This window comes from Phoenix dactylifera, chromosome 13, assembly GCF_051530095.1.
Source record: "Phoenix dactylifera cultivar Ajwa chromosome 13, Ajwa_hap1_PhDact_Kaust_v1.1, whole genome shotgun sequence".
NCBI classification, from domain to species: domain Eukaryota; kingdom Viridiplantae; phylum Streptophyta; class Magnoliopsida; order Arecales; family Arecaceae; genus Phoenix; species Phoenix dactylifera.
In genome coordinates, this window is record NC_143202.1 from 24953553 (window position 1) to 25192481 (window position 238929).

General features: G+C 39.3%; 14 protein-coding genes, 1 long non-coding RNA gene and 1 other non-coding gene across 35 annotated transcripts in view; 11 read left to right on the top strand and 5 right to left on the bottom strand.

Annotated features, from left to right (window-relative positions):
- Positions 1 to 1753, top strand: part of LOC103711066 (uncharacterized) — a 17690-nt gene extending 15937 nt beyond the window's left edge. The window contains exons 11-12 of the mRNA XM_008797052.6: positions 574 to 741; positions 1047 to 1753. Coding sequence (XP_008795274.2) covers positions 574 to 741; positions 1047 to 1228 — 350 coding nt within the window. The 3' untranslated portion in view covers positions 1229 to 1753. The remainder of the gene's footprint in view (positions 1 to 573; positions 742 to 1046) is intronic.
- A 5239-nt stretch (positions 1754 to 6992) lies between these two features.
- Positions 6993 to 13800, top strand: LOC103711065 (uncharacterized). 4 transcript variants are annotated; one of them, XM_088709918.2, is made up of 6 exons: positions 6993 to 7609; positions 7988 to 8120; positions 8925 to 9060; positions 9980 to 10016; positions 11442 to 11730; positions 12437 to 13800. In XM_088709918.2, exons 1-6 carry the CDS (start codon positions 7427 to 7429, stop codon positions 12568 to 12570), a joined length of 912 nt encoding a protein of 303 aa, XP_088566044.2. In that variant the 5' UTR covers positions 6993 to 7426; the 3' UTR covers positions 12571 to 13800. The 4 variants fall into 4 exon arrangements, with proteins under 4 accessions (XP_088566044.2, XP_008795272.4, XP_088566045.2 ...); XM_008797050.6 differs by having other exon boundaries at positions 7026 to 7609; positions 11454 to 11730; XM_088709919.2 differs by having other exon boundaries at positions 7105 to 7609; positions 12458 to 13800.
- Positions 13801 to 20771: 6971 nt separating this feature from the next.
- LOC103711064 (protein SUPPRESSOR OF GENE SILENCING 3 homolog) lies at positions 20772 to 40558 on the top strand. Of its 2 annotated transcripts, none has more exons than XM_008797049.5 (6): positions 20772 to 21047; positions 23229 to 24315; positions 34630 to 34924; positions 38632 to 38876; positions 39211 to 39368; positions 39924 to 40558. In XM_008797049.5, exons 2-6 carry the CDS (start codon positions 23254 to 23256, stop codon positions 40147 to 40149), a joined length of 1986 nt encoding a protein of 661 aa, XP_008795271.2. In that variant the 5' UTR covers positions 20772 to 21047; positions 23229 to 23253; the 3' UTR covers positions 40150 to 40558. The 2 variants fall into 2 exon arrangements, with proteins under 2 accessions (XP_008795271.2, XP_008795270.2); XM_008797048.5 differs by having other exon boundaries at positions 20801 to 21047; positions 23204 to 24315.
- An 11633-nt stretch (positions 40559 to 52191) lies between these two features.
- Positions 52192 to 57257, top strand: LOC103711102 (protein NRT1/ PTR FAMILY 4.3-like). Its single transcript, XM_008797103.6, has 5 exons — positions 52192 to 52721; positions 53141 to 53358; positions 53881 to 54321; positions 55529 to 55656; positions 56207 to 57257. Exons 1-5 carry the CDS (start codon positions 52595 to 52597, stop codon positions 57093 to 57095), a joined length of 1803 nt encoding a protein of 600 aa, XP_008795325.4. The 5' UTR covers positions 52192 to 52594; the 3' UTR covers positions 57096 to 57257.
- A 4137-nt stretch (positions 57258 to 61394) lies between these two features.
- Positions 61395 to 87392, bottom strand: LOC103711063 (cullin-associated NEDD8-dissociated protein 1-like). Of its 2 annotated transcripts, none has more exons than XM_008797045.6 (29): positions 87122 to 87392; positions 86012 to 86145; positions 85744 to 85913; positions 83257 to 83467; positions 80328 to 80493; positions 80061 to 80190; positions 75245 to 75359; positions 74996 to 75153; positions 74790 to 74913; positions 74422 to 74472; positions 74248 to 74330; positions 72964 to 73048; positions 72782 to 72883; positions 72576 to 72674; positions 71857 to 71967; positions 71696 to 71779; positions 71482 to 71622; positions 68825 to 68917; positions 68569 to 68690; positions 68324 to 68486; positions 68001 to 68240; positions 67010 to 67258; positions 66730 to 66915; positions 66498 to 66644; positions 66292 to 66408; positions 65542 to 65710; positions 65112 to 65189; positions 64878 to 65016; positions 61395 to 61861 (listed from the first exon to the last, which is right to left on the bottom strand). In XM_008797045.6, the coding sequence occupies exons 2-29, from the start codon at positions 86045 to 86047 to the stop codon at positions 61765 to 61767; spliced, it is 3666 nt and encodes a 1221-aa protein (XP_008795267.4). In that variant the 5' UTR covers positions 86048 to 86145; positions 87122 to 87392; the 3' UTR covers positions 61395 to 61764. The 2 variants fall into 2 exon arrangements, with proteins under 2 accessions (XP_008795267.4, XP_008795268.4); XM_008797046.6 differs by having other exon boundaries at positions 86012 to 86102; positions 87122 to 87296.
- A 4912-nt stretch (positions 87393 to 92304) lies between these two features.
- LOC103711062 (regulator of nonsense transcripts UPF3-like) lies at positions 92305 to 104898 on the top strand. Of its 7 annotated transcripts, none has more exons than XR_015972830.2 (13): positions 92305 to 92758; positions 95448 to 95554; positions 96086 to 96181; positions 96305 to 96400; positions 96550 to 96629; positions 98927 to 99013; positions 99401 to 99548; positions 100883 to 100983; positions 101081 to 101762; positions 101862 to 101983; positions 102077 to 102130; positions 102404 to 102933; positions 104141 to 104898. XR_015972830.2 is itself a non-coding variant. In XM_008797041.5 (12 exons), the coding sequence occupies exons 1-11, from the start codon at positions 92619 to 92621 to the stop codon at positions 102113 to 102115; spliced, it is 1698 nt and encodes a 565-aa protein (XP_008795263.4). In that variant the 5' UTR covers positions 92305 to 92618; the 3' UTR covers positions 102116 to 102130; positions 104141 to 104898. The 7 variants fall into 7 exon arrangements, 4 of the variants coding, with proteins under 4 accessions (XP_008795263.4, XP_008795264.4, XP_008795266.4 ...); XR_015972831.2 differs by having other exon boundaries at positions 92357 to 92758; positions 100892 to 100983; XR_015972833.2 differs by having other exon boundaries at positions 92357 to 92758; positions 100892 to 100983; positions 104157 to 104898.
- Positions 104899 to 109999: 5101 nt separating this feature from the next.
- Positions 110000 to 121390, top strand: LOC103711060 (MACPF domain-containing protein At4g24290-like). Of its 6 annotated transcripts, none has more exons than XM_008797038.6 (9): positions 110080 to 110295; positions 110391 to 110461; positions 110540 to 110860; positions 114280 to 114518; positions 115519 to 115720; positions 117104 to 117172; positions 117262 to 117448; positions 118663 to 118829; positions 120427 to 121390. In XM_008797038.6, exons 3-9 carry the CDS (start codon positions 110600 to 110602, stop codon positions 121105 to 121107), a joined length of 1806 nt encoding a protein of 601 aa, XP_008795260.4. In that variant the 5' UTR covers positions 110080 to 110295; positions 110391 to 110461; positions 110540 to 110599; the 3' UTR covers positions 121108 to 121390. The 6 variants fall into 6 exon arrangements, with proteins under 6 accessions (XP_008795255.4, XP_008795258.4, XP_008795260.4 ...); XM_008797040.6 differs by having other exon boundaries at positions 110593 to 110860; XM_026806235.4 differs by having other exon boundaries at positions 110152 to 110279.
- A 1081-nt stretch (positions 121391 to 122471) lies between these two features.
- Positions 122472 to 127227, top strand: LOC103711059 (prohibitin-1, mitochondrial-like). Its single transcript, XM_008797032.5, has 6 exons — positions 122472 to 122608; positions 122687 to 122891; positions 123437 to 123553; positions 125103 to 125273; positions 125411 to 125623; positions 126658 to 127227. The coding sequence occupies exons 2-6, from the start codon at positions 122715 to 122717 to the stop codon at positions 126856 to 126858; spliced, it is 879 nt and encodes a 292-aa protein (XP_008795254.1). The 5' UTR covers positions 122472 to 122608; positions 122687 to 122714; the 3' UTR covers positions 126859 to 127227.
- A 20964-nt stretch (positions 127228 to 148191) lies between these two features.
- Positions 148192 to 148265, bottom strand: TRNAT-AGU (transfer RNA threonine (anticodon AGU)). The gene has a single exon. It is a non-coding gene; the product is annotated as a tRNA-Thr (tRNA).
- A 334-nt stretch (positions 148266 to 148599) lies between these two features.
- LOC103711058 (uncharacterized) lies at positions 148600 to 153952 on the bottom strand. 2 transcript variants are annotated; one of them, XR_015972712.2, is made up of 2 exons: positions 150052 to 153952; positions 148600 to 149430 (listed from the first exon to the last, which is right to left on the bottom strand). XR_015972712.2 is itself a non-coding variant. In XM_008797031.6 (2 exons), exons 1-2 carry the CDS (start codon positions 153244 to 153246, stop codon positions 149015 to 149017), a joined length of 2979 nt encoding a protein of 992 aa, XP_008795253.4. In that variant the 5' UTR covers positions 153247 to 153922; the 3' UTR covers positions 148600 to 149014. The 2 variants fall into 2 exon arrangements, 1 of the variants encoding a protein (XP_008795253.4); XM_008797031.6 differs by having other exon boundaries at positions 150684 to 153922.
- Positions 153953 to 161555: 7603 nt separating this feature from the next.
- LOC103711057 (uncharacterized) lies at positions 161556 to 164503 on the top strand. The gene is made up of 3 exons (XR_003386477.4): positions 161556 to 161865; positions 163624 to 164116; positions 164192 to 164503. It is a non-coding gene; the product is annotated as an uncharacterized LOC103711057 (long non-coding RNA).
- Positions 164504 to 164611: 108 nt separating this feature from the next.
- LOC149751472 (uncharacterized) lies at positions 164612 to 168996 on the bottom strand. Its single transcript, XM_089926991.1, has 3 exons — positions 168330 to 168996; positions 168104 to 168217; positions 164612 to 166681 (listed from the first exon to the last, which is right to left on the bottom strand). Exons 1-3 carry the CDS (start codon positions 168543 to 168545, stop codon positions 166343 to 166345), a joined length of 669 nt encoding a protein of 222 aa, XP_089783117.1. The 5' UTR covers positions 168546 to 168996; the 3' UTR covers positions 164612 to 166342.
- A 15114-nt stretch (positions 168997 to 184110) lies between these two features.
- On the top strand, positions 184111 to 192779 carry LOC103711101 (receptor protein-tyrosine kinase CEPR2-like). Of its 2 annotated transcripts, XM_026806231.4 has the most exons (5): positions 184111 to 184647; positions 185054 to 185133; positions 185284 to 185382; positions 188967 to 191571; positions 192159 to 192779. In XM_026806231.4, exons 4-5 carry the CDS (start codon positions 188994 to 188996, stop codon positions 192506 to 192508), a joined length of 2928 nt encoding a protein of 975 aa, XP_026662032.4. In that variant the 5' UTR covers positions 184111 to 184647; positions 185054 to 185133; positions 185284 to 185382; positions 188967 to 188993; the 3' UTR covers positions 192509 to 192779. The 2 variants fall into 2 exon arrangements, with proteins under 2 accessions (XP_026662032.4, XP_026662033.4); XM_026806232.4 differs by lacking the exon at positions 185284 to 185382 and having other exon boundaries at positions 184151 to 184647.
- A 9918-nt stretch (positions 192780 to 202697) lies between these two features.
- Positions 202698 to 206311, top strand: LOC113462997 (serine/threonine-protein kinase-like protein CCR4). Its single transcript, XM_039130800.3, has one exon. The coding sequence runs from the start codon at positions 203783 to 203785 to the stop codon at positions 206189 to 206191; it is 2409 nt and encodes an 802-aa protein (XP_038986728.3). The 5' UTR covers positions 202698 to 203782; the 3' UTR covers positions 206192 to 206311.
- A 3536-nt stretch (positions 206312 to 209847) lies between these two features.
- On the bottom strand, positions 209848 to 214327 carry LOC103711056 (amino acid permease 6-like). Its single transcript, XM_008797029.5, has 6 exons — positions 214177 to 214327; positions 211830 to 212063; positions 211628 to 211721; positions 211190 to 211538; positions 210601 to 210828; positions 209848 to 210514 (listed from the first exon to the last, which is right to left on the bottom strand). The coding sequence occupies exons 1-6, from the start codon at positions 214232 to 214234 to the stop codon at positions 210083 to 210085; spliced, it is 1395 nt and encodes a 464-aa protein (XP_008795251.4). The 5' UTR covers positions 214235 to 214327; the 3' UTR covers positions 209848 to 210082.
- Positions 214328 to 221603: 7276 nt separating this feature from the next.
- Positions 221604 to 236822, top strand: MLH1 (MUTL-homolog 1). Of its 2 annotated transcripts, none has more exons than XM_008797028.5 (16): positions 221604 to 222009; positions 222678 to 222850; positions 222933 to 223005; positions 223132 to 223266; positions 223371 to 223581; positions 223725 to 223873; positions 224069 to 224167; positions 228614 to 228695; positions 228849 to 228984; positions 230228 to 230322; positions 230416 to 230524; positions 233172 to 233337; positions 233852 to 234013; positions 234469 to 234643; positions 235591 to 235748; positions 236521 to 236822. In XM_008797028.5, the coding sequence occupies exons 1-16, from the start codon at positions 221761 to 221763 to the stop codon at positions 236563 to 236565; spliced, it is 2217 nt and encodes a 738-aa protein (XP_008795250.3). In that variant the 5' UTR covers positions 221604 to 221760; the 3' UTR covers positions 236566 to 236822. The 2 variants fall into 2 exon arrangements, with proteins under 2 accessions (XP_008795250.3, XP_008795249.3); XM_008797027.5 differs by having other exon boundaries at positions 221623 to 222009; positions 228614 to 228704.
- Positions 236823 to 238929: the final 2107 nt, after the last annotated feature.

Below are 238929 nucleotides of genomic sequence, written 5' to 3' on the forward strand. Positions count from 1 at the left end.
AAACCAAATAGAAAGATTTAGAAAGATGAAGTGTTTACAGTTGGATAATAAACCATATTAAGATCTTCTTTCTGGAACCATATTGAAATCAAATTGGCAAGCATATAAACTGTAGCTGTAAATGTAGACCCTGTTGATTTTCTTTTTGAAATGATCATTATAAACAATTCTAATCATTCATCAAATATCAGCTTAGTTTATACTTAGTATCTTATAAAAGTTATTAAGCAGGGTTTTTCTGTCTTAATCCATTCCTGTACCACCTAACTTTTTGATAAAGAGTTTGGTTTTTCATCTTCCATTCGTAAAGGTCTCTATGATTACCTAAACCCAGTTTTAGTTTTCACTTGCTGGTAAAATGCTGGAAGAGGAGTTTTTTTTATCCCTAGCTATCTAAAAATTTTGAGCTTGACTTGAATTATTATCCCGTGGTCAGTGCTTTTTATTGTTTCAGTATTGGAGTACTTTGAACATTTTCCACTTTCTTAGGAGATCTAGATTTACCATGGAGCTAGTTGATTGTCAATATGCTTCTCCTGTGTAATTAATTCTCTTTTTCCACATTGTCTGCAGGTTTTATTATGATGTGCCCACAGCTCTTCATAAACTACAAACTCAAGTCTGTAGCTCATTTGCCCTGGAGACAGATGACCTACAAATTTCTCAACACTATCATCGATGACCTTTTTGCATTTGTCATCAAAATGCCAATGCTGCATCGGCTGTCTGTTTTCCGAGATGGTGGGTTTGCTATAAGATTGCATACTTAATTGAACTTAAGAATTGTTTAATTACAATTTTCTGATAACTCTTTGATTCGAGTGTTACCGCAACATCACACTTGGATCTAGAGTATCTACTGATCTAGATTGCCTGTCTCCTTTCTACCATCCTTGACTTTTGGGGCAGGCTTCCCAACCTTGGTTTTTAGTGGGGATCTTTTGCCTTGAGGCATCTGTTGAGATGTCCTTCTTTGGAATTCCTTCACCTAATCTATGTCTTCTCCTTGATTTTCTATTTACCTAATTTATTTTGTGCGTTGGCAGATGTTATTTTCTTAATATATCTGTACCAAAGGTGGGTATATCCAGTAGATAAGAAACGTGTCAATGAGTTCGGCTTTGGAGGTGAAGATGAAGACCAAAGCAATCGGAGCCTCGTTGCCAGTGACGCGACCGCAGCTCAGGATGGTGATGCCAGGACTGATGGCAACAAGAAGACCAATTGAGCTTGAAGATTCATATTGCAGTAGTTGCCATTGGTATGTTGCCAACTTAAAAATGGTTTCAGCTCCTTTGCTGTGGGATATAAATTAGCCCCACATCTTGGGTTGGCCTTCCCTGCTCCATGGCAAAATTTTTATGACCAAGCTGGCCGAACGATATGGCAACACTGCTGACCGTTTGATGCTGCATTCCTTTACATGCTTTCTAACAATAGCTTGAGATAAGGGTTGGTGGATGTACTTTAGAGTTCATAACATTTCTTTGAATGTAATGATTAATACCGTATCAGTAGCTTAGAGATCAAGTCTTCCCAATATGTTGGCATGCGCGACTGCCAGTGTTTTCTTCTTTGCGAGTCAGGTTTGTTATGTTATAGCTTGGCTTTTTTGGAGATAAGTTTATGGGTCAAGTCATATATCATGTCCAGTAGAGGATTGGAGTCAGAAATGTAAACGTGATCACAAAGTCTATGTTTGGAGCTGTTTATTCTCTGAATGACACTGCATATAAGGTGGTTTGGTTGGTGATGGTTTACTTGTCTTTGAGTTGTTTATTCCTTATGCTGGAATAAACATACTTTATTCGTTTTGGCGATCATTTAATACTCATGTCTCTGTGTATAAAGTCAGACTTGAAGGTTGCTCTTTTGCTATTGGCAGGTTGAAAGTTTGATTGTGTCTTCTGGATCCTCCCCTCCCCAGTCGCCAGTCTCGCATGCGCAGAAGGATCGATGGCAGAATATGTCGCAACTCTGTTGTTCTTATTCATTCCATCGACTGTTTTCTTGACCAAAAATTTGGTTGGTAATGCACTCCTAAAGCCTGCCATTCTTACGAATTTGGATCAAGTAATAAGAGATGAACGCTTTTGAATCTTGTTCATGTCTGTTAAGAATTTTGGATATTAACATATGCCCTTTCAAGATCTGGATCTTGGCGTCGACAGCACATGTATATACTCAACAGAGGACTTCCCTGGCCATGAGTTCCAAAAGATTTCCCATTATAAAGATAGATTTAAGTGAGAATTTGCATCAGTCTCCATGGATGGCATGCTTTCAATCCAACCAAAAATATTTGCATGTGTATCTTTCGACACATTGTTCACAAAAGGAACGGCAAAAGCTGGTTGCTTGTATATCAAACAGCCTTGCTGCGTGCATTTCAAGCAACTGATTCAACCGAGATTTTAGCCTCACAATTGTGGTGGGTCACGAGGTCTAATCTTCTATAACTTGCAAGCAAGCCTGTCTCCTGGATTTAGACTCAAGACTATTGTGAGCATGAAAGAATCGTGCTCATGATAATTCGCACCTTTCTCCTTAATCCATGCATTGAAAAATTTTGAGTTCCAACTTATATACATCACGCATGCACACAAGTGCATCATTATGATTGCGTGCATTGCATAGACTTAGGCTGGTTGATCCGCACCTTTCTCCTTAATTCATGCATTGAAAAATTTTGAGTTCCGACTTATATGCATCATGCATGCACACAAGTGCATCATTATGTCTGCATGCATGCATGCATAGACTTGGGTTGGTTGATTCGCACCTCTCTCCTTGATTCAAAAATTGAGTTCCAACTTATATACATCATGCATGCACACACAACTGCGTCATTATGTTTACGTGCGTGCATGCATGCATTAGGAGAATGGCAATTGTTTTGAGGTATCATTCCCTAAACGCTGCACCAAAAGGATGCCCTAAATCTTCACCGTGAATCCAAGAGAACCTGCGGATGCCATGCCCCCATCCAGTCCGAAACTTCGGTGGTATTCGTTTGGGACATAGGAAAGACCCACAGGAATCATTAAGGGAATTTGGAGGCTCCAAAAGCTTCGTACCGGGGAGTCTTACTTCGGCTGAGCCGAGAAGGGTGAGAGCCGAGCCACGGCTGGAAGTCTTAAGCCGGCTGATCTGGGGTGGGACCCACTGCTTCTGCTCACCGTCCTCAGAAGCGCCGCTGCGTGCTGTCGGCTTTGTAGTCAAAGTGCAAGTTGGAGACAGCTGTCCAAAGCAAAATTAAATATCTTTAATTAGTTGTTCACAGAAAAAGAAAAAGACAAAAAAAGGCCTCTTATTAATTCTCAAAAAATAACAATAAACCAGCTTATTACTTCATGTACCAAAAAAACCCGGCTAAAATTACTTTAAATCTTCGTCAGCTAAGAAAAACTGTCCAAAAATTTTAAATTAAAAAAATTAAATTTAAATATTTTTTATTTTTAAGATTGGAGGGGCTAGTTTTTTTTGTTTTAACCCTATACTTATCCGACGCCAAGCTTCTAATCCAAGTGGCGAAAAAATGTTCCAAACTAAAATTTTTCCCAACTCTTTGAACTTAAAAAATCCCATGCTACTAATATTTTATGGAGTACGATTAAATAGATGTCTTAATTTGATTGTTAACACATTTCTTGAAACTTAGGCTACTAGCTTCTGACTTTCTAAATTTTCTAGGGAACATATTGGTGATCAAAGCTAGTTCACCTCCATTTAACTATATATACTATGGAGGGATGGTTGCATCACATTGCTATTTTTTTTAGGAAGACCACACTACTATTTTAGTTACAACTGTTCCTTGACTACATGTGAGAGAGTGGAGAGACTTAAATGGGAAAAAATGAGCAGAGAAGGCATGTAGGTACCAATGAATGATTCCATGGTATCAAAAAGTCTATTAGCAACCTTCCAAAGGTTTGGCCTTCTGTTTAGATTTCAAAGGCTTATGTTACTTGAGCCATCTTAGTTTTGATTTCTGAACAAGTTGCATTTAATCTAATCACTTAACCATAAAAAATAATAATTTAGTCACTTACCCCATAAATACTTGGCCAAACTACCAGCAGTTTTACTAACATAGGTTTCTATAAGGCATGTAATCAGTAATCATGTAATCACCTATTTACAATATGAAGTTACCAAACTATCTTTCAGCCGCATATAGGTTTCGTGCTCTAGCTATAACTAACAAACTCTGAATTCAATTATTTTGCTCATATCTAAGTTGACCCCCCAGTGTAGACACCCTGCACCGCTTCGATACCCAGGCGACATATCGGACCAGTACCCCCAGCCTTGTCGAGTACTCTTAGAATTTGGTTACCCTTGCCACATAAAACTAGCGAATAATGCAATGATTGAAATATGTGATCTCGATGAATATTAATCAACAAGGGTGGCAATTTATCAAGTTTGGCGCGGTTTTGGTTGGATCAAATTTAAACAATAACATACAACCTTAATAACACTTCATACATCTAGACCTAATCTAATTAACCAATAACTTGTAATGTTCTGCATGCTTAATTCAAACTGGCTTTACCCAACTTGACCCATTTTGAGCTTAGTAGGAGAAAAAAATTCTAACTTCCATGATAATAAAACTGAGAAAATTAATCACTTAAAAAAAAGAATACTCCATGTTTAGTCTTTGATCCGATCCAATCCAAATAGAACTCTTCCTCATGGTTCAAGTTAGATCAAAGCTTTGACTCATGTAGAAACTCAGTATGCCGTATTCAATTGAAAATTTCTTGACCCAAATGTGGCCCAAACAAGGTCCGTTCTCTAGACTAACCTGGTCGGCTCAATTTTGCATTCGATCTTGAGAGGGTTCACCAATTTGACGGTCTTGATCAGAGGAGGGCAAAGTGTACAACTGTACATACGCTTGATGGCTAAGCCACGCCAAGCCCAGCCATCAACTCGGAAAGTGGCTTTCCCTGCTAGGCTCTTATCGAACTCCGTTCCCAGTTTTTAGCCGAGACCAAGAGCCGCTAAAACCTGAAGCCGGCTAACTTCGCTAGACGACAATTTTCTCATCATAAGCTCACCAACCGTTGGAAAATCCGCCGTCAAACCAATCAACGTCCATAACCAACTTTAACAACAAATAGATTATTAGATTTAAAAAATATAAAATTTGAAAGTATTTAAATTGACTATCTAAAGCTAGTACTGCTCCCCATCAGTGAAGAAATAATGAGTACATGTATTTAGAGAGGCTAATAGAGATGCGGATTGAGTAATTACCTATATGGCCAGCTATTTCGAAAGTATCTTATGGGTCGGGGAGGAAGAGTTGCCTCGAGCACTCTACGATTTTTTGTTTTCTGATTTTATTGGATGTATTCATACATGTAATGTATGAATACCTGCTTTAGCAAAAAAAATTGATGAGTATAAATATAAATTAAATTAGATATAAAAATTAAATGACTTTAGATCCTAATAATTTTGGGTTTGGGTTTGGATTCATGAATGAAGCCTTTTTTGCAGGCTCTGAGAGTCTTTAAGTCCTAAAGTGGTCGGTTTTCTTGCATCACTCTCTTACTCTAGTTTAGTTGAGATTGGACTTGGGAGATCAAGAGGACTAAATGACTAAACATGGGTTGAATTTTGGAGAAGGGATCATTTTGGTTTGACAAGTGTTTTCAACTCATCCATTCAAGTAGTATGGTCGGAAAAACTCGAATTTCTTGCATTAAAGCATATAAATATAGATATGAATGAAAATTTGTTATTTATGCATTTTAAGCTCTTATCTAGTGGATGTTTGGGAACTCAATAGAAAAGGAAATAATGAATCCAAGCCTTAATCTGTGATTACTTACAACTTAGTTAGTTCTTTGCAGTTGCCGAAAATTATTTTCAACTCTCTTTCCACAGGCATCCCATTTTCCTCCTATTTTATTGGTAGTTATCTTCTTTCACTGAAAATATATCACTTTTCCACAAACTTTTTTGCTGATAGTTTCTTGTGCCACGTCAAGCTTGTATTCATGGCCTTTAAGTATGCACTCTCATAATAAAAGAGGTGAGAAATTAGACCACAGTAGACAAGGCCCTAAAGGCATGTCAAGTGGGCTCCTAAGTCAGTCTAAACTAACCATGTATCAGTGAGCTTTCATGATATAGCTCATGGAGCCAGCCACTCCCTCCAACAAGTATGAGCTGTAACAAGTGAACCATGACACCAGTGGCACTTGTCTAGAAGAGACACCTAATTTGTGCCCTTATCCAGCAAAACAACTATACTAGTGGGTCACAGAGGATAACAAATTAACACCCATCAAAATAATATTATAAATGCAAATTGAACAGCTCCAAAAGTACATACTTTGCTCTTGTATTGGAATCTAGTATATATCTTTTTTTTTGATGTAAGAATCTAGTATATATCTTACTACCATGGTTGAGCTCAAATGACAAATCATGTCTAATCTAGTAACTTTAGTCTTCACTTATTGCATGCATGTTTGAATAGAATTATCAAACTTCTATGCTACGACACATGTTGGACATGGTATGATAGCCAATGACATGAATTTTGTGTAGAATCGAAGGAATCATTTTCATCATGCATGTCCCTCTCAGGGATGCTTCATAATTCATAAATTATGTGAGAACTTGTCTGTCTTTACCTATCTTAACACATCAAGAGAGACATTAGAAAAGACAACACTGTTCCCTAACATCTCTCATAATAAGTCTGAACGTCAATATATATTATTGTGATAAGACCTAACTCGAATCTTATCTACAAGAAAACTCGCCAAACAATTATGACAATATTGTTAACTCATAAGAACCATCTTATGCCTAACAAAAGGTCGAGAGCTTAGGCTTATTCCAAATCTTTAGCTTAGATATATTATATACAACATTAAAACAACTGCCTCTTGTCTCCACTCTCCCAATTCAATTTTCCGTTCCGTTTTTGCCACAGCGCCATGGATAACCTCTCAACTCGAGCTTCTCGTCAACAATGTAAATTCTTCAAGGTGACGAGGGCATATTGATCAATTCAGCCACAGCCAGGGCTGTATTATATTTTATCACCATGCTTGGACCATAGGACGAAGGTGATGAATATCACCAGCAGTGTTTTAAGGGTAGTATAAAATGGAATAGGTCCTACTATCTGTGTAATCTTTCCCTTTTCCCACCTTTAGCTTTTCTTCCCTCCCCCTCCTCTCTCTCCATCTCTCTCTCTATCCAGAGAAAAAGCTTTGGCAAACTCTCTATATATTTGGTTGGATTTTTTTCTTATCATCATCTGGATCACTTGTTGCCTAGGCCTCCTGATCACCAAATAGCTATTAACTTTAGAGTTGGGATTGGAGAAGGAGAGAGGAGGGTGGTGGGGGAGATAAGAGGGAGAAGAGAAGGATCTTGGGAGGGGAAGATGAATCCACCAAACATGGCAGGCCAATTTGGAGACACCACTTACACCAAGATCTTTGTTGGGGGGCTGGCTTGGGAGACCCAAAGAGAGACCATGAGGAAATATTTTGAGCCGTTTGGAGAGATCCTAGAGGCTGTGGTCATCACTGATAAGAATACTGGAAGATCCAAAGGCTATGGATTTGTGAGTTCTTATCTCCCTTTTTTTGGTTCTCTCCTTTCATTATTTTTTCCTAGGTGCATGGATCATATGTAGCCTTACTATATGCGCATATTATCATTCTTCCTTGGTTTATTTCCGCAATTGGGTTATGATTCTATTATTCTGATCTACCTAGCCTGATGTCTTTTCAAAATATCAAGGTATATATGAACCAAAGCAGGATGTTGGTGGGGTTTGTGCATCATGGAATCAGGATCTATGCTTATCAATTAATAACAGTTCGAACTTTTCTGTAAAATTTAATTATTTTTCACTGTATTCCGTGTTTGAGATATTAAGAGAGGAGGAATTGGTTGATCTCACTCTTTCTTTCTCTGTCCTAAACATCTTATAAATTAGGTCACATTTCGAGAGCCGGAGGCTGCGATGCGGGCTTGCGTAGATCCAGCACCAGTGATCGATGGAAGGAGGGCTAACTGTAACCTTGCTTCTCTTGGGGTTCAGAGATCTAGACCAACAACACCTCTCCATGGTAAATAGTTATTATTGACATATACTCCTTTTTGTGTTTTGCCTGGTTGTTTTTTTGGATGTCATTCAAACTTCTCAGGGTCTCATCTGCAGCATTTATATTTGTTTGCCTCTTTGCTATATTGAATGATGACTATCTACAGCTTGGTTGAGATCCCATGGCGCTGGGAGTAACATTTCTCATCTTTAACAATAGAAATAATAGGAGTTTTACTTCATTCTTCACATACTACTTTATTCTATCCTTCTGCCGTAAGAGAATAATATTACTTGGATGGGATCCATAGAATGCTGATCAATTATCCATTGTTTTAAGGATCACTACAATTACATCGGATCCGGCATCAAAGCTCTAATGCTTGAATGCTCCGAAAGACACAACGGGCTGGCAAATCTCCAAGTAATATCTCATTTGTTTTGGTAAAGATAATGGGTAAAAAGTTTGGAAACTTGAGGAAACATCAGAAGACAAGCCTAGGATGATATGATTATGGAACAGTGGTCTCAAAAAGAATGCCATTCCTTTCGAGAAAAAGTGCAAGTTAGTTATAACACCTAGGAAGTCGTTCTTTTTAGTCAGTAAAATATAGCTAAAACTGCAAGTGGTAGTACATGGTGTATGTTTTCTTTTTTTCTGCATAATAGTGTACTCACCACTTCTTAATTGGTGCAGGTACTAAGACTGTCATGACACGGTTAGTCTGTTCATGGATTCTTGCCCATAAAATAGAAAGTTACCATGGTTACTATGCTTATGTTAATAAAATTTGCTGCTCCTAGTGGTAATTGTTATATTATCTTGCAGGTGGAAACAGAAGCTTTAGGGCAATGAAATCTTTTCAAGCAGGCCAGCTTCAAGGTGGGATGGGAACAGCTTTTCCATCGCCTGCCACCTTCCCTCATTATGCTATCCAACAAGGGATTCCTTATAATGTCTATGGGTAAGGGCAGCTGTAAAGAAGCTTACATATATAACGAGTGTCAGATGAAAGGCACGTGCACCAACACTTGGACCCTCAAAAGTTAGCCCCATGCATGGCATATGATCATGCATGCATGGCATATGATCATGCATGCATGGTGCACTCCCTCGCTCTCTCTCTCTCTCTCTCTCTCTCTCTCTCTCTCTCTCATTTACACATATAGATCATGGTAGCATTTCATGCATTGCGTCGAGTGATGGATGTATCATGAATGTATAGTATAGATGGCATCCCATTCACTCCACATGCTCCTCTTTTTCATTCTCTTACTAAAGCTGACACATGAATGTGCATAGTTGCATCCATTTGACTCTCACATTGCCATCTTTTTCTCTACTTTCATTTCTTCTCTCTCTCTCTCTCACGCACACACACACACACACACACACACACAGAGAGAGAGAGAGAGAGAGAGAGAGAGAGAATGGCATTGATAATGCATGGATGGATGCATTGCATCAAGCACAGTGTTATGGCATGGATGATAACACATTAACTTCACTCCACAGTATTTTTCTTGATTAATAATATTTTGGGAGAAGTGTCTCACTTCAGCTTCATTACTTCTGGAAAAAAGAGAGGATAATACTGTTCACTGCACATGCTTCTTTTTTCCATCCTCTTATCAAAGTTGATATTTTATGTATGGGTTCCATGACCCCCCCATTCCCTCTCCCTCTCCCTCCCTCCCTCCCTCTCTATCTCTCTATCTCTCACACGCACAACCAAGACTTCGCACACATGATACATGATCATGGATCCCTTTTATTTCCCCTCACATCGATGTGCATGCATGTATTTGATGCCATGCATGCACATTAACTGCCAAGCGTATGTATTTCTAATCTTTCGTGTTTTTTTCCCTGCAAAATTTCAGGTATTCTCCATATTCCTCCGAGTACACTTATCCAACGGTATGTCCCACTTCCCCGTTTCCGCACTCATATAAATATATTTTTTATCAAACATATAGATACGAAGAAGCTTCGTCTCCATGACTCTATTATATATATCCTTTTCAGAACTATGCTATGGTTTTTGTTTTTTTTCCAATGAGAAGCGCAGACAATTTCTGAGAAACTTTCAGACGTGAGGCCAAATTAAACGATGTCTCTTTCCCTCTTCCATATACGAAGCCTCTGTTGTTTAAACATTTTTATTTCTTGTACGATAGGTTAGCACGTCAACAACATTATTTATATTGCACCAGCTGTGAGCGCAGAGTGTTGGCCGGCCATGTTCATCCTGGCCAAGAAGAGTACTGTGAAGGCAATCCCTCCTAAAATTAACTAGCTAGCATTAGCTTCGTGTCATGCACCAAGTGTTGTTAATATTGTCTAGGTATTCAAATGCACAATGCTATTCTAACAAAACTTTTCTACTCGTTAGGAAGTGTGAGGACCACAACTATGATCTCCAAAGTAAAAGAAATAGATCCCCCCTCTTTCTCTCTCATCATCCTTCATGGTTGGGAGATCTGACTGCTTCACTACCTGCTCAATATATATATATATATATATATATATATATATAACTTTAACTTTTTCTCCTAATCACTCAAATAGTTGAGTAAGAGAACTAAATTTTACGTAATAACCGCGACACCTTTGTAAAGTTTTTCCAATGGATAACACTTCCCAATGTGTGTTTATGTTAGGTGGGACCTTTTGCTTCCCTATCTTGCAGTGAAACTCACCAACAATAACCATAGAGAAACATATTTCCCCTAGAGAAGCTTTAGTGACTCTACTTTGATGAAATTGTGCACCGTTTTCAATAAGCCACTGTGTAGAGTTTTATTGTAGGATCCACAGAAGTACCTTTTAACTTTTTCCATGTGATATGTTTCTTCTTCCATACTTTGCAAGCATATCAAACATGCCTCAGTTATTGAACAACTTTAGTTGGACTTTTGGCGTTTCTTCTACTAGTCTCCCAATATTGATGGCTCACCTGTCTTCTCTTGTCCTCCGTTATTCACGAATAGAGCTCCAATTCACAAACTCTGTCCTAATCTATCCAAAAAAGCTAGCCAAATAAAAATATTATTTGAGTTTCTTGGTCCTATATCCAAAATCTATCCAGTACGTAGCCGATGTGGGACCAAATATACATCCGTACGGATCCTTACAAACCCATTCTCCTAAAGGCACTACTCATAGATCACTCCTATATGGTAAATATAATTGAATGCCCTTTGGAAACTTCTCCACATCCATTCAAATGTAGTCTTCATATATCCCAATGCAAGGCTTGTACCCCAAACCCCTACTACAACTTGGCCCATGCTACATTCATGACTACAATGCAGCAAAGCTTTATACTAACAATTCTTCTAGTGTGATTACCAGAGCTATTACAATGTGTATGGAGGGGCAACTGCTCAGTATCCATTGTATGGAGGAGCAACAACTGGGCTGGTGAATGGAACCACTGCTTTCTACCCATACTTCGAGCTTAGTCAGGGGGGAGGCGCCGCAGCCTACGCTCATGGTCAGGGCTTTGGTTTGCAGTACCCACAGATGTTGCAGTACTCTGCAGCGACCGCAACGGCCGGAGTGACGGGGTTCTCAGGGCAGCACTATGGAGGGCCCTTGTCCCTTGCACCAAGTCCCACGGCTCAAGCAGGTTACTTCACAATCTCATGTTACTTGAGTATGTTTTTCTTAGTCATTCTCCCACCTCATGGAACAATTTAGATCACATCCAAATAATTTTTAATGTGATTACAAGTCTTATTTTCCGAGCATTATTATCAGCCAACTATCTACAAGAATTAACAATGTAAGCTATAAGCAATGTGATGGCTAGATAATCAAAATCGAATCATGTTTTTTCCTATATACTTTGCTAACTATTTGAATAACAGTGGTCTTTGAAGCTTAACCTGGGTGATGAATTATGTGCATGCTGATTAAGAACAAGTACATTACTGAACATTCTTTTGTTTTATGTTTGCATGCTTTTAGATAGACTGGATCACACTGAACGTTAATTTTATTTGATTTCCTGTTCTATAGCACAAATATATATATATATATATATATATATATATATATATATATATATATATTCAAACTATATATATTTTTAAACATTTATCTACTTGATTTTCTAATGTCATCAGCATTGATCATGTTTGAATTAGATGACAATTTCGACCTTGTTACAACGCTGTTCAATTTTGAAATGTATAGATGATGATGCTAGGGAAATCATTTTCTGTTATTTAAAATTATGTGAGTGGGTTGCAGAGATATGATATTTAGTTTCTTCCACTGATTTTTATTGAAGCTAATTATGCCATTAAATATGGTACTAATATCTTTAACAGTGTGTTTTTACTCTAAAACAGGCATGACTATGGCTCTCGCAGCTCCAACTCTGCCAACTCCAACAGCTCATCACTACAGACTCATCCCTACTCCCCTCACTGCATCGACGGCACCGGAGCAACCCTTGGCTTAACCATGGTTTTTCCTTTCATCCTCCACTGCACTTCCTTTCTCTTGTCATTCTCCTTTCATGTGTCTGTCTGTCCACGTACATATTTCCATCTCTGAAGCATGCCCAAGTTTGCATCTTAAGGACCCAACTTTTTTTAGTCCCGCAGAGGCTAAAAAAAAAAACTTTCAAGTTGGGAACAACTCTCCAAGTCTCAGGTGCATTGATGCGAATTGGGCAGTATTCATTAAGCTTTAGCCCTGGGATGGGCTTAAAGCATCATCACGCCCCAGGGTGGGGTGGCATCTTCAAAGACCAAAAGGGTCACCAACCTTGGCTCCTCATAAGCCAAGCACAAGAACCCTTCTAACCCCATAGCCCAAGCTGGGCTTGAGCCAAGATGGTGATTTTTTTTTTTAAAGTCTAATGGTCGAGTCTCTTCCATTGTTAGCCTTAGGTTGGCTTATCTTGCTTCAACCTCTGCTAAATACCTCTAGATGTAGAGGCCAATTTAGCCAAATCCAAGGGCAAAGACCAGCCCTGGAGCATGCATGCATGTTCTATAATGTTAGCCCTTGCATGGGCTAATTAACACACCCTCATGACTCTGGTGAGTTGTTATCACCCACCAATATGGGTCACTTACCAACCTTACCCAATAATCATGTTAGAATTTAGTGCAACCAACCATCTCATCCCTTACCTAGAGAAAGGTAAGATGCCTTAACTAATAGTACTCCTTCGCCATTAGCTTTCTGCATACATTAATTCATGAGGCTGGGCTCTAAGGAGAGTTTCGGCCCCCAGTCGAGGCAGGTTTGAGAAGAACTAGTGCTTGTTTTTGGCATATAGCTCTACCTCCTGCCCCAAACTTCGGATGAACTCCACATATGGCTGTGGAGTTCCCCTCCACCCTTATGAAAGTCCAGTTTTCCCAACCCAACGGTCCCTAGGGAGATATTTTTGGTCTCTTGGGTCCCATCTCCCCTAACTCTCCTCCAAAAATACCATGGTTAAGTCCAAGAGTCTCTCTCTCTCTCTCTCTCTCTCTCTCTCTCTCTCTCACTCTCTCGCTCTCACTCATGCTGCTTTAATATCAGGGAGACTTTTTATACTTTTGTATGCAATTTCTTTAGAAGTGGATTGTAATAATTAGTCATGCTACTTTAGGACAAGATGACATCGCTTTATATTCCCAGTCATGACAATGCCTTTAGCTAATATTACTGAAGTAGTTGAAGTTGTTTAAGCAAATTGATGTTTAATGACCTTATTATGCATCATATGATCTTTATTTCGCTTCCATATCAGGTTAATGGTTACTTAAAAATGTGAGAGGGGATTTGCTTTTGGTTTGGTTGCAAACAAGCACCGTACCTAGGAGCAAGTGGCGGGTGCTTGTTGGCCAAATATGCTGTTTGCTTTCATTAAACAATGGCAGTTTTCTACGGGCATGTTTGGTCAGAGGGAGTTGAGCTCTGGAATGAAAATAGAAACGAGCCATTTGGTTAGAGAGATTACCATTCCGATTTCGATTTCAGAGAGAATGAAAATACCCCAATCCCAATCCTCCAGAACCTAATCCTGACTATCTCCTAATATTCAAATTTCATTCCAATTCTAATTCTGATTCCAGTCACGAACCAAATACGTTAAGGAATATGGCCATTCCGATTTCTATTCCAATTTATTCTGATTCTGATTTCAATTTTAATTGCGAACCAAGTGCACCCTACATCTTGTGCCAATCTTTGCCCTTGGTTTGATAAATGAGTACACCCAATTATCGAGTAGGCATTTGGGATCATCTGCACCATCCAACTATAGGCAAAAGTTGTGTAACGGCGGTGTTGGGTGCATGAATGATCAAAACATGCTTAAGATACTTGTTGGTAAGAGCAGGGATGCACCACTATTGTAGCGTTGTGCTTCTTACCTCAAGTTATATTTACTACATAATTAACACTTTCCCACAAATCTACGGGAGGGCAAAACCAAGGCAAGTTTTAGTTAGTATATGGCTTAAGATAACCTCATCTTGCATTGTTAAATGAGTAGCATTTGTTTGACTAGAGTCATTATGACTTCAAATTCTTAGTTCAAGTTCTTGTGACTAGATTAGTCGATATTTACGACCAAGAATGTCTTGGTATTAGGGGCTAAAACTATGAACCATGCAAGAGGGGTTTGTTAAGGAAATTATCATGCTACTGTTGTGTTATAGGTACACCAATCATTTTGGGAAAGGCCTGCAACCTGATCTTCACTTGACCTCAACTCTGCCAACCCAACTCTCATGTCGGTTGAGCTAGTTTCGGATCTCATCACCTCAAAAAATTGGGTCAGAATTCGGTCCAAAAATTTCTTCTCAATCCTTGATTAGGCTTGATTTGAGCTCAAACCCAACCTAAACCTAATGTATATAGAATCCTAAATCCAAACCACACTAGTTACCCGGTTCAGAATTTGGTCGAGCTAGACCAGGCCAAGTAAATTAAGTGCATCTGATCGCATATGTTTGTGTGTGTGTGTGTGTGTGTGTATATTAAAATAGTGCTTGATTTTAATTCAAGAAGCTATATGGATTTTCACCAAAAAGGAGCCATATGGATTCTTTAAGCATTTCCAATTACAACTGTTATATTTATATGTTATCTTTCTTAAAATAATAGAAAGCTTGTGAGAGAGATGTAACATGTGAGATTCAACATTACTTCATTAATTAACCGTCACAACCTTCATATCAGGCAACATGACTGAAACTAAGTATAAATTTTATTTACTACAAATTTACAACATGGTCCATATAGATGTTCACGAATATGAAAAATTACAAGCTCTGCTGAAAAATTAAATAAATTATGGATGGCTCCAAGACTCTGTGAGTATGCATATGCAATGAAAATTTTAATAATTTATCATTTATAATTTAGAATTAATTATATGTTTGAATCAAAGTTTCCAAAAAATAAAAGTAACAAAAAGAGAAAAGAAAAGGTCCGCAAGATGGACCTCAAGCAGAAGGAAAATAATGAAAGTATGGACAACAAGAAACATACTTTGTTCCTATTTTGTACCATAGGCATATATTATATTTCTCCTTTTTTTCTTCTCTTGTGAAAGTTGTCTTTATCTCATGGCTATGAATGATTGGCAAAACCAAATGGAAAAACCACATGGACAATTTTTATCAATCATGATAGTCATGGATGTAAATATTCTTTCTCTTGATCTGTGATTTTTTTTAACCCCTTTCTAGTAAGCACAAGGCAAGGACCGCTAAAGTATAGCGAAAGAATATATAGCTATTACAATCTATCAATATTGCTTGGGTGACTAAGTTGGAAAGGAGAGTAAGCACAGAGATTCAGATGTCACATAAGGATGAAAACCAATTTGTAAGCTTTTGTCTTAAATTTGAGACTTACTCTTAAATTACCGAGCACTAGGTAATAGAAGTGCTAATTGGTTTAATTGTAAGTCACTAGGTACTGGATACTAGTGATCGAGGTTTGAATACCACCGGCACGTCAACTTTGATCAGGATTCCTTGCATCCTAGTTCTCAAAAAAAGGCACCTATCTTACACTATTCCATATAAGATTCTATCTTAATTAAGGGCATCGATTGGTCGAGTTCTGGTTGGGCTTGGTCATATCCAAAACCAAACCCTACTCTATGTTCCCATTAGACTCAAAAATGATCAGGTTTCGAGTAGAAATCGAGCATCTAACAAGATTTTTTTGCTATACCTTTTAGATTATTTTTCAAACTAGTAATACATTTGGAGACTACTTCATGAACTTAGAAATATGAAATAGAATATTGATATAAGAAAAGTTGTGCCTAAAAGAGGCATCTATGTGACAAAAACATGAGAGAGGAATTCATATATTCAAGCTCAATATAAATATTAAGTAACATATAATATTCAAGCTCAATAAAAATATTAATCACAATAAATATATTATGAAAAACTAATTTATTGGTAACAACAACTAACCATAACTATATATGACACAAACACAAATTTAATGAAAAAGGATAGGATACAATTTTTGACACTCTCTGATCGATTCTTTTCTTTTATGATTAAAAAGAAAAAAAATAATATATGCATGCGCACACATATGCATACATATATAATATTATATATATGTTTATATGAAGTTGTTTTATTTATACATGTGTATATGTAGTTGGATGAGACTTTGGGTTTTCGAGTATAATTTACCTAAATCCAAACTCAACCTAATAAGACTTCATATCTAATTTGGGGACCAAACCCAATCTAGCTATTAGCTTATTGGGTCTATATTCTTTTTAATTCAAATCTTATATTTCAATTTGCTTTTGGATTGGACTAGTAGGTTATCAGCCTCTCGAGCTATCTCTAATCTTAATTTCTTAAATCTAAATTCGTAGAATCTTGAGTCTACAAGCGAAGGGGAGTTGTAATTGAATTGGAGGAGAAAAGAGTTAACCACATTCAACTAATGATGGAGTGAGAATGAGGGGCCGCTTTTAATTTAATTGGGAGTTAGAGGGGACTGCCGACATATAAAGATAATATAGAATTGAAGAGACCTCCTACTCTCAAGAATTTGCAACTTCAAATTAGTTTATAAGCCTTTTGATCTACGTTATCACCTCCTTAGTTACTATTTAGCATTAGTGTAGGTTTTGCCAGATAACAACCATTAGACATGCAAAGCCTAATTGCTTTAAACTCTTACAATGAAATTAATTGGTTAAGGATTATAGGTAATTATTGGAATCCAAGTTGTAGATAGTTAAGAGATATTAATTCATTCCAATATATTACAAGAACCCTGAGATGCTTTCATGAAGTGCTCCCTGTTGTTCGTCTTTCTCATTCATGTGCATCAGACATACCAATTATAGCGTTTTTAACCATCATCGAAGAAAGAAACCCAACATGAAGTACTCTCTTAGCTACAAAAATAATTTTGGATCCTCAAAATATTTCTTAAGTAAGAGCCACCAAATTTCATATATGAAGTAAATAAAACGAACTTATTTACAATGATTTTAAGCCATGCGAGCTTTAGTACATAAAAAAAAACATTTTTGTGACTACACAATGATCTTTTAAAGAACCATGAAATAAAAAAATTTGTTGCCTTTTTATTCTTTCATTCATGCATTGATCTATTTATTTATACAAGGGATATGAATATATCTATCCATGCATTCCAAAGATAAAATAGTAAGGAAGGTATATGATGATCATAAAGATACATTGCTAGAAAGTTGACAATGGGATTTTTTTCTAAATTATATTTCTTAAATATACTTATATTAATTAATTGATAAAGGCCACATTGAAATCTAACTCATCCACAAAGAAAATATATTCTTTACCTAAATATACATGGATAAATGCATATTACAGAAGATAAAACTATCAAAAAATCAAAAAGTTTTAGTTTGATTGACAATGAATATTCAAGAAATCTAATATATCTTTACTTAAAAGAAGGAAATACAAGCATGGAGTTTCCATGAATAACCTAAACATAATACATAATTACAAAAAATATGGTTATGATTTTGGATCCTCTATAGTTACTTGATGGTTCAACTCAATCATGCATGTTGTCATGATAACAAAAGGATGATGATAAATATACCACAATAGCTCACCCACATGGCTCAATTCAATTCAATCATACCAAATATCATATGGCTCAATATATAAAAGGAGTTCAACAATAGCAATAACAATATTATTATAAATCATGTCAAATTTCTTATAATTAAGTAAAACATCGATTATATATTAATTGTTTATAAAATAGTGTATTTGAACATGTGATATTTTTCTCTTGTTTTCATGAAAACAACCAATATTCACATTTGTATAATGCAGGTAGGGGTGTGCATGGGTTGGGTCAAGTTGGTTTTGGGGTGAAATTGAAACCAAATTAATTTAAATCTGTTTTCTAAACCGAAACTCAAATTGAATTGGTAGTTTATAAAAAATAAATGAAATTGAACCAAAAAACTCTATTCAATTTCGGTTCAATTTGTTGGATTGAGATCCAGTTGTAGGTTCGCCGTATTAGATTGAAGAGATCCAAGCATTACTAGTTCGTGATAGTGTTTTTGGAGTTTTTACCCAAAAACCTATCTAAAAAATCTCCAAATCCAGAAAGAAAAATGAAGAACGAGAAAAACCGAGACTTACGGTTTGTATAGACTAGATAAAGGTTTTGGATGCTCGTCAAAATTCTTATAGACATATAACTCCAAAACCTCTCTTCATATACTTCCCATTTCATGAATCAAAGGAAGGTATTAGAATATGAAGTGAAGCAACCAATTAGAAAAAGGAGAAGGGATTGAAAAAATAAAGTGGAGAGAAAGTGGTGAGGATTGGACATGATAAGAAGGTCCCTAGTGTCAAGCTTCACGAGGGAATAGTGGAACTTGAAAACATGAGATACCCCACAAGACATGGGTGAGATGTCTCTCCTACCTTTTATGGTCATTCAACTATCGAGAAATGACATCATTGATTTGTTGTCTTTAAATTTGCAGGATAAAGGGGCTCCAATGGTTAAGATTGTGAGGAGAGGAAGAGATGCAGTGATATGAGGTTCGATAAGAGGAGAAAAGTTGCGGTGGCTTGGTGGGATGAGAGATCTTTGATGGCTGTAGTGGTGAGAAAAAAAAGAGATGGTGAAAGAAGAAGCAATAAAAAGTTGTTCGAGTGGGGAGGACAATTATGAGAAAGGATTAGGGTTAATGTTGAACCAAGTAGGGTTAGTACTACAAAAATAAACTAGTTTAAACCAAATCAAAGTAACCATTTGATTCAGATTTGTAGTTTGGTCAGTTTTTTACATACCATAAATACAGGTGCCATAATACAAAGGAGTAAATACGGAGAAAGAAATTTACCATGAAATTCGAAGCGAACACTTGCTAAATTACATTAGTAAATCAATAAATTAGAAAAAACTAATTAGTTGACACTAAAAAAATAATCACTAAAAAAAGAAAACTTGTATGTGTTGAAATGCATGAGATGTAAATACGAAGATAATTTTAAAACAAAAATATTCACAAGTTTAAAGTACGAAAACAACCTTTCTGCATATGGGGATAAGGTTGCATCCGCAATATATTGGGCCACCTTTTTTTATAAAATAAAATAAATGTTCGTTGAAATTTCAATGATTGTTATATTTTGTAATACCTTTGAAAAAGCACAAATGATGAAGGTTTTATGAGTCATCTAGTGAGATTATGACTCTTATCATCCAAACAAGAGGAGGTACTCGAATACATAATTATTAATAAAAAAGTTGTACAATTGTGTTAATATCATTAATATCCTGTCATCTACATTTATTCATATTATCAATATTATATCATGTAAAATTTTGAAATTTAATATATACTTTTAATGAGAATTCCCGCCAAGAAGAGATATAGCTGAAACTAAAAAAATTTTATACCCGACCTTATTGCTAATAATTATACACAAGTTAAGCTTATTTATATTAAAAACCCATACAAAAGTAGAACATTTTTTCTATTCCGATGACTTATAGTTTTTGCCTTTTGTACTCTTAAAAAAATAAAAAAAATCTTCTAAAATAATGAAATACACTTGGATGCACTTTCATGTCTATATCCTTTTCTAATTTTTTGTATATATACACTTGAAATTACATGTATACCTTTATTTTTGTATGCATATTCTTGACTCAATATGAAAAGACATTAAAAAAAAGATAATTTATAAGATAAAGACATGAAAAAAAATAATTTATAAAGGTATACACATGCACAGTAAATTTGTAAGAATATACATATAAAAAAATAATTTATAAAAATAAAAGTACACATAAAAATAATATATATATATATATATCATTATGAATATCTGAAATTATCCACACAAATTTACAGTTTACTACGTACTCTTATGATTATCTGTTGTAGGTAACCCATATTTATGACGATATGCACGTAATTTCCAAATTGGAAACTCACAGAATCTGGGCCGTAGAATTGACAGGTGTCCCATGATTAGACGGATGAGATGGACAATATAAAGTAATTTCGGTGAGAGGACGCACTTGCGAAATCGGAAGACCTGGTAACAGTGTACCGGAGATCCGTCCGGATTTATCCATTGGAACACACCGCGTTTAATTTTTATCGTCCGGAGTCCGGACTACCGCGTTTACAAGGCGCCGGATTTCTACCCCACTAGCCCATTCCTTCCTTTCTCACTCTATCTTCTCTCTTTTTTTCCGTCCAAGTGGAAGCTACCACTCACTGGCGACCCGCTCCATCGCTTACCGGCGAGGGGGTTTCCAGCGACCGATCACTCTTTCTCAGCGAGACTCGTCGGCATTCCGACAATTGTTGCCGGCGCGTGGGTTTCCGGCTGCTCGTGCTTCGTTTTTTTCTGGCGGATAGCTCGTGTTTTCTAGTTTTTTCCGGCTAAAATCGAGGCGGAGGTGCTTACTTCTGCCCTGTGTAGCTCGAGTGTTGTTCAAATCGCTGGAATTTTTGATCGGAGTTTATTGAATTTCCTTTCCGCGAAATATTTCTATGCGTGAGTGGAAGTGAGGAGTTCTTTGGTGTCGTTGGATTTTTTTTATCGATTTTTCTTGCATATATTCGCCTTTTTATTTATTTCAAGAAAATTTTAAGCAACAGCAGGGGTTCGGTTACTCCGATGGATTTATATCTCTGTCTGTAGGATTTCATTTTTCATTTTTCTTTGTTTTTTTCTGGGGATTTATATCTCCGATGGATTTATATCTCCGCTATTTGCACTATTTAATCTGAATTCCTCTTGTTTTCAAACGTGTGACGCTAATCTGGACTCCGCCCAGCGTTGCCTCTTTGTGTTTAGAGTTTTCTTTGCTTCCACTAGTGGCTTCGTCTGCCTTGCTGATCAGGCTTGTGTGATCTCTCTTTATCTCTCCGTACATATCAAATGAGATGCTTGTTTAATTTCTTTTAAGAAATTAAACATATTTTTTATCTTTTTCTTGTCATAAGTTGTTTTTTTAACATATTTTATAAGCAATCAAGTTAGTGATATGAGTACAGTTTGGTTGGCTTATGGACGCTGACGATTCATTTTTGGTCTATATGTTCTCTAATTTTCGCTGGTTTCTGAGCAACAAATTTCTGGTAGTACAAATGATTGATTTCTGTGTCTTCTGATGAAGGAGTTGATGCCATTTCGATATTGTTTTTTTGCGGATTTTTTCGCTGTTTGATGAAAAGAGAAAGCAAGGTTTTAGGTGTTGTAATGTGCAGCTGTGAATTCGGAGTACTGCAGATTTTCTATTTTGCCACGATACTGCAGTTTTATTTGTTTCTATTAGCTTTTTCTGGAGCTAATTTTGGCTCTGTTATGGAATGTTTGTTGTCATTTATTGACTTTTTCCTGGTCAACTTTCTCTATTCTGGGTATGCCTCTGCTGCACATTTAGGAAAAATTGTTCTGCTGTATTTCCTTTATCGTTGTGTGTATCATTCTCTTGTTATGCGGGGAATGAAGATTAAAAGTCTTTTTTCATGAGCTGCGCTTTTATAGCATGGAATACGATAATGCTATCATGTGCTTACTCAAGAGTCTTTTTGTGTTTCTTTTCTTTTCATTTGTTTTTTCCTTTTCAATTGAGAACATTTTGTGTAGTTCATTGATGGTCTTTAACAGGGCAAAATCTGGAAATTTGGGGTGGGCTAAATTTGGCAGTTTCTATGGTTTTGGCTTCTCTGCGAGGAGAAAGAGATGCTATTTTTGAAACTTATTTTTAATTTTTTTAACATGTCTAATATAAAGTTTGTCATATATGTTTGCCTGTCTGTTAACTCAATAGAGAGAGTTAGTTAAATTAAGATATAACTTCTCACATTCTGAACTATCCTTGCTTTATTTTCTGATGGTACTTTTCTTTATCTAGTTTTGATTAGGTTTGGTGAATACAATTTTGCAGGTTGAGTAGCTCTAGATTTCAAATGTAGTGGTGATGGTTAGATTGTTTTTTCTTTCGAAAGAATTTGCAACATGCAGGTCTTAGCACTTGTTAGTATGTTGGCTGGTTTGCTCTGTATCTTTTCTTCTTGAACGAAGGAGTTATGTAGGCGCCAACTCCCAGTTTTTTCTCTTCTTTCTTTTTTAGTTTAGTGACAGTTCATCATGAAGTTTAATGCTGATGTTATGTCTGTGGATTTATTTTTAGCCCGCATATTCATTGCATAAAATGGTGTTTGGTTATGCTATATAAAGATGACATTTCAGAGCTTCAAACTTCTACTTATTGATCTAGCGCTGGATAGAGTGGTAAAATTATTATCTAGGACTGCTAGATCTCCAACTTGATTTGTTTTTCTTGCGCAAAGTGTTCCTCATAAGTAACCATTTATTACAAACCCAAATGTGTGGTAAGAGTCCAAATGCCTGTCTTTACATTTATCAATTTGCTTTATCTGCATTCCATGTTAAAGTTTGGAAGCATACTTTGGCTTCTGAATGGGTGGAAAGACATTTTTTTCTCTTGCCATCACATTTCTTAACATGTTTGGTCAGTGTTATTAACATGTTACATTTTCCTGCTCTAAGAACATGCCTAATAATGCTGTTTAACGTGTTTAGGACCTTACCACAGACAATGATGCAGGACCGTGCCTGCGTTTTCTGACACAATGAATTCAAGAAAGGGGGGAGGAAAGACATTTTCTGCTGCTGCTGCTGCTGGTGGTAATCCATTACCAAATGGGAAAGGCATTGAAGAGTCTACCATTGGCATAGGCAGCCCAAAGGCTGATCAGTTAAGCCGAGACATGGCAGATATCAGCATGGATACTCAAGAGGGTGGATGGGAGGTATATGCAAAGAAGACTAGGAGTCGAAGTGGTGCCAGTGCAGGTGCTGCTGCAAAATCATGGGGATCTTCGAATTCTGCTACCAAAGCTTGGGGTCGGTCAGAGGGGGGACCAAGACAAGGATGGGGTACAATTGGTGGAGCTGGAAGGACTTCTGGAAATAATTGGGCCCAGACCACTGACTCTCGCAGGCCTGTTGGCAGAGGTATTTCAAAGCCACAACCATTAAATAAGGCTTGGGAGTCCCAATACATGGCACCGCCCCCAGTTATACCTCCACCACTGCAACATGGTTGGCAATGGGCTGCAAGAGGTGGTTCATCTGGCTCGCAACCCAAGAGAGAAGAAATTCCTCAGGATGGAACTGTTGGCAGATATAATTCTGAGACAGGAACTGAACACCCACAAGTTGATGATGGTTCAGATGAAAACGAGTTAGTGGAAGATAGTGATGATGATTTTAGTGATGACAATGATTCTGATGAGAGTCAAAAGAGCCACGAGACCCGAAAGAAGAATCGGTGGTTCAAGGGATTTTTTGAAGAGTTGGATAAACTGTCAGTCGAAGAATTAAGTGAACAAACGAGACAGTGGCACTGCCCGGCATGCCATAATGGTCCAGGTGCCATTGAGTGGTACAAAGGTTTACAACCTTTGATGACTCATGCAAAGACAAAAGGAGCCACTAGGGTTAAGCTTCACAGAGATTTTGCTGTACTTTTGGAAGAAGAACTTCATCGGAGGGGAACCTCAGTAGTACCTGCTGGTGAAGCATTTGGCAAATGGAAGGGTCTTCGGGAGACAACTACTGATCATTTGATAGTTTGGCCTCCAATGGTTGTTATTATGAATACATTACTTCAGAAAGATGAGAATGATAAGGTACAGTTGCTTCATTTCATCTTTTTCTCATCATTCTATCTTTTGTGGAGTGCTGTTTTTTCTGATTACTGGAGCATTGCATTGTCTTCTTCTTATTACAAGTTCTAAATTAGCAAAAGTTCATTTGAGCTTAAATCTAGGGTGCACAAACTGAATTCAAAGCAGATTTTTTTTAAAAAAAAAAATGAAGTACAAACATTTATCTACATTGGATGCACAAACTTAAATCCATTTCATTTTTAATGAAAAAGAAGTGTACATGTGTGCATGCATGTGTGCAAACTGTGCAGTTTGCACACATGCATTGCTTGTTTACTGCTTTTCTATGCTTTGGCAAACTTCTGTTGTCTTGTTAGAAATGTTTCTAAAAAACTGTTGCAATGCTACTGTTCATGATGTTTATATATTCTTGCATTGTGTACTGCTTTGCATTGCTTCGTTGTTTGTGCAAAATTTTATTGTGTTGTTATAGATGATCCTAGAAACTGTCATAATGGTACTGTTCATGACGTTTATGAAACATAAACTTGTGATGTCCTTATAAATTTTTTGATAATATCTATCTTTTTAAATTATGCATGTTTTTGGAATTACGATCTTTTGGAATGCAGGTCCAAACATTCTTTTTAGTGTTTTAACCTGCTTGGAGTAATATAGCTGTTTCCATTTTATTAATGCTGATGCTTTATTGAACTGTTGAAAATGGTAAGCTATTGCCTACATTAGTAATCTGAAGTTTGTTGGTACAAATATCGAGGTTGTCTATAAGCCAAGTTAAGGCCCATTTTTTTTACTCCATGTTTTACTCATAATCTGTTTTATACTGCTATATAGATAAAAATTATGTCCATTTTTTCAGTTGTAACTGTTGTCAGGCCACATATGTAAGCCAGCCTTTCTTTCTTTCTTTCTTTCTGTCATTCTTTTTTTTTTGGCTATTAGTAAGCATATGTCACAGCATGACCCTAATGCTTCAGTTCTTGCTTAGTTGCTTTCTCGTAGTTCTTGGTTTTCATAATAATTTAAAAACTCAAGAATATTAACTATTAATGCGGTAGTCTTATGAATTCTTACTAAATTTACTATTTTCTTGGTAATCATGCCTTTATCTATTTCCCTAGATTCAGCATTATGTTTTGTGGTTGTGTATGGCCGGCATTCTTCCTCCTCCTTTCTCCTTGTATCTTCAATTCTTTTCCCCTTTTCTAGTTAACGACATCATATATTTAGTATTTGGTGTTGCATCACTAGGCACTTACTCAATGATACTTTATATTTCCTACTTATTGATTTTTTTTTTTTTTACTTACTGATACCAACTTATATATCTAAAATTTATCCTTGTAGGTTTGCCGATTGTTATGAAACTAGTCTTTGAAGCTATAGTCATTGACAAGGGTTGAATATGCATCTCCTGAAGTTAGTTGGCATTATGATGAAGAAGCTTGAATTATAAGGTTGTTTTCTTCATGTTTGGGTATAAATTATAATATCTAGGTTGGTTGGTGTAAAAGTTAACCCAATTAGTCCAAATAGCATCTAGTAGTTAAGCTCGTTGGCTGAAAGCACAGTGCCTGACGTGCCTATCTTTAAGCGCCCACCTATCCCTATCCCTTGTGGATGGGAATCCGGTTGAATCCAATCCCTAACCTCATAAATTGGGGTAATGTTGGGGTGAACCAAAAAAGTTTGGGTATATTTAGCAGAATTATTGACATATATGGGAAAGATAACTAGGATGCAATTATTCTAGTGACTCTACATGAGTTCTTTTTAGAGCCCTTAGCTACTTCTTTTTTGGTTATATCTGAATTGGCAGAATATATAGGTAGTCACTTTGAATGATTTAGTGTTTTGCAATGAAATTTGTCTAGCTGTGAGTGGAATTACGAATTCTCTGATGTGTTGAGGGTTAACAACTTAGTTGAACTTGAGGTGATGTAAGAAGAACATTTTGGTCCCTTTTGTCAAAATAGTGGTTGACAGACTTTTAAAGCAGTCAGTGTTTGATCCGGGACGATCTCTAGCACTTACGAGTGTCTTGGTTGTCTCAGCCCCACGCCAGTGGAATCACACGACGCGCGGGAGGAAGCGCGTTCCGAGTTCCATGCGAGGAGAACCATACCCGACGTGTGTTCCGAGTTCCATGCGAGGAGGAGAAAGCATCCCAACGTGAAGATGATGGTGAGTCCCATACATTCGCCAAGCAGGAGGAAGCTCGAGCCGAGCCATCCCGCATCATGCACGGTAACCATTGCATGGACGTGGGAGTGAGGAGCGTGGGATGCGTGTTCCAAGCCTACTCCCGAGCCATCATGCATCCGCGCCTGGGTCCCACCTCAAGAACTATGCACAAGGGATGGGGGAAGTTTTCCGAACTAACCCGCGTGACGCGCTTGTTTTGTTGCATGGCATAATCTCATGCAACGTGGGACCCGGGAGGCTTTGAGGTACCTCTGAGCCATGCATGGTTATTGGGGAGAACGTGGGATGTGGGGGAGTAGCATGGGAAGCCAGTTCTTTGTTCCATGCAGTTGCACCACATAACCACTCGACATCTTGCTCACTCCAGAGGAGGTGGTCCACGTCGGGTTCGTGGGATTATGGGAGAGAAAGAGAGAGTAGGGGAAGAAGCTTGGGAGTTAAAAAAGGAAGGGATAGCCTCTGTAGTAGGGGGGAGACCTGTAACAGAGAGAGTCATAAGTGTATGGGAGCTCTTCCCAATATAACCCCTTGGTCCCAAAAACATTTCTCTCTCCTATTTGAACGATCAGAACGAAGGCTTTGTGATTCTATCTCCCTCGTTCGGATCAAGTTTTGGTATCAGAGCACACAGATTCTTGCCTGTGCATGGTTCTAACCAAATCTGGCTACCAGGCCACCGGCGAACCCTTCTCCGTCTAGGAAGTTCATCGTCGGCCAATAAAGAAGACTGAACCTTCATCAGCGATGTCCGCCGACAATGAGCAGGAACGGGACCAGCTCGACCTTACTGCAAAGGTTGATCGGCTGTCCAGTCAGCTGGAATCCGTCATCGCGTGGATCCACACCCGGACATCTTCTTTACCACCAGTAAGGGCCAAAGAGGATGATGGTGATTTTCCTTCCCCAAGGGTGCACGTAATGGCTGCCAAAAACAAGACTGAGGGCACCTCGGTTTTGAAGGAGGATGACGACTACGATCCTGATGGTGCAAGCATCGCGACGCTGGTAGAAGAGAGGTCTCGGCCTTTTAAAGTCGAGGCTAGAATTGACATCCCGACGTTCGATGGCACCGTCGACGCGGAGAAGTTAGATTCCTGGATCGGTCAACTGGAGACTTACTTCACCCTTTACGGGTTTAGTAGCCACGAGAAAGTCGCATTTGCACGACTCAAACTATCAAGCCATGCATTGGCTTGGTGGAACTCGTACCTGAAGGACAACAGTGACAAGGAGGTGACATGGGGAGAATTCTCTCGTCTCCTTCGCCAGGAATTCTACCCAATGGGATACTCACAAGATCGATGGTTCCGCTGGCACAACCTTAAACAACGCCACAACCAGACCGTGCAAGAATACACCACCGAGTTCCGGCGTCTAGCGGTGACGCTGGGCATCTCCCTCGACAATGAAGATGTCTTCACCAAATATGTGGCTGGTCTGCATCGACAAATTCAGAACGAGATACGACTGTACAATGCGACTGACGTCTCGAGTGCTAGTGGTATTGCCATGGCTATCGAGTTAAAAAACAAACCCGGCGGACAGAAGGCCTCCGAAGGCGTCCAGAAAGGAACTTCTAACCATTTCCGTGACAAGAAGCACACTCGGAAAGGTAAACCTTCCTCTTCGTCGAATGTTGACAAGTTCTGTGAACATTGCAAAATTTCAGGACATGAGAAGGGGAAGTGCTGGAAACTCCATCCGGAACTATTCCCAAAAAAGTGGAAGAAGGATGACAAGAGCAAACGCGCAGCGGCAACGACGGTTTTCACCGAAGCTGTCGAACTCGGGCGGGTCGAAGGTGTGGATAAGAGTCTGTCTCTGATGGTCAGGCCGAAGGAGACAGTCTCGAATCCGCCGACCGTACCCGAAGAGAAGGAAGAGCTGTTCACCCTACGGATCCAAGTGAAACAAGAGGTGATAGAAGCCATTGTCGACACCGGCAGCCAGAAGAACCTGATCTCGACCAGCTTAGTTCAAAAACTGGGATTGGAAACAACACCACACCCACGACCGTATCCACTTGGATGGATACAAAAGGATGTGGAACTTCGGATCAACCGCCAGTGCAAGTTCCGTTTTGCCATTACCAACCAGTACATCGATGAGGTAACATGTGAAGTAGTTCCTCTCGACATATGCCAGGTGATTTTTGGTAGCCCATATCTTTGGGAGCGTGATGCCATCTACTTCCGACGAGCACAGAAATACCAGTTTGAAAAGGATGGGAAGAAGTACATCATTAACAAGGATAATACCAGCCATGCTATTGATCTGGTGTCTGCCTGTCAGGCAAGAAGGATGGTGAATGCTTGCCAAAAGTTTGTGCTAGTAATGATCCGCCCGATAGAGTTTGAAAACAAGGTATCAGCACTAACCATGTCTTGCAGGGAATTGGAGAGCCAGATGGGGAAGCTACTCGGCGAGCATGCGGGCCTTTTTAAAGAGGCTTGCGGATTACCACCAAAGAGAGCAGTGGAACATGAAATCCAGCTTATTTCTGACTCAACGCTTCCTAACCTTGGCATATACCGCAACTCGGTGTTGGAAAATGAGGAGATCAAGCGGCAGGTGAATGAACTGCTCGAAGGTGGTGTCATCAAACCGAGCAGCTCCCCCTGCGGCTCGCCGGTAGTGCTTGTGCCGAAGAAAGATGGAGGGTGGAGAATGTGTATTGACTACCGCGCTCTCAACAAGATTACTATTAAGAATCGGTACCCTCTTCCACGCATTGATGACTTGCTGGACCAGTTGAAGCACGCCACTGTCTTCACCAAGCTGGACCTGAAATCTGGATATTATCAAGTCTGGATCCGCGACGACGATACCTGGAAGACCGCATTCAAAACACGGCAAGGGCTATTCGAATGGCTAGTAATGCCATTCGGACTCTGTAATGCTCCCGCCACCTTCATGCGGCTGATGAACGACGCTCTCCGGCCGTACATCGACGACTTCGTCATTGTATACCTTGACGACATCCTGATCTACAGCCGGACATGGGAGGAGCACTTGACGCATGTGCGTAAGGTGTTCGAATTGCTGGAGAAACATCAGCTGCGCCTGAACCAAAAAAAATGCGAGTTCGGGAAGCGAACCTTGGTGTATCTTGGGTTCGTGGTGGGCGAAGGGGAGTTACGAGTCGACCCGGACAAAGTGAAGGCAATCAGAGATTGGCCCAGGCCCCGGTCTATAACTGAGGTCCGGAGCTTCATGGGTGCTTGTCAATACCTAAGAAAATTCATCCGGAACTTCTCTATTCTGGCCTCCTCGCTGCATGCGTTAACGAAAGCCAATCAAAAGTTCGAATGGACTTCGAGACATGAGGATACCTTCCTTCTATTAAAGAGGAAGATCAGTGAAGCACCTGTTCTCGCTTTGCCCAATCTTCAGAGACCATTCGAGCTTGAAGCAGATGCGTCAGGGTACGCCATGGGAGCTGTGCTACTACAAGAAGGGCGGCCCGTGGCATACCATTCTGAGATGTTCCAAGGAGCTCAGAAAAACTACCCAACGTACGACAAGGAGTTGCTTGCCCTACATCAAGCGGTAAAACACTGGCGAGTCTATCTCTTGGGCAAGGAAACAGTGGTGCACACCGACCACCGGCCGCTCCAATATCTGCAAACTCAGTCCAGGTTGCAGCAGGCGCGTCATATGAAATGGATGACGTACCTCCAACAGTTCAACCTGGTGATCAAATACAAGAAAGGCATACACAACAAAATGGCTGACATGCTCTCGAGACCGCCAGCCGCAGCCCTGTGCTTATCAGCGGTTATGCAAGTGCAGCCAACCACCCATGAGGAGTACGCCGGCTGGTATTCAGAAGACCCTGATTTTCAAAGCGCACTAGCAGATGTTGAAGCAAGAAGGCCAACCGAGTTTGTCCTACGGGATAAACTCCTCTACAAAGGAGAGCTGCTATGCATACCACGAGCAGCCGAACGTGTGTGCTGGATACGGGAGGCGCACACCTCAAAAGTAGCAGGTCACTTTGGAGTTACCAAGACTCTGCAGAATCTTCATCGATATGTCTTCTGGCCGCGGATGCAGCAGGACGTGGTCCGATTTGTGAAGGGCTGCGTGCTGTGCAGCACATCCAAACCCGCCAATCGGAAAGTCGGGTTATACACTCCATTGCCTGTTCCGACACGCCCATGGGAAAGTGTCTCAATGGACTTCTTGGGTGGCCTTCCAAAGACACGGCGGGGACATGACTACCTATTTGTTGTGGTCGATAGGTTCTCAAAAATGGTGGTGCTCATGCCTTGCAAGAAGAGTATCACAGGTGAAGAGGCGGCACGGCTTTTTTTTGAGAATGTGTGGAAAATCTTCGGGCTTCCCAGCTCAATTGTTTCCGACCGTGACAGTCGTTTCCTAAGCAAATTCTGGTGTTCTCTGTGGGCCAAGATGGACACAAAGCTTAAACGGAGCACGGCCTTCCATCCACAAACGGATGGCCAGACCGAGGTTGTCAACCGGACCATTGTCCATCTTCTCCGGGGCTACAATGCTCGGCATCCTAAAACTTGGGACGATAGCATTGCTTTCCTACAATTTGCCATCAATCACACGGTGCACAGCTCGACAAACAAAGCTCCAGCCGAAGTTTGCTTGGGTTTTCTACCACAAAGCCCTTTTGACTTGGAGTTCACGATCGGGCCTACACCACGAACAACCAGAGAAGGAAGTGATATGACAAGGGCACAAAAGTTCTTGGAAAACATCAGAAAGGTTCACCAAGAGGTAGAACAACAGTTACAAAGGGCCCAGCGGAAATACAAAGAACGTCATGATCGGCACCGAGTCAGTGGTAATTTCCAAGTGGGTGATCTTGTTTGGTTACATCTGGGAAAGCAACAACTGAAAGGTGAAGGGAAAAAGCTTAAACCCATCCGTTATGGACCTTTTAAGATCCTTCGAAAGATCGGCGACAATGCCTACCAACTAGAGCTGCCAGTATATATGGAAATGTACTCGGTTGTTAACATTGAAAAATTGAAGCCCTTTGAGCCGTCAATGCTGGACGACGAGCCGGGTGAGACATTACCGACTGTAGAGGACTTGGTTACCGCACAAGAAACTGTGTTGGCAGAAGATGCTATCTTGGAACGGAAGACAACCACAACCCGGCGCGGCACTAGGGAGTCCTTCCGAGTTGGACGAAAGGGCCAACGACCCAGTGCGGCAAAATGGTTCTCAAAGGAGACTGGGCAATCCCAGTTTCCCCACCTTCGGTTCTAGAACCAGCAGGAGCTGGCTCCTCCTAAGGAAGGGGAGCCGTGATCCGGGACGATCTCTAGCACTTACGAGTGTCTTGGTTGTCTCAGCCCCACGCCAGTGGAATCACACGACGCGCGGGAGGAAGCGCGTTCCGAGTTCCATGCGAGGAGAACCATACCCGACGTGTGTTCCGAGTTCCATGCGAGGAGGAGAAAGCATCCCAACGTGAAGATGATGGTGAGTCCCATACATTCGCCAAGCAGGAGGAAGCTCGAGCCGAGCCATCCCGCATCATGCACGGTAACCATTGCATGGACGTGGGAGTGAGGAGCGTGGGATGCGTGTTCCAAGCCTACTCCCGAGCCATCATGCATCCGCGCCTGGGTCCCACCTCAAGAACTATGCACAAGGGATGGGGGAAGTTTTCCGAACTAACCCGCGTGACGCGCTTGTTTTGTTGCATGGCATAATCTCATGCAACGTGGGACCCGGGAGGCTTTGAGGTACCTCTGAGCCATGCATGGTTATTGGGGAGAACGTGGGATGTGGGGGAGTAGCATGGGAAGCCAGTTCTTTGTTCCATGCAGTTGCACCACATAACCACTCGACATCTTGCTCACTCCAGAGGAGGTGGTCCACGTCGGGTTCGTGGGATTATGGGAGAGAAAGAGAGAGTAGGGGAAGAAGCTTGGGAGTTAAAAAAGGAAGGGATAGCCTCTGTAGTAGGGGGGGAGACCTGTAACAGAGAGAGTCATAAGTGTATGGGAGCTCTTCCCAATATAACCCCTTGGTCCCAAAAACATTTCTCTCTCCTATTTGAACGATCAGAACGAAGGCTTTGTGATTCTATCTCCCTCGTTCGGATCAGTGTTATTACTTGAATGTGTTGTACAAAGAAGGGTAGTTAGATGTGGAGGTTTTTGTTGGGTTTCATTTGAAAGGTATAGATGCCTGTAGTTTTGGTGTTTGATGCATGCTAATGTGATTAAGGATTAGTTCTGGATCAGTTAGTGCAAGCTCTAAGGGAGGAACAAGTTGGAGCGAGCATCTTGTTGTTGACTAGTTTTAAAATCCTTGACATCATTAAGGTTTGGGATCTGTTGCACAAGCCACATATTTTCTAGAGAAGGTTTTTCAATTTGTTGCTAATGGTTAAAAATATACTTGAGATTAAAGTTGTTGTCTGCTTGAGTTTTATCGAGTTGCTAGGACTAGAAGTGATAGAACATGATTAAGTTGCATTAGAAGGGCTCTGTATGGGCTTTATTCTGGGAACCAGAATAATAATAAGTCAAATGAAGATCAGATATCAGCATTTGCGATCACAAACACTGCAAATCTTTTGATGTTAGCTTCTTTAGCTAATTAAACATGAGCATGTGGTGGCCTCGGGTTATAGCAAATCAAATGTAGAAGTAAGGGTCTGTCACTATAATTATTTTTTTAAAAAATTTGAAAGTTAGAATTATGGCTTTCGCGTTAGATTTTAAGTTTTGAAGTTTCAGATAAATTCCAAGAGTATTTCAACATTTTTAATATAAGTGGTGTTGCACCCGGGGTTTGAAGTATGGAGTAAGTTGCTTCAGATGAAAATGATCCAACAACAACAAAGACGAGATTCTTAATTCTATGCTTTGTGAAAATATTGAAACCTAATGTTAGAGATTTTGCAAAAATAGACCTATCTTACCATGCTTAAGTTGGCACCTCTGTTTTGATTTACACTTGATGAAGGAAATATCTGGAACTGATTTCCAATAATAATCTCTAATAGTTGCGATATGGATTATGCATGCAATTAAGATTTTATATATTGTTTAATGTTGCAAAACAAATCTTTAAGTTTTGCATGCTTGAAATGAGTCCTTAGTTTTTACTCATCATTCGCCAAAAATCCCTTTTTACTAGAAGGAAAAATGATTTTAAGTTAAATCTGCGTTGATATTGTTAGTCCGTGATGAGTAACGTTTAACTTCTAGCTTTTGTTCTTTTGCTCTAGTCCTGAGAAAATGTAAAGTATATAAAGGTCCCTCTTACTAGTGGAACTTCTTCCAATTTGTTATTGTGGGAGTGCTTTTATCATCATCTTCTGCTTTAATTTATTCAATTATTCGATGATGTTGCATTTGTATTAGGGAAAACTTTTAATCATGTTTTGCCCTAAAGAATCAATCCCTAGTGCTGGCAAAAATGTGATCTAGATGCACCAAAGAAACCTGTAAAAAATATATGCAGATTAGTAGAGTTTAGATTTTCTGGAAGGAGCAAATGAGCTGAGTTACTTTTCCTCATGAAGATGAGTAGATAAATGGCTTTGCAGTGATACTTAACTCTCATTCTACATTTATACTTTTTTATTATTTACTGTGAATTGACAGAAAGAAGAGAGAACAGCAAGCTGTAATGGATTGTGAGTCTTTAACTTTGGTATCATTATCATTCCTTTTTTGGATTGCATCATCTGTTTCCTGTTTATGTCATTAATTATTCCCACTTTGACCGTATGATGGACAAAATGTTACTTTTTATACTGAAAAATTGAATCATTGAGCCTGTAGCCATTTGTGTCACTATTGTAGAACCTTTAATGCTTAACTGATTGAGGGAAGAGGAGGGAACCACTAACAGTAAATACTGAGCAGTTGCACCTGTTATGTCTTAATGAATCATAAAACACCATTTACGTTGTCACCTAAGCCCCCTAACTTCCTCTCCGCTTCATTATGTTATCATCACGTGACAACTCATTGCTAGTTCTGGAATTTGGTCTTAAGAGTTCTAAGTCAAACTTGTATGTGATCATATGATTTGCTTTTACATTCATTTCTTTAATGTCTTAATCTTCTATTTGTGTTCACTATTTTTGTATTTAATAAACTGCAGTGGATCGGCATGGGAAACCAAGAGCTTCTTGAATATTTCAACAGTTATGCTGCAGTAAAAGCACGTCACTCCTATGGTCCTCATGGGCATCGTGGGATGAGTGTTTTAATTTTTGAAGGTACTGCAATGGGCTACTTGGAGGCTGAACGTCTTCACAAGCATTTTGCAGAGCAAGGAACTGACAGGGAGGCTTGGGAACGTCGTCGGGTACTGTTTTATCCAGGTGGTAAACGCCAGTTATATGGTTACTTGGCAAGCAAAGAAGACATGGAAACATTCAACCAGCATTCTCAAGGTATTTTTCTTCATTTAGATCCATTATCTGGGTTGTAACATGTCATACGGACCTGAGGCGTGCTTATCTTATGAAAATTAGATGCGAGTTCATATAGAAACTACAATCATTTTCGGAACAGATTGTAGCGTGTCACATGTCCAGGTGTGCATGGTACATGCAAGGTGCACTATTTATGTGTATCCCAACATTTGTCTTTATGCTAGAAATGTCTGAAATCTACTCGAAGATGTAAAAGCTGTCTAGGACTACTTTCTTAGTGGTCGGAATAAAAATAAATCCTTTCTTTTATACCTTTTTTCCATACATTTCTCATGCCCCTGATTTATGACATGGTGGTGGAATCATTGAATACTCTATTATACTAAAGGAGGGAGGAATGGCTAGTTAATGCAACAATGTTGGCAGCCTTGGGGAATTATTCTTTTAACTTTTCTAGTTTCTGTGCAAAAAAAGGAAAAACACATCCACACACTGGTTATCTAGCACTTTATCTTCATTTTTCAGCTCTAAGATCCATGGAAGTATTAGAGGATGGGCCTTGGTGCAACAGTAAGGTTGCTTGGGTGTCAGGGGTTTTCAAAATACAGAAACAATCTCTCCGCATGCAGGCAAACAATCTCTCCGCATGCAGGCCACAAGGCTGCAAATATCTGGCCCTCAAACCTTGCAAGGGGGGAAGGGGGGGGGGGGGGGGAGGGGAATGGGGGAGTCTCAAGCACTAGGAAAACCATTTTTTAATTTCAATGGAAATATCAACTTATATCTTCTTTAGTGAGTGATCATATTTGGGTATCGTTTGTCCAACATTTGATTGAGGCCTTTTCATACACACACGCACTTGCATGTGTATGCATGTATGAACTTTCCTTTCACTAGAAAGGTTTAGATCTCGTCCTATAATAAATTTATTATAATCAGTTTATGCCATTACTAAGAACTTAAAAGAAATGTGGTCTTAGCCTGAATATCGATAGCTGCTCAACAGAATGGAGTATAATAAACAGAATCTAAGCTTTTTAGTAATACTCTTCCTAGCTGTTCGTTATTCTTATAAGCTTATTTCTAGTTTTTTGTAATTTGTTGAAATTAACCTATATTCTCTAATCCTGGTAGTTTTGACTATCTTTTGATTATGCAACTTGTAGGTGAGTAGTAAATGTTCATTTTGTTGACTAAAGGAGAAGAGACTTGAAGGTTCTAGGTTGTCTATCCTTGTAGGATAGCTTTGGCTAGCAGCTTTCAGCTTTTGTTTGTTTATTTGTTTATTTTTTCAGGAGAGAGGTCTGTTTGTGTGCACTACACTCATTATCTCCATTTTCCCTGTTTAACTAAAACATTTTTATGTGTTGTCCCCCTCCACTATAAGTATGGTTCTTACCACCTGTAGTTCTCTAAACCTTATTTACTTTGATAAAAGTAGTATAACAAATGCAGTCGTGTAGGTTGCAGCTGTTTTTATATGCTTCTCTCTAGAACAAAGATGTTCTCTTTCTTTCGGAAGTGCATCATGGCCTGTTCAGTGCCTTGGTGACATCATTATGGGGTAGTAGTTGCTAGTGACATCCTTGACCTGGCTTGCAAATATGACACCAATTTAGCAGGTTCAGGTCAGGTATAATCTTGATTCAGGTTCTAAACATACTGGTCTGACTAACATATATATCAAGTAGGTCCGTTTCAGGTTTGGAGAGTTAGTTGATCTGAAACAGCTCATTTATTAGTTGTGCTGGATCAACACAATGTCTCAAACCCATGTATAGCTTTTTTGTGAACGAAGTAATATGACAAAACATGAACCTAAACACACACACACACACATACATACATATATGTCTATATAGCCTCCCCTTATGCCTGATTCAGCAGATAAAAATTTCAAGGGCTGCCCCTTCTGTTGGTAGCATATCTTCTGGATCCTTACCCTTGTCCCTGCTTCCACTTCTGCTGCCTCCTGTTCCCTTACTGGAGATGTGTATGATGGTGTTCTCTTACTTGGATGAAGATGCTGGTGATGCTGCCATCGTTACATTGCCTTTGGGTTTGATTGATTTTATTCAGGCAGCCTTATTGGGTTATTGGGTTGACAATGACCTGTTTTTTGAGCAGGTTAAGCATCTGGAGCTGGGTCATGTCACCTGACCTGTATGGTAAATAGTTTAGGGTTTGACTGTTTAACCTATTTAGAAACAGGTTGGGTTCAGGATGGCCATTATGGCGGAGTATCCTTGCCTCAAACACAACAAGAACTGACCTGGCCTATGCAACACCTAGTTTTAGCTTTGTCAATCATACAACTTCTGTTATGATGATTGAGCAGTGCCATTAGCACATTGGTGATTACATAGTTAGGAGCATCGGCTATCACAATTTGGAGCATGAGAGGGGCCCAAATGGGGGTGTGCTTATTTTTGTTTTATGCACACGTAGAGAGAGTTCACGGAGAGGATTAATTTGAATCCCCCACCCCAAAAAAATCTCTTTTTTCTTTTTATCTCTCTCTTTTTTGGCCGTGTCTTGAAGTGAATCAGAAGGGCCTCCTCCCCTTTCTTAAAATTGGGTGCCTTTTGGGTGGATCTTATCTTTTGATGAAGTGGGTTGTCTTTAGACTAATATGAGGTCAGGTGAGATTTCAAGGTTAAATTTTGATTCGATATGTTATTACCCTTGGTACTGCACAGAAGGCAGAGCTGTATGAGGTGAAAACTTTTGTTTAGTTCTGAAACAGAGTTTCTTTGTGTAGAATGAATTGCAGTAACAGATGTTGTCTACAAAAATGTGGCAAAAAAGATTGTTGTTTTCTTTTCCTTGCACAAGCTTTTTCATCTTTATCTTCTCTAACTCTGAACCTTTTATTTCTCTATATTCAGATTTTATTATGAATTGGCACATGAGAACTTTTAGACATCGAACAAGCCTTTAGACACCATCCTTTAATCACCCTAAATCTGCAAACTGATAATAATTTTTTTAGTTTGTGTTAGATTAGATTGATCAACTTGGATTGTATCTGAAATAGTGTTGTTTTTTTTATCCTTTTGGCTTGATTTTCATTTGGCCACAGTCCCCAGATACCCTAATATGAGTCACACGTGTGCATCATCTTGTTCAATACAAGCTTTAGTTATTGCACGTGTTATTAGGTTCTTCCATTTACATTTTTCTACAATGTAGCGTGATATGATTTTGTGTGAAAAGTAGATTTAATTGTTATGAAAGGAAATAACCTTGTGGTATAACTAATAACAGTTAAAAAGGAAATCTAAATGCCTCTCTCTTCACTTGATTGTTATGGTGCCTTCAGTCGATAAGGTCATCAATATCTTGTGAAATGGTGTATGCTTATTCCATTGTACTTGATCACACTGTTGGTCTCCCATGGTACGAGCTTGCCTACTTTTCCTTTGTTTTTAGTTGATCATTCTCCATTAATTTGATCAAATCGATATTTAGTAGTCCCTTGTGTGGCATATGTGCCTATACACCTGAATGTTCTGAATGTAAGCGATAAAAGTCTGAGGTGCTTCTTGATAATTTGTTACTCATGAATTCGGTGAGTTTCCATGGTTGGATTAGTTTCCACAGCTTGGTATATATTCTGATTCTGTTCATGGTTTCGGTATATTGTACACGTGTGCATGTTATCTTTTAATTTATTATGGAGAATCAAAAGGTTTGCCAGTTTTGATATCTATGAAAACTCCTAGGCAAATCCCGGCTGAAATATGATACGAGGTCGTATCAAGAAATGGTTGTAATCCCCATGAAGCAAATGAGTGAAGATAATCAGCAGTTAATCTGGCTGAAGAACAAGGTCGTTAAACAGGAGCAGTGGTCAAAGACTCTTGAAGAGACATGTGGGGTGATGAGCCAGAAACTGCGTGAGTCCAGGGAAGAAAACAGGATTGTGAGGCTTAGAACCAAGATCCAACATGAAGAGAATAAAGTAGAGGTAAGCTGGTCTATTGAGAGTAGTGCTGAACAATCTGTAGTATTTTTGCATTATTAAAGAGATTGTCCTAGTTTGGATATCTCCTCTGATTTCTGTGTTTGACCCTGTTGTTCTTTTAAATTTTTATGAACTATTATTTGTATTTAGAAATAATTGTCAATGCCAATGCCTGGTGCTCTATAGAAGTCTGGTTGGTTATTACTTTTTGAACACTAATTGTCTTGGTGCACAAAAAAGTGATCTATGTACTTTGTTTCTCCTTACCAACCAATTTAGTGTTTAAGTGCTGATTAATTCTGTTTGTCTTTTTTTTTTTTTAATTATTGTCTATTAGATGGATTACCTAGAGCAATTTTTCAAGGAGCAGATGGACAAAGTTCACAATGCTATAGAGGAGAAAGAGAGCATGTTTGAGAAATTGTTACAAGAGGAACGTACTAAGGCTAAACAATCTGTTGTTGATTCTGGAACCTCTGAAGATCGCAGACTTAGGTAATTCCTGATATGGATACTGTTGATAAATGCTAGATGCTAAATAGTCTTCGATATTCATTGCTACATTTCTTTATCTATCAGAAAAAAAATATTTAGATAAATATTTTAAATTTGTGATGTTATGCTACTTGACCATTTGCTATATGGCACATTTTCTATCCTTTAGAGGGCAGTTATCGTGATTATGTAAGAAAGGGAGCATGTGTTTCTCTAGTTTTAATTCTGGGTAGTTGTATAATATATTAGATGCACTCTAGTTTCATTGAGCATGAGTGGACCATATGGATTTATACCCAATTTGGGTATGGCTGGATCCTTGATGCCCAGAACCTGCATTGACCTGGTCGTCATGAGCGTGATGGTGCACTTGTCTCCATTGTGGAGTTGGTCCCTGCACCTGGTTTTATGCTTTTTGCTTACTATTTTTTCTTGTTGGGGAACTGTTTTGTTTCCCCTAAAAAACAGGAAGGAAGAATCCCTGCACCTGGTTTTATGCTTTTTGCTTACTATTTTTTCTTGTTGGGGAACTGTTTTGTTTCCCCTAAAAAACAGGAAGGAAGAAATAGCAAGGTTTATCGATAGCCAGGTGAAGGAAGTCAAAGAATTTGAGGCAGAGAGAGAAAAGCTTATTCGTTCGCATGAGGAGAAGAAGGTTGAGCTTAGGCGGAAGTATATTGCAGAGGAAGTGGAGCTGGAAAAGGAATTTGATGCTGCCCTCACCAAGTTGATGGAAAAATATACTCCCAGCAGCTTCGAGGCTTCATCCAGCAGCCCTTAGAGAAAGGGACACTTATCTTAAGGATGATGAGGGAAATCTTTTAGTTTTTCTAACATTTGAGATGTGATCTAAAGAAACCATACAACTTGTACTGCATAACATCTGAACTTGCATTCAGACTCTTAAAAATTTTACGGGAATATGAATTAACATAGGTAGAGATAATAACTAGCTGTGATGAGTCTGCTTTTGCTGTTCTGTAGTTTGTGCTGATTCGGTTCTGGTTTCATGTAATCTATGATAGCTTTGTTTTAGGTAGGGGGAATGTTCTATTTGCTTGCTTAGTTTGATGGCTAGAGAGGGGCTTTGGCTGTTTTTCACCTTTCTGGTCTTGTAATTAACGCCCCAAGGAATTGATTTATGCCCTATAGGGTGTTGCAGGTAAGAAGTGTTTTGTTGCTTGCACCAAGCTTCTCTTCTTGTTGATTTTTGCATCCAATTGTATTTTAGCCAGATGTGGATCGATGGTGCCCTTTGTTATATCATCAATTTGGACATTGTTCAACCCTAGGAAATCTGGCCCGAGTTACAGTAGCTTGATCAATATTTGAAACAGGATTGTGGGGAAATCCGTGGTATTATGTCTGTGTGTTAATATATGTATGACTTGTTGATTGAGATGCTTTGTTATAAATCTAAAGTACCCGTTTGATTCATGAGAAAATTGTTTTCTCACCAAAATATTTTTTAAAAAAAAAAATTGAAAATATGATGTCTGGATATGGAAATTTTATTTTTATAGAAATACTATTTTTTCTTTTTCTTTTTTTTAAGGCATTTCTTCAACTAAATAAGAAGTTTTTTTTATATTTTTCTGTTGGCCACAATTTTTTTTCATTCTTTTCTGCAAATCAAACGGTTCTAAGTTTTAATGTGTTCTTGAGTAATTCTAACCTAGTTTTAAATGTCGTCTTCTGTGGTTAGAGGACTTCATGAGCATGTTTCGACCTGGGTGGAACTGTATCAGTCCAAAAACTTCAAATCACATTATAAATCTTTTATGAAGCGCTATGGCTTGAAGCCTTTTAACAAGCGCTCAACAATTTCTCTAGAAGTGTTCAACTTCTTCAAGTTTCCCTCGAAATTTTATTCAATGTTTGCATGTCTCCTGTGCGGCATAAGTTGTAGTGGAAAAAGAATTAATTCATGAAGATTATAAAGGCAAATGAAAAATTATAGATTGGAATCAGATATTATGGTGACGGTCTTCATATCCAAACTGGTGAGTTCCGGTCATCGTCCTCGGCAAGCTAACGGCTAGGGATGGTCTCTTCGGCGCCACCACGGAAGTTAGTATTATCCTAATTCAACCCAAACTGATTTTGGATCGTACTTGTAGACCCATATCTAATCCCTCACTTGTTCTAAATCAGGGCTAACATTTAATGTCGTGGACCTCTTTTTTTTTTTTCTTTACAATCTTCGTGGGGTCAAATCAGGCTTAATCAGATTAGATCTATTGAAATCTATGGGTGGTGGATCCATATCTTAAACTAGTTAGAGTCAGAACTTATCGCGGGGGTCGTACTCATTCCAGACCTATTCATAGCTTCGTGAATGGATCAGGTCTAGATGACATCCGGAGATTGCTAAGAAAGTGTGATACCTACCAGATTGTGCATGTGTTCTGGAAGACGAATCAAGCTGCTGATTGGGTCGCCTTCTTTGCTACTCATCATTTTAGAGAGATTTTCTGAATCCGTTTTGTATCTATTCCTCCACCTTTATGAAGTATTTTATCCTTTGACTCTGATGGCAATGCTAACTAGTGTGAGCTGCCAACGTACCAAAAAAAAGAAAAAAAGAAAATCAGGTCTCAGTCAATTTGCAGAAGAGTCCATCAAGCATCGCTGGGCTCTAGTGGTTATCAACTAGGCCTACAGAGCCAGGGAATGACTTGGGCCAACTTGTTGAAAGAGGGCAATGGAAGAACTGGGATGGGGAATGGGGCCAGGCTAAGTAAATAGGCCAATATTATGCTGCCCCAGATTTTTTTTTTTTTTTAAATTGTCGTTTCATTTTTCTTGAAGGAAGGAAAGATTGTTCCAAAAGTATAAACAATAATCGAGTTCAGAGGTCTCGTGAGTTTTGAAACAATATGAATAATTACATGTTTAAGATGAAATTTTTATGGAGTGGAAAAAATGAGTAGAAATATATAAAGGCTCATAAAGACAATGCATGAGAGGAATTGTTTGATTTTTTTTTTTTTTTTTGAATGAACATGGAGAACTGGATTATCGAAGGCAACAGATGGTTATGGTATTAAAGCTGAAAAAGATACTTGCAGAACACATCCATTACGGTTTTCCATCACAGAAGCTCCTACTAGGCCCTTGAAAGAAACTCTAGTGTTCCTCCTCCTTTGCGTTGTCTTTTTTCTTTTGACATGGCTGGCTATTCTTATGTGCGTTTAGTATGAGCAGTCGATGTATCAAAAAAAAAAAAAAAAAAGCTCTTGGTAAAACTTTTCTCCCTCTTTTCCTACTACTTTTTACAGTTAAAATGAATAGATTCTTGCTCTTTCTAGTTCATTTCTCTTTCCCCTACTGTAATGCCCCTTGCATCTTAACAGTCCAAGAATGGTAATTGACAAGCATAGGTCGTGAGAATTCTACCACTGCTCATAACTCATGATTAAACACCCACCAATACATGAAACATGAGAGAGAGAGTAGAAGAATCTTCACCAGTGTGGAGTTGATAGAAGCGAAATGTGGCCGTGACAAGATTCTTTTTAATGATCATGAGAGGCATCTCTATATTATTCTTCATAGCGATCATGAGAGACATCTCTATATTTGCAAGGGCAACTCTCATCTCTATTTTCAAACTAATCATACATTAAAGTCAATACTGATGTAAGGATCCGTGCGGCATGTGTTTAATCCCACATCGGTTATTCACTCAGTAGATCTTGAATATTTATATAGGATCAAGAAATCCAAATAATACCTTCCAGCTAGCTATTTTGGGTAAGGTCTTGAGTTATTACAAATGGTATCAGAACAGACTAAGTCAATAATCTATGTGTACTAGGGGATACTATGTGAGGACCCGTATAAGCATGTATTTAGTCCCATATCGGTTATTCGCTGAATAGATCTTAGGTACTTATATAGGATCAAGAAACCTAAATAATATCTTTCAACTAGCTTTTTTGGGTGACAACTGAAATGTAGTAATTCCTGGTTTCCTATGATGGGAAAAGATTATGCCCATAAAGCACAAGCACAACTATTAATAGAGTTAGACAAAATTTTGGTAATGGCGCTACAGTCTTCATGATTTGGTGCTTTCCCGTCCTCGATAGATTCTCCTTCTAGAGCATGATGTGCCGTCAGTTGAAATCAACCGCAAAGGAAAAGCGCCATGACATCTCGTCCTCTAGTAGTGTCATTGATGAATATATGGTCTGAAAGACAGTGGATGCTTGATTTGATTAGATTGTGGATGAATGAATTGGGTGGACAGTTACTTCATCTGGTGAACTTCTAATTGGGTGTTTTCATTGGTGCAAAGAGGAATCATCATCCCTTCAGTCATGGCTTATTGATTTCTCGAGGTAAACCAAAGCCATTTCAGCCTCTAGTGGGGTTGAAAGCACTGGCAAACCTGACAGCAATGCTTTCTTTGCTGTTTAGCAACTCCTTGTGTCAAACATTGAGGCTTCGGGCAATGCTGGAAGCTTCTTCAACATCCTTCATTTGTAAGAGAGCTCAGAGCTCAAGGATTGAAGTACCAAAACGTATCGAGCTTTAACTTCGTGACTGATGATGAATTCTAAAGGATGGCGTTTTCTGAAGAGATTGAGAGAGTCTAATGAATGGGAGAAGCGAAACTTCAGTTGATTTCTGAATAAATTGTTTGTCAGTTATCACATTGTGATACAACAATCTGCTGAAAACTTTGTTTGCTAATGTTTGCATGCAGTAGAGTGAATAAGCAATAGTACTGAAGATTTTGCACACTAACCATATAAAGGATTTTTTTTAAAGAAAAGAAAGTAGTGTCTTATTGACAGCTGATTTGAACCTCCTTATTTCTTTAATCACACTCACTGCAGATTGAATGAGATGCATCCACCAACGAACGAATGAGATTCTTTACAAATCAATGGCGTCCCTTCCATCCCTGACAAGCCATGATGCGCTTAAATGGTAGGTGGATATCTAATCAATATGATGCTTCTATCCAATAGTCAAAATTAAATGTAACAACTAACTATTTGTCATCATCATCTCCACCATCTCCTCCTTGTTTACGAAGATATGTCACTGATTTTTACCATGGATGCTCATCTAGCTGAAAGAAAGGATAGCCATATGAAAAGATAGGATAGTAGATATGCATAGGAATTGAAAGTTTTTAACAGAAAGACGGCTCTCGTAGGCCACAAGCTTTGCAAGCATGGTAAATTCCAATGTGCATGTAGAAGTCTAAAATCCAAGATAAAAAAAGAGTGCAAGTTTTCAAGCCAAGCATATTTATAAAGAGGCCAATGGGGCCGCAGATTGGGTAGCTTCGTATGTAGCCGATCACTCCATAGGGCATATGGGTTGGGGAGAGGAAGTTGCTTAAAACGTTCTGAGACTTGCTGTTTTTTGACTTTTTTGGATACCATAAGGGTATGAATCATCCGTTGTTATCAAAAAAAAAAAGAGAGAGAGAGAGAGAAAAGAAGGAAAACGGAAGAAGAAGAAGAAACAATATATATATATATATATATATATATATATATATATATAATAAAATATCTACCTCGGACCAAGGCCTTACCTCGCCGTGGTCGGAGCCGGTGAGGTCCTCCCGGAGGAGATCGGCCTCGATCCCACCTCCCGACTCTTCTCCTCTCCTCCGACATCACTTCGAAGAAGGGGGAAAGAGCCGGCCTCCCACCGCCGCCACTCCGAAAGGGGAGCACCACCTCGGCCGGTGGATTGGGAGCCTCGTCCCCCCCCCCCCCCCCCCCCCAAGTCGCCTGCGAGAGGAGGGGGAGAACCGGAAGGCGGCAAGGGAAGAGGAAGGCACCGGAAGAGGAGGAGGCCGGGGAGGGGCTTCGGCCGGAGCAGGGGGTTTCGGTGGAAAGCGAGGGAGACGAAGAGACCGGAGGAGAGAGAGAGCCACGGGCGAAAAGAGGCCGAAGCCTCTGGAACCTCCGAGAAGAGCCCTTAACAAGCTGCCTAACGGGTCAGATCCAAGTTCGGGTCCGAAACCCGTTAGGCCCAAATAGCCTGAATTGGTTTGGGTAAATCCAATTAAGGGTTTGATCCAAGCCCAATCGAATTAAATGGGTCAAATTTAGTCTAAATAGTGTTGGGTCCGAATCTAACCAAGCCTGAATGAACCCAAATTAAGCAAATTGGGCTAAATCCGAACCCAATTAAACTCAATTCAGCTGGGTCCGAACCATGTTCATAATATGTTGACTCCAGCATGCCCAATTAGCCCTAAATCAGGCCCAGACCAGGCCTAATTAAATTGGCAGAAGGCCAAATTGGCTAGGAAAGAGTGGACCTAACCACAAATCAGGCCCAACCCTTTCATTAGAGGCCCAATTAGGCCTTGTAGATTCAAATTTACTTCAATTGAACTAAAATTTATGACAAATAGCGGATAATGTGAGTCTTATAATATGGTTTTAGGAATCAAAGTCTCGTCGTCCGGATTCAAGGAATTGATAATAACTTATTGTAAGTAACATGTTCTAATCCTGTTATGAATCATGCCATGTTTACTAACATCTCCTAAGCAATTTTTTAAGTATATATAATTCATGCATGATATGTTATGATGGATAAGTAACTTGCCTGATCTCATAAACTATGACCATGTATGCACCATGATTATGCTGATATTTTAATCATGCATGTAAGTTAGTATAGCAAAATGCTATCTAGCCAAGAGACACTATATGGGCTCAAAGATGCTACTGATCGAATGCAACTGAGCTGGCCTTACTAGTGGCCGAGAATAACTAACCTGGCCTTGCTAGTGGCCGAGAATGACTAAGCTGGCCCCACCAGTGGTCGAGAATGACTTCGCAGTAGCATCCGAGAGAATGGACCACGGCATGCCGGGGCACGATTTCATATGTATACTTTATGCAAATGTCTGTCTGACTTAAAATACTGCTCTGTTTACCTCGCCTACATATTATGCCATGATAAATTGTTAGATAATATGCATGTCAGCTTCTCAAACCCTGATAAACATGTCTGGCCTATTAGTTGATCCGATAGGATTACCCAGGATTACTTACTGAGCCGTGTAGCTCTTGCCTGTTTGTTTTTTTATTTTCTTCCAGATCCTCACCAGTGATCGCCATCAGATATATTTTTCTTTTATTACAGAGCTTCGTTATTTTTTGGAGAAGCCTACATACTTTTGTACATTTGGACAGTATAGAAGTTCTGTATTTTGTATCAGCCTTCAAGGTTGTACTGCAAATATTCTAATATATGAAAGTTTAAAATCTATTGGCTACCTGCTACCCCTGTATGAGGCTGCGTGCTATTCTGGGCGATAGTCGGCAATGGCACGGCCGTGTCACGGATCTGGATCCGAGGCGTGACACATAGAATTCCCCTTCTACACCCAGATATAGCATATTTTTTTGTCTTCTAATTAATTTGCAAGTATGGAAGGTGTCAGATCCAACAATACCTGCATGCCCCATCCTTGCATTTGGTACCTATTATGCGAACACCAACTTTGATATATTTAAGAATGTTCAAGATAAAATGAGAGCCGCCTCACAATAGTGGAAACATGTCAGCAAAATAAGGATGTCACATCCCAAGAGATATCATGAGGCGAACCTAACTCCGCTCGACAAAATCCACAAAAGAAAAATAGGAAATCTACGGGGCGGTGATATGTCCCAGGATCCAGCCAATAATATTCTCTTTCTTCTCTTGGCTTTCATCTCCATTGTCTTCAGAAATTGAGTCTTCAGAACCTAAAAGAACTATGGTTTCTTTGACCAAACATGGTCCACCTCTCTCCTATCTGGGTAAATCTAGGCGCATTGATATTGCTCGCCTTCTCTATTCCGACCTTCTTGTTGAAGGCAACGTGAAATTTTAGAGAGAGAGAGAGATGTACAAAAATTATACCCTGCACCACATGCACCTCATGGCCATGCTACCAATCACAACTGCTCGTTTTTGTGGTGTGCATCTCGGTACACCACTACAAGAATGAGTGGTTGTGATTTGTGGCATCCAAGTCCATAATATGTTGTATGCAGCATATAGTATAATTTCTCCGAGTCATAGAACCATAAGTGACACCTAATCTCTAAGAGAAGGTCCAACCATTGCTTTCCAACTTTAGCCGCCAAATCGAATCAAGACATGTATCTTTGTGAGATGGATATATTATGCGTCATCATTTGAAAGAAAGAACTTAATATTGTTGTGGTACAAACTTTCCAAATACCTTTGGCAAAAGGTCAAGCCTTTTTGGAGAAAGGATGGCGTGGACACAAAAGGCCGGTTGGTGAAAGCTTCCCAAGATCCTCAAACAAGGATGGCTAGCACGTTTGGAGATCAAGATCAATCTATTGAAGTTGACAAGCCTTAGCTAAATCTAGCAACAACATCTGCAATCTCTGCGTGGAGCTAAGTTTTTGACCTTACGCCAAAGATTGCTCGACAAAGTCTCGACAATCTAATTGGATTACTTGCTTAGCAATGTTTCATCCAAATCAATGCTATGATATAGTGGAAGCTAGCCGTAAAGTTCCATTAGCAAAAGTGGTTGCCACTCATTATGAGTCTCAATTTCTCCTCGTGAAAAATTATGAGCCAAGTTTTTTTTTTTTTTTTAATTTTTGATAAAAGGTGACAAAGAGTACCCTTAAAACGATCTCAGTGAGATAGTCCATAACAAAATCTCATACAAATGTAATAAAAGAGGCAAGTCTAGGTGCACCGTGACATCTTAGGGGATGTCGGAATCAAAATCTCTACCTTCCAGCCAATCCACGAAGAAATCAGCTTCTCTAAAAACATGATCGGCATCGAAGAATTTTCCAGACTTGGAGAATTATGGACCGAGCTGTGAGGGGTGGACTTTTCAGATTTTGTTTCTCTAATGCTTACTTTTGATTTCTTTTCTTTCTAGGTTTTATTAATTTATTTGGATTGAGTAGGAGTGGATGAATATCTGTGCCCTTGCGGACTTGAAAACAAAATGAGGCCACAAGATTCAAGCTAGGGTTGACTTGGAAAGTTATACTAATGATGGTTGTTAGCACACCACAACCAAAAAGAAGGGGAAAGCCCCACCATTTTTATCCGTTCAACTAAGAACAAACCAAGCTCAAGCCTAACCAAACTATAGTTCGGCTTCCATTTGGATTAAAATATTCTAGAGTCACCTTGATCTCTTTTTGGTGACTACAAACAGCAAAAAATTATGCCAAAACGTCATTATGCTTGCACATGATTTTGTGTGTGTGTTTTTAAAATGCCTAAGAAAGGCAAAGGAATCATCAACCTTTGTCAAAACAGAACTCCATGAGTTTCTCAAGAGCATGGAGGGGAACATTTCTAATAAAAAAATATAACAAGTTCAATCATCCCTTTCATATGTTCTATTGTTCTACTTGGCTAATTGTTTCTCTGAATTGGAAGAGTATTTTTAAGTTCTTATAGGTCCTTTCCTGTTTTCTTCATCCTCATCTACTTTAAATCGATTCATTTTCGGTCAACTTTTCCGCCATTCGAACAGACATAATCCCTTCTCTAATCTACATGAGTCTAACTCATTCTCCTGTTTGCAGCAAAATTATCCCATTATGCTTATTTTAAATTCTCATGCTTTATTTGTGATGGTCTGGATGCAAGCATCCATAAAGCAAATTATATTGACAACTATCTTAATTCTGTAGTTTTGCTTTATATTTTGTTCAGTAAGCAAAAATAGAAAGCCTAATTCATTTACTCAACTCATCTCAACTCAATTAAGCCTTAATCCCAAACTAGTTGAGGTGAGCTATATCGATCATTTTCCTCCATTTTACTCAATTTAGGATCACAAAACAAAACCTTATTTATTTGCTAAAAATAATTGTAAATTCCATGACATTATTATGGTCATAATACAAAGTTCTCTCTATATGAGGGATTGTCATGGAGTCGAAATCCTCTCTTTAAACTAGAGTGCTTCAATCTCCCATTATTAGGTTATGAGATAGTGATCGACCAGAACAAACATTAGTTGTCTCAAGTATTTTACAAATTGCGCACAATCATCAATCGTCCTGCAATACAAAGGTGGTTGATGATGAAAGGTGAGATCTCTATCGTTCAGTCTTAAATTAAAGAATGTCGAAACTCATTATCATGAAATATCTCGTACAACAATATTTATGATACAATTTAACATTGTCGGATTTCCTATTAAGGGTAAATCTTCAACCTATTTTGCTATCCCTGGCGTGACTACCGTAACATAATTACACAATTATAGAAGTTACCCCGGGCAAAAATAAAGAATCTTCTTCCTAGTTTTTAAACATGGCTGGTCCATTGACCATACAGTAGCAAAATGTATACTCTCCACCCTTATCTTAACCTAAGTTTTGAAGTGAGATAAAAACTTAGAGAGAGGGCATTTGTCAAAAGAATGTGCCTTTTTCTGACCCAAGGAAGCACGTAAGCGAGGTGGTGGGCTTTGGTGGGAGGCCTTTACTTTACAAGCACTCACCATGCTGGGAGAACTATGGGCTTAGAGGCCCCACATGAGATCATGTGATCCGATGTCTGTTGCTGGTGGGCCTCCTTATCAACTTGATATGGGCTGGGCCTGAGTAGGGCCCACTTGACCCACCACTCGTCCGCGATTATCCTGACCCTACACACACACACTGTGGTCCAAATTTAAGGCATGGAGGACCATGATCGCCCAGGGCAGTCAACTTATCCAGCTAAGAAAAGGCCCGCTGCTGACTGGTGCGAATCAAATCTGACCTTGTAAAAGGAAGGCCCACTTGGCCCATCTACAGGCCCATGTTGTCTTGTGGGTCCCATCTTACAATCTTTATATATGACCGACATGTAGATTTTTATTATAATGTATCGTGAGATTTGTTATTGTTCTATGATAGCTATGGCATGTCGAATGTGTGTGGTATCTTAAAAGCTGGTGCAATTGCAGCTGGAACAGCAACAAAAGCAGAGTGGTGGAAGGGGTAATTTGTAAAATAGGACCACTAAATAGTAGGTGGTAATTGGCAAACAAGGACATGCCAACCACAAGCAGGGGTGGTGGTAAATAGCTGTGGATGGGAGTGATAGTGATGATATATTTAGTTAATTGGAGCAATAACCACAGCACTAGTTCAGAACTATTAAGTATTAAATGTTTTAGGGTTGATGAAGTGTGAGGATTTATGAGGGCGTGTATTTAGTCCTCTATCAGCTATGCACTAAATGGATCTTGGGTACTTATATAGAACCAAAAAAAATCTAAATAACACCTTGCGGGTAGCCTTTTTGGATGAGGTCATAAGTTGTGACAAATGGTATCAAAACGGATCCGATCCATGATCTATGTGGACTAGAGGATACTGCAGCACAAACTCATTGTGGCCGATTATGGTGCTTGTGGACTAAAGAGGACGCCACGACTTAAACGGAGAGGGAAGGGGGATATGTGAGGATCCATGCGGACTTGTGTTTAGTTAGTCCTATATCGGCTATGCACCAGGTAGATCTTGGGTACTTATACGGGATAAAGAAATCTAAATAATATCTTCCGGCTAGTCTTTTTGAATGAGGTCCTAAGTTGTGATATGAAACTTATACAGTACCAATAATTTTGCACATGTTGGATTGCCACTCTATCTTTCAACTCAACATGAAGCAAAACATGGTTCATACCTGAAACGGTTTTCAGCATTCAATAAAAAATAAAAAAGCGAGTGTAAAAATATGATCTGCTTGTGCCTAGTATCAGCACTACTAGTACTAACAAATACTTCAAAGGTTAAGTTTTCATTAAACTATCGATTCAGCAAATATGGGATTGGTCACTTCATCTTTCAAGTTAACATGAAACAGAACATGTTTTGACATCGGAAATGCTTTATTATGGATAAAATAAAGAGAAAGCATCACGTACTCATACTTCGTCAGGAAACATGATGAAATTAGCCAATGAATGCCTTATGTTACCATATGGTTTTAGGAAAAGAGAAGTTAGATTTTTTGTACTGAATTTATTTATTTTTTCAAAAAAGTGCATCTACTTTTTCATTCTAAGGTAGAAGTATTAACCCTGATATACATTAATGAAACATTTCTTACTAGCTTAAGGATATGGAATCAATTACTTAACTAAAAAACACGAATAGAATTGGCAAGTTTTGCATATTTTTCTGCATGTCAGTCATGAACGTATGGACAAAGAGTTAATTTCCATGCTCAACCTTCAATGTCTATTGTCATATGGTCCCCCATTCCTTTATCTTCTTCACATCATTAATCTTTTCTCCCCTCTCCCCTGCAGGTTTGTTTGTATGTCTATAGTTTAACTCGTTTCATATCTTCAATGAATGCATGGGTTAGGCACCATAGATATGAAATAAGATAACTATAGTTTAACTAATTGATCCAACCTGCATAACGTTAACTGTTTGAATTAATAATTTGCAACAAAGATTCTCGTTCCATCTGAAATGCCTTCTTGGTTGTCATCACAAAAGATACATCTACATCATCAGTTCTTGATATGATTCTCATATGCAGAAAAATAATTTATTTATCTGTACACTTTTTTTGAAAAAAAATAATGGATATGTACGTTCATTTCAGAACAAAATTATGTATGAGAGCTACGTGTACATGTTATTTACGTCTGCTTGTAGATATGTGCGTCTGGTAAACTCAGTAATTTAATATGCGAGCATATTATAATGGCTCCATGGAAAGGCCAACTTTCTGCCTCCCAATCCACTTACATCACCACCAAGTGTTACTTTTTTATCATTATTTAGTTCATATTCAGAGTTAATAAGAAAAATAGATGATTGTTAAATTGATGTGGGTGAGATATGGATTTATTAAGCTGTCCAATTCCTAGATTTCTATGTGGGAGACAAGTTTTCTGCTGTCCTCCCCACTTTGCTCCCTCTGAAGCACAACGAACTCTGACCCTCCAATAGAGACTTGCACCATCCATTGACTGTTTCAGAACCATCATTGCCTTCACCATGGGGAAATCACACCGCACCAACCCATGACTCCTCCTCCCTCTCTCTCTCTCTCTCTCTCTCTCTCTCTCTCTCTCTCTCTCTCTCTCTTTCTTTCTCTCTCTCCTCATCTGACCATTATAAATAACTGCATCAACTTGCCTTGGATTTACCCAAGTTCTCCCCAAGAGATTCTCCTCTCGTGAGGCAGATAGACGAGGAGTGTGTGCGCAAGGAAGAGATATGGATGTTGAGGCAGAACAGAATTTCCAAGGGGAGTCAGTGCTTGCTGAGTTCTCTGTTGACTGGAGAGGCAAATCCTGCAAGCCCAACAAGCATGGCGGCATGAGAGCTGCTGCCTTTGTTCTAGGTCTCTCTCTCTCTCTCTCTCCCTCCCTCCCTACACACACACTCTGAATTTTGATCGGTATTCTCATTGCTATATTTTTGCTGAAGACTCTTGAAGTATTTAACATGAAAAAAAGGCCCTTGAGGTGCCAGTTTTAATAAGGAAGCAACAAAAAGGATGTTCAGCTTTTCCAAATGTATTAAGTGTATGCGTATTATTTTTCCATTCATTTATCTGTTGGGTTTTTCGAGTGCCTATATGCTATATACTACTTTATTGGGAATTTAGATAGCTGGGAAAGCTCCACTGGTTCTCCCCCCCTCTCTTTTTGAGAGTCACTTAAAAGGTTCTCCTTTTCTTTTTAATTTAATGTACTTGGAATGAAAACAATAGGTTACATATATTAAACCATCTGGCTTATTCCTGCTTTTGCTTTCCAGGCATTCAAGCATTTGAAATCATGGCAATTGCTGCTGTGGGGAACAACCTTATAACATATGTGTTCAATGAGATGCACTTTCCACTGTCAAAATCCGCAAACATAGTGACCAACTTCGTCGGGACTATCTTTCTCTTGTCTCTGCTTGGGGGATTCCTTTCAGATTCTTATCTGGGGAGCTTCTGGACTATGTTGATATTTGGATTTGTGGAGCTCTCAGTAAGTCTTTGTGTTCTTTCTCTATGAATTACACTAAACCATCGAATTGTAGCAGGCTTATATGAACATCAAATTGAGCAAGGAGGATAGAGATGCAGACAAGTCATTATTAATGAAGAAGACACTGAGGAATTTTACTGAACAAACAAATATATTGAACTTTTCTTAGTCTTTTACTAGTCACTCGAGAAACGCAAAAAAAAAAGGAAGGGGATAAAATCATCAAAGGAAACCGTGAATTTTCAAAACTCCTGAGAAAAGATCAAAGTAAAACAATACAGTTCATAACAAGCACTATTCCATCCAATAAAATTGGGAGAACTGTTACCCCCCAACCATAATTGCCTCTGTATGTATGTTGGTGTTGATTTAATTTAGTTATTTTGGTAGACAAATCCTTTTCAGAATATGAATTAAATACACCATATATCAAGAAGGGAGAAAAGAAAATGGGAGGTGCTGAAGGGGAAAAGAAGCTATAGTTTTACTAACATGGTGGCTGTTTGTATTGGTTTTATCCAGGGATTCATACTACTAGCAGTCCAGGCGCATCTCCCCCAACTGAGGACACCTCAATGCAACATGATATCTAAAGAAGAGCATTGCGTGGAGGCCAAAGGCTTCAAGGCCACTATGTTCTTTATTGCTCTCTACTTGGTGGCCTTAGGGAGTGGGTGCATGAAGCCTAACATGATTGCCCATGGTGCTGATCAGTTCAGGAAAGATGACCCGAAACAATCGAAGAAGCTCTCTACTTACTTCAACACAGCCTACTTCAGCTTCTGTGTCGGCGAGCTCATTGCTCTCACCATGCTTGTCTGGGTGCAGACACGGTCCGGGATGGATGTCGGTTTCAGTGTGTCGGCAGCTGCCATGGCAATGGGCCTTATCAGCTTGATATCTGGTATACTCTTCTACAGGAACAAGCCACCTCAGGGCAGCATCTTTACCCCAATTGCAAGAGTAAGCTTCAATACCATCTCTTCCCTTGCTTTTCAGTTGGAGGCTTCATAAGACAGTGGGCAGGGCTTGTTAGTTGTTGCAATGCATATATAGTACCTAAAGCTTCAGCAATTAGTAATTTAGCAGGCATTAATTTTGATCAACATCTTCTTCTTTTTTGATCATCCAAGATGTTGCGAAAGCGATTGGATGACACCGATTGATTTCTTATGAAAAAATTGTGGTAGCAAGCGCGGAACATGATGTGATTACCACTACTAAGTGGGCTATTATGATAGTACTTAATTGTTTCCTGAGCATTAGGTCAGCAATCCTCCATGAGGTGTACTCTTTGAGAGTTAGCTGCTTATTATGATTGCAATTATTCTTTGATTACTCGTGGTGAGTGGAAATTTCTCTAGTGTTGGTCAAGAATCTTAAGGAATATCTTTTTGGTGTTACAGCTGTTTCTAGACAACCTGGTTGTGTGGTTATTTCCATGAAACTAGTAGAGAAATCTTTCTTCTTCTACTTTACACAGAAATCCAGGAATTAACAAATAGATTAGCATCTCTTTAATTTGTTATTCTGCCTACTTGGCTATTTGAGCCTTTAATTTTAATTTAAATTAAGGAGGAAATAATTATATATTTATGTTCGCTGTCATATAGATTAATATAACCTATTACAAACAAATTTCCATTGCTCGTAAGACTATATTATATTCAATGGTAGGTGGTTTTTGTAATGATTGATATTTTTTAATGGTTAAACAGTCCAAAGTCATGAGCAACATGTTTCTTGGGAGTCCTCAGATTTGTACATATATGAAAGTTCTTGATGAATATATTTTTACTATATGTTTGACTGTGGACGTGTTTAGGTTATTGATGACGACAGTGGTCTGTTTTGGTCTAAATGAAATGAAGGTTAGTTTAGAGGATTATATTATGTTAAGAAAAATTAATTTTTGTGATAGTTTTTTCCCCTCTTACGATTATTAAACAGCTACAATTCTATTTCTGTGGCCTATATATATTTCTGCTGATGGTGTATTTGCATCAAAAATAAATAAATGAATAAACAGAAAAAAGACGGGTGTATACTGCATAGATAAGATCTAAGACTTCTCAAAGACCAACTTTTTTCTATCAACATCATCCAAAATAATAAAAATGCAAACTTATTGCTTGGTATCTAATATGGTTCAGAATTAAAAAATTTGCAGGTCTTGGTTGCTGCAATTACTAAAAGAAAGCAAGTTTGTCCCTCTAGATCTGAAATGCTTCACCAGCGCCGAAACAATGCACCTGACCACCTCATAGTCAGTGGGCTCCGACACACAGACAAATTCAGGTTTGCACTTGTATAAATAATATAGCCCTCTCAAACTGCAGTGCCCACACTAGCAGGGATTAAAAGATGTCCCTTGAATACTTTAGACCTACAACTACCAACAACTGAACACAAGGTAGTTTAGATGTTAGAGTTCAACTGCATTCATTTGAAGTTTAGACTTGTGCATGCAAATAAGTTCCAAAGTATCTATCTATCTATCTATCTATTATACATATATAAGTTCTGTAAACTTAATGGATGAGCCCTGGTGCAATAGGGTAAGACTGCGTAATCTGACTCTCCCAAATCCTACAATGGAAGGAGCTTGCACTAAGCCGCATTTTTAGATATATAAACTTAGAGGAGGAGCCTTGGCTCAATTGTAAGATTGTTCCATTATTATCTAGATATCACAGGTTTCAAAGAAGGAATAGCTAGCCTCTCCATATGTGGAGATAAAGCTGCATAAATCTGACTCTCTCCGGACACTGCAGTGGCAGGAGCTTGGGCTGCTCTTTTTACAAGATCTGTAAACTTCATTCTTATTATGATTTTGATTTGGATGCAGGTTCCTGGACAAGGCCTGCATCAAAATTCAAGATTGTTCTAACATGAAGGAGAGCCCATGGAAGCTATGCACCATTACAGAAGTCGAGCAAGTGAAGATAATCCTCTCAGTGATCCCGATATTCGCATGTACCATCATCTTCAACACAGTATTAGCTCAACTTCAGACCTTCTCAGTCCAACAGGGAAGTGCTATGGACACCCAACTCACCAAATCCTTTCATATCCCTCCTGCTTCTCTCCAAGCCATCCCATACATCATGCTCATCATTCTCGTTCCCATCTACGACGTGTGCTTCGTCCCCTTTGCTCGAAGGCTCACTGGAAAGGAATCCGGGATCACTCCTCTCCAGCGCATCGGCGTCGGCCTCTGCACCGTGACCTTCTCGATGATTGCGGCAGCGTTAGTGGAGAAGAAGAGAAGGGAGGTGGCCATTGGTTCAAATAAGCTCTTGTCTATCTTTTGGATAGCCCCACAGTTCCTCATCTTTGGACTCTCAGAGATGTTCACAGCTGTGGGCCTCCTTGAGTTCTTCTACAAGCAGTCATTGTCTGGGATGCAGTCCTTCTTGACAGCCATGACCTATTGCTCCTACTCATTTGGGTTCTTCTTGAGCTCCCTTTTAGTCTCACTGGTGAACAAGATCACCTCAAGCTCATCAAATAGTGGCTGGCTCAGTGACAATGACCTCAACAAGGATAGGCTGGACTACTTCTATTGGCTCCTGGCAGCCCTCAGCCTCCTTAATTTCTTCAACTACCTTTTCTGGTCTAGATGGTACTCTCACAACCCATCTCTATCAACCAGTGCAGCACATGATTCCTATGGCGAAGAGGACCACATCAGCTTCAGTTCCTCAAAGCATGTAGAGGCTGAGAATGTACTGTGAAAAGGGCTAGCTTCACCACTTCAATGATTATGTTTTTTTTCACTTCTATCTTGACCTTATTATATTAACCTAGAGAAAGGTTAGAAAAGGAAATTACAAAATGTATCATGTTAGTTCTATACCAACTAGGTGCATTGGTGGGCTAACATGTCCTTTTAATCTTTTCCTGGAAGTCTCCTACTGTCATGCCTCAAATTTGGAACATAATTTGCCGTGCCCTAAATTTAAAGAATAGCATGGCCGTGCTACCGAGAGGTACAGCCCATGATAATCTGAAACCAAGATTACATTTAACTTTCAAATCCATCTCAAAAATAATAGAATCAATAGTAATTTAATTTTATCAACCATTAAATAAGACCAATATTAGTTCAAAGCGTCTAAATTCAAACATAAAAACCAAACCCATAATCTTTACTATTCAAAAAATTACTAACTACAATTTTATAATCAACTGAAGAACTAAAGTTCTGCTCTGCTATATAGATCGCCAAGTTTGCTAGCGCGAACTCCAAGCTTGGACCAACCTCCGTCCCTACTGATCCTATTCGCCTGGAGAGAGAAAAATAAAAATAGATATTTATGAGCAACACGACTCAGTAAGTAATTCTTTCACTATCTTATCGGATCAAGCATAAGTTTTTGCATGTCAATGCATAAAAAAAAAATAGATAGTGCAAAATAAAGCATTTCACAGTACAGTATATTAAAACAAGTTATAGAGCCAATCATGCATGCATAAATCATTCATAAAACATGGTTCCTGCTGTATAGCATAAATAAAATCATAAATTATTTATCGTTTATCAAATTACTACTCTCTCACTAAATGCTAAGGTCACTATTATATCTGTAAAAGGGTTGTAATCGACAAACACCAACTACTATTACCCGTTGTTAGGATCATATGCCAACTGCTATTACTCACTTGCAGGGTCATATGCCAACTACTATTACCTACTAGCATGGTCGTACGCCAATTATTATTTTCCTACTGATATGATCATATAAAACTAAATGTTGATCTACCCCACTTTCAGAGGCCATACATAGCTCTCTCAGAGTCTTTTTGTCATAGTCATTAAGACAATTTTTCTTAAATCATATTTTTTGAATCATATTTTTTCAAATCATACATGAATAAAAAGATACTAAGGCAGATCAGGACCCTTTGCAGGAGGGTCAACTTGGGTCCATAGGATAGGGAGATAGAACTCGTTTCATAGATCCATGGGTCTTCTTAGAGAGAGAAAGAAGGAGATGAGAGAGAACGAAGAGAGAGAAACAAGAGAGGGGTGGGCTCTCTCTCTCTCCTCTTCTTCTTTTCTTCTTTCTTCTTCTTCCTTGGTAAATAAGAGAATGTAGAGGGTGGACCGGTGACTATCGTGATCATGGTCCGGTGAGGCGATAGCTAGAGGGGGTGGCGGGTGGCGGGGAGTAGCCGCCACCGGCGGCGGCCAGCCAACCGAATTCAACTCAAAAATAAGGCCGAGAATGGGGGTTTATTGGCTCGGTCATTCTCGGATCCCAATTCGCTTGCTAGCAACTAGGGGTCTAGCTCCAGCCCGAGGCTGATGCAAGGAAGGAGCCGAGGCCCTCGGTGATGAACGCCGACAGTGACGGTGATCGGAAAGAAGGGAAAGGAGGCAAAACAAGTGTCCTTATTCTGATCGATTTTTGACCGATTTGCGGCCCATGGCCGAGTTCCGGGTCATGGAAAAAAGAACAAAGAAAGGGGCAGAAGATTATAGTGTTGCCTCACCTTGAGAGATATCTGCGACCCTAGGCTGCCCATGATCTTGGGACTCCTAATCCTAGCCGAAACCGCCTGATGAGAGGCTCAAGAGTCTTCCTCAGCTGATACACATGCGTCTGTCCCCCTTTTGGTTTGAGCTTGGGCCAATCAAATGGACCGGGCCCAGTCAGACCTTCACATTTGTAACAATCCAGGATCTCATCCAAAAAGACTAGCCGAAAGTTATTATTTTAGTTCCTTGATCCTGTATAAGTACCCACGATCTATCCAACGAATAATCGATATGGGACTAAATATACGCCCGCATGGGTTCGAGATGTCTGGGACTTTTGGATTGTGAGGCCCAATAGTCTCATATTGAAAAGACTCATTCCAGAGCCTGGGCATATGAGGTGGGTGTCTCCAAATCTTGTATACGCATTTTGGAAGGAAAACAAAATCGGGGAGGGGTGAAGGACGCTTGCATTAAAGCCCAGAATCGGTCAATATTTGGTAGGGGAGCCCCATGTTTCCGCCCTCATGTGACCCCCACGTAGGCACTAGATGCCTCACATGCCCTGCGCAGGCAGGGGTGTGACATTTGGTATCAGAGCCGGGGACGGCTCTTGTCTCCAAATTCTGTAGACGCGTTTTGGGAGGAAAACAAAACCGGAAAGGGATGAAGGACGCTTGAATTAAACTTTAGAACCAAACAATATCTAGCACGGGAGCTCCATGTTTCCCTCCTCATGTGGCCCCCACGTAGGCATTGGGTGCCTCACGTGCCCCGCGCAGGCAGGGGCATGACATAGATACTTGTAAAGTGTCAGTTAGAATTCTTGGAAGACAACCAATGTTTCCTCAATATATTGCCAACCTATATAATGAAAAGCATCCTATTTTGGGTTCAATCTAATTTTATCTCAAGGAGTTCTTGTTTCTTGCTCCTTTGTTTCATGGTGGATTCTACGAGGGGGTGAGCACCTATCTATATTGTACTTATGTTACCTTCTCCGGTCTCATTCCTTGCATCCGAGTGTCAGTAGTAGTTGGTGAAAAAAAATTACTTACCCTCGATCCTTTCCGAAAGGTTCAGCTTTCGGAGCTTGGAGAGGAAAAGAAAAGATTGATCCGACAGTTTGATTGATCTTATCCAACAGCCTAATGGATCCGAAATTCTAATATTTTGCCGAGACTCGCTGCTCCATGAAACAGCAACATCCTTAATCTTTCTCACGTCTGGTTTTAAGATATCTCAAATAAAATGCATTTTGGGTGCCAATTTTGTACATGTTCGTTAATGTTCATAGATAAGTTATACTTGAGATTGGAGCTTCTTGTGTTGCCGTAACTCACGTCATCGTTTGAAGAAGCAAATGCTTCAATTTATTCGTCTCAAGCTGCACATAATCAGGAATTATGCACGGCCGACAAGGGCTAACGGTGAGATCGGACGGACGAAGAGGTCCAAGGAGCCAATGTGGGCAGCTTGGGCGACCAAGGGATGGTTGAATGTCGGGAGGAGAGATGGCTAGCGAGGCCAAGGGAACTGGCATGATCCGACAAGAGCGATGGAGGCCAAGGGTGAGATAGAGCAGAAAAAAAAAGGCTTGAAGAGCTAGCCTGGGCGACCGAGAACAAAGGATAGCTCGATGTTTGGGTGGAGACATGATCGGGATGGGGATCGGAAGCAAAATTGGTCAGAAGGAAAGAGGTGAAAAAATCCATTTTAAAAAAATAAAAATAAAAAAAAAAATCTATTTTATTTTTTAGAAATAATAAATTATTTTTGTAAAACATAAAAATAAAATAATCAAACTTATTTTCTGCGTTGGGTCTTATGCTATGTTAAAAAAAAGAAAGACAAAAAAAATATGTTAACCAAAGAAGGCCTCAGAGTTTGAAACAATTATGGTAGTGCGGACACACAAACAATTGCAAGTGGCAACTAGAGGGTTAAAATGAAAGAAGTTGAATAGTTCTTGCAAGTTGTACCAAGAAAAGTTCTTGCACAAGCTTAGATAGACACAAATAGGATGGGAGACAACTTGCCTAACAATTCCTCAAACATTCTGATGGATCTAGTTTGAGATTAAAAAGACTTGACAAGTGTCTCCTACGTTAAATCCTGAGGATAACCCTTGCAAGGCACATTGCTACTGCTGTGCTAAATGAGCTAATGAGCCCTCTAGCTAAACAAGGTTTAGTGAATCGAGCCCAACCTTCTTATGGCCGATATCCCGTGCAGGCTTACTCAAAGCGGTTTTGCTGCAACAGACGCGTGCCCAGCTGAACCATGTTGGGATTTCCGGCAGACGAATTTCCTGCAAATTGTCTCAACAATTTCCTGGGGAACATGAGCCACACTCAAATCAAGCAACGCTAATAATGCCTTTTAACTTTTATTGAGGCTAGTCCAAAGAAACCTATTTCAAACATCCTTAGATTTATGAAGTTCGAAAAGTCCCAACGGCACCGACTGATATTTCAAACAGGACAAAAATATAAAAAAAAACGCAGAGGGGCAGGGAATAGAGCATATGATGCCATGGCAGAGTCTATGCTGTCAGGTACATGAAGATCGATTCTACCAAAACAGAGAACAAAACGTATTTGAAACATCCTTCCTCTGGTGAGAACAAACTCAATTTCCAATCACTCAAGAAGGCAGCAGCGTCTCCAGAAAATCGTTTAAAATTAAAAAGTTCAAGAATGATAACAGCTCATTTACAAAAATTTATAGCTGCAATACACCCTACAAATCAAGCAACCCTATAATCTTCATGAAGGCCAAATTTGACTTCATGCTTGACATGAAAGATCTATATATATTCAGGGGAACATAACTTCCCTGAAGTTCCAACATGCTTTCTCAAAGCATGTAGTGTGTACTCCATTGGTATTTTGTTAACGGCATGCACCTTTCTTCCATTATTACTCACTCCGCACAGAATTATACTTCTCAGCTAGGGGAGCAGACTTCATTATGCCATCCATCAGCTTCTTGAACTTCAAGCTACAGTCACCTCCACTGAAGAAAATAAATACAAGGGAATCAAAAAAAACTGGATTATACGAACACGGCAAGCTGAGTAATTGAAAGTTAAAAGTTACAGCCTGTACATGCTCATCAGCGAGCTAACCAACTTAGATTGTAACTAATATCGCAAATAAAAATTCAGAACATCGGTCAACTAGTTTGCAAAATTAATACGGACTTACTATGCGGCTTGCAAAGGCAATGCAATTTGTAGATTGAACATGGAAACATAATTTGCTACAGTGAGGCGTGTGTTGTTGAATGAACATGCCTCGAAGCCAATTTTAGCAGTGAAGCTACAGAAAATAATTTCACTGGTTGTGGCATGAATTGATTATAAAACGCATACTGAATTCCCCATGTGTTCTCTCATAAGAAGGCAATGAAAGAGAGAGCAACTACCACACTTAAGGGGGTCCTCATGCTGTTAATTGCTCCTAACAAGGTTCTCCACTGATCACAAAGTGGTTGGGAGTGGAGTCTGTTTCAAGTTTCAAGTGCACTAAGAACTAAAGGAACGCCTTGATTACCATGACAAAGGTTAAAAAAAGAGGGATTTTTATAAGCAAGAGACATTTTTTAACAGAGACTAATCAAATATCCCAAATTGCACTCTTTTTACTGAAAAGGTAAGCCATATGCATTTGGGTTAGAAACTCAACAGATGCCGCTTTTGAGTTTCGTTAATGCGTCCTTCTAACAGTTTGCTCCTCCTTTTTCTGGTTTTCACATAAGGCTAAACAGAAGATAGAATTAAGTACGACAAAGATTTTTTGTTATCTCTAGTAGTCCAGCATCCCCTTAATGACATGGAATCCATAAAAAGGTTTCAATACTTGATCAAAATTGATCTTGCAATGTTTAAACTGCTGGGTTAATTTTCCCTGGATCCAGTGACAACTGTCAAGCAAAAAAAGCAAGAGCTGAAACCCCTATTCTTTGGATCCGCTAGTATCATGATTTACAAAAAAATCCCTTGAATAACTTAGCACCAGTGCAGATATGAAGGTGTAACCAACAAGAAAAGGCTTCATAATGTGTGTGCATGTGCGGGCGTGTGTGTGTGTGTGTGCATGTGCGGGCGTGTGTGTGTGTGTGTGTGTGCATGAGAGAGAGAGAGGGGGGAAGAGAGAGAGGAGGGAGGGAGGCGGGGTAAGGATACTGATGGCTACAAAGACCAAAACAACAACACAGTATAGATAAACATATCAAAAGCTAGAACAGAAAGAAAGAATTATGGCCTCAAGTTCTCAACATAGGTTTCAAGAGATTCAATTGACAACCAATACTACCACTAAGAGGAAAGAATACAAATTTATCAAAAGCTAGAACAGTAAGGAAGAACTGTGGCCTCGAGCTTTCAAGATAAGGCTTCAAGAGATTCAATTGACAATCAATACAACCACTAAGAGGAAAGAGAATACAAATTCAACAGATTAAAGAAGCAGAGAGAAAAATACAAGAGATCAAGCAAAAAAAAACATATAAGATCCATAAAGAAGATCTATTTTGGACTCAATATGATTGAAGAATCTCAACAAAAGAAGGCAACGGGTAGCGTACCAGTGGAAACATCCTGAAATCTTAACCAATTTAAGATGACAATTGCAGAGAGACAGACGCGCGCACACACGCGCACACACACACACAGAGAGAGAGAGAGAAGGGGGGGTGGAATGGAGGTATAAAAACACTATAAAATTGTCAAGTACCTCCATGTAAAAGACTTGCAAACATCTCTGAAGAATATAAGAATGAGGGAGATCCAATTAAGCTAGACACATATCCAATCACGTGAGACCAGTTGGCCAGTGTAAGGTCAAGATAATTTACTAGTGAGAAAATTGATCTCACAATCTTAAAGATAGAAAGGAAATGGTCCGTTAAAACATACAGAACTGGCCAAATTAATGTTCCAAGTCATCATTTGGTAAGAAAAACAACCAAATTTTGGATGGCCTCTCAGAGCTTCACCAATATCAAATAACCTCCTCAGCAAAAAAGGGCACACTCATCAAATATCAGTGACATAAGCATCTACAACATGGTTACAATTTTTGGCCAAACTGAGATGGATTAGTTACAGCCCATGACTAATCCAAAACTGCCTTCATTTCAGTAGTTTCAGTGAGTTCAGCCAGTTTTCATGGTTTTCGTGGTTACAGCTGAAACTAACATTAACAAAAAAAAAAAAAAAACGAACTTCACTAATTTAAGATTAGACCATATTTGTGCTTGTTGGGTTAAAAGAAGTGTTAGAGAACCATTTTCCACTTGAGGCATGTAATTTTTGCAAAGGCTAAGCTCAAGTTCAAGTAGACCGTACCTATATTTCGTAAAGAGTCACAAAACACAAGAATTAATACAGGAAAAAATTGTGAGGGTATCTTTGTATAAATTACTGAAACTACTGTTGTTTCAACTGAAAGTGTATGTTGACATGCAAAATTCTCGTCAAATAACATATTATGATTTCAAAATTATGCCTAATCTACTTCCTTAGCTAGTGTTTTGTATGTTTTATTTTCTCATTAATATTTAAAAGTGATTTAAGGATGGAAGGCTGCAAATATTTTACATAATGAGCCAAAGGTTTCAAAAAAAGAAATATCCTTTAAAATGATATCTATATATTTTCTATACTTGTGTTTACCTTTTCTAAAGTTTACCATTTTCTTAATACCTTTCCACCAATAATCTGAACCTAAGCTGTCAAAACTACCAAAAGTAGAACTCATCTGCCCCAGCCCAAACCAAAACCTGTAGTCAATTGTGAACCTTATTTCAAAAGGTAACTTGTGTCCCATACAAAAACTGTGCATGTCAAACATGATACAGCTATAGTAAGCCGTCTCTAAATTCAGCAAGTACCATGTGCGTGCAGGCAGAAGTGAATCCATATCGAGCGTTATATGTCCAAACCCTCCAGATATACAGAATATACAGCTTATGATAAATGGATAGATAATAAAATTAATGAAAATTAACACGGTAATTGTGCAAAAACCTTATCCGGCTCAAGGAAGCAATGGCTCGAAGAGCACTTCGGATCATATCTTCATTACGATCTACTTCCTGTTTCACAGCATCAGCCTTTGGTTTGTGATTAATAGTTTTGTCGAGAGGATCAACCAATGAGTCCAAAACTGTGAAATAATAAATTAGTTAAGATTTGCATTCCCTATATATTGACAGCATCAGAGCACTTTATGTAATAGCAAACACTCTAGAAGCAACTGACCTGCAAGGACAGCAGAAGGACACTTGTCTGCAAGTTTTGAGAGAATAAGATGGCAAGGCATCTTGACATCATAATGATCTGTCAATATCATAAGAAAAGATAAAAAAGAACAATTAGAAACACTAGGAACAAAAAATATCATTTTGGCTTGATGCCAAACTAGGGGTACACAAGCCAAACAGTATTAAATACAGGATCATTAGATACAGACACAGGAAGGAAGTGAGATGACAGAGCAGAATCCAAATGAGGAAATTTCAAGGCAAAAACACGACCTGCGGACCTGCCTAATCCCTCGAAATGGCGTTTGGCTATGGAGGCGAAAGTATGTTGTGCTCATAAAATGACAAATTAAACAGAATTTGTCTAAGATAAAAACAGCCACTTTCATCATGCCTGACAGATAGATTATTTCATAAAACAAACTTACCAGTCAAACCAGATATAAGGTAAGGAACTATAAAAGATGATGGGTTCATTTGATCAAGACAACTGTCCAGCAATGTGTCAACACATTCAAAAGCTGCTTTTCTAAGCTCAAGTCCATCATCTACAACATGCTTGAAAGGTCCAAGATCAACTGTCCTTATCAATTCTTGCTGCAATAAAACAATATATTAATGATGACAATAAGAAAAATCAGCATTTTTTGTTAATGAAACAGCTCATATATCACTAGTCAGAAACATAATGCATCATCGTAAAAATGAAAGGATTAAGAAAAATGGCAGCAGTCACAAGATTCTCAATATGGTGGTCTTAGTGTGGGCCTTAGGTACAACACAATGTCAGACAGGGTGCAAGAAGACCCAAGTAACAAAGATTACCAGAAATTTTGTATTAAGTGCAAGCCCAACCTTCAGAAGAAATTAAACATAAAAAGAGCCACTAACCAGCATTAGCATATTATCTTAAAATAGCTGCTACCTCATAGAGGTGAAAATTATTTCACTTTCTCTCAATGACTTAAAAAGAAAATCCAGACATGTTTTGCTGGTCAGACCCACTTAGGCAGAGTAATACTAAAAGCATGGAGCAATTAATCAAGATCGAAAATTGGAAAATAATGCTGTCAAAAACAACACAATAATCATGCCTATAATTTCCTGTACCGATACTGTGATACGACAGTTATAGGTACTTGTGCTGATTGCTTAATAACCTGAAATATACAACATACCTTAACAACTGTCTGATCATAAAGAAGAGGCAACAATTCAGGAAGAAGCCCCTTGATTAGATTGGGCTTATTATGAGCAGCCGTACTCAAAGCCAGGACAGCTGCACGCCTAACATGCTGTATAAGGTAAATAAATGATTAAATCAGTAGTTCTAATAAAGAACAAGATAGTAGATTTAGAACTAGCTGCAGACTTCGAAGACTACCCTGTCATTATCTTTAATTAGCATCAGAAATGAGGATATCTCAGGGTATAGAATTTCATCTATTTTTTCAGGCCGTTCAACAATGGAATATTTCACAGCAATGACAACTGTTGCTCTTGTGAATGCAGTTGGACTCGCCGTACGCTCCTACATCAGTCAAAAACAGTGATATGTTCCCAATGTTACATAACCCAAGTGATTTCAAACTTTTTAATTGTCCAAAGTGGTATACCTTGAGTGCAGGAACGAGCTTCCTAGGTTCAATGAGTGCAATTTTACCCAAACACTCGGCAACTACATTGCGAACCCCCTCTTCTTCACTTTCACAATGATTAAAAAGCAAGTACAGTATCTTCTCGACATATGTATCCTGGAGTTCACCATGGCCAGCTTTATCAACAGATTGTCTTGCAATAACCTACAAGGACGTGGACAAACAGCATTAAAAGGAGAGCTAAGAGAAAGAGCATAAACAATGGTTTTGCAATGGAATTTCCATATCAACAACAGACCTCTTTCAATGAATGAAGCAAAAGGTACTGTTTCTTCTGCTGATGATCTATTTGATCCAAAATGAATGGCAAGTATTTGGACAGATTGCCCACAGCTATGTTTCCAAGAGCATAAGACGCTGCAGATTTTATCTCCTCAAAAGGCGACTGGAAGGACTCGATGACAATATTCTCAATGCGTGCATGCATGCTGAGATCTCTTCTTCGTCCAATTTCTCCAAGACATAGCAAGGCCAGATGCTGTTTAGCCTGAAAAACAAATGAAGCACAATTATCACAATTTTTCTGAAAAATTTCTAATATTTCTGTGAAACAGTCATTGGATTCATTGTTGGTAAAATTACGAACCATCCACCAGCCCTGAGGCAGAAGTAACATATCAATCCATGTCTTAAAAAAATTGAGTTTCTGAAGTTTATGAGAAGAATCTCGAAGGATCTGTTCTCATTTCATACCATATCAGATAGGAACATAATTACAAGTACTTGAATGGCCAAAAGCTGTTTCAACACAAAAATTATGTGGTATTTCATGTAACAATGCCCCTAAAGAAACATTCAACTACTCCACTGAATTGATGGAAAAGGTGCTAATAAAGCATTCCTAATAAACGTTCCCTTAACAATGATCTTCAGATACAAATAGTCCTCATTTTGAGCAATTTATGACACTGTAAAGAAGCAGCAAAACATAAAGAAATTAAATTAATATTGCATGTATTATGAAAACCCATCCCATCCAAAACAAGACCAAAAGAATAAAATTTAGAGTTTGCTGAGCTCAACAGTCATGCAGAATTCAGTTATTCAGGCAGAAAACTGATCTACTTGAATAAGACAATCTCATATCTGAATCAACAGAACCGTCCTCGAGTCCTCATAGAAACTGAGCTCTCAAAAACCTCAAACTTACCACAAAAAGAAAAGGCAGAAAATATGTTCAAACTAAAAAAAATAGATTGATGACAGGGGATGCTCGAAAAAGAACTTACAGAATTAGTACCACTATCATCTTTCAGAATGCCTTTAAGCATTTCAACTGTAGATGCGCATTTCTGATCACCTGCTGCTAGGCAAAGTACAGCAACACACTGTGCAATTGAATATAGAGCCTGTTTGGCAAGGCCACCAGTTTGCGGTGATGGCTTAGCACTCGAAAGAAGTGAATCTAATAATGTCTCGAAGCTAGTATTTGCTGAATGAACTAATGATGCGAAGAATCTCTGCAATGCCTGCAAAATTGGTAAGAATACTGATTAGCAATAAGCAGGAATAAGAAAGTCCAGATTCAAGCAACTTAGATCGACAAACATACTTGTAGCGCTTGACCCTGCAACAGAGAGCTTCTAATTAATATGAGCGCTTGCGGGAGGACTTTATATCGAACAGTCAGACCAACATTTTCGCTGGATTTTTGGTCGGTCATCATCGTGCAGCAAAGTTCCAAAGCAAGAGCAGTCATATGCAGATCTGTATCACTGCCAAAACAGTAACGAAATTAGTAGTATTGATCCATAGGCATGAAGCAACTAGAGGGTATGATTAGAACAGAGAAGGAACCTTATAAGAGTAGAAAGTTCAGAAATTATAATTTCATAAGCAGATGGCCCAATTTGATCACCATAAGCCACAACTAGGGAGTTCAATGACCCCAATGTTGCCTGTCTCAGTGCTCTGTTAGCCTGTAAAAGAAGAGAAATATAACGGTCAAAAATGTTAGCAAGATACTTCTAACTTCTAAGTTTCCTGATTTTACAAGAAAAATTATTACAGGTATGCCACTTGTCTCTTAAGTACAAAAACTTTTTGAGTATACCTTTCGCAGGAATGTTGTTAATTCTGAAACTACTTGCTCCAAGACACATGAGAGATCAATCCGAAGAGGTGAGTTAGCAATTACTGCAAATGCCTGGATTGATAAACATCGGTGTTGATAACATAGATAGGAAAACCAATTAAGCTAATCACCCCAAATCAAAACAGCAAGAACCATAAGAGTGTCATGTTATAACTTCTTGACTACAAATACTACAATCACTTAAGAAATTTTGTATTGGCCTCCAAACATCAATGGCATTAGGGAGAATATGATCCCCCCTAATATCTAAGAAGAAAGAGAGAATGTAATAAAGAGTGAGGGAAAAAAACATAGCAGCTAAAAGGAAATGGAAAGAGTGACGGTGCGGGACAGGACTTTTATAGCAGTAATAATTATTTATGGACAGTGGTTTCCCTAATAATAACTATCCATCTCTAATTCAAGACCATCGAACACAAAATATACCTGTTTTATTCCCTGCAGGCATTTCCATAATATCCCTGGCCATTTTTCCTAAACTTGTTAATGCTATACTATGGTATTCATATCTGGGAGCTTGTGGGGTCCACATCAGCGCATAACTGTATATACATGAATTACACCTTCATGCCATACCATCAGCTCCTCTTGACCTCCACGCAAACCCAAAACGTCCATTTTGGTGGGAACTTTTCTTTTAAATATTACAGCCATGTCTGGGGCCTACTTCCATGTGATTCCATAGACTACACTTTGCCATTAAGCATTACCTTAGAAGGAATCCCATTGCCTTTCATCAACCATTAACCATCTTTCAATAGACTGACAGAGTATTAAGTTCATCTGGGTGTCTGCTAGATGCACTCTCCTTGACCTAATATCAGACCCATCTCCCAATTGCCTACAAGATTTTCAGGGATGCTTGAGCTTTATTCAAGCTCCCCTGGACCCAAACAACCAGGCAAGCATCCTTCTTCTCATTCTCTAATTGTTGATCAGCAGTTGCACCAATACCATTTCTCTAATTCCTAAATTTATCCCTGATTTAAAAGTTCTTGGAATAAACCCCCTGCTATTTGCCATGACAGAGATCACCTTTCACTCATGTAATTCACCAGTCAAAGCATCCTTAACATTATGAATTATAACTTTTTTCCCAGAACAGCCTTCGGTGCTCCTTCAAATCATCCCAATACTGTCATTCTATCCTTTCTTCAAGTTTGAATTTCGAGCTCAACAATCATAGCACAGCCTTCTGATCCCGTCATAGTACCATGTCTGAGCTTGCCAGCATATCTCTATAGTATATAACATGAGAGCAAATGGTGTAAGCTATCGCCCAAGCATTGCCTCTCACCCTGCACAAGGCGATGTATACCTCCATCACCTGTGGGTAAAATGAAATTGGCCATACAGACAATCCTTCGAAAGGGAGAATGAAAACAGCAAACCAACTAAGAATGGGAGTACAAATTCCAAGTATATCAACGGTTGAAGGGATCACACCCATATATCGAATATTACCTACTCTAGTGTCAATTTTTAGCGTCTCATACATCTGTGCAGATAAAAAAAATGACAACACTTCAGTGTACAAGAGATGGATGAGATACTAACAACTGCTACATCCAAGTAGGACTTAAAAAGATTCTTAACAAAAAAATAAAAAAATAAAGAGAGAGAGAGAGAGAGAGGAGGTGCAGAGCCTCCAGCTTCAACAATACTTCAACAATACACCATGCAAGATGACTAGCTAAGTGATCATTTTGGTAATTATATGCTGGAGAACCATTTGCTGAGTTTGAAATTCCCACCAAGAGTAGATGAAAAACAACAGCAGCTGACATCTTATTAAATTTTTAAGCATCAATTCTAAGTCAAGAGACACAAAGATGCGACAAGACAAAGCCTATGGAAAAGCCAAGGGCAAATAAATGACTGGCAAAAGACCCCAGGGTAACAAGAGCAAGGCAAGCCTTAGAAACAATCAAATGATAGTATTTAGCAAGCCTAGAAGTCACAATATAATGACAAGTATTTTATGCTCTTCCCAAATTAGAAAGTATTTGCATAGAACTCGTGTAAAAAGTTGCCTACGAAACCTCTAAGGAATCAGAATTGACTAGAACTACAATATTTTCTTTAATAATTCAATGCAGGGAGTCCTACAATAATTAACAGCAAAGTAACAACCTTTTGTGTTGGCTTCAGCATCATATTTTTCAGCTATTCTGATACATGCTTCATCTATTGCCAAAGCAATTTTTACATTTGTTTTAGCACAACTATCATCCATGTTACCCTACAGCTGCTTGACAGGTCCAAGTCTAAATTTCTCACTTTACTGGGGCCCACATTTCTTCGTCACATATGCCAAGAGCATCTTAGATAGTAAAATATTAGCAACAAATTCTTATTCCAAAACATTAAAAGATGTATCTGATGAAGAAAAGTTTAAAAACCTAAACAGCATTAAGACATAAGCAAAAAAACCATATCAACCACCTTAGTTTTCTCCTATTCCATAGTTTACAGCAACAAGATTCTTTTGCAGGGTTTTTCCCCGCAAAAAGTCTTTATATACAAGGGTTTTATTCATAGTAAGACATTCCAAATGTAAAAGGCAATCAGCACCCAATCAATCGACATATATACAAGGGTCACAGAGAATTCACCTTCACAGCGGTGAGTCGGGTTATCTCGTTACCCATCCGATCAACAAGTATGGGAAGGCATGCAGGTAGTTCAAGCTGCAGATTATCACCAAAAGTTGAAATTACTAGGCTCATACAAGATATAGCACATTCCTTGACTTCCTGGCAAGAAAATAATCAAATTGTTGTTAGAAATACCGACATTTTCACAATTATCAACTGCAGTCTGACCAACCTGATCTTGATCTTGATTTGCTAAACGTGTCAAAATAGCATCATAAATCGGACCAACATAAGGTCTGAAATCCAGAGAACATTTCTGCATTGCAAAACAACTCATCTCAATAAAGATCCGGTAACATTTGCAAATAAGAAAATCAGCTAACAAGTAATTACCTCAAAATTTGGGCGAAGAACACGAACAAGCTCTCCACAGACTCGTAATGCTTCAGCAGTGACCTTATAATATCTCTCACCAACAGCAGATAAAACAGGACCAGAAAGGGCCTGCAATTGACATCAGTCAGAAGAAAGAATGCATAAACTAGCAACCCATGACAATGCCCAAAAATTTCTAGGACAAGGCCAGCAAGGTACATGTACATAAGCTAAAAAATCTCCGAGTATCTATAATCACAATAAATACAGATTTTTAACAGCACTTGGGGGAATAAGCAAATTCCATATTCAAAATGAACAAGGGGCAGCAATCAGGTCGGGTCAGGTCTGATAAGGGTCAGATCAAATGCGGGTTGGGTCCACTTTCTGTCAACCCAAAGCCGAACTGTTTATTAAATGGGTCAAAAATCCAAACCAGAACCTGACCTTTTTATTAAACAAGTATCTCAACATTATAAATTGAGGATAGAAAAACATCCTGAAGCATGGAGAAAAAAGAATAACATACTGCAGGTGAATGTTGATGTTCATAATGCTGGACTAGTGTACAATTTCCACATCAACCATATCCACAAACTTGCAAAGAAAGCATGACTAACACTACAAAAAATTTGTGGGAACCTACTTAAAGACACACACACACACACCCCATTTATAATGCATTTGAAAGCATCATAAGTAGTGCACAAGGAACATACAACAAATATTGCTTGTACCTGGATGTATGGGTGGAAAACAGAAGGAGAATGTGATGCCATTACTAATCTAGTAAAAACAAGAGCTTCGATCTTCAAATTTGAGGTGGAAGTTTTATCCTGGGAAAATAATCATGGATAGCTGTGAGGATCAGAAGGCATTCTACGCAAATTCCTAGAAAGGAAAAAGGGAAAAATCAATTGTTGAACATTGAAGAATAACTCACAGTCAAAGCCTTTTCAATCCCAGAAACAAGTGAACCTATATGATCAGCAAGGCAGTCTGGTAAGACAACGACGAGTTCTTTTAATACTGAGAATGCCCCGATCTGAAAATATATAGAATTAGAAATCACTTCTGTAAAATTATTAAACCAGCTAAAGCCAAAAAATAAGCGCAAAATTCTACCTTCGTTTTGATAGTTTTTTCGCGCAGCTGCCGATTAACAGATTTGACAATTTTTGGCACTTCTTGTTTCAATAACCATCGTGGACTGCAATTAACAAAAGGAAAAGGAACTAACAGAATGCCTCATTCTCGAACCTCACTTCTGAAAGCAATAAATTAAAAAAAAATGATACATGAACATCCAAGTGATCTTTTTCTAAGTGCAAAAACAGAAAGTTGATTCAAATCGTTTTTGTAAAGTGATCTATTTACTGAAGCCATTGCCCAGTTGCCGCTTGACCTTCACCAGAATGTTGGTCAATAAAGATAAGCAGCTGGCACAGCAACTGCAATAAATATTGAAAATGTTGAGGAGTTCAAATAAATGTTTATATGTTTTTAAAAAATAAAAATGAGCACTATGCAAGTGTCATTAGAAGGTGAGCTTTGCCCCAATGGTAAGATTGCTCCATTGTGACTCGGAGGTCATAGGTTTGAAAAACGGAAACGGCCTTTCCATGGGGATAAGACAACGTACATTTAGCCCTTCCCAAATCTCACAGTGGCAAGAGCCGCATGCACCGTGCCACCCTATTTTATCTGCAGGTGGAATCAAGCCCAAGGTTCTCAATGCGACCAAGCAATTCCAACACATAGGGAATTCCTGACTGCCTAGAAATAAAGGAGGAGAAACAAAAAAATGTTTGTGTGGATAAGAGAGAGAGTAAGTAGGTAAGTGATTGTGTGTGTGAAAGAGAGAGAGAGACAAAAATGAAAAAGAAAAATCAAAGGGAAATAGGACAAAGAGTACGAGGAGAAAGAAGAATAAGAAATTATAAGGAAGGGGCCAAGAAAGAGAAGAAAAAAAAATGTTTCTCATTGGTGACCTGCATTTAAGAATCAATGTCAAAGTTCCTCATGTAATCTAATTTGAAATCAATAAATATAATTCTCAGCATTGCTCGTTGATAATCTTTCTTGAGAAATTCTGTTGAAAACTGGAATCTATGAGTTAAAAAATAACACTCCAAGAAAAATGGATTTATTTGACCAAAAAGCCTCCAACACCACAAGCAATCTGAATGATGACTTTAATATTAACACAAAAAAAGGAACCTTCATGACCATGATAAAAAGATACTATATTAACAACGCTCTGCATATAGAGCTGAAGATTGCCTAATTCTATTTATTTTATCCCATTGTACCACATGCCAAAAAATATTTACAGAATCTTTACAGCAGGTAAAGCTCAATAATTTATCCATGCCAATTTACTAGAAAATATAACCAATTATCACTAACCTTGACTCATCAATATCCAACTGTCCCTTTGTCACATTTCCAGTTTGGCGTAACAACTCAATGAATGTATTAAACACATCCATCTGAAGAAATAGAAAACTTCATAAGGATCAAGATGAACAAGTGAGAATATATAAATATTTACATGAAATAAAGTCGGAGATCTAGTCGTACCTTTACATTCTCTTCCCTTTCTCGAAACCTTTCTATCAACTTTGGGCATGCCTGTGTGGTACCATAAAACCATATAAATTTCATGCTCTTATATTTGGATATCCATCAAAGATGAAAGTAACAAGTCAACATTGATGTTACATAAGGAATTGGTCAACCAAATTAGCTTAGATTTCGAGCGAGGAAGTTATCACTTAATTCAAAGACCATTAGCCAATCATGTTCCACAAAAAAATTTCATAATTTACTCTAAACTTAAAATAAACATCCAGTTAATATCCAGCTATTTCAATAAAGGAATATATCTATCATGAGCAGAATCATCAGCATCATCATCACACATAAATGATTAAAGGTACTGCACATGCCTCCAAATACATCTTCGATAGCATCTCTGGGTGCGAAACAATGATAGAAGCTAAGCACTTAGCAGATGCTCTTCGAACTTTCCAGCTTACATCCTCATCATCAGTATACTCATTTGCACTTTCGCTGCCAAAAAATTATTTTGTATGATTCAATAAGATGCATTAGAAATGTTCAAAGCTACCATGTGAACATATAAGCAACATACTCATCTTCCTCCTCCTCACGCCCTTCATCATCAGTGTCCTCCTCCATGTTATCTGTAAAATTTGGGTCATAACTTATATACTCCAAAGTAAGATTTAGAATGTCATCACAATATGAAGATATATCCCTTGGACACCTAAGTAGGAAACTTTCCAATGCCTGCAAGGAATTTTGAAGAAAATGGACTTGAGAAATTATTTTCAAACAAAATTACAAATGAAACAAATGCGAGGTTATGTTTCCAGAATACCTGCAGACTATATTCACGAAGTTCTTCATCAGTTTCTGATGCACTTGTGCAGTAATCCATGAGCAAGGGAACAGTTTCACTAAGATGTGGCCCAAATCGATATCCAACAGAACGGCTGGAACACCACAAAGTTACTATGCTTTTGAAAAAAATCAAAAAAATAAACTTCCAACAGGGAAGTAAATACCAGAGAATCTAATTTAACCCATAATCATTAAGCATGTTTTATTTGAAAATGTAATGCCAAAAGAGCAGGAGGAAAAGGAATAATCAGACAGCATATATGATTTAAAGTTACCAGAATGCATTTATTTTCCGGAGTGCAGAACACAGAAAAAAAGAAGCATCATTTGCAAGATAAGATCCTATAAATCTGATCAGAAATCAACATATGCCATCCAATACATCATCCTTGAATGGCCAAATTTACTTCACTATTACTTCAGACAGTGCATTCTATGGCCACTGATCTTTACTAATCAGCTACATTAGCAGGCCTTAAGCACCTCCTAGTTATATATGAATAATGAGCTTATCTAAATACAGTTCAATTATTTTTTCTTGCAAAAAGCAATAACATATATGTCATCTTGACGCAAGAAGCGATTAGCAGATTCTAGAGTCTGAACGCATAGCTATTCAGTGAAATAGAGCTCGAGAAGGGAAACCTCGCAAAACAATATGCCTAGTGGAGAGAAGGACAGTGACAGCTGGGGATTATGTCATACAGTTTAAAGATCTTCAAACCAGGGTGATGTACCCACTGCAAAAGTTTTCTCCCACAACTACCTTTTAACACTTGCTTTCAGTCAAGCATCTTTTCACACGAAGCTCCGAATGCAACCTTCAATCGGATTGCGTTGCTAAAATTTTTGGCTTCTTTTTTTCATCCATGTATCAAACTTCTATCTAAATAATAACAAAGAATAACTCTTTGTCTCAGACAGCTACATTTTTTCTTTGCATGGCATTTCAGGGGTTCCCCCTTCCTATGTTCTTCTGAGCAACCCTTCCAAATTATATGGACAGTCTTGCATGGAAGCACTTGCATGAATCCGAGAGAGAGAGAGAGAGAGAGAGATTGTACCATTGTGGTATCCCTTTCTCATCTTGCTATGGTATGCAATCCACTAACCAAAAAAGGTGAGAATGATACAATTAAGGTAAAAATGGCATATTGATGGGGTAAAGAGAAAAATTCAGGCCAAAAACAAAACATCACATAATGCTGTATTTTTCACACAAATATTGATTTGGAGGAAAATAATAATTGAAGTTCATTATTTTTCGGGATAACAAGGGTAATGCTTTAATTTTTGGTGATGTAGATGGTTGCCTTTGCTGGTCAATGGAGTTAGCTAATGGATGACTATGATTCAGAAAGATTACACGTCCCCCTATGTCTATTTTAAGCCAAGCTTTTTGAGGTCCCACCTCAACATATGAAACCCACTCCTAGAGAAGGTCGAAGTTAGCGGCCAGCCACCATGAGTAGGCCCCTTGTTGCTGGATATTACAGCTAAGTGCCCATTGAGCACGAGATGCAGAGAGAAAGGGTGTGTGCCTGTTTTTAAGTGCCAACCAAAAGAAAGAAGTTGCTCGCTGGCTGAATCCTGACTATCTCCTTTGATCTTCAGTTGGCCTCTCATATCTCTTTCTGTTATAACATTTAGGTGGCATTTGGTAACCCAAATGGAATCATTGAAGTGATCTTAGATTACTGGTGATCGTTTTCCCGAGGTAATCTGATCTCCGATTATCCAAAATCTGCATTTGGTACGATATATTTCAGTGACTAAAAATTTTCGAGTATCCACAAGAAATCTGTATGGTATTCCATGAAAATCCAAGATCACCAACCATATAATACCAAAACTACCCCCTGACATATTTCATAATATATATTTATTGATCACATAATATATTATTAATATATTTTTTAAAAATATACTTATTAATCCTAGAAATTATTAATGCTACAAAAATATATTAATTGTTATTATAGAATTAATATTTTCATTTATACTTATGATGTATTATTATTTTAACACTAATATTTATTTTGTTTATAAAAATAAGACAAATAGAAGTAATATATTATATAATTTCAAAATATAAATATAAATTATAATAATATATTTATATCATAATTTAAAATTATAATTGAATAATAATATAATCAATAATATATTAAATATAATACATATCATAAATTTAATATATTTAACATCAATGTAATAATAATATATAATATTAATATAATATATTAGGTATATTGATATACCAATTTTTTTTGCTAGACTGAGGGGCATTTTTGTCTCCAAATTTCAGCCCAAGATCACTATCCTAGAATGATCTTGGAAACCCGACCTCAAGGACGGATTTTCCATCATGGAGTTGGATGGTGATTTAAAAAGTGGAGGTGATTTGGAATCACTGCTACGTCGGATCACCATGGTGCAACCCTCATCACCTCCACCCACATCACTCTTAATCTTATAATGACCATGCCATACCAAACGCCCCCTTAGAGAATAAACAAGAGTAGACTCTTTTTGCATGCGTCAATCCTAATTTAGGCAAAACAAGAGGATGATTAAGATTTAAAAAAAGAGATATCACTCTTAGAATTGATATCATTTCCTACATAAATATGATAGATATTTTTCATCTTTTCTCCTATTTTCACTCTCTCCTATCCTAGACTCAGCAATTACCCTTTTGAATCATGGACTTGATCCCTGTCATAGTTTTGTGCTTGCATGTGAAGTATTTTAAAGGCTCATGATTTTGAGATGAAAATATATATGTGGGCATGTAACCACATGACAGACAAGATATGGAATTAGGGACATGATGCAGTAGCTTAGGGCCATATTAATGTTTACACAATTTATTGAGCCCCTTGGAATTGTTAATTAGTTGTTTTTAGTTAATATGAATTTTAGGTTATGTGGAGAATTATGGAGCCTAGGGACCTATTTTGTAAGAGTTTTAGATACTTAATCTTTTGAATTGAATCCTACGAAGGGAGAGTGGGCACCTCGGTTGCCAGAATGGTTTCTGTTGTTAGTTTCTGTGGTCCATGGAAGAAAATATTTTGCTCTACTTTTTTTCTCTTAAATTAGCACCCCACAAATCTAGGTTCCTTTTTCTCTTCCTTCTCTCCGTCATCCTCTTTCTTTACTTTCTATTGCTTTTGCAATTTTTATTCCTTTGTTCCCCATCACCCTTAAACCAGTGCTTCGGGCTTCCATAACAGCCCTCAACCTCATCTATTTTTATTCTCCCTTTGCTGGTCACACAGCCAACATCTGAAGACAGCCACCACAACCTAACAGGTCCAGCCAGCTGCAGCTGGCAGTAGACCAAGTCAACTGTCCAGATCAATCTGCAAGGCCATTGTTTGGCTCCAAAACAATACTCCCTAAACCCATTCGGCACTCTCTTTTACTTCATGGATATCCAGACCACAATTATACCTCCCAGAATAAACCAGCCAGCTACCAAACAGCCTCTAACCTGCCTTCCCACGGTCCATGAATCATTCTTCAATCCTTACAACCTGCTTCCAGGAAAAGCACCAAAAACACCCTCAACTGGCTTCCCAATATTCCCTCTTGGAACCCCAAAACAGCAGCAAGCTATAGTTTGCATCACAGCTCAGAAACTCTAGAGTATGAGTCAACTGTTCTTAGATCTGTGGTTACACTAATAGCTAACCTTTTCACTCTTACTAGTAGTATATGCTCTTCAGATACCCTTAAGAGACCCTAAGAAAAGCAATTGTTGCAAACATTAAGAAGATTGCAGCAGTCCCCCAAAACTAGTGTCAAGAAGCCATCCGCATGTTTGAAGGAACTCCATTAAGTCACATATCCTAGATTTTCATCTGTACACTTCATCATCTTATCCTACATGAAGATAGCAGTTTGTAACAAAAATTAAGTTCAGACAACAAAGCTAAAGAAAAGAAAGTATCAACCAGAGTGGATGCATTTTTATGCAATGGAGGGATCCAGTTTGCACCTTGTCAGTAACTGCAGTTTTCAAGCAGAACTAGAGTGACAGGTTTTTGAAACTTAGTGGTGTTATTCAGCAATCTTTGACATTCCAAATCTCATGGAATTTCACAGTGGTTTTAACAATAAAGAATTGATGTTATAGAGTCTATGGACTTTTAACAGTTAATGGTGTTAACTATTCCTTGATGTCTTGAATCTCATGGATTGGTGAAAGATGGGTGTTTTTAACAACTGCTGGTGTTCTTGCAAAGGAGCAAGAAAAAAAAAACAGAATTGTTAGGCCGCTGTTTTGAGAATTTGCTACCTTGCCTCCTTCTAAACTAAGAGCCTGACAGGAATCATAAACCTATGACAGCTGAATTATTCTGCTTCTTCAGGGCCTAGGCTGAACAGATGAAATACATAGCCGGTCGCATTCAGCTTCTATTCATTAGCAGTAGGCTTTAGAGCAACTGGGACTAGCCATTCAACTTCTCAGCATCCAAGTATTACAATGAAACTAGGATAGACATGAAAGTAACAGTTGTCATCATCCTTTCAGCTTAACTTCCTTTCATATAAATCCCCGGTGTTACTGCACATTTTATAAAAACATAACAAACAAATTGTAACAGTAATAACAACACTAGAAAACTGCCGAGCATCTATATATGCATAATCCATTTTCAAAACCAACAGCTGTGCACTGATATAGCAAAGGATACCATTTACATGATCATGCATACACAATATATAATAGGCAAACAATCTAGAGGACTAAAAGCTAGGAGCACTGGTGCTGTATCACTTACCTTAAAGCTCCAATCATCTGGATGTTTGTTCGGGTTATTTCAGGTTTTATATTCTTATTCTTCAATAGTTGAACAACTTCAAAAGTGGCCCTTGCAAGTAAATCATCCGACAAACTTGAGGCAAGAGATGCTACACATAGTTATTAATATAATTTAAATGTGTCAGTTACAGGAAAGTCGGCCAGAAAAGATGATGCATTGAAAAGATTGATTAGCATAGATATACATTATATGACATTAAAACTATGACTGAAAAATTCATCTCACCAATACACGAAATTGACTTCTTTCTGACACTGGCTTGATTGGAACTCAACTGAGGCAGAAGTGCAGTAAGCAATTCCTCGTGATCTTTTGTCATCAAATTGCCAAATCTATGGAGTACATCACATAATATATCAAGACACTCGCATTTGATTTCAGTACTCTTCCCCTGAAAAATAAGAAAAGTTTCATAACTATTGAATTCTAAAAAAAAACTTTTGAATTGAGGAAGATCACTAAGAACTTCCAATACTAATCTATACCAGATCACTATAAAGATCACTATAGTGTAATTAGTTCATATGCCAAAAGAATATCAATTTGACTGGTATTTCAATAGGGCAATCAAATGATATAGTATAATTGCAAATACAATACATGTGCACCAGTCATCAATTTAAACCGGTTAACAAAATTCAAAATATAAACAAATAAAAGAACCATGGTAAACAACTATAATTGTGAACTAGATGAACGAATTGTTTGAAACAAATGCAGAAATGCTCATAGAGCACTCATGGAAGCATGCTCACATACATAAACTAGTACGTGTGTACAACTCAAGAATAAACTATACATGTGCACAACTCAAGAATAAACTAGTAACAAAATCCATCAAAATGGGTAGCGCACTATACATGTGTACAACTGTACAAGATAGTATTTCAAAGGCCACTGAAACAAGACAGTACAAAACTACAAACAGTACTGCGCCATCCTTGCAGGCTTCCGACACCATTACACAATGTGTGGATATGGGATGCAATCCCATATCATGTGATGGGTACCCAGCACCATACCATTCTGGCAAAAAACCGATCAGATGTCCAGTACTGGCATTTAAAAACTTGGATGGGAGTATCTCCAGCACCGCCCACAAACTATGTTTGTATTGCAACTCAAGTCTTTGCCACAAAAATGACATAGCAACCAGTGCATGTCCATCAACAGATCCAAAAGAAAACTTTTAAAAAATAAGGAACAATAGAGGCTGAGTGACAAGTAGGCAAATGTAGTAACAAAACTCAACCATGCGTACATAAAAAGTGGCCCAAGCACAAAGTCTAACAGATAAGCAGACAAGATAATTAGGGACATGCCAACATCATAAACTTATTGCCAGCACCATCATGCATCATTACACTTCGCTAAGAAGATACTCAATGAAGATGCAATGTTGGTGACAGAGAAGATCATGTTGTAAGTTGATAACACCGCAATGTCCCAATAACGAGCATGGCTGCCACAAGCAAGAAGCCCCAACAGGTGCAGGGACACTCCAGCTGCATTTATGACAATCAAGAATTTGCTGGTACAAAATCATAAGCAGAGCTGCAAAGAAGCAAAATCAAGCAAAAGATGCAGGCAGGCTGAGGACAACAATACATCCTCACTGATAGAACCCCAAAGAGCATCAAACATTCATTCAAATGGAAAGACTGCCTACGAATAAAAAAACAAGCAGAAAAGTTAGGTAGCTGAGATTAATTCAAAAGATAGCTAACAGCAAAGGCTCCAAGGATTGATGTAAAGCTAGTAAAAAAGTCATTCTCAAACTGCAGGCAAGCTTTGTCAGTGGTAAAGAAGGTTGCATAAGCAAGTAGCCCAATATGCGGCGCAACACTGAGGATGATCCAACCAATAAAACAGCATAAAGCATGAAGATAAGCAAGAAAAGGATGATCCCTACAATCAAATCCTAAAAATCAAACCAAAAGGACAAGATAGGATCAAGAAGGTAGAAATGGCAAAACATGTAAGGAGAGGAAGACAATTAGGAATAAAAACCAATACCAAGGTCATGCAGTTCTTTTTTCTGTTTTTCTTTTTTGATGGGAGCAGGGGCACAAGGTGACCTAATTAGCGCGCAAATGGTGGTGGCTAAGAAAAAGAAACTCTAAAAACTAATTAAAAAGAAGAAGAAGAAGAAGACATATTTGGAAAGCAATCAGAAAATTAACCAAATTTTGATGATTATATCATAATAGATTCTAGAGTTTGCAAAAAATTTCAATGAGAAACTATGCCAGCTATTAATCTACTCTTGATGTTTCTACACTCATTTGTGATGTGTAAGTTATGAAGTAATTCCAAGTTTTTCACCAACTCCAAGGCATAAGAACAAATTATATAGAAACCTATTTATAAAACCTAGATGAAGGCAAAAAATTCAACCTGATAACAGAGAAAACTCATAGTTGGCATCTAAAAGCGTCATATAAGGAAGCAAAAGTATCTAAGAAATACAATAAGGTATAATCACATAATTAGATAAAACTTATGTCTTACCTTCCTTAGTATTGTTGCACTTGCGTAAGGACATTGGAGCACAATGAGATCAGTAAAAGAAAGGAGGCAATGTCCAAGAACATTTAATTTTTTTAATCAAATTGCATGTCTGATAATCAAATTCGCACCACACTCATGTTATTTCCAAAATACCCATCAACTAGCTAAAGCAGCTAACTAATTGTACGAGAGCATAGTAATTAAATTTTTTACCCACATGAACTTTCTGAAAAACTTCAAGTCTCATAATAAGTATACATGTTAGGTATAATCTTTACATGTTAATTTTTACAAACTTGACAGGAGAATGAGCTAATAACAAATTAAAGGACAAAGAAACATTACATAATCTCCTTATTCTTTCTTATTATAGAAACAGTATTTAAATACTCATTTTGTTTAGTATATTAGATGACACAGAGCCACAAGATAACCAAGTTCCTGAATCACAATAGGTGAGTCAGGGCAATAAGGAGAAGAAAATATGTTTCAGAATGTCTATAAACATGAATAAAATAAACACGGAGATGCTGGCCAGTTAAAGAAAACCAAAATAGATGATTTTAATATGCCAATAACAGAAAAAAAAAAATCAAAAGTTAAATTTATCATGCAAACCTTGGAACATTGTACAAGAACTTACGGAACTAGTTATGCCCTTTATTAATTGGGGGCCAAGAGAAACTAGAATGCGTTGAGCAAGAGATGTTGTAGTAACTTCTGAAACTATTGTCTTCAGAGCTATACTAGCAGTATCACGATGCTGATCCTTTCCGTTTAACAATTTATCAGAGAGCTTATTTGTCATGTCCAATATTCTCTCCTCGCTGACCTTCTTCACAAGGGGAGCCAGGCTACAAAATAAATAAATAAATAAATAAAGTAAATATATAGGGTGCATTCAATGATACTATGGTGTATAACTGGAAAGCAGGAAAAGATGTCCAGAGATACTGCATGAACAAACTGTCACCTGATCCACATAAAAAAAATTCATAAGGCAGATGTAAAGTGTGAGAACATATAGAAAGCCATTCCAATAGCAAAAGACCCCCATCTAGCACTACTGAGATACTGTCTAAACTCTAAACTCTAAAGTCTGAAAATGATTACCTAATAATGCCTAAGATAGTACAATTACTTCCAATCCTCCAACTTGAGTCCAACAAGGTTCGTTTTGTTATACTTTAAGGAAGAATTATGACAAGAGCTAGCTCAAGGTAGCAAGAAATAATTAACAGTTGCTAACGCATTGTCATGAATTTGAGAGTTCCCAAGACAGGATACCTGAATCAGTAGACATCAACCACTACTTCAAAAAAAAGGGAAAGAAAAGACGTAGTGTATCAACAAGCAAATTACAAGGGTATGTATTAACAAATATGCAGTACTGATAAAACTGTGTGGCAGGGCATGTTGGAGTTGGCCCAGTTGCCCTCCCTGAACATTAGGGAATAGTAAGCTGAGGGCTACCTAGGTCGGGTCTTTGCACCATTAAGAATTCAAGATAAAGGATATTCACCAGATAATATTTCAGAAATAAGTGATATGTTTCCTATTCAGTCTGCAAGTCAAAACAACAATATATTCAATACAATGTCTTGACCTTTGGACATGAAAATGTCACATGACCTGTCCCTACACTCCTGAAATGAAACCCAAGATCAAATGTCTTTCTTCATTTGCACACATGCATGCGCATGCGCACGTGGATGCACTTGTGCACACATGGCAGTTTCTATGCTTCTCTTTAAATTTTTTTCTGCCTATATATGGAGTGCTTAATTGGACTTTTGGCACCTATGCTGGTTGACTCTGTTAAAATAGATGTTGTCACCCTGTTTAATTTTTTCTGTTTATCCCATATTCTTTGGAATCATAGGACATGAAAGCTTGGGTTTATGGGACTAAACATAGGGTTTTTGGGTTGCTTAAAACATGCTTTACGGCAGAAGGATTAAGTTTGGTGTTTCTTATATAAGTCCTGATTTAGACGATACATTAAGGGAATCTAATGAATTTGATTTAGGTTTTCATGCAAAACAATTTCCTTTATTAACTTTTGCTTTGTTTAATTTATATTTATAGTTTGATCAACTATCAGGTCCATGAAACATAGGTAGTAGGTTATTTTGGCTTTCAAATTTTTTTTTTAATTATAGCTTTTACAAGAAGAAGGGTCTTGTGTTTGAGACCACGATACAATCTTTGGTGAAAATGGATCTCATGCTTGTTAACTAATTGATTGCCCCATCAAGCGCCCACCCCCCCCCCCAACAAAAAAAAAAATCAGCCAAAACCTAGCTCTACGACTGCTCCATGATGAAATCTAGGGTTTTATTAGGCTTATATTAAGTTATTTTTCTGATGCAGTGAAGAGTTAGATTGGGTTAAGTTGATTTTGTTGAATTTGTTCCATTAATCTTTTGCTGTTTGTATCCTATACTGAACCCCCTCACTCTCGCTCTTCATATCTTGCTACAGGTCCTATTTTCCTCTCAAATAGTATCTATTAGAGCAGGATAGTGCCCAAATGTTCACAGGATTCATTAAGGTTGATTTCTAGACTAAATAAAAAAGAAGCAGGACATAATGTGCAAGGATGTCAACCAAAATTCCTGTTTCCTTGTCTTCTACTGCAACCTCCTTTCTCTCTCTACCTTCTACTTTGGACTTGGCAAGTCAACCAACATGAATTGGATCCCCTGTGCAGAATTGTTGCATCAAAACTGATAATCTTTTCAAATTTGCTTAACAAAAATAAGACCTGAGCTGATCTAGACCACAAGCCAACTGATCACCCCCAACTATTGCCTCACATTTTGTCAATCTTTATCCATAATTGATCATACAATAGATTGTTAAAACGATCATATAAATTGAGTGTTGCCCTCGCAGTCATGATTTAACATAACTTACCCTTAACAAGAAGCAAATCTATGTAGTGATCAGCACACTAGATTTAGAGTGACAGAAAAGGAAGTTATAAGGTAAGAGAATGACAAGGCATTATAAACATATATGTCTAACAACCACTTTATACAATTTCATTAATAACATCTAATTTCAGAGGTATGGTCAAAAATAGAAAGCCTCAACAGTATCACATGGCTAAGAAACAAGGGAAAACCATTTCATAGCTAAACCAGAAACATCCCCAGCTGCATCTTCAAGCTGTTGAAGGACAATATTTGACAATTTCACTTCCAGATCAGTATCAGCTTTGAACCCTTCCTTGTTCAACTCATTAAGTAAATCTGAGGTGGCCATATATCTGTAATCTTTATCCTTGCCCGTCATCTGACAGAAACCCATCGAAGGAGCCAGTATCAAAACAGGGCACAGGTAGATAATATATTGTAGAATATCATTATTACCACCTTTAAGAAAACAAATACCTTTTCTAAAATGTAGGTTATATTCATATTTGCCATCTTGCGTTGATTTTCTTTCCAACTTCAGGGAGCTGATTTGAGATCTGTACTACACCTGCAGTAATGTTCAGGGAGCTGATTTAAGATCTGTACTATGCCTGCAGTAATGGACAGTGCAAATTATTAGGAGCAAATTGCCCAGATATTTCTTAGATTAAAAATTTTATTGGAAAAAAAGGCATGGCGCATATATCAGTTGCAAGAGGGCAAGAGTGTAGAAAATTCCCATGAACCATGAAAGAAAAGACAATGGGAAATAAGTATAAATTAGGATCAATCCTTGCGTGAAAGTATCACAGACAAAGATCAATTTAATCGTACATCCATGTCGATAAGTGATCTTAATTCCTTTTATCCACATCTTGCTTCTAAAAAAAATAGCAAAAAGAAACAATAGCACGCCAATCACAAAATGACATATTTAACGTTGCATTAATGTTATAAATCAGTTCAATTTAATACAGTAATCGTTGAAAAAAATGTTAGCCATGTGATCCAAATTTCTGCTTTAAAACAAGTACCGAACAATTTCCAAGAACAAGAATGATCGATTAACACAGTCAAAACCAGGAACTAAAGCTTTACAAAAAAAAATAAAAATAAAAATAAAAACGAATGTTACCAAATTGACATCAAACGAAGTACCATATTTTTCCAGCCCACATGTTAAGAGGGCATCAGTTTGTTTATTTCCCCGACCAAAAGTTTAAGAATCAACATTACAGTTGTTTTCTGACGAAAAAACCATGTTCTGGCAACCACTACAAGTCCAAGATCTGTTTCTATCTTATCTAAACGCTTCGAAATAAAAGAAAACCCCTTAAATAAACCAAAAGTTGAGCAGACCTAGAATTATTTCGCGGAGAAAACTAAACAAAAACCCCCACAGAAATGATCGTGAAATCTAAACTGGAGCATTCAACTCCAGAAAAACTCAAACAAAAGGAACCCTAGCTAGAAATCGAGGAGATAGGGAAGCACATTACACCAAAATGAGACGGGAAAACGAGCAGTCAATGGTACATCGACTGTGCAGCGAATCAAATACCTGGAAAAGAAGAATAAAAGACTTACTTCGATCGTCACCGGGCCGAAAACCGATGCCAAAAACCCTAGATTTCGAAGAGAGAGGAGAGGGTTGGGGGCGGGCGAGAGCCGCGAGAAGCGATCGAGGGAAGGAGCGGAGAAACGATACAACTCTTCAGGCAGTGGAGTGGTGTATAAATTACACTGTGCAATCTAAAATTACAGGAAAAACCACGGATTTCGGCCATTTAGTAGAATGCCCCTAGTGGGATGCCGGGTTTGAACGGTGGATGAGCTCCGGACTGTGCGCTCGTGGACACGGACCGTTGTGATGAGATCGAACGGCTGTGAGTGTCGGTCTCCGCGGATCGTCGGCTCGATGCCACAGCACGTGGTGCGACTCCTGCGGCACGGATGATATCGGATACCTACACGAATGTTCTCTTGATGAGTGTGGGAGGATTTTGCTGAGGGTTTTGTAACATTGCAAGTCATAATAACTTGATGGCAGCTCAAAAGACTTGCTTTTTTTTTTTTGCAAATAGTGACATGATTAAGTAATGATATTATTTTCTTATGCAGTAATTAGTGATAATTTAACAATGGATGATCTTACGAAGTGTTGTGTGGTGATTCTTATTTATGTTCCGATGGAAAATAATATTTTTCAAAACAAAAATGCTATAGTAACTCAAAAATGCAAGTAGAAAAATTACTTGTTTGCATTGTATTTTTATTGTTCAATTAGATTATATTATTGGACAAGTCACTCAGCCAGCATAGTGTATTCGTATTACTCCTGTTCGATTGGTATCATAAACTGTGCTATTTAATTGAGCAAAGTGATAGATGCAAGCCATTTGGTTTTTTTGAATTACTCCTAATCACCTCTATTGAGAAGTTCGTGTTTGCGAATTGAGAATAAAGTCGGTGAGGATGGATATTTTTTCTCATCTTTGTTAAAAGATGAGAATGGTCAAAATTGAATTAGATCTACAAAAATAGAAAGAAAAATCTCAATTTATATGTACCTCACTTATAATAAGCTTAACAAAAACTAAGCTCATGGCTAGCTCTTTTATTGATGAAGGTGCATACTCAAATACAAAATTATAGTTAAAAAAATTTGATTACTAATTATTTTTTAAATAAAATAGGAACAAGAATATGAGAATCAAGATTCTATTATAAAACAAAGAAAAAAACAGAAGGAAACTTGATGATGCATAAACATATATTGCTCCACCTTACTTTTCAATGTATTTTATTTTCTTTTTAATATCATCTATTAGAGGGTATGTGTGGTTCTTGTAAAACTCTGAAAGAGAGAATAGAGAAGGATTCTTTATATAAAGGCAAAGATCCCCTAGTTTTGAAAGACCTACTCCTATGTTATCTTAGCTTTTTGGAGAAAAAAAAATCCAAGTAATCAAATATACCTTAACTGCTGCGCAATCTTTGGAATCATCCAAAATAACTTTTGATTAGTTCATGCCCCACTGTATTATTGAATCCGGTTGAAGTTTAATCAAATCAACAAAAAAAATATCTCAAGCTGCATGCAACCTATTTATTAGGTTAGCAAAAGAATAAATTCATAACCCACTCATAGATTTTATATGGACACATATGCAAATTACTATCCCATTTTTTTATTAAAAAAATCACTTATTAGTGCGAATATGTGTGGATAAAATAGGATCAAGGGCAGGGGATAAAAAAAAAATCACTTATTAGTGTGAATATGTGTGGATAAAATAGGATCAAGGGCAGGGGTTTCAAAATTATGTAAAAACAAAGCAAAACATAGAAGGAAACTTGATAATACCTAAGCATGCATTTTCCACCTTACATTTCAACGTATTTTGTTATCCTTTTTATCAGTTGTTTGGAAGAATCTAGAGAAGGAAAGCAAAAAAATTTTCTCAAAGAAAGTGAACAATCTCCCTAATTCGGCAGACTTACTTCTATATTACTTCAGCTTTTTGGAAACATTATCCAAGCAGCTAATCATCTAAAAAAAACTTTAATTAACCTATGTTCCACTATAGCAGTGTGCATTTGGATTGGGTTCTAAAGTTTCATCCAGCCCATGGTGATCAAGCTCTGGGTGAAACCTAAATTGTTCATAATTAAATTAGTCTTAGGTAATCCGTTTATAAAACTCTCATCAATTTTTTTATTTTTTATTTTGAATAAGTTTGCCTGAAAATGGCAAACCTAGTGGCTATATTTGTGGGGAATCGCATTGGGTAGTTTTCTGAACTGATGAGAGGAAGTTATCTAAAGCCTTTGAGACTTGTTATTTTCTGACCTTTTTGGGTATATTCACATTAGACTGATATGAGTTATCCACCCAAATTTCTTCCAAATCACGTAATCTTATTCTCCTATAAGGTAAATCTAATTTATCTCTTTTCAATCATTTTGCTAGTCGTGTATTATAATAATTCAAAAATTGTGCATCTAATTTGTTATATTTCCATATGGATAATTCAAAAAAGCATATATATAAATATTGAATGGATATGTAAAATGCTCTTATTTTTAGTTTTGAAAAGAATTAAATGTGGATCATACACACAATAACTGGTCACCTCATGCAACACATGCGAGTACATGTGTTGGGGGAAAAACCCCAAGCAATACCGCCACGGAGGGGCTCGACCAAAGAGCGCCGACCAGAGAGTTGCTCGGCCAAAGGGTGCCGACCAGGGAGGTGCTCGACTAAGGGGCGCCGACCAGAGAGAGCGCCAAGAAGAGGCGCCCAGCCAAAATAATCAAAGTAGGGATGCTCGGCTAAAAAGAGCCGACCAGAGAACGCCGATCAGAGAAGCGCTCGAACTAGAAAGTGCCGACCAAAGACAAAGCGCCAAATAGAGGCGCTCTGTTAGAAGGTGCTCGCCTGAAGGGCGCCGACCAGGAGTACTCAAGCAGCCCCGCCACAGGGCGCCCCATTGGGCGACCAGCTCGGCTCGGCACCCCTGCCGAGCCGATGCCTTAACTAAATGTTCAACCTCCGCCTAAAGTCCAAGGGACTTGACAACTTCTACAGCTTGCAACCTGCCGCTATCTCCAAGCCGTCAAGGCATAAGATCTCCGCAGGCATTCGGCACGACCCGCCATTAATGCATGAGACTCCCTCAAGTCTCCGATGCACTCAGTCATTTAATGAACACGGCCCAAGACGATCTCCGGATCACTGAACCATCAGAGCGTATGGCTCTACCTGACCGCCGGTTCATTCGGTAATAAATGCACTTACCATCCACGGACCCCAGGCCCACCACGGCCGGCGGTTCAACAACTCCAACAGGCCCGATCGACCGTGACAACTCCCTGGTTCCGGTCTGATTCGGTCCCGTTCGCCATTACGCCATTAATGGGCCAAATCGTGCCCAATTATTACAAAACAGGACAAACCTCCTGTCACCTCCCAGGTAACAAAAATCCTTCTATAAAAGAAAACCTGGGGGGAAAAAGGAGGAACCCCAACAAAAAAAACCCCCTCGAAACTGAACCCTCCTGGACTGGGTGGAAGGAAGCACAGACACAATTGATGACATCATCCCCTTCATCTTCTGGATCTTATCCAAATATCCTCTGTGTCTTCTCCACATACTCTCTTCCCTGCTCTCTCCACATACTGGCCCCCTCTGACTTAGGCATCGGAGGGCCGGCGCCGGGGAGCCCGGCCACCGGTTTTTCTTGCAGGGCACGCACCTACGCCCCACGGTGGAGGACGCAGCCGGCCGGCGCACCGCCGTCCGCCCCCTGTAGCAGCGGAGCTCCTCCTTCCCCGGCTTCACGGTGGCCCCCGGGTCCAATTTCCAGCAACAACATGTATTTCATCTTGTTAGTTAAGCGCACGCACACAGCATATATTAGACAAAGTTGCATGTGTATATGTTTTTGAAATAACATGTTTATAATTTAAAAAAATGATTTACAATTTATTTACTTCATACTGCAGATAAGAAAATAAAGTGCAGCCATATATGCAGCATCTCGAGAAACAATTTTTTTGTTTTAAAAAAAGAAATTGTTAGCAATGTGAAATTGAATCTGTAATTGAACCATATATGTAACCACTTCAAGATCATCGCCACAGGTAAAAACTATATTATAAAATAGTTTTAAATATGAAAAAAGGAATACAAACTAAAGAAAAAATAGCAAGCTATTATTGCATAGATTATTAGAATCCAAATAATGATTTGTTTAGAAAAGTCAACAAAGAGGGAAGTATTGCTAGTTCATAAGTTGATAAAAGAGAAAAAAAATATAGGAGAAAATGGTAAGTAAAAGAAAGGTCTTTTACACTATAGTAGCTCCACACTAGTGTATAACTTGCACGAGATACTTCTTTTTAAAAGTGTTCTTGAAACTTCAATAGTTAAATTCTATCTCAAACTAATTTTATACCAATTTACCAAAATATAATTTTATCATGTAAATTAAAAATTAAATGAAATAATAAACAAAAATAGAGAATCAATATTTTCTAAATATCAACCTTTATGGCAATTGGTATAGATAATTAGTGGACATTTGGATAGTCAATATCCAACTCAACAATGCTTTTTTATATATATATACTGCGGTGCCTCACACGACGGATGTAGGTGCAATTAATAAACTCAAAAAAAAGTGGATAAAAAGAACGAGTAGGGATGTGGTTTTTTCAGAAGAAATCTTCGGAATGATAAGCTGCATAGGAGTTATCCCAATCAGCAGTACTGTTCACCTTCTGGTAGACATGAGTAGTCCAAAAGAAGCCATGCTCTCTCAGTCATCTCGCCCCGGTCCTCTCAACGACACAATGCATCCCTTTTAATAACTTAGGACTAGTCAGTAGCCAAAATCCCATACCCTATCCCCGTGGATCTGCAAGCGCACGCACGGCTCAAGTCCTTCGCTTCCAACATGATAGACGGTCCAGATCTTTCATCCAGACCCGATCAGACCGTTGCATCTTCGTGCCCTGGTGACCTCACGTGCACCCCAGCAAACGGCAAATCGATATCTCCAAAGTCCAATGACTCGCATGTGATATTCCTCCTAACACACCACAGCAAAAGCCATTACCCAATAACAAGAACCAGATCACTTGGTGGGCTCCACCGCCTCTTCCATCATAATCTTCTTCTGCTCCACGTCATCACACATAAAACATTCCGGAGGTTCAGCAGAACAATATCCATGACGTTCACGCTAACATGCACCGGGGAGGGCAATCCGCACGGGTACTTCTTATATAATCCGGGAATAAAATTTCTTCCCACGGCATCTTCGGTTAGTTGGCACAAAGGCTTTACCCCTTCGCGTTTCTTCACCGGATTTCACACTGTTCCGCCCGGGGATTCAGATCGATACCCTAATTGGGGGCAAAACCCAATCGCAGCCCTAATCCATCGCGCGATCGGGGGTTTTCCTGGGGAAATATGTGATTCATCGAAGGATTCTCGCACAATCCGCATAGGTTTCAGTTGGTAACTCGGGCAAGAATTTTCTAGGGTTTCTTCCTGGGCTGGGGATTTCGCACATGAAGGACCCATTTGATCGGACGAAGATCGTGCTCCGGCATCTGCCGCCGTCGATCTCGCAGTCGGCGCTGATAGAGCAGATCGACGAGAGGTTCTCCGGCCGCTACGATTGGTTGTGCTTTCGCCCCGGCAAGGCCAGGTGAGGGTTTCGTTGGCTCTTTTTAATATTTCCTGAAGGTCCGCGGTGGTCTAAGGATTGAACCATAACGTGGAAACCAGAATTAGGGTGTCCTATTTACTGTTTTTGTTCGTCTCTGGATTGTTATCATGGAACTTGGCTTGTTGTGGAATCGAGACTTCTTAAAGATCCTTTTTTTTTTTGGCGTCTACACTGGGGTTTTGGGGTGCAAACCGATGGTTGCTTGTGGACCCTATTGCAGCGGTTCTATTTTGGGCTTTTGACGTAAATCTTAGTTTGGAAGTGTATAATTAGAGCCCCTTGGGTTTTGGGTGTGCCTCAAGAACTGAACTTGTGAGTGGGTTTCTGACGTAAATCTTAATGTGGAAGTGTGTAATTAGAGCCTGTTGGAATTGCCCCAAAAACTGAACTTGTGAGTTTGATATACATATAGCTGGACTTGGCTGCACTTGAGACCCGGTCAGATCTATATTGCATAATGTGGCTTCCTTATCGATGATTTTGGCCATTGGATGTGATCTATTATATTTAAGCTGCTTCCGTACTAAAAGTCACATGATTTTGAGACCTCTAGCTTACTTGGCCAAAAATATATAAATAATTTAATGGTATTTAGAATGTCCAATTTTTTGAATGCATTAGCTAGGAATTTCCAAATCACGAGATTTTGGTATGTAAGCAGTTTAGAGATATTAGATCACATCCAACAACTTGGATTATCGCTGTGGGATCTCCATCACCAAATCTAAACCGGATTGGAATCTTGAGTGTTGCTACATCTAGCTCTCACCCTCTGTTTCTATGTGTGTGTATATATCTGGTATCCTGCAAACTCATTAGGCCTTTGAGGTAGTTTAGAGAGATTCCATATCGGTATGATATTGTCAAGCTCAGTAGCCCTGCCATCTGATTTTCAGAAGCAGGTTAACCGTGAGATTTCTAGTGCTCATGCTGTAAAATCCATTGATTGGATCACATGTGTTATTCTATAAATGATATTGCCAGTGTGGCAAGCAATAACTAATGATTAGCTAGGGTTTCACTTTGGAGTGACTTTCTTCAATGACTTGAGATTGGCGGAAGTAAATATTTTAGATGTTAGTTTTGTTGTAGTCAAGGGGGTACATGGGATTCATGGTTTAACAATGAAAGATTTACATGCCTGGATAATAGTAGACTTCAGTAAAGGGAGAATATCACTTGCATGTTGGTGTAACCATTTTATTCATACATTACATCTAGAATTTTTTTCTTTGCTTTTATGTCCATACCATTCCATCCTCATGTTTCTCACATGTTTGAATTTAGGTAGGATAGTTGAGATATCTTGTTCCTGGATTTTTTTCCTTTTTAACTATTTTTTTAAAAAATGTTTGGCATGTGTGGTGGTTGTGATTGATTCAAGAAGAAAGATTTTTGATGTAGATAAAATTGTTGAGTTAAGGTCCTTTTTTGCCTTTATTTTATTTTATTTACATGTATTCATGATGCTTTCATAATTGTTTAATTGCTTTTTTTGCTTTTGTTTTGTTTTTGCCTACCATTATCCATATAGAGGTCCAATATGGGTGTGTTTTATGACGTAGAGAGTGTATACAGAGATTTCACTTGTAATTGGCTTCATGCTAGACTCTCATATTATATATAGTCTGGTCGTCAGAATAGCAATATACCAAATTATTTTAGTAAGGAGTGCAGACATTAAGTTAATGTGACTCACCATGTCAATCTTTGTGTTGCTTGTTTTTGTTTCTGATCTCAGTTGCCAAAAACTTCTATCTGCCCCCCAGGAAACACCCATCAAACTCAAACCTTCTTTTGCTTGCTGATTTCAAGTTTTTTTTTTTTTTTTGGGGGGGGGGGAATATCTACTTTCTTGCATCTGCATGTGTGATGCCCTTGCACTTGCTTGTGGTTCTGGCAATAAGATTCTGACTTCACCTTTCCATATTTGTTCACTCAGCCTATACCTTATAACCATGATTGTAACTATTTGACCTTTTCCCAACTATCTAAGGTTGTTAACCTTATTTTATCTTTTTGTGGTCATGCTCAAGGATCAGAATATTGTTTACTAGATTTTGAGGTCAATTAATAAGAATCTTAACCCGAGATCACCCTCTTGGAGCATTTTTTGCTTAAATATTTGTTTGGCCCTTCACAAAGAGCATCTAATGTTACACCAAGCTGTTCTTCTAAGGTAGATTGTGATAATTTGTTAGCTATCCACTTTTCTTTTATATGCATGGATAGCGTAACGTTAATTTATGTCATCAGTTGGAGCATGTTAATCAAATGATTTCTGGTTGAGGTCAAAGTCACTCTTATCACCAATACCCCCCCGCCCCTCCAAAAACTAAAAAAAAGGGAAAACCGTCCCTGCCTCCTGGATTGTTATTTGTTGCTCCTTTTTTCTATTTTATTCTCACTTCTATTCTTCAAGATTCAATTGGCAATTAACTTTGGATTCCAATACCCACGTTCTTGGTGTTTGGTTGCTCTAAATATCTTTATTTGCTTTGTTAAAAGTTTAGCATCTTAATACAATAAATGATGAGCAAAGAAAATCACTGCACAAATAGGATTAAGTTTATGATTTTTATATTTTTTATGATGTAACACAGACTATTGATGCAATGATAAGTTTATTTTTGTTACTCAAGAAACACAGTTTGAATGTTTTCTGCAGTCACAAAAATCAGAGATATTCTCGAGCCTACCTCAATTTCAAACGACCAGAAGTTGTGGTTGAGTTTGCTGAGTTCTTTGATGGACACATCTTTGTCAATGAGAAGGGTAAATAAATACAATTCTTTCTTATTTTATTTCATTTTGTATTAATGGAAGTCTATAAACTTCTGTAATGCTAAGAAGTGAAAGCTTGTTCATATAGCAAACTGGCTAATAGAATATTTGATCCACTTTTCTGGCTGAGAGATTAGCTGCAGCTAACTACATTCTTATATGTATGCTTTTATAACATGTACAATTGTGACTCCAGTAAATTTGCATCTTTTCTGTAAGCATATGTGCATACATGTGTGCATCGGTGCATATACTTGCTAGTGTGTGTACTTGTATGCTCATGTTTTTGTGTGCACGCATATGTGTCTGCATGTTTGATATGCTAATCAAGAGAAGCATGTAGTCGAGCCTTTTGATCTTACCAGCCATTTGCTTTTATACCAGTATTCTTGTCCTTGGGAAATTCAACTATTTGCCTGTCTAGGGTTTCTGGCATCCCTGATTTCTCACTATCCTTTTGTTTCCTAGAGGATTAAAAAAATTGTAATCACATGAATAGCAATTTCATCATTCTTTTGCCAGGTGCTCAGTTTAAGGTGCTTGTAGAATATGCACCTTCGCAACATGTTCCAAAGCCATCATCCAAGAAGGATGGTCGTGAAGGGACTATATCCAAGGGTATGTATTTTTTTTTCTTCTCTATTTTGATTCTGCATGTACTTGTTAAGCTTGACATGCTCTGGCTCATATATGTTAGCTTTCTCTGTTTTAATCACAAACAGTTCTTTGATGAATAACTAGATCCTGAATATCTGGAGTTTCTCGAGCATCTTTCAAAGCCTGAGCATCTTCCAAGTGCTGAGATTCAGTTGGAAAGAAAAGAAGCAGAAAGAGCAGGTAAATTCTGTCATTTATATGTGCAAGGCACATTTAGGTTTCGAATTCAAGTCAAACTAGAGTCATCAGATATCATATTCAAGAGTCTGTAATAAAATTTAAAAATTATGAAGGTATTTGTGTTGACATGTTCACTTCCTATTCTCAAGGTGCTCAAAAGGAGACGCCCATAGTCACACCTTTGATGAATTTTGTTCGGCAAAAATTAGCTGCCAAGAATGGTGCTCAGGTATCTTGTAAATTGTGTAGACTTGCTGTACCTTTTTGTTTTGTTTCGAAGGCACAATATTGTAACAAGGCTTGCTTTCCATAGCTCTCATTCATATTGGCTAGTTTTTGTTGGTGTTTGGTTTTGGATCATTTTGTCCGTCATGCATGATCATATTTTTTTTGGATGATTTGCATAGTAACTGGAGGAAGCTAGTTTCTGGTTCTGGATCTACTACATGCCACTACGTCAGATCAAATATGACATTGTTTTTATTTCTAAATAGGGAAGCTTGCATTTTCATGACAAATCCAAGTGTTAAATCATTTTGGATGGCTTAGATTATCATTTCTACAAGTGAAAGGAGAATCTAGCTCTCTCATTTTATTCAGGAGGGATCTCTTAGAAGCTTTCACTGGGATTAACTAGTTGGATGAACAGGTTAATTTTCTTACTAAATCATTTCTTGGGCAGTATTATTTTTAAATTTTTTTTATTAAGGATTATTGTCTAATAATGTTTTGGTGAATCTCTTCAAAGTCGAGGAGAATGTGTCAGGCATCATTGGTCAGCAGTAAGATGCCTGGCACATGAGTGGATGGGCCAGACTTGGATCCATCTAGGAAAGGTGCAGCCTTTTCCCAAAGGATACCTTGGGGCTATGGAATATGAAATTTGGGAGCTCTAGGCATTTCTAGTTCTAGGAGAACAAAAAGAGCAGAAATGTGATTTTTTCCCCTTTTTGAAGAGGGGGCCTATACCGAATTCTATATTTATACCATGATTGCTCTAGCATCTATCTTATTTTTGAACTTTTGATCTTGGATGGGAAGTCTCTAACTTTATCGATGTCATTTTCCTTTTTCATTAAATGTAGAGTTTGGAACATTAGGACTTGATTATTAATAAGCTTTAATTATTAATGTTTGAAATAGGCAGTGTACTGGGTAAGTTTTTTTTTTCCTGTGTAAGTTATTTTGATCGGTTATGCCTACATCTAGCCAATTTGAATTCTATATCATTTTTTTTATTTCTTGGCATCTTAAGCCTATAATGCCTTTTCTTAGTGCTAAATTATAACACCTTTTTATGCAAAACTGCAAAAGATGCACCGATATTTTTGATCACTTCCCTGAGATGCTCTGTCACGCTTCTTCTGTATTCAGTCATTCTACTTGCTTCAGATTTTTAAAGGTCTATCTATGTATCTATTCTACTATAGAATAGTCAATTCTTATAAAATTAGCGTTTTTTAATTGTCACTCTGGTGATAAGAGTTATGACTTATGAGACTTGAGATCCATTCCGCCCAAAACAAATATAGTATCTGTTTGTTGTAAATTGAAAATAGGATGACAGTAATGAAGTTGGAATTTTGAGTTCTTTTGGTCTGGAAAAGTTCAAATTAGTCAATCTTTTGGAGGGAAATGTTGGAGATTGAAGCTATAATGAAGTTTTAATTTAATTTTAAATATACAGAAACTATGACGCATATTAGGTTAAGTGATATTAATCTAATCTGGTACTGTTATAAGATTTTGTTTTTTTACGCCCTTTTTAAAATAAAAAAAATGTGTATTGTCCGACCATTAAGTTGTTGATGGAATTTGGAATAGATTATCTGATGACAAGGTTGAGATAACTGAAATGGATATTATTATATCCAGAATTTTGTAGCCGCTTAAAGTATTTATTTGTTATGGTACATATATTCGTTGCTGTTACTCATATTGCCTTTCATAATTGTTGTTATTGATTTTCTATTTACTTGAGATACTTGATGGCTCTTGAGCTTTTAATGATGATTCAACCAGTTTTCTGTACCTTATGATGAATTCTTACTTAGTTGGCACGTACAATTATACAAAAGAAGTTGAAACAAAATCTAGATAATTGGCATACGCATGATTTTTTGAATTCCTGAACTTTGATCTCTTTTGATTGAAAGGTAATTTGTAGTTGTATATCTGCTTTATTCTTAGTCAGCTTTTTCTTATTTACCTAGGCAAGACAATTTCCTTATGAATTCCGTCTGTAGAGTTCATTTTTTTAGGTCCTTCAATTTTCTTATGTTTCAGTCCATGCTCATGTCGTTGGTGTTGTTCTCCATGTTTAGTCCACACTGGTGACTTCAATGTATATAATATTTGTTGCGATCTAGTTTTGTTATCCTTTTTCCTTAATCATTCCTTTTTTTTCTAATGATTGATGCTGTCTTCCATGTTTAGTCCACAATGTGACTTCAATGGTATGACTTCAATGGTATTCCTTTTTTTTCCATGATTGTTGGGCATATTCTTAATTATGATATACTGCAGAGATTAGCTGGTTATGGAAAACTTAGCAAAAGAGCTATTGGAGTTATTAAACGGGGTTCAGAGAAGCGAAGATTGTCCACTTCAATGGTATGTCTTATTTATTTGTTTAGGTTCTCCTTTGTGGATGTTTTCTTGATGTGCATGAATGTTTGTGCATGTGCGAGTTTGCAAGCGCGTGACTGTGTGCAGTCTTTTTTTTTTTTTTTGGGGGGGGGGGGGGAGATTTTATTAGCAGTTGATAATCCATGGGATTCTGATCTATTTTTGCCTAAATTAAATCCATGGCATTTTGATGGGTCTTCTGCCAGAGTTGCAAATTTCCTAACTTCAACTATATTTCAGTCCTACTTCTCGACACAGCTCCTTTTTCTTTGTGGGGTATTGTCGTGCCATCCTGCACCTTTGGTTTCTAACTTCCTTACATGCTTGCATAGCAATTATACATGTTGGCGTCACCTGCTTTTCTGTATGCAGTATGTATTAAGGGATAGTAGAAAGAACGGAAGTGCCAAAGACAAAGCAACATACATTTTAATGCCGAGGAGAGAAGAGCAGCAGCTTCCAGATAAATCTATTGCTGTAGCTTCTGCAAGTGGTGCAGAAGCATTAGAAGATGAATTTGGTACGCTCTATCTAAATTTCATTACTTGAACATATTTTATAACTAACCTTTAAGTATGGTATTTCAAATGCCGGATAACAGGGGTTACTGCTAGGTTTGCAGGAACCAACTAGAACTGAATCATCGCACTTTGTGTCATTGGAGTATAGACAAGAACAATTTCTTGAACAGGGTTCTTTACTATATTTGTACAAAGAACCACAAAGTGGTAACCGTGTCCAGCAAATCGTGTCATCCATTTGGTAGACCTTAATAAACTTCTGAGTTACACAATTTATGATTGCTCAGAGAACCACAATATGGTTAGTGCATCTACTGGCCCATTTAGTATACCTTATTAAACTCTTCCGAGATACACAATTTGGGTTTTAAGGCTTTCTTTTAGTAATCCGAGATGCAACTTGTCCACTTAGTGGTCAAATTGTGTGGAAAGAAAATTGCAGAGTATAAATGCTGTCACTTATTAAATCCACTCTGTAATTTATAAGAGCCATACGAGATTAAGAAGCAGGGCTGTTAATGGGTTAAATACAAATCAGTTAGTTGAATATCTTGATATTGGTATCCACTTTCATTGGATACAAACACAAATACAAATACGGTTGTCAATGGATGATAAAACTTGTGTTTTTGTCTAGTTAGATTTGGATATGTTAATGAATCCAGATGGATATTATTTGATTCATGTTCACCCGTACCTACTGCAGTATTTGTTGTATTACAAATTTTTCTACCAAGTTTAAATTCATATGTCCTAATCTTTGCTTAAAAAGAAAGGAACCGTAATGGTTGACTTTTCACTATGGAGCCGAGCAGCCTATCTTTCCTCTGTTTAGGCACTATCTTCCATATCTAGTTTCTGTGATGATAGATGTCCCTAAAACCTGATAGCGGCAAAAAGTCATGTCTTTGAGGGATCAGATAGCTCACATTTTCTTGAAACTACATACATGGAGACAGGAAGAAAGGTTGACAAGCTATGGATCTTCCGACTGTTGACTTCATGCTTTTGTGCACCTTTGTTGTTGTTTTGGCATTGGCTGGTGCTACAAGCATTCTTTTCTTGCTATATATAATTTTTAAATGTTTTTATGCTTCCTTTCTGTCTGTGGGTGTATATGCATTTCAATACTGTCTTGGGTTATCAGTCTGATGATGTGGTTATCTGAATACCATGGCTGTATATGAAATATATTTGTTGGGTTTTTATTCAAGGAATATCCTTTCATCCACCGCTGTCAGTTATCAAGTTTTGTGCATTATGTAGATCACTAGATCAAATGTGCTTCTATTTCATGTAGTACAGCATAAACTGATTCTTAGCTGTTTGCTAGATTTTCCAGTAACTGTCTTGAATGGATTAACCTCTAGAGCTGTTGAAGCTGGGAAGAGCAAAATTGTGCTTTTGAAAGGAAAGGAGAGAGAAGGTTCTCATGTAAGCAACTGATTGCATTTTCTGAAAACTGTTTGGTGTTGGTCTCTTTAAATCTTGTAATTATTGTCACTTCCTTGGTTATTACATCTTTGGACAGGCATCTGGTGGCTTAGTGCAGCAGCAGAATGTAAGAACTACAGTAAGAAGCTCACCTACCTCGACTTCTAAACAGAACCAGCGACTTGAGGCTAGTGGGAGAATTATTAGAACCATACTTTCTAATGAAGGGGGTCAGTCATATATGGCTTCCTCCCAGCCCGAGCAGCATATGCATACAACAAACTTGGAGAAGGACAAGCGCCCAGCTCGGCCTCCCAGCGCACGCTCAATTTCAAAGGATCGTGTCTCTAGTAGCTCTTCACCTGCATCTATTTCTGATAGTGGTGACAAAAGATATATAGATGATATGGTTGCTATGAGCTACAAGCATGGTTCTGTATCCATTAGTGACAAGCATGAAAAGCGTACTAGGAATAAAGATAGACCTGATCGTGGTGTTTGGGCTCCCCTTCATCGCTCGGACAGATCTCAATCAAATGATGGAACTCTTTCTTCATCTTCTGAAGCTGCACAAATTTTGGTGGATTCTTTAGAAAATGTCTCTATGTCTCAACAAACAGCTGGTATTAAAGTAGCAGATGATAATGTGGTGGTTTGGAATGCCCATGACATGCCAATAGGTCAAGGGGAGAGAAAATCTGATACACCTAGTGCAAGCAGAACCGAAGAAATGAAAAGTCATGGAGGTGCACGTGTCGGTCTTTCTATAGTAGAAAATGGTAAGGCCCTGCTACTTCATTGTGAACTAATTCTGATGTTCCCTCCCTCTTCTGCATTTGTTGGTCAGAACTTTTGATAATTGCTTGATGAATATCTAGGTTCACATAGGCATGTTGGCCGCCGAGGACCAGCACGTGCTTCGAAGGATGCAGAGAGCTCTTTGAGTATATCTGAGGTGAAACATTCCAAGAGGGGTTCTTCTGGCTATGGTTCCCATGAGGTGTCCCATGATTGTGATATAGTTACTTTTATGCATCATTGCATCATTATCTTTTATCATCAATATGTATCTAACATACTGCTTCATGTGCAGAGACAAGTATGGGTTCAAAAGTCAGGCTCTGCTTCATAAATTTTCTATTGAATTGTAAGCTATTTTTTATTCTAAATTCCTTCGCACTGAATTTTTTTTTTTATTAACCCCCTCTGTTGGTTGAAAGTTACCATGGGTGGGAAGGGCAGTAACAATTTTCTAATGCTCTTGTCGTTCTGAAACATAGTTGCATGCTAATCCTGGATTTCAGATGGGAGTGCTCCAATAAGTAGTTTATTTCTTATAACCTCTTTTTTTGTAAGCTGCAACCACCACCTACTGAGTTGATTGATCTACTATTATGAACTTAAATCTGAGTGTACTCAGGGCCAGCCCGAAGCTTAGGCGACCGAGGCGGCCGCCTAAGGCCTCGACCCAAAGAAAGGCCTCCGGGAGGCAGCAAAAAGATAACCACAGAAGAGAGGGGGGGGGGGGGGGGGGGAGGTTCCTTGCCCTGTTTTCTGTGTCTGACCATAACCAAAAGGAAGCAAAGGCCCCACATAAAACGGGAACAGGAGCTGGATACGAGTCTTCCCCCTTGATGGAAGGGAGGTGGAGAGTTTCCTGGCCTGCAGAGGGGCAATTTGGGAAGTTGGGGACAGTAATTTTGTTTTGGGTGGAGAGAGAGAGAGAGAGGAGGGATTTGGTTGGCTTGATACACATGTCTGAAGCCACTCTTATCTTTCATCCCTTCTCTTTTTTGGTTTTGGTCTTGGTTTGCCTTCCCTCACATTACTCCTGATCCAGCTGGGCCATCAGGAAGAAAGATAGGGGGATTGGAGATGGACTTCTTGGAGGGTGGAGATCCATGAAGTGCCATGGGATAACCTTTTCCAATTCTGCTATTGCTTGACATGGTAAACAGTATTGCCAAGCATTATCTCAGTTATTTAATCAGTTTCATGGGCCCTTCTTTGAGGGTAATTACTTTTTCGTGCTTGCATTAAGAATTATATTAAACTGAAGAGGCTCCTTGTCTATCTTTGTTAGATTAAGTCAAATATTTCTAGCATTTCCTGCAGAATAACATGTTTATGGTGACGCACTACACATGCATTGCACACACATGCACTCCTGCAAATATACATGTATATCCCTCAAGTAGTTCCCTCATTAGTGAAAACTTAATAGCACTTCTATCCATTTTGTGAGCCATTTAAATTCCATACTTTTCAATTTTTTGCATTCGAAAATATTGTCATTTTTCAGATCTATATTTGTCAGCTTTTTTTTTTCCAATTCATCCAGACATCTTTTTGTACAAATTTTCTGTCGTGATGCATCTACTTATATACTCGGATGCAAAGAGCTTAACACAGCAAAGTTAGATGATGTAGGAACTTAGTTGATCTTGTTGAACTTATTTTCTCTTTCTTTTTTATGCCATATCTTAGCTTGTGAAATCTGCAAGAAAGGAAGATGGCAGTGATTGATAAATCAGTTGCATAATTTGGATTATTTTCTACTACAATATGGGTCTGCTTTGTGTTTGATGTACAAGTGCTTTGGTAGCCTTGTCTCAACTATCTAGGGTTGGCTTTAGAATCCTTGTCTGTCAAGCATGTGAGTTTGTGTTAGATGTTTCTGCTAAATGAAAGGCTGTTAATGTATTTTCATTCTGCTGCAATTATGTATATATTGTATTTGTCTCTTGTAACATAGATTCCTGATTCATATAATGTAACTTAGAGAGAGTTTGCGTGATACAAAAAATTGTTGATTATTTGAAGCTGTATTCATGCACAGTTTAAGCAAAACGAGTTATATGCCATGTTTTTATCTGTTACATCAGGTTCCTCATATGCCTTAATGTGTGAAGTCGCCAAAATTCGTTGTTCCTCCTAGTCATTCAACCGTGTTTCTTTTCATCAATAGCCTCCAATTTCTTGGAGATTGGTTGGGCAGTTTATTCAAAAAAAATTGAGTTCATGTGCATTTTTCATTTCATTTCATTACATTTTTGTTACAAACCTTTTGGTTCGCAAACCAGTTCGTTCTTGTTTTGTGCTATTATATTTTATTTGCTCACTGATTAAAGTAGTCTCACCTCTATCATAACTGCAGATATACTCTGGCACAGGTTTTACCAGACTGCGGAAGCATTTTGGTTTTGACAATCAGTCTTCATCAATTTTTTGATCTCGTAAGGTGCCATAACAGGAAAGCCTGTTCTGTACATGGTGTTGAAGTATGCCATTGCTAAATTGTTCCCATTAGAAATCAAAGCTCCAGTCGAAACAAGAGCAGCATGCAGTTTATGCTCTATGAATTGGAGGGAAATATGGGTTGCTCAGGTGTAATTGTAAAGTTCTCCCAGTAGATAGTAGCTAAATGACAGTGGTTGTGATTATCCGTTTGAAATTTGAAGACGTAAATCTACCTGTAAGCAACGAAGCAATCTTTGTTGGCTAAATATTTTGGCACGGAGTTGTCAGACAGAGATTCTTCTCAAGCATTTTTTGCCGAAGAACCAGGAGGGGATGTTGCATGACGGTGCTTGGCAGAAATGTAAATGTATTAGGGAAAAATGGGTGAATGTAGCTTTTACCACTATCTTGAAAACAAAGTATGATATGATATAGCTGTGGAACTTGGTCCAGCAAATAAAAGTTGGTTTTGTGATAGTTAGAAATTCAGAGTCAGCCCTCTGATTTGGCTGCTGGCATTGGCCAAGAAGCTGGCTGTGGAGAGAGAGAGGGAGAGAGAGAGAGAGAGAGGGTAAGTAGCTGACGAAATGGATTGGCTGTCGGTTCAAGTCCTTTGCTGTGTGTATGTATGAAATGCTGCTCGGTTGATATATATATATAACTCAGTTTCTGGTCTTCCCTGGTATCTTTTCCCTGTCTATGTTCTCTAATTGCTGATGCTGAAGTGTTTGCTTTGGTATTCGAGAGTGCTGGTCATATTGGGTGCCAGCGATGGATGCAGTGCTCATTTTCTCTTCCCATGTCTCCCTACTGTTCAATTCTGTTAGAAAGTATTGGATTACCTTGGATTTTTGCCGTACATATTACCCTGGACTTGGACTCTGCTGTTGATCCTGCCTGTATCAGGGTTGTTTTTCTATGGTCTTATACTAAAAGCACTTGGAAACCTTTACTTGGAACATGAGCCTTTAGAAGATAGGCACACAATTGCAGAGCAAAGATTGCCATATTAAGAGGAAATCAGAACAAAGTGAAGATTTTTTATGTTGGTATTTGGTAGGAGTGATGGTGGCATATCAAAAAGGAATGTATAAGTGTTACATATGTGTTTTTATGGGTGTTGAATTTTTGATTCCTTTTAGTAACATCCAAATAATAGATAATTTTGAAAGACTATCAAGTGATAGTTATGTAGCAAAACTACAAAACAAATAAGTTGTTTTTTTTTGGCAAAAAACAACTTATTTAACATAATAATTGGAATCTTGGAAGACAGTCTTATAGATAAACAAGATATAGAAAGATCTTGGTTAAAACTTCATGCAAGAAGATTGCTGTTTTAACTTGGTTTTACCTTTTTTTGTCTCCACATTCATGTACGCAACTCAAGTTTTTTTTCACATATACTTCAATGACACGCTCAGATTCAGTGAAAGTTCGTCTTCTTCAAAATTTGTTATATCAGCATTTGATCCTCCAATAAAACTCTGTTAATAATAATTATTTGTTGAATAAAAAATAATACTATTATGGATTAAATTGAATTTAAAACTTGAACATTAAGAGTACTTTGATATCCAGAGAAGAAGTATTTCAAAATCAACAATGGATATCCAAATTGTAGATCCACACTATTAATCATAGTCCATACTATTGAAAATATCTATAGATGGGAAATTATAAATCTTGGTAGTTTTAGTATATATATCACGTGAACATAAAATTGGATAGTTTTCCTAGCATGCTAAAATAAATAAAAAAATGTTTAAATCAAGAATCTATCCTATTGATATTGATTTACATAAATTAAAATATATATTAAAAATTAATAGAGCAAAACATGCTCCCCTATAGAGCAAAATAATATTTTAAATTTTTACATTAAAAATCACATAGTAGAAGCTTTTTAACTGAATTTAATCTTGCCCGAAAAAACAAGAGAAAAAGCAGTTTTGTCATAAACTACTAAATCAACCTAAAAAAACGTTCTGATTTTTTTAAAAAAATATCACAATTTAGAGTTAAACCAAACGGGAAACAACGGAAAAAGGAAAGCACCATTTTTTTTTTAAAAAAAAACTCTTAATCTTAGAGATTCAAAAAAAAAGAAAAGAATACACCGGTAAAAGTTAAAAAAACATAAGAAAGAAAAACTAAAATCGGAGTTAGATTATCACTATTTTAGCTCTTTAAATCATGGAAGTGGATACAAAAAAATAAAATTGGGATATAAATCCCAATAAAACTAGCAAGACTAAAAGAAGAGAAGCCCCGTAAGGTTGATACATATAAATACCCAATTGAGGGAGTAACTCAGCTCTGTCGGATCATATGAAAAGCCTGGCGTAATTTGTATCAACTGGATCCCACGCTCTTCTAATTTTAACTGGTAACATGCTTCTGAGATCAAAACCTGCACGGCTACAGGAAGAGAGGAGAGAGAAGTGCTGGAAAAACAAAAAAAAAAAAGTTGGCATCTTTGGGTTTCATTCCAGAAGATCTAATTTGCTCGTAGACATTGATTCCATTCCCTCCCATGCCCATGATGAGCGTATGCACAAATCACGGAGTTCGATACGAACAGATCTTTGTGCCGTACGATGTTCCCAAAGATTTTTGATGAATCTTAGATGTAATAGCAATTGACGTACGTAGTGATGAGCGAATTGGAAACCGGTACATGCGATTGGAATCCTCTTTTGACGACTTGAACATGGAGCTGGGATCACCTGTAATTGAGTTCAGAAAAACAGTGGTCAAGGATTGTCGTATTTTGGAATCTTGAGCGATTGAGATGAGACAGAATGCTTTCCGGTGGACTCGGATCAGAAATATTTTGCAAAGGGAGGAAAAAAAATGTGATCAATAAAAAAATAAAAAATTGCTTGGTTGGAGTATATTTTCTATAAAAATTAGATTTTTATACTTTTTATAAAAAAAATCCAATTTCAATCGATTGTGAATTAAAATAATTTTTTTAATTAAAAATTTGATGGGTATTTTATATCGTTTTCTTAGAAAAGTAAATGCTTGCCATTTTTCTATTGTCAATCAAATATATGATAATCATTTTTTAAGGTATCATATACTTAAAAATTAATTTTTTTAAAATTTGTTCTTTCTTTTAATTTAACGTCATCCTTCACCTTCTTCTTTCTTCTTTCTCTTCACCAGGGACGATTTTTTTCTAAAGTGGCTTCTTTGCTGGAAGGGCAGACTCGTACAACTGGCTTCATTTTCCAATCCTGTCGTAGGACTGCCTGTGACTCAGGGGATGATGAAGTTGCGACATGGTGGGATGATTGACGGCTAGCTTGCTGACTCGTTCCCCCTCTCTTCCCAAAGCTATCCTTAAACAACGGCAAGATCCTTACGTCCTCCAACTATGAGATAGAGAAAGCCAATCTGATCACCTTAAGCTTTTCAGCAATGGGTAAAGAAGAGACTTTCTCCAGTGCCTCTTTCCAGCAAAACATCGACTTCTAGTGTTTTCAGAAGAAAAAGTAAATAATCTACTAGAGAAGAAGAATTCCAAAATTTAGGGCGTCTTTTTATATGAAGATAATGTCTTCAATTATTCAAGCAAGACCGTCTGGATGATTGTCTAACAAATAAGCTTAAAAAAAATTTATAAATATTTTTTTATTAAAAGTATAATGGATATTTTACCTAATTTTTTTAGAAAAGTAAATATTTGCCTTTTTTTTTTATCGTCAACCAAATATACAATAATTATTTTTCTATGCAATATATACTTAAATCTATGATCTTTTTAAAAAAATATTTATATATATATTTGTTCTGAGAAAACAAAAAGTCTCCAAAGGGAATAGGTCGCTGAGAGAAGTGGGAACATGTGAAGTGGGGAAGAAACCACCCCCACGCAGAAGGCACTACCAGAACGTTGCAAGTTGACCGGACAGACATGGGTCCCACTTTGGAGTTTACGCGTGGGTCCAATTAATGATTCGACTTTGGATCATGGAACTTGACATATGTGACGCGCGATATTGAGGGCCTAAAAAGAGTATGAATTTGGACTCGGTAAGAAGATTGCGTGTGAAATTAGTGCACATTAGATGCCTACATAGTCTCAGTTGAACTTAGTCAATAATCAGCAATCAATTCTTTTTCAAGAAGATAATTTTGAAATGAAAAGAAAGTATACCCGTATCTGTTTGACCATGGTTTTTTTTTTTTTGTTGTTTTCTAATTTTATTTGTTAGAATGTGAACCGTCGTTGTGTTTAAAAAAAAAAATAAAAAAAAGGACAGCCAAAATTGAGAAAAGGCAGAGAAATTTGAATGACTCAGACAAGCCCACCAATTAATGGGTGACATTGGGTGCCCAAATCTTAGGTTAGACAGGACTCTGCAGTCCTCTTGCTAGGATTGAAAGGGATGGTTGTGGGATGCCTTGATGTGATGACAATGATTGGTTTGACTGGGTTTTGTATCCACACTATATTTTCCAATCCATGAATTGCCTGTTTCAGCAAAAAAAAAAAAAAAATAAAAAAATCCATGAATTGCCTTTACACCATCAAGAGGGCTTTCAATGCTACTTTCATTTGGAGGAAATAGCTCTGCGCTTTCGGCAGTCACAAACTTTGAGCATCTTTCAAAGCTGTTTTTATTGGACAATTCTTTTAGATCCATTCACATGGAGTAAGAAACATGTGAGGTTGGACTCAACAGGTGCAGAATCATTCAATAAATTAATAATTTTTAGATGATGTTTGCTTGTTATACTTTAAAAAAAAAAATTGATTCATTTGAAGTCAAAAACAAGCAAAGAATATGATTTTGAAGTAAGGTATAAATTTTATTATACAACTAATTATTTCATATTACAGAAAACATGATCAGAAAGTTTTGAAAATATAAAATATCATGATTTTTCGAACATCCAAATGCGTTCAGGAGCATCACAATTAAGTAGACAGGGATTCTATTTTAATGGTGAGATAACGCTTGTTTCATGTTATAATATTTTTGAAAAACAATATCGTAGAACCAAATTATCTCAGTATAATAGTATTTTAATGGTGATTTTTTTTTTTCAATTTGATTGTAGTTTTTAGGGAAAAAGTGGAACTCCACGATGCTTAATAATTATCACCAATATTGAATGTTTATTTAGTTGTGTCAAACGGAAAGGTAGTAGAACCGCATAGAAATTAATCTTTTATTTTATAAAAATAAAAAAAGCTAGAACTAATTAAAATGAATGATAACTGGGATTTATTTTTAAAGACCACGGTGTCAGACTGATGGCAGTTGGAGATCGGCAGATCTTAGATACTTCTCTCATCAGTACCGAGCTATAGAAGGGCATCATCTATGTGAGGTTTGTTCTAGGTGCAGACCATATCCTCTTCGAGGAAGACTCGGCTACGATGATCGAGTGGATTCAGAGTCGGTGCAGCGCTGCTGGCGGGATGACATTGTTCTACCACATGTCAGACTTTTGATAGAGTGTGATTTTATTGATGAGTTATCTTCTATTGTCAATCTTTTTTTTTTTTGGATTTTGTTGGCTGCACCTACTTTCAATGTGTATGGGGCACCGTTGTACTTACAAAAAAAAAAAAAAAAAAAGAAAAGAAATTATTACGTGAAACACTGGATGCGATCATATGGCTGCGCATACCGTGTATCAGGAGCCGTTCGTTTCTATAATGATGCGATGATATGGAGCGCCAAATTACCATCACCTGCTTCATTTAATTAATAAAAAAATATATTTATTTTCTAGAGACGTACATAAAAAAATCACGCGGCGTCGAAGTCAACAGTGCCGCCGTACGTCATTATTCTTTCGATAGAATAAAAGACAGGGTAAAGGCGTAGCGAAAAAGGTTCGGCTGCGAAACTTCGGAGAAGCGAAGGCAGGAAATCTAGGGTTTTGAGCAGCTTAGTAGAAGATCTTTAGAAGATCTAGTGCTCTAAGAGATTAGTTTCAAGCTACCCGAGCTGGGATTTAGTAGGCGTTCTTTGATGGATCGTAGCTGAGTCTTAGAAGGTTTGGTTAACCAACTGATTGCGAGATCTTTGGTTAGTTGAAGATTTGGTAAATCTTTTATTTTCTTTATTCTTTTCCATCTCCAAAGATGGAGATTTAATACTTGCTTAAAGATTTGAGCTGACGCTTTGGGAAAATTTCAGAAAAGTAGGGTTCTTGCGACTGATCTCAATAATATCGGTAGAAAAATTGAATTTGTTCTTCTTGATAGAAGGTATTTGAACACTGATCTCGATTTTTTTTTTTTTTTGAAGACGGGCACATGATTTTTGTGAATGTTGGATACTTCTAGGCTCATGCACCGAGAAGTTTAGTAAAATTACATTCTTGATTTGCTCTCTGAAGTCCAAGAATGGCGCTTAAGGGCCTGCCATCGAAAGCTGCCGAGACGGCAATCGGTTCGATTGGGTTAGGGTACGACATAGCGGCAGATATCCGGCTAAAGTACTGCAAGAGGGAAATCCCGGATCCATGCTTGATTGAATTAGACCATGATCAGGTTCAGGATGTTGTTCTTCCTGGTGGATTGTGTATCCCGAATGTTCCAAAATCGATCAAGTGTGATAAAGGAGAAAGGATGCGGTTCAGGACTGATGTTTTGTCTTTCCAACAGGTATTCTTTGCTTCCTTCGTTCGTTACATTGCTTGCGTTGGTTTGGTTTACATGTATATGCCTGATGAAGCTACATGTATTAGCGGTAAGGAAAAAGATATGATCTTGCAGTATATGTAATATGTGCCATATTCCAAATTATAAGACACTAATCACTGTTGGAAAACTGTATGGTGAGATATGGAATAATGAAGGCTACTTTTGTTTATGCTGCTTGTAGGACTTCTTATTTGGCAAATATGTCAGAATTATATATGTTGCATGTTGACTATATGTAAATTTATGGCATTAGTGTTCGGTGTTGGAGAGGTGCAAAATTGGGTTTGCCAGTTCCATTCCTCCTCTTTCTGTTGGGGGCCAGTACAAGATCAAACCATAATGAAGACATGCAACCTCTCCCATGGGATGCAAAACCCTCTCCATATAAGGATCACAAGTTGTTGTAATTTCACTATGTCAAAACAACAAGGTTCTCCATTGCCTTGTTGTCGACATCTTCATAATGTGCTCAGTTCCCTATACTTTGTGATTTATGCACTCAGCTATGCACATTATTATCCAAAACACAATATTACAGAAGTACAGTAGATCTATTCCTACTTGGCCATGCATAATGGTTACCTCATGCCGCCTGAGCAATCTCTCTTTATGTGCTGACTGAGTGTTAATTATCTTGGATATCTGCATTTTGCATGTCTATAAAACTTGTATGTTACAGATCAAGAAAGAAAGAAAAAAAAAAGGGTGCTGGTGGGGTGGGGAGACGAGGGAGGGGGCGGGGGCTGAAAGATAAACAGGAAGAGAAGCTACCTATTCAAAGAGAAGCCCCAAAGTGAAAAATTAAGGGGAAGATTGGAGGAAGAGGTGCTCTTAGGAGCCTAAGTATAATGCAAATCAAGCTAGTCATACCATTTTGGCTGTATTAGGCTAAACATGCGGGTTGTACAACCATGGTACTTGGTAGTTTCATCAACAACTTCATACTGGTATTTTGAACGTGGAACAAAACCTGAGCCTTGAATGGTTAAATTGGTGATGTGCCAGACCTGGAGAATTTTTTTAATAGGCCAGTATTCTTAACAGGATTGTTAGAACTGCCTTGCATTATTGTATATCTTCAGTTATTTGAAAGTCAGTTATGGTGTCTAAGTATAAATGGGAGTTACAAGATAAGGGGATTTCAAAATAGGGATGCTCCCAAGCTATCCTTGACCCTGATTTTGCATTATTTCAGGCTAGGTCAGGTTAAGCTTTGTGGAAATTTTGGGTAAGATTGATCCAAACTTTGCCTGTCAAAGTTTCTAATCTCAACTGCAATTTTGTACATGAAAGATGTCAAAATCATCTGTAGTTTCAAAGTTTCTAAAAAAAATAAGCTAGGCTACTTGTCTCAGTGTACCTGTAATATAACCATTTCTGAGGAAAAGAATCATAAAATTATTCAAGAACTATATGCTAAAGAGACATACATTTGTAATGTCATCTCCTTGTTAACAATTCCTTTTTTAATCTATCAAACTTACCACATCCTGGTTGTAGTCTGATTAATGTTAATTTTGTTGTTTAATTCATTCTTGAACCATGTTCCCACTCACTCTCATGTTGTTCCCTTCGCCACTTTATCTGTTGTGAAAATGAAATTTATTGGCCCTTCGTCTGAATCTTATTTTTGCTCCTAGCTACACTTCCATTCCTTACTTCTAAGAACCAGCCCGCATTTTTGATTGGACAATAAGCTATGTGCCGCAACGTATGGTGTTAGTTGTTTTGTTGCTTCCTCTTATTCTCTTTTGTCTCTTACAATTGTTCTGTTTATTTCTTTGTTTGATAACCCACTCTAAGGTTTCTTTCGCTGCAGTTTCCTGAAAAGCTTGTTTGTGCTTATCCGAAAAAGGGGTAGGTTGAGAGCTATTGCTCCACTTGTTTTCTGTAAGCAAAACCATTTTATCATGTGAATAATGATTTCTGTTTTGGGTGGTCAAATTTGCATAACCCGAACTACTTGGTCTTGAGTTTGAAGCTGTCAATGTACTTGTGAATTTATTGGGTTATATTGATTTGTGTTTTGCCAAAGTGGATGCATTAGAAAATTAACTTGGAAGATTCGAATTCGGTTAAATATAGAGTATAATTTAAGTTTTTGGAATAAATAGCTACGTCATTTCAGTATCAGACCCCATACTGGTACCATTCTATTACTATATTGGTATATGGTACGATACGAGATGGCGAGGTGTACTGAATGTTGGTACGATACGAGATTGCCGGTTCGGTACTGGTATGATATGGTACTGTATATCTGGTACGGTATGGTACTGACCAGTACGGTGAACCTTAGAAGGGAGAATAGATAAGGATCTAAGTTAAGGAGGAGATGCCTCCGAGGATGGATGAGGCATGTCCTATATAGAGGAGGGGAAAAATGTGGTTTTTGTTTCATTGGATCAAGTAGAAAGTATCCATGAAAATTTTAAAACCTGTAACAAGTTGGTAAAAGGAGCAGAAGGTTGCTAGAGGGGGGTGTGTGTGTGTGAGAGAGAGAGAGAGAGAGAGAGAGAGTTCACCGGACTGATTGCTCTCTCAATAGTAAACTAGCATTTTTCAAACAATCAAAGAGTGAACCTGATGTATCTCTAGACACCATAAAAAATCAGAATATAAACACAAGTTCTATAGAACCCTCCTATCTCCTTTGTTATAGAGCTCTGGCCATATTACGTGGAAAAACCAAAACTACAAATTGCTTTTCCCCCCCATCTTTTTGCAAGCTGGATGAAGAATGTATCAACATCTGTTGTGTATGGAGAGTAGAGACACATATATGGCAGTATCAATTAACCGGCGGGCTCAATTGCAAGAATTATGATGGATATGGATGGATTCTTTTAAACCAATATTACCTGCAAGTAACCTGAAGCAATTAATTTTGAGTTTATTCCGACATTTTAAAAGCTTTTGTGAGAGCAGTTATTCATTTTTTGGTTTTTGGTTTTTGTCATTTCCTCTTAATGGGATCTCTTGGATTGTCTTCTGAAGAATAAGTTTTCTGTCTTAAAAGAAGCCATGCCATTCTCTGGCTTGGTTTTTGTTAGTCCTGGCTTTTGAAGTAACTGATATCTAGAGATCTTGCTTTCAGTATCCTCGGTGAGATATATTATAACACTATAAGTATAGGAGGTATTTCCACAGAAGCACATTTAAGGATTTTATTTCATGTGTTCAAAGTGCTTCCATGCCAATTGTTCTGGTTGATTGAGGGATTGGCAGACGAACCATTTTGTCGAACTCCTCCTCTCCCTATGTTCCTTAATATAGGAAGATGAATGCCTGTATGAAAAGCAAACTTTATATATTTTCTGTTGTAATTGTTTAAAGAATTTATAGTTTCTCACTCTTGATTTTTATGAAATTTTGTGCAGATGTCAGAGCAATTCAACCAGGAGCTGTCTTTATCTGGAAAAATTCCCTCAGGCCTTTTCAACAATATGTTTGAATTCTCAGGTTGTTGGCAGAAAGATGCAGCAAATACCAAATCTCTCGCATTGGATGGATGGTTCATTGCCCTTTACACTGTTGCGTTGTCAAAATCTCAAATTGTACTTCGTGACCATGTTAAGCAAGCTGTTCCATCAACATGGGACCCTGCTGCTTTGGCAAGGTCAGATATTCACTTGATTTAAATGAAAAGACAGACTCCATACGAGATTGTCCAAGTCCTAGTGTTGTGACCGTCAAAGTTTAGGTTCTTTCATGTTCAGACACTTAGACACTTGGGACACATTATGACACTCCTTGATGCTTCATACCATCATAATATGATGCCATCATCGTTAAAATATCTACTTTTGGCACTTCTATATGAAAGTTATCCAGTCTAACATAATAATTAGCTCCTGTTTTATCAAATTTTATGAACTTATGAAGCATAGGTCTAGCACATCATTCATTATATGAATACAATAGTACATGTTTAGTTATGCATACATATAATTACATAAAATAAGATATAGATGTGTCCTTGTGCGAATTTCTAGAAGATTGCCCTGTCAGACTCTTTTAGACAATTGGACACTTGACAAGTGTTCGTGTGTACAAGTAACAATGCTAGGACCATGTCCAATTGCATTGTATGTTCCTTGATTTATCTGACCAACTGCAGAGTTTTCTGTTTCTGTAGTTAAGAAGTTAGAAACTAGGATACTGCAGTGTTTTAGCATTCATATCCATGGTGACCTTTAGGTTTTGGTGCTTATCCTTGTTTCTGGTTAAACTTGAGCATATTTTTTTGAAAAAAATTTAGACCGTCTTAAATCTAGCCGACAAATTTCTACTGGGTTTTGTTTTGGGTAGCATATATTTGATTTCAAGAACTTCGTTGATTGTTATGATTTGATATATCAAAGTTCCCCAATATTTAATACACTTTTTTCTTATATTTATTTTCTAAGAGTTAGTGTAGCATTATCCTCATCCTAATGCATCAGTATCAGAATTTGTCTTTTCTTCATGAAGGCTTTGTATTGTGATGCTCAATACCTTAATCTTTCATTACATATTGAGGAATATCCATAGCTACCTGCTTGATGAATATCGCACTCCTTTTTGTTTAATCTCTGTGTAAATTTGCAAGTTTTGATGGGCTTTGTTTGTAATTCCAGGTTTATTTTAAACTTTGGTACTCATATTGTTGTTGGTGTGAAGATGGGAGGAAAGGATGTAATTTGTGTGAGACAACAGCACTCATCAAGCCTCCAACCTGTTGAAGTTCAGGAAATGTTGAAGGAGTGGGCAGATAGGAGATTTCTTGATGTAAACGGACAATACTATGGGAATTCTAAAGAAGCATATGGGCAGGATAAGGTGTTTCTTATTGATTATGAAAAATCCTTTTTCATTGTGTTTTCAAGTTAATGTCAGCTTCGGGGAATGAATGCTTGATATATTTGGTAAAAAGAGCAGGAGTAATCTAAGATGGCAAGATAGGATGCTTCTCTATGTTACCGGCAGATAGATCACCCAATCAAAGAAGGGAACAAAACTAAAAGCAGCTCATATTATCTGACAAAGTTATGTTAGCGCATACCTTTTTTTTTATAGGTTTTGACTTCTAATATACCAAAATATTAAAAAAACATTGTAGTTGTATCGAAACTGAGGTACTTAGGCAACAGGACAAAATAACATTTGTATGTTTATGTGTGAATGCAAGGTCATATTCCTTCCTTCTAACTGACTTATAAGCAAGAGACAAGTTGTTTAATTGGGAAAATGACTCGTGTCTTGTACTGCCTAATGTAACATACATAGGGGAATTCGTGGCCTTAGTTTTTTTTATAATCATTTTTACCAATTATTGCACAGCAAAATGACTGCATGTATATCATCCTGTGGCAAAATACATGAGCATTTAATTCACTATCATTGGTGGAACTGACTTGTAATTTTGTCCATGTATCAAATTTCCAGAGTAAAACTAGAAGGATTTGCTATTCAAGGCTAATCGTTGAACCTTAGTATTCCTGTGACCATTTCTTGCTGGTTATATTTATATTGCTGAATTTATACTTACATACAAGATAAAAAAGTAAGGAGAAGAGGAAGAGGAAGAAGGGGGGTGGGGGTAGGGGGTCTAAGGGTTGGGGAGGGCATTGAACAGAAACATAATGGCTAAACAGATGAGGGATAATAAAAAATCTGCCGGTCTTAACAGTCATCTGTTTTTATATTTATGTCTCTAGAGACTGATAGTGATTGGGTTTTCCTGTTACTTTAGTTTTGTATGATTATTTAAATTTTATCTTTTTGTTATCCTTTGTAGCTGCATTTTGTGAAAGAAAAGATGAAATTCATTTCTTTTTTTTACGCAATTTGCCTGGGCTATATCAGAAGTTCATGGAGAATTCCTGCTACCATTTGTTGTAAACTATATATACACTAGTGCATGCAGGAGAATTTAGCATGTCTTTATGCTACAAATATTGTCTCAGCTTTGTACTATGTTTCTGGTGAATAAATTCCCAAGTATGTATAGGTTAAACAAAGGTATTTTGACAGAATAGCTGGTGCATATGCATTTTCCATTGTAGCTGATTTTGCCGCACCAGTTTGTAACTAAAGTTGATGTTGCAAAATTACAACTCTTGGTCTCAAATCTCAATATTAATCATCCAGCATCAGACTAGAAGAGTGCATATTTGGACCTTCTTTCCTTCCACTGAACCAATTTAATATTTTGTAGCGCAGATTGATATCAGAGAGCAACGGCTACGGTTTGCGGATGCCAGCCCATCATGTTCTTACTGTGCGAAGGAGGTACTTTCTTTATGCTTTTGTCAAAAAGCTTTAACCTTCAGTTAGAGTCACACTAAATAATCTGTTGTATTTTATTTATTCAATTTCAGGACATCATGAAAATATTCAGGCGGAGAGGAGGCAAAGATAATAAAGATTTATCTCATAATGAGTGGTTAAACACTGTTCAATCTGAACCGGATGTTGTCTCAATGTCTTTTTTGCCAATCACATCTCTCTTAAATGGAATTCCTGGTAGTGGATTCTTAAGTCATGCCATTAACTTATACCTACGATGTAAGTATGAACTGATCTTATCTACATTTCAGTTGTCTTATAAGATCAACCTAGAGGTGGATGTAAGACAATGCTTTTGCTTCAGCTTGAATTGACTGGCACTCATTCGGTTCAAGCATTAATATTGCTAGAAGTTTCCTAGCTCAATAATGAAACTACTTCTAAATTGACCTAATGCTTACGTTACCCTAAATGCTTGTTGATTGGTATATAATGTGGACATTACAATTAATGGTATGCTGCATCTCCAGGTATTTGTACATAGATATGAGGGGTAGCTTTGATGTTCCTAGGGCATAACTATGTTATGCTTATGCTTTAGGGCCAAAATCCTTGGCGGGGAATCCAAATAGAGTATCCACACAGTACTTTGATAATTTTAGGGACTTGTTGCATCAAGTGGTCAAGAAAATGAGCAGTTTTTCGATAACAGCACAAATGAAATGTTTTCATTTATTATTTGGAATGTACACAGACCTTTTCTTTGTTGTATCCTTACGCGCGTGCATGTGCATGCACTTTGCAAGCCACGGACTTCTACAATGTTTTATTGAATGCGAAAAGTATAAGCTTCTTCCTTTAATGATCACATTGCTTTTACAGTTAGACAAGCTGCATTGATGGATTTGAATTACTTTCATCAACATGTACATATTTCAACTGATATAATACCTCAAGAATCAAAAGATTATCTCTGCTGTCACCACCTGGCTAGAGGACATAGGGTCTTCTGCACTTAGAGAATGCTCAACAGATGAGTTTCTTTTATAGTTTTCTGAACCAGTTGCATGCCATCCACCCTTTCAGTTATGTATCTACCAATCGTCAATTAGTCAGATGTAAAGTTAAAAAAAAAATTAGCATCTTTTACCATTTTTAAATATTACTTCTTTTCTTCTTAAAATTAATCATTGGTTGGTTTCATCGAGTGGATTGCGGTTCATTGTAGTCTTTGGGAAATGTGCTGCAGTAGGCATTTACTGTTTTCACCCCATTCCTCTTCATATAACTTGGGCTGTAATCAATTGGAGGGTTTAACAGGTGGCATCTGGTTGATCCATTTTCTACAATCATGGGAGAGGCAAAAACAGTTTCCTGACATTTAATGATGTTCAATTCTGATTTGTCCAAGTTTTCTTTTTGTCATTGCACCTTACTTATAATACCCATATAATTTGTTTTGATTTTCATGATTATTCCCATCCTCATTTCAGATAAGCCACCGATAGAGGAACTTCATCAATTTTTGGAGTTTCAATTGCCAAGACAATGGGCACCTGTTTACAGTGACCTTCCCCTTGGTCCTCAGCGGAAACAACAGAGCAGTTCTTCTCTACAGTTTAAGCTCCTGGGTCCAAAGCTCTATGTTAACAGCAGTATGGTAAGTAGTCAATTTCATCAAACTGTAGGTTCTTGGTAGTAATTATCAACTCCCATATGCTTCTACAAATCATTGAAGAATGCAAGGTTTATGTTAGGCTGACTTTCAAGCCCTGGTTAAGCAAAGTAAACATGTGAATGCCGTAAGGGGATGTTTTGATGCACAAACACGAGTGAGATTGTTGCTTTTAAATAGACTTCTTTGGTCTTTCATAAATGATGCTGTTATCTTGTGGGGTTAGGGGTTTTCTGAATGTCCAATAGTTCTGGGGATCGGTGGGATTGGACCATAGGGTAGGATCAAACTTCTGTGTCCTGGCTTGGGCTTGATTTTGCGTCTAATTTGGTGGCCAAAGCCTGGAGTGGTAGGCATATCTCAGGCTTGGGGTGCACTTGGCCTGACCTGATTGTTGTGCTCCTGGCCATTGTGACACCGCTGCATGCTTTCTGTGTGTGTTTGTGCATAGCAGCGGGAAAGATTGCTTGCTCTTTGCACATTCTGGCAGTTGGCTGCTAGCCTGCTAGGACACCAGACTGGATGTATCCACCCTCTCATTGTTGTCAACTTCAATCTCTCCATGAGAAGAAAGAGGGGACCATGAGTTTGCTGGGGTTAGGGGAGGACGAGGAAAGGAGGTTGTATCGACAGGAAAGAAGAGAGGGAAGTAGTCAACCAGGGAAGATGCTTGGCTATTATACCCAATGATATCTTGTACAGAGGCGGCAATATGGAGTGGGGCCATCCAGTCATCTTAGAAGAGGCAATAAAAGGCAAAGATTGGAGGGAACATGAGGTGGTTGATCCTGCAATCCTAATCAAGCACTTTTCAGGCCAATTACAATGTCTTGTATACTGATTACAGATGCAGTTGGAGTCCGACTCCAACTCATACCACTAAAACCTCATCCAAACGTCATATTTTCTCTCTACGATCAATATACAGGATATACCTCCTACATTTTTATTCTATCCTCAATATTAGTTTACAGAATGATCCCATCAGATTCTCCCATGTTTACTAACTTCCATGATTAGCTATTTTCTGTTGAATAGAAACATTGACAGTGCGCTATCTTGTAGACCACTAATTTTTCTCTTTTAAATGCCAATCTTAAGAACAAAAATAGGAATCCAATTGCTTGATCATACCATTCACTGTATCTCTTGAAGCACCCATTCAATTCTCCTCAATGTTCAGCAAGATTGTTTTTGCACAGAGGCAGTCAGTGTTCAACTGCAGGTTGAGTTTTATTGAAATTAGTACCTTAATTTTGTTTCTTCACTGTTTCCTTGTCTTTCTTGTTTCAATTTTGGGTAAAAAATTTTAGATGTGTCATTATCTATTAGAATGGCAATGTAGGCTCTGCGTAGCCAGTCTGAGATTTGACAAATAAGCTTCTTTGTTTATGTATCAGAGAAAGTCTGTTAAAATACTTATGTTTTCATATGAAAGCCTGCATGTAGTGTGTGACATATGGTGGATGCTTTCATCAGATTGTCCTTATCCAAGATCCTCCATCATTTCAGTCCCGGCATATGATTTTGGATTTTTTTAAAAAAATATATTTCATTGCTTCTGAATTTATATTTGTTGCAGGTTGATGTAGGCAAGAGGCCAGTCACTGGCCTTCGGTTATACCTAGAAGGGAAGCGGAGCAACAGATTAGCGATTCATCTCCAACATCTTTCCTCCCTTCCTCAAATCCTCCAGCTCCAGGACAACCCTGACAGTTACTTCCCTCGTGAACCATACGAACGCAAGCACTACGAGCCAGTTCAGTGGAGACACTTTTCTCATGTCTACACTGCACCAATTGAGGCTGAAGATGATTCCTCCTTTGTTACCGGGGCACAATTACATGTCAGTCATCATGGGCTCAAGAAAGTCCTCTTCCTCCGCCTCTACTTCTCAACAGTTTTAAATGCTGCGCTGGTCAAGAATCCCGAGTGGGAAGGATCTCCAAACTTGGTCCAGAAATCTGGCCTCATCTCAACACTGATCAGCACTCACTTCTCAATGGCTGCCCAGAAGCCACCACCCCGCCCTGCAGATGTGAACATCAACTCGGCGGTGTATCCTGGTGGCCCGCCAGTCCCAGTGCAGACCCCAAAGCTTCTTAAATTTGTCGATACAACAGAAATGGCGCGTGGCCCACAGCACTCACCGGGTTACTGGGTGGTCTCAGGTGCAAAGCTGCATTTGGAGAGGGGTAAAATTTCCCTACGGGTCAAGTACTCCCTTCTGACTGCAATGCTCCCAGACGAAGAGTTATGTTAATAGTTAGAAGAAAGAGAAAGAACAGCCATCAGCTCCCTTAGAGCAAAACTGGTCCGCCAAAATCAAAGCCCTTTTTGTATAAAGGTGGATGGAGAAATTTTTAAAGGAAAAGTAGTTTCAAGGTGCTCATGACAGAGTGCAGTGGAGGTTTTATGGTGGTGTCTGTAATATATCTTCTGTAATTGTTTTGAACTGCAATTTGTTTCCTCCTAGGTACATTTTATCCCAAGTGATAGGGTCATTCTATTAAATTCAGCAATGCAGCAAAGGTCATTTTTTTAAATCCAATGCTTGATTTCAGATATTCAGATAAAGAACTTGCCTCTCAAAATTGACAATCTAGTATTGTAGACTGTCTTCATAGGATTAAAATTGAAATGTCTAGATCAGGAATCTATTTTGTGATGAAAGCTATTGGGTTGATTGTACATAGCCATGAGAGAATAGCTTCTACCTTGACATAAGATGAGCAGTGAGAAAGGTGCGAGGATATGATTTACAGGTTTAATCGGAAAGTTAGATCAATCATTGTGCTTCAAGGATGCATTAAGACCTGGAAGATTAGTGTTTGCCATTCAAAAATTTCTTGGTTGCTTTCATTTTCTGGCTACCATACTACTTATCTGACACTTTACTGCTGCCAGGTGTTTGGTGCTTTGTTTTCATAGCGGAGCAAACTTTACAAATGGTAAACAATCTTATAATAAATGATGAGCCATGCACTACAAGCTTCAAATGGATCTGGTCTGGTTTAGGTTTTTCTTGATCCAAAGCCAACCTGGATACAGAATATCTAAGCCAAAGATTTTGGTCCCAAATCCAATGAGTCGCTAGCAGGAGTTACTAGTTTTGAAGTGCTAGAATTGGTACTCTCAGCTATTTTTTTGCCAACACAAATTGAACTTTTCACCTATTTTTCGGTTTGAGCAAGGTACAAGCTAGATACAAGCTAAGTAGCATGATTTAAATACTTTGATCTCCTTGTAAACATTTCAATAAGAGATGTGTTGATCATGTTAGTTAAACTTTAAAATTTATTAGTTATCAATAATTTATAATTTAGGCGATACATATAACCAAAGTTTACGGGCACAAAACCAAGAACCGGTATTATTTTATTATAGTATTGATATACAACGGATGTGGCAAATTTTGTATGGGATTATTAGGGATGTTTCAATTCATAACAAGTATAAAATATAAAGGTAGTATGATGACTACGATGATTTTTTGCATCAACTTTATGGTATGGTCGTTATTCCATACTCAACATCATTGCACCCCAACTCGTGGCCGTTTGATCAAGCTCCCCAAACACAACAAATCCAAGCCGTCCATCCATATCTCTTTTTACCCAGTTTTAACGAAACCCCGCTTGCTCCTACTAAAACCCCAAACCAAGGAGAAGGCGGACACCGTCGCCTTCCTAAAACCCAAACAGTCCACCGACCCCATCGCCGCCGCTTCTCCTCCTCCTCCTCCTCCCAAATTCTCTCTCTCGGTAGGAATTCGATCTCTATTTCACCGCAAACCCTCGATTTCTTGATCTGCATCTTCTCTTTTTCTTTGGATTTTTTAGGGGTTTGAGGTCGAGCGAAGGACGAGAGATGAATTTTAAGAACGCCAAGGTTCCGAATATCCCCGGCGCCGGCTCGGCGGCGACGCTCATCAAGGTGGCGCTCGTCGGGGGCGCCGGCGTCTACGCGGCCCTCAACAGCCTCTACAACGTCGATGGAGGCCACCGGGCCATCGTCTTCAACCGCATCTATGGCATCAAGGAAAAGGTTCGAAATCCTTTATATTTTTGAGATGTTTTCTTTTTGTTTTTTTTAATGCTTTCAATATTGAATCGAGTCCGTTACTGAATTGTTTTGCATTTTTGGATTGATTCGTGCTTCTGTATTATCCAATGCTTGAAGAAAATACCCCTTTTTAAGTTTGATAATGTATTATGGGATGATGAAATGGTACTTGTTTTCGTATACACTCACAGATACATACGTACGTACGTACATAGATAGATAGATAGATGCGTGTGGCGTGCGTGTCTGCGTGAATGGTTTTTTTTTAGGTGATTTTTCGAGTGGTTCTTATGATAGTTAAGTTTGTATAATGGTCGTGGGCAAAATATAAATATTTTTTAGTATGCATTTCTCTTTTAAGATTTTTTTTTTGGGATTCGTGAGTATTTAACGGCATTTACATTCTGGTTTGTTATCTGAAACAGGATTGTATCTGATGAGGATTTATAAAGTTGACAATGAATGGTTGTGGTGGACTTTGTGTTTATAATTTTTGGATACAGTACCTAAACAGAGATTATATGCAGGTTTACCCTGAAGGGACTCATTTAATTATCCCCTGGTTTGAGAGACCTATCATATATGATGTTCGTGCCCGTCCGCATCTTGTGGAAAGCACTTCTGGTAGTTGGGATCTGCAAATGGTATAATTCCTTTACACCCACACAATTGACTTTTGAATCACAACTTGGTGTAATCTACATTTTATTGGTATGTGGCTGCTGCTAATCTTTAACTACCGAATTTGGACTGTTTTTTGGAGTAGTGATGCTTCATTCCATTAGACGCACTCATGATTGTACTGCAGGTTATGCACGTATTAACTTGCAATCTTGACTCTTTGTTCTACATAGTGCAATGGCCTTAGCATTCTTAGAACAAACATTGGATTTATTTTCAGAAATGATGGAAGTGGTATTTGTTGCTTGATGATCAATTTGCTTATGTGGGATGAAGAGCAACTTATTAGAGATAAACTTAAATTGGAGATGAGTTTGAAACCTAACCACTTTGAGCTATTTGACACGCACATAAATGTTGAACAATTTTGCATGTGAGTGTTGATAAAGTTTACACTTCATTGGGGCATGTTGGGTGTCACCCTTGAGTGCCTTTCTCAAGCTTAACTTTGGTAATGCTCATGTCAATATGGGGCTTGATGAGCTGGTTAGGAACTGTTCTATGGAGATTAAAGCTCTTTGTAAGACCTCCCCAGCTGAGGGATTTTGTGGCTTGTGAGTGTTCTGTATTGATCCATATCCAGGCTCATTCAGCAGGGAGTTCTGTGGTATTTACTGATGTTGATTTTGGTGAGCTTCTGTGTTTCATTGAGATTTGAAAGTCGACAGAAGGTTTTGTTTTCTAGAATGTTTACAGTGTGACAATATCCCAGCTCCCAACCATCACATCTTCCTCTCCAGCACTGCTTTCTGGATCATTAGCAAATTTGTGATCTAGTTAAAACTTTATTAAACAAAGTTTACAGTTTTTTTTTCTTGCCAATGGCCAAGACTTACACTGTTTTATCCTGTTAAATAGCTTTGATTAGTTTGATTTCTTTTAAAATCTGAAACATTTTATTTTTTGCGGATACTGAATTACAGATGAATACAAAAGATAATTTCCCTTTATTTTATTTGATACGAAATCTGCTTGATTTTGGTTTTGATGTTGGTTTTTTGATGGAGTAACAGGTGGAACAACATCTATGAATATTTCTGTTGGATTGTTTTTTAGGACAGAGGACATCCAAATTATGTTATATATCTTGTTGCTAATGAAGATTACCCTGTTGGCTTAACCTTCTTTCAATGCTTCATGTATCATATGATCTCTCTATCTCCTCTCTATCTCATATATCTATCTTAATTTTTTCTTGTTGAGATTGTAACGTTAACACTGCCTCTTCATGTGTTAGTTACTGCTAACTTCATTCACGTGATTTAACCAAATATTAGTTGGACATGTGTAGGTAATAATGTGTCATGATTGATCAAGAAAAATATCTTAACTAAATGGCAATTTCATCAATTTATGCTTGAGTTTACATACTGACATGTAATCAGTCTTATCTACATGTGTGTGCTTTAACTACTAATTTATTAGGCTTTTGCAAAGTCAAAGTACCTTTTCTCCCTACTCTTTTTAGTATCTCTGCTACTGTGGTTGCTGAAACATGAACTTTTTGCTTAGGTAAAAATCGGGCTTCGGGTTCTTACTCGACCCTTGCCAGATCATTTGCCTACGATATACCGTACTCTTGGAGAGAATTACAATGAAAGGGTTCTGCCATCAATTATCCACGAAACTTTGAAGGCTGTTGTAGCAAAATACAATGCCAGCCAGCTGATCACACAAAGAGAGGCATTTTGAAACAAACTCATTTAAATTTATTTCGTACCTTGTAATTTGTTATGGTTTATATTGTAATTATACATAAAAAATTAATTAGTATGTAATTTATGAAAAAATTGCTTGAAGAAATTAATCATATCTTGCAGGCTGTAAGTAGAGAAATAAGGAAGGTATTGACTGAGAGGGCTGCAAACTTCAATATTGCATTGGATGATGTATCTATTACAGCGTTGAGCTTTGGGAAAGAGTTTACACATGCAATTGAAGCTAAACAGGTGGCAGCACAGGAAGCTGAGCGGGCCAAGTTTGTTGTAGAAAAGGCTGAGCAGGACAAGAGAAGTGCTGTTATTAGGGCGCAGGTGAGCTTGACTTAATATGTCAGTCTTCTAAGTTTCAAATACTTATTTCAACTGTCGTTGTAGTTGGTTGCCTCATATACAGGATTTGTTAAAATTGAGCCTCTATCTTCTGCCTTCTTTACACGCTTGTGTCCAACCAATAGGTAGTATAGACCGAGCCCTTAACATTAAGGTTTTTTTTTTTGCTGACCACGGTTCTTGATTTTTTTTTTTTTTTTTTGATTTTTCAATTTGAGTTGTTGATTTGTGAAAGACCTAGGAAAGAATTGGTACAAGATATCAGTTGTGACTTGTATGGCACTTGCTGGTCCCAGCTGGTGAATATGTAGCAGCACCAACTGGTTGCAAAGTTCTACGTTTTGATGGTCAGGAACTACCTGTAAATGAGATTGTACCTATCTCTCTATATTAGGCTACTTGTCAATTTGTCAGTCAGTATCAATCTATACATGATAATGGGTTAACTGTGAGAAGATCCTTGCACATGATTTGACCATGACAGGGCTAACACTGAAGTATCCATGCGCATCCCTGTGATGCAGTCCTTTCTCTCCTCATTCATTTCTTCATTTTTTCCCCTTTTGGGTCTTGCAGAGTAGTTGAGAAAAACCCAAATAGATTAAAGGGTTATCAGACTACTGCTAAGATATTATGATAATTCTATCATCCAGTTTCTTAGGCCAAGGTTCCTTCCATTTTTAATTATTTACTATTTTCTCTGTGATGCTTGGGCTGGTCAGCCACCTTTTTTGCATTCTGTTGTTTTATGTACAAAGCACAGGATAGGATTGAGCTTTATGAAGTTGGGTACAACTGATTTTATGTTTTATAAAAGAAAGCATTGATGGGCATGCATCTCAAAAATTCTTTTCTTTTGAGCATGTTATGATTGTGTTTTTTTCTTGTATTCGAGCAATCAGATGGCATGGTGATCTATATATGTGTTATAATATCTCATAAGCAGAAGTATATTTGTGGACTTCTCCCTATGCAACCATTTGTACTTATTTTTTTCTTGCCTACTATGTTATCAGGGTGAGGCCAAGAGTGCTGAGCTTATAGGTCAGGCAATTGCAAGCAATCCAGCATTTTTGGCTTTAAGACGGATTGAAGCTGCAAGGGAAGTGGCACATACAATTGCAAATTCTGCTAACCGGGTGTTCTTGAATTCTGATGAGCTGTTGTTGAACCTTCAGGACTTGAATGTGGAGAGCACAACCAGATTGAAGAAATGAACAAGGGATGCATTTTTGCCTTTCATATGAGTTGAAAAGTTAAATTAGGTTGAAAGGAGTGATGATGATGTTTTGGAAAATTTGATCAGTTTCCTTTTCCCTGCAGAATAAAAAATCAAACTTCCATAAAGGAAAATTTGCTGAAAACTTTCTAAACCACCATTTGTTGGGAAGGCTGAAGTTTTTTCTGTTTTTATTCACTTGCTCTGCAAGTAATGGCCTTTCATTTTCTAACATTTCCAAATGTACTTTGTTGATTGATACTGATGGCAGCGTGTATGCAGAACTTGTTTGTCCCCATCCAGAAAATGGGGGGAAAAACTTATCAGATTTGAGTATGAAATACTTTGTATTGTTTTTTCAGGAAAAGTTGGGTTGTTGTTAGCATGAAAGGCCTGATTGAACCTAAGGACTGATGGATTAACTAGGGTGATACTTGCATGCTTATCATTTTGCAGGGTTTTTTTTGCTTGTCTGGACTTAGGGCTGGAAATAGGATCGGGCCAGCCTAAGGCTTATAGGGTTCAGATTGGATTTAGACTTAAATATAGAGTTTATTTGTTTTTCGGGCTGTGCTCGGATATGTCATTGGGTTCGCCTGGGCCCGGCCCGAGCTCGAACAAGGCCCAAAATGGACCCTGAATTCAAGTCCGAATTAATTTGTTTTTATATGTTGCTATTTAAAGAGAATAATGAAAAAAAGAATAAATTAAAATTAGTTTAGATGAGAATAATATATTATGTATTATTTACATGTGTTATAGTGGAAAGTCTAATTTTTAGCTAGCTTATTTACTCTGAAGCAAGAACTTCAATTGGGTTTGGGCCAGACTTATTTTCAGGTCAAATGGATAACTTGGGTTAGGCTCTAGTCGGGATTTGCCAAAATATTTTGGGCCTAAGCTCGGCTCGAAAACTTTCTTGGGCCAGATAAGGGTAGCAGCATGATCGGCCTAGCCCAGCCCTATTTGTATGCCCTTGTGTTACCCCCTGCTGAAAATATTACACTTGATTTGGTCCAATTCTTTTAAGTGAGAGTTGAGAAACATAGGAAACAAAAAATAGAATCTATCCATTGATGCACTTATATGTTCTCTTATCAAGCTTGAATTCAATCGATCTACATGTCCACCATATCCTATGGAATTGTGGTTAACTTTTCAATTTTTGTTACTCCTCCGATTAGGTTTCTTCATGAAATTGTTTCACACTCGTAACTTGGTCCTCTTACTAATTCTAGACAGGTTATGATTGCCTGCTATTCTTCTTACCCAGCAATCCTAATCTCTTTCTACTTTATCCAAACTCTAATTTTAAAAAACCTTTTATTATTTTGGCATCATATGATCTTTTGCTCATAATATATTTTTTTAATTTAAAAGTTAATCAAATTATCTCATATGCAAAATCTTTAGCAAAACTAAAATTTTTTTTCGTGTCAGTGAGTCTTGGCTAACATTTCTCTATCATTTAATTATATAATATGATATAGATAACACATTAAATAACATCAATTGATCAAATTAACATTGTATCAGCTGAGATATTAGGATATATTAATATGTATCGATCGGGATAAGAACCATGGTTTGGGCCAGGCGGCAATTCGGTACTTTGTGCTGCTGAATGACCAGCTGAGCGAAGCCCGAATCAAGCTCCAAAGAAGATCTAAAATTAATTTCGAGCTCGAGTCAAGCTCTAATTATAGTTTGAATCAATTAATTTTTCGGGCTTGAACCTGTCTTGAAATCAAACTTGAACAAGCTTTAATTCACCAAGATTGGTTCAAGTTTTAATAGATTTTAATTAGATTATAATTATCAAGCAGGCCAATTAGACTCGTATCCGAATTGGTTTGAAATTAAGTTTGATAAAGCTTGAAATAGTGACAAATAAATCAAGTTTGATCTCATAGCTCCATCTTGAAATTAGTTTCAAAGAAATCTTGCTCAGATCCAAGATGAATCAAGCTCGACTCGATACACCCCTTAGGTTGGCTCCGGCTTCGGTCCAGCCCGGGCTTAGGTTGGATCTCATGCCTAAGGCTTTGGATCATGGCAAAGCCTTTTAATGTGAGATACAGGGCTCGTTTGGTTCGCAGGAAGCATTTTTTCTCCTAGAAATATGATTTCTGGGAAATAGATTTTTAGGAAGAGGATGTCTGGAAAAATACTTTTGGCATGTTTGGTTGACCATGGAAAAGTGATAGATTTTTAGAGTGTTTATGTTTGATCGACTATCCACTTTTCTGGAAAAGTTATATATAATTCCTATTATACCCTTAATAAAAATTAGGTTTTTAATGCTGAAGGCCTTTTTGGAGAAAAATAAAAATGGAGTGATTTCCGGCTCATGGGAAAGTAACTTTCTTATGTTTTTTATGGAAAAGGCTTTCTCATGAAATATAAAAATAATATTTTCATGAAAATATAACTTTTCCGTCTTTCTTCTTTGAAAACTCCAACCAAATAAGAGGTATCTGATTACTTTTCCGTTGACTACACTTTCCCTCCTCCTTTTTCTGCGAACCAAACAAGCCCGCAGATAACACAGAAATCCATATGATAAATGAACCTCTTACTCTATGCAACATTCTTGGAGCGTATGCACGTTAAGTATTCATCATGTTTGGCAGCTATTGGAAGAAGATAGACGGATTGGCTATTTACTTTTGCGTGATGCTGTTGCATGTGGATAAAAGTGCCAATCTTATGCAGCAGGGGATCTATTATGATACACTTTAAGCTGTTTGAATATTAAAACATGGTGGTATCGAATGCCTGATTGGTATTCTAGGGTCTTTGTTTGCTGGATTTTAATTTATTTCTTAGTTTTTTAGCTTTAGATTCACTGTTTAACTATAATCTTATGTTTTAGTGGGGACTTTATGAAGGATGTCTACCTGATAAATAGAATTTCTGAGCGATAAAGTTAATAACTCTCGTAAGCTAGTGACTCGACGTCGACGTCAAACTAATTGAGCTGCAATATTTTGTACCAAATTGTGGGGGGAGGAGCTAGCCTTGTTGTCAAGAGGGAGGGCGATGTAGTTCAAAACTAAACGATGCTGAAGAAAAGCTTTGATCATGGGTTGTTCGACATTCCCATTTTGTTCACCACGATATATGCAGTCTCTTTGCAGCTAAGACAAGGCCATGAAGACAATGAAGGTTTCAGATAGAGGTGATAATTAATAAGGGAGGTCTGGTTGATCCTGCAGCTTGCCACACTTTAATCAAGGCGATCTAGGGATGGTGATGACATAGGAAATGGAGAAAGATTGGATCCTTCGCAAGCTTCGTATAATAATCCAGGACCTCATCCAAAATGGCTAGCCGGAAGACATTATTTGGGTTTTTTTGATCTTGTATAAGTATTCGAGATCTACCTAACGAATAACTGAACACATATCCGCACGGGTCCTCACATACCATCTCCGTTCCAGCCCTGGCGTCCTCGTCAGGCTAAGGGTTCAAATCCATTCAAATCTAATTACAAATACAACGATCGGCTCGTGGTCGGCCTCAATAGATCTGTGCTATAGTGTCTCCTAGTCCACATAGGTTATGGGCCGGGTCCGCTCTGATACCATTTATAACAATCCGGGACCTCATCCAAAATGGCTAGCTATAAGGTATTATTTGGGTTTTTTGATTCTGTATAAGTATCCAAGATTTTTCTAGCGAATAACCGATGTGGGACTAAATACATGTCCGCACGAGTTCTCACACTTCATATTTACAATGCCTTGATTGTTGGGTCTAGCAACTCAGCAAAGACGAGGGAGGGAGGGAGAGGGGGGAGAAAGATGGCCAAGGCCATGTATGAGAGGCCTTTTGCATCTAGGACTAGACCTGTCTAAAAATCTCCATTCGACTTTGCGAGGTTAAGAGAATTTTTGAGGGACGTATATGCATGCCTTTACCCATATATGCATGCATGCGCAAAAAGAAGCGGTGGATATTCATATATTCTTTCCTCTAAATCGACATCTAGATGTCATCTTGATTTATGGGTTATAACCACAAAAGTAAATAAATGTAATGGTATGGATGCAACACTGCAAATTTAGAGGGGCATTACAGTGCATCTAGCTAGGCAAGGGTATAATATTTGTGAGAAATCCTTTTTTTTGTATTTCTTAACAGCATGTGGACTGGTGGCTCCATGAAAAATGATAACTACGTCTTGTCACAAGGTGATGGTGCTAAGTTGTTAAAATATAATCAAACTGAGACGTTTAATGTAACCAAAACTCAATGAGTGAACAGATAATCCAGCTTTTAGCTTATGAAACAAATTGACTAAAGAACCAACCTTCTTTATTTATTTGTTTGCTTGAAATTCAAGGTAGTATGTGGAGCATGGTTTCAGGAAGCTTATCATGGAAGGATACTACCATCAGAGACCGCACTGCACTGTGGGAAATCAGGAATCTGAATATCCTTATCGTTGTTTTGTTTCTTCTTGATAGTTACTTTGTTAGATTATACCAGCTAATGAGAACCAGGAAAATTGTACATTTGTGTTTTCATTGTCTGAACTCTTCCACTTATAAGTCTTAGTTGAACCTTGTTTTAGTGGAAGAAGCATGAATCTCGAGTCATCTCCCACTGCTGGACACCAGATTTTCTTGTACCCAAATTTCATTAATTCATATCTGAATTTTTTTCTTTTGTTAGTGTATATATATATATTGAACAACACAATAAAGTAAGTGCAACTGCAAATTTATTTTAAGATGTTGCCTGCTGTTGTAGTTGTTAGAATTTGTCACATTTATCACCAGAAATTATCTTCAATTTTAAATTTCCTTTTCTTAGAAAGATTACTTTTGAGCTATTCTACTTAATTTTCTGTCCCAATAATTATAAAATGTTTTTTGGACATTGTCAAGACTCTTGCAATAGCAATATTCTTGCAACTATGCTATCGGAAGATGCATGAAATTCATTAAGAAAAAGGCAGAACTTGCCAAATTCTTGTGGAAGAGGAAGAAAGAAAACAGTATCACTAGTAAAGATGAAAAACCTACACTTTGGACAGAGAAAAGAGAGGCAAAAAAGAACGAAAGAAAGAAAAAAACCTAAAAGTGTGCATCACATTGAACCATTTAACATTCATCGTTTCCATTTCATTTTGGAAATTTAGTGAAATTGTAAGAAACAAATTCATGCATCAGATTTACCATAGCCAACAAAACATATCTATTTTCAAATATAAGAGGGTAAAATTACATGCTGATAGATGGTCATATGTCTAGTACCACCACATTGTCAAATATCTATTTTCTAGGAGCTAATCTGTTGATAAAATTGACATGAAAAGAATTCTTTTAAGAGTAAAGATGAAATCTTCAAACATACTTGGATCAAAATAACTCTAAATATTTGCAGAAGGATGAGGTCTGCACCCTTCTCAGTCAAACTTGATGGCATTCTCTTTATTGCCACAACAGCAGCAGAGAAATTTTTATGCTGAATTTCTTATATGAAAGTTACCAAAAACAATCACAAAGACTCGCACGAAGGACTAAAAGAGAGACATGGTGATATTCTTTCTACCATGTCATTCTATTTACTGAGTCCTTTTCTTTTACTGAATCTTTTTCTTTACTTACACCAAGTTTTCATATAACTGATGCTTAGCGAAGCCACGAACACTGGGAAAAAAAAAGGACAATGACTTGAGAGGTTGAGCCCAACTTTAACGTGAAAAATAACACCCGCAATATTGTACAGATGATGTTCAAATCAACAGCAAAAGGCAAAAAAAGAGGAGACTTGATGGATAGCTAACCTCATGTCGAGTCCAAAGGCAAGAAGTCGAACTCGAACTTCGTAACAAGGTCTTTGTTATGTAATCAAGTTGTATCTAGCTTCAGCTCTCCTTAACTACACTATCAAGGAAGGAATAGCTCATGGTTAATCCCAGCTTGCACCAACCTAATTGCAGTCGACCAAAAAGTGATTTAATGTTGGATAAAAAGAGTGCAATTGCCTATGGGTCTCTTGTCCTCTTTCATTGATTTCCATATGCTTTTGCTGCCACCTAAATGAAGACCTGTACTTTGTTCCTAAAAGACTCCGACCACCTTCTCACCAGCAGCATAATTGAAGGGTGGATTGGTCATTGTCATATGCCTATGTGCATCCCAGGAGAAAGTTTAAGACACTGAGGAAAATAAAGAACAGAAGTAGAAACCAACATGCTTCCTCCCATCACTTTGAGAAAAAAGAAAAGCTGCCAAGGCAAGGTGTAACTTTTATTTGACAGATGAAAGGCTGAAAACATGGTTGGAAAATAATGTCTAAATCACAATTTAATTCTCTAATAAGATGCTCAGATCCCACATGGAAACAGTCCAAGGATTTCTGAGGGGAAGAAATGAAAAAGGAGAATCCAAGTATAGAGATCTTAACAGATGTACATTAGCAGAGGTACCGTGATGCAAGAGGGAAAGAAAAGCATTTGCCTAAAAAGACCCGAGAATGGGTCTTGGCTTAACGAGTGAAGACCAAGAACATGAAAAGAACTGGAGGTGATCGGCCACAAGGAGGTTCCTCAAATTCCTCACCTTGGCTATTATGATCACCTGCCAAAGGGTGTCCCTAGGGTTTTTGTCAGAAGCACAGAAGCCACTGGCTGAATTATGCGTTGGGAGAGCACTTGGTGAGGAAAAAAAGAGAGGCAAAGGTATTGCAAAAGCTTCAATAGGTATTATAACTGTTGCCGGAAATTAGACCCGGAGACGATCGTCCGTCGAGGAGGGGGAGCTGTCGGCGGACGCGAGGGAGTGGTGATGCGTCGGCGGGCGGCGTCCTCTGTTGGGGTGCCTGCAGAAAAGCCGGTGGCCGGATCTTCCGGCGCCGGCCCTCCGATGCTTAAGTCAGAGGGGGCAAAATAGTGTTCAAAGAAAATGGGAGCAGTAGTATTTTTTTTCTCTCTCTCTGTCCCCCCCCCCCTCCCGCCGCCGCCCTTGAGAAGCATGGTTCCCTTTTATAGGGGGGGTTTACCTGCGATGTGACCGGACAAGGCCGTCGTACAGCTCGGCACGTTGCTTGATCTGGTGCACGGACAAGTAAATAATTACACTGATGTCGGAGGTAAGGCCGTCGTACGACCTGAGCCGTCACGCGATCGGGTGAATCATTGCATTGATGTCGGTGGTGAGGCTGGGGTCAGACTTATCATGGCGGACAGGACTCTGCCGAGCTGATTTGCCGTGGAGAACTGAGGATCCGTGGATGAAAGGAGCCACGTGCATTAATTGTTGCGTAGGCCGGAGATTCACATTAATTGTTGCATAGGCCGGAGATTCACATTAATTGTTGCGTGAACCAGGGATTTGCTGGGATCATGTGTAATAAATGCTGGGGCAGTGGCAGGATATGGCCCTTGGCCGGACCTCGGAGAGGTACGGCCGCGGCAGGTGGTCGACAAAGACAAGCCTTTGAGGTCGGAAGTCCTCTAGGTCGGATGATCCGGGATCGGACGTTCTGGGGTCGGGCGCCGACCTCAGTCGTCCGGGGTCGTCGACTGCGTAGTCTTCCGGTGGCAGGGTTATTGTATTACTGGGGGAAAACCGTATTCCCCCAACACTACCCCCCGACTTCCGAGTTCGAGCTGCAGGCTCGGACGTGAGAAGTAGAAGTTGTTATCGTGGTTATCGAGGTCGAAGGGGATCACGCCCGCACCCCTAAAGCTTCTGTAACGAAGTCCGCGCCTTTTGAACCTTCGAGGTCGCTTCATGTGGTGGATTTATGATGAGGTCCGCGCCCTTAGGCATTTCGAGTTAGTTATGGCGTGGGCTGCGCCCTTTGGCCCGTCGAGATCGCTTTATACAGCGGACTTATGACGGGGTCTGCACCCTTACGTATCTCGAAGCAGCCATGATGATGATTACGCCCTTTAGGTCTTCGAGATCGCTTTGTACGGCGAGCTCATAACGAGGCTCCCTGGGCCCGATGAGGTGGCGCCTCGACCTTATAATCGAAGCCGCCTCCTTAAATAGGCACGCCGTTTCGCGCTTCGAAATGAGCACGTGGCATGATCTGAGGTCGGACGTTTCCGATTTTGTATTGGCGGAATAACGATCTGGGAGGCTGGGGTTATCTCGGCGCTCCACGTGTCCCTGAGGCTTATTAAATGAAGGGAGCGGAGGTGATGTCCGCTCGTCTTTTAAGGTGATCCGGTTTAGTGGGCCTATGATGAGGCCGTGAGATCCGATGGGACGGCGCCTCGGTTGCATACCCGGGATATTGATCCGGGGTGAATGCGGTGCTTCGGGTTTCGAGGTTGACACCTGGCGCAATCTGGACGGGGGATGGAAACTAAGCCCGCCAATCCGGGCCTTCAGGGGGGTCTATATAAGCCCCTCGAGTCTGCCCTAATAGTCTTATTTGGTCGCCCTTTGCTTTTGTCGTCCCTACCTCCATTCTCTCTCCCAACGATACTTTGCCGACGGTCCCCGGAGCGGTTTCCGGCAACTCTTTCCGTAGGTTCTTGCCCCGTATTATTTAGGGTTTCCCTTCTTCTCCTACCTACTCCTCTCATCTTTTAGTTTACTTCAATTTTCTGAAAAAATGGGTCTTGGTCCGGAGGAGGTAGGGTCAAGCTTATCGAGGGAGGAGCTGGAGTTAATCGGCTCCTGGTTCTTTTTCCAGCCCGGATTTCGTCTCGAAACTGCAGGGCCGGAAGACAGGGTGACGCGGCCGCCCCCAGGTCGGATCGCGATTTACCGCGAGACGCTCTGGGCCGGCCTGCGGTTCCCTGTTCACGAGTTCGTGAACAACTTGCTGGTGGAGTATCAACTCGTCCCAGCACAGCTTGCTCCAAACTCGTGGAGAACTATCATCGGGTTCTTGTCCTTGTGCCTCGCGCACGGGATTCCGATCTCGGTGAGCATTTTCCGCCGGTGTTTTTTATTAAAAAAAAACCCGGCGGATGCAGAGTGGCTATACTTCGCCTTTCGGGGCGGTATGTCGCTCTTCCAGGGTGCCCCTTCCTCTATTCATGAGTGGAAGGGGAAATTTTTCTTTCTTGCCTCCGAGGTGCCGTGGGGGTTCAACCCGAGGTGGGGGCATCCTCGGTTGAAGACTCTCAACAGGCTTTCCGATCCCTCGGGGAGGGAGCTGAGGGTCTTGGACTCCCTACGGGCCCTCGGGAAAGGATTCAACCTAACCGAGCTCCTACGGGAGGGCGCCTTGGCGAGCGTGGGCTTGAGCTCGGCGCGCCCCGAGGGTAAGAATAGTTGTCTCGTCCTATTTTTATCTATTTCTTCTTTTCGCTAACACTGGTCTGACACTCGAAAAATTTTTTGGTTTCAGACATCCCCCACATGCCGACTAGCAACACATCCCTCTTTTCTCGGCTGAAGAGGCGGGAGGCCGAGGCCGGCGGGGCCATCCCTCAGCCCCGGAAGAAGTCGAAGTCGGCCGCTGCTTCCACCTCGGTCGGGACGGGAGGCCCGGAGGCGGGGGTCTCTGCGGGCGCCCGAAGGCGGGCGCCAGATACCGGCGATGCGGGCTCGGCACCCCCACTCCGTCCTACCCCTGTCGCCCAGCGGGGAGGACCGATGGTGATCCGACTGCGGCCTTCAGAGCCCGGGCCGAGCAGGGGCCCCGAGGTCCCCAGCTCGGGCGAGCCGAGCTCCCCGAGGGATCAGGCAGGGAGGTCAGCCGAGCCGGGGTCCCCAATCCTTGAGGGGAGCTCGGCCTTCCACGATGCCGATACCGCGCGCGCGGTATGTCGGCACGCCATGCTTCCAGCGGACCGGGCCGAGTTCCGAAGGGCGTCGCTGGAAGAGATCGTCGACAGTACCTACTGTAATACTGTTCGGGTGAGCTATTGCCTTAACCTCTCATTGGCTACTAACATATGCATACACTGCCTGCTTTTTACTTATAGTTGCTTTCTTCTTCTTTTTTCCTCTTTTGCAGCGTATCCATGAAGTCGACTCCCTGGTGTTTATTGCCCAAAGTTGTCAGGCGGAGACTCGACGACTCAGCCGGCAGTTGGAGCCGGCCAAGAAGAGGGTCGCTGAGCTGGAGGCCGCGCTGGCCGAAGCCGAAGCGCGAAGGGAAGCCACCGAGGCCGGGCGACTTGCCATGGTCGAGGTGCTCGAAGAGGAGAGGGCCGCCCATTCGTTGACGAAATCGGCCCTGCGTGCCTCGGAGGCGCGCCTGGGGGAGGCCCAGTCCGAGGTCGCGGGTCTGAAGTACGAGGCTGGGGTCTTCCGCCTCAAGATCGAGCAGCTCGAGGCCCGGGAGAAGAGGGCGCTCGAGCGGGCCGAGAATGCCGTGGAACTCTTCAAGGAGTCAGAAGAGTTCCGCGATATGTTAGAGGAGGAGACTGTGGACGGGTTCCTCCGGGGCTTTGACAACTTCCGGAAGCAGATGGCCCGGATATGCCCCCAGTTCGACCTCTCGACGGTCCGTCCGAGGATGAGGTTCGGGCGGCTCCGACGACGACGACGACGATATCCCCGCTGCCCTCATGTCCGAGGAGGACCTTGCTGAGGTCGAAGCCGTGGCAGCTGAACCGGCGAGGGCGGAGGCCATACCTCGTGAAACCAGCGAGGTTGTTCCCGCGGCGCCAGCCGAGGCCCCCGCCGCAGACCCTGAGCCCGCGCCCGCTGCAGACCCTGAGCCCGCGCCTACTGAAGACCCGCAGGTCATTCCTGTAGACGACGAGGGCGATGCCAATGAAGCCGCCGCCTCTTAGGACTTCGGTTTTTTCTATGTTCATTGTAAACGAGGTCGGCCTACAACTTTGTAAAAGGCCGGCCTCTAGTTTTGTACTTAGCCTTTTGGCGTTTCATCAATGAAAGCTTTTTCTTTCACTTCTACATTTATTCTTCTTCTCTGTCTTTTTCACTCGCAAACGAGGTCGGTACTTCTGCCGACTCTCGACTTCGTATCCGAGCCTTCGGATAATATTAATAAAGACATGTTCTTTGGCCATGTCTTACCTTTCTTCTGGTGTGTATAAGTGTCCGAACTCTGATTACGCTAGCTAGGGGGGGCTCCGAGCTTAGACTTTAGGAAATTTCACCAAGTCTTGTAGCTCGGATTTGTAGGTCGCAGAGGTTGCCAAGTTTGGCTTTTAGGTTCTCATGACACCGGGTTCGGGCTTCGGGCCCCCAAGTGGGGCCGCGCTAGACCTACATAGGTCGCTACCGAGGTGCTCGGCCAAGCTTTTGAGCCTGGCTCTTGGGGCGCAGGCCCGTAAGAAAGTTGTCCCCCAAAGGGGAGCTTAGGCCAATAGTCACATCGTCGCTAGGTTTTTCATAGTCATTGCCCTCGGACTCTGCCGAGATTCAGGCGAGCGGGGTTGGGGCCTGTAAGGAACACCTCGGCCTTTGAGGTTATCTTCACAAGTTGACATCGGAGTCTGGGCATGGGGGCTGAATTTGGCCCTTGCTCATAAGGGTTTATATGAGTTGTGGTGGAGATCGTCGGTAGACGAAGCATGCACAAGGACAACGGGAGATTAATCTTACACCGACTTGTAGAAGCAATCCGACCTTGGCCAGATTAAGGTCCCGATTTCAATCGGGGTTTCACTGTCAATACGTAGATAAATATAACAAGGCGAGCATCAAATAGGATGTACCTTTTGTGTCTCCAAAATTGCGCCCCTCGTATCAGAGTAGGTGGCCTTATTTCCTCGCCAACTTCCGGAGTCATTCTTTGACTTTTGAGGAGCTCGGGCTTCTCATGAGCCCTATGGCGCCCGCCGAGGTTGAGGGGGTTTGGAGATGCTCCATCAATCTGCGACTCTTCCCAAGATCGAGGGAGTTTGGGACCCTACGGTCGAACCTCGGGGCATCCGATCTTAGTCAGGAGGTCGTGCGCCAGGTCGATGGGTCTGGGAACGTGCTATCGACCTGCGACGCTTCCCGAGGTCGGGGGAGTTTGGGATTCTACGGTCGACCCTCGGGGCATCTCGACCTTAGTCGAAGGATCGTGCGCCATGTCGGTGGGTCTGGGAACGCGCTACCGACCTGCGACGCTTTTCGAGGTCGAGGGAGTTTGGGACTCTACGGTCGACCCTCGGGGCATCTCGACCTTAGTCGAGGGATCGTGCGCCAGGTCGGTGGGTCTGGGAACGCGCTACCGACCTGCGACGCTTCCCGAGGTCGAGGGAGTTTGGGACTCTGCGGTCGACCCTCGGGGCATCCCGACCTTAGTCGAGGGATCGTGCGCCAGGTCGGTGGGTCTGGGAACGCGCTACCGACCTGCGATGCTTCCCGAGGTCGAGGAAGTTTGGGACTCTACGGTCGACCCTCGGGGCATCCCAACCTTAGTCGAGGGATCGTGCGCCAGGTCGGTGGGTCTGGGAACGCGCTACCGACCTGCGACGCTTCCCAAGGTCGAGGGAGTTTGGGACTCTACGGTCGACCCTCGGGGCATCCCGACCTTAGTCGAGGGATCGTGCGCCAGGTCGGTGGGTCTGGGAACGCGCTACCGACCTGCGACGCTTCCCGAGGTCGAGGGAGTTTGGGACTCTACGGTCGACCCTCGGGGCATCCCGACCTTAGTCGAGGGATCGTGCGCCAGGTCGGTGGGTCTGGGAATGCGCTACCGACCTGCGACGCTTCCCGAGGTCGAGGGAGTTTGGGACTCTACGGTCGACCCTCGGGGCATCCCGACCTTAGTCGAGGGATCGTGCGCCAGGTCGGTGGGTCTGGGAATGTGCTACCGACCTGCGACGCTTTCCGAGGTCGAGGGAGTTTGGGACTCTACGGTCGACCCTCGGGGCATCCCGACCTTAGTCGAGGGATCGTGCGCCAGGTCGATGCTTCACTGTCCTGCTACACTTTCCGAGGCCGAGGGAGTTTGGAACTCTACGGTCGAGCCTCGAGGCCTCCCGACCTTGGCCGAGGAATCTGAGGATCACAAACGACCCGACGTTAGAAGAAATAATCATAATTATTGGAATGGTCGGATCATATGTAAAAAGGAGACCGAGTCCGCGTTTTGGATTGTCTTGAACCCCTAGGGGTTTCATTGGTAGTACATTCGTAGATTCTCGGAATTCCAGCTTCGCGGAATGGGAGTCCCTTCGAGGGATTTCAACTTGTATGCCCCGGGTCGTTGTACTCGGGCGATTTGATACGGCCCTTCCCAATTTGGGGCGAGCTTTCCCTGCTCAGTTGGCTGAGAAGCCTCGGCCCTCCTGAGGACGAGGTCCCCTACTTTGAAGAGCTTGGGCTTGACCCTAGAGTTGTAGTATTGGGCCGTTTTCTGTTGGTATCTTGCCATACGGACCCGGGCGACCTCTCGTGTCTCTTCGACGAGGTCCAGGTTGTTTCTGAGCCGAGAAGAGTTGGAGCCAGGGTCATAATGCTCCACTCTTGGGGAGGGGAGGCCGATTTCCAGTGGGATGACAGCCTCCGTGCCGTACGCCAGGTTAAAGGGGGTCTTGCCGGTGGGCAATCGGAACGTAGTCCGGTAAGCCCAGAGGACGTTGTACAGGTCCTCGACCCACTGTCCTTTGGACTGATCAAGCCTGGCCTTGAGTCCCTGCAAAATTGTACGATTTGTTACCTCAGTTTTCCCGTTTGTCTGGGGATGGGCGATCGAGGTGAAGCGGTGGTCGATGCCGAGCTCAGAGCAAAATTCTCTGAAGTGGACGTTGTCGAACTGCCGGCCATTGTCGGATATAAGGATACGGGGGAGTCCAAATCTACAGATAATGGACTTCCACACGAAGTCCCGCATCTTATGCTCGGTGATCCGGTCCACAGGTTCAGCTTCGACCCATTTGGTGAAGTAGTCGATAGAGACGACCAGAAATTTTCTTTGTCCGGTGGCCAGAGGGAAGGGTCCCAGGATGTCGATTCCCCACTGGGCAAACGGCCAGGGGGCGGTGATTGAGGTTAGCAGGGCCGAAGGTCGGCGTTGGATGTTGGCGTTCCGTTGGCACCGATCGCACCTCTGAACGAAGTCCGTCGCATCCTTCTGGAGCGTGGGCCAGTAATATCCTTGTCGTAGGATCTTATGGGCTAACGCCCGACCTCCCAGGTGATTTCCGCAAATTCCTTCATGGACTTCTCGGAGGGCATAGTCCGCCTCAGAGGGGCGGAGACATCTGAGGAGGGGAGAAGTGAATGATCGACGATAAAGCCTATTTTCGTATAGGACATACCGTGGAGCTTGACGCCTGATCTGGCGAGCCTCAATCTCATCTTGAGGGAGGGTTCCGTCCTGGAGATAACGGACGAGCCCGTCGATCCAGCTCGGCTCAAAGTCGATGCACATGGTGGGTTCGGGTTCCTCCGTGCTGGGTGTCCGAAGATATTCGAGCGTCGTCTCCTTAGAAAGCTCGCTCATGCGGGAGGTCGCTAGCTTGGATAACAGGTCCGCCCTGAGATTCTCCGCTCTGGGAATGTGCTGGATGTTGAAAGAGCCTAGGGCGGACGTAAGTTCCCGCACTTTTTGAAGATACTTTTGCATTGATGGCTCTTTCGCTTCAAAGTCCCTCTGGACTTGGCTCACTATCAGCTGGGAATCGCTGAAGGCCTTCAAATCTTCCACTTTCAGTTCTTTCGCCAATTTAAGCCCAGCAATAAGCGCCTCGTACTCCGCCTCGTTGTTTGAGGCCGGGAACTCGAGGCGGAAGGCTTGCTCGGCCACCACTCCGTCTGGGCTGGTGAGGATTAATCCAGCCCCGCTACCCCTCGAAGCTGAAGACCCGTCCGAATATAGAATCCACGGTTGCTTCGGGGTTCCGTCCATAGGCGCAGATGGTGGCTCAGGGTCGTCCGGCAAGGTACATTCCACAAGAAAGTCGGCGAGAACTTGAGCTTTGATGGCCGGCCTGGGCCGATATTCGAGGTCGAATTCCCCGAGCTCTACCGCCCACTTGGCGATCCTCCCTGCACGATCCGACCTCTGCAATATTTGCTTCATAGGCTGGTCGGTCAGTATGACTATTGTATGTGCTTGAAAATAAGGGCGGAGTCTCCGAGCCGAGATGATAAGGGCAAAAATTGTCTTCTCAAGTTTAGAATATCGGGTCTCAGGATCCCTGAGGACCCGGCTGATGTAGTAGACTGGCTTTTGGAGCTTGTCCTCTTTCCGGACCAGGACTGAGCTTACTGCGGTCGGGGAAACGGCCAAGTATAAGTAGAGGACCTCGCCTCGCTGAGGCTTGGTGAGCAGCGGGGGAGAGGCCAGAAGGCGTCTGAGCTCTTCAAAGGCCCGCTGGCATTCTTCTGACCACAGAAAGTCCTTTGGCCGCTTAAGGATCTTGAAGAAGGAGAGACAGCGCTCGGCCGATCGGGAGACGAACCTCCCCAAGGCGGCGACCCGTCCAGTGAGTCGCTGCACTTCTTTGACTGTCTTTGGGGGCGTCATCTCCTGCAGCGCCCGAATTTTCTCGGGGTTGGCTTCAACTCCACGCTGGGTCACTATGAAGCCCAGGAATTTGCCAGAGGTGACTCCGAAGGCGCATTTTGCTGGGTTGAGTTTCATTTGGTACCTCCTGAGCTTGGAGAATGTTTCGTTGAGATCGGCCACATGGTGCTCCGCCACTTGGCTTTTCACCAGCATGTCGTCCACGTAGACCTCCATATTTCGGCCGATCTGGTCCTCAAATATTTGGCTGACCAGCCTCTGATACGTGGCTCCAGCATTCTTCAAATCGAAAGGCATCACCTTGTAGCAATAGGTGCCCTTGTCGATGATGAAGACCGTCTTCTCCTCGTCTTCTGGCGCCATCCGGATCTGATTGTATCCGGAGAAGGCGTCCATGAATGTCAGCAGTTGATGTCCTGAGGTAGAGTCCACGAGCTGGTCTATGCTTGGAAGGGGGAAACGATCCTTCGGACAGGCCTTGTTCAGGTCAGTGTAATCCACGCACATGCGCCATTTTCCATTGGCCTTCTTTACAAGGACTATGTTGGCGAGCCAATCAGGGTAGGAGACCTCCCGGATGAAGCCGGCTTCGAGGAGTTTGTCTACTTCCTCGGCTGCAGCTCGTTGTCGTTCCGGGGCGGAGCCCCTCTTTTTCTGCTTCACAGGTCTGCTGGTCGGCTTCACCTGGAGTCGATGGACCATGACCTCAGGGTCAATTCCTGGTACGTCAGCGGGCGACCAGGCGAAGACATCAGCATTGTCCCGCAGGAAGCTGATGAGGTGATCCCTCTCGTGGACGCCAAGGCCGGAGCCGACCTACACAGTTAGCCCGGAAAAATTTTTTCGTAGGAGAACTTGAACAAGAAGCTCACCAGGCTCTACTTGCTTCTTCCAGGGATTATCCCTTGCATCCAGGGTTTCTATGGGTAACGAGGGACCCGTTGCCTGAGCCGGCGCCTCGGTCGGCTGCTTCACTCCATGAGCCGCCATGTAGCACTGCTTGGCAACCAGCTGATCCCCGCGAGCTTCGCCTACCCCTTGGTTGGTGGGGAATCGCATGAGCAGATGTCGGGTCGAGACCACAGCTCGGAGGGTATTTAGCCCCGGTCGCCCCAGGATGGCGTTGTAGACTGAGGATAGACGGACCACAAGAAAGTCCGTCCTCACAGTGCTTTCTCGAGGAGCGAGGCCGACCGTAACAAGAAAGCCGACCTCGCCCTCGACCGGGACTGAGTCTCCGGTAAACCCGACTAGTGGGGCATTAATTTTTCGAAGTTGTCCTTCTGGTAACCTCATTTTTTGGTAGGCATGATAGTACAAAACGTTGGCTGAACTTCCATTGTCAACTAGGACACGTTTTTCATCGAATTTATTGACAATCATGGAGATGACCACAGCGTCATTGTGAGGGGTCTCAACCCCTTCCAAATCCTCGTCCGAGAACGAGATGACTTCAGCAATACGCGGGCGCTTCGGGGAAATTCCTTTGGCTGATCCTCCTGCCGAGGCTTCTCCGATTACATTGATGGTGCCGGCGATAGGCCTGTTGTCACCCGGATTTTCTGATGTTGCTGCGTTTTCCGCTGGCCTCCTTTCTTCGCGTCGGTTCCGGACGAACCGATTGAGCACCCCGCGGCGAATAAGCGCCTCAATCTCGTCTCGGAGCTGAATACAGTCCTCCGTGTCGTGTCCATGGTCTCGGTGGAAGCGGCAGTACTTTCTGGGATTGCGCGGGAATCCCGTATCCCGCATGGGAGGCGGAGGTCGGAAGAAATCCCGGCCTTCGATCTCCATCAAAATTTCTGCCCGGGGGGCGTTGACAGGGGTGTAATTTTCGTACCTCCCCGGGTATGTCCGAGGCCGTGGTGGGGACCTTGTTCGTGGTGAGGTCCTCCGTTGAGGTTGCCCCCGCTGTCGAGGCGGGCTTCTCAGTCGGGGGAGGTTCTTCTCTCGGCGAGGGGATTGGCTTCTTTGGCGGCCGCGCTCCTCGCGGCGTTTCTTCTGCCTTCTTGAGGCGGGCTCGATTGCGCCTCGCCTAGAGGCAATTGCCTCTTCGGCCTTAGCGTACTTCCGAGCTCGGGCCAGCATCTCGGTGAAGTCGGTCGGAAAGCTCTTCTCGATAGAGAAGAGGAATCGATAAGAGCGGGCCCCAGTCTTTAGAGCCGACATGGCTATGGACTGGTCCAGCTCGCGAACTTCCCATGTGGCGGCGGTAAAGCGGTCCAGGTACTCCTTGAGGGACTCCCCCTCCTTCTGCTTGATATCCAGGAGGGAATCTGACATCCGCCGTTGGCGTCGGCTGGCAGCAAAATTGGTGGCAAACTGCCTGCCGAGTTGCTCGAAGGAAGATATCGTGCTCGGCTTTAGCCCGGAAAACCAGAGTCGAGCTGTCCCTCGAAGAGTCGCCGGGAAGGCCTTACAAAGCACAGCCTCCGAGGATCCTTGTAGGGCCATAAGGGCTCGGTAGCTCTCCAAGTGATCGAGGGGGTCGGTGACTCCACTGTAGGGCTCCACTTGAGGCATTTTGAACCTCAAGGGGACCGGCTCATCCTCGATCTGGCGGGAGAAGGGGGACTTGGTGGTGAACTCAAAATCCCCCTCCTGTCTTGCCTTCCTGCTGTGGAGCGCTTCAATCTGGCGCTCCAAATGCTCGACTTTCCTGTCGAGCTCCCCAACCCGAGGAACCGTCACCGTGGTTTGCTCCGGCTCACGGTGGTCTGGGGCAGATTCGGCTTCAGAGGGTTGGGGTCTTCCGTTGGGACCTTCCCCAGGCAGCTCTCTCCGGGGGGAGGTCCGCCCTTCATTGTTGGCCCTTGAAGAGCCATGAAGATTCTGGCCCTGGGGGACCGGACCGTTGGGAGGGGACTCCGGCAAGATCTGGGCCTGCGGGGGGAGCGTTGGTAGGGCCTCCTTATGCCGCAGGCCTTGGACGGCAGCCGCCAGGGCCTGGACTTGCTGCACCAGGGCATTGAATTGCTCCGGCTGGACCTGAGGAACCGGGTCAGCCGGAGCAGGTGAATTCTGGACGGAATGTCCAGGACTCTGTGGGGGACGCCGGGAGATGTTGGAGGCTCCCTTACTTCTCAACTTCATGATCGCAACTCGGGCCCTTCCTCTAGCGCCAACTGTTGCTGGAAATTGGACCCGGGGCGATCGTCCGTCGAGGAGGGGGAGCTGTCGGCGGACGCGAGGGAGTGGTGATGCGTCGGCGGGCGGCGTCCTCTGTCGGGGTGCCTGCAGAAAAGCCGGTGGCCGGGTCTTCCGGCGCCGGCCCTCCGATGCTTAAGTCAGAGGGGGCAAAATAGTGTTCAAAGAAAATGGGAGCAGTAGTGTTTTTTCTCTCTCTCTCTGTTCCCCCCCCCCCCCCCGCCCTTGAGAAGCATGGTTCCCTTTTATAGGGGGGTTTACCTGCGATGTGACCGGACAAGGCCGTCGTACAGCTCGGCACGTTGCTTGATCTGGTGCACGGACAAGTAAATAATTACACTGATGTCGGAGGTAAGGCCGTCGTACGACCTGAGCCGTCACGCGATCGGGTGAATCATTGCATTGATGTCGGCGGTGAGGCTGGGGTCAGACTTATCATGGCGGACAGGACTCTGCCGAGCTGATTTGCCGTGGAGAACTGAGGATCCGTAGATGAAAGGAGCCACGCGCATTAATTGTTGCGTAGGCCGGAGATTCACATTAATTGTTGCGTAGGCCGGAGATTCACATTAATTGTTGCGTAGGCCGGAGATTCACATTAATTGTTGCGTGAACTGGGGATTTGCCGGAATCATGTGTAATAAATGCTGGGGCAGTGGCAGGATATGGCCCTTGGCCGGACCTCGGAGAGGTACGGCCGCGGCAGGTGGTCGACAAAGACAAGCCTTTGAGGTCGGAAGTCCTCTAGGTCGGATGATTCGAGATCGGACGTTCTGGGGTCAGGCGCCGACCTCAGTCGTCCGGGGCCGTCGACTGCGTAGTCTTTCGGTGGCAGGGTTATTGTATTACTGGGGGAAAACCGTATTCCCCCAACAATAACCAATTGGCAAACACCATTTGCTTCAAAGGAACCCGAAAAAAAAAAAATGATGAGCAATGCTACTATTATTGCATAGTGGGATGACAAGAGAATAAGGCAAACAAGAAAGTATTGCCTTTTAGAGTTATGAGCGTTGAGGGTCCATCTTCAACATGATAATAACTATGTCTATGAAGGAAAGCAAAACCTAGAAGGCCTAGCAACAAATTCTTTAGAACTTGTGTATGATGGATAGCAACAATGACCAAATAATTGCTTGGCTCTTTTTTTTTTTACCCCTCTTTCTTTTTCGGTTTTATAGAGTTGCTCTTGGATCATGCAAGGCTGTTGCTTTTTTGATTTTCTCCGGTGGCGGGTATTAAAAGTCGCTCACTTAATTAGTCTAAGATCGATAAGATTCAGTGGTTAATGAGTTAGTTCTAAATTCAGAGCCATCACTCAGAAGTAAGATACTGGACAAACTTGATGGATGTTGTTAAACAAAATAATGAACATAGTTTGGTGTATTGGTGCATTGTCAATAATTCCCTTCCGTTTGCTTTTAAAAAAAGTTTCAAAGTAACTCATCAGCCATCGAAGCCATCGAAACTTCGACAAATCAAAGCATGACCTCATGCTGCTGAGATTTATGACATAAGTGAAACCTCAACTTAATGCCACTGAGTGAGGAGGTAAATGAGAAAAAAATTCGGAGAACAAAATATATCAACTGAAAAAACAAGCCTAGACAGTTTCTAAGCAAAGCAGATCTTTTATAATTGGAAATGCCAGGAAATTGATTGCTAAAGTTCTGTGACATTAGTATTCCTTTAAACTTCTGCCTTTTTAAAAAACAAGGAAAAATCATAATAAGTATTTGGATCATGCACTAAAAGACTCTGAACATACGCTTCATTTCAGTCCTGAAAGAAAAGGTCCCCTCACGGATGAGATATGGAGAAATAAACTAGGACATGAAAAAGTACAGCCATGAATTTGTTTAGAGGTCTTAACCTATTTTTCCTGCAATGTAACCCAAATCAAGCATTCAGCCACAAAAGTACTAACAAAAAGCTGAAGAAAAAGGATTGAACGAAAGCAAGCACCAATTTAGATTGAGAACAAGAAGAAAAATAACGGAATTATAGAGTTTTTTTTTTTTTTTTAAAGGAAAAGAACTTGTACGGTAGAAACATTCTTAAAAAAGAATTGAATCTGGCGTAATGCATCAAGCATCCAAAAATGCAGACAAGACAAGCCAATGGTGGTTAAATAACTCGAACAATTGGCAATCAGTGATGATGCGAACCAGGGAACGGAAGAACGACACTCGAGTACAGATTGTAGAGACTTTTACAAGCTTTACTACTGTTTGCATGCACATAATAGATACCAATGAGATTAATACCAGTATCTTGCAGGGGAGACCAGATATCATAAAACAGTTCCATAGGAAAACAGATACCAACAATCCAACACCACAACATCATTAAAAAGAAAAGGTGAATAGAAAAATGAGACTTCGTTTTCTGAGTCATATGCAAACATTAAAAGAAAGATGCCCGTTAATTCCCATCAGCAACTTTATTTAAGAAAGTCTCCATAATCTTGGTCATGGCACTGAAAGTCAGATACATCACGTATTAAAATATGAACAGTTGGTCTAAAATTGCTACTTTTACCCTTCCTCCCGTCCTCACTTTGTGATCTCTCTCAAAACCATTTTATCACAACATCTCTTGAGCTTTACAGAAATGAAGACAACACAAGAGTCACAGGGAAATAGGTTGATAAATTTGAAAGGAAAAACTTTTGGAAGGGAGGAGAAACACCGATTGAAACGTTTGCTTGGTTAAAAAAGGAGAAAGGTAAAAAAAAGAAAAAGAAAGAAAGCAAAAGGAGTGTTTCCGGGTGGCCATGCACTAGGGTGACAAGGAAAAAAATTAAATATCGTAACAATTTTGCTTTCATTGAGAGTCGAACTCAAGACCTCCCGCTTACTAAACGGGTGCTCTAACCAACTGAGCTATGAAAGCTGGCGAAGGTGAGATCGTGGGAAGTTCTATAAGTATAGTTTTCTTTAGTTTTCCATGTGGCTTTGAATACAAGTACGGAGTCATAAAATTTTTTTTTTTAATGTACAATAAAAAAAAGAAGGCCTCCTTGCCATGAATCCTATAAACGCGCCCGCTACTTCAAATTCCAATTCCAATCTTCTTCTTTTCGAGCATATCAAATCATATATTTTTCATTTGAAACCATTTTACATATAATTTGTGCTATCTCACACTTTTCAACTTTCACTTGCGAAAAATATGAAATTCTTATTAGTTAACTTCATTTGGGCAATTAACTTCAAGAAATAAAATATATCAAAAGAGCATAATTAGCACTTTATCCAAATGATGACAGGACAAGTAGCATGTAAAAAAGTTACACCAACACTCCATGAGTTCCCCAGCATGAACTCTCAAAGGACATCACCAAGAGTTGGAGGGATATGCTTTCAAAAGCAAAATGCTATGATGGAGAACCATTGTACATGGACCACACGTAGAGCCGCATGGCAATGTTAGCCATGCTAATGGGACCCTATACACCTTTCCACATAGGAAAGAAAAAAGAGATCCATCTTACTCCAACCCTTCTTCCTTCCCCAACAACTTCCATCCAATCCTTAGGAAAATAAAGGGAAGGACACCCATGCAAGCTGCAAGGATGCATTATAAAATCCCACTTGAGAATCATTACTTAAAAAAATATCCACACTCACAATCTATAATCATTAGATTAGGAGATCAGGAAAGAGCTTATAACAGTTGGTCTCCTTGTCGAGGCTGTCTTCTTTTCTAGGAGCCGAGGAAGAAGGAGACTGGTCTTCTGAAGCATGATGAGGAAATTCGGAGAGCATTTGGACCACTTCTCTCATCGTCGGCCTCTCAATATTGTTTTCGTGGGTGCATAGCATTGCGATAAAGAAAATATGCATCACCTCGTTTATAGGCACTGCGCCCAATCTTGAATCCACAATCCGAGAAGCATTATTTTTGTCGCAATTAGTGATCTTCTTGGCCCAATGCACTATATCCACCCCATCACCAAATTCTCCAACCGGGCGTCGTCCAGTAATGAGCTCCAAAAGAACCACTCCAAAGCTATACACATCACTTTTCTCATCCACCTTAAGAGTATAAGCATATTCTACACCCAAAAGGAATAGCAAACATAAGATATAAATTTACAAAAAAAGTTACAATATCATAGGCATGACACTTATATGCATTATTTGAAAGGAAAAAAAAATATTGTCTAAAATATTTTTTTTTGCAGAAAAAAAAAACTTCTTATGCAAATTAATGCTGGCTAGCCAACACAATCTCCTTTCTCAATAACAAAGTCATAAATTAACTAAAATACTTCCCGATGAATACAAACGGGTACTGATGTATGTCATAGCCTAAAATACGTACACAATCTTCACACTAACACATAATTTTGTAATTTTGAAAAATGCCACAATATTCTAGTAATGGAAGTGGCTTAATTAGAGGCCTAACACCAAGAAAAAAAAGATGGCATGTCTAAGAGAATCTCTCCTCTTCTAATAACTTACTACTTTTCACAAATCCTTAGTAAATCCTTCACAACGATCACAAAATATCATGTGGGGTTAGTGTTAAACTCGAGCTTGTTAAAAGTCCAAACTAATGATATTTGTCAACCGAATCAAGGTATTGTTAGTCTAGGATTAAGCAAGCATCGAGGCTTTAGCAGGAAAAAAAAAGAAGAAAAAAGAAGAAAGAAAGGCAAGCATGGACTCACTTTCACCAAAGCCAATACTGCTACTGTTCGGCTTTACATGTAGGGTGTCAAGCTGCCGTGTCGGCCCCGCTGACTCGGATATCCACCTCGGACTCACCAAAATGGATGGGCGGCACGTGGCCTCCGATGACAAGTCCCTGTCCGCTGGGTCCCGCTAAAAATATCCAAAACACCCCCTCACGTTTTCACGAGATATCAATCATATCATGCAAGCCCCTCTTTCTTCATATGGTTTGTATCATGGCATGCATACAAGCCTCATTAATTTTATCCACACGATACATGACAACTTCCTTATAATTTCTTCCTCTAAAAACTAGATCTAAAAACTACCAACATGCATGGTGATCCGGATGACATGGATGACCAAAAAATTTCTTCAATATGAAAAAAAACAATACCATGGAAGTACTTATAGAGCCTTAGCTAGGCGCAAGAAATTTTTTTAGAGCCATGCAACATTAATAAGCTAAGCAAAAGTTTTGCACCTAGGTAATTGATAACAATACTAAATCAAAAGAAGGATTTTTTTTTTTTAAGTTAATCAAAGTTAATTAAATGAACTTGAGAAACCATCTAATCATGATCATAGGCTATAAATGAAATCGAGCACAGGCCAGGGAACAGTGTACCAGGGGCAATATAGCCGTAGGATCCAGCGATGGCGGACATGCACTCGGAGGCACCTCCATCGTGCAAGAACTTGGCGAGTCCAAAATCCGCGACGTGTGCCTCAAAGTTAGCGCCCAGCAAGATGTTGTTGCTCTTTACGTCCCGGTGTACTATCATGGGGCTGCAATCATGGTGCAGATAGCATAGACCCCTGGCTGCCTCCACCGCTATCCTGTACCTGCGATCCCACCCCAAGGACCCCCCTCGCTTCCCGTGTAACACCTCCCCCAAGCTCCCATTGCTCATGTGCTCGAACACCAGAACGTTGGTGTCCCTGTTGGAGCAGAAGGCAAGCAGCCGTACGATGTTCCGATGCCTGATGCACCCCAGGGTCCGGATCTCAGCTCGAAACCCGCGATCATGGCCGTTGGATCCGAGCCTCATCAGTCTCTTAACGGCGATCTGTTCGCCGGCGTTGGTGTGCCCGAGGTACACCACACCCGCCCCGCCGCGCCCGATCACGTTCGCGTCCTTCATGCTCTCCATAACGTCCGACACGCCGAAATCTACCCGCCCGAACGCAGTCAGCCGCCACGTGTCTCCGTCGAATGTGCGACGGCATGACCTCGCCCGCATGATGGCGGCCGCCGCGAAGACCACCGAGCACAATAGGAGGCCCAGTACAAGAACTAGTTTGAAATGCCCCGGCCCGCGACGGGACTGGACCGGGCTGGCCATGTAGTTGCACGGATTGTTGAGGACCGACCCACAGAGCCAAGGGTTGCCTGCAAAGAATGAAGCATTGAAGTAGGCCAGCTGACCAGAGTCCGGAAGCCTACCGGACAAGTTGTTGAAGGAGAAATCCACCGCCGTGAGGCTCCTCATCGCGCTCATCGACCTCGGTATCATGCCGTCGAGGTGGTTCCTCGATAGGTTCATGTAGCTCAGTATCCCAATTTCGGCGATCTCCGGTGGAATCGGACCGGAGAGGTTGTTTTGGCTAAGGTCCAGATAGGTTAATTGAGCACAATTGCCGATCTCCGGTGGGATATTTCCGGACAGAGCATTATGGCTGAGATCAAGCATGACAACCCGCCGGAGTTCACCAATTGTGCCGGAGATCGGGCCGTCGAATCGGTTGCCGTTTAGCTGCAGTTCTTGGAGGGAAGAGATGTTTGAAAAGGAGTGTGGGATAGGTCCGGAGAGCAAGTTGTTTGATAGATTGAGCTGGGTTAATTCGGTCGAGCCATGGCTAGAATTGGAATTCTCTGAGATTGGACCAGAGAGGTAGTTGTCTTGGAGATCTAGTAGGTTGAGCAGGGGCAAGTAAAGGAAGCCCGGAGGAATGGTGCCATTGAGATAATTCTGCCCCAGTCTCACTCTGGTCAGGCTCAGACACCTGCCCAAGCTCTCTGGGATCGGACCAAACAAGAAATTTTTCAGCAGGATGAGGACTTTGAGCTGGTTCGAGGGGCAGAGGTTATCAGGAACGGTACCGGTGAGCTTGTTCGACGAAAGGTCGAGCACCCGAATCCGGCCATTAGAGCCGAGCCTCCGTGGGATACCGCCGGTGAGGTTGTTCATGAAGAGCTGGAGAGTGTGCAAAGCCGGCAGCTCCGCAACGAACTCCGGTATCGATCCGTGCAATCTGTTCATGAACAGGTTCAGAAGGCTCAGTCCGCCGAGGGCGGCGAGCTTGTGGGGTATCTCGCCGGTGAGCGCATTGTTGGAGAGGTCGAGATGGACGAGCCTCGTGAGGTTCCCGAGCGACGATGGCACCGGCCCGGACAAGAAGTTGGTGTGGATGAATAGAGTGTGAAGGGAGACTAGATTGCCAAGTTGATGCGGGATTTCGCCATCGAGGCCGCAGCTCGAGAGCTCTAGATGGACTAGATTGATCAGCTTCCCAAGCTCGGCCGGAATGCCACCCTCGAACTCGTTGTCGAAGCCCAGGTAGAGCTGCTTCAAGTTCGTGAGGTTGCCGAGCTCGCATGGAATTCTCCCTCTGAGGTCATTGCCGTTGAGCGAGAGGTACTCCAGTTCGACCAAGCTCCCATAGCTTGCCGGGATGCTTCCGTAGAAGAAGTTGCCGCCGAGGTCCAGATACTTGATTCTCTTCGAGTCTGCGACGCCGGGGGGTAGTGGTGCAGTGAAGTTGTTGTTGTAGGCGTCGAACACCTCCAAGCTCGGCAGGCTCGAGTAATCCCAGTGCAGTCCGCCACTGAACTGGTTGATAGAGATGTTAAGGTGGCGAAGGCTCGGCAAATTTGACACTTTGATATCCCCCTCGAGTTCATTGCCGGCGAGGGAGAGGTTGACGAGCGATGCGAGGCCGGAGATTTCGAGCGAAATGGAGCCCGAGATGTTCAGGTTGGAGAGATCGATGGCCACGACTCTGTCTCGCTCGCACCGCACTCCGAACCACGAGCAGGCCGAGCCAAGGTTGGAAGTGTTCCAACTGTCTAACTCCGGGCTGGTGGAATGGAAGCTGTTTCGAAGAGAAGCCAAGACTGTGGCATCATCGTGGAGAGCAAGACAAGAGCTTAGAAGGGAGAACAGTGAGAGGAGAAGAAGAGGGGCCATTTGGTTTGGGGTTATGGTGAACTTTTCTCAGCTCAGCCTGGGTTTTTGGGATTTGGGTACAGGGGAGAGAGGGGAGAAATGGAGGTTTAGGGGCTGAACAAAGGAGAAAAAGCTAAAGGAATCTGAGAAGCTTCAAATGGAAACAGAGGCATCTTTGATGGAGAGACTTCACATGGAAGGAACGGGAAGGAGATAGGACCTACCTCTCTTTTGCTTTCAAGAAGAGCAGTGTCTCTTTCTTTCTTTCTCCTTTTGCTCTGCTCTCTGGTTTCAGTGGGGAGAGTTTGGAATGGGTTCTGCTCGCTGGCTTGATTGGAGCTGTTTTGGGCTTCATTAGCGAAGAAATAGAGGAGGTGAGAAAGAGGGAGAGGTGGTTTTAAATTTTGTTAACAGGGAAAACTGAAGTTCCGGTGGGCTTCAGTGTTTTATGAAAAGTTCATAGGTTATTGTATCCCCAACAAGAAAATAATAGAGAGTATAGTGAGTGTTATTAGACATCAATATGATTCAATCAGAGAATCCTACTTAAATTTGGACCTAGTCCCAAGCTATGGCTATATATATATAGGTTCCCGAGAATAAATGCAGTAATCAAATTAGGGCAATGGTAAGGGTTTTTGAAAGGAAATTCATGAGTGTTATGATGATTTGTATGATTTCGTTGAGCATAACTAGTTAGGAGAGAAAATAGCATATACTTTTTGAAGACATGATCGGATTGGTGAATTGCATCTGAATCCTAAACCTGGATGTCATTTCCGATCAGGCTGGTTCCTAGTATAGCTAGATCAGATCGCATTTTGTTGGTTATCGTTCATACTACTTCAAAAATGGTTCGAATCGTAAGTTTTAGATTTATCCAAATGAGACCAAAATTGAACAGGATTCGCCCAAATGTTGTAGTGAAGGTTTTAAATTTGTACCTTCTCTTTTTGAGCTTTCTTTTGCCAAAACTTTTTGTGGATGCCCAATAAAAATGTTGAGAAAAATGTGATAGTAAAACTATTAATTTCGCTCGGTGATCGTCTGATCTATGGGCCACAAAGCAGAGTCTCTTATGCTGCAATTAAAAACCAAGCTTGGAATGTCCTCAGCTGACTCAATGAAGCACAGTTTTTCACCTTACAACCTGGTGTTTCTCTATCATTCTAGCATCAATAAGCAGCATGTGAAAATGGATGCAAGTATACAACCCTGGCATATCATATCCCAATGCATGCACACCTGTGACAAAGCAAAATGTGATTATAGATGAATCATTATGTCCTCAGAACTAAGATCAACTGACATTAATATAATAAGAACAAAATGATTATAAACAACAATGATCACTGTAATAATATACCAGTGTGGACATGTTGTGTGGAAAGGAATCATTGAAGCTTTTGTCTGCTTTATTCCTTCTCCTCCCTACCCTTGCCCAAGGATATAGCCTTTAAGAGAAGGCTACTAAAGCAAAGGAGGGATGAGAGTTGTGTATGAGAGAGAGAGATGTGGGGTTGGATGCTCTCCACTAGAAAAGAAAAATAAAGATATCTCTATGGCCCCCTCTTCACATAGGAAAGAGTGCCCTCGTTTCACATGGAGTTTTTTTAGAAAGGTATCATATGGAGTTGAATTGGAACCTCTCTCTTTTTTACTCTCCCCCTTCCCAAAGTGGCCTTCTTTGCTTCATAGTGCTTCTTCTACTTCACTCTTCTTTTGCTCCTTTAGGATTTGAGCTCATTCGTTCCACCCTGCATTGGGGGCCCCTACTTGCAAAGCATCAGTGGCATCTGAAGTCTCTCCTTTAAGGAATGGTTCTCATTAGATAAATCTTGTGAGGTGTTAAGGAGTAGGATGCCCTTCTGAAGGGTCACCATCTAGGACTTCTGTGACAGAGTAAGAAGCAAGTGTTGTGGTCACAAAGATTAAAGGGATGGATTGCTAGTGCTCTAAGAAATTTTGCTAGTGATTTAAGGGAAAGGTCCAACAACTTGCAACTGGTAAGGTGCATTTTGTGGGTAAAAAGTGGCATTAAACTAGTCCATGAACTGGTCCATACTCTTCAATGATTCTTTTACTTGGAAGACTACTTAGAGGCAAAGAGTGCAAGTCTTTACTGAAGCATTGATGCACTTAGTAACTTCTCTGCTTCGCCTACTCTCTTCATGTATCTTCAGTGGCCCCTCACTTCCCTCCCTTTCTAACAATTAGGCCCATCACTTATGGCAGTTCATCATCGACACCATCTCTCCCCTGTATTCGATCAATAAAACAAGTTATTCACTACTTCTACAATGGTTGATAAGTCTAGCAGTACTTGTTACCTGCACCTGCATCATGTTATAATTTATGCTAGCTTAACCAAAAAGAAAAAAGTTTCCACTCAATGTGATCGTTGTGCAGGTCGACTTCACAGAGGTGCTAGAAGAGTTGGCATCCATGAATTTGCCAGAGAAAGTGCTATGATATGAATCATGCTCCAGTTCGAAACTCAAAGTTCTAGCCATACGCTATTCAATGCAAAAGTGGTCGGCAAAATTTTTAGGATTATGTAATCACCTGTATCAGCCTATAATATTTTTCTTTATTAGCGTGATCCTGTATCGATCAGTATTATTCGCATAATCTTGTTAGAGTAATTTTAAGAATCACATAATAACTTATATCAACGAGTATTATTTTTTTTTATTAGCATAATTCTATATTAGCTTGTATTATTTTTCTTGTATGGAGTCTATAATGAGTATATATAACTTCTGAGAAGTACTAAATGTAATGAAACAGCAAAATAAAATCATTTTTTTTTCATATTTTTGTTTTCTTCTTGTTCTGTACATATTTTAACAATGCTGTAACAGAGCTAATATGTTCCCATAGACAAATGCTTTTATACCTACAAAAATACATGTTTGTATGAGTACCATCTACTGTGATGTATATGAATTGTACACTTGACGTTGCTATCGGTGAGAGCAGCAATTCTATCCTTATCAAGTTTCTGAAAAATGATTGAAGAAACATGTCCATACCTCTCAAGAAGAATTTCTAGAGCAATGTAACATAGTACGAGGGCTTGTTGTCGCTTTTTATGATGAAGATATCATGGTTCCATTTTCTTTTCTCTTCCATTGAATGATTGGAATGCGAGAACTAGTGAAACGTCAGGCCACTATTTGCCCATCAATAACCAATATGAAGACATCAATCACATTATCCCATGCATCGATGTTTGAGAGAAAGCTGATCCTCAAACAAGCTAAGTGATGGCCTTGAGAAAGCTAGGACACAAGCCAGGCTTCTTTTCCTTTACTGAAGTGGTGCACTTCATCTTATATTCCTACTTTATTGAATGAAAGAATGGGATGAACATGCGAAGGCAAAGGAAAAGACAAAAAGATAAAGGAAGTGGTTGAAAGGAGGAATACAAAGCAAAGACCTAGCATTTTGCTCCATTCCTTCAAGACCTCGACCCATTTAAAAGAGATATCACCTTGGCTTCTAGGACAAGGGAGTATCTTTGGAAGGTGCCATGGCTATCTCTTTGTGTTGACAGTGAATGACATGAGAGAAGAAAGAATCCAAGTGCCAAAGCAGACTGTGATAAAGTCGGTGTCCTCTTTTAAACTATTCAGAAAGAGTGATTGCACACCTCTCTAGGATGATGGAAGGAGTGCTCCTTGTTTGAATGCCCATAATGCTAACTTTTCCCTGCCCACTCACCCCTTGTTTTATTAAGACTTCATAAAATTTGTGCTTGGTACTTCTATTTTATATATAGGAGAAGAACATCTTGGAAAGTCCAACTTCAGACACATTGGAATGTAGAGACAAGAAGCCATGCGAGGCACTCCACAGTATCTGGATTGATTTCACTTCATATCATGCAACCTAGCATATTTTATTTGTCTTCATTTAAGTTATGCCCCCTGAGACTTTCAGATTATCAAATGTTCTTTTTTGGCCTTTTCTTCCCATTTTAAGCAGCAACACAAGAAGAATTAGCATTTCCTGTGCACAAGTGACAGTAAATACAGGCATCAAAGGCTAGCAACCAAGCAATTGCTTCATTAATTTATCTATGAGAACACTACTATTGACCTTTTTGCAAAAAAAAAAAAGAAAAAAGATTTATAATAACATTTAATAAGATAAGTAACATTAAAGGTGGTTCTAAACAGGACTGCTTAGTGAAAAAGGAATTAGCAAAACTGACACTAATCCTTGAAACAAGGCTTGAAAATTTTAAAAAAAGAATGAAAATAAGATATCCATAAGATACTACAACAGAAGAGGTAATTGGTCTTGTTAAAAAGTTCTATAGGGTCTAATCTATCACCAGGCATGGATGTACTGATTGTTCATAATTAGGGCAAAGGTCATTATCTTTAAGGATCAATTATGGCTTAGGATTATTATGATCAAGTTACTCTAGCTGACATATTTACAATAATACCTGTACAAAGGCCACCATGCTAAATAACCAGTAGTTTGCATCTTAGCACAGGGATGCTTGTTGTTTGTCTACAATAAGATAGCTAAGCTAGCCCAACAAGACAAGCATCCCATTTCACCACTTTCCATGCTTTAAAAGCTTAATTGTCCTCCAAACTCTAAACTAACTTCTTGCTTTAGAACTAATATTGTATACTTCAATCTCAGTCTCATTATCGCATATAATATACTTGTTTTGTGAAAGTAAGAAAGGAAAAAGAAAGACTAAATCCTAAAGCACTCTGCTCCAAGATTCTTCTTTTAGTGTTAGAGAAAAGGCCCATTGGTTTCACAGTAAGAGGCATCCTAAGGACTACTTTGTTATCTTGCGACCAAGATTAGTGGAAGGGTTTTTTGCAAGATTCGGCCTATAACCCCATTGTTTAGTTGTTATAAACCTAGCTGACTAGTATGACTCTTAAGAAGAATATTTGACCTTGAGCATGTTTTATTTAAAGATTATGTCTGTGCTAATGTGCTTAAAGTAAGTTGTTTAGACTATTGCTTGCTCAAGGAATATCAATGGGCCCTGATTGGGACTAAAGTGAAAACGTATATGGGCCTTAATTATGGGTGCTCCCACATGATTAAACCTAGGAAAAGTGTGAGCTGAATTTTGACAAAGACATTGCATTGGAAGGTGAAAGAGGATCTAAAAGAAGTGAAGGGATGATAATTTTGAACTCCCAATTCTCATGGTAAAGTTCACTTTGAGGGGAAAAAAAAAATTAAAAAAGTTGCGGTAAATCGCCTTTTTAGTGAGAAGATAGCCTTCTAAATAACCCTAACCCTCCTTGGCTAGTAGTTATTATTCTTTTTTATTTTTTGTGCTCTTGCAGAGCATGTTTGAGGGCAAGGCAGAGAAAACTGATCTAGAGAATTATCTTTGTCAAAATATGTGAGGAAGTACCTGATTTTGGAACATTTGAGGCAGGGGTGCAGCCAATTTATATGTATTTATATTTTGAGCAAAACCAATTTATATACTTCTGTATCATACTAATAACCTAGGAAAAGATTTCCATTGTTTCTATTAAAAAAAGATTTCTTTTCCATTCTTTAATCTATTTATTGTCATCTAAGTTCTGTTAATGTGCTGTATGGCCATTTTGATGGTTCTTATAATGAGATGCCAACCAGAACTGTTTGAGCCTATCATTTTAAATGTTAGCAAGGGCTCTGTGTGTGACCTATATTTTGTAGGACCCAACCATTAAGAATAGATACAGAATCTCACATTTTCTCCATATGCTGATAAATAGCTTGCATTAGTCACTCCCACTTGCAGTTTCAGTTGAAGATGAATATAAAAATTAAGTGCTTGTCTTAAATATTCCCTTCTTAGAAGTAGCATGTTCTTGAATAGCTTCTGAGAAGTTGGCACACAAACAATGTGGGGTTCAAAGATTTGATTGAAAACAGGTCAGATGACATGTCAAACTAATTAAAAATAGTAATTAAGTATTGTTTAAAATAATTTTGACCTAATTATTCTTTTTTTTTTCTGAAAATATGTCCTATCTTTTGGGCCTGCCTTGGCGAGGCCACTATCAAACCCTGTAATATTTTGAATACATTCTGCCATGTTGCCAAGGAGGCATGTCCAATTACTGAACTCTGCAGCTTATTTCTATACACATTGTCTTCTCCTAGCAAATAAACACAATTTTTCATGTTATGCAAGTAGAAGGAATTAGGGTTTCTTACATATGGACATCAGTACGATTAGTTTCTTACTTGCGCAAGACAATACGGTTAAAAGCTTGCGCACCTTGATGCGATCTTAAAAGTAAATATATAAGCATAAGAGAAACCGTAAATTAACCATCTTCGCGTCACTTAGTCTAGAAATAGTAACGAAATCAAATTCTACTTATCTCGGGTTAAGAATTACTACTAAAATTGATCCAATCACAATCATCTCTTTAGAATTGTTATCACATTTGCATTCAAAAAATGTGTAGTTATATTCATGATCAGCACGACGCATGAAAGCTCGCATGCTAAAATTACTTATGCTCAAATATTTTGAGATATGCTACTCAAGACTTCGACCAAAACCTTTGGTTGCTAAGATCATGTAGGCAAACCCCTATTTACAAATATAAAGCCTATAGTCTAAAGGCTCGGATGTGATTTTATAGTGTTCTTTTACAGTTAAGATAGGGCTTCAACATGTAAAGTCCGAGTAGAGCAAAAGATGAACAGTTGCTTTTCGAGTAAACGATGATTATTATCTTGTACACAAAACTTCCATATACTTCACTGGATGTTCAACACCATTCAGGTTACATGAAATCTCTTGCACCATGAAGTGATATCGATGGCAATTCAGAGCTGATCATCGGTAGGGTTTGGTTGAATAGACCCCTCAATTTAAAATAAATACAGTGTAAGTCCGAGATCTAGCTCATGATCAGCTCTAAATGGCATGTAGAGGTGTCAATGGGCTCGAACGGGCCTAGACCCGAATCTGAGCCCAACCCAGCCTGGCCTCAATTGTCAGGCTGGGCCTGCCCTAAAAAGTACAGTTTCAGGCTGGGCTGGGCTTAGATCAGCCCCCAATTTAATATTTTGTAGCTTTTCAGACCGAGTGCAACGCAGAAACTGTGGGGCCCCCCAAGCCTGATAGACAACTTAACTACAAGCCATTAAATTTATATCACATATCTTGCAAGGTGATCACTGAATGATTCAATAGTCATTATATCAAAACATGAAATTTGGGCTTTTACATTATCAAAATAGTAGTAACGATATAAATGGCTCCCATTATATGGAAATACAAAATTTACAATTAATATAATCGACGAATTATAGACAAACCTGTTATTTGGATCTTAATATAATTAATAAAACTTAAAGGGACCAGTTATTAGATTTAATGTTCCATGTATGTTTAAAATAGTATCTAAGGAAACATTTTATGATTGTTATATGGAAAGCAATATTTGGGTTTGTGATGTATTAAATAAAGTAAAAAAAGAAAACAGCACTAAATTTTATTTTTTTATATTAACTCATGATGGTTTTATGGTCACTATGTGAAAACAAAAAAAAATAGTGCAATAAATGAAATACAAAGGGACTTGTAGCTAAATTTTATTTCTTATATTTGATACATGAAAGTGTGAATCTCTTCCCTCGAGAAGAAGAAGAAGAAGAAAATACATGGAAGTATGAAATTTTGGCCTAAATATTATCAATAAAAGGCAAAGAAATTTGTCATCAAATCCTATATCACATGTTTCATAAGGCGATTAGGAAATAGTTCTATGGTCAATCTATAAAAACACAACTTTCGAATCTTAATATGGTCAATGAAAAATAAAAGAAGCTATTATCTAATTGAAGAAATTCAAACCTATTATAAACAATAAATTTGTGTTTTTTATAAATGAAATACATGAACGTGGCTTTAATTTTAGTTTGCTATATTTGTGCAGCGAACCTAGTAAAATATAAATTAAATTTTGGATGAAATATAGAGAGATTTGTTACTAAATTTAATTTCTCATATTTAACATAATGACCCCAAGATCCAACATATTCCTTTTTGAGGAATAAAATCTTAAAATAGTTATTAAAATATAGAAGAATCAGCCATCAAATTTTGTTTTTTTAATAAAATAATTTGGCCCATGCGTGCCCAGCACGTGAAACAAACGTGCGATGGTTATTTTAGGAATAAAACTTTTCCCGCTCTATCATCAGCCTACCCATGCGTGCCCAGCACGTGAAACAAACGTGCGATGGTTATTTTAGGAATAAAACTTTTCCCGCTCTATCATCAGCCTACCTAAGCTTCTGAGTTCTGTGAGTCCCCTACATCGCCCCCTCACTTGCTCACTCTCACTCTCTCTCTCTCTCTCTTTCCCCACGGCGGGAGGAGAAATCTTGGGGTTTTCAGGAACCATAGGGTTAGGGTTTCGAGAAATGGAGAATCTTGCCTTAGTCTCATCCAAATTTCCCGTTCTCGTGGGCGCTCCCAATCCTCCGGGATCCCTAACAGGTCCTATCCGTCTCTTCCCCTCCCCGCTGCCAGGGGAAGAGGAGGAACAGGCGGCGCGAGGAGACCCAGATTCGTCGCCTCCGCTCATCGGCGTGGGGACGATGGAGCATCGCAGAGGATTCCCGAAGCTGGTAGCTTTTCGCTCTAATTCTTGAAATTTGGTTCCTTCTTTCTCTTGGCTATATAAAACCATGTTTACAAGATTTTTGGTTAGTTAGGGCATATTTGAGATAATTTTTATCGATTATAGCGAAGAATCTTTTAATGCCTGTTAGAACTCTCTATCACGTTCTGTTGATCAGATTGTTCTTGAATTTTTGATATTTGGGCCTATCAATAGAACCATACACCATCGAAAAAATAAAGGATTAGATCTTTAACCAAGATTCTAACATGTTATATTAATGAATTACCGGGATTAGGAATTTCAAGAAGATGAACAGTGACACTACAGTATTCAAGTTGGTTCTTGAAAATGTTCAGGGACAATAAGAACTGCCAGAGAGGGGAGGTTAGGAAGGGAATGCTGTGTCGTTGCTCTTGGATATTTTTTAGTAATACCTCGAGAGTTGTAGAAGTCTTTGAGCCGAGAGTGATATTGATAGTGGATACAGGGGATCGGGCAAAGTTGTAGTTTGATAGGTCTTGCAATTAATTGGTTTTAAGGTTCTTATGTGCTATGCGGTGATTAAGAGAGACAGTTGATGTAAAAGGATTGGTGGCATGGTGTTGCTTACATTCTTGTTGGCGAGGTATTGGTGAAGCAGAGGAGCTCTTGACCTTCCTTTCCATGGTCGAAATAGAAGTTTGGCATGGTGGCTGGGTGGTGGACATGGGGTATGATGAGGCCGAGGTATCCTCTGAACCCCAGAGCTCAGTTTCCACCGGTCTCAGACAGCGGAAGCGACTGCTTCTCCTCAGAGGTTTTGTCCGCTTTGGGGGAGAGTTTCATAGTCTCTTCCCCACGCACGGTTTTGCTCCACAAAAGGCACCTCTGAAGAGAAAAGGGTAGCTTCCCTCCATTTAAGGAACAGACCTCTCCACTATCTAGTCGATGTGGGACTAAGTTCGGACTCTTTATTCCCACAACATAGCCCCCCAGCAGAGGAGTTTGTGCCGGGGTCAAGGGTTCTCAACGAAAGCACCATTGATGAGGCCGAGGGTATCCCCCGAACCCCAGAGCTCAGTCCCCACCGGGCTCAAACAGCGGAAGTGACTGCTTCTCCTCAGAGGTATTGTCCGCTTTGGGGGGGTTTCATAGTCTCTTCCCCACACATGGTTTTGCACCACAAAAGGTGTCTCTGAAGAGAAAGGGGTAGGCCCCCTCCATTTAAGGAACAGACCTCTCCGCTATCTAATCGATGTGGGACTAAATTCGGACCCTTTATTTCCACAACAGGTGCTAAACGGGTTCCTGTAGTTAGATTCTTTATTTGCTCTGTGCATTTCAAGTGTGTCAAGTATTAAAAGTGCTGGGAATTTACTGGCCATCTTGAAGAGGGAGATATAAATGGAGAAATGGTGCATTTTTTGTCTCTTTCTTTGTTAATTTCAATGGAGGAGCCTTAATATGCTGCTAGTGCACTAGAAGTGATCATCCATCAGGCTGCCTTGTGGGAGACATGGATGGAAAGTAATCACAACCTTTGTGGGAATGGTATCCTGATTAGGAGTTCATTTGACATGCATAATTTATTCTATCTGTTATCGAGGTGGCAGTGCAAATTTACTGCTGAAATTGCAAATTTTGTTGAATGCACAGATGCTCACTTTTATTCCTTTTCTCTTTCAAAATATGCTTTATTTTTTTTTCATAAGGTTTCTCCCATTCTACACTGCCCAATCTCCACCGCAGTACTCTAATGTCCCCACCATGGATTTTGTTTCAGGTTATGAATGTATTCACAAAGATATCGGAACTCTTCCCTGGGGTGACAAGTTACCCCTGACTGACTTCACATGATCAAATTCGCAATTTTGTTGGTTCCGTCCACTATTTAGCTGCCACTGAATGATGAATTCTGGTTTGACTTTGCATCACCGTTTTAAGATCCTGAGATGCAGTGCCTGGATGTCTAATATTACTGCAGCACTACCCTTCCCTGTTATATAGATGATGGATCCCCCAAAAGTTTTTTCAGTGTTGGATGTTTACATCTTGAGAAAAAGGTCCTGTTCCTGTTAGGTGTGTTGGGTATGTAATTTTCACTTATTTCCTTCTCCCTTGAATCAAAGGAATATGAGATGGCTGAGGCACTCAGAACCATTTCTAGCCCTTTCTAATCTTTTTGAACAAGTAGTTAACTTTCTTCAGTAAGTTGGGTATGTACTATTTTCCCAGCCAAGCCTTCTTGCAAGAGCATAACAGGGTGCAATCTGTAGGTATGGTCACAGCTAAAATTTATTTTGACACTCATTTTTTGTGTATTGAAGAGACTGATCTGTTTGGTTTTTCAGGTGCATGCGACTAGTGGCAGTTGAGACCAGTCAAATTCTTTGTAAAAGAGACCCTTTAAATAATTAACTCTGGTGTTCATTATAGTTCTGGATTGCTAAAAGTTGTCAATACTATATTGGAGTCATCCGTTCAGAATTTTGTGATGGTTGCGCATCAAGTTTTTGAACTAAAAGTGATGTGGTGTGATGCGGTAAGAATTTGGTGTTCCCCACCTGGAAAGTCATAGAAATGGTCTGTGCTTGTAATCTTGTTTAGACAGGTTAAATTGCATGGTTTGAGTAGTGCAAGAAATCCTTGACCAGTTTTCTTTAGACCTCGTCATATGTTTTTTTGGGAGTATGCAGTGTTATGCCCTAAATTCAAGGCATAATATGGTTATGCTACCGAGGGATACAATCCATAATAATATGAAGCCAACAATCATAAATAACCTATAAATTCATCATAAATAAAATATAATCAAAAAATGTAACTCCATCATCCATTAAATGATAAAAATACAGATTTAGAGCATTTAAATATATATACCAAAATATAATTCTCAAAATTTAGAAAGTCATCAACTACAAATCATAGTCAGCTAAAAATATTAAAATTTTTTTGCAAAATCGTCAAGCTTGCTAGCACGAATCATCTGTTTGGATCATCCTTTATTTCTAATTATCCTATTCATTTATAAAGAGAAAAATAAAAAAAAGTATGAGCTGCATAGTTTGGTAAGTAAAATTTATACTATCTTAGAATGAGTTTTTTTATGACAATTCATCATTTAAAGAAAATAATAGATATTACAAAAATAAAATTTTTTATAATATAGTATGTTAAAATAAGTCATAAAGCCAATTATGTTTATATAAATCATCAATATTTTATAAACATGATTTCTAGTATATCATAAATCGTTCTTTGCTACTTAGTCATATAATGGTTCAAAATATTGTTCACAAATATTCGTATTGCAGTCATTTTATACTCACGACAGGTTCGTGTTTGTAATTGACAGAGTTTCATATTTTGTATGTCTAACTTTATATTCGCTGACAGGGCCTATGTTTGTATGGATGCTGGCTCTAACACTACAAAAGAAAGGATATCTCTCGGCGGTTTTTTTGGTCTCTACCGACGCTTTTAAGCGTCGGCGTATCTCCAGCCCACGCACCCCAAAGCGTGGGTCAGACGTCGGGCAGGTGGGCGTGGGTCCGGTTTTTGCCGACGCTAAGAGAAAGCGTCGGCAAAAACAGAGATTTCCCGACGCTAATGAAAGCGTCGGCAAAAACGGCTTTCCCGACGCTTTAAAGCATCGATAAAGCCCAATCCAGTTTTGCGTTTTCGCCGACGCCGGCAAATGTATTTTGGCCGACGCTTTAAAGCGTCGGGATTGCTATTTTTTTTAAAAAAATAAAAATACGAATGTAAATTATAAAGGTCAAAAAAGTTTAGTTTTTTAGTTTACTTCAGCATTAAAATAAGCGAAAGGTAATATTACAAACAAAATGTATTGAAGACACAACCTTCTGGATGATATTGAATTCCATCTTCTGTTTTATCACAAGGAAGAGTTAGGTAATTCAGAAAATATTAGTGGACATGGAAAAGTTTTATTGCATCTGAGATGTGACAAGCTTAGAACAAATCGGCATGGTCTGAGCATGAATTGGCATCCAGTTAACAGCCAAAGCTTTTTACATTACCATGCATTAAAATAACCTCTAAACATAGAGACATCCACAAATCTAAATAGCCACTAATCATAGGCAGCAGATTATCTGCACAAAGATGGCAATTAGGTTTCACTTTGTTTTGCAAGCACAGAAAATGATCACTGTAACCATGTTGTGGAATCCTATTACTCAAAGGAAGATTTTTCTTGATCAATGTGGTCTGTAATATTTGATCCCAAACACTCCAATAAACCAAATACCCTTGCAAATGCATATAGGCAGATGTTAATCATGCCAATTGCATACTTTTGTTGCTTTTGGCAAAATAAAGCTCATGAGTATAGCAACCTAACATAATAAACAGTCAAGTAATCAAACTCCAAGAACCTTGTTGTATGTTATGTGCCAGCAATCAAGCAATTTGTGATTCATGATAATACATGAGTTAGATTACTCATAGAAAATTAAACTACTATTCGAGGAAAGAACTCACATGCTAGCATGGACAGGCAGAGTTGGAAGTTGACATTTTTCCTTGAGATGATTGTCATCAGCAGCACAGAATTGTGGAACAGTAGTAAATGGCAGTAGTGTGAAGCGAATCTGTTTAAGCATTTCAATGTTTAAATGGTATAAAAATACAAGGCGGGGTAAGGGCTGCAATTGTGGGCATTGCGAGAAGCCAACATCCACATGGGCAATTGAACTTGCATTTTCGTATTGAACAAGTTTATGTGCGTCATTATATTGAGCTGTGAGAATGACTAGCCAATCACGGACCAACAATCTGCTTTCCCTCACACCTTGCTCCAAGGAAGCTAACATTACCTGGAAGCACCAAGTGGTGAAGCAATAAGAATCATAACAGTTAAAACTTGCTCCAACTATTTGCAGAATCTTTTTTGACAGTAACAGGTTAAAATCAAATAAAAACCATCCTTCAAAGCACATAATTTACTATTATATATAATGAATAGAGATCTCAGAGAAATTCAACAAAATGATGCATTCTTCATTCAATACAATATAATTGGAAGATAACAAGAAATATCCACAAACAGCAAACAGTTAAACAAGCACTAAGAGCCGAATTCTCCATTGAAACGAAAGCAGAACAGATTCTGCAAAATTATAGATTTGCGGTTGATGACTAATCAGAAACCTGTAACTGCTTATATCTAGGAAGGGTGGCAAAAAGTATAAACCTGACCAAACAGTCATCTTGCTGAAGCAGTTCAGTATCTTTGCAATGCAAATGAAAGTATGCCCTTATATGACACAATTTAATAATCATAAATATAGCCGACATTATATATTGCATGCACATGGCGGTTCAGCTTAAAGAATATTTCTTGACATATCAAGGGAGCAACTAGCTAACCCAATACATCACTCATCAAGTACATAAAACCATAATATCCTTGGAACCTCGATAAAACCAAATCCCCTCTCTTACCCCTGCCCACAATGGCATTTAAAAAAATGGATGGAAGAAGTCAAGATACCTACTGTTTGACTTGAAACTGCCAGTTTTTTATTTTATTTTAACTCTGATTACATCATTGTAACAGAGTGATGATAGCTAAATAACTACATTATCAACATCACATCAAAGTTTAGTAAACCAAAATATAAAGAAAAAAAAATCATTGGTCTATTTCAGACATATCTGCATCACACAGTGACAAGGACTATCATATTGTTTTAGCCATTTCAAAAGAAAATGGTGACAGAATACCTTGTGAACAAGGATAGACAAACATTCATTTTAGTGTGAAGCGAATCTGTTTAAGCATTTTAATGTTTAAATGGTATAAAAATACCACTTAACACTTCAGAGCCTTTTAAATGGCAGCTTTAAGCAACCATATTTGATGATGGTACTTCAAAGAGGGTAAGATGCACCTCCAAGCAACAATAAATACCACTTATCTTCTCTTCCTTTTAATTAAACTGGGGCAAACTAATAAATATAATCCAACATAAGCAATTCTGTTTTCTTATTTTTCTTATGTAATACGACACATATCACCTCAATATGTTGGAAATCAATGTGTTTGAAGAATAGACAGAGGTCCTACTCTAGTTGGAACATTGAAAAAAGAAGAAGAAGAGCTGGCTCTCAAGCACACACAGACAGGACATGTTCTAGTGTAACTTTAAGGGTTGATGAAACACCAAAAAACAACAAATATTTTTTATCTTCTTCTTCAGAGAGGAAAGAGAGGAACCAATGGAGATGATCATTGCCTGCTTGCGGACTGGGCAGCCGGTCGCCATGGTGCACCGGTAGTATGCCCGGGGGCACGGATTCCCTTTGGCCATCTTCTGTCCATACTTTCTCCATTGACATCCATCAGTGATCTATAAGACAAGTGGGGCATTGTCTAATTAGTTTCAACATTAATTGCTATCATAATTACCACAATCGATCAGATTAGAGATATGGATGGAAATTTGCCTCGGGTCATCTTACCATAGGTGCTTCGGATTGTGCTCGGACCGATACACGGGCTTTCCTCATGGTGGCCTCTTGGCTCTGTTCTGCACTCTTGGGGGAGGCCAATTTGGATGCTTTGTTAGGGTTCCAACCTTCGGACGATGGGTCAGGGCTGTCCTCCCTGTTAGTTCTTTCATGGTCAAACGAAACTATCTCTTTGTTCGTATTATACTTGTTTAGGCGGTACTCCATTGATTCTGCTTCGACATTGTTCGTGGGCGAAGAGGTCCGGTCCCAGCCTCCACCTTCAATCGAGGAGCGAGAGGGCTCATCAGTGTTTGCGGCCGGACCAAGGTCCAAGAACTGCCTCGGCACGATCCTCCCATCGGTCTTCTCGTCCGAAGCCTGATGAATTATAGATCTCGAAATCAGTTGATCACCACGTAGTCGTAGCCGGCAAGGGTCGGGGAGGAGCGCAGGAGAAAGAGGCCGCAGAGAGTCTCGCCGGCGATGAGGTGGGACTTGAGGATCCGTGGTTCGAGGGAGAGGGGGGCGAAGTCGGGATCCAAGGAGGCGGCGAAGAGGCGGGCGAAGACATCATCGCCGGAGCCCTTCTGCTTCTTGAATCTGGAGGGGATTAGGGAGGGGGGGGCGATGATGATGAGAGAGAGAGAGAAGACGAGGAATGGACGAGGAATGGGGAGCGGGTGGAGGGCGGTGGCCGGGAAAACGGAAAGAGAGAGAGGGCTTGTTGGGATTGGGGAATGTTAGGCTTCCGACGACGCTTGTTAGCGTCGTCTTAGGCTAGCGACTACACCGGCACTAATTGACACTAAACCAAAAATTGCCGACGCTTGTGAAAAGCGTCGGCAAAAAAGCCTCGATAAAACCTACTTTTCCTGTAGTGTAAGTATCGATCTTCCTCAATTCTAGGGATCATACATAGCCATATAAGAGCTTTTGAAATAATCATATCTTTTTAAAAAAAATATACACATAAGTAGATGGAAAAATACTAAATGATACAATCAAATTCATATTTCATATATAAGTTATTTTTATTAAAAACATTCATGGAACTATTTTTCATAATAAAGCATAATTTTAATAATATATATGTTGATCTATAATTTTAAGAAAAACATGATATCTTCACTGGCAAACTAAATGCATAAAAAATATAATAATTTAAAAAATAATAAAGAGGGTAAGATCTAGTTACTTTTTCCGCCTTAGACGCAAATCTGCTAAAACTATTTGAAAACATTAAAAGAGAAACTAATTTCTGTTTAATAACTTGAATGGAATTAAAATAATAAGGAATAGGGACAATTAGCCGAATGATGGCGTTCGACAGTTTCGGGTGGATCGGGCATGGGAGACCCAAACAATGAATCATGGGGCATGAACTCGATTAGGGTCAAAGTCGTTCAACAAAGTTCACCAATGGTAATTTTAGGAACACTCAACAAGACCGGAATAATCGATCTAGTAGGCGGCTTGGGCACTAAGGTGGTTCAGAGCCTTTTTGTGGGGTTCATCTCGGATCCAAAGAGAAGATAGATGGGATACCATACTAAGATCTATAGGCCCGTTTAAAGAGAGAAACAAAGAGAAGAGAGAGAAACTAGAGAGGGAGTGGGGATCATTGGGGGTTGTGCCAACGAACTTTGCCGGTGGTCGAAGGTGGTGGACAGTCGATAGTCTTGGTCGACCAGCGAGAAAATCTAAGAAAAAGGCTGGAAAAAAGGAGAACGGGAGCCTTTCCTTGATTTTGGTAGTTGGCCGCTTACTGACGGCCATTGCTGTGATGGCCTGTGCGGGCGTGTGTTTAATCCCACATCGGTTATTCACTAGATAGATCTTAGGTACCTATACAGGATCAAGAAATCCAAATAATTTGTTCCGACTAGCCATTTTGGGTGAGGTGTTGGTTGTTATTAATGGTATTAAAGTAGATCCGACTCATAACCTTTGTGGATTAGGAGACACTGCCGTACAGACCTAATAGAGCTGACCACGAGTCGATCGTAGTGTTTATGATTAGATTTGAATTCTTAACTTGACGAGGACATCAAGACTTAAATGGAGGAAGTATGTGATGACTCGTACGGGCGTGTGTTTAGTTCCACATCGGTTATTTGCTGAGTAGATCTTAAGTACTTGTACAGGATTAAGGAACTCAAATATTACCTTCCGACCAGCTTTTTTTGGGTGAGGTCTTAGGTTGTTGCAATGGCTCCATCGTAGAGAAAAGTAGGAAGGTTGAGCAGTTCATCCAAGGGCTTATCAATGGAGAAAACCGGTGGTAGTGGCCGAAAAAAAGAAAGAAAACTTCGGCAACAAATAGGGAAAAACAAGGATCCCCTTTGTTGGTCAATTTCTAGCTGATTTCTCAGTCGACGACTGTAATTTCTGGTCGTGGAAAAAAGACAAAGGAAAGAGGAAAAAGGCCAGGGCACTACTTTGTCTCCGGTGAGAAATCGGCGACTGTAATTTTTAGTTATGGAAAGAAGAAAAGGGAAAGAGGAAAAAAGCTAGGGCATTATTTTGGCTTCGGAGGCATCGGCGACTCTGATTTTTGGCGAGCATAGTGATAAAAAGCTGTGGACTTGATGAGAGAAAAGAGGAATAAGGCGAGAGTATGAAAGGTGTTGCTCAATGGTGGAGTGCTGTGGGAAGAGAGGGGATCCTATTTATAGAGGAGGCGAGCCTCTGGTGGATCACGAAAGTCAACTCTCACCGAGAGTCAAATTGAGAAGATGACTTTTCTTTTTTTTGCTTGATGGGAGCTTGGGCCGGGCCAAACCTTGGTCATGCTAGTCAAGCGGACTGAGCGATAACATTTTCTCTCCCTTAAAGGAGTTTCATCCTCAAAATTTAATGCACCTTCATTCTTTAACAAATAAGAATACTTAGTTTTTTTCCACTCCACCATACTTCTGTTGCACAACTCAAATCTAAACCAACTCTTCTATACTCTCCTATGCCTAATCCTAAGAATCATAATCCTAAGCTTAAGTACTATCAATTCCTAGACTTTTAGGCTCTACCCTATCCTACTAGACTTTTAGACTCTATCCTATTGGCTAGCTGTCAGCTGAACCACTAGATCACCCACAAGTGCGTGCGTGTGTGGGGTCTATGGTAACGACGCGCCGACATCATTCGGTACCAATCTAAGTAGAAAACTGGGGGATTGGAATGGATCAATTCTCGCCACCTATTGGACGATATCCCTGATTGGGCGGACACGTCTCCTCCAAACTCGTGGATGCATGGATCTATTTTTGGTGATTTACCTATTTTGGTATCTGGTGATGTTGGTGATTGTAGCCAATGGGATTCTTTTTCCTTTTACTTTGGCAACATAATAGGAACTGTTTCCTTGATTTATGGGAGTCGTTCCTTCTCCCTCTTATCCTACTTTTGCCTATAAGAGAGAGGAGAGCTATAGCCCTGAAAACATAATAAAAAGGTGGGAACGATTTCTACTGTGGACGTAGGTTTACTACAGCCGAACCACGTTATCTCTTGGTCTCTACTTTTTCTCTCTTCCTCCTTTCCATTACAATCTTCTTTAGTAGCCTAGATTCTAACATGGCATTAGAGCTTTGATATCACACCCATCCAGTATCATGGCCGATTCCAACAGCAACACCAACTCGATTTCTAGCGGTGTCACCACGAGTTCTGATTCGGCTTATGTTCTCCATCCTTCTGATATCCTAGTATTTCTCTCGTCACTCAGAGTCTCACCGGAGATAACTATGCTACCTGGTGTCGGGCCATGCGCATGGCTCTCATGGCCAAAAATAAATTTGGTTTCGTCGATGGAACCATCAGGAAGCCTGATTCATCCGATGTTAAAGCCTCACAGTGGCAGCAATGCAACCGAATGGTATACTCCTGGATCCTGAATTCGGTGCATCATGACATCGCCAATAGCGTGATTTATGCTGAGAAAGCCAACGAGGTATGGAGTGAACTCAACGACCGTTTCTCCTAACAAAATGCTCCTCGTATAGTCCAACTCTCTTGGGCTATCGCTACACATCAACAAGGTACTTCTCCCATTGCTACTTATTTTATTGGCCAAAAGGCATTATGGGATGAACTATCTTTCTATAGCACTATTCCATCTTGCACTTGCTGTTCCTTGAAGGAACTCACAGCTATTCAACAGCAAGAAATAGTGATGCAATTTCTTATGGACTTAAATGAAAGCTACAATGCCATATGTAGTTAGATCCTCTTGATGGATCTTCTTCCCACTGTTAGCCGTGCATATTCCCTGTTACTTTAGGATGAACGACACCGCAATTTGCATTTGGTTACTTCTTCTATTGATGCTGCTGCACTTTCGGCTAGTCATCCTCCTATTTCACAAAAACATTCCTTTTATTGTGATCATTGTAAGAGGACCAATCATACGATTGATCGATGTTTTCTTCTCCATGGATTTTTCAATAAAAATAATGGGCATCGACAGCAAGGGATGAACAAATCGTCTCTTTCCAATCAGCACAGCCAGTAAGCTTCTGCTTCTTTGGAAACTACCACTAAAGGCAATGCTCATGGGGAGCCTTTGACTCTAGATTAGTATCAGCAGTTGATGGCCCTTCTCTCTACCATGGCTCCTACTACTTCATCTAGCCCAGCAGCCAATGTTTCTTGTAATATCTTGTCCTGCTTCAATTTCTTCATATTGGATTATTGATATAGGGGCTACACACCACATGGCTTGCTCCAAGTCCTCCTTTGTCACACTAACACCACAATCTATCCTTGCTCCTGTCACTTTACCAAATGGTCAGATTGCAAAAAATATCTTTTACAGGAACTGTTGTTTTGCCTAATGGGCTTCGCCTGGATGATGTTCTTTATATCCCTTCCTTTAATCTAAATTTACTTTTTATTTTTCATCTCACACATACTTTTTCTTGCCTTGCAATTTTTCATCCGGATCATTGTCATATTCAGGACCTTCAATCGAAGAAAACGATTGGAGTGGTAGACTACATGGAGGACTTTATATCCTGGATTTAACATTTGTGCATCTTGCTTCTCCCACATTGCCCAGCACCTTCGACCGTTGGCGTTGGCGTCTCGAACACCCTTCTCTTTGGCGCCTATAGCTTTTGTCTAAATCTATTCCTGATATTTTTTTTCTAAGAATTGTATTTGCGACCTTTGTCTTTTAGCCAAACAAACCAGATTACCTTTTCCTTCAAGTTCTATTTCTACTACTCATGTTTTTAGTTTACTTCATTGTGATATTTGGAGTGGTTATCAAACCGCTTTCCTCTCAGGTGCACATTATTTTCTAACCATTGTTGATGATTTTTCTCGTGCTATATGGGTATTTTTAATGCGTCACAAATCTGAAACTCAATCTCTTCTCCGCCACTTTCTTTCTTTTGTCAAAACACAATTTCATACTTGTGTTCAAACCCTTCGCACTGACAATGGCCAAGAATTTCTCGCCAATGACCTTCAACAAATTTTTAAGGAATATGGGCTTGTCCACCAATGCACTTATGTTCACACCAGCCAACAAAATGGTGTTGTAGAACGCAAGCATCGCCATGTACTTGAGGTGGCACGGGCACTTCGTTTTCAAGCCCATCTACCTCTTTCTTTCTGGAGCGATTGCATCCTTACTGCTATATATCTAATAAACAAAATTCCTACTCCTCTATTGTCTGGGAAAAGCCCCTATGAGATTCTTTTTGGCTCGCCCCCCTCCTACAGTCATTTGTGTGTCTTCGGGTGTCTCTGTTATGGTCGAAATTTCCAAATCTCTCATAAGTTTGATACCCGATCCTGGCCTGGCATTTTTGTTGGTTATCCTCTCGGACAAAAGGGATACCGTATTTATGACTTAGAGTCAAAAAGCATATCTGTCAGTCGTGATGTGGTTTTTCATGAACACATCTTTCCTTTTCAGACTCTTGTACCCGAGCATTTCTCTATCATACCACGTCCCATTCCTGATGTTTTTGATTCGCTAGTGCCTTCAATACCCACTATTACTGATTCTATTTCAGGCCCTGTTTGGGGGAGCTGTTGGCAGTAGAGCTGTTGGAAGTAGAGCTGTCTGAAGTAGAGCTGTTATAAAAAGCTGTTTGTTGTTTGGTAACCACATTCGTAAAGTGCTGTGGTACTTTGTTTTGTGTTTGGTAAACAAACTGAGAAAATACTTTTATATGACAAAATTACCATAAAGGACATTGCATAGTATTATACAACACAACATAATAAAACATAACATAAATTAATACATAAATATACGATATAGTATAATATTATTGTAATACAAAATAATATTATGTTAATATAGCATAATAGTAATATAATTATTAGAGTAAATTAATATTTGGTAATATAACATAATATTAAATTATTTAACATAACATATTAATGTATTATGATATAATGTAATATATATTATATTTATAGTATAATACAATAATAAAAGTATAAAATATTATAATTATTAGTATAAATTAATTTCTCATAATATAACATAATATTAAATTATTTAAAATAACATATTAATGTATTATAATGTAATGTAATATAATATAATATTTATAGTATAATACAATAATAAAGGTATAAAATATTATAATTATTAGTATAAATTAATTTTTCATAATATAACATAATATTAAATTATTTAACATAACATATTAATGTATTATGATATAATATAATATGATATTATATTTATAGTATAATACAAAAATAAAGGTATAAAATATTATAATTATTAGTATAAATTAATTTTCCATAATATAACATAATATTAAATTATTTAACATAACATATTAATGTATTATGATATAATATAATATGATATTATATTTATAGTGTAATACATAAATAAAGGTATAAAATATTATAATTATTAGTATAAAATAATTTCCCATAATAATTTTTCATAATTTTTCATAAAATAATTTTCTGTGGTCCGGGGGCTCTTCTTCGTGGTCCATGCTCGAGGAGGACCTCAGCGTGGGCTGCGAGGTTGATGATAAAAAAAAAAACAATAGATTGATTTTGGAAGGTATGGAAAAGGATTAAATTTTTTTTTTCTAAAATGTGGTTCAAGAGATGCATACAAAAATTGAAAAGAAAAATACCTTTTCTTACGGAAGGGAGTCTGACGGCTTGGGTTCTTGGCTCCAGCAGATTTTTAGGTTCATATAGGGATAAACTATGTAATTATGTTATTTTAATATGGGCATTTTTGTCAAAAATACAGTTCTCCGAAAAAGCTGAAACAGCTTCCTCCCAAAAGCTTCAAATTGGAGCTTCCTCCCAAAAGCTGTTTTCAGCTTCCCGCAAAAGCTGAAACAGCTTTTTGAAAAATTTACCAAACATAGTTTTTCATCTAAAAGTACTTTTGGAGGGCCAGAAAGTGCTTTCTAGCCCTCCAAAAGCTCCCCCAAACAGGGCCTCAGACCCTATCACAACTCAAGACAATTCTTTTTCTTTGGCTCACCCCACATCCACCCCATCCCAGGATGAAACCACAGCACCTCCCTCTCTCCCAACTCGCCAGTCTACTCGCCTATCCAAAACCCCTGTTTACCTCCAGGATTTCGAATACTCCATTGCTGGGAAACCCAACTCTTCCTCTTCCTCTACTGCTCACCCACTTTCTCATTGTCTCTCTTATTCTCGACTCTCACCTCCTCACCGAGCCTTTGTGGCTGCTCTCATATCCTCTATCATACCCACTACCTTTACTCAGGCCAACAAACACTCACATTGGTGGGCTGCCATGGATATTGAACTTAAAGCATTGGCTGACAATAACACTTGGCGTTTAACCATCCTTCCTCTAGGCAAACATGCCATCGGATGCAAATGGGTTTACAAGACTAAATATAAGCCAGATGGTTCTATCGAACGCTATAAAGCGTGACTTATTGCCAAAGGTTATACTCAATTGGAGGGTCTGGACTATCATGAAACATTCGCACCTGTTGCCAAACTCACTACTATTCACTGTCTTTTAGCTCTTGCTTCCATTAAGCATCGGCCGCTATACCAATTGGATGTGCACAATGCCTTCCTTTATGGCGATTTAGAGGAAGAGGTCTACATGCAACTACCGCCGGTCTCTCCACCACTCTGCCCACTTTGGTATGCAAGTTAGACAAATCGCTGCATGGCTTAAAGAAGGCTTCTCAGAATTGGTTTTCCAAAGTTTCGGCTGCATTATTTGCTTTTGGTTTTCTTCATTCCAAAGCTGACTATTCTCTTTTCAGCAAATTTTCTAAGAATGTGCGTCCATGTTTTGGTTTATGTGGACGATATTGTTGTCACCAGTGATGATGCGCAAGCCATTACTCTTTTGAAGAATTTTCTCAACACTCGCTTTCATATGAAGGACTTGGGCACTCTAAAATATTTTCTCGGCATTGAAGTTGCCTGCTCCGCTAAAGGCATATATCTCAATCAGCGAAAATATATACTTGACCTATTAGATGATGTCGGCATGCTTGGAACCCATCCCGTCGACTTTCCTATGGAGCAGGACTTGAAGCTTTCTGACACTGATGGCATGCCTATGTCAGATCTATCTCTTTATCGTCGTCTTGTTGGCCAACTCTTCTACCTGACAATTACTCGACCTGACAATATTTATTCAGTTCACATACTCAGTCAGTTTATGCATCGTCCGCTTCAGCCACACTATAGTGCTGCTCTCCGGCTTCTCCGATATCTCAAAGGATCTCCTGTCAATGGTATTTTATTTCCATCTACTGGCTCTCTTCATATCACTGGCTATTGTGACTCTGATTGGGCTAGTTGTCCAATGACTAGACGATCTACTAGTGGCTATATTACCATGCTTGGTTCCTCACCACTTTCATAGAAAACAAAGAAACAAACAACAGTTGCCAGATCCTCCTAAGAAGCTGAATACCGCTTTATGGCTTTTCTTTGCTGTGAGCTCACTTGACTTAAGTCCCTTCTCACAGATCTTCGGATTCCTCATATGAGCTTATCACTATTCATTGTGATAATCAACTGCGTTGCATATCGCTTCCAACCCAGTTTTCCATGAAAGAACAAAACACATCGAATTGGACTGTCATTTTGTTCGTGAAAAGCTCTACGCTGGTCTCATCAAACCATCATATTTATCAACTAAAAGTCAACTGGCGGATGTGTTTACTAAAGCGTTTGGCCATGACAAATTCTTAAATATCATCTGTAAGTTGGGCATGTCTGACATATTTTTCTCTGTCCAACAACCTGCTCCAACTTGAGGGGGAGTATTTGACGATATCCCTGATTGGGTAGACGCGTCTCCTCCAAACTCGTAGACGCATGGATCTATTTTTGGTGATTTATCTATTTTGGTGTCTGATGATTTTGGTGATTGTAATCAATGGGATTCTTTTTCCATTTACTTTGGCAACATAATAGGAACTGTTTCCTTGATTTATGGGAGCCGTTCCTTCTCCCTCTTCTCCTACTTTTGCCTATGAGAGAGAGGAAGCTATAGTCCTGAAAACATAATAAAAAGGTGTGAGGGTTTTCTATTGTGGATGTAGGCTTACTACAGCCGAACCACGTTATCTCTCGATCTCTACTCTTTCTCTCTTCCTTCTCCTTCTTTCCATTACAATCTTCTTTAGTAGCCTAGATTCTAACACCACCCCTAAAGAGTTCCTCAAAGGGAGAAGCACATAAAATACTGGTGGCATTCTACCGAAAGAATCACCATTATTCAAATTTCTAGCTGAGGAGAGAGAGTCCGTATAAGGGCCAGCAGAGAAGAGAAATGGTACGGTTTCAACAGTGTTTCTGAAGTTCCATCTTACTAGATTCACAAACATGAAAACAATTGGCTGCCCACTAGATATCAGCATTGACGGGTCTTTGCATGCCAATCTCGTGATTCTTCCAGTAAAGCTGATTCCATACATCCACCCTCAGTGTCGTGACATTATTGGACAATAGTTTTCACACGTCATGTCACCATTCTTTTGTTTATCTCACAGCAAGAAGTTTCTCATGCTCGCATCTTTTCTTTGGGAAAGGAAGCAGGAGCAAGCAAACGCAGGACCGAGACATCCCTCCTGCCTAGCTATCGGTGTCTCTCATATTAATGTGGTGTTAAAAAAAAAAGAGGTAGGTCTCAGTGTTAGGATTCCTTGGATTTGTTTTCGAGCGATAAGTGACAGGGCACCATGAGTTCCCACCAAGAAGAGAGACTGAATGCTCGCCACAAGATGTAGTGGATGATGTCTCGATCCGTGGCGTTTCTTTCTACCACTTTGTTTTCTGGTCTTAAAAGGTTCTCCCTTACTTTTTTATCTTGTTTAGACTAGTTGGGTATGGGACCGCTGTGGATTGTGTTGTCTTCTTTATGGCTCGCCATGGACAAGCATTTGAATGCTGCTTTAGCTTGCTTTCGTCGTCTCGTCCATGTACGTGGCAGGGATTATGTGCATGACAGCAACCTTATATAAGATAAGCAATAATTCATGTTTTTTTTTGGCATGCGCATCCTTTTTGCATGCCGACCCTTCTTGTATATCTATTTGTACTTGGCTCTTCAAATCTTTCTTTTTTATTTTTGTTTTTTAAAAAAGTTAGGTAGGATCCAATCATTAAGACTCGTGTGGTTTGCAAAAAAAAAAAAAAAAAAAATCAACGAGAAAAGAAAAAAATACTTTTTTGTCTGGTTGGAGTTTTTTTAAAAAAATGAGAAAGTAGCATTTTTATGAAAATAAGATTTTTATATTTTATTTGAAAAAATTTATGGAAGACATGGAAGAGCTACTTTACTGTCGATTAGCAAATAGAATTTTTTTTCTCCCAAAGTATCCTAATTAGCTATCAAAATTTATGGATAATTTTTTTTTTCTTATTAAAGTATAATAGATATTTTATACAATTTTTTACTTTTTCATGATCAACCAAATATACTAAAATCATTTTTTCAAGCATTATATTCTCAGAAATTATCTTTCTAAAAAAAATATTTCTATGAGAAAAAAAAATTTCACGAACTAAACGAGTTCTAAGAGAATGAATTGAAAAATACAAAAACTTATTCTTTAATAATATTATCTTTCCGTTGTATGCATAACTATGCAAGCTCTAATTCTACCATCCATGTTTTGCTCTCCTGCATGTAGGAAGTGAGGCACTTCCCGTAGATTTATTAACTAGATGAATTAATATCTATGAGAGCTGATAAGAAAAGGTTGAAGATGCACCCAGAAAAGCAGAACAACCTAAGAATTAGTGTGATGTGGTACTGATGCTTCTCTCCAAATGTCTTCGTGGTCTATTTTTCCTGCTCTCAAGGTCTTCGAACATTTCCTCCACTGTCTTCTCAGTGTAGAGCAGGCTTCCCTGCTTGTTTTCCTCTATTTGCTTTGCCTCACAATCTCAAGTAACAAGACAATAGCATTAATTTGATTGAGAAGGAACCATCTACATTCTGATCAAGTTGAGTGCATCAATGGAGAGAGAGTGGATTCTTTTACACCTCCAAGTGGTCCAAAAGAGTGTGCAAATTGTGTGCCCAGCCTCTCATCTTGAGATATAATTTTACTGATAACCAGATACCTGTTATGAATGAGCATTTAATGAACAAATGTGATGAACGGAAAAAAAACCCAGTAAGTTGAATGAATGTTATTTTTCTTTTGTCCTCCAAAATTAATGTTAACATTATATTTGGTTGTGAAGTAAGTGACCTCTGATTAATAGATTGGAATAAAATACATCATTCTATAAGATAAAAAAGTTTATTCCATACTATTTCTCCTTTTTTTTTGTGTATTTCTTGAATTTGCTACTGTATCCTTGAGATTAAGTAACTAGGGAAATGGATTCAATGATGAAGTAGTCTTGTTCCACTGTAACCCCAAACCTCATGCAGGCTAAATGTTCTTCTTGAGCACCAATCTTAGTTTAATTGAGGGACATCATTTTATTTGCTGATCACATTCATCCATACATGCTTTCAAAAGATTCTTGACCTACTAGCATGTCATAAAAGAGTTGTGTCAGCTGAACAAGTGTCCATAAGAATCTGTGAGAGATTGCTAGGCCCCACATCAAAGAGCTTGACCCCTTGTTATTTCACTGCACTAGCATTCCATAGTGGCTTTGCTCGTCAAAAGTAGGCTTCGAGTACTACACTGCTTTAGCATGAGCTCTTACTGCTCGGGTCTATTTCTGATAAATGCTACTATCAACAGCTCTGCCAAATAGAGCCTAAGCATTATAGTAAAATTTCATTGCACCAGCATTTCATAGTGGTTGTGCTAGTCAAAAGTAGGCTTCGAGTGCTACACTGCTTTAGCATGAGCTCTTGCTGCTCGGGTCTACTTCTGAAAACTCCATCAACAACTCTACCAAATAGAGCCTAAACATTATAGTAAAATTTCACTGCACTAGCATTCCGTAGTGGTTGTGCTCGTCAAAAGTAGGCTTCGAGTGCTACACTAGTTTAACAGGAGCTTTTGCTACTCAACTCTACTTTTGAAACTATACCATCAACAGCTCTGCCAAATCAAACCTAAACATTATAGTAAAATTTCACTGCACTAGCATTCCATAGTGGTTATGCTCGTCAAAAGTAGGCTGCGAGTGCTACACTGCTTTAGTACGAGCTTTTACTGCTCAGCTCTAATTCTGAAAACTCTACTGTCAACAGCTTTGCCAAATGAAGCCTAAGCATTATAATGTAACCCACCTCCGATGTATATTGTTCTACATGGTGGAATCATGCACTTTTAGTTGGTAAGGCATGCATTGAAAGGCGAACCAATAATTAGACAATCTTGTATTTCAAAAATTAGAGAGAGAGAGAGAGAGAGAGAGGGTATTGGAAGGTTAGTTAATCATTGTGCATAGTGATTTAAAGGTCAATATAAATAAAGACAAGAAATCCTATATATGATTAAATTCCCTCCACATTTTGCTTGCAAAGAGCATATCAGCTGTCCATTTTGACATGGGTCCATCAATTGAGACCATTCGATGGTGATGCGACGGATCACCAACCATGTCCAAGTATCGGTGGGGCCATCATAACTTTGAAGGCACGCATTGAGTCATAAGCTAGTTAACTGTACATGAATTTGTCTCTTAGGATACGCTTCAGGGTTATAAATATCAGTAGGCCCCCAAATACAACCACCGATCAGACGGCCCTGATTGCATGGGCGGTGCGATTTAGACTTCACGGTGGTCCACCACTGTCCAATTTCAATGGGTCCACAATGATTTGAAGGCTAGCTCTCCCATGCACAGCAGTAGCACTGTTATTAAATGAAGACAGGATTCCATAAGAAACACATGTGAGCTTGCCTTTCTTTTCTTGTATTAGATACAAGAAGAAAAGAAATATATGTTTTTTTAACTGAACAGGCTATTCGATAAACAACAACAGATATACATACAAACATACATACGTACACACATATATGCGCGCGCGCGCGCACACATATATATATATATATGTATGTATGTATATATAATTTATTAATATGATATATATTGCAGCAGGCTCATGAAGGATCGAAAAGAGATTCTCTCTCTTCTAAATTGGCTTGGATCTAAACTTGCACAAGCAGTAGAATTTTGTTATGAATCAAGTATTTCCTCCAATTAGGGTTGCGGAGAGATATGAAACTTTCTATAAGCAGCTAATCTTATTCGGTAAGTAAATGAGTGAAATTATTGAAAATAGTTTTAAACCTAGCTCAGGAAATGCATAGCTTGTACTCTTGATTAATCTATCGAGTCTCAACCTCTAGATCAACATATAACGGGCAAAATTAACTCAAAGATTGCACATATATGCCTACGAGAGGCTTCAGGCTCTTGCTAATCTCTTAAATAAGCCATTGTGAATGGCGAGCGGTCAATTTTGCTTTTATCTTTGTTTCGAAGAAAATATTTAGCTAAAAAATTAATCAGAAAACTACTTGGGACTGAAAGTTAGATGTGAATTCAAGGGGAGAAAGAAAAAGATCGAGTAAAAGAAATCATCTAATACCAGGCCACAGTCCACATGACTACAAACGTCACCTACTTTGGTGATCTGACCCATGGATTAATAATTGAATAGCAATGGGGATCTTTAATTAGGCAATTAAACATTGTAATTAGGGGGATTCTTTGATGGTTGCTACGAATCCCTAAATGTGTACAATTTTGTACCTCTGGCTGATGCCTGATTGACATGTGGCAAGTGGATATTTAAGTTATCCTAGTGTTGGGGGAACAAGGACAGGAGTTTTACCATTATATACTAATGACGTGCTTAAAATATGATTAAGAATTATAACTAATTCCGAGTGATGGTGAGAGGTCTCTTCAGCTTCTAGTTGTTAGTTTGCCGCCCTTAAGTTGAGATCTTCTCTTTGGTTTTGGATCTTATGAAGAATTCCAAATATCTAATTATGTTGGAAGCCCCTATTTTTTTTCTTAGATTTTTGTTCGCATGAATATCTTTCTAAAAATTTAAATTTACATAAATACCTTTTTAAAATTTATATTTATTTCTGTATCCTCATTAAATATTGTTTTTACACAAATATTCCTAATAAAACAGTTCTTCTAACACTATTAATAAAAATCATATTTATTTTAATTAAAAATAAAATAAAATTTTGAAATTACTTTTTTGCCTACAACACAATCGCCGTTTTTTTTTGGCACTTGTATCCATTATGAATATTTTAGTCATTTTAATTTGAAATTATTAATTTTTTAATAACGATAGATGACATGGGTATATATGCAAAAATAATGGTAAAAAAGGATAGAATAACAAAAATATTTATACAAATATCAAATTTGGAAGGATATTCATGCATTAGAAGGGTATGTGATCTGGATAGGAAAGCTGAAGACTATTTTAGTAATTTCATTGCCCTATATAATAGCCATACGTACGGTTATTTGATCTAGAAGGAATATGATGGATTAAGATAGGGATGTTACCATCACGTAGAAATTATTAAGATACTTGCAAATCAAACATAAAAGGACAAACACATGTTCTTATAATTTCAAGAAGGAAATTAAGTTTTAATTATGGAACTTCCTGATGGGGACTTTCATTATAGGTGGGGCTGGAGGTTTAAATAATTCATGAAAGAGATCTCCGAAGACATTAGGGGCTTCGATTCGATCTGTTTTCGATTATAAAAACAATTAATAGAAGAAAAACATAGCATCTTAACAAAAGTTAAATAAGATGCATATAATTGGAAATTTTAGTGGGATGCAATGGCTAAATATGCTGCTAATTGAAAAAACTCCAAACAATACAACAGAAAAAGGGTCAGGAAAGTCTCAAAGTGTCTTGATATCATTATCGTTAATATTTGTTATATGTTCTTTAATTCTTCACATAATTAAAAAAACTGATAACTTGTCAACAAACTCAAACAAATTAATATTTACATCTTCACCTAAACAAACAAATATTTATATATGGCAACCAAAGTATATCAACTAGAAGGAAATAACAGTAGTCATCTTTCCCTTCAAGCTATGTCAGTGAAAGTCACTTTCTGCTTCAGAATATTCGGACTATAGTGAGCAATAGAGTTGCCTTTCAGACCGCATATATATTGAAAAAGATGAAAAGGGTTGTGAATTGGATGACTTGGTATGTAGTTTGTTGTTTCAGAGATATTTAAAAACCGTAGTGTTTTGAAATTTTTTATTTTTAGTTTTTATTGTGGATATCCGTATCAGATTTGTGTGAATTATGAGGGTATTATAGTCATCAAATACAAACTTTTTTCCGTTCGGTACGTAATATCGAATGTGGCGTCAACCGCAGGCTCCCCACCAGTACCCGCCGCGGTATGGTTCCCGCTCAAAAGATAAGGGGTAATGTAGTCATTTCACACCTTACCGGCCGCCTTTATAAATTGCGACGGCTAAGTTCACCCTCCTCTCTCTCTTGATTTATTCCAACCCTTCTCTTCTTCTCTTCCCCGGAAATTTTTTTCCGCTTTTCTGCTCTCCGATTCCTCCAGTTCCTCTTTTTCCATCGATTTTTATCCAAATATGACGGTAAAGAAAGCAAAGGAATTGGGTTTTTTAATCCATTCTTCCAGGATTTGGAGGGTTTCTTAACCGTGGAGCGACGGAGAGGGTTCAGAAATATAATTCCCTCGTTCTTCTCCGATGTCCAACGAGAAGTTAGGGTTCTTGGAAGCGTGTTGATTTGCCTTCTGAGGGAGAAACTCCGATCATCAAAAAAGAGTCGATCGACGGTCGTAGATAAAGAAAGGATTTCAGGCGATCGAACCCTAGTGGAGCTTTTCTCCAGACTTCTTTGGTAAGAAATTGTTCAAAAAATTTCTCCATTTTTCTTATAGAGCTAGAAAATAAAGAGAAAAAATAAAATCGAAGCTTTGGTTCTCTTTTTTTTTTCAAAAAAATCTTTTCCTAGTATAAGGTTTTAGCTAGAAAATAAAGAGAAAAGGAATGAAGAAATAAAATAAAAACGAAGCTTCGGTTGCTGCTGATGCGCCCTTGCGATGGGATCCAGACCGTCCATTCTTCCATTTATCTTCGAATCTTTCGAATCTACCAGCCATTGGACGGCTCCGATCTGCCGTATTCTAGATATTCTACTTTATGCTACCCGTTTTCCTTTCGAAACCTTTTCGTATATTCCACATCGCTTATATTTATTTTTTAAAAGAAAAATTTAACGCATCAAATTTTCTGTTTTCCTGCAGATCCGCTCATCAGACGGAGGAGATCCCTGGATCATCCAATCGTCTTCTAGCCCGAGTTAGGCCGGCTTCTAGAAGATACGGTGGGTTCTCACATGGTGTTCCCTTTTCTTTGTGTGTCTTTTGGTATAACTTGTTACGGTGTAGCTGCTGAGCTCGGTGTTGTTTATTGTGTTCGTCGAGATCATGACATGATTAGATGTATTATCTGACGGTGGATTCTTGATGACCAGGCGGGGGTCCCCACGGGGGCTTAACGGCGTTCTCTTATCTTTCCTTTCCTTTTTTTTTTCCAAGGCACGGGAGATGGCGGAGTAGCGGGTCCCGCGATGGTACGTTTTGTAGTTCCGTTTTGTTCATGACTTTGGCACTAGTAAAAGTTTTGTTGACCCGTTGACGGCAATGGACTCACGGACGGTCTTATAGGTCCTGAAAAGCGGTCAAAAGTGGGTTTACCACCACGGAGTGGTGTTATCTCACGGTGGAGCCCTGTCTCCACGTGAGTGATGACGTGTCATCCACCAATAGGAAAGTAATGCAGGACCCATTGTGGGAACTAGCATTGCAATTGAGCTAAGTGGAGTCGAGTAGCTAGAAGCTCGAGGTCGACTTGATTTAAAATAGTCGGGCTTGAAACTTGGCCTAAGATCGATGAAGCTTTAATATCTAAGCTCGAACTCGTTCCGATAGAAAAAAATAATGCATTATTTGAGATCAACTTGACCCAATTTGGATATCAACCAAACCCGACTCGAGCTCAAATTCGAGCTATGGTCATAATTAAAAAATATAATTAAAACAAAATATAACATAATATTATAGTTTACAATATTAAATTAATAATATATATTATAAGTAAAATATAATATTATTAAAAATATGTATTTTCGGCTAGGTTCGTGAGTTTTCAAGCCAAGTATTTTGCTCTTCAAGCTTAGTGACAGCCGAATTGTGCTCGAGGAGCTCGTGAGCTGCTCAACCCATTCGTACCCTTAGTGAGTACTGCTTTCACCATATTGCGGTGGTTCGACTCATTGGAAGGTGGACCCTATGCTGCTCACTCCATAGAATCCTGACATGTAATCATAGAAGGCGGTGTTCTAGAATTATAGATAAGCATGGGCCCAACCCCCTCTTAGCCCAAGTTTGGGATTTATCTCAGCCAGGGCTTTAGGGATAGCATGTTGGCCTGGCCCATACACCCCAGAGGCTGATAAGCTTAACTTGTTGCAATTCACTCATTAAATTGTTTAACATTAGGGCTGGAGTACATGCTTTATGATTTAGAATTAACGATAAGCCATTCAAATTGAAAATCCAAACTATTGAAGATAATCTATAGTGTAAAAATGTCTAAAAATAAAAATTCACGTAGTTTTGTGGTCTCAACCAAATCAAAAAATGGGTACAAAAATGAGCGAATATTGTAAATAATATTATATTTTACTTGAATCTAATCATCAAAGTCCCGTGAATTTAAGTCTACCCATGTTTTAAGATGTGTTCTTCATGATCATGCAAGATTTTGAATTTATGTCTCCTGCCATGTATTAACTCACTAGTACAATTGTCACCCTTCATTTTTTATCTATTTCATGTGTGGATTAGAGATTACTGAAATATATAAATTTAGGTTTCTAGGTTTTGTTTGTAGTATAAATTACCTTCAGGTATGAATCTTCAATTTGGATGATCCATTATTGATGTTGACATCATTATTTTTTTCCAAAGATTTAAGACCAGCATAAGAGATGGCTTGGTTGTCAGGAGTATGAGACATCTATATATTTTTATATCATGGAACAAATATAAGCTCTAACGTAGCATGCGTCGAGCATGATCTTTAGATAGAAACAGGGTTCAGAACATGTAACCAAAGTGAAGTAGAAGACTGCCAAGAGGACTTGAGTTTGCCTGTCCGAACGTATACGGTGTTTCCCCACCATTGTTCAAAAAAAGGAGTGAAGTAGAAGACATAGGTGAACCAACAAATTATTTGCTTAATAAAAGTGGCTTAGGTATTGGGACAAGGTTACAACTCTAGAGATCTATGCTCCAACCTTAAGTAATCCCTGAACCCTCTTACTTAAAATGACATGGTTCATGTCAATCTGGGACTGTCACGTTCATGACCTCATCTATCTCCTTCTACAACATGACTAACATGATCCACTCATTATACATCATTAGTGAAAAACTCCTGAAGAGAGTAAATTTGCAAAAAGTTATCCCCATGTTTATTGCTGTCTTGCTATTTGGTTTTTACGTCTTTTTTCTGTATGCATGAGTCATCCTCAGAAATAAAAAATGATCAGGAACCTATATCTGATTAGACAGATGAGAAAAATTCTGTTGAAGTCACTGGGAATAATATTTTGTGATAATATTTTAACTTTATTCCTCTAGATGTTAGAAGTCGTCAAATTCTAGCTTCTGTTTCACAGTCCCTCAACCAATTCACGTACTTTACAAGGTGTTGGCACTATGGTCTGTCTAACAAATACCAAGGCTTTATGCTTTTCTTTCATCCTTGTAATCAAGACCTAATATGTATTCTTACTGAAACCTTGTTTTTTTGTAATCTAGACCTCGTTGGCATTCATAATGAAAAAAAAATGAAAAAGTTTTGCCTCACCACATCCAACCGTTTGGTTGCATTCATAATTGTTTTCCTGTGATAAAATTCTTGATCTTTACTACAAGATATCAAAGCTCTCTGTTTGTTTGTTTCATAAACAAGAAAAGAGAGGTGAATCTCAACAATCTTCTAGTGGTTTTTCTAATTGCAAAAAGGAGACACACAAAGGCTTGAAGTATGGTTTTGCATGCAACGAGGTTAGGCATTTGAAATGAAAGGTAGAGAACCTAAAAGAAGTGAAACAGCTTTAAAGGTTTTCTGATGATGCTTTTAAAGGTTTTCTGATGACACTATCTTACAATTTTATCTCTAGAGTTCCTTTAGACTCTTTGAGATTATGTAGTTTCACAGTTCCTCCTTTTTCACCTGCTTCTGCTCTGCGAGTGCCACGATTAATTTCCTACAATCTATTCCTACTTGACATTTACTTTATCACTTCTTGGGAGAAAATATGATTTATTAAGCACACAAACTACAGCGAGAAGTAGATATCTCTGAGTCAAAATTTAATACACTAAAATTCGAAAATAAATATTACTCAAATGCCTGAGATTGCTGATTTAGTTTCACACACATATTTAAATGTAAAGTTGTTTCTGGTACCAAAGTTTTATTAGTCAAATGGAGGAAATGTTAAATGTAGATCAATACAGTGTGATCAAATATAATCACTAGATATGACAAAATGAGATAAAAAGAAATTTTCCGTTTATATCTGCAAAAATACTTCTTGATGGTGTAACTGGTCATGTTTCCCTGGTATTTGTTTCTTCTTCCCCTATCTCCATGGATTTTTTGCGTGTTGATAATGAGTAACCTGGTCTTATAGCATCATACCTCCAATGTGTGTTTGCTGGAACTTCACCATTCAAACTTTAGGAATTTGAATAGAGTTTAATGTAGAATGAGCTGCACTGTTTGGTCTATCCTCACTGCAGCGGTGGTGTCGGGGGCGGCTGTTGTCATAAGTGCAAATTAAGTTTGGCAGATCTCTTTCCATGAATTACTCTTCTTAATATGCTAATGGTTGTTCAGCCTGCATTTGATGTTCTCTATATTTCAAGCACCATTGCCATTAAAATTTTCCATTTAGAAATGTCTAAATATGGAGAAAATCGTGTCTGAATCATGACCTCATAAGTCTTCATACTATTGTTTTGTCTACTAGTTTAAATCCATCTTCTTCAGGAGTGGTCCAGTATTAATTTCTGTTTCAGATCTTCTTATCCTTTCTATCTCTAAGTAACATCTTGTTTTCTGTTGTGATTGTTCTCACAGGCTTGCTGAATTGGCAAAGACAGTCTCATGGAAACTTCATCCAGTGTAATTGCACTGTTATCACCCTTGGCAATGGCAAAGTTCTTACTTCCCCTCCATTTATTAAGCACCCTTCTGCTTTCCCTTTTCCCGATCTCAAACTCCCAAGCAGTGGAAACTCAAGCTCTCCTGCACTTCAAGAGTCAATTGATTGATCCTATGAATTATCTTGGAAGCTGGAAAGAGTCAAACTCCCCATGCCAGTTTTTTGGTGTCACATGCAACTCCAACTCTGGGGAAGTTACTGGAATCTCACTTGCATATAAGAACCTTTCTGGAGAGATCTCACCATTAATCTCTGTCCTTAGCGGCCTTGACACACTTCTTCTTCAGGAAAATTCCATCTCAGGCGCTGTTCCTTCTGAGTTGAAGAATTGTGTTAGTCTTCAGGTCCTCAATCTCTCGATGAACAGTTTAACAGGCCAATTGCCAGATCTTTCAGCCTTAAGGAACTTAAAAGTTCTTGATTTGTCTACAAATGGCTTTTCCGGTAAGTTTCCAGCTTGGATTGGGAGTCTATCAGGTCTGGTTGCACTGGGTCTTGGTCAGAATAACTTCAAGGAGGGAGAGATTCCACCAACTATTGGAAATTTGAAGAACCTAACATGGCTTTACTTGGCTAAATGTAATCTGAGAGGAGAGATTCCAGCTTCTGTATTAGAATTAACATCACTAGGAACTTTAGATTTCTCCCGGAACCAAATTTCAGGAACACTTCCTAGAGAAATTTCGAAGCTACAGAAGCTATACAAGATTGAGCTCTACCAGAATAATTTAACCGGAGAGATCCCACCTGGGCTTGCAAACCTCACTCACTTGCGTGAACTTGACATTTCCCGGAATCAAATGACTGGAAAAATTCCTGCTGAGCTTGGTAATCTTAAGAATTTCACTGTCATCCAGTTATATAGTAACAACTTCTGGGGTGAACTCCCCAAAGGATTTGGAGACTTGCAGTTTCTCATTTCATTTTCTATCTATGAGAATAATTTTTCTGGAGAATTCCCAGTAAATATCGGCCGGTTTTCACCACTCAACGCTTTGGACATATCAGAGAACAACTTCTCCGGTGAATTCCCAAGGTTCTTGTGCCAAAACAACAATCTGCAGTTCTTGCTCGCACTCGATAATAACTTCTCAGGTGAATTTCCTGATTCTTATGCTAACTGCAAGTCTTTGCAGAGGTTCCGAATTAGCCAGAATCGCTTCACAGGGAGACTTCCAGATGGGTTGTGGGGACTGCCATATGCCACCATCATTGATATAGCAGACAATGCTTTCATTGGAGGGATATCTTCAGAGATTGGGACCTCAACTATCTTGAATCAATTGTGTGTGCAAAATAACAAGCTTTCTGGTGAGATTCCTGTGGAGATAGGAAAGTTATCCCAGCTGCAGAAATTATATGCTTCCAGTAATTCTTTCTCAGGTCAGATACCATTTGAAATTGGAAATCTGGACCGGTTGACATCTTTGCATTTGGAGGATAATGCTCTAACTGGGTCTATACCATCTGAACTCGGTTCATGTAGTAGACTGGTAGAGATTGATCTTGCACAGAATGCATTGAGTGGTAACATTCCAGGAACACTCTCCCAGTTGGCCTCTCTCAATTCAATAAATCTTTCACAGAACCTGATTGCTGGCCCTGTTCCAGATAGTTTACAATCATTGAAGCTAAGCTCCATTGACTTTTCCAAGAACCGATTAACAGGAAGGGTTCCTCTGGGTCTTCTAATGATTGCTGGAGATGGAGCATTTTCTGGCAATCCTGGTCTATGTATTGATGGAAAGTCAGGAAGTGAAGGGGGTCCTGACTTGGGCATTTGCAAGATGGATGGCAGGCACAAGGATATCTTAGGAAATAGACTGGTTCTGATATCAATCATTTTATCAGCTATGGTCATGCTTTTAGCTGGTTTAGTGTTTGTGAGTTATAGGAGCTTCAAGCTTGAGGAATCTGATAGAGAGAAGGATCTGGAGGAGGGCATGCACAATGACTCAAATTGGAAAGTGGAATCTTTCCAACCGCCAGAACTTGATGCAGAAGAGATATGTAAGTTGGAAGAGGAAAATTTAATTGGAAGCGGGGGCACTGGTAGAGTTTATCGATTAGAGCTGAAGAACAGAGGCACAGTCGCGGTGAAGCAATTATGGAAAGGGAATGGAGCAAAAGTTTTGATGGCAGAAATAGATATATTGGGGAAGATCAGGCATAGAAACATACTGAAGCTATATTCCTGCTTCACCAGAGGGGAGCTTAATTTTCTTGTATATGAGTACATGCCTAATGGGAATCTTTATCAAGCTCTTCATCGGGAAATCAAATGTGGGCAACCAGAGCTGGACTGGAACAAGCGGTACAAGATTGCTGTGGGTGCAGCGAAGGGAATCATGTATCTTCACCATGATTGTTCACCAGCCATCATACACAGGGATATAAAATCCACCAACATATTGCTGGATGATGAATATGAAGCAAAAATTGCTGATTTTGGGATAGCAAAGATAGCTGAGGAATCAGATTTAAGTTGTTTTGCTGGTACACATGGTTACATTGCTCCTGGTATGTTCATATTCCATTCTATAGTCTTGTGTTCTCAAATACAGTAGCCGGTAAAACTTAATCAGTTGCTTTTCCTCGATTTCAATTGATGTCATATCATATTGCCCACATCTTTATATCAACTGCTTGAAGAGATCTAGTTTACTCATTAGTCTGCTTCTTATTCTGTTAACTTGTTCTTTCTTTTGCAACGCTTTTGTTCCATTAGCTTAATTTTGTAGTTTAGACCATAGTTGCTATAGAATGCAGGATTTTTTGTTATTTAAGATTATAATATATGCTTTCATTCTTGATGATGTCAAAAGAATCAACCTACTTGTTGATCACTTTGTATTTGTTTCTTTTATTTGCCATTAAATGGAACAGAAAAAAAAGGAGAAAAGAATTTTTTAGCTGCTATTCTTTTTTACTTTTATCCAATAATATTTGGTAGGAAGACACTACTGGTTTTAAGATGTTGAAAAGAAGAAAGTTCTTATTATCTGTAGTATTTTGATTTTAGCTTGCCTGTGGTAATCCATCCTATTTCATATGCATTCATCTCTCATATTGCTTCAGTCTCTTAAAAAATGTCTTTGAACTTTCAGAACTTGCATATTCACTCAAGATAACTGAAAAGAGCGATGTCTATAGTTTTGGTGTTGTCTTGCTAGAATTGCTTACTGGCCGTAGTCCTATAGAACCTCAGTTTGGTGAAGGCAAAGATATTGTCTGTTGGGTTTCAATGCATCTCAGTGGCCAAAATGTCGCAGAAGTTCTTGACCCTAGGGTGTCAAGTTCTGTGGAAGATGAAATGATAAAAGTTTTGAAGGTTGCTATTTTGTGTATTACCAAGTTGCCAACTTTGCGCCCGACCATGAGGGAGGTGGTAAATATGCTTGTCAATGCTGATCCTTGCACACCAATTATGAGGGAAAAGAACTGTGGTAAGAACTGATAGTTTTATGGGGCAGGCTCTTTTGTACAATGACTATAGATGTTTTAGAACATTGAAGTTAATGTTTAGTCAGTATAGGCTCTGGATGCTTATAACTCGGTTCAATCTAGGTATCAATCTAAGTGTAACGTAAATTACAAGTTCCAAGGAGTGTTGTCTTCAAGTGGATACATCTGGTTTTATAAGTGGATGTACTGGGCTTTATGCCGTGTATGATTATAGTGTGATGATTGACTTTTCTGTCTAATGAAAAGCAGTTCTTATTTTTATATACCTAAAGATGCGATCATTTTTACACCTTTTATAGCAGTTGTATCTGTATCATGTACCAAATTTGCTATTAGTTATCTGGCTACGATTTTCTTTACACAGCTATGCTAGCTCACACTGATATATGCAAAAGCTGAAAACTGATGAAATTCATTAACAACAGATATCTGATGCATATCCAATCAGCAACATTTAATTTCTTATGCAACTTCATACATTACTATGTGATGAATTAATTGGTGTTGATTGTCAATTAAGTTGATACCATATTTTAGCACTAGTATGTGCCCATAATAGTTATATTATTGGAAGAATCAGATCGTCTCATTGTAATGCATTCTTTAAAACGATCTGAATCTTGTGTTTATTCAATGGGTTGAAGCTAATTTCTTTGTTATGGTCATCAAGAATTAGTTTAAATTAGGATTTAATTAGTCTGTATTCTGAAGAAAAAACTTCAATGAAATCACAGCATCCACATACTTAGCGGTCCTCATGAAATCACCTTGTAGATCCAGTGACACATCAGTGACTCCTTAGGTTACTCCCTTTTTTCTTACTTGTGCTCTTCTGTTCAGCTAAAGAATCATGTAAAATGTATTCCAAGGACTACTAACCACACTTGGGTCCTCCACCAGACTTAGGAACCTCCGAGAAAATATCAAGTGATATTTATATCTGCATGATTTCTCCAAAAAAGTATGTCTATATCTGTGTGGTTTTGCACAAGATTACCAATTTTAGGCCTGTGTGGTGTGAGGTGGGGTGCATTTTGTTCTTGCAACATTGGCATAAGACCAGGATGACTTCTCTGTTGCAGTGTCTATTCATCTAATCCTATTTAACTGAAACCAGAGGCTAACAGCCTGCGAAGATAACTATCCTTTCTTCCTACTTTCTCTGTCTTGTTGTTTGCCAAACAAGGCATGATTGTCTTCATATCTATCATCAAGACAAGGTCTCTCCCTTCCCTCACTAGTGCTTGATGTCTAATTGGTTTGAGTATTATAGGTGAGCATGCAGGACGTGAAATCTTACCGTTATGCCTATTGTATTTATTGAACTTTCGTGTCAAGTTAGGGATTTGAACATAAGACAACAAATTTTTTCAAACTTTTGATGGATAATACCTAAATTATCTTAGTCGTTTTGATTATTATACATCTTAATGGGAGGCCTATACTTAAAGATAATTCCTTATGGAAGTCCGACTAACATCACGAGAATTAACTGGATGTAAGACAATTGAGAATGGCCTTTTGTCATCCATCTGCAAGCATTAAGAAAAATAGAGTGGAAAAGTTGAATGAAGCAAGCAATATAGTGGGGACATGCATTAAATGCATGATAGTTTTTTTTTTTCTTTTTTTGTACTCAATTGGCCTAGTAGAATTGTTTGTTAGCAGCTCTGAAAACAATGATTTGTAAAGGTGATATGCCAGAATCTCTCCACTTGCAACTTTATATTATCCATTCTTTTATATCATATTTTATTTTTTACTATTTATTTGGAACTTTCTATGTTAATAATTGGCTTAAATTATTTATATTAATGGTTAGGCAGGTCCCAAACTGCCAATGCATGCGATGCTTTCAATGGATCAAGAATGATTTGTAGTTTACAGACATGATGGGATCATCATTTAATAGTGATGTTTGCTTGGGAGTCTAGGTGAGGTGGGTTGGGATAGTGTGGATTGGGGTTGGGGATGGGATGGCTCTGGCAAGCAACGGCTCATCCGTGACTAATAGATGGCAGTCTTTGTATAATAGTTTTCCAAGGAAGCTTTCTACAAGGTTTTTATCCATTCATGATGCTTTTAATTTCATTGGATATGATGACAAGAGGTGAAGCTAATATTTTGAGGAGGTTAATATCTGCTTTCTTGATCAAGATTGGGTTGTTTCTCATAAATAAAAGAAGAGCTTAGAGCAAGTCTTCAAAATCTTTGAAACCAACTCTTCTATAGATAGATAGATGGGTAGATAGATAGGACTGCACTAGTTTTTAAAAGAAAGATTTCCATCAGGTTTTTTTATCTATAGATGATACTTTTAGTTTCCTTGGAAATAGTGATTAGAGGTGCAGCTAATATGCCGGAGAGGGTAATATCTGATTTCTTGATCAATACTGGATTGCTTCTTATAAACAAGAGAAGTGATTGGAACAAGTCTTTAAAATCTTGAAATCTGACTCTTTTCAATTTTGCTTTTGCTACCTTCTTCAGGAGTTGGTAGGTTTTCCTTGTACTTCACTTCATTTTCTTAAAGAATTAGATCAATCTGTCTAATTCTTCTCTCAACCAACAACAAAAAAAAAAAAGAAATGTTGAGTAGATTGTCATGGCGTAGCATAATATACAAGTGTAGAAAATTATGGATTACTTTTATTAATAGATAACACTCTTCCTCTACAAATACATTTTTTTTAAAAAAAGGAAGAAGTGGTGATGGTCTCAATAATAATACAAGGTTCATGGCGAATTGATGGTCTCAATAATAATACAAGGTTCATGGCGAATTGATGGTCTAATGTGGGACAAGATTCATTAATTAATGTATTCAAACAACTGATGATCTACCTCTCTAAGGCTCTAACTAAGCATGGTCTCCACAAATAATTTCCAAGCATCTAACTGCCTGCCTTGGACTTGAGCTTGGCCGCCGCAGCGCCTGAAGGAGAAGGGAGTTTAACCTTGAGAGTCCAAATCAAGTATTAAATTGGTTGACTTTCGTGAGTGGACGTTGGCCAACACAATTTGGGTTGAGTGAAGTACACGTTGGGGTTGGTGGGCGTGAGGCCACAACACAATCTGTTCAAAGTTGGTATCCTTCCTGTAGATGACCTGCCAAGTGTTCAATAATTATAGTTTGAAGATCAAACAACCATTTAAATAGGTTTTATAAGCTCATGTGGGGCTCATTTATCAGGTAGTTTTATGTCCCTCTCCTGTTTTGATACAGTGTTTTTGTTTTCTAATAATAATAAAAAAAAACTTGTTCAGATGCAACTTGCTGAATACTGTATAGGTCGATCATCCTCACATAAGATTGTAATTTGTCAAAGCGAGTGATGTTCTTGGATCGGAGCTTATGAGTTGGAACTGGAAATTATATAGTTGTTAGGGTTAATCATTTCGTTCATAACTCATAAGCTCTCTTTTTTCTGAGGAAAAATGAAGGACGTGAGGCATTTCCCTTGATTTTATTTGAAAATTACTTAACTACAAAGAGTATTTACATGTCGACGAGAGATTACAAGTGAAAAATTCTTCTATTCCTCCCGTGCCATCCTTGCCAAAACAAAGAGCCATAAGTAGCCAATCCTAACCTCTCTTTATACTTTTATGAGTTTTCCTTGATCTCCAAGATGTGCAAAGAGCATGAAGATTGGAAGGCAATCCAATCTATCCGAGGCATCTAATAAGGGTGGTCCATAGATCTTGTAAAAGGACATGTAAGAAAAAGGTAAGTTGTAGTTTCTGTAATAGGACTTTACCCAAAATGGCTAGCTAGAAGGTATTATTTGAGTTTCTTGATCCTGCATAAGTACTTAAGATCTTCTCGGTAAATAACCGATGTGGGACTAAACACACGCCTGCATGGATCCTCATAGTTTCTACACCTGCATTGCATAGAAAGTACTTAAAAACCCGACCACCCAGTCTCTCAGTTTTTCCTTTCAAGAACATCACGAGCGTGCAGCTTCTTTGAAGAGTTGGCCAGAGGAACACCTTAAACTTTTTCTGGCACCTCTGCTCTCCGGATGAGTTTGTGGTAGAAAAAACATTGACTCCTTCCATTTTTTTTGTAAGCTTCCAAACTGGTTTACAACCAATTCTAGCAGGTCTAACTATTAAGTGGAGATCAATTAACTGCTGACTTGGATGGTTTGAAAGTTTGTTGAATCACCTATTTTTCTTTGTCATTTTGTATAATCAGTAATTAAAACCATTAGTGGGATCACACAAATGGAAAGTTGGGGATTTTGCTGTTTGAGACTAAGACAGACATGAGCCAAGAAGAAATGAGATCTAGATATTTACATCGAGCAGTGCTTTAGACACGTGCAAAAAAAAAGTCTGAAAAGATGATATCATGGAGGGATGAAAAAAATCCGGCCAAATGTGATGTCATTTACCTAGATGCGAGGACGGTAATTGTTTTCAAAATATACTTTTCTTCATCGAGAATAATACATTACAACGATCTATTTTTAGATAGAATAAAAAAGAGAGAATGAATTAAGCCTTGCAAGTGATTATTAGGAGTCCATCCCTCTTTCCCCCAACTCCTACCCCTTCTCATTCAATACTAACCCCATTCAAAAATATTTTCTTTTTTTTTTATGAAAAGAGAGGCAAAGTCATCCAGCTTTTATTAGAAAAAAAGGCTTTACAGAAACTCTAACCCCATTCTAAAATGAGATCACAAAAGGTTCCTACAATAACAAAGTTGGTATTTGATCCAAAATTAGCTGCACAACCTCGCATGTCTCACACCAAAAACTAGTTTTATGTCCTCTTAGAGAACCAAAATACTTTATCATATTAAATGAACCAAAATACTCTGTAGTGCAATTCTGGTACCAAGAAAAAGCTACATTATTAAGGCAAACTGTATTGTTGACTGGATTGCCTCTTTTATTGCTCATCACTCTGGAGGGTTTATCTGGATGGACCACGTGTCTGCGCTGGAGCCTCTATATAGCCTTTGTTTTCTGATTTTGTTGGCCGTATTCACATTTGTCGGATATAAGCCACCGTTGTACACGAAGAGAAAAAAAAAAAAGCTTCAGCATCATGTATCATAAGAGAAGTAGTGCTATGGACCAATACTCTGTCAATCTCATGAATTACACTCATCTCGTTCCATCATATGGCATTACTGAGTATTGAAGGCTTTTTTCTTGATAGCCAAGAAGGAAAAGGTCGGCCAGATTCCAAACGAAGTATCCTTCAAAGCCCCAAACTAGACCATCAAGTTGTCAAAACCATGATGTTCCCATGAGAGAGGTCAAACTGTCAATGGCTGCCATTTGTTCACGTCTTCCATCCAAAGTCCTCCATCTGAAAGGCTGTGTCCCACCAATTCAGCCAGTTTTTTTCACCAAGTAGAATGGTGGTTATGATTAGCCATGTAAGTCATATTTGAAATATTCTGATTTCCCATCCTTTTCTATATCACTTCTGTCAAAGAAAAATCTTCATCAAATTAGGTGGGGGAAATGAATACATCTGGTCCGTGATTTTGGAGGTATTAAGATCCTTTCACCAATTATTATAATTTAATTTTTCTCCAAATATATGCTATAATTTATTGCAAAAATATGCTTCGTCGTATAATGAGCAATCATAGCAAAATTGATATCGACAATTCTTATAATATTTTATGAATAATACAATCATTACTGATGGGGACATCAGAGCCCTTCATCCAGATGATCCTGAGCCCCCGGATTGAGCCAGACTCGTTTATTTGCATATTTATTTTATTATTTTATTTTTGGGCTTATTTGCATTCTAGGGTTTATTTGTGGTTTATTTTATTTCTGGGCTTATTTGCATTTTAGGGCTTATTTGTGTTATTTGTGGGTTCATTAGGATTTATTTCTGTGTAAGGGGGGTTTATGCAAGTTGTGTATTTGGGCCCTATATATAGGGAACTATTTTCATGATTAGGGTTTAATGAATGATTAAGAATTTCTTTTCCCTACGTTCTTTCTTCTCTTCTTCTCCTCTCCTTCTCTATTCTTCCTGCGTCTCTACAACCTCTTCTTCCTTCTCCTTCTCTTGTTCTTCCTTCTTCTCCTCTTCCCCCACACTGGTGCTACATCAACTTGGTATCAGAGCCCCAGCTTTGCCCCTGTTGCCAAAGCCACGATCGAGCATTTTCTCCCTCAACCTCCCACGGTCCACTGCCCTAGTCATTCACTCCACCAAAATCCCACCCGAGACTTCATCTCTGTCGCTTTCCCTCGGTGCTCACCAGAAGAACACACACACACTTCAAAAAAAAAAAAAAAAAGAAAGAGAGAAGGTCCCTCCCTCCCTCTCGGTTGTCACAGAGAACAAAGGAAGGGCTCCGCCGGAAGATTTCCCCTTCTGCCCGTCGCCGTGTCTGCGCCAACTGCCTCCACCTCGCAGTGCCGTCCCGCCGTTGGACCGCCAACAGAAGACGCCGCGACCCCACGAGAGCCATCGGCCGCGCCTCTGTGACCACCGCCAGTGGCCGGACCCGAAGGGGCAACGCCGCCGTTCCTTTCCATCGCCGAAGCCCGTCGCCTCAGGTCCTCCGTCGCTGCGCCCACCACCACCATCAGCCACCTGCGTCGGATCCGCAGAGGGGCCGCTGCCGGAGCCGTGACCGCCTTGCCGTTGGCTCGCCACCGGATGCCGCCGTCTGCCGGAGTCTCCCGTCGCCAGTACAGCCGCCGCGACCTCCGCCCCTGCCCGCAGCCACCGCCGCGGAGATCGGCGTATCCTCCTGAACCCATCGGGAGGTTGAAGAAAGGATTAACGGGTAAGGCCTAAACCCGTTAACCCACAACTCGGTAGCCCGGATCCGCCACCAAAAAAAAAAAAAAAGCAGTGCACGTGAGTTGCACGTGCGGGTCGTACGGATATCGGGTCGGGTAAAACCCGATAACCCGAATCCTAACGGATCCGAGTTAAAAAAAAGAAAAAAAAAAGAAAAAAAAAGGCAAAAAAAAAAAAAAAATTGACCTATCGTCTTCCTCCTCCACGGCCATCCGCAACGCCGCGCCGCCACCCGTGGACGCTGTCGTCCCGTCGCCGAGCGTCGTCGCCTCCGATCTCCTTCTCCTCCGTCGGCCGCCGCCCATAAGTTCCCGCCGTCGTCGTCCTCGTCTCGCCTCCCTTCGGCCGCCGCCCATAAGTTCCCGCCATCGTCGTCCTCGTCTCGCCTCCCTTCGGCCGCCGCCCATAAGTTCCCGCCGTCGTCGTCCTCGTCTCGCCTCCCTTCGGCCGCCGCCCATAAGTTCCCGCCATCGTCGTCCTCGTCTCGCCTCCCTTCGGCCGCCACCTCTTCCGACGCCGAGGAAGCTCCTTTCATACCGTCGCCGACCACCGCCGCATATCGGAGACGCCTGCGTCCGCGTCCCCGCGCTACCGACCCGTCTCCACCGGATCCCACCTCCCCTGCCAAAGGCCGCGCCCACGCCCGTGCTCGATCTAAGGCCCACCGCATCACCTGCGGCCCAACTGATTGCAGGGCCCGCCGACTGCTTCAAAGGCCAATTCACAAGCCTCTTCTTCATTCACAGGCCCGCCAGCCGCACCACACAGCACACCGGGTTGGCAGGTCCTTCGGGCCCACAAGCTACTTCGACCAGCTAATTCGTGCCTTCGACAAGCCAATTAAAGCCAATTGAAGGGTCCATCAGCTACAACTGTACTCCTGATCATCGCCCACAAGTGAACGACACTAGTCACCTACTTCACGACAGGTAATAGGTTTCCGCTTTTCTTGGGCTTGTTCATTTAATTATGTTCTAGTTCTCTTGCATGATAGCCACATTTTGAAAACTTACTTTTGCTGTCAAATTTCAGAACATAGAACCCCTACTTTCAAACCCATCCTATTTGCTTTTTTAAAATCTAAATATTAAATTAACACACCCTAACAACTGGATGCTTCTCAACATTCTTCGATCATATTGATTTAGGATCAGAACAACTGTACTACTTGATTGCAATCTAACTTCTTAAATTGAATAATCTTAATCCTTAATTCTGAATAACCGAAGTAAAAATCAGCAACATTTAAATTTTAAGTTATTATTGTGAAGACTTGCTGATTTCTGAAGTCATAACAGATTGCATTAGTAGGTTGTCCAGCATCAACTTTGGTCCTACATTATAGTTATTAAGGTTTCATTAGTGACACTGCATTTCACATCATCACCCAGTGTCATCATTGCATGCCAACCTGTAGTGATATGGAGTACTATCTCAGTCAACCTAAAACCCCTGTAGCTACCATGAATTCCGACATTTTGAGGTCTATCAAGGAACAGATCGTTGCCATACGGGCTGGATACAAGGAATTCAGACAAGAGATCCGTGAGCTCGTGCAAAATTCTAGGACCCCTAAATCGCCAACCCCTGTTACAGCCCAACCTAAAATCAGTTTGGTCGCACCACCTGTAGTCCTTCCCCACTCTCCTAGGCACCAAACCCAATACTCTAGGTGTCAACAATTCGGCCACATAGCGCCCCAATGTTCCACTAAAACCTACTCGATTACTGAACCAGAAGTTAGGAACCAAGAGGCCGAATATGTCGAAGAAGTCTATGAACCAAATATAGAAGACTATGAAGAAGACTTTGAAGACGAACTTACAGAATTAGACATTGTCCAAAATGATTCCCAAAGGGAGACTAGTGATCTAAGTACAACCAAGCCACTTCACATCACAACTGTGGAAGAGGTAGTGACAGATATTGAGAGCCAATCATCTGAATTGGCACTTGTAGCTAAAGTTACGCATGCGGAGTCAACCTTGAACATTCCCCGGTAGTAGTTTCCCTTCTAGAGGAGTTTCATGATGCACTCCCTGATGATCTTCCGGATGCACTTTCTCCAATGCATGATATCCAACGCGCAATCGATCTAGTTCCCAGAGCATCTCTGCCCAACCTTCTACATCATAGGCTCAGACCGAATGCATATGCTAGGACCTGGAATTTAATGTTACCGACAGTTGAGTTTGCATATAATAGTTCGGTTCATAAGTCCATAGGCATAAATCCGTTTGAGGTGGTGCATGATTACAAACCTAGGCAACCCATAGACCTGTTTTTCATGTCTCATCAGTATAGAATCTTTGAGTCTGCACAATCAATTGCATCACATCCACATTCATCGCATCAAGAAATCAGCAATTGCAGTCACTTTAATAACTTAAAATATAAATTCCTTGCTGATTTAACCAGACGTTATAATGAGTTAAGTGAAAGAGATTACATCATGATAAGAATTAGGTTTGAACGACTTTCTTCGGAAACGTTTAAGAAATTGCAAATTTGTAGTGCAGAACAGTTCAAAATCTTAAAGAAAACCAGTTCGAATGCATATGTTGTGGATCTTCCTGATGACTATGGGATTAGTGCGACATTTAATATTGAAGATTTAGTCCCATACAAAAAGATAATATTCCTGCCTTCTGACCCCTTTATTGCTATACCTGCCCATGTTGGACACCCTGCCCTATTACCTGCTGTTGAGCCACCACCTCCCAAATTTCATGCACGCAGAGAACAAATAGAACATATATTGGATGAGCAGGTTATTTCAAGCAGGAACGGTGGTTACCAACGTTACCTTGTTCGGTGGAAAGGTCGACCAAAGTCTGATGTGACGTGGATTTCCAAAGCACAGTTGCAGCGCATTGACCCCGATCTTCTGGAGCAGTACGACAGCAGGCCAGACCTGTACTCGACGGGGTCGAGTTTTTCTCACCCGGGAGGAGTTGATGGGGACATCAGAGCCCTTCATCCAGATGATCCTGAGCCCTCGGATTGAGCCAGACTCGTTTATTTGCATATTTATTTTATTATTTTATTTTTGGGCTTATTTGCATTCTAGGGTTTATTTGTGGTTTATTTTATTTCTGGGCTTATTTGCATTTTAGGGCTTATTTGTGTTATTTGTGGGTTCATTAGGATTTATTTCTGTGTAAGGGGGGTTTATGCAAGTTGTGTATTTGGGCCCTATATATAGGGAACTATTTTCATGATTAGGGTTTAATGAATGATTAAGAATTTCTTTTCCCTACGTTCTTTCTTCTCTTCTTCTCCTCTCCTTCTCTATTCTTCCTGCGTCTCTACAACCTCTTCTTCCTTCTCCTTCTCTTGTTCTTCCTTCTTCTCCTCTTCCCCCGCACTGGTGCTACATCAATTACTTTAATAGAATCCAGGTATAATTAGAGTAAGAGTACTCTATGTTAGTGAAGGACTCTCATTTGGAAATAATTAATCCTCTGAATTATAATAGTAGAAGCCTACCTAGATCAACTATGTAATGATGTTTAATTTGAATTTGAGACCTCTTGCTTGGAGAGGAATGTACCAACTACCGAAGCTAGCAGTTGTTGGTAGGTTTATTCTGAATTATTCCCCACTATCCTTTATGATCCAATAATTTTGTTCTAAGAAGCTGACCATTCAACCTACTTTTTTTCAAGAAAAAAATCCTTTTTTGACAAATCTTCAATGACTTGGTATGTTTGTTAACCCCTACCACACAAACAACCATGCACTCAAGACAAGTATAATCCCTAACTTCTCTTTTCATTTCTCTGATACTAAACACCCAACTACATGAACTCTATTTTGCTTAGATGCACCAGAGAAGTCATGTTTACTGAACATAGGAATCGAAATAATTATTTGCTTGGACAAAAAATTATTTGAACTTTTCTCTCTTTAATAAAAACGCTTTTGCATGCACAAAAAGATAAAAGAAGAAAAGAAAAGAAGAGGAAAAAAAAAAAAAGGCCCCTACCAACTTTGCAAGCACTCAAGTTTAAAAGAGACTGATGAGATGCCTCCTTTTTCTTCCCCTTATTAGTCTTCAACGAACTCCAGGTTCATTCACACTCACTAGAGATGATAATATCCAAATTGAACACAAAAAAACAAAAGAAATGGTCTGAGAACAGAGTTAGTCCTCCAAGACTCCCTACTCTTAAGCCTTGGTTGGTAGAATTCAAACCACTTTGTCTTCGGTCTTTGTTCTCTCTAAAGCCTCCTTACCATCCCACCTTACCCATCAATTAAAAACCATGTCATCTCATATGCACCCAAAAACAAAACCATCTCATCTCACACCCCTTCAAAAATAATACTCCAAAAAAGAAGGTTCCAATTACCCTTCAAACACCTTCTCCTTCTCATTTCTCCTCTCTCTCTCTCTCTCTCTCCTTCCCTTCCTTGCTACGATGATATTCTCTATCCCCTTAACCACCTTTCTTCCTCTCCAATGTCTCTCCAAAACTACTCCCCACTTCTCCTCCTCCTCCTAGTCCTGCTTCTCTTCGTCTCAATCCCCTCCATCTCTTGCCATCTATCCACCGTCGCAATCTCCCACGTCTCCAATGGAACCATAGTCTGCGCTCTCCTTCCTTCGCGCACCAGCAAGCAATTCGACCTCAATTGCACCAGCATCGCCAAAAGAGTCCAGAGGAACTACCCGCCGGCCAACAACGAATCCTACGCCGCCATCGCCGCCGGCGACGGCTTCCTGTGCGCGCTCGGACCCACCGCGGTCTCCAATGAATCCTCCATGCGCTGGTGGGAATTCAAACAAGAGTCGTCCGCTAATGCTTCGATCCAGCATTCCAAGCGGCTCTACCACGGGCCGCCTCTCGTATCGCTCTCCGCCGGCGACACCCATGTCTGCGGCCTCCAAGGCGGCGCCACCCGCAAACTCGACTGCTGGCGATGGCCGCAGCTTGTCTTCCCTGAGGAGGTTAACTTCACCGACATCGCCGTCGGTGCGGAGTTCGTCTGTGGATTATTATCAGCGTCCCAAGAGATCCGATGCTTCGGAAATGATTCGACCGTTGTAGGCCGTGAGCCCAACGGCTCTTTTGTTGCAGTTGCCGCCGGATCTCAGCATGCGTGCGGGATCTCCAAGTGTGGTGAATTGGTTTGCTGGGGAATTGGTGCTCCCAAAGTGGATGCAACATTTGAGATCACCTCCTTGGCCTTAGGAGAGAACCGGACCTGTGCTCTGATTACCAATGGAACAGTGCAGTGCTGGGGGGAGAACTCTCAATTACCAGATGACCTCTCCAAGTCTCAATTCGTGGGAATCGAAGCCAAAGGCAATACTCTGTGTGGGATCCTCATGGCTAATTACTCCTTGGTTTGTTGGGGGAATGAGATCTTCGAGTCCCGTCCCATGGTGTTCGACCGCGTGCTGCCCGGAGCTTGCGCACCGGCGTCCAGTTGTTCTTGCATCTTGGCGGACTCTGCAAACATCTGCAGCCATGGCGCCGCCATCTGCGAGCCATGTTGGTCTGTATCGCAAGTTAATCCTGCACCGCCGTTACCGCCGCCGCCGCCGCCGCCGCCGCCGCCGCCCAAGTCAAATTCAACAGCACCACCTCAAGGAACAAGCAGTAACAGGAGAAGGGTAGTCATCATAGTCCTCACCACCGTCGGCCTCGCCGTCGGATTGGCTGCGACTGCCATATGCTTCATCCTCCTCCGTATTTACCGAAACAGTGGCCGAGTCCATGACATGGTGAGACTACATGGTGCAGCAGCAGCAGCTCCGCCGCCGCTTGAAGCAGTGGAAGGCTCGAACCTACCGATCGACCGGCGGCTGAGCTTGATGATCAGCCAAGGCCACAGCTCGACGATCGAGGAATTCCCGCTGGCCGTCCTCCTTGCCGCCACCAACAACTTCTCCGACGACCACAAGATCGGCTCGGGCAGCTTCGGGTCAGTCTACCGTGCAACGCTCGATGACGGCCGCATCGTCGCCATCAAACGCGCCAAGCCCCCCGCTGCGACCGCCGCCTCCACCTCCCACGCCGACCGCCGCAGCCGCGACCGCGACCGCGAAGCCGCCTTTCTCTCCGAGCTGGCTCTCCTCTCCAGAGTCAACCACAAGAACCTAGTCCGGCTCCTCGGCTTCTGTAGCCAGGCCTGCGAAAGAGTTCTGGTCTACGAGTTCATGGCCAATGGGACGCTCCATGATCACCTCCACAAGCTCGCCGCCCCGCCGCTGGCTTCGTGGGCGGCGCGGCTAAGGGTGGCGCTCGACGCGGCTCGGGGGATCGAGTACCTGCACGTCTACGCCGTGCCGCCCATCATACACCGAGACATCAAGCCCTCCAACTTCCTCCTGGACGCCACGTGGACCGCCAAGGTCGCCGACTTCGGCCTTTCCCTCCTCTCCCCCTCCCCCGACGACGACGGCGACGGCGGCGACGACGACGATACATGCCACATGTCGTCACCACGAGCCGCGGGTACCGTCGGATACATGGACCCCCAGTACTACCGGCTCCAGAACCTGACCGCGAAGAGCGACGTCTACAGCTTTGGAGTCGTCTTGTTAGAGTTGTTGACCGGGCATAGAGCGGTACACCGGAACGATGAGAGCGGCACACCGAGGAACGTCGTGGAGTACGCTGTACCCATCATCGAGGCGGATGACATCCACCGCGTGATGGACCGGCGGCTGCCGCCGCCGACGCCGAGCGAGATCGAGGCGGTGGCGTTCGTGGGCTTCTTGGCGGTTGACTGTGTGAGCCCAGCTGGCAGGGACCGGCCCACGATGACGGAGATTGTAGCCGGGCTCGAGCGGGCCGTGGCAGCGTGCGCCGCGCCATCATCCACGGTTCTGCGAAGGTCCGCCACGGCCCGGTCCATCTGACACGTGGGGCAAAATTTTTTGCACGTACTTTTCTTTTTATTTATTTTATAAAAAAATTCTTATTATTATTTTTTAAATTTCAGTCTACTTGATTTATCAAAAACCTGATGGTTTCTTGGAGTATTTTTCTTTTTTTTCTTTTTTTTTTGGCTAAGGCAAGTGGATCACACTAAACGAGTACGGATGCACCCAATAAAATCAAAAAACAAAATACCTCAGAGTGCTAGGGGCAACTCCCCATCTCTAGCCTACAAGGTACGACTCGAGTGACTGGCTACATAAGCAGCTACCCAGTCCGCAGCTCATTTGCTTTCCAGAAAACATGCTTGATCTGAAAGGCCCCTCCATCCCTTACCATTACCCAGATATCTCAGAGCAACGGGTGGACGCAACCGTTAATCTTTGGACCCCTCCAAGACGATGGAACTGATCCATAAAATTGGAATATTTTTCTTAAAAATTAAAATTTTTAAATGAACGAAAAATTGCAGCTGTTTTGGGATGGTCAAATACTAAAAAAAAAATTAAATATATTTCTGGATTTATAGGATTATAATTCTTTAATGGTCTATTTACTAGCTTGAAAAAAACTATGAAAACAATATCTAGATTATTTTTTTTTAGTTTTTAGAATAATGGAGTGGGAGAAGGGAAGGTTAGCATGGTGAGGTGGCTGGAATAAAAGAAATGGAAGGGTGAGGTCGGCAAAATGCTCTCTTCTTTCTTGCAGGTACGTAGGTATATAAAATTTGAGGCCTAGTTGGGTTTGGAAAAGTCTAAAACTAATGCAGGTGGTGGTGGAGTTGTACCAACTTTTTTCTTGGGTGGGGACGTACCCAACCAGCGCGAGTCACGGAAAGGGAGGAGACTTCCTGCATGGCGTGACGCATTTGAGATTTTTGGAGGGGCATGAGATCAGGAGTAGGTCTGCTTGCATTGAAAAGAAGAGAATATAATGAATGGTTTGAAGGTGGAGGATGGATTCTAAAAGCTATTTTATTTGTGTTGCAATATTGAGTGCCTTGCACGTTGAAAGAACGTAGTATTCATCATTTATCTACACCACGTATAATATAATGAACATATAATGAACAACTAATATGGAATTGTTTTCTTCTACTTGGTACTTTCATATCTTGTTTGAGAATGAATTGGACAAAGCCAGAGAACGGAGGAGCACTTCGTACCTTCATATCGTAGTAATTATCCTTCTTCTCCTTCTTTTCTTTTTTTTTCTTTTCTTTTTTTTTTTTTTGACTAAAGCGGAAGTATCATAATGTGTACGAATATAACTAAGAAAATCAAAAAGCAGCACATCACGGAGAGCCGTTGGTAGCTTCATCTCACCCTTCCATAGGTGGTCGTAGTTCCCCGAATGGTTAGCAACAAAAGATGCTACCTAGTCTGCCGCCCCATTAGCTTCTCGAAATACGTGCTTCATCTGGAGCACCAATTCATCATGAATCATAGCCCGAATATTTCTCAAAAGCGGATGGTAGTCGCCAACTCCACCCAAAACCTGCAGGATCTACCCAATCACCGTCGCCGAGTCATCCTCTAGCAAGGCACGCCGAACATAACACAAAAATCGTAGTAGTCATCTTTTTCATATATCTGCATACCACAGAAATCGTGCTTGTTCTAAACACATGCGTAAAATTATGAATCGAATCATTCGACATGCATTTTTTTATCAGTTGTATTATTTAAAGAAGTATGTATTTGCATTTTTTAAGAGCATATATTTAGATGACAAGATATTACAAGACTAAATATATCAAAAAAATAAAAAGGAAAAAAAATAATTGTTAAGAGTAGGATCATGTGAAGTTACTCAAGTGAATAAATTCTGGTAATGAGAAATGCTACTATGCTATTTGTGTCATACATGCACCAATCATACAATTAGCCAATAACTTATTTGTCGTATTGACCTAATTCATGAGTAGAAAGTGAAAATTTCACATTCCTTCTGGTCAGTATTGGTTCAAAGAGAATCGAAAAATGATAAAAAAACCTATACTTCTATTCAAATTGCATACCGCATGCTTTGACTCCAAGGTAAACTTTCTTAGTTACAGCTTGAGTATCAAAATCTTTTTTGAGCAAGAGGAGTTAATGTTACTGTGGCTTTTATATTTGCGTTCAAGTGTTTAATTATATCGATGCCATCATTAGCGATTGGATTAACATTAATTAATATGAGGACTGTCACACTCCCTTTTCTTCCTCACAGATGATGTCTTTAGGATATCCATCTTTATTTCAGGGAAGTCATAAGCTTATCCATCAATAGTTAATGCAAATCTATTACCTTCAGCATGGCAGTTCCAAGCACCAGATTTGCTTTCATTTTCATTGGCAGCTCTCTAGTCCAATCTCAAAAAATCAAAGCTGGCAGGCATTTTAACTCCTACTTCAGATCAGGTCCAAACCTGCCCCTTTGTCCTGTAACTTCCGATGGAGTGAGGAGCTTCGTTACGCCAAGAGAAGAACATTGGCAAGATAAACCATCATAGCCAATTACAGAAAACATTCATTTGAGAGTATAAGGAACAGTCTCGAGACTAGATCCAAACATTCATTAATCCTAACAGTCATACAAGCTTCATATCTCCAGTACAGTTCTTTTCAACCAAATCGAAGCCACCGATAAATGTTTTGATTATATCTATTCACCCACCAAGAAATTTTTTTTACCTCTTAAACATTCATTAGTTGAAACATTGTTATTTGCTAACCATACTTCGGTTGTAACACAATTATTTAGTATTAAACAGTACAGAACCCAAAAACACAATGCCAACCTCTCCAACATAATATATGTGTGTGTGTATAAATATATCACCTGAAAGAATGAAGTTAGTCCTGGATTCAACCTTGCCTCTAGTGCTGTTTAGAAAGTTGAGCTGTGCTGCCATTTTCATCGATCGTGGATTTTCTTCTACATGATTTGAAAAAGTCTAAAAACATGTAGAATTAGTCAATAATTTTGATGCTGTTGTTGAAGGTGATGACACTTGGGTTTTCTGGTGCAACTTCATGAGGAGTAAGTCACATAAGCATTACTTGAGAAAGTTGGGAATAAGTCGCCATAACTTGACCTTGCCCAGAAAGTTTATCTTAGGCTATAAGTTATTACAGATCGCTCTAGCCAAAGCATCATAAATTTCTGTATCAATATACTGCTTTCTGAACCTAATGATTGTTCTATGTATCAATTAATTAAGATTTTAGGCCCCTAAGCTGAACACAGGACCAGTTTTGGCAATAAAACACAGGTCCATTGGCCTAACCTACCCAAACTTCTGGAATTTGTAGCCAACAACACAGAGCAGAGAGAGCTAATCAGACTGGATAATTTCAAATGGCATAGTCTACATTCAAAAAGAACTTGCTGTCCTGAGGACCATTATTGCATCCACACCAGTTGCTCAGTAATAATCTACTCATCTTGCTTCAAGGCAACATCAGAGTTATAAACTCATCGATGGTGCATATGGCATATGCGCGCTTTTGAAGCTCTGCAACGAACAATGTCGAGATTCAGCATCACTAAAATTCAGAAAGTACTAGCATTTATTTTTCTCTTCTTCTGGGAGAAGAGAAAGATTTCGAGATGACGTTAAAAAGAGGCTCGAACTCGAACAACAATATGAAAAGCATAGATCTTTAATTGATATATCTATAATTACATTACAATTTCTCAGGCACATTCTAAGCCCACAAGCACCACAAGTTTTTGTGCTCCTTCAAGGCCTAGAGTCGTAGTAGTACTAATGCAGCAGAATTCGATATTTTCTCATTTATATTTGATTTCTCATAATAGTACCCTTACATCATAGTTAATTTCAGCTGCAACATGTGATGTGTGGATTCATCTGCACACACCTAGTAAACAGTCTTGAAAGGAGCAGCAACCTTAAGGTTATGTACGATATCCGCCATGGAGCCAATGGCCGCAGCAATGGAGATGAGCAGACAAAGCAGACTCAGGCCTTGCAACAGGAACCATTTGGATGCTCCTCTGCAGATCTGTTTCCTAGCTATGTGCATGCCTACCGGAAAGTAAACCGATAGCGGCCAGAAGCCTAGAGCTCCGATAAGGCCCAGGACTGCATTGAAGAATGGCAGCAGCATGGCGACCCAAGTGGTGAACATGATGAAGATAGTTCGTAGGATGAGCTTCGACAGCGTGAAGCTCAGCGAACCAACCTCTGTAAATGGCACTCTAACATAGTAGGTTGTGTGAATGAACTTGGCTTCTGGCCACTTGGATGCAGCATAATTCTCGAACCTGAAGAAGATTGGCTGTGCAAAGACCTAAAGGGAATAGTTGAAGTCAATAAGAGATCAAGCTATGAAGAAATGCGAAAAATTACAGTCTGATGCTTGAATTGGATCTATACCTGGTATGCTCCAATGAGATGAACAATGACACATATGTTGGCTATATCAACAAGCCAGAAGGGCTCATAGAATCCAAACCCAGTGAGGATGTTACCAGGAGCTTCATTTCCAAATGCAGCATATCCTACGCATCCAAGTGATAGGTAGAAAGCGGTGGTTAAGCCAATTCCATAGAATGCCGCCTTCTTCATTGTCTTGTTTTCGGGAGGTGGTGACTTCAGTGTATCCTATCATTTAGGAATTTGAAACCATCTATGTAAGTTTGGAGCTTATTTTTTCCAAATTGATGAAGACATGTGACTTCCATTCATAGCTTTATCTTGTTCGGAGCAATTTAAATGAAGCACACTTCATTGAATTGATATAACCAATACAGATAAGCCTTACTGAATCTACTTGGTTAGATTCAATAGTGCTTTTATGACCATAAGCTTGAGTCCCTCCATGAACTATCCAATGTCAACTCAGCTTTCATCAAGGTTTGCTTAGGTGTAAAAACAGCAAGTGTTTATGGATGGACAGGAGCAATTATTCTGCCGTGTTAGCTGAAAGAAAGAATCATTAACTTGGGGACAATCAACAATTTACCTGAATCTCAATCAAGACATCAGCAAAAGTGTAGGCAAAAGCTATGTTTCCCAGGGCTAGTAGCACATTGAATGCCTTGTCGCCTGATGATCCATCAGTAGCACCAGCTAGTGTTCCTCTGAAATCACCATGGGAAACCCATTTACCAATACAAAGGCCCAGGCTGATAAAGGAGTAAGCGAATGATGTCGCCACTGCCACCACAGAGAGCCATGTTATGTTTTCCAAGCTCGGCAACTGCGATAGAATAAGTTGGAACAACCCAAACACCACCATGAACATGCTCCCAGAAGCATCACATCTTGCACCATGCCCATTCATATGGAAGCAGTTTGCTCGCTTCACCGCACTTACAGCAGCATGCAAAGAAGAAACACCCTCATGAATCCATTCAACTATGCCCATAACGCCAACAAAATTGAAGTAAAATGGACTTACATCATGCTAGTACTAGCTGTGATGGTGTAGCCCACCATAGTTCCCCATAGATTCACATACTGCGCACATCCACAGTAGAATACTTTTCTAGGTCCTTGAGAAGAAGCAAGAGGTGGTATTAACACATACAACTTGCTCAAAAACAAAGTAATAGAATTCAGAGGAAAACAGAAACTTTGATTCTTTTGAAGGTTAAGGTTACCTAGATATGATCTAACTGCATCGATATATGAGCGATTAATTGTTCCATCGATCGGATCGGGAAACCGATAGCAGTTGGCCAGGAGAGTGGAGGTGTAGTAGGTGATACAGGAGAAGCCGAAGAGAACGAGAGGCCCGACGATCCAACCCAATTGAGCGACACTCCATGCAAGCGCTAGAACACCAGATCCTATCACGGCTGCAATGATGTGGGCTGTTGCAGACCACAAGGTTCCTGCATGCGGAGGTTGAAGACATGAAGACCATGGCAAGGCATTGTTTTGGAATGAGACTCGTATCAAACAGGTTTCATGGAACAATGGAGTGCTTTGAAAAAAGCACACGGGCCTGGTCATAAATAACCTCCCCTTCTGCACAACCAATTCGGGATCCCTTAAGCTGGAAAATACCCATCCTATCAGACAGCCATTCTAAAGCCATTTTTTTAACCATCTCTTAAGGCTATATCTATGATGATCAACCATGTAACATCGGCAAGTCTCATGTGGCAAGGCCCTCTGGTTTACCAGGCAAGGACCATTCTATGTCTTCTACGAGTTTAAGATGATACTAGCTTTCCAATTTCGGTCGGGGTTCCTACTGCCTTTAGTACTCCTGTATCCATATTAATGAGATGCATACATCAGTTAAGTTTATAACAAATTTATTTGTAACCCTTAAGTGCCTTGAGGAGTCAATAGATTGTGAGGCCCATGCAAGTATGTATTTAGTGTTCTATCGGTTATATACTTGATAGATCTTGAGTACTTATATAGATCCAAGGAACCCAAGTAAAATTTTTTGGCTAGCCGTTTTAGATAAGATCCTGAGTTGTGATAAATGGTATTAAAGCAGATCTGATTTGTGGTTCATATGGATTAAAGGACACTGCAGCATGAGACAATAGGTTAGGCTGATAATGGTGCCATGTAACAAATAGCACCTTCTTAGCTAGGCTTTTTGGGTGGGATCTTGGGTTATGAACATGATGTTTATGTCTGGATTTGTGGTACTTATGAATGGATTAGGACCTTAGCTTGATGTGGACACCATGCTTAAATGGAAGGAGTATGCGAGGATTCATGTGGACATGTGTTTAGTCCCATATCAGCTATACACTGAGTAGGTCTTAGATACTTATATAAAGCCAAAAAAATCTAAAAAGTATTTTTTTTGGCTACTCTTTTTAAGTGAGATACTTGGTCGTGACACCAATATAATTTATATAGTGATAAAATATCCAATGGTGCGATCGCTTAGATTTTAGTAGTGTCACGAAGAGCCACAACGTCGTATGCTCAATTACTCGTCCAAACTCCAAAGCAACATCCTGATAAGTTTTCAGAATGTTGTTTAAGAGATGACTGTGATCATGAATCTTACAATCCATCATACATGGAAGCCAAGTCTAAAGGGAGATTGAGCCATTCAACACCCATGCCAGATCGGCAGTTGGTAATTAATGGTGCTTCAAAGTATTTTGATTAAAAATCAAAATATGTCTTATAAATCCTTTGATCGCGTTGTTGAAAGTAATGCGATCATTGCATAAAAGATGATTAGGTTTGAGTGTTAAAGTGTTACTAAAGTATTTGGACCCATCAAACTGGGTTAAATGGTGAATTGTATCCTTCTAGCTCATGCATATATAGGTCTATTCTTTAGCTGTAATGACGAACGAGAAGATGTTTATCTTGATGTAAAGCTCTAACATAAAATTTTGCACAGAATTTAACTAATCCTTAGAAAGAAGGGGTTTCTTAGTTTTTTACAATCTATGATGAATCCATCCATTATCATATCCCACATACAAAAAGGATATCCTTTTCAATGGTATGACCTGATAAAAAACACCACTTAAAGTGCACCTGTAGTGAGAAGATGTCATTGGTGAGTTACTATGGTTGAGTTTTTATTAGTGTCATTGAGAGCAAATGAGATTTTCGAAAGCCACATTTTGTCATAACCTTGCTCATTAAACAAATTCACACATGCTAAGGTTTTGCATGGCTCCTTGTCATTACTTATGGAAAAATAAAATAAGATAAAATTTGCTCAAAAGAACAATAAAGTGACAGAAAAATAAAATAAACAAAAAATGCAAGGACACACGCAATACAAACCAACCTTAAAAAATCAAGTCCTAAAGTATTCCTAATCTTTTATTAAGATTAAAAAAAATATTCTAAACCAAAGAAAGGAAGAAAAACTTATAGAATGAAAAAATAATGAGAGGGAGGGAAAGTGGAATCCATCAGTTCTAGTTCATTTGCTGTGACAAATATTATCGAACTTCCCAGAACAACTGTCAAGAATATATGATCATCAAAGATAGTAGATGTAATTACCTTGCCTTTCATGGTCACCTCCCTCAATGTCTTTCATTATTCTCTCTCTCTCTCTCATACACACACAATCACAAGTTAACTGAGAGAACAGAAAGAGAAGGGCCTCATCTCCTGGATATGAACATGGATGGGTGAATCATATACATATATAGCTGATGGGTGTCTATTATATAGTGCTCTCCAAGGGCCATTCAATTATCCACCTACTAGTATTTTCATGACGAAACTGCCCATATAGAAAAATTCCAATGTTGTCATTTCCTCTACTGAAGACAATTAAGAACCAACTCATCAAGAGACCCCAAAATGTCTGTAAAAGGGAGGGAAGCACTTGCATCATGAGAAGACACCAAGAATCAGACTAGCCATATGCTTTGGAGGAGATGAATAGTTTTATCCTTTGGAAAAGTTTAAAATGACATGGTATGATGGTAACATTCCTAGTCTAGGAATTTTATTGAGAAAACTAGAACTTCAGATACTCCTAGTCCCACTAATTATCTACCATGTGGATTCCAATGAAGCAGGTCATCATTCTGATCTTGTTATATATAGCACACATATGTGAATGCTTTATCTAGTTATTTAGAATTGTATAGTTTCTAAATTTCATGTGTGCACACAAACTTTGTTGCAATCATGTGTGCAGTTTGAGCACATACACTGTTTACCTGATCAGTAAGTCAAAATTTTATGAAACCAAATCGATGATGTGTTTCTCCTTGAAGCTCAAAACTTATGTGGAACGGCATTATCAATGACTTTAACCTATACATCTTACTAGCAATCTGAAACAAAAAAATGAGTAAACTGGAAGTATAAACATTTTTTTTGGAAGAAGATATAGCGAAGGATTACCAAGAAATAATAATTAAAATGCAATGGAAAACTCCACATGAGATCTAACATGTTAAGCAATGAACAATGCTAAACTAACAGACAATTCTCAAAAACACTAGTTTAGCCTGTCTGAAATATTTGCCTATATGGGAGCCTGCAACCTAGATTGTGATCCTTGAGGCACTAACCTTTCCTCATTTTTTTTTCAAGAGTATGCTAGAGTTACTCATTTAGCACTTAAGCAAAATACTGAAAGTGCATAGGCTTCTCCTGTTAGACCATTAACATGATTATATTCAATAGAGAAAAAGAACACTAGCCTTTAAGTTAAGAATCACATTCTCCTGTGTAAACTCAACATAACAAATCATGCTTTGCAGAATTTGGAACCATGCCAGCAAATGCCTCCAAATAAATATCTTGTCCACTTTTTCAGTCTGTAATACTTAGATCTTCCAGGTTCATTTTGATCTAAGTTCACCTAATTGGTGGACACATAATGCAGGCTCCTTAACTTGTGTTAATCATCCATAATTTACTTGCCACTTTACATAACTCATGCAGGAAATGACATGCAAGCAATAATCAGCAAATGGTCATCCAAACTATGCTAAAGGAAGTGATTTATTGATATTTCTCTCTGCCTATTTTCAGGTATCTGAAATATTAATTCTCTTCTTCGATGAAACATGCTAAATTGCATGAGAATCATGTTTCCCCTATAATACTCTTGAATGAAGCCAATATAAAAGAACGATTGTTCGTGTACTCCCAGTGCGCAAGCCGGATTTTTTCGCAGAAAAAAATGTGGGGGGGGGGGGAGGGAATTGACATTTTGGGCCTGACAAAACACCCCAGACCCCACGTATTGCACCAAAAATCTGGTTCGGCACTTGTTCTATGTGTGTATTAATACATAAAAGAAACAAAGAAAGGTAGAAGTATGGTTACAACTTTGGTGCTTTGTCCAAGTTGCATTGCACTAGCAAATTCAACAAGACATCAATTTGTAGGTGGTCTTTAGTCTCAATCTCTTCTGCTTTCTGGGTGGGTGCAATCCTCGTTGGAGACCTACACCAACTCTTTTTTCTTTCAGAGTTCCCTCGCTGACCATTCTTCCATGTCGAGTGGCCGCCTCTAAAATATATTTGTATTTTCTATGCATGACTTGAAAGATTGAAAGCCAGCCTTCATTTTAAAATTAGACTGGTCTTCATATTCGTCAAGAATCCAGCAACTTAATTCCTGCTAGCGTTTCAGCTATAACACTTAAAAGCCACAGCCAAAAGAGAATCAGCCTGCACCTATTTCACCATAGCCTTCGCCAAAAGCAGAAGCTAGAAGAGGGGAGGATGCTCTATATTCACTCCTTTTTTCATTTTTGTTTGCCAGCCAACACCTTTATGATCCCTCTTCTTTTTGCCAAGTTGCACAAGCGATAGAGCTCTGTGATGTATACTGATTGGAGGAATTTTCTGCAGCTAGGATGTTTTGAGCTCCTGGAGTCAAATGATGATATCGCGCTTTTCTCTGTGAATCCATATATTCTCTCTGTGATCTCATTACAAATTTCTCATGTGCATCATGAAAAGCTAAGTCTAGAAAAGAGGACAATTATTAAAGAAAAGAGTTATATGAAAGAGGAAGGCTTTATGGCTAGTGCGGGATCACACTGCATGCCCCACCCTACGCACTGATTTGCTGAAAAGAGCTGATGGAGAGGCCAGCTAGGCGTAAGAGTTTCCAAAGTCTCATGGGATAAGATGCTTCTCTTTTCAATGGTGGTCTGAAAGGAGACCACTTTGTTTTGTTTACAAGGCAAAGAAAGTTGTGCATGGCATATAAATATATAGAGTTTTTCTGCATGGGTACCCTTCTAAATATCAAATTTTGCATAAATATTCTTTCAAAATTGATATTTGTATATATACCCTCGTAAAACTTTGTTATTGTACAAATGTCCCTAATATAACGATTTTTCTAACGATGTTAAGAAAAATCATATTTATATTAACTAAAAATAAAATAAAATTTTAAAATTATGCTATTGTTCCTGTCTTCTCCTACTGCTATTAGGATTGCAATCTATTTGCATGTCTACCAATTAAGGATATATTAGTCATTTTAATTTGAAACCGTTAATTTTTTAATGCCGTTAGATAGCATGGATACATATGTAAAAATAAAAATATAAAAAAAAGGTAGAATAGCAAAATAAGTGTTTTACGAGAGTACACATACAAATATCAATTTTGGAAGGGTATTCATGCAAAATCTGATATTTAGAAGGGTATTCATGCAAAAAATCTAAATATATATATGGTCTCCGCAATGCTAGAGAGAAAAGGATGGAAGAACAAATTTTCTTTATGAAAACTTTAATTTCAAATTTGTTTAGTTATTTGCATGATGAAGACCCCATCATCTTATGCTGTCGGATATCCTATTTGGCCATAAGCATCATAGGGCTCTATTTCCAACTAATTATTACAATAGTGGGCAGCTTTTCTCTGATAGGACTTCGGTTGAAGGATATGTTGATTTCAGTTCCACTACCAAAGCTTTAGGTTTTGATTCTTCCAAAAGAAGGGTAAGAAACTTTCAGAATCTTCTTTATCCAATAATTGATAGTCAAAAGAAAAATATTAGAACTTTGTTTGTTTGCCAAGAAAGTGAAAGGATGTTTATCAGAGAGGAATCATTTCTTTTCTCTGATGGTTGATGGAGAGAAGAAAATTTCAAAAAAAAATATTGTGTTTGAAATTTCTAACCATCCTAAAACTTTTCCCTTCTAAAATGTAGAGATTTTTCCTAGCAAAAAAAAAAAGATAGAGATTTTGAGAAAGCAAATCAAAAGTTTATTTGTCTCCAAAGATATGGACAAGATAATCATACAAACATTCCAAGGCTGGAACCTCCACACAACTTTCTCTTTGATTTTCTTATCGTAAGCCAAATCGTAGGAAATTTTGACATTTCTTTTCTTTTCTTAATCTATTCCACAGAGTTCTTCTCTTTTTCTTTCACTTCCTCAACAACCAAAAAAAGCATATGAGAAAACATTAGAGATAAAATAATGTGTGAATTATGTTTCGAAGTTCACAATTTTTCTCCTTTCATGGGATGATTTTGAAATAATTCAAACAAATTCAAACCCAAAACTAGCTCTCAGTGAAACTGAGAGAAAATTTACTTCATTTTTCTTTTCCATTATATTCACTTCAACTTTATTTGCAATCAAATATAACCTTGAGCACCTAAGAGCCACATAGTGGCCCAAGTAGCAACTTTGTCCTCCGATATGTTACTTTGTTTTGTGTTCTTTCTAGGGTTCTTCCTATTATCATATCTAATTCCAATTTATTTTGCTTTTGATTGTTGTTTTCCTCTGTATGATTCAGTTAGGGTTTTTTTTACTTTGAAGTTTCTGCAGAAATAGATAGCAATGAACTTATTCTCCATTTAACTAATTAATTAATGATCGAAACAAAATTACTTGAATCAACAAGAAACAAATTGGAAAGTATCAAAATTTCAAGTAAAAACTAGTAATAAGCAAATGCTCTTTATTACATGTCTTGCCTCTGCTTATATAGAACTAGGACTTTCTTGTTATGCTAATTAAGACTAATGTTAGAAACTCTGTTTAGAAAATATTCTGAAATTATCTTAAAGGTCCATGCATTAAATGAGATTTCCTGGCTGTTTAAAAAATTAATTTATTAATGTTATCCTTCTTTTTCTTTGTTTTACAAACAATATTTTCCAAACCATAACTTATTACTTGAAGGTGATAGTGCAGCTGGTGAAGTGTCCTGATGGTTTTTCTAAAGATCTCCAACTGAATGTTTTTTTTGCAAGGTTAGGGTTTTCGGTTATTTTCCATCACAAACAAGAAAAATTATGTCATAACCCGTAACTCCGATTCACAAAAGTCCGATGTAATTACTTGAAAATTAGGCCTGTTAATATTCTCTTTCCCAAAGTTTCAACCTACGTACAAACATTTCATGCCTCAATGTTAATGATGGCAACTCTCTTCACAATTAGGGTTTAGATGCTGCCTAGATAACCAAAAATCTGATATCACCATCTAAACCATGCAACTAAATTTGTCGGGGAAAATGAAAGGAGGAAAAAATAACTTGAATGAAAAACCTTAAAATGGATTTAAAGTTCTGCTGCAGAGTAGTAATTTCCCACAGCCAAACTGTTGATCCAACAACATGGCATCAAATGTTTAGAGCAAGCATTTCTACGGATGCTGACCCAGCCATTGAACTACAAGCTAATGCATCACATTCCAAATGCAACCTTGCCATTAATTTGTAATAAAAATAATTAAAGAAATAAAACCTAACAATTTCAGTACCATAAAATGGCTATGATTTCCTACACCATTATTGTTAGAGCGAAAAAGTGACTGCATCTCGACGCACGGCAGTTTCCTCCTCACGGCTTTGTCCTTAGGGCTCTCTAAAAGAAAAGGGGTGGCCCCTCCTTATAAGGCACAATCCTTTTCGCTACTCTTCCAATGTGGGACTAAAATCCCGTGCGGGGAAGTTTCGGCGGGGTCCTTCCTCTAGGACCATCTATTAGATGGGGAAAGTGACCGTGTCGGTAGTTTTTCCCTCAAGGCTTTGTCCTTTTTAAAAGCGTCCTCTGGAAGGAAAGAAGTGGCCCCTTCTTATAAGGCACAATCCTTTCTGCTACTTTTCCTATGTGGAACTAAAGTCCCGGGTCCCCCATCTGCCCCCAACAATCATCATAATTCTGTCATGTCTTTCACAATAATAATTTTCATATTGTTATATGTCCCTTTCTTAATTTTAATAAAGCAGAATCATACACAAAGGATAACCAATTGATATCTGAGCACTATGATCAGCCTTGGAGGTGCCGTGCACAAAAGTCCTACGAATGAGGCTTGACTGCTGCATTATTGCTGCTATTGCAGCTTGGAAGGGACCATATCATCTTGACAGGTCCATTGGTTTTAAAGATGCAGGACCACTTCACATGGATTGAAGGTGGACAGGGAAAAGGCTTCTGCATACCTGCATGACTGAAAAATTCTTCTTAGCAGAAGAGATTCTCTTATAATATAATTTGCAGGATCCTTTGAGCCACTTCCTCTGGGAATTCAACCACTTATTATCTAAAAGAATCAATGTCTAACATGGAAATTAGATGCTTTTTAGGGTACATGTCTCCTCCTAAAATACTATTTTTGCACAAATGCCACTAATATCACGGTTTTTCTAACATCGTTAACAAAAACTATATTTATTTTAATTAAAAATAAAATAAAATTTTGAAATTACTTTTTTGTTTTCCAACGCGATCACCTTATAAATGTTTCTTTTTGCACATCTACACATTAAGGATATTTTAATTATTTTAATTTGAAACTGTTAATTTTTTAATGGCATTAGATGGCAAAGGAACATATGCAAAAACAAAAATAAAAAAATAGGTAGCATAGCAAAATAAGTGTTTTATGAGGATATATATATATATATATATATATGTAAATATTAATTTTGGAAGGATATTTATACAAAAAGAAATTATAAAATAAAATACGGAGAAAATTGCTGCATTAATATATAATAATAGTAATTACAATATTATTAGTACAGAAACCAATCTCAAGAAAAATAGAACTACGAACGTATAGTGATATAGAAAGTTATAGTTCTCCACCAAGAGACACTTGCTGCTTTGTTGGTGTCTCTATCTGTATACCTGTGCCTCGCATTTAGACTTCCATCGCATCCTCTCATTTCTAATTAGAAAGCCATTATTAATATGAAAAATCTATTAATATAACTTAATAAATTATCCAGATATACCCATCTAAAAATTGCTCCTTCGAGAACATAATCCTACCACTCGATGCTAACCTAACCATGCTTTAATTAAGTACAAATAGCAACAAAATTATTTGCACCTAGCGTGATCTAACAGATCAACATATCTACTCATGCATATAGAAATCCTTCCCCCTTTTCCCTAATTTTTAATATTTTTTTTGGTCAACATATATTTTTAAACAAAACAAGCACAATGATGGTGGTGAAGACAGAAGCAGTGAAGACAATAGTTATAGTGGCGTCGGTGGCAAATCTAGTGGCAGTGCAGTAAAGGCGATAATAATGGCGGTGGTATAGTGGAAGATACAATAATAGTAGCGGTAGCAGTGACGACAATAGTGAAGATGGAAGCGACAACAATAGTGGTAATGGAAGCAATGTTGATAGTGGTGATAAAAAAGAAGTATGTTTCTTATTGAAAGTAATAGTTCCTTTCATATTTTTTTAGAAATCAAAAAAATATTTTTAAAAAATCAAAAATAAAACTAAGGGTACCAAACTTTTCTTCTGTGTTGGGTTTTCATATTTTTGTTTTCAAAAAGTATAAAACAAGAAATAAAAAATAATGCCAAATTGGGTTAGTGTTGGTCCGCTGCTTCTTGATTCTCCATTGATCTTTAAATAGTTAAAAAAAAAATTATTCATATGAATCGTAGTACCTGACCCCGCCCACATCCATTCAACAAACCATCCCCCTTTTATTCCGTGTTGGGCAAAGTTGCAAGAAGTCGGTTGTGGAATTGCAGAAGTCAAACATAAAGTCGGGTCTGTAAACAACCCCCCCCTCTTTCTTTTCTTCTTCTTCTTCTTCTTCTTCTCCCTCCAAAACCTGCACCCGACCCCACCTTCTCTCTCCCTCTCTGTCGCCATGGAGATTGATGAACCCGAGCAGGCGACGGACTCCACCGAGGCGAGGGTGGAGCCGCCGAGGATTCGGCGGCTGGACGAGTCGGTGGTGAACCGGATTGCGGCGGGGGAGGTGATCCAGCGGCCGGCCTCTGCTGTGAAGGAGCTAGTGGAGAACAGCCTTGACGCCGGGGCCACCTCCATCTCCGTCGTCGTCAAGGACGGCGGCCTCAAGCTCATCCAGGTCTCGGACAACGGCCACGGCATCCGGGTAAACCCTTGCTCTCCGATTTCCCCTTCAATACCCTTGCGCGTCTTTTGAGCCCATTCCGCTTGATTAATGCTCCGAAAATGCAAGTCGATCCTTAGAAAGATTCAAAAATGGATGCCTTTTTTTAGTTAAACATTTATTCTTTTGCATGTATATAGGGTTTTTATCGTAACCCCTTTTCTTGGTTCAAGAAGTGGAAAACAAGCGTGGTCGATTGTGTTGATTAGCCGAATATGGAATTTTAAAATATTTTCAAGAAATATTTGCGCTAGGGTTTCTTTAAGTGACTGCCTCCGATGGACGTTCGTTGTGGGAAATATTGGAAAACAGTAAACAGTGGAAGGCTTGGGAACTAGAGGATGTAGGTAGGCTTACATCAAACTAATGGAGGCTGATCACTCTCTGGGACTAATGATTCAGGTAACCAGGAGTTTTGGATTTGTTAAAAATGATAAAATAAATGCTCCAATAGAAAGGATAAACTTCTTGGGACATTAAACTTGATTTAAAGTTGCTACAGTGCTTACCTCTTTCTGTGAGTTGTATTATAGATTTGTGATATTTCGTGTATTGCAGTTCCAATTGACAATTGGGAGCTAGCAATTCTTAGTAGTTCTTCTCTCTTATATATTGTTATTATTAATGGCATGAAATTATTGTGGTAACAGTATGAGGATCTGCCAATACTATGTGAAAGACACACCACATCAAAGTTATCTACATATGAGGACCTACAGACAATTAAATCAATGGGTTTTAGAGGGGAGGCTTTGGCCAGCATGACGTATGTTGGTCATGTCACTGTGACAACTATAACTGAAGGTCAACTGCATGGTTACAGGTGTATGTCTTTCTCAAGTTCCTTCCATCAATGTTATACAGTTCTGTCATATTCAATATTTTTTTTCAATGCCCATTTTCAGGGTTTCTTATAGAGATGGAGTAATGGAGCATGAACCCAGGCCCTGTGCCGCTGTTAGAGGAACTCAAATAATGGTAGGGCATTCTGCATGGTTTTGGTATCATGACCGGCATTACAAGTTTCTCATCAATTTCTTGTGTGATTTTGCATACTATCTATGTCATGGAATCTTTTTGATTATCAAAGTTCATTTGTTTCAGGTTGAGAATCTATTTTACAATATGATTGCTCGGAGAAAGACATTGCAGAGCTCCAGTGATGATTACCCAAAGATTATAGACTTGATTAGTCGGTTTGCAGTCCATAACATTAGTGTGAGCTTTTCTTGCAGGAAGGTGAGTCAACATTTGATGCTTCAGTGAAATGTTAATGCAAATAGAACTTTTATTTTAATTTGCTGTATATGAAATGCTAATACCTCTTCATTTATATGAAATAGCACGGCGCAAATAGAGCAGATGTTCACACGGTTGCTTCATGTTCAAGGCTGGATGCTATCAGAACTGTGTATGGTGTTTCTGTGGCTCGTGATCTGATGGAAATAACTACTTCAGATGACAATCCTGCCCGATCAATCTTCAAGATGGATGGTTTTATTTCAAATGCAAATTATGTAGCGAAAAAAACAACAATGATACTTTTCATTAATGGTATGTAAACATGAGTACCATACTGGCATCAGATTATTAATGATATCTAAAGATAAAGGTTAGGAACATATTTACTTTGAAACTCAGAACTGATGACTTATAACTATGCTTCAATATACATTATCTAAAATATTTTCTTTCAGACAGGCTGGTGGAATGCACTGCCTTGAAAAGAGCTATTGAAGTTGTTTATTCTGCAACTTTGCCGAAAGCATCAAAACCTTTCATTTATATGTTAATCAGTCTCCCATCCGAGCATGTAGATGTCAATATGCATCCGACAAAAAGAGAGGTATACTATTACAGATCTGTCTGTGTGAAAACAGTCTCTTGTAGAATTTAATGAAGCAAAGTCCTTGTTCTCATGTATTTGTAGGAAATGGGTGGGCCTTTTAATCTTTTCTTTTCCATAATTGCTTACTGTTTGTGTATAAATCTTCTAATTAATCCAACAATGTTCAGATCAGCTGTACATTCCTGATTGCAGGTAAGCCTTTTAAACCAGGAGAGTCTTATTGAGACCATACAGACTGCTGTCGAGTCTAAGTTGATGAACTCTAACACATCAAGAACATTTCAAACTCAGGTAATTCACTCATATATAACTTTTTTGTTCCTTTTTTGGAACTTCTATCCTCTACTTTGTATGGTAATCACTTTGTTATTTTTTTACTAAAGAATATTGTATGGCTTGATAGAAAGAAACAAAGTAGGTGGATATTAATTATTTTTCATTTTCTTTTGCTTTTTGAGCTTGGACATGACCATGAATATACTATTGAATTGGCAGTTATTTGAATAACGTTGCTTGGACATGCCATAACCTAATGGTTGCAACCAAGGTACGCCGTACCGGCCCAAACTGGGTAGTATGGGGCATACTATTGCGTACCAGTTCGGTACTGGTACCCGGTACGGATGTCGGTATGCAAAAAAAAATTCATACTGTACCGTATCGTACCGATACCGTGCTAGTGTGACGCCGGTACGAGGTACGGTACCGAGACGACGAACCTTGGTTGCAACAATTGGAAGTTTTCAACTTCTACTTTATGGTCCTATACTTCACGTAGTGGTTTGGAGCATCGAAGGCATGTGCCCTTGGCCTAAAAATTTTATGATCTTGATTGACCATATACCATGGGTTCTAGTAGAGTTCATAAGATTCCGATTATCCTGATAGCTAAACCTTCATTGGGTTGGTTTGGTTCGGGTTTTATATAAGATGGTTCAGTTTGATTCTCATTTGGAGTCACCTTAAGTCCTAACTGGATTGATCTGATCTCGGGTCACGGGGTTGGATAACCTGATCCAACCCAAACCGAACCAATTTACATAGATAATATTTTATGTATAAAGTTTACAATATAACATATATCATCCAATAATTTATTATATTTTTATCTATACCATTATAGACCCATAATTTATGTTAACTTTTGTTTTGTTCCATTAGGTTTCTGATATTTGTAGCTTGTTATGTCCAACATTTATTATTTATTTTTTGTGTTGGTAATTGTGTGATGTTGATAGATTATTTGTTGCTATATTGTTCATTTTTCCTTAACATATACTAATAGATCATATGTTAAAATTTAATCTTTATTTTTAAGCCTCTCTAGAATTGACCTGAGTCAATCCAATCTTGGTTGGATTGGTTTGTTTTAGCTCCAATATTGACTGGTTCAGCCAATATTGGAAAACAATCAAGACTGATTTGGTTTTGGACTAACCCCTAATCTACCAACCCTAATCATGTGCACCCCAAGGTTCTAGTTGCTACAAAAGGGTATAATCCTATCGTTTTAAATTACTGGAATTTAAATTTTGTCAGGAATATAATCTCACCTTTTCACTCATATATTCACACTACGCCATAGGAGAGTTGAGGGATCTCAAACTAGAAGATCCCAACTATCAGGAAGTAAATCTCAGTTGTAGATCTAATTTGGAACTAATCAGGTGGACCTGAGACTTGGTTTATTTTTCATTATAACATAGCCCGTCAAGGATATCATATTTTAATCTAGGAGGGTGGCCTCTGATAGTTTTAACAACTGCTACATGGTGGATAAAGATAAGGAGGATCTGGATACTCTAAAAGTTTGTTCACAAAAATATTGTTTTTTTTGTTAGAAATGTAATATGATGTTTTTCTTAATGGAACTACTAATCTAATGAGCCTACAGCTATAGTATCATATCTAGATAGTTTGCCCTTGTAAATTACATGAAGCCAACTTTATTATTTTGCTATAGAACCTGAAATTCTCCTATATTCTCACCAATTAGAATGACAAAAGGAAAGAAGAAAAATACAAAAGAAACATATTATTGAGTTCTTCTAAAAGGCAAGGATGGTCACACACAAACAGATGCGTGCATGCATAAATGTTTTAGAATGAACTATCATTATCATAGTTCGGAAGAAGAACACAAGGAATAGAGAATGATAGTTAGATTTCGTAAGTGGTTAGATCAAGTTCTTTCAATCCTTGTATCTCATGGTATGATTCAATATCCTGATTCAACCTTTCGATAACCAAGGTTCCATATTCAGATAGTGGTGCCTACCACATAACTTGGGCAATGCTAGTGAGGGTGAGATATAATTGAAAGAACTACGGACATGGAAATGAGATGAGATATTGACTAGGATACACACAGACACACAGACACAGGCACACACAGATATTTGTATAGTGGGAACTTTTGATGAGTTTGTTTTTAGCTAGCAAGAGATTTAATTCCCAGCACTGCTCTTGCATTTCTTTCTTTCATTATTAGTCGCAGTAGGGTAGAAAAGATAATGCTGGAGAAACATTTGAAGAATTTCATCATTATAGGATGAAACAACCAAACTACTATAAGGATTTTGATTTGCACTCTTGTAGCATAGCTCTGAGACATGCCCAAATATTTGATAAAGATGTGGTATGCTAGGATGGAGAAATAGACTTTTTATGGAGTTTTCTGGATAGAAAACAAGAGATACTATTTTTTTGGGGGGGGGGGGGGGGGATGCAGGTGGCAGTTTGTTTGAACTTATATATTTAAATATTGGAGCCTTCTTGTGGATGTAATTCTTTTTCCTCTTCTTCTTTCATTCTTTACTTAGTGTAAGTTTGAGATTTTAGGGGGACAGAGGCTCTTACTTGGCGAATGAGGATCCACAAAGCTAATCTGAAATAGTTGGGAAAAGGCTAGATGGTTATGGTAGGGGGGGAGAGAGGCTCTCGCACCAAAATTTAGGCATGGATAGACTGTTGGCATGCAGGAGGTATTTCTGAAGCATCAAAACTTCTTGTTTTTTCTGTGTGTGGGTGGTGGGTTTTTGTTTCCCCATGGGGAGTAAAATACTGGGGTCCACTTATTATTGGTGCATAGAGGGAATACTCCCTTTGTCATCATCTGGTTATGTTCTTAGTTCTCTTTTACCTCCTTATAAAAGGATTTTCTTATTTTCCCTCCGATCTATGACCAAGAGATCTTATATTTATTAATCTTCTCAACTTATCTCAATGATGCAGAACCTATGTTACTTGGAGGCACTTCCCAAGATGTCTTTTCCTTCTACCTTTCTCAAAAATGGATTTCTTTGCTTTCTTATTTTCCTCCTATCGGTCATTGTCATCATCACCCAAGTCCTTTCCTGTCAAATATGGGGTTAGATAAAGCATAATGCAGAGTTAAGAAGGCTTAATAGATGGAATAAATTTTAGGATTGGTTGTCAACATGATTCCAATCCTTTAAAAATTGGTGTCAAATTCCTTGCGAGGGCAAATCTAGTCAAAACAGGGGCTTGCCATAAAACAAAAAATGTTAATTGGTTGCCAGGGAGATCTACAATATTGGCTGGAGACTGAGCCGATACAACCAAGGAGCAGCCCTCCAACATTCCCCTAGACTTGGAAAGAATGCAGATAAAGAGGGAAGATAATCACTTGAGGCAGGAAGCTGTCTTCATCTCATGGACAAAAATGAGCCAAAAAGCCAAATTAAAAGCAGCCCAAATTTTCGATTTTATTGGGTGTATCCGTACACGTGTTGTATAGATCGCCCGGTTTAGCAAAAAAAAAAAAAAAAAAAAAAAAAAAAGCAGCCCAAATTTTCCTCCTATCACCATTAATCATTTCGTTACAAGGTCTAGCATACCAACTTGTACTGATCGTACCATACTGTACTGATAAGGTACTGGTATGATATGAAGGTTTATTTCATTATACGAGTCAGACTGATTTGAACCAAGCATCTCGTGCTATCTGGTATTGTCTAGAATCAGGATGCATACCGTACCGTACCGACCTATACCGCTCAACTTTGGACAATACCATGATAAAAAGTGAGAAGAAAGAGACTAGGAGCTCTCATAGTATAGGGTGTGTTTTTTATTGTACTGATCATGCTGTACCAAATTGGTAACACTGGTACAGCAGTCGGTATTGAGATTGCGGATCTTGCATGGTTATTTTGAGTTGCACCAGCGAGATTGTATGCAGATGGCCTTATATTTTCATTCAATTTTCTCAAATTATCTCATTGATGCAGCATGAAGGAAACTTGTAGCACTTGTTATGATCCCTAGATGTCCTTTTCTTCTTTTTTCTTGGAATTGGGTTTCTATTTCTACTTGTTCTTCCTCCTATCGAAGACATTTTTTTCTTGAGTTGCATCAACAAGGCTGGAGGCAGGTGGATTTTTACATATTTTATATATGTTCTTCAGAGTTCATTTCTTTTGTGGATATTGTCATGCAGCCGACCATTTTTTATCTGGGCATTGCTGTCAAGAAGGTAAATTGTGAAAATGATGTGCAAGAAAACTATCAGAAAAAATGATGGTACCCCAAATATGCTGTTATGAAGATCCATTAAGAGAAAATTTGTATAATAGTTTCACACTTATGTTTATATAGCGCCTAAAGAGATCTTATTGCCACTTTTCGTGCCATGGAAATTTTTAAATGTGATTTAACTTGTGTTTTAGCAAGCTTTCATCATACCTGATCAGTGGTTTTCTATGCACATCATAGGCTGTAAATTCCTCAGTCTATACATCACAGACGAGTCATATTAGTGGAAAAAAGGACCCTGAAAACAGTGCCTTCAGTTCTGGTACATCCAGTAATTTCCTACTTACAGTATGCCTTTTCCTGTACTGCAGAAACATATCAGCATATACATTGCAGCTACTTGATCATAACTTAACAATGTTTAGACTATCCTTCTGTATATTTTTTTTGATTATATAGTAATTTGATGCTATAGGGACAAAATCTCAAAAGGTACCAGTACACAAAATGGTTAGAACTGATGCACGCGATCCTTTTGGAAGGTTGCATGCATATTGGCAAGATGGGCCTGCTTCGCAGCATGAAAAGAAATCTGACTTAGCTTCTGTGAGGTATAATCTGATTTCAGGCTCAAGTTTTGTACTGTTGTTTTATGTATTCTTTTATTATGAGAAATCCCTATAAAGAATGACATAAATGGCGCATTCCAGAAAACAATCTGTTGTGAGATAAGATATCACAGCTGAAGTTTATTTTATTTCTTCAAAAATATGTTAAGAGTTAAAACTTTTAAATGACAATAATTTTATTTGAAATATTGTTTAAGAAAAATCTAAGAAACACCCTTTGTTCATACTTTAGAACCATGCCCCTAACCCACTAAAGCCACTCCATAATTTTGTCTTACAGTGTTTAGATGCACTGGGGTTGTCTGAAGCATGCCTCATAGTCATTGTCTTTGGCTAATTGTTTTTTACCCAATGTATTCTGGCTATACTGACCTTTTTTTCCCTTTTTTTTGTGGGGAGGGGGTTCATCATAATCTACTCTGAATAAGCTCTGTCAGTAAATGTCAGTTTCCACTGGAATCTTTGGTCATTTCTTTAAATCTTTATTGTCTTATCAAGCCACTTTGGTTAACCCTAAAGTTACTTTTGTCCCTCAGCTTAGTTAAGAAGTACGCCACAGTAGGCTATTACAATTGTGATATGCTATTGTAATAGAAGCATGTTTTTGCTACAAAAGAACTTTTCTAGAGAATGTCAACTCGACTTAAATGACTTATAAAACTGATTCAAATAGGTGTTCTTGGGGTTCTTTATTTTTATTCTGGTTTTGTTGATCAGTTGATGGCTAGAGGATTTTGAATAATTTTCCCCCTCTTGATATGCAAGTTTCTTGCAGCCTTTTACCTTTTACCTGAGGGAAACTTGCAGAAACAACAATTTGTTTCCACTTTTTCAGATTAAAGCCACTTTTATTTTTGTTTATTCATTTTTCCTTTCTGCAGAAATGGCTCAGTTTTGAAATTTTAGGAAGCTTGTATCCTTGGCCCCACGGAAACAGTCTAGCTCAGCAATGTGCATTGCACATTCAACAAATATATAGTTCAGTACTTAAATATGTGCACCTTTATAAAAGATATGAGAACTTATTATATGTGCATCCACCATAAAAATTATGTTTGAAAGCATCCAAAATTTTAAATATAGGGTATTCTTGTAGAAAATCAGTCTGAATCGGTAAAATGAAAATGGTGGTCCAATTTTTCCAAATTCCCCTCTACCTTATACAAGTCATCCTACTATTTTTGATATACTCTCTTACCATATACATTTTTTCTTTATCTGCAAGAAATGCTGTAAGACTAAGAAGGAACCCTAAAGAGTCTGCAGATTTGACTAGCATCCATGAGCTCCTTGGTGACATTGATTCTAATGTTCATTCTGGTGAGTTATGACCGTACTTTCTATTAGCTTAACCATGCCTGACAGGTGCTGCCAAACTATTTTGGTCTTATTTGTTTTATTTTGTCAATATAGGTCTCTTGGATATTGTTAAGAATTGCACATATGTTGGACTTGCTGATGAAGTTTTTGCATTGCTACAGCACAATACTCATCTGTACCTAATGAATGTAGTATCTGTGAGGTATGAGCTTAATTGTTATATTTTCTCCGTTTTTGATAATTCAATTTTCTGCTACAGTTTTATGGCGGTATGTCAATAGCACTGTCAAAAATTATGTGTGAACCATGCAACACGTCATGTCGGACCGGCAGGGTGCTGGCATTGGGCATGCATGTATGCTGTGATACCTTTTCCATTGCATAATATCAGCCCATGTGGGCCCATATCAATGTGTGCCAGTTGGGTATGGCTCAATATGGCTTGGTGCCACTCAGTAGTGAGCCTTTTTTAATATTTTTATTATTTTGGCATGGAATAGCATGTGTCAGCACAGCACTGCATAGGTAGTCTTCAGTTGTCTCTACTAAAATCAGAAAATTACCAGTTGCTCCTTTAAAAAAAGAAATAAGATCCTATTTATGGATATGATGATCCATTTGAAACTGTGGTTCATCAGAACTAATGATACATTGCTAGGAGTGCTTGTGATAAGCTTTTTTTTTTTGTATACTAAGTATATTATTCTCTAAATTATTCATTTTTGTAGATTTTGAGCCAGTATTGGCTCTTGACTTCACTAGTTGACTTCACCGTAAAAGTTGTTCAGTATATAGATTTTAGTTCTCTCTTTTTCCCCTCTTTGTTTTTCTGTAAATTTAGAGTAAAATACTTTGTTAGCTTTTAACTATAAAAAGTATGGAATGCCAAACCAACCCGAACTAGGCAGTTTAGCCCGTATCGAACTGACGCTAAGTCGGAATGCTTTAAGGGTTAGATTTGGTTCAGTTATAAAATCTTATAAAACGGCTCCAATTCGATTGAAAAATAGCTTGGATGGATGTTTTTATGGCTCTGGTTCACTTTAAAACTAGCTCGAAGGGTTCAGGAGGCCCTCCCCCCAACTGGCTTCCTGCACAACCATGTCCTCTCTCTCTCTCTTTCTCTTTCTCTCATTCATCAATCGCGAAGGCTCTAGCCCAAATCTCTCCAAAATCCCTTGCCGGATGCTGCTGGCCGAGAACCTTTGCTGCTGGATCTAGGGTTTGGTGAGGATTAGAGGTTATTCTGAGTGCCTTCGTTGCTGGTTGCTGCTGGCTCCCCCCACGTCCGTCACCGGTAAGTTCCCTCCTCCTCTCTATCCCCCTTCCTCCCTCCTTTCCTCCCTCCCTTCCTCCTCCTCTCTCTCTCTTGCTCTCACTTTCTCTTCCTTTCTTCTTTTCTCCCTCTCCCTTTCCGTGTTTTCGGTACACCCCGAATGGCACGGTACATACCTGTATGTACCGTGCGGAACCAGTCGCTGGCCGGTACCCCCTCTAGTTCGGCAAACTTTCATATAAAATAATCTAGTAGTACTTGTGAACACTTTTTTATTTCCTTTTAGTTCTCTTTTATGGATTCATAGATGTAATTTCATATGTTATCTAATGTTAAGATATTGTTTCATGCGACAGTGTTGAACCATTGGTTTTCTTAAAATTATGACTTCGCATGTGCTGCCAAATATACGTGCATTGAATACTTAAATAAGATTTAGATTTCATGGACTAGATTCTGGTTTTCCGTGCCAAGAGTTAAAGGGGCATTCAGAAGCTGGTCAAATACTGAATCATAGATATAGTAAGCTGCTGTCTATCATAGGTTGAGTCTAATGTAAACTATTCTGCAGATGGATGAGTCATAAATTCATTAAGTAGGTTCATTATTTATATTTAATTGTTTTGCTCATATTTTTCTCTTGACATTTAGTATGTAATGTTTAAGTCACCTTTTGGCAGGAGTTTGGATATTCTGATGAACCTTAGGCCTTTTTATATGAATTTTTGGGCTTTATATGGGTGCTTGAATCTTCCACTCAAACATGTTCACTAACAGGGCAAGGTTGTGTTTTTTTCATGGAGCTCATGTAACTTCAAATTTAGTTCCCATATATTGGGCTAGCTTTTATGCAGTCTGGCTGAATTTTAATCATATGTATGTGTGTATGTATATATGTGTGTGTGTGTGTATTGGTTAAGGACTTAGATTGGATATATGTACTCAGATAAGCTTAATTATTATTTATTTGATCTGCAAATATGAAAATTCAATGTGGTAGCACTTCTTAATGTGCTTCAGTGTTCTCCACTTTTGCTGTATATGGATACCTGAAGTTTCATGGCTGTTGCATGGGACACATGGTTTTTTGTTCTCTTCCCTTTGGCTAAAAATTACTATAAGAAAATTTGCTGCTATCTTTTGTATCTTGGAATTATTCCAGACACATGGAAGCCTTTTAAGATTCATAGTTGATTGAAGGATATTAATAGATCTGTGATAATGGAAACTCCAGTATAATATATGGCAGAATTGTTATGCAACTTTTTATAAATCAGTAAAGTGGCTGTCTAGTTCTGAAAGTGAGAAGGATCAACTGTGTCTCATGCCTATCGACCCTAGATGTTTAGTAATTTTTCATTGAATCAGGGAACTGTTCTTATCTTCCTGATAAAATGTTTTCATGCATCTATTTTAGCTACTTGTTTAATACATACAGTTCTTAGAATTGACCTCCTAAATGAGGTTTCCTCTAATTGCTACATTTTTCTGTTTTTGTTATTATTGTTAGTTGTAAATTTTCTTAACAAGTTTACTGCTTATATTGATTCACTCTATTGTTCTTTTATACCAGCAAGGAATTAATGTATCAACAAGCCATTCGTCGTTTTTCCCATTTCAATGCCATCCAACTTAGTGAACCAGCTCCTCTACAGGAATTGTTAATGATGGCACTGAAAGAAGAAGACTTGGAATCCGTGGATGATGATAATGATGATCTAAAACAGAAGATAGCAGAAGTAAATTAGTTATCCTCTGCAAATTACAGGCTTCATATTGACGTATAACTGTCATGTCGTTTATTATCTTTATCAGTTAAGAAGGATATGTTGCCATGATAGTTTTCTATTTTGACATTTTCTTAATCAAAATTGAATATTTTTAATGCATATATGGATATCCTATATGCAACAAAAAAGTGCATGCTCATGGTTGCACTGTTTTTTAATAATTCTAGATTTATAAGTAGCTTCTTGAATTCAATATCATGTTGCTGTTTTAGAGAAGACACATATGAATAGATTGTGCTAATTAGGGTTTTCTCCAGTTGGCAACTTCTAATTTCTGCATTATTGTCATGCAAGTATCCATCATTCAGCATTCATTTTCTATTTAAATTTCTAAATTTTAGCTTGAAAAGTCATTGTAATACAGGATATGCACATATGTATGGTTACTCCTGCGGTATCTTTTTTTGTAGTTGTTTGCTGAAATGAAATGTTCACATTTTTGTTGTTTGTTCTCTTTTCCCAGGTAAATATTGAGTTGCTCAAGCAAAAGGCGGAGATGCTAGATGAGCTTTTCTGTATACACATAGATCAAGAAGGGAATCTGACAAGGCTCCCTGTTATACTTGACCAGCATACTCCTGACATGGACTATGTTCCAGAATTTTTGTTGAGTTTGGGTAATGATGTACGTCCTGAAACCTACTCTCAGTCTTGGTAATCTATATATTTGTTTTTATCACTGGGAGTGTTTACTGAAACTTGGTTATAAAATCAAGAAGATACACAATACCAGTGCTGTTAGTTGTTGAATTTTATATTATTTTATTTTAACTAATATAGATGGCACCCTTAACTTCTTTATTCTGTGTGTGTATGTGTGTGTGTCCGCGCGTGCGCGTCCCCACCGACCTCCTCTCCCCCCCTCCTTTTAAATTTTTTGGAGTATTGTATATGCCAATATTAAACTTTTCCTTTCTTGCTGGTGACGGGAAATTACCTGTCGCTGCATCTGCTTGTGATAGTACAAGATTATACAGGAAAATACTATTCTTCTTGGTGCTATTTTCTGCTTATCTTTTTGAATAGGCATATCTATTATATGTATTATGTTATTACAAAGTGTTGGGGCTATTTCTGCAGGTTGATTGGGAGAACGAGAAAGAATGCTTCCAGACAATATCAGCTGTTCTTGGAAACTTCTATGCCATACATCCTCCTGTTCTGCCAAATCCATTTGGCAGTGGGATTCAATTCTACAAGAAAAGAAGGGAAGCTAGTCCTACCAAAGATCTAGGGAATGAGTCAGCCAATCCAGGTATTTTAGAGCTTACAAAGTATATTGTTAGATTTTGAATGGTTAAAAGCTGATAACTTTTCTGCACATTAGTTTCTTCTCTAGTATTTTAGTTTTTAGCTGCTAGAACTTGAGAGCAATTGAAATTTGTCATAGTTAAAAACAATTTACTTTATATTGCTCGAATGCATAATATGCCAACAGTGCTAATGCCGTCTCTGGAAAGGCATTTAATCAAGTTACTATTTGTTGCCTGGCCTTAAAACCTAAGCTGGGAAATGTAAGTCACTATTCAAACAACTATTCAGAGTTCCTAGAGCTCCTTGTAAGGCTAGTTGAAAAACTCAGTTGTCGGACTTGATTAACCACTCTTCTTTGAATTATAGTGGAGGAATATGCATTAAATCACTACCACAAGTAATAAAAGTAAATCGATATATAAAAAAAATGAACATGACTTGGAAATCCTGATCATATTACCAAAAAGTCTCAAAAAAAAAAAAAAATCCTGAAACCATTCTTTGTTTCATGTCATTATTTCTACCATATCCCATTGGATCTTACAGTTGATTATTTAGATGTGCAATTTAGAGGGGCCAAGCGCACAGGAAACATCGCAGAATGGAGAATATTCAGATGAATGTTTAGAAAGATTTGTACTGTACTATAATCATACAACTTAATTGAGTTGATTTTTGGCTTCGTTAATTTTGAAGGCATCTTACTTCACAATTGTTCATATGTTTAGAAGTGTAAACTTCAGATTCCCCAATATTATGAAATTTAGTGAAACACAGCTTGGTAATAGGTCCACTGAACCAGCGTGAAGCTAGCATAGATGATTTCTAAAAGGTCCTAGCAATAAGGATATTGTTGTTGAATAGTTTCAAGTTGTTGGCATTTCAAACTGCAGCTATATAGACAAATTTTTCCATCAAACATTGTCTGATGAATTAATGTTGTAACAGAGGATGTTGGAGAAGATGATGTAGATCATGAACTACTTGCTGAGGCAGAAACGGCATGGGCACAGCGTGAATGGACCATTCAGCACGTCTTATTCCCATCCATGAGGCTTTTCCTCAAGCCACCAAAATCAATGGCAACAAATGGAACTTTTGTTCAGGTCCTCCATCTCTCTCACCCAATAACTGGCTTAATTATATCTTATATATTTTGCTGACAGCACATTTCCCTTCTTGTGACATGGACATGTATATATCTTGTAGCAAATTACTTTTCTACCTCTGGTATATCATATGTTAATCCATTAAGTGGACATTATTTGTTAATCATGAGTAAAATCATTACATCAGATGGTCCTTTTTTGTGCACTTTTTTTTCCCATCAGTCTTTTTTTCTTCATCTCAATGATTGCTTTACAGGAGTTGTTTTTCTTTTTTCAATCTAACCATTCTGGCTGTACATAGTACCGTGCCTTGGATTAATTTTGGAATTTCTTGATCTGAATAGCCATTTTCACTTCCAAAATTACTTTGGTGAACTTAATGGTTTGTTCAGAAGTCAACTGGCATCCTTAATATGCATTTTTATTTGGACAACACTAGTATTGTAAAAATAAAGGAATAACAAAATATTGTGGGAACTGGTTTCGCATGCTTTTTTATAAGTGTGATGCCTGCCCTGGGTCATCGGACAAGCCTATGAAGATGCAATCTGTTCTTTATCGACTCTGAATTTTTTTTCCCAAGATGTCTAGGTGTATATCTGGTTCTCTTGGGACATTTAATTTGCATATTAGATAATTTGTTCTTCATCAACTCTGAATTAGGAACATTAACAATTAGTTAATTTGCATATTAGATAATCTGTTCGAAAAAGAAAAGATTGGATAAAACTAGATGTCAGGCTTATGATTATCTTATGATTTTTGACAGGTTGCTTCTCTTGAGAAGCTTTACAGAATATTTGAAAGGTGTTAACAGCCATGAAGACTGGAAATCTGTAATTGTTTCGGAAACCGAAAAAGTGTGATGAAAATATGAAATTTGGCATATGTATTTCGAAAAGGGCTGCCAGAGAGCATTCTGGCTCTGCTGGACAAGTTTTGGGCAAGAGGGTATAATGTGCCTGGTTATAAATTTTTGTAATTCCAGTGCAGCCTCTTGATTTCATGTAATCATCAGGTATGGGATTTAGAAGAGCTTCACTATATAAACTATTATGGTTCAGGCTTTCACTTATAGTATACTCGGGCGGTATGAAGCTTTCCGTACCGGTTTGATACCGGTATTCGATATGGATGGCGTATCGATACTTGGCAGTCAAAAAAATTTTATACTATACCATACCGATATTATGTTAGTATGGGTTTGGTACTGAGACGACGAATTATGACTGTGCTTCAGTTTAAAACATGCTTAGCTTCTCCTCTTACTTCTATATAAGAAATTGGTTGGATTCTCATGGGCATGACAGTCCTGCACCTCTAAAATTGGATAAAAGCTTTTTTTTTTTGGGCCATGCCGGGCCACCTCTACTGAATGGATTGGTTTGCTGTTTTGGTCCCTAACCTAATTGGCTACCACGTATTCAGTAGCTTAACAATTGTGCCAGAGCATCTAGAAACAGAAAAGCTCGTATCGTGGAGAGGCTTAATGATCTTCTTTTGGAAAGTAAGTACAATCAACTTCTATCACTAGGCATGTTCATGAAAGGGCAAGGGGCCTACGGTCATCTACTCCAATCAAAACGCGATTTCAGCTGGTTCTGAAGAATGGCGGGGGTCCTGCCCGGTTGCAAATTGTATTTTTAATCTTGCAATTTGGAAAGTCTGTGGCTGCTCATGCTTGCAGGCATCCTCTTGTGTCTCATCTCCTAGAAACCTTGTGGGGGCGTTTGGTATAGGGTGATCGTCCCAAGATCAAGGGTGATGTGGATGGAGGTAATGAGATCACCGTGTTTGGTTGCACCACGGTGATCCTACGTGGCGGTGATCTTAAATCATCTTCACTCCTAAAATCACCCTGCAACTCGATAATGGGATACCCGTCCTTGAGGTCGGAAATCCAAGACCACCCCAAGGCAGTGATCCTGGGTTAAAAGTTAAAAACAAAATTATCCCTCAAGTTAGCAGAAAAATTGATATATCAATATACCATCAATATATTAGATTACTGGGGTTCAAATCACCCCAGTATTCGGATCACTGGAGATCTTAGATCATCGTGGTGATCCTGTTAGGGTTACCAAACGCCCCTTGTATGTATTACGCCATGCCAAAGGAAGAGAAGCTAATAGATGGGCATGAAGCTATTGACTGATGGAAAGTCATATGTTCTCTGATGATCCTTATCTTGAGGTAATCTAATTCCTGTTGATCTTAGATCATCATATTTGGTATGCTGTATTTTAATAATTAAAATTTTAAGTTATCCATAAGTAACATATTTGGTATTTCATTAGAATTTAAGATCATCGATTATATAATACCAAAACTATTTCCGATATATTTTATAAAATATATTTATTAATAACATGAGATATATTATACTGATTACTAATATATATACTAATATACTAATTACTAATGTATTTCATAAAAATATATTTATTAATCCCATAAATAATTAATCTTATAAAAATACATTAATTGCTTTATAGAATTAATATTCTGTTTTTTTATTATTTTAATACTAATATTTATTTTGGTTAGAAACATAAGGTAAATATAAGTCATATATTAAATAATTTTATAATATAATATAAAATGCAATAATATATTTCTATTATAGTTGAATAATAATTATAATATATATCATAAATTCAATATATGCAATAATAATATTATATATATATATATATATATATATATATATATATATATATATATATATATATATAATATTATGTAAATTGGTAATGCTAATTTTTTTTTGCTGGATTGGAAGTTATTTTTGTTCTCAAATTTCAGTTCAAGATCATTGGTCTCGAGGTGATGGCCTTAAAGACGAGTTTATCATCACTAAATTAGACCGTGATTCGAAGAGTAAAAGTAATTTAGGATCATCAGCATGTACGATTTCCATGGTGGAACAAAATATGGTGATCTTGTCACCTTGGTCTAGTCATTTTTAATCTTAGATGTTCATCCCATACCAAACGCTCTTTCATGGAAACTAGGCTGCGAGTTTCCGCAATCCTGTCGTTTATGAAGCTCTAAATTGCCTGGAGTATATTTTTTTCACCCAGTCTTCTCATCCGTTAACGCGCCGATTAAATTGATTGTTAATAAGACCTCCAATCCACTTAATATTTCGGTCGCTCCATCACCATCACCGTCTTCA

Bases quoted from the DNA above. Each gene is read 5' to 3' on its own strand.
- LOC103711060 (XM_008797033.6), top strand. From the start codon at position 110,600: ATGGCGCTTAAGGGCCTGCCATCGAAAGCTGCCGAGACGGCAATCGGT. The intron at 117,173-117,261 runs GTACTTTCTTTA...ATTCAATTTCAG, and splicing joins GTTCTTACTGTGCGAAGGAG to GACATCATGAAAATATTCAG. The intron at 118,830-120,426 runs GTAAGTAGTCAA...TATTTGTTGCAG, and splicing joins TCTATGTTAACAGCAGTATG to GTTGATGTAGGCAAGAGGCC.
- MLH1 (XM_008797027.5), top strand. From the start codon at position 221,761: ATGGAGATTGATGAACCCGAGCAGGCGACGGACTCCACCGAGGCGAGG. The intron at 223,006-223,131 runs GTAGGGCATTCT...CATTTGTTTCAG, and splicing joins TTAGAGGAACTCAAATAATG to GTTGAGAATCTATTTTACAA. The intron at 234,014-234,468 runs GTACGTCCTGAA...CTATTTCTGCAG, and splicing joins TGTTGAGTTTGGGTAATGAT to GTTGATTGGGAGAACGAGAA.
- LOC103711063 (XM_008797045.6), bottom strand. From the start codon at position 86,047: ATGGCAAATATGAATATAACCTACATTTTAGAAAAG. The intron at 71,968-72,575 runs GTACAAGCAATA...TGTCAATTGCAG, and splicing joins TTTTCCACCCATACATCCAG to GCCCTTTCTGGTCCTGTTTT. The intron at 68,487-68,568 runs GTTCCTTCTCTG...CTGTTTTGGCAG, and splicing joins GAACTTTCTACTCTTATAAG to TGATACAGATCTGCATATGA.
- LOC103711062 (XM_008797041.5), top strand. From the start codon at position 92,619: ATGAAGGACCCATTTGATCGGACGAAGATCGTGCTCCGGCATCTGCCG. The intron at 96,401-96,549 runs GTAAATTCTGTC...CCTATTCTCAAG, and splicing joins AAAAGAAGCAGAAAGAGCAG to GTGCTCAAAAGGAGACGCCC. The intron at 101,984-102,076 runs GTGTCCCATGAT...CTTCATGTGCAG, and splicing joins CTGGCTATGGTTCCCATGAG to AGACAAGTATGGGTTCAAAA.
- LOC103711058 (XM_008797031.6), bottom strand. From the start codon at position 153,246: ATGGCCCCTCTTCTTCTCCTCTCACTGTTCTCCCTTCTAAGCTCTTGT. The intron at 149,431-150,683 runs GTACACTGTTCC...TTTTGGGTGTAG, and splicing joins CTACGGCTATATTGCCCCTG to AATATGCTTATACTCTTAAG.
- LOC103711056 (XM_008797029.5), bottom strand. From the start codon at position 214,234: ATGAGAGAGAGAGAGAGAATAATGAAAGACATTGAGGGAGGTGACCAT. The intron at 211,722-211,829 runs GTAACCTTAACC...CTTCTTCTCAAG, and splicing joins TGCAGTTAGATCATATCTAG to GACCTAGAAAAGTATTCTAC. The intron at 211,539-211,627 runs GTAAGTCCATTT...TGCTGCTGTAAG, and splicing joins ACAGCTAGTACTAGCATGAT to TGCGGTGAAGCGAGCAAACT.
- LOC103711064 (XM_008797049.5), top strand. From the start codon at position 23,254: ATGAATTCAAGAAAGGGGGGAGGAAAGACATTTTCTGCTGCTGCTGCT. The intron at 34,925-38,631 runs GTATTTTTCTTC...GAAAACTCCTAG, and splicing joins ATTCAACCAGCATTCTCAAG to GCAAATCCCGGCTGAAATAT. The intron at 39,369-39,923 runs GTAATTCCTGAT...CCTAAAAAACAG, and splicing joins TCTGAAGATCGCAGACTTAG to GAAGGAAGAAATAGCAAGGT.
- LOC103711065 (XM_088709918.2), top strand. From the start codon at position 7,427: ATGAATCCACCAAACATGGCAGGCCAATTTGGAGACACCACTTACACC. The intron at 8,121-8,924 runs GTAAATAGTTAT...ATTATCTTGCAG, and splicing joins ACCAACAACACCTCTCCATG to GTGGAAACAGAAGCTTTAGG. The intron at 11,731-12,436 runs GTTACTTCACAA...TATCTTTAACAG, and splicing joins AAGTCCCACGGCTCAAGCAG to TGTGTTTTTACTCTAAAACA.
- LOC113462997 (XM_039130800.3), top strand. From the start codon at position 203,783: ATGTCTCTCCAAAACTACTCCCCACTTCTCCTCCTCCTCCTAGTCCTG.
- LOC149751472 (XM_089926991.1), bottom strand. From the start codon at position 168,545: ATGGAGTACCGCCTAAACAAGTATAATACGAACAAAGAGATAGTTTCG. The intron at 168,218-168,329 runs GTAAGATGACCC...CTTGTCTTATAG, and splicing joins CACAATCCGAAGCACCTATG to ATCACTGATGGATGTCAATG. The intron at 166,682-168,103 runs GCAATGATCATC...TGGTGCTTCCAG, and splicing joins GCTGCCCAGTCCGCAAGCAG to GTAATGTTAGCTTCCTTGGA.
- LOC103711102 (XM_008797103.6), top strand. From the start codon at position 52,595: ATGGATGTTGAGGCAGAACAGAATTTCCAAGGGGAGTCAGTGCTTGCT. The intron at 52,722-53,140 runs GTCTCTCTCTCT...TTTGCTTTCCAG, and splicing joins AGCTGCTGCCTTTGTTCTAG to GCATTCAAGCATTTGAAATC. The intron at 54,322-55,528 runs GTAAGCTTCAAT...AAAAATTTGCAG, and splicing joins TCTTTACCCCAATTGCAAGA to GTCTTGGTTGCTGCAATTAC.
- LOC103711101 (XM_026806231.4), top strand. From the start codon at position 188,994: ATGGAAACTTCATCCAGTGTAATTGCACTGTTATCACCCTTGGCAATG. The intron at 191,572-192,158 runs GTATGTTCATAT...TTGAACTTTCAG, and splicing joins ACATGGTTACATTGCTCCTG to AACTTGCATATTCACTCAAG.
- LOC103711059 (XM_008797032.5), top strand. From the start codon at position 122,715: ATGAATTTTAAGAACGCCAAGGTTCCGAATATCCCCGGCGCCGGCTCG. The intron at 125,274-125,410 runs GCATTTTGAAAC...CATATCTTGCAG, and splicing joins AGCTGATCACACAAAGAGAG to GCTGTAAGTAGAGAAATAAG. The intron at 125,624-126,657 runs GTGAGCTTGACT...CTATGTTATCAG, and splicing joins GTGCTGTTATTAGGGCGCAG to GGTGAGGCCAAGAGTGCTGA.